The 219394-nt window shown below is 33.9% G+C and overlaps 9 protein-coding genes and 1 non-coding gene across 12 annotated transcripts; 2 read left to right on the forward strand and 8 right to left on the reverse strand.

Annotated features, from left to right (window-relative positions):
* The first annotated feature begins 269 nt into the window (after positions 1-269).
* LOC129802083 (uncharacterized) lies at positions 270-21604 on the forward strand. Of its 2 annotated transcripts, none has more exons than XM_055847650.1 (4): positions 270-808; positions 11235-11451; positions 15382-16661; positions 20146-21604. In XM_055847650.1, the coding sequence occupies exons 2-4, from the start codon at positions 11255-11257 to the stop codon at positions 20739-20741; spliced, it is 2073 nt and encodes a 690-aa protein (XP_055703625.1). In that variant the 5' UTR covers positions 270-808; positions 11235-11254; the 3' UTR covers positions 20742-21604. The 2 variants fall into 2 exon arrangements, with proteins under 2 accessions (XP_055703625.1, XP_055703624.1); XM_055847649.1 differs by lacking the exon at positions 270-808 and adding an exon at positions 10493-10906.
* A 6137-nt stretch (positions 21605-27741) lies between these two features.
* LOC129802082 (potassium voltage-gated channel subfamily KQT member 1-like) lies at positions 27742-77461 on the reverse strand. 2 transcript variants are annotated; one of them, XR_008751753.1, is made up of 11 exons: positions 77112-77461; positions 56663-57458; positions 47242-47464; positions 46858-47075; positions 41537-41712; positions 41187-41438; positions 37998-38225; positions 33060-33246; positions 28988-29150; positions 28194-28917; positions 27742-27994 (listed from the first exon to the last, which is right to left on the reverse strand). XR_008751753.1 is itself a non-coding variant. In XM_055847648.1 (10 exons), exons 2-10 carry the CDS (start codon positions 57189-57191, stop codon positions 28452-28454), a joined length of 2442 nt encoding a protein of 813 aa, XP_055703623.1. In that variant the 5' UTR covers positions 57192-57458; positions 77380-77397; the 3' UTR covers positions 27742-28451. The 2 variants fall into 2 exon arrangements, 1 of the variants encoding a protein (XP_055703623.1); XM_055847648.1 differs by having other exon boundaries at positions 27742-28917; positions 77380-77397.
* Positions 77462-81521: 4060 nt separating this feature from the next.
* LOC129802116 (uncharacterized) lies at positions 81522-112281 on the reverse strand. Its single transcript, XM_055847700.1, has 4 exons — positions 111633-112281; positions 94245-94733; positions 87810-87984; positions 81522-81790 (listed from the first exon to the last, which is right to left on the reverse strand). Exons 2-4 carry the CDS (start codon positions 94624-94626, stop codon positions 81703-81705), a joined length of 645 nt encoding a protein of 214 aa, XP_055703675.1. The 5' UTR covers positions 94627-94733; positions 111633-112281; the 3' UTR covers positions 81522-81702.
* Positions 112282-123705: 11424 nt separating this feature from the next.
* On the reverse strand, positions 123706-132999 carry LOC129805008 (uncharacterized). Its single transcript, XM_055852810.1, has 5 exons — positions 132823-132999; positions 132177-132742; positions 128836-129419; positions 127118-127347; positions 123706-124928 (listed from the first exon to the last, which is right to left on the reverse strand). Exons 1-5 carry the CDS (start codon positions 132920-132922, stop codon positions 123706-123708), a joined length of 2703 nt encoding a protein of 900 aa, XP_055708785.1. The 5' UTR covers positions 132923-132999.
* Positions 133000-138204: 5205 nt separating this feature from the next.
* Positions 138205-140487, forward strand: LOC129802095 (farnesyl pyrophosphate synthase-like). The gene is made up of 5 exons (XM_055847664.1): positions 138205-138999; positions 139059-139147; positions 139274-139344; positions 139408-139548; positions 139621-140487. The coding sequence occupies exons 1-5, from the start codon at positions 138803-138805 to the stop codon at positions 140404-140406; spliced, it is 1284 nt and encodes a 427-aa protein (XP_055703639.1). The 5' UTR covers positions 138205-138802; the 3' UTR covers positions 140407-140487.
* Positions 140488-141242: 755 nt separating this feature from the next.
* On the reverse strand, positions 141243-147068 carry LOC129805009 (excitatory amino acid transporter 1-like). The gene is made up of 3 exons (XM_055852811.1): positions 146567-147068; positions 141620-142206; positions 141243-141548 (listed from the first exon to the last, which is right to left on the reverse strand). The coding sequence occupies exons 1-3, from the start codon at positions 147066-147068 to the stop codon at positions 141243-141245; spliced, it is 1395 nt and encodes a 464-aa protein (XP_055708786.1).
* A 67-nt stretch (positions 147069-147135) lies between these two features.
* LOC129802120 (60S ribosomal protein L27a) lies at positions 147136-148013 on the reverse strand. The gene is made up of 3 exons (XM_055847705.1): positions 147863-148013; positions 147637-147703; positions 147136-147554 (listed from the first exon to the last, which is right to left on the reverse strand). Exons 1-3 carry the CDS (start codon positions 147863-147865, stop codon positions 147166-147168), a joined length of 459 nt encoding a protein of 152 aa, XP_055703680.1. The 5' UTR covers positions 147866-148013; the 3' UTR covers positions 147136-147165.
* A 2969-nt stretch (positions 148014-150982) lies between these two features.
* On the reverse strand, positions 150983-168501 carry LOC129802094 (proton-coupled zinc antiporter SLC30A1). Its single transcript, XM_055847663.1, has 4 exons — positions 168324-168501; positions 163291-163510; positions 156727-157405; positions 150983-151904 (listed from the first exon to the last, which is right to left on the reverse strand). The coding sequence occupies exons 2-4, from the start codon at positions 163477-163479 to the stop codon at positions 151315-151317; spliced, it is 1458 nt and encodes a 485-aa protein (XP_055703638.1). The 5' UTR covers positions 163480-163510; positions 168324-168501; the 3' UTR covers positions 150983-151314.
* Positions 168502-172031: 3530 nt separating this feature from the next.
* On the reverse strand, positions 172032-214877 carry LOC129802074 (ryanodine receptor). Its single transcript, XM_055847635.1, has 42 exons — positions 214855-214877; positions 213668-213831; positions 209098-209301; positions 208835-208849; positions 204751-204828; positions 204292-204680; positions 201765-201939; positions 201359-201708; positions 201172-201296; positions 200731-201104; positions 198639-200210; positions 195907-195987; positions 195337-195436; positions 192409-192515; positions 192247-192344; positions 191943-192167; positions 191428-191885; positions 190279-191371; positions 190080-190217; positions 189357-189557; positions 187374-189298; positions 187163-187311; positions 186164-187099; positions 185670-185956; positions 185401-185605; positions 184383-184851; positions 184079-184324; positions 183828-184017; positions 182779-183769; positions 182277-182386; positions 180873-180966; positions 180562-180813; positions 180304-180327; positions 180006-180185; positions 176707-176827; positions 176536-176646; positions 176343-176470; positions 175786-176279; positions 175562-175723; positions 175144-175500; positions 173377-174427; positions 172032-173303 (listed from the first exon to the last, which is right to left on the reverse strand). The coding sequence occupies exons 2-42, from the start codon at positions 213719-213721 to the stop codon at positions 172191-172193; spliced, it is 15432 nt and encodes a 5143-aa protein (XP_055703610.1). The 5' UTR covers positions 213722-213831; positions 214855-214877; the 3' UTR covers positions 172032-172190.
* A 4066-nt stretch (positions 214878-218943) lies between these two features.
* LOC129805071 (5S ribosomal RNA) lies at positions 218944-219062 on the reverse strand. The gene has a single exon (XR_008752043.1). It is a non-coding gene; the product is annotated as a 5S ribosomal RNA (ribosomal RNA).
* Positions 219063-219394: the final 332 nt, after the last annotated feature.

Genomic DNA, 219394 nt, shown 5'->3' on the forward strand with positions numbered 1-219394 from the left:
CCCAAGCACGATGGAGTGCTAAAGAACATCGGATGGGATAGAATGTGAGAGATTTAGCGTGGTGTTTAAGAATATTTAACTCAAATGACTCTGCTTGATTTGCGACAAAGCCCAGGCACACCAAGAAGTGGAAGATGAACACCCACGCCTCAGTTGCACACACTCCATACCAAACAGCCTGATGAGATAGACACTACAAGATTGTCTCTTCTGTGGCCTCATGGACAAGAGACACTGACGCTCACTTCAGTACCGCGTTGGAAGAATATCGCGAAACACTCCAAATGGATTTCAGTGCAAAATGGATTAGAGCCTATACAGTCAATTACATTTAAAAGTTAAATTGTTTCACAATCAAATCTCGTTTCATCTGTTAAAAAGTGACAAAGTTGTTAGTACTACCACAAAATAAGTCCATCAAAACATTATGTTTGTGTTCAGAAAGTGTAACAAGTGTTGATTGTTGGTCCCCTCCGCTGAGCTTTTACTCAAAGGAGGAACCAAGAAGTGTTGAAAGTTTTGGAAACATCTCAGAACGGAGGAAGTGAAAAAGTTCTCCATTTTCAGTGAATGAAAAATTAATCTTCTTTTTTAATAAAAAAAAATTATTTGCTCTTCTACGAGAAGAGAATTACACAGAAAAATGACCTCAGAGACACCCACGTGAATCTCTATATTCGCAGTTCTTCAGTGGATTCACATACAAATACGCACAATTGAAACGAATATCGGTTTTACTTTAATTACAATCATCGGCATTAAAAATGCTATGGAAGTGTGAAAAGATGGACTATTATTACCCTCCACGGTGAGACATTCAACTTGCTTTTTGTCTTATTATTTTGTTTTTTGTTCTCTAATAAGAGATACTTAATATCATGCTTTTGTGTAGGAAAAAGCTCTTAAAGAATTTTCAAACTAGTTCTTTGAACAATGAATGACTTTGAGGTATTTCCAATACTCCAGGAAGTGATATAATAATTTATTGCAGTTGAGAGCTTAATGCACATTTTTGCACAGAATCGTTAAAGACGGCAGGTGATAGAAATCACGGTTTGCAGAATTATTGAAACGTTATGATATTAATTCTTGGAGTTTAATTAAACTTCACGTACTCGAAACAATTACTTTAAAGTATGATAGAAAACAGAATTTGGAAGTACAAAAAATATTAAATTCAAGCTTAATTCCTTCAGGACTATAAGGTCTTTAATACACTTCGTCTTGAAACCTTGAAACACTCAAGCTTTGCTAATGCAGATGATTTTATTAGTCCCTTATTAGTATAATATATTCGTGAATGTAATGAGATTTTACCAGAAAACTTGTAATTCGGAGTAATTTTTCTCTTCTTTTTATGCCCAAAATTCAACTATACTTTTAGAAACTACTCCTGCGATTCGGCAAATACCACGGAAGGGAATCCCAAGCGGCATTTGATATCCAAATAATGCATGTCTCAAATATAACCAACATATTTGCAACGTAATCGAGCTATTTCTATGTGCATTGTATGCCAGAAAAATAACTTAACTAAAAAATATATAGAAAATATCAGTTTTTTCTGTTAATATAAATAATTATATTTTATTTGATAAATTCCTGTTAATTAATTAGTATTTTCTCTTAAAATTACGACTAAATGTTTTTAAAATGTGTAAATCTATGTCGAATATATCGAAAGTATATTTATCTTACATATACATGCTATTATGGTCACATAATGTCATGAAATTGTATGAACGTCATGTAATGATATTTTTTAGTTATATTTGTTCCGTAAATGAGACAACTTGTTTAAAACTTGTGTCCTTTTTATATGATACTGCCAGAAACTTTCTAATAGTAAAAAAAAGTCAATAGTTGCATCATTTACCACTTACCGGTTATACACGTATTTGAATCAAATAATAAATAAATCAAAAGATCCCACAAAATCGTTTTAAAAGTAATAGAATTGATTTTCGGATAAAAATTGGTTATTGGTTGTGAACCGGTTTATAACCGATTGAAATCGGCTTAAGCTTATCGAGAATTCCAAGACCTTCCCAAAGGAGCTCAAACATTATACCATTCGTTGGAGAAATACGCTCTAGTGAGATGAGAATAACCGAGGTCTTAAAAATCGGGCATCAAGACCTTATACTGATGGTGATGACTCGGCAATGTTTCTCGTATTAAATGTGTACGTACTTGTAGATTAGGATCAACTATCTACTCAGAGCATTACACCACCAGGAGGCATGATCGATCTCTGCTTAAAGATGCACATCCAGCACCTCCCACTCAGAGACCTATCCTAAGGGACAAGGCACTTTGTTTACCAAATCAGTCTTTGGCAATTTAAAATAACGGCAGGGATTATCATCGCGGGTCCGAATCGCTTTAGGCCCTCTTCTAGAGTCTTTTAATCTTTGACCTTAAAACCCATTACTAGTAATGATTCAACGATATTTTTGTATATGGACGAAATGTCCGCCTGGGCAATCTCTAAAACATAGGATCAAAGGAACACCTCTGCGTCAGGGAACCCCTATTGGCACTTTTGTCAAAATGTGGAAATTTATTTAATGTATCTCATAAAATTTAAGTAATATGAGGTTTTCTCATTAATCTACGTTTTCCGATAAAGATAAATGTACAAATTTTGTATTAAAAATGGTACAGAGTACAGAGTAAGGTGTTAATAGGTCCTGACACGAGTTATTAAAGTGTCAATAGGTGTTCCTTTCACCCTATTCAAAAATAAAAAAAATAATCGCATAACGTTTTTTGGGCAGTTCTGAAAAAACATTGTTTTGGAGGGGAAGGGAAGTGGTGGAAGGAAAATGAGAGGCATATTAATGGTCCCAGGCATATTAATGGGGCGGGGGGTTCCTAAAGGTCCCAAGTTTTCACCTCTAACCGTTTGGGTTCAAGGCGTAATAACACCTGGAAGTGCGGACACAGACAGTCGCAAACACCGTGACAAATAGCATGACATCAAAAAACTTGAAATTTCAGATTTCCAGAATTCTACCAAAATATGACAACTTGGGGGGTAAGGAATCGAGGGGTAAGGAGCTTTTATAAAACCTCTAGAACTTTCAACATCTGACTTCAAAATAATTAAAATAGGATTAGTATTGAAAAGCTTTCTTCAGGTCTTTGTGATTCGTAAAGTGCATTTTCTATGCAAATTTTGATACATTTTCCGTAATTATCCTCAAAGAAAAGTCTTCTTAGTTGCTCTAATAGACTTTTAGCTTACAAAACCCGGTGAAAGTTTAAACTCTTTAAGGACGAATGGTAAACCTGTGTCCCAAAAATAAAAGCTAATTTTTCGGACTATTTAGACGACAAAATAACTTTCTATAGCCAAAAAAAGTGTTTTGCTTTTTGGGACACCGGTGTCTCATTCGTTCTTAAAGGATTAAACTATTTTTTTTTAAACATAAATAAACATTTTTCTTTGTTCTTTATCGGAAATTTCACACAGAAAAACCTCCATGATTTTTCTAATTTTTCAAATATAATGGATCCGGCACACCTTTTAGATCAGGAAAATTTCATGTAATCAAAATTCACACATCTTTCTTTCTCAAACCTTTTGAATATGTCTGTCTCACTCTTTCGGACTCTTCTTCTTCATTTAAACATCAGATTAATTTAAATTTAGTTCAATCTAATTTTGAGCGCGAAAGAATGACATAGACATATTCAAAACACGTGAGAAAGAAAGTGATCGAATTTTGATTTTATCGATTTTATGAAATTTTCTTGATCTAAAAGGTGTGCCGGACCCATAAAGATAATTTCTCCCCTAATAAAAACTACTCGGATCCAATTTTAAAGATTCAAAATCGTAAAACCTTTAAGGACGAATGGAACACCAAAAACACCAAAAACAAAAACAATATTTTCGACTATATAAATTTATTTTGTCTTGTAAAAAGTCCGAAAAAATACCTTTTTTTTGACACCGGTGTCCTATTCGTCCTTAAAGGGTTAAAATCGGTACAGAAATTTATTAAAAAAAATAAATAAAATTTCCCCGACTTATCTGGAATTACAATTGTTAAATAAATTCATAGATATGTCTTATTATAGTTATTAGGTTAATGAAATGAAGTCATGTGATGCAATTTAACTTTTATTTAATTTAATATTTATGTGTAATTGAATAAGGCACGATTTGAGGCTGTTTTGCATTTATTGACGACACATCCTACTGATGTTCTTGAACTAGAAGAAAGTTGATCACTCGACTGGCGCTTGTGGATCAAGGGAGATCGAATGGGGCTGAACACTTCTATTGGTGTGCTTTTATAGAAGAATGAGAAAGACTAGAAAAGATCTGTGTAAAAAAAAATATGAATGTGTAAATGGTGTGTATTTATGTAAAAATGTAATACGATGGTCCGCTCTTTTTTTGGGGTTTTATTTTGGGAAGCACGGAAGACGCATCGCTTCTGGTGACGATGGTGATCCAATGCGTGAACCAATATCTTTCTTAGAATTTTCTTCGACAAATTTTACTTTTTCCCAAATACACATCTGTATTGGGTATTCCGGCAGATTAGTAGCTTTAAAATCAATAGAAAATTTGGGGTTTCAGAAAAAAGAGAACTTGTAAAAAAAAGACACTTAGGTAAATATTGAAGATCTGATGACTTATAAGGCAATAATCTGCAGTATAGCTTAATAAGTCTTTCTAGCTAAAAATAACCAAATCGTGTGTCGGAATTGCTTCAATTCATATTTTCGTGCGACCGATTCTTAAGACAGAATCAACATGGGAGGTAATCTCACATGCAAAGTCTCTACTATTTTCTCTTTCTCGCCAAGAACGGCTGAAGTTTATAAAAAAAACAAACTAAAAGAAAATCATTTTGATTGTTGCTCGTTTCCCAATTTTGTAATAAATATGGAATTTCCTACATTTAAATTCATCTCTCTCATCCTGCCTTCCCGAGCTCTCGGCACGCTTCTTTCCCTGAACTAAACTGCCTTTAAGCTAAATATAGTTGAAGATGTGGACTAGAACTTTGTATGCTGTGTGTACCAAAAAAGGTGCAGTTGAATGAATCTCAAATTTCGAAGATTGCCGATACGCATGTGAGTTCCAAATTCAGCCAATTTTGCATGCGCATTGTCCTAAGAATCAAATGATGATCACTTAGACATTGAGTAATATCTCAAAATGGGATTTATTTTTCTTCCAAATTCACCCACATTCGAAGAAAATCCCAAAGAAATAATATCTCTTTAACTATGTCAGTGTGTAGGAAAGTTTCGTGTGAAAAGCTAAAAGACGACGAATTGGTTATATAGGATGTTTCTAGTGATTTTTCCGTTTTCTTTTTAAACAACTCAAGCATGGAAAAATCACAGCTATTGTCTTGTTTGTAAATTGTAAATTAAAAACTTGATAACAACACGAACATCACATACACACCTATGACCGGAAAAATCGCCATTTTGAATTATGAGAGTCAAAGTTCAACAACTTTGGAAGACTCATTTTTCAACCAATTTTCTTAAATTTGCATTTTATGGAAAGGTCTTGAAATTTCTGACTAAACTAATATTTTCGATTTCGGAAAGGTGTTCTGATAATTTATAAATTTAAAGGGAAGTAAACTAATATATATCTAAAAGTCATGCGATAGGATAATTTATGGATAGCTCTTTTTCATAAGTTATAGCATTCTGCATAATTGGGAAGCTTTGCTATGTCTGTTTTTTATCAAGTTGGAAGGCTGTTATAAAATTTTCGATTATTTGAAGTTTACCTTAAAAAAACTTTGTTATTATAAAAACTCTCTTGAAATGAAATTTTATTTCTTTTGATTTTTTGGACTATTTAGAGGACAAAATAACTTTCTACAGCTAAAAACATGTTTTTGTTTTTGGGACACCGGTGTCCCATTCGTTCTTAAGAGGTTAAACTAATTTTTTTAAAACATAGATGAACATTTTGCTTTGTTCTTTATCGAAAATTTCACCCAGGAAAACAGAAATGAATTTTACTTATTTTTCAAATATAAAGATAATTTTTCCCCTAATAAAAACTAGTCAGATCCAATTTTAAAGATTCAAAATCGTAAAACCTTTAAGGACGAATGGGACACCAGTGCCCCAAAAACAAAAGAAATATTTTCGACTATATAAAATTTCCTCATATGATATGAGTTTACTTTAATGTTAATCTCAAACGTTTCAAATTCTAAATAGTGAATCCTTACAACTTTAAAAATCAGAAAAAGTTTGAAGGTTACGTATATACATGAACTTTTACTTCTAAAAATATTAAAAATAGTAAGCTAAAATTTTATTCAAGTTGTAGGGTAAATGTACCAAATTCCGGCCAGATTGCAATTCCGGTCATATTTTTTATACCTCAAATTTCCATGAATTTTTAGTTTTTGCATACTCTAGAAATCAGACAATGCAAAAAAAAAAAAAACAAAAACTATCGCTTCGACGAGCAAGATGATCTGAAAAAAGCATTGGAAGAATTCCGGAAGGGCAGGAAACTATGAGAATGATGGTGCTAATGTAATGAATGCTATGTATACATTTTTAATCATTTTAAAATGTATTAAGAATGATTTTAGAGAAAAAGGAGGCGATAAACTGTCTATAAGGTTCCGAGTAACACTCCTTAAAAAAAAAGTAACAAAAAATGAATTTGTATTAAAAATATAAACTTGAGACTTTGGCGCTTGCAAGAAACTACACTGAGAGAAATCCGAAAAAGTTAAAATGACATTCCGGAAATGTTAATTTTACCCTGCAGTATTGATCCGAAATCGGTGTAAATATTATACTTTTTAGGTGTATTAGGGGTTAAAGTAACCCTTATTCATTTTATTTTTTACCCTTAAAAAGGTATAAAATTAACATTAAAAAAATACCATTATTTGCTAGGGGATGGTGGGGTAGTTTCACGCATACATTACATTCGACAATAAAATTTTTAAGACGAAAAATGATTATTTAGCAATTGTCCTCTATAATTTCAGATAGTCAATATTCAAGAGAAATTATTGAAACATAGTTTAAGTATTGTTCAAGCTCGCTTAACAAATAAGTCCTGAAAAAAAGTTCGGCTGCTTGAAACTACCCCACCCTCCCCTAGATCTCATCAGACTCAAAATTCGTAAAAGAAAATTAAAGACCACTGTACCTTTCAAACATTTTTAATAATAAATATTTTGGCCATTTGAAGAGATGTAGATTAAATCTAAGTTTAGAAGCTTTTAGTCAAAAATTTAATATTGTTTCCAGGAGGGGAATTCTGTTACGTTCTGGCAATGCCATATGGCAAACTGGGTTCGAATCTTAGGAGAGCTTTTTCGAAAATACGATTCTGTAGCCGTGAAATTGCCACTTCAGCTCACGCGGCATTGTCAGAAGTCACATATTTGAGATTTCTGGCAATTCAAATGAAAATGAATTTTGTTAAACAAATCAATCAATACGTACTGTATTTTCATAAAATCATCAAGTAAGGGAATTTCATTAAAAATTCAATAAATTGCATTTTCGAACTCATATGATATGACAAAAAAGCTCGAATGGCATTGTCAGGTTTCGAATTCACGCGTGACAATGTCACGAAAATTACAGAATTTCCCTACAGATTGCGTTTTTAACACTAAACCTACCGACCGTTTTTGGTCCTTTTTCCTAGCGCGCTCGGTCAAATGACAGACTACGGTAAGGCAGGATACCCCCATAGCAAAATTCCGCAAAAATTCCAATGGAAAAGTTGCGTCCAAATGGCTAAATTCGCTGGAATTTGACGCTAAAATTCCACTAAGTTTTCCTATGGAATATAAAGCCGGAAATTCCATGGAAATCATAGTGCTCCATGGAATTTACTAGTACGACATGCTGGAATTCCAGCGTTAAATTCCGCGGTATTCCGCGGAAGATTTATATGGAAACTCACACGTGAAACGTCCGCGGGATAAGCTGGAAAAAACATATGGAAATTTCCACTATCTTTCCATAGTGTTTTATATGGATTTTTCCACTAGTTTTCTGAAATGTCAAACAAATAAAATGGTGTTGCGGCAACTTTTAGAATTTGTTTCCAAACCTTCCGCAAACATTTCTAGTGATTCATGTGGCAATTATAATATAATTAATTATGCGACACTGCGTTTCGTGTAGATAATAATGAAGTGATTACATTAAATAGGTCGCCAACCTAAAATAATACTGTTTTTATGTTAATTAATAAATATTTTCGAAAAAATTATTTTTTTTTACAAAATATTTTTTTATTGCTTAAAGTGTTAATTCGTTATTGCTGATTTAGTAAAACATATTATAATCCTCGTAGTCTTTGCTATTTCTTTAATATTCGGAAGTAAAATCACGAGGTGCATATGACAGCTTCATTTTTTCTCCATTTTATTTTGGTGGAAAAATCCACATAAATTCCACGAGCATTTCCATGGATGTATTCTATATGAAAAATCCAGCATAAATCCATTAAATTTTCCTTGGAACCTATTATGGAAAATTCCTATGGAATTTTTTAAGGCAAATAGTGGAAAATTCCGAGGATTTTTTCGCTTGTTATTCCTATTCCGCTTTCTTTTGCTATGGGGACTCAACAAATTTTTCTTGGAAAAGAGGGAAAAAATAAAATTTAAACACTCAAAAATAAATTACTCGCATAAGATATTCATAAAGTTTGATAGTGAGATTGTACCGTATAAATATGTGTTAATTTTAAAATGATTTTATAAACAGGTTAAGTTGACCGGTCTTGATAGGTTTAGTATTAAATTCTGTTAATGAATAGTTTGTGAATTTACAATATATATAGTAAGGTGGGGTAATTGGATCGTTTTCCGTAGAGTGCTACTTAAACGCTTGTTTTTGGACTGATGAAATTCTTCTCTACTTCTTCTAAATCCATAGAATTATTCACGGTTTCATTCAGAAACATAATATATAAAAAAAATTATCAAAAATATTAAGGAAAATTTATAAAAGAATGATAATACTGAAATAAGATAGATAGATAGATAGATAAGATAGATAAGATATTTATTTTCCATATGCCTATTTTCTGGTTGCGACTGCCGCCGACTTACCAAGACTGGCCTCACCAGGTAAACGGCAGAAACCCTGGATCACCGACCGTATATGCCAACTCATATAATCGAGTATAAATATAATATATACATAAGTAAATACAAAATAAGGGAAAAACATAATTTGGCCTGGTATGGAAGAAGGAAGCAGTCACAAAGGATATGCATAGGATCAATAAGTGGCAACGGGCTCCGAGAGAGAGCACGTGTTGTTGCCACTGGTTCAGTCAGGAAAATGGAGTCACAAAGGAAGAGACATAAACGTACTAAATAATATTCATGGTGGAAGAAAAAAAAAGAGAAAGAAAAAGGAAAAAAAGAGGAAAAAAAGTCAGCATGCACTAACTGGGTCGCCTTTTCGCTAATTAACTTTTAATTAAACTTTTGGATTTAAAATACTTTTTTCACTAGGAAAAAACAATAAATGTTTTCAATCAACCAGTTGTCATTAGCGAAAATATCACTGCTAGAAAATTTTTAGTGAAGAACCCAGCTGGCACAAGATTGAAATCAGTCGATTACACTCACTTATTTAATGGATAAAAATATTTTTTTTTGCTTTTTCTCAAACTTGAATAGTTACATTATGTTACTGTAGTGACTATATTACGGAAATAAAAATATTATTTTAAGTGAATTAGTCTTAAACGATCCAGATAAGCGCCCGGATTAGCACACTTGACTATAATATTAAATTCTTGAACCTATGAGAAATTACTACTCAGGCTATTGCCTAAAGAACGTTAAATTTTAGTAAATGTAACGTTAAAGTAAATTTCTTTTTATTGGAGTCTGACGGGAAACTTTATACTCTCAATTCTTCCGGTGTTCGTCAGAAAGATATTCTTCTTTCAAATTAAAAAAAAGAGCTTATTTTAATTTGAAAGAGGAATATCTTTCTGACGAACACCGGAAGAATTGAGAGCGTTAAAGCAAACGTAAACGTATTAAATGTAACGTTAAATTTTAGTAACCTAAAAGGGACACTAGTCCGGCAAACTTGTATCCTAAAGAAAGTACTGAACATGAACATACTTAACTTATTTAGTGAAGCTTTGAAACCTTTACCTAATCGTTTTGATTACACGTTGTCGTACTGTGCTAGGCTTCAATTAAATGTTAAAAAGTTATGTGTCGTTGTGTTTCCTCCGAATGTTTTCATGATTAACTGAGTTTAAATATTTAAAAGTTTTATAAAATTTATTGAAATTATTAAGTCCAAACCTTCAACTAGATCAACATAAGAATCCCTAATACTTCGTGTTTGGATCGCTTATTGTATTTTTTTTCTGTAGATCGACTTTCTCAATCTCTGCGTGCATCAAAGCGAGAGACTCAATATAAAATTAGATTTTCCTTTTGGTTCTTAATAGACATGTCTCGGACGCCTTCTACGGCTTAGGATCGTCACAGTTTTCACAGTTGGATTTAGATCGTCGAGATGTGATCATTTGCGAAAAAAAAGAATACCGTCAAATATCTCGCGGAGTGTTATTGTGATAAACTTGTCCTGCTTCCTGGAGGTTTCTATAGAGCACATGGATTAAGTCTCTTTGAACTTAAGTGAATCTGTTGTGATTTTAATGGGTGAAGATTTGGCAAAAAAAAAATGGCCCAAATAAGATGACGATTCTAAGAGGAATTTCAGTGAAAGTTACATGAAAATAAGATCAAATTTCATAAATTCACAAAATTATGAAACAATTATCTATCTATTTGGATGACATATGAGTGGTGGAGGACACGGAGGAAATACATATAAATATTAATAGAAATTGTGAATATGTTGCCGGAACTTTTATTTTCGGGTAAATTTTTTCCCTCATCTTGCTTGATGTAGAAATAGAAATAATTTCGGGAGAGCTGAAAAATTCTACTCGTTCTTCTGAATCTTTTTGGGCGTTTCCTATATGTTTTAGTTTTTTTTTTCATTTAAAAAAAAATGCGCTTATTCTCCACGAAAAAAGTTACGAGAAAAAGTGCCTAGAGAGTGTTTTGTGGTGGGCTAAGGCTGGCTCATATTTCACGCACATTGAGCTTCCGTGTTGTGTGGATCAGTTCGTGCGCTTTTCACCAAATATGGAAATAGCTGGGAAATTTCGGCTAATTCTGTGCTAACTTTTCTCTTCTCGACAGTGGGCAGCAGCATACAAGAAATGTCAAGGGAAGAGTACAGTTTTCTCAACGGTGGTACAATTGTGGATCGAGATACTGCATCGGCCAGCAACGATTCAACATTGAGCCAATTGAAATTGGTCAGGACGCCGGATCTTGAACCAAGTGTCACCATCAAATTGGAAGAATCCACAGATACATATCCCTGGCTCAGCACGGACATTGAATCAAATTTGCTGTAAGTGGCCTTTTTGCCAAATTGTGCGTTAAAGTGTTGGAACTATAGTTGGCAAATCAGCCAGACTGTTAAATTGCGCCATAAAATTGGGACAAATTTTTGAGATTTCAAGAAGTGCTCCAAATCAAAGCAGAAAATTTTCGTTTAAATTAATTCGCGGTACATTTTAGTTAGAAATTTTTAGGAGATGATAGTCCAATTTTCCAAACGTCACGTCGCACAAAAGTATTGCCCAAGAGTTTTTTTTTAACCAAGTAAGGGAAACTGGGGCAGCACTAAACACGGGTTCACCAAACACTAATTTTTATTTCTAAACTACTTGGGCTATCTCGACCATTTCTTTGAATAGAAATTCCTTGCATAAATCATCTTTACCTAATCCTAAGAGCCTAAATAGACTCAGGCTATTCTCTAGAATATGTAGACTGTAACATTAGACAGTAGAGAATGAGGTAAAGAAAATTTATGCAAAGGTCCTCTAATCGATGATCGTAAGCCCTCAGTGTATGACCATTTGGGAAAAATATTTACTGGAAAATTTTACAGACTAAATTTTCTAGAGGATCAGTCTGAGTATATTTCGGCCCTAACATTGGCTTCAGATCTAAGGCTCAGCCATATGGCTTAACTGAACTAATTTCTTATCAATCACGATTTTTGAAAAAAAAAAAAAAACTTACGATTGGATTATTAAAGATAAATTACCTATTAGGTTTTCAAAAAGCAATAAAATCACTCATAATTTAAGATTTTCAGACTTTTGGGAGCTGGGTTAAATTTCTAGTCTGAAGACCGCTTAAGGCTCCGAAAATAGAAGCCAAAACAAGTCTAATGCCCTAGACACACTTACGACTTAAGCCGAGAGACGACTTAGTGGAAAATGATGGAAATGAAGTTTAACCATCATGTCGAATATAATTACGCTAAGCCTTCTCTCGGCTAATCCTCAGATTTGTCTAGGCCCTAAGCTTCCACAGTTCTCTTAAGTCTTAAGTAATCTTAAGTCTAGGTCTATCCTGCCAACCCAAACTTAAATTTGTCTAATACCTCACCTATGATGAATCCAGAGAAGCTAAAGCATGTTGCTAGGGGTAAAGTGGTACATGTTGGACAATGGTGCAAGTTGGACAGAGATTTTTTTCTTGATAAATTTAGTAACTTAATTTTTATTTGTATATTTTTAATGCTTTAGTTTTATAATTTGGTTCCTTGTGCTTAAAAAAATCTAGTACTGTATTTATCAAGAAAAAAGCCATGTCCAACTTGTACCGACGAATTGTCCAAATTGTAATACTATGTCCAACTTGTATCACTTTACCCTATTCGCTAATGACCTTAGAATTGATAGTTTTTCGTTCTTGAATGTCGTTCCCCAGGATTAAAATGTTGGATTATATTAAGGGATTAATTCCTGAGGAACGTAAAGTGTATTGAAATTTCTGCTTTAACTTCTATTGCTCTATACGGGGTTGAAAACCAGTAGTTATGCTGGGCTGGATTTCACGATTACCTAGCATTAGGAACTGACTTGCTTATGATCGAGCTTAGTCGTCTCTGGATTTTAATTGTTGTAAGTATGTCCAGTTAGTATATAAATCTCTAGTCTGAAGACCGATTTAGGGCTCAAAATAGACACAGACTGATCCTCGAGATCCTAGTAATTAACCCATCAATATCCACTTGAAGGTATTGATTTTTTTCTATTCACTGGTAAAAATAAAAGGGTCAAATTGACCCTTTTCAAAAGGATGGATCGTATTTGACCCTTTGAAAGGTTCACTTTTGTATCTCTTGAAATTTAGTATGCACATTTATCACGAATAATCATGTTTTATTGTAAACTTATTACTGATATCATATTTCTCTCATCTGAGCGAACACCAAAGATCACTTTTTCATTGTTTTTTTATTCGTTTATTCCGGAATTAAATAGATGTCAAAACCGTGACCCTTTCGAAGGGTACCTGGTGACCCTTTCAAAGAGTCAAATATGATCCATCCTTTGGAAAAGGGTCAATTTGACCCTTTTATTTTTACCAGTGTTCTTTTTTTATTTTTTGCTTTAAGTAAGCTTTCAAAAAAATAATGATTTCTATAATACGTTTAATCAAATACTTAAGAATGTATGCAGTTTTCAGATTGAAGTTTTAGCCCAGTCTCTGAATGTTTCGGAACTTCAATTAATAAGCAATTTTAGCAATTTTTTAAAGAACTAGTAGATTATTCGCCCATATTAACCAGTTCTAAGTCAAAATTTACCCAAAAATCTTTTCTGTAGCCGAATTTTACAATATCAAATATGAGAATGAGATATTCAAATGTGAGAATCCTATATACTCAAACTCACACTACTCACATTGATTTGAGAACGTTTTGTCGAAAAATAGCATGCAACTTGCACAATGAGATGCTCAGAGCAAAAGTGGACCATTTTAATAGGGAAATGCACACAATAGAGACCACTCTTGCTCTGAGCGTCTCCAATGTGAATTGAGTTTCAACTCAATGTGAGTAAAATTGTGTGAGTTTGGGCAAAAAAGTTTGAGTTTGATAATTGAGTAAACTCAACATTTTTATCTTTCACATTTACTAAAAACAAACATGTTCAAAAACATCTAAAATTATACCATTTATTATTTTTTATGAATATTGCAATATGAATTAGAATATAATTGTGCGAGTTGCATACGATTTTTCGACAAAACGTTCTCAAATCAATGTAGGTAGTGTGAGTTTGAGAATAGGATTCTCACATTTGAAAATCTCATTCTCATATTTGATATTGTAAAATTCGGCTACTGGTAAAAATTTAGAGAAGTTAAGCCACATTGCATTCTTATGTCTGAAGCCCGTATAGGGCAAAGTTTTTACGCCTTTGAGGCTTCATCTTTGAGCCTGAACGTAATTGTCTCAGGAAATGTGTGATTTAAGACTAGTTCTTAAGATATTTTGCCATATAGAACGGACTCATTAAAGGAATGTGGGGAAAATATGAAAGGTTCGAAGCCAAAGTATTTGCTAAGCCTAAAAGACGTCCCTCTTACCTAAAATCGCTTTCTTTACGCAAAAACATTTAATTTTTTTTATTGCCTTTTTTGACCTAGTCACGATAGTTTTTTTTTTGTAGGTTTATCCTAATTCAGAATCAAGTCCAAATGGGATTCTTTTTGTTAAAACTTATCAATATGTATTTATTTTCGATTTATCTAAAACAAAAAGAATCAAATAATTGTAACATAAATAAATAAAAAGTACTGTGTTTATTAATGAAAATTTCTGTATTTCCATTTGAAGAAGGTTCTGAATTTGGCTATTTTACCTTATCCGGGAATTATATATTTTCAAGAGTTTCAATATTTTATTAACTTAAAAGGTTTTAAATATTTGTCCATACAGATCTTTTGTTAAAAAAACACTATCGAAAGTATTTCGGATATTTTCAAAAGATTTATGAGTTGATATTAATAATTAGAAAAATTGATCAGTGATCTAACATGTTAAAAAATTCAGTTTTCAACAGCAATACAACAAATAAATTTTAAAAATTAAATACTTCATTATAGTTCAAATCCAAAAATAAGTTTGTAAGAAATGTTTTACATAAATTCAAACTTGTATTGGGGCTAAATAAGGCCGTAGAGATTAATGTTCTTAATGCTCTTCTTCTTGAATTAAAACGAAAAATTGATAAATTGTTTACTTTTTTAATTGGGTTCTTATTTCTATATTTTCCGAAATACTTTTCAATTGTATAGAAGCATTATTTCACGAATTATCCATAAAGAGAACAATAATCTCCTAGCTAAATTAAGCCCGGTTTCTCTTAATCATATAAAGCAGACCATGTAAAAGAATTTTTTAATTGTTCCATGCAAATTTCACATGACTGTGAGAAATTTTCTATTAAGAATAATTCACTTTTAATTGCAGACGCCACTCTGATGATCCACTTCTCTCAAGAGCTACTGATGACCACCAGCAAAATGAACTGGCAACCATCAAAACGACTATTTCATCCTCCTTTCCGCCTGGACATCAACAGTCCAGCGAAAGTACAGCGCCGTGTGAAAGGCGCAAAAGTACACGATCACGTCGCAAAGGGCAGTTCAAGCTGCGCTTTCACCACCAGGCACTTCCTCAAGAATACCTGGAGCACTTTGAGGCTTCTAAGAGCAATCAGCGAAAAGATGAAGGGCATAAGTTGACAGTGTCATCTGTGATGGACACACCAGAATCACCACAAGATCGCACAAATGAGAGCATTCGAAATTGGTTGCAGAAGATCAGTGAGTTGCAGAATGAGGCAGTTCCGCCCACGCCTGAGGCTGAAATGGACGTGGATCGAAAGCCATCGACATCATCAGGCAGCAAAGCCATGAAGTACAGTGATTTGCCATATATGGGCGAAATAACACTCGAAAACAGCAAACCGAGGAGAGGAAGGAAGCCCAAGAAGGCTGACATCTGCCATTTGATCTACAAGAATTATGGGACAATATTCCCAGGGACGCCGAAAGATGTAATGGAGGCTGAGGGTGTCCAGGAGGAGGCTAAGAAATCTGACCTTCAGTCGAAGATTGTCAATTCACTGCTAGAGAAGCGCCTGACGCAGAAGGAGGCCAGACCTGCTTTCGAGGAACCTTTGAATTTGTGCGTCCGGGACATGGATTCTGTGATCTTATCCGATGAAGAGTCTGACAGTGTGGCGGAATCCAGTCGAACGAGTCCCCTTATTGGTGTTTCTGATTTGACTGGTGATGCGCTGCTGGAGCCAAATCTCAAGATGACACTGCCAAATTTCAAAGCTGCCCTAATGGACAAGGCACTGATGCCAGAAACACCATCAACCGGAGATTCTGCCTCAGGTGGATATGTCTACTGGCCGAATGCGAATGTCTTCATCCACCCCATGTCACTCTATTACCAGAAGATGATTGACAGTGCGGCGGAGAAGAAGGATAGTGATAGGGGGAAGGGTGGGCAGAATTCCTGTACAAATCAATCACCAGCAAAGGTCAGTGAAAAGAAACAATCCACCACCTCATCTACCCGTCCCAGTCCGGCTTCGTCGACTTCAGGGAGTTCTTCCAAGGTTCCAACTCCAGGACCACACAAAAGGAAGAGATCTGCCATCTTCATACCCCCTATCCCAGCGGAAAATGCCTCGAATCCTGCCACTGAAGTCAGCATATGCAAATTCAAATTCACAGGTAATATTTGCACATCAATTTATGCTGCATGCTTCAGAAATTCTTGCTACAATTCTAACGGATAGACGTTAGGAAACTTCTATATAATCTTAGCATAACTCAGGATAAGGTCTAACCATTTTGGTTTAATAGAATTTAATAAAGGGGTATTAGGGGAAAGGGAGAGAGTGGGCATCTTTGAAATTAGGCTTTTTAAATGGAATTGGGCTTTACCAAACTCGATGAAGCTAAATTTCTTCATGATAATGCTCAGTTCCCTTTGAAAATTGGAGAAAAATGCCCAATTTCAAAAGTGTCCCAGTTTAAAGGTGCCCAATTCATCAATCAGCGAAAGTTTTATTCTTCATAATTATAGAATTCGGAATTAATAATTGACTCAGCTTTCCAAGATCCAGTTCTAAGATATCCATATTCAAGGTACCATACCTTAGAAAACTTAAAAAAAAAACCTCTTCTAATATGGATCAGATATTGGATATCTGAATCTTGAATGTTGTACTTCCCTTAAAGCCTTGTTTACAACGTGAGGTTATAATGAACATAACCTAAAAAATAAAATTTACTTTATAGTTTTATACGGAATATTTTTCTTATTTTCAAATTTTGAAGTATGAATTAACCTTAAAATTAGTCCGAATAGAATATTTTGATTAAAATTAAGTCTTGTGTTAAGGATCTTACAGAGGTTATATTTTCTGAGGTTAGAATTATATAAATCTCGCGATGTAATCTAGGGTTTAATTTTTAAACGAAAGTTTTTTAAAATTATTTTTCTCTTTAATTAATGATATTGACCATTCTTTTAAGGTTAGAGTTAATAGGGTGTCCGAAAAATCACGCAAGATTTAAATTTAGCGGCATTTCTGAAATAAAAGGTCCACAACGAATAATAAAAATACTACGTGACAGTTTATAGATTAGGATTTTTAAAAAAAATCCATCACTAAATGCCAAACCAACGCGTTTTTGTTCTTAAAATTATTTAAAAAGATAATTAAATAATTTGGTTCGAAAATTGGTCAGAAAATTGATTTAACTTCGTCAACTATGAAGAGTCTAATTGAAAAATTCACAGAACTGAATCAATTGGGGAGGCTAAATACACTTGCTATCCAAGAACAAGCCCTTCAAATGATTCATAATATTGAAGCAGTGTATTATCTGAAAATAAAGCTGATCAAGCGTTACTGTTACTGGCGTTCGATATCACGACATGATGACCGAGTTCATGAAGCCTAAATTGGAGGATTTGGTCATTAATAAATTAATTAATTTTGAATTAATTAATATTGAGGACATGTGGCTGTAGCATGATAGTGTGACATGTCATATAGCCTATGAAATAATGCAATTCCTGCACAAGACATTTCCTGATTGTAATTTTCTCTATTGGTGATTAGAAATGGTCCCTTAGATCATGTAATTTTAGACCATTACATTTTTTATTCGGTTATTCAAAGTCACAAGCCTAAGTCAACAGGCCTACATCCACCTTTATGCATTAACCCTTTAAGGACGATTGGGTCACCTGTGACCCAAAAATGAAATTTTTCCTACGGCCTCCTAAAGCTGTATTTTGCTCTAAAAAGTTAGAAAAAAATATTTTTTCTGACCCTGGATGTTGGACCTTCTCGGCCTTAAAGGGTTAAAAGAGAAGTTTTAACACTGCATCATCGAAATTTAGGCACATTTGTCCAAAAATGTCAGGGAAACCTTCGACGAAAGGATTCATATACTAGCAGAGCTATGAAGGTTAATTACTGGATGCGATATTTAATACATAAACCCTATCTTATGTACTTTATTTGTCAATTTATAAAAAAAAAATTAATTGAGAAAAATATGTGTTTTTTATTTAATTTAAATCTTGCGTAATTTATGGGACACCCTAATAACATCCCTTAAATCGTAAGGTCAATCCGGTTATCATCTGATGGTAGGAGATTCAGCACAGTATAGAAGTTCTTTTCTTCCTAAATTTCTGAAATATTTTTAAAATCAGGGTTAGCCAAAGGGGAGATATTAGGGTCAAAAGTGGTGCACAGGTTAAAATGAAGTGCTTGGAAATCTTTGGAAGTGGGAGTGTTCAAAGTTCAAATATAAAGTTTCTTTTACACAATGTAAGGGTAACGAAAAAGCTTCACTGAAGCCTTATAGAGTGATTTGAATGCCAAGAAAGTAGAAGAATCCTCATCAAAAACGTCTGTCGATCCGTGTCTCACCCCCTTCCGATCCGTGGAACACACTGCATCCCTTCAATTAAATTTAAACCAATATAATTAGTCATTTCCGTAAATAAAAAAAAATGTAAATACACGGAAATGGTTAAATGGATCAATAATGTATCAATTGGCATATGAAAAACTACCAAATAGTATTTTGGTTCTCATATTTTCAGCTAAATTTGGAGCATGTGTCTTAACATTCCGATCCGTGGTACACTTCCCTTATGTTGCGATGAAGAACCTTTTTGGATCGATTATCGACAGGTGATGAGAAATTGATCTAATATAACAATAGCGAAAAAGATTTACTATTTAGATTTTGCAACAAGCTTGGATAATCATCAAAACCGTTCCTTTTAATTTTAAAGAATTTTGAAACCAGAGCGAGAATCAAATTTAATAAAAGTGAAGATACGTGTGGAGTGCTGAATTAGATGTTGCACTCGTACTTTTAGACTCTTGCAGAATTTTCAGCATAGTTTCATTAATAACGTTTTTTTAGAAACTCTATTTTCCAAAAGTAGCGACACTAGTCTCTTAGGAAATTTCAAAATATGTTGATAGTTCTTCATCTGGCGCTCGAAAATCAAAATATAAGAAGAATTTTAAAAATATATGTAAAAATTAATTTCTTGAGATTTTTTAAAAGTTTTCCTAATTAGATTGTTCATCAGATTAGATAAATTACTGATTTCTAAGTATTAGAAGTGCATGAAGTGCAAGAAGTGTTGGAAGTATTGCATTATTTTCGAGAGTGTTGCAAAGTTTTGGAAGTCCGCAAATATCTCCCCCTTAAGGTTAGCAAAAACTAGAATAGGATCAATCCGGTGATCATTGCTCCTTTCGTTGTCAGTCTAAGTCCCGAAAGCCAAAATCCCGAACGCCAAAAACCCGGAACGTCAAAATTTCGAAATTCTAAAATCCCGAAAACCTAAATTCTCGAACGGGTCAAAAACTCGAATTTGCGAGATCAGAATTTTGACCGGAACCCATTCCTTTTATTTTAAATTATCGTCTGTCGGTTCCTTATGCCCTAGACACACTTACGTCTTAAGCCGAGAGACGACTTAGTGTAAAATGATGGAAATGATGTCTAAACAATATTTCGAATATAATTACGCTAAGCTGTCTCTTGGGTAATCCTCAGGTCTGTCAAGGCTCTTATAATCTGATAACCTCCTTTACAGAATTGTACTTTTCGGATTTGCTAGTGCATTCTTTTATGTTAAATCGTCGCTTGTATGATATATCTATTGCAGGTGGTGCCAAACCCAGTCTTCAAGAGAAAAAGATGCTCTCCGTGGATTCTGGTGGTAACTTCCGATACTACAGCGGTACTGGGGACAAATCAATGCGAGGCTATGAGTTCTTCCCACGGGAAAGTCTCCAGCAGTCTGGATTGGTGACAGGATCTAGTGCTGGTGCTTTCCTCAATACACCTCCAAGTGAGAAAATAACTGTGGACTGCCTGGCTCCAGGTGATATTCACCAGAGACCACTTCAAAATGCTCCTGGGAAGTCATCGAGCAGTCCCACGCCGACGCAGAGGAGTGATCATCGGAAGAGGAAGTCACGCAGATCGCTACAGAGGGAGAAACTGGAAAAGACTTTCAAGGAACGAGGTTTCCTTATTCAGACTCAACAGACGGAATCCGCCGAGGGAGCGACGTACTGCAAGTTCCGTCAACTCAAAAAGTTCACGCGTTATCTATTTCGCAGCTGGAAGGACTACCTTCCAGGGGATCTGCAGCAGCAGCAACAACAGCAACAGAGTAGTGAAAATTTTGGAGTACTTCCGACAGAAGCCACTGCCATTGGGCCAGTCTCTGTCCCCTTCACAGAAGTTGGCAAATGACGCCTTTTGCCCTGGATATGATTTTTTGTTCAAAGTCGTTAAACATTGGAGTGTGATAACATTTGATCAGGAGAAGAAGTAATTCAATCAACGACCTGATTTTGTAGGGCAACACCCTTCACATCGCACGAGAATTATCAACATTCTGCCACTTCGCTGGCAAACGTGCGATTTGCTATAAGACATTACCTGGATGAGAAAAAGGTTGCATAGGGTGCAAAGTGAAAAAGTTTTTCCTTCTTCCGGTATATTGTAAATTAATTGCATTTCATTAAGTAAGTGTGAGTAATTTATCAAACACGCAATTTTGCGTGAATAGTCAAGTTCTGAATTTTCCCCTGGGGAGAGATTTCCCATGGAGCACTTCAGGACATATGGTTACTAATTATAATAATCTTGTAATCTAAATTAAAGAAGACTTCTACAAATTGTTATGTAACCCATGTTATATTACTCTGGCGTATAAACTATAAGGAAAATTGGGCACAAAGTTCCCATTTTTACAAATTCCTCTCGACTATCGCAAAGCCAGGCAGCATTTTAGAAATAAAAGAATCCTTATAAGAAGAGGAAATGCAAAAAAACGCCTAATTAATTATTTTTAATACAAAAAAAAATTATGAATTTGTAATTTGGCCATCTGCTACGTGTTTAAATATTTCGTACCAAAGATTGTATTGCCCTTAAGTTAACGTGACGTTCAGAAGGAATTCTTGTGAATGCAAAACTCTAGTCATAATTTTTATTTGAATTGTAACATTATGTAAATAAACTTACATGGTAATAATTGGATGTTCGAGACATTTATTAGAATATTTATATGTTAGAAGTTTAAATTATAAAATAAAGAACATTAAGTAATTTTTCATGCACTTTTTTCAAATTGTCTGGGATGACCGTCTGGGAATTGCCTGGGAGCGTCGTAACCAACCTCCAGGAGAAATCGATTCACTACGATCAATTACGATCCAGGTTCACAAAACAAGCGAGAAGAACTATTTCCTAAAAGCTAAATCCATTTTCTTGCAATACAACAAGCAGATAAAAAAACAAGGAAAACCATTTTAAATTAATTAATTCTTTATCCATATTTATTGAATCATAATGTGTTTTATACATAATGTTTTTCTTATCTCGTTCAATAAAATGAAATTGCGAATGTGTTCAATAATGCCTTAAAGTTCAAAATTATTACTTTTCTACAATTTATAAATAATTATGACTTCTTTCCTTTCGGAAAAATAAGAGCTCAATAAATTAATTAATTTCGCTAATCATGGCTTAAATTTCTTCATTATTGTTATACCTACTTCTAACATGAACTTTATTAGAACTACATTTCTAGGACTTATGAGTATGTAATTTTCCTAATTTCATAATGATTTCAACTTTAAAATTGAGTTTTTCTTTATTCACATCTAAACAAAAGTGAAGCAAAAATTATCCTAATGTCTGATGCAGAGAATTATAGGCCGTACAGAAAACTGATTTCTTGATTTTTACAATTTTTATTTCCATTAATATAATTATATGAAATTAAATATTACTTTTTTTCTATACACATAATTGTATGTTTAAACATAAATATGGTTTTTCTATTGGCAGTTTTCCATTAATGGCATGGTGAAAGAACATAAAATTGAAATGAGATAATAAATGGAACAGCAAAAGTGCGAATAAGTAGCAAATGTTGTGGAAATTTAGAAAAAAAGAGTGAAATATGAAATTATATATTTAAGTATATAGAAGACTTTTTAAAAAGTCATAAAGTAATTACAGCTTTAGATCACAGAAAATTTCAAATTTTTAAATGCTTATTTCCACTACGTATGATATTGATATTTACCTGACCTTATAACCTAATTAATATTACCACTATTGGGAATACTTTAATATTTTTCACTATTTTATTGAACATATTAGAGATATTAAAAGATATATTTAAAAACATGAGATTCGAATTTATAACAATTTAGATTTAGAGTATCACTTATCTTTATCTCTTTCATATCTTAGAAAACTACAAAGCACCTATTAATAAGAGGCATTGTTGCAAAATGAAAAGAATTATTAATGAGAAAAATTCGTCGTTCCCTGCATTCACAAGAAACCTTTCAGATTTGAAAGTTTCTTCGAAAATTCGAAAATCGGGTCCTGCCGAAAAGAAAATTACTAATCTGATGTTCACGTATTCGCCGCTGGGACGCTACTATAAAACACACAGCTTTCCAACATCCGGATGACAGCTGTCAAATACTCGAGAGATTAAAAAAATCCCCTTCACGGGTTTTTATCTATCATTTTACCCCAATTCGTCCGAATAAAAGGAAACCCGGATAAATTCTAATTTTCGATGTTTTCGATATTTTTGACAACTGACAGAATATTACAAAAAAAAATGTTTTAAAACGTTTTTTTTCGAAAATACTTAAGGTTCATTTAAAATGAAGCTTTCAAATTAGACAGGTTTATTGTGAATAATAATTTTTCATAATGAAAGTAATTAAAAAAAAACATATTTCATTATGACATTCATTTTCAGTAAAGTCATACTAATTTTAATTTATTACGCGGATTACACAATATTTTTAATGATGAGTATTTTTGATATGGAGTTTGGTTTATATTTCAGTTATTTTGACAGTCAAACAAACTGTCAGTGTGACGTTTAATCGTAAAATGTGAATTTTGAAAACTTTTTCTGCTCTTTTTGAATAATTCGTTACAATTATATTCTTTTTCTATTTTCCATTTTAGCTCAGACAATTGGTCATATTAGTTCACAAATTCGGTCCTTAAGAGCGCTAAAGCCCTGGTTTTTTTTTGTGTTAAGGGTACGCGATATCGAAAAGTTTTCATGAAATTGGTCAATGAATTTCCAAATGGAAAGTGTCGTTGTGAATAAAAGGTCTTTTACAAAAAGTGTATAGGTTAGGCACAAACTCATACCACAATGAATCACTAAAGGATTCTAGAAAGGAGTACAAATTATAGTAAAAATTGATAAGAGTATAGATTCCATCATCCATCATTGTGAATTTCGAAGGCCCTAGGGTTTCTCTTGTGTCACTTTATTCCATCTTAAATTGTCTATGACAAATGCAGTCTGCATTAGCAATCACAATTATTTTGAAATAAATTTAAGATTTTTTATTTAAATCTTAAATTATCTTTCATATTCTCATACTCAGATTCTTTAGCTTCAAAAACTCTGGTGATTGTTCTATTCACTTTCTTATATTTGTTTCTGTGAATTTTATTTACACGTGTATGTACATGATTAAGTTGCATATTATGTTTGTATTACGTAAGTCTACATTCTTAGGACATTTGAAAATATCAACAGACTCATAGATTCCACTCCAAGAAGCGATTGTTCGTTATTATAGTGATACTTACTTATTATGTCGTATCATTACCATTTATTCTAAATCTTTATTATGTAATTAACCTAGTCAGACATGGGCTTCTGGACCAATTCGAAAGTCCTTAGAAATATAAAAACTAATTCATTTAATAGGGTAAAATGGGGTAATTTGGAATCGTCTAATTTGACACTTAGACATCCCCTAACAGTTTTAGAAGACAAAAGGAAAAAAAAACAAAGAAGTAATCTCGAATGTAAAGTCTAGTACTTCTTCGTGGTCTGCTTTTTCTCTTTGACCATCTATGAAACATTGAGAACATCTCACAATTCTAAAATAGACATAATTCTGAATTAAACCATCTTGATTTTGAAAAAAAATCATCCAATTAAAATATAAAAATTAGGTAAAATGATGTGCTGTATCGAATTCTAGTTAAGAATCTCAGAATATTCGCGATATTCTTAATATTAGCAAAATATTTGTTGATATTCTCAAAACTCGAAAAATAGTTTCTAAATATTCAAGATTCAAAAAGAATTTAGAGAATTTATCGCAATTTATCGTCTTTGATTTTCCTAAAATTAATCTTAAGACATTTAAAAATGAATAAAAATGTAGACACGAATTTGACTGTAATTTTGTAATTTTGGGCATCTTGATTGTAATTTTGGACAGCTAATCTGCATCAATAGGATGCATACTGTTGTACATTTCAAGAATATAACTTACCAAGTCTTCTTCCTAGAAGAAGGAGCAGTAAGATATTCCAGGGAGCCCGGAAACTTTCCATATAATTCATTAAAGGGATTTGAGTTCGGTACGTACACTATTCATTAAATATTGGATAAAATTCCATAATTTTAATAAAATTATTTGTAGTGTCCAACTTTACCCTCAAAGTGTCCAAAATTAAAAGCAAGTCCGGCAGTTTGCAATATGCACAACTGCGTGATATCCTAAATATTTTCAATATTTAAAATATATTCGAAAAAATTGCAATATTTGATATTTGAAAATTTTCAAAAAAAAATTAAATATTCTGTTATTTGAAGTATTTGAAAATTTTGGTGAAATGTTCTCAATATTTATATTTTTTTAATATTCTGATCGCAAAATATTCTTATGTTCTTGATACCTACTTAAAATTCTTTCTTTATGTTATCAATCTTCTCTTTTTTCATTAATAAATCAAATTGAATTGCTTTAAAGATGTGGGATGTGTTCAATAAGTAAGATACATTTTTATTTTTCTCAAAAACTATTTAATTTTTTAAATATATTTTGTTCCTTTCAAAATAATCCCCTCTGATTTAATACACTTATACTTGAGTTTGTTTACAATTTTCGGTGTTCTTTTGATAAGCGGTTTTGATATGGCTTTGAATCCTTCACTGAGTGAGAGAAATCAGAAAAATTCAAAATAACATTCTGGAAATGTTAATTTTACCCTGCATTATTGATCCGAAATCGATGTAAATATTACCCTTTTTAAGTGTATTGGGGGTTAAAGTTACCCTATTTCATGTTATTTTTACCCTTAAACCAAAAAATTATTATATGAAGCAACTGATATGTCTTATTTATAACCTCAGGGACGTTTTTAATCCAGAAACTGATAATAGTCCATAAAAATTTCTTCACTGCTTCAACGTTTTCATCAGTTTTTGAGATCCAGCACTGAGAAAAAAGGGGGTGCGATTAACTTTTTTTCCTCGTAACTTTAACACTTTCTAGGTGTAAAAATATATCAATGTTTTTTAATTTTAATTTTACACCTTTTTAAGTGTAAAATTAACATGAAAAAGGGTAACTTTACCCCATAATACACCTAAAAAGGGTAATATTTACACCGATTTCGAATTAATAATGCAGGGTAAAATTAACATTTCCGAAATGTTATTTTAACATTTTCGGATTTCTCTCAGTGAGATCTTTCACAATATGTTCTATGCCGTTTGTGTAGAGCTTGTTCCATTATATCCTACCACTTAGGAGGGCTCAGTTTTTACCCAATTTGGGTAAATCTGGGTCTTTCTTGGAAAGGTATTGAAATTTGAAACCTGGCTGCATCGGTTTTAAAATCGATAATGAAGCGATTAAGTACCGATAATGAATCGATTAAGTACCGATAATTAAATATTTTTTTTAGAAATTATTTTTTTACTTGACCTTTCCAATGCCTGAGATCAGACGGTAAGAGATTTCAATGACTCCCCCCCCACATAATTTAATATTATTTTAGATATTGTCTACAAATTTTTTCGAGCATCTAGTTATAGGCAAAAGCGCCAATGCTTCTTACGATCACAGACTTAGTAATGACTAAATTTTTAATATGTTTAGGTGTCTCATTTATTCAGGAACACTAGAAAAATTTAATCGTTAAGACACTTGCGATCGTACGAAGCATGGACACTTTCCCCTAACTAGAAAGTTAGTCAAGAACAAAACCAATTATCTCGTACAACACATCATTTCTCATAAACTCGAGACACTTTCCACATTTGTCCATCTTTTAAACTTGGAAAAAAAGAATTTGAACTTTAAGAATAGTGGTTAGGTATTTATGATATGTCCTCTAAACCAATGTCTGACTGGTATTTATAGAAGTGAAGTCGTAATTCATTACTCTATTTTATGAGTATTATGCTATCTAAAATTATTCGTACACTGCGTTCGTTCGTTTGATTGTGTTTTCACACCAAACATCTGATACGAGAAATTTATACAGCAAATCTCTTTTCAAAGTACTGATGTTTATTTTAAGAAAATTAATATTTTGCCATAATAACTTAATTCTAGTCATAATAAATAATCGTTTTTTTTTAAGCTTGAAAATTAATCCAGAACTGAAACTAAGGAAGCAAAAATACTAAAGTCGATATTTAGTATCGATTTAACTGTGAGATCCTTTACAATCTCAGCTTCTAATTTAATTTGTAATGTCTTAATTATATGTAGAAAATTTAGAGAAGTAATAATTTCTCAAGCTGAACTAAAGAATAGTTTATAGGGGGAAGTGGGGCACCTTCGAAACTAGGGCACCTTTGAAATTGGAATTTTTTATCTATTTTTAAATAAAATTGAGCCTTATTGTGATATAATTTAGCTTCTCAATCTGTTTGTGCAGCTAAATTATATCACGATAAGGCTCAATTTTATTTAAAAATAGATGAAAAATCCCAATTTCAAAGGTGCCCCAGTTTCAAATGTGCCCCACTTTTCCCTAAAGATAAATAATGTCATTCTATACAAACTATTTGTTTATAGAAAAGCATCAGTCCAAACCAGTCAAAACTGAACGTTTTATTTAATTAGGTTCTTCTTAAATTATCTGCCTCAAGTAAATCATTCATTCAATAGAATAGAAAATTCTTGATAGTCAATAATTTTTTGTTTTCTTTTTCGGTTTTCTAAAACGTTAAAATATAAATTAAAAACCTAAAAGTACTTTGTGAAGGTTAAACTAATTTGTCTTTTTCAAAATTCGAAGATTCTGTTCATGTATTGTAATTCTGGCTATTAAATCTTTTTTAAACGTTTTTACTTTTAGAAATTCTCACTAGAAAGTCTCTTATGTAGGTTCATCCTTTGAAATGAACATGGACATTTTAAATTTAAGTTATCCCTTATTTCGGTGTAGATTTCAGTAACTTTGCTTTTTGATACAATTTTTAGTAGGGGCAGATGTGAACATTCTTGGTAAGTACCGCCCATAAATTATTTGAGTAACGCCCTTATTCCTTAAACAAGACCCAAATCCGGCTTCTGGGGAGTAAAGACGGTTTCAGATTAGAGGTTTAGCACAGTACCCAGATCGGGTACTGGGAGCCGGTATTCAATGCAAAATGAAAGTTTACTTGGAAAGTTCCATTAAGGCTAAAACTGAAAAAAATGTTTTGTCAAATTAACAAGAAAAGTTTGTAAAAAGGATGTTCTTCCATACAGAATATGGAAAAGTTTTGTCATATCAGCGGTCAACTGGATCTTGTTAAAAGTTTGTGAAAAGAGTGTTTTTCCATATAAAATGCAAGAAAAAGTTTTGTCAAATTGGTAAATAACATCCTTTTGAAAAAATTTCAACAAAATCCATTTGTTCGTTTAACAAGACATTTTTTCCAGTGTACGCAAATCATACATTTGGAAAAAATAATATTTTCGTAGAGGTAAACGTTAGTACAGTCAATTATTTTGTAACTTTTAATGCAATATCTGGTGATAATTGCAATGCCCATGTTATTTTACGCTTCCCAAAGCATTAATCTATCAGATTACAAAATATCGCGCTTGGTATAATTTAACTCAATTTTCGTTCCTGTTGAGATACGAATTAATAGTCAGCTTACATGTCATCCTCGATGTATTTCAATTGAGATGTCATAGATGCATTCAGGGAGCTATTTGATGGCTCAATGGGAGCCTGAGTGTGCAAATACTGAGTGAGGAGCATTGTGACACTCTGCAATTGATTATGAATTGCAGACATATTGTTGACCACTTCCGTCATCTGTTTCTCCATCCCACCAATTTTCTGCTCCACACTGTACAGCCTAGCACCCACTGTCATGGGTTTCATATTACCCATTCTATCTCCACTCACCAAGTAACTTCCTGGTTTTCCCAGAGTCTGATCCAGGCGCCTCTGAAGCTCCTTGATGCGCACCATCATGTTGAGATGACCCTGAGAATACTGCTCAATGACATCCCGGACATCGTATGGCTTTCGTGCTTGCTGGAACTTCCTCCTGGCCACAAAGTACTTAATCTTGCGAATGGCACGTATTGCATTCTTATGAGTTTCGGTCAATCTGCAAAGATTAACAGAGGATTTGAGACTTTGGTTGACGGAAAATGTGCATGATGTGCAAAATTCCTTACGAGGTCACTCGAGCTGGTTCTGCATCATCGTCTCCCTCTTGGTCCTGTTCCAATTGCTCAGACTGTTCCACTTCATCGCTAGCCCCTTCCGTGACTGAACTCGTTTGACTTGCAAAAATTCCTCTGGTTGTTTCCTTTTCTCTTCGATTTCGGTTTGGTGTTCCTAAAAATGGGTGGCAAAAAAAGCATGAAGCAATTTCACAAAGTCTAAATTTTATGTTACACATGGTGCAGCCCTTAAAGTGCTAGATTTTACATATGATAGTAAAACAGTTGAATATCCTAAATTTATTCAATAGTTAGGATGAAGTGGGGTTATTCAGAATTATTTCTAATTCGGAATTTTGAGATTTCTCCACTGACTGTTTCACATTGGGAAATGAAAAAGAATACCACGAGGAAGTACTAGCCTTAGGACTCAAATTGATTCAAGCTGATCCTCCAGAATATTTAGCCTGTAAAATTTGCCAGTAAAAGGACATTGGGCAAAAATGTATGGGAGTTGGTCTATGTGGCGACCACAGACGGGACTAAGCGCATTTTATAAGTAATGGTGTAGGATGAAAAACTGCCGAGACCCAGGACCAAGGGGTAAACAACTGACCAAAATTTCATGTCGTAGAATCAATATTCACAAAATATTTACAGTTTTATATGAGAAGAAGAAAATATTCGAATATTTCACTAAATATTCGCGATATTCGCGATATTCGCGATATTCACGATGTCTATGAAATATTCGCAATATTCACGAAAAAATTCCGATATTCGCAATATTCACGTTGGTAGATGTTATAGACTCGCGAAGTGTTTTCCCCTTGCCCAGGACGATATTCACTGGGAGTCCTTGTAAAAACACCTAAAAAAAATACTATTTTCACATAGAATTACTCAACATCAGCTAAAGGAATGTTCATGAATTTCGGTATAGAGTCAATGTATGCCTTAATCTATTTATCTATGGATACTACCCCCTCCCCCCACCCCTCCTTCCAGTAGCCCCCATACAAAATGTGGACTTTTTTTCATTTTAATTTTCCTCTGAGAGAAAGAAGAATGCTGAAACTTGGTCTGTGACCAAGGTTTATGAAAAGTTCTTTAACCATGTATATAGGCTCCTCCCCACTCCACGCCTTCTTCTAGCCCCAATACAAAATTATGACTTTTTCCACTATAACTCTTCTGTGAAAAGAAGTACAAATCAGAAACTTGGCATAGGATCAAGGATAATGGAAAGCTCTTTAACCATGTATAGATACGTTTCCCTTCCCTACTCCTTCCAGCAGTCTCAATACAAAATGTGGACTTTTTACACTATAACTCCTCTCTAAGGTAAGCTAGGAAACTCAAACTTGGCATGGAAACAAGGTTTATGGAAGGCTATTCAATCTTCATTTCAAAAGAAAATAAATAAATATATCATAGTTAGAAAAATAAGTCAAAATATGTCTTGATTCTATTGAAATCGATCAATACAATGAGGACATATCTCTTTCTATAAAACATTAAAAATATCAAACATACATATTATAAGATCATTAAAATCGGTTGAGAATAGTTTCGATAATTAACACATTTCTAAGGGCCCAAGTAAACTCAGGCTGACCCTCGAGAATATTTGGCCGGTAAAAATTGGCAGTGAGGGATTGAGTAAAAGAAATTTATAAAAAAAAAAGACCTATAAATTGGTGATCTTAGGATTCTAGAGGGTCAGCCTGAGTTTACTTGAGCCTGTACATTCAGGTGTTCTTCTTCGTGATTTTTTTTCATTTCTACATTTAAGGTAAAGTACCCTCACTCGACCAGGTCCTAGACTCGACCGGTGGTAAATTAAATAAATAAATTGAATAAATAAATCTACCGGTCGATGTATTTTACTTTGTTTTTTGGTCAAATGACAAACCGCGGTAGTGTAATATACTCAATAAATTTACCTCGGAAAAGAGCAAAAAATTAAAACTTAAACACCGAAAAATATTACATGCATATTTTGAGAAATTCATAAAGTTTGATAGTGACATAGTACCATTTAAATTTGTGTTAATTTTAAACCGGTCAATTAGACCGGGTCTTGGTAGGTTTAGTGTTGAAGAACTTAATTTAAAAATCTTATGATGACTTTCGAAAATAGAAATTCTTAACTTTACATTAAAAAAAAATGTTTAAGTGCAAAAATATTTAAAACTCTTTTGAAAAATTGTAAATCCTGAAATATTTTGTCGGAAATATATCCGATAAAACGAAAGGTAAACTTGTAAAATCTTAACAAATCTTGTTTAGGTGAAAAGTTCTTTCGTAATGTTAGATTGTGCGAAACAAAAGCTCGCATGCAACGGAAAGAACTTCGAAATTTTCAAAATATTCAGCAAATGTTTTTACAACATTATTTATTTTAGAGGCTAATGATGCGCTTTTTTAAGTAACTTCTGAATTCTACGATAGTTTTTGAAACTTTAAATTTGTAAATCGATGTCGAACATGAATAAGCTTTAATTCACTTTTAAAGTTGATCAGGAGGATTAAAACCTTTACACAAAAGAAAATTTTCAGGCAAAACTTGGAATTAATGATACGTAGATAGCTTCTAACTCGGAATTCGAAATCCTTAATTTTTTCACAAAATATTTAGTTTAAATCTTTAAAGCCTTTATCCGATCTAATGATTCCCTTAACCGGGCGGAAGTATCTCATCTCCACAGCTTACACTCGCGATTAGTTCTTATTTTTATTTTTAATAATTATTCTTAATGATATTTCCGAAAAACAATAAAAACATATTTTGAAAAATATTTATAATAACGAAATTTGGTGACTTATGACCAACGCACAATAACTTTTGTTTGTAAACATGTTTTCAAAATTTCCCATGAGAATGAACGAGATGACTAGATCTATGTTTCATTCACTCTCATTGAAATGTCAAAAACATGTTTACTAAACAAAAGTTATTGTGCGCTGGTCATTATAGTGAAATTTATTGAATATTATCTGAAAACTTTTTAAATTCTCTTTGTGAATGTAATAAAATTTCAAAATCGGAAAAGACTGTGTTCGCTCCTTGTAATTTTTAAGGAGCGAAATATACGGGCTAATAAGAATTGCTGAATTAGGTGATAAGTTAAGTTACGACAAATTCTAATTCAAGGAATGATTTTAGACGTTTTAGACGCGGCACCATTGATAGTTACATTTCTTCCTTCATTTATTTAATCCAGTGTTCAAGAAACTTAATCAATTCTTTATGTATCATTTCTCAAAACCACCAACATTTCCGGTTTTAAGTATAAAGGGCGTGGCCTATTTTTAAGTAGGGTTTTTTTTATAAATAACCTGAAGTTAAATTTGTACGTGTACCTTGTTTATAAAGTGCTACATTATCTACACATATGCATCAAAAAATACAAGTGTTAAAATTTATGGGTTAACCTTACTAAAGTATGTCAAATTTAAAATAAAATAAAATTGAGTAAAAATGCTGCAAAATGAGGGGAGTTCTGCATAAGATAAACAACGTGCAAAAGCTTTTGCAGTTGATGTTTTCTCGGAAAACATCGATGACCTAAAATACAGTGACCATTCCCCTCAAGTTCAGTCCCAAGAATATGAGTGTTCTCGCCCAAAGTGCAATTCACACATGGACGAGATATATGTACTCTGAATGTCGTGACAAAACATATAAATATTCCACCTCTTCTTGGACATAAACTGATTTCACGTGTAACAAAAAAAAAATCAGAATAAAAGCACCATCAACACACCCTCCTTGCTAAAGGAGCTGGTATCGTAAACGTTGTGTTACGTGCCGTACAGAACAGTAAATATACACGGATTTTCGTTTGCCACTTTATTTTCTTGTACCCATACCATTGGTTGCAATTATTTTCTGTGAAATGACATATACAAGACATAAAATAAATGACTGTACCCCCCGAAAAAAAATATAAGTATGTTTTTTTTGTGGAATTTGGAAGCTTAGAAAAGAACAAATAATAACGCTTTATAATTGCGTATTTTTTTTAGGGAGGAATATTAATGGTATATTCATCTGAAGATATTAAATTTATGAACTTACCAATGCGTGTGTCGTCATTGTAAAAAGCAGCGTCACCCTCAGTTGACTCGCTCCTTGGCGTTGGCTGCTCACCAGCTGTCTGGGTAGTCGGGGTACTACACGCTGCTGCTGTCTGCTCCATTCGATTGCGACTCTTGCGACGCTTTAGGACGCTCGCTCCGCGTTTTGCCACCTGTACCATTAGGGTCTGACCCGAATGTTTCAATAGAACAACATTGAACATCGAGCGTTACAAACAGAACGGGGTAGCGAGGCAAAATTAGTCAAATTAAATTCATGGAAATGCGATGATTTATGACAAATGATGAATTAGGAATATTTTCTCATGCCAAGACAAAGTTAGAAGCCAAAAACAATATTACCAGATTTATCATTTTAATTAATTGTACATGAATATGCATTATACTCTATACATACAAGACATTAATTAGGTAACTATACAGGGTAGAATTTCTACAATTTTATATGTACAAGGATGAGGTTCAATGTTCATATTATAGCCACACTGAGAGAAATCCAAAAAAGTTAAAATAACATTTCGGATATGTTAATTTTACCCTGCATTATTGATCCGAAATCGGTGAAAATATTATGCTTTTAGGTGTATTAGGTGTTAACGTTACCCGTTTTCTTGCTATTTTTACCCTTAAAAAGGTGTAAAATTAACATTAAAAATATGTTGATATATTTTTACACCTAAAAAGTGTTAAATTTATGAGGAAAAAAAGTTAATCGCACCCCCGTTTTTTTCTCAGTGCAGAAGTCAAATTGTTCACGATGGTTCATTTTCAATCACTTTCAGTACTTTTTGTAGCTTTTTATGGGGAATCAGTGGCGCAATAGGCAAGACCGTTGACTCTTGGGCGGATCGATTCCCTGGCTCGATTCACTGTTGTGAGTTCGAGTCCCGCCCGGTGCAAAGATCTGAATGTTTAGAAAAAGACATTTTCACTGTGATATAACGTAATAAAAATGCACCGCCTCGCCCAACAACTCCGGGAGCATGGAAGAAGCATTCGCCATACTACGGGAAGGCGCTCCTGGGCGGTCTACAATGGACTTCGCAGATTCTTCCAACACGGGATATAACGCATTGTAAAAATGATTACCTTGTAATACATATCTCGATACGATTAATAATAATAATAGCTTTTTATAATGGAGAATAGAGAAATTCTGTCATTCACAGACGAAATGCAATTTTTGAAGTATAATTTTATTAAATAAAAAGACGTCTTGTTAGGTACTTATCATGTAAAATATTTTACATTATAGCGATTTTGCATTCTATCGCTATCATGTAAGGACTTTTACTGCTCGAACTCCACAGAGAAAGGATTATTATATAATCCCTCGATTTTTCACCCCCAAAAATTTTCATCTTCCATCCCCCGAGAACCACTTTTCTCAACATATCTTCACATTTCAGACGATTTCTTACAAATCATGTCTCGCAGTTTGTCCGGGCGAATCAATCCTAATAACAGTTTTTCAAGGTCAGAGGTTAAAAAGGCTCTAGAGAACGCATTTCTCAACCAAATGGTATCAGATTTCAGCACGTTGGAAAGGTCTTGGAATTCCTGGCATGCTAGAGTCGATTTCAATCGGTTATGAACCGATAATGAACCGGTTTCTAATCGATAACTGCTTTTTATCCGATATTCAAAGGTATTTTTGGCGATCTTTTAAGACATTTTTTTATATGTTCAGTTTCGCCTAGAACTTAGGACCGATTAATCCGTGATCAATCACTGTTTATGTGGAACCGTTCTTCATTTCAGTCATCCAAAATATTATTCGATTATTTGCTACTGACACCAAGATCAGTAGGTCAATTCTGAATATCTTTTTGGTCCCCCATTGGAATTCACAAATATTTACGAACATATTTACAAAATATTTTTTGCTGTGTACGAAAATCCATTCTATTACTCTTTAAACTATTTTCGTGGATCTTTATGAATAGACTCAAACCGGTACTTTTGAAGTATAGCATCTAAGACATGTGTTCGAGCACTTGGCAAAGTCTAGTACACTTTGCCATCCCTTTCTCTTAATCTTTCTAAACCATTTTAGAAAGAAAATAGAGAGATCTTACTCTTGGAAGTTATCTTTAAATATACTTTCGTAACTCCGTAAATAATTACAAAAGTTGTATAAATCAATTTTACAGGAAATTAATTTAGGTTGAGAATAGCGTTACAGATAAAGATGATTAAGTACCAGCTGGATATCACAAAAGTTTTGCTAAGATAATAAACGTCCGAAATACATTTTGGGACGATTGAAAGATATGAAATTTCGTGACGACCTGTTTATTGATGAGGTCATTAAGAATCCTACCCAAAGAGGTCATTGGTTAAAAACAGTCACGAAATTTGGGGTTCAGTCATTTTCATTGTTCAGGGAATATGGGAAATATTGAAATATAAGAAAATAGAATATTTTAGAGTAGGGTACGGTAATTATTCGACTTTGTCTTAGGGTGGAGTCACTCTTTTCTACCACTTATGGATTAAAGTTAAATGATATTGCTATGAAAAATAAACTTAATATGATGCATTCTGGGAGTTTAATTGTTGCAAACTATACCTACCTATAACGGTAACCCTGTTCCAAAATGTATATCCCTTATGAACCTCAACCAATCAACCCTTAAATCGAAATAGAATAATAGTGGCACAACATTCCATGAAGGAACAAGGCTTTCCAGCAAGGGGATTTCTAGACAGGCATTATTATTTGTTCTTGTACGGGATGAGATTTTCAGTCCTATGCCCGTGGAATCAAGTACAGTGAAACTCACTGGATGCGTTTCGAACACTTTTAACGTCAGAAAAAATCCTGATGACCTAAGGATTTGAACCCGGGACATTTGCTTCATAAAATAATTGCTCTACCGCTCTACCACATGACCCATTCTTTCCGTACAGAAGTAGATCTTGAAAAATTCGAAAATCTATTTGAAGATCCAAAAAAGAGACTTTCTTAGTTCTTAATACTTTCGCAAGGTGGCGGAAGTTACATCCTGTTCGAATTTCGAAATGTTCAAGTGTCAAAATGTGATGGTCTTCACATTGTTGTGAGGAAAAAAACTGAACAACGATGTTTACTGTTCTCGCCCCAGATATTTAATCACTCCATAATCACTGAGTAACTCTTTTGCGAGCTTTTTAGTGTGATATGTGATAAATTTTCCCCAACTTGTTCGAAAATTTAGTATGAAAATTCGAAATAGAATTTGAATTCTTCGAACTTCAACTACTTTTTGTGCAAATAGAGTTCCATTTACCTTTCATCCAAGACACTATTGGAGAATCAAAATCTACTTGTGATCGGGCTCATTGAGTGCCGTGACTTCTTTTTTAGAAGTTCTCATCCTTGAAAAAAAAATCCGTTTTATTACATTATGTCCTACGTTTCTTTGCTATATTTTTGATGTTCTTATGTGTCTATTTTTAAAGAATCGAAATGCTTCATTCGCAGCTAGAGATTTCAGAAATTTCACAGCAGTCGCCACCTACTTTAGGCGGAAATTCATGAAATTTCTTGAAATTTACCAACTCTATTCGCAGCTGAAGTTTGAAAAACTCAAAGATCGATTTCGAAAGCAAAAGAAAAGAAATTTTTACTTCTCGTTTCATCCGCATGGTGGCCGAAGTTCTTCGTTTTCGAAATTCGAAGTATCTCTAGTATCTAACTTTATGTGTTTTTACTTTTTTGTTGGGATAATTTAAGCAAAAAATGTCTTTATAACTCTCTTCAACATTCATAATCACTAAGTAATACTTTTAGCAGCTACTTATAGTGTGATATTTAATAAATTTTCTCCACCTTGTGCGAAAATTTAGTTTAAAATTTCTTCGAGTTTAAATTCTTCGAAGATCAACGACTTTTTCTTCGCAATCCGTTTACCTTTTATCCAAGACACTATTGGACAATCAAACTCCAGTTGTGAATGGGAAGAAAAGTTCGATTCCACACTATGCTATCAATCAATACATTTTTTCTCCCTTTTTCCAATTTTTTTTGTAATTCTTCAGTCTTAAAATACGAAACAGAGCTATAATCAGCTTGCTTATTTGCTAAAGTTTCCCTTTAAAAATTTAATGAATTGAGATTGATTATTATGAGACTAATACGGTTTCGGTTATTTATTACTAAGAAGATGGCACCTTACTTGTTACTTTAAGGAGAACTTTTCTCAAACTTCGAATAGATTGCATTTAGAATAAACATTGTTATATAGCGATGTGTTACGTTCGTGTATTAACACGCTATACCCGAGTTCAATTAATGGAATACCAGTGTTTATCTGCAAATCAATGGTTTCTACTGATTGGCTTGGTGTATTACTTTAAAAATTCAACCCAATCGATTTCCGATTTGTGCGAATGCCCGTACTATGGAGGTCAGATGTAAGAAAGCATGAGGAAGAGGACTTGAAATACAAACAATTTGTAAACAAGCGGTCGTTCAATGTTGACTCTATCCATGTTTGAGTGGATTTAATTGTATTACTTAAACAAATTTTCAAAGGATTTGAACTTCCAGGCATTACTGTTAAATACTGGAATTAATTTAACAAATAATGTGTTCAAAAACTATTAATACTGAAGGTAAAACATATTAATTAAACCAATTCCATTATGCAAATGGAAGAAGGAATGTACAATCGCCATATTCCAACATTATTAACATGGAACGTAAAGGATATGAATTTCAAAATGGTTTCAATGGTGAAAATAAAAATAAAAGAACAAGAGCAAAAGCCTGAGAAAGTGTACATAGTGATGTTGTATGAAATTTTTCCCAAGAATGGAAGAAAAAAAAAAGAGAAAGAAAAGAAAGAAGCGAACGCAATTTAGTGTTACAAGAAGCTTAGTTAATTCAAATTAACAATTGTAGTTTTCTAAGTACAACACATGGTGCACTTACCTTTCCCAATTGTGTTGGAAGTACCGTGGATCCCGACTGTTGATGTGCCTCATCTTCTTTGTTCTGCACATGAATATCCCACGTAGCTTCACTATGGAATTTCTTGTCGGCAGCATAGCAACGCCATAAACATTGTATGAGCATTGCTGCAGCAGGTATTTGGCGATTGAAATGCTTCTGACGTTGCTTCTGTTGCACTTTTAGGGCAAAGCCAGAGCCAAGAATACCCTGCGAAATATTGCAACAATATACGTCAATAGGGTTTCACTTCATTACAGCTTTTCATTATTTACTCTTTTTCACTCTGCAGCTTTTTGAAATTTTATAACTAAGTAAGGTAGTTGGAGAAGGTCTTTGAAATTTTAAATTTCCTAGAACACTTTTAATTAGGATACAAAATTGCAAGAACTTTTATAAAATAATGAAAAATAGTTTCATCATAACTTTACAATGCCGTTGCTCTATGAGTGATACTCTTTGACTTGATTAAAAGAAGAAAAATGATTCTACTTTTCTGAATAAAAAGCCCACTAGAAAGAAATTTTAGGCCACGCCCCCAGCATTTTAGGAATTACGCTTGAATAAACGTAAGAGAAAAATTTCGGCAAAGGCACGGGAAATGTGTAGTCGAATACAATTTTCCAAAAGGCAAATCTTAACTGAATATCTCTTTTAGAGTCCTTTGAAAGAAGTTGAAAGCTTGAAAAACTAAAAATTTGATTAAAAAAATTAAAATTACTTTGAGACTTACTAACAGTTTTAGATGACAAAAGGAAAAATCTACGAAGAAGTACTCTCGAATATAAAGTCTTGCCTCCTTCGTGGTTCTCTATTTCTTTTTGTTTATTTGAATTAGTGAGAAAATCTCAAAATTCCAAAATAGACATGATTCAGAATTACCCCATCTTACCCTAATGTTAATATTTTTAAATCTTTAATCTTTAATAATATGTAATAAAAATTTATCATAACTAATTCGATTTTCAGCGATGTCTAAATTGTACCGCCCATTGAAAGGTATGTCACGCCCCTATTAGAGCTTACACTTTCATTTCACTCAAAGATTTCATTGAGAAAGAATCTCTGAAATTTCCAGTACTTTTAATTTTCAACAATTCTTTAGGACGATGAATAAAAATTGACAATAATACTGTTACAGAATTCCCCTTGATCAGAATAGTTTTCAAGTTCTTAAACCAGAGGTGTGCAAGACCCGTTTGAAATCGAACAAACGTCAAGTGAAACTTCTACGTCAATGGTCGAAAAGCTACCTGAACAAACTTATTTTGACGTTTATTTAATTTCAAACGGTTCTTGTACACCCCTACCTTAGAAGTGTCAATTAAAACAAACGGGTCTAAATTCGTGTCTTGGAAAATCTGCCGAATCGGCATACCGACATGAGATCGACACGTCGACACGAGATCGACAAATCCGCGCGAAATCAGCAAATTGGAATAATTTTTACAAAAGACCCGCACCCGAGTGAACCTTGAGTTGCACAGTTATATCTATCCCTTGATCTTAAGTTTTTTTTCTAATGTTTGTAGGTAATCGTAAAGTAGAAGGTTGTAGGAATTTAGGTTTTTTTTTACAAATCTCCAGTTAGAGTGAAAGACACATCTATTCACTGAGAGAAATCCGAAAAAGTTAAAATAACATTCCGGAAATGTTAATTTTACCCTGCAGTATTGATCCAAAATCGGTGTAAATATTACCCTTTTTAGGTGTATTGGGGGTTAAATTTACCCTTTTTCATGTTAATTTTACCCTTAAAAAGGTGTAAAATTAACATTAAAAAGTGTTGATATATTTTTACACCTAAAAAGTGTTAAAGTTATGAGGAAAAAAAGTTAATCGCACCCTCTTTTTTTCTCAGTGTTGGGACTTTAAGAACTCGTGTCAGGACTTATTGACACCCTACTCTGTACCATTTGGAATATGAAATTCGAACACTTATCCTAGATTTTATTGTATGCATTAAATAAATTTCAATATTTTGACAAAAGTGTCAATAGGGGTTTTCTGTCGAAGAGGTGTTCCTTTATTATTTATTATTTATTAGAGGTGATTTTTATTATTTTTTATATCCCCAATTTTTTTAAGCAAAACCCTTTTGGGAATAGAAACTAAAATAACTAATAATAGTAGAAATTTCTTTAAAAAATGCCTTTTTAAAGAAAATTTCCCCTATCCTTGTAGGAAGATACGTCAGAATTTTTTAAAAAAGGCAATTTTTGACGAAAATTGTTTCTAGTGTGTAGACACCATAAGAACGAAAAAAATCAGTCATTGGTATTGTCAGAAAAATAACTTAATTTATTGGCTACTTTTGTGCCTGTCGTACATAGAAACAAAAAATGCAATGTATCAGACTCTGTTGGACTTTGTAAGGGTATATGTAAAACGTTTTATTGATTTTGGTAATCTGTCTAATTTTTATTGTCGATTTTCGGTCTGTAAAATGCATTGCGTCCTTAAAGGGTTAACTAGTTAGGGTGGCGGCAATACTTGTGGCCACTGTCTTTACTTATGGCCTGCAAAAAACCTTACAAAACTCAAAAAAAAAAACTTTACAATGTCAAAAAATTATTTCGGAAAACCTCAAAATTAAAATTATTTGACGTGTTCTAATAGCAAATCACATTTTTCTGGTTTTCGGAATCATTTTTTGACAAACATTACGACATGGCCATAAGTAAAGACAGGCCACAAGTAATGCCGCCACCCTATACTTTATTGAACTGATTTTTAATTCATTTACTGAGAGGCAGAGCCCAAGTCAATTTTTGGATAGAATTTCTCCAGAAAACCCAAAATAACCTATATAAAAAAATAAGGGTTTCGGACTTTTGAAGGAGGTCCCCGAAAAACCTTAACTGCTACCTCTCACCGTATGGCTTCTAATCGAACACTTTAGTTACAAGCAGTATTTAGAGCGGTGTTCATGATTTTTCCGTTTTAATAATGCTACAACGTTTCGAGGACTGTTGACCCCTTCATCAATTTCCACACGATTATCCACTTAAGAACGAATTAACAGATCATTGGGGAATAGTCTACAAAAGAGATATGGATTAGGGATTCAACATAGCAAAGAAAGTAGCACGCCCTTGGATCACTGGCACATCATTCCACTCACTCTGCAAACCCACTAATATTGTTGTTCACTTTAATTTAGAAACTTACAGCAGGGAGTGCAAAAAATGAAATGGCAAAGACACTGAAGCACGACGCTACAATTTTGCCCAGCCAAGTTTGTGGTACGGCATCTCCATATCCTATGGTCGTAACCGTAATAACACCCCACCAGAGAGCATCTGCGTAGCTGGCAAAGTGTTTCTTGCCATCTGGACCAACCACATCCTTCTCTGCCAGATACACAAAGTACGAACTGAAGATGAGCCCCAAGAATCCAATGTAGAGCGTCGTAATCAATTCCTGTGAATGAGAAATCAAGGTGGACGAAAGAAGGGTAAAGAAGTCCATTGTCAGAGAAAATCAATATTGAATTTTAAAATTGTTGATTGTGGTATTACTTGGCGATGGATGTAGACAACAGAGCCGAGTAGTCGCCACGTGCCGCCCTGTCGATCGACATGCAGCATACGTAGTATCTGCAGAAAGCGAATCCCGCGAATGGCGCTTGTTGCAAAGACCTGACCATTTGACCCAACAGATAGTACTACCATGGACGCCACCACGACGATCAAGTCTGGCGTGAGCAGAGAGAGAAAAAAAAATAAAATTTATTCTATATCCCTGCATTTGCAAATAAATTATAATTAGTGAGTCTTTTATTGTGGGAACAATATAGTAATTCAATTTGCGTGTCCAATTGAATGGAACAAGGAGCTTTCCCTCCCGGTTCATTGCGAGGAAATTACCCATTAATCAGAATAGAACAAACTTTATTTGTCATGAAACAAAAATCAATAATTAATCCTCATTTAAAATTCAGCAGATGTAGAACAAATATATTATATATAGAGAAATCCCGCGCTTTTAGACAATTCAATTTGAAGACTCAGAGGAATAGCAGAAAGTTGATTCAAAAGTTTCAGTTATAGAGCCCCAGGGTAACAACAGAATGAATATAATAGGGAAAAACGCGCTACCTTCGGATGAATCAAGCTCCGAACAACTCACTTCTTTTCAATATTTTTTTTTAATGAATTTCACCCATTATAATAACCGGGGGAATGTAGGGGAGTTCGGGGTAGACTTAGCCACCAAATGAAATTTTTCATTACGAATAATTTGTACAAGAAATGTTTGTATGAGGCTGATAAATATTTCAATGAATTGGAAGGAATAAACAGTGGTTTCCTCAATATTTCTTCGAAGGAAAACTATAAGATACCACTATCTAACACTATACGTGGCTAATTCTGGCCCGGTTTCCCCTACTCTCCCTTCGAACATTCATGCCTTCGAATAATGTAAATTTTCTTTTATTTTTCTTAAGAGACTTATCAATTTATTGATAATTATGTGGAAGTTTCTTAGAAAAAATAAAAGAAAATTCACATTATTCGAAGGCATGAACGTTCTAAGGGAGGGTACTTTCTCCTATATTTTAATAGCTAGTCCAATGTCTCAAATAATCTAGAAAAAATCCATGTGGCAAATCCATTACGAACATAGAAAAAAAATTGAGTTGTCCGAAGTTTGAGTCATCCGAAAGTAGCGAGCTTTCCTCTATATAAAAAATCGGATTCATAACATTTTGAGCTAAGGGAAGTGTACCACGGATCGGAATGTCAAGAGACGTGCTCCATATTTAGCTGAAAATGTGAGTTCCAAAACACTATTTGGTATTTTTTTACATGCCAATTGATATACAGTGGGACCTCGATAGAGTCAACCCCCGATAGAGTCAATCTCCGATAGAGTCAACAACTTTTTTTTTACTCTACGGACTCCGATAGAGTCAACTTGGACCCAAATTGACTTCTATAGAGTCAACTTTTCCATTATTATTGAACTAATAATATTGTATGACTTTTTTGAAATTAAAATCAGCGTTTTCGTGTATCAATGTAAAATTTTTAACACAAGAAAAACAATATTATAATAAAATTTGTATATTCACCGTGTAATCAATTTTCGACAAAATAATTTTCTTTTCGTGATTTTAAGCGTTTTTGCCGATATAAAGTTCTCTTGCTTTTTCTCACTTGTCTTAAGATTTTTCGATTAAGCCCTATGATTTCGTATAACGTGCTTTCCTGTAATCACAAAAATAACGATTTTGGCGGTGAAAGGGAGGGGTTGGGAAGAACTGAGGATCATAATAATAATCCCCAGGTTGACTTATTAGGGGGTCATCTGAAGACTCCAAGTAGATATCTCTAACTATTTGGCGCCCATTTTTCAGAACAAGAAGAAAATGAGAAAAAATGGTGTTATTGCTCTTTGTGTGAAGTTTAGAGCTTCTAGTTGATGTTATAACGAAAAGAAGAACAATCAATCTCTTCTTTCATCGAATAAAAGTTTGAAATAAATTCTAATTAATAAAGTTAATTGCATAAGTATTTTCAACAATTAAATATCTACTGGTGCTCTTCTAAAAAAAGTGAAAAAAATAAATCTGTAAGACACAATTTTCTTATCTTAACATCGTGGGCGCAATTTTACACGGAAAACATTGTGCCGATCCGAGAAACAGATGGAATAAAACGTACTTGTTCGCAAAAAATAATTTATTTTCAATATACCTTGCCAAAACAATTAAAAAAGTGCATTGATAGTGAAATTAGAGTCACTGAATATTCATTTTTTTTAATTAACACAGATTTGTAAATCATTTTAATCAAAGTTAATTCCATATATTCAGTCAGACAACATTATCGTGTGAAATTTTAAGAAAGTGATGAATGGCGGAGTTTTTGCTAATAATCTGATACAGTGATTCAATAAATTAGCTAAATAATAGCAATTTTGTTTGAAACTCGACGATAAAATTGGTTCTGTAGATTAAAATGAACTAACGTGATGCATCTTGCTAAAAAAATTGTGAATAATTTTCAAAAGTACATTTTATTTTGGGGTTCCGATACGTGGGACAACCTTCCGATCCGAGGAATACTGACGATCGCTGATACATTTACCTTATGACATTTTAAAATGTTTAAATTAAAACAAATTTTTGATGTGACCTTTCATTCTTTAATCATTGTGAATAATTGATTCAGATCTACAAAATTGCTAATTTGCTAATTTAAAATAATTACTAAAGTAAATTATTACTATCATTTCAATAATTTGGGTGTAGGTAAGGGGAAGTAGGGTGACTTTGAATAGGGGTACATTTGAAATAGGGTATTAGCTGAAATTCCTTACAATCTCAGCTTTTGTGGTCTTTGGTAAAATCCGACCTCGTCAGACCGGGTCAAAATTTTGGATTTACACGTTTTGACATATAGATCACGAATGTCATGTGCGATAAAAATCGATTTTCGTGGACGGCTTTCCCGATCGTCGCGTCTGTCTGTCGCATAACCACTTCTGGAGGGCGAAACGTAGAGAGATATCGACGAGTGGTTTTCAGAAAAGGTTAAATATTGATGGGCAGATTGAAGTAGGTGATATCAGATCTACTCCCCCACCCCTTCCGCCATTTTGGAATACTCCCAAATTTTGTTTTCTCAATAACTCATCCCCTATGGCATCGATCGATCTCAAATTTTAGTAGGTACGTTATTCAAGTCCCTCTGATCCCCCTGACCCGAGCTATAAGGGGTCAATATTTTAATTTTCAAATAGCCTTATGTCCGGATCTAATTGTCAGAATTAAAAAAAAAATAGTGCTTTGGAAAGCTTTCGTGGAATACTGCAAGTTTTTTTTGACACTCTAGTTATATACGTTTAAATCGAAGATAAGATTAATCGAAAAGTCGATTTTCAAAATTCGATTTCGAATACTTCGAAAACTAGACTATGCTTTTTCTTTAAATTTTAGTATGTTGTAGCTGAGGTCGAGACCTTTCCAACGGTGGATAAAGGGATAGCCGACTGTGGTGGAATGGAGCTATGTTTTTCAGGACAATCTGTTCTTCCGGTGAGCGTCGGAATCACCGGAATCAAACACACAATTTCACCAAAGCTTTCGACATAAAGAAAAGACCAACCAAGAACCACTAAGGAAGACACGATAAAGGTCGAAAGCTCTGGTGAAATTGTGTGCTTGATTCACAGGATTTGATCAACAGATTCCGACGCTCACCGGAAAGACCAAGGACTTTGGGAAGGATGGATTGTCCTGAAAAACCTAGCTCATTTCCAACGATAGGTCGCATTCCTTGCTCGATGTTGCTGGACCCTAGCTATAACCAAAAGTGCCTGAATCTGACTGTATTTTCGATGTTTATGAAGCAATTTCGATGAAATTTTAGTGTATTGTATCTAAAATCGAGACTATTAAAATATAAAATGACCAGTGATAAGCCCAGTTGTGCTTATGGTATGTTGAATTTTTTGGGTAAAGAATCGCGTCGATCAAACTGTTTTCGGCACCTGAAACAGATAAAATTGGCTCGGCAAAGGGGGTTCAAAGCAGAGTGTTCCTCATTATTATAGGGCGTTTTCCATCAATTTTTGGGTACTCAATTATTTCTAATTGCTTCAATTAGTTGAGATTCTATTCGGGCGACGATAACAATATTTGCTATATAGATACATGCTTTCTCATTTGACAAAAATATGTAGCCATTCCATCTATCCCGACTTGGAACAGATTTCTTTAGTCATAATTCAATATTTATCTAAAGCATCCTTTATTATACTTTCAAAAGTAATACTTAGGCAAAACCAATAGGACACATTTCAGTGTGATTTGGGAAAAAAAACGAGTAGAAAAAATTAGTTTAAGCTGCATGACTCTACAATGTTTTTGATTTACTTTTCTCCATCGGTCATCCCGAATTATACGACAAGTATGATGTGATTTGACATTTTCCGGTATTGCTGTGAAGAGGGTATGACAAGTCAAGCTATCATCCTTAATTTAAACTTGCTCCTAAATCATTCTTAAGTAGTAACTTGCTGAATAATACGCAGGTATTGCAATGTTCTCAATGAGATTGAAAAAGTAGTAGGATGGGACTGAAATTGTGTAGGGCAGAACTATGTCATACTGCTTTTGTTTGATCCAAAAACCATTTTTTTAGGTCAATTCGTAATACCTTTGTGCCAAGATACAAGAAAATTTATTCATTTACTCCATTTATAAAAAAAATTGTTTATAAGGGAAGAGCACGCCCGATCGGAATGTTAAGAGGCATGCTCCATATTTACTTGAAAATATAAGCCCCAAAATACTATTTGGTATTTTTGTTTATGCTAAATGGTCTATTATTTATTCATTTAAATATATCTGTGCAATTGATTTTTTTTATTTTTACAATAAATTAATAAAAAAAATAGGTGTAATTGCAACCTTCCTATTGTACCTCGGATCGTCACGAATTTAATCAAGTGTCTCATGGGAAATTGGCTTTATAAATTAAATCTGAGTTAATGCACTGTATTCTTGTGAGAGTTAAATGGTAAAAAATAGCTAATAATTTTTTTTAAAAATCATATTATTTGGAGCAACAATAAGGTATTAACCTGCTGATCTGAGAAACACTGCCGATCACTGTTAGTCTTCCCTTATTGGCGGAAAGATGTTTAGAATAGACCTTCTGGACTTCTGAACCATAACTATAGACTTTTTCTTTTAAATTGCTTCCAATGTCAGTAGTTCAGCCACATGATAAAGCATTGTGTGCTCTATCGTGCCTTATTTGAAAATATGTGTTGCATCCGAACACAAATCAAAGGAATGTTTTACATCAAAAACATGTTTGTAATTTACCTATAATGCATATGGGTTTCCGTATGAAGCGTAATCGTCCCCACAGCCCCATGTATTTTGAACGGCATCCTGCAGACCAGAGACGAACAATGTATTCTAAGCCGAAGAATACCACAAGCCATATTTCCATCCAGAATAGTGTTTCGTTTGTGAAATCCGTGTACTCCTCAATTGTCGATAGAACACTAAAAATTAGGCATACGAGCACGAGCATAAACCTGTGAATAGAATAGTAATAGTTTATGAATTATTTAAGAGATCCCAACCAAAATCCAAAACGCTACACGGTATTTGCTGATGAGGACACCACACATTATATTTTGGTTAATCAATATTCTCATCGTCTATCCAGTAATTGGAGGGTAAAGTACTTGTGAAACTTACACAGTAAAATGGTAAATGAAGCATAACCACCCACCAGGGTGCTCGAGGAACACATAAACACGCTCCTGAAAAGTCCTCCCGTGCCGTCTTTGAAATGCATATTTCGCTTTATATGCTTGATCGATAGGAAGAGCTATGGGATAATATGGATCTTGAACACCTGAATCCGTTGCATCGATTTCTTCAATTACAGCATCATCCTCGTCATCTCCCACAATTTCCTCTGCAGCATTTATTTAATGACACATTAAATATCAATTACATCCAATGAAGTCGTAATTAAAACTTTTCATTTACGTCTGTTTCGTCTATTGCGATGTCTCTTGAATTTGCTATACTGAACAAAGACATTTTAATATACAGGATATCCACTCAAAGATTCAACAATGTACAAAGCACTTGAGCTATTCAGCTTGTAATTAATAGAAATTTATATTTTAGTCAATTGTTCACATTGTTCATAACTTAAGATAGGAAGAAGTAGGGAACCTTTGAAATGAGACGTTTTTCACCTATTTTTTTTTTAATGGAATTGAACCTTATCATAATATAATTTAGCTTCACAATTATTAATTTTTGAAGCTAAATTATATCACTCTAAAGTTCAGTTACATTTAAAAATAGCAGAAAAAGCCCTAATTCAAAGGTTCCCCACTTCCCTCTAGGTTTCATGATACCTTATATTCAGTGTAATCCAGAAGATATATAAATCTCATAAGAAAAACACAATTAAGGATTTTATTTTGAACGTAATTGGTTTTAAAATGCCAATGAGTAGTAATAAAATGATACTGATACCCTATATATTTTCGAATTTTACATCAAGTGCTGATGCTTAAATTTATTTTAAAGTGTAAGGAACGACTTATGGAGGTATTAACTAGCAAATAGGGAAACCGACGTTTAATTTAATTAAAAGAAGAAGAATTTTATTTAAATTTTAAGAATTTTATTCCAGGCTGAATCTTCTCCCACCCTACGACTACCGGACTTTCCTTTTAAACGAATGAAGGTCCATTTAAAACGGGGTATTTCGATTCGAAATCTGCTTTTCGAATGAGAACTACTACTTTTCGTAATACGTTCCCTTTCCCAACCATGCTTTAATTAGAAAATCAGCCTGGCTTTTCTACTCTAAAAATAAGTCTTGATGAACGAACAAATGGATTTTGTTGAAATTTTGTCAAAAGGATGTTATTTACCAATTTTAGAATTTTTTTTTCTCGCATTTTATATTAAAAAAACGCATTTTTGACAAACTTGTAACAAAATTCAGTTGACAAAGCTTTTTCATACTCTACATAGAAGAACATCCTTCTGACAAACTGGCTTATTAATTTGACAAAACATTTTTTTTCACAGTTGAGACACTCTTGGAAGATTATAACCGACAGCGTGGAAATTTTATCTCAGAAACGAACCACTATTGGAGGAGATTGCATCAGAATTTCCGGTGCATAGTACTCTTGAATACGTACCTAAATACTTGTTTTCAAACAGGTCTTTATAGACAAGGTCACATTGAATGTCAAATTCATTTGTCATGATCAAACACCAATACTTTTTTTCAAATTCACATTTTTTTATACAATTCCTCGACAAATGTGTCTTGGACGTCATATAATCCGAAATATTTATTACATCTAAAAATATTACTAATAGGGCAAAAATTACGAAAAAAAAATATTCTAGAAGGTTTTTGCTTTTGCTAAATTCGCTAAAAGTATGGTTTGTCTCGCCGTATAACACTTCTTTGTCCTATTCCTCTTGTTCAGTAAACCTTCCCGATTTGAAAGCTCTCTCCGGTTGACGGTTTTTCTGTACCGATTCGAAGGTACGTCAGAAAGAACATACCTAAAAATCCGTTAGAAGATCAAACATTTTAAACCGACGAGTTACACAAAAGTGAGCCAGTTCATGAACAGGACATTTATTTTAATGAAACTGCAATTCAAACGTTTTGCCATCCTGAAATTAAATTCCACAAAATTTTACATAAATTAACTTTTTGCAGCATTGAAGTGTCAGGAGTACCGAAATTCGAAATGGCAGAACACTCAGCGCTAATGCGGCGAGTACATAAACTTGCAATTTAGAATTCCGATAAATCTTCGAATAGGTTTGGCTTGGGTTTCGAGTGGCTTGATCTCTTCGAAAGGTTATTACTGAGCCATTTACAGTAGACTCTCGCTTATCCGTGAGAGCGGGACCTAAATGTCACACGGATTTAGAGATTGATATACATCAAATTGCTTGAAATCCAACGATTGTTTTTTGTTTATATTGAAAATCTCTGGAGTGAATCCTGACCTGACTAAATCGACATTCTCTCTAAACATGCGTACTATCCAAAAAAGTTACACTGAGAAAGAATTACAAAAGATAGAGCACATTTGCTTTAACAAAAAAAACCCAAAACGGGAATAATATGTCAACAAAATTTTTTAAATTTAACTGTCTCACGGACTTTTTTATGTCACTCGGAAAAAGAGTGCACGGACAAGCGAGAGTGTACTGTATTACCACCTAACATAAAGCTTAATGATTAGGTCCAATAATTTTAAAATGTCTTTGAAAATATAAAGCTTTTCTGTATGAATTATTTGACATAGATAATAGCTGAAAATTCATTGTCATTTGGATTGCGCAGAAATGACAATGTCACGGCTACAGAATCAATTTTTCGAAAAAGCTTTTCTGAGATTCGAACAAAATTTGTATTATGGAATTTCCAGAATATTACAGAATTCTCCTAGAGGATAAAAGGGAGTTCTAACCAAAGAAATGGCTCACCGATTAGCGATTTTTCTCAAATTTCAAATTAAAATTTTAAATCAGGGCCTATTTTGGAGAGTTTTCGAAATTCTGCTCTTTAAACGGGATAAAGAAGTTGGATAATCGTTGAAAAGCCTACGTCGACTTTTATCAGCGCTGTCTCTATAAATAAAATTGAATTTGGCTATAAAAGTTTTTATTCTTACTTACCCTCCGGATTTATTGATTCAGGTGCTTTCAGTGATGTTCGAAAAATTAAAAAAATATCGAATTTACGTAATAGAAAATTTGTGAACTGTTATAAAAATTATGAAATGCCACAAGAGTATGACACTGTCAAACGAGTTACTCAGTTAGTGAATAAATTTAATACTTGAATAGGAACTTCTTTTTTTCTTATTCTTTCATTTTATGTTTAGGCTGTCGGATTCACTCGAATCCATATAGCCAAAATTGGACAGAACCGTTCTGAACCTTTTTCCTTTGACTTTTCTCCACGTGACTCGACTTTTCGAAATTCGAACAGTAAATACTTAAGCCACCACGCGGACGAAACAAGAAGTGAAAATATTTTTCCTTCAGCTTTCGAAACTACTCTACGAATACCTCTTCTCTTGGAGGTACTCCGGCTGTGAGCACCCGAAAAGTGCTTAAACTTTGAAAGTTAGACTTTAATTAGCGCTTTCGCATTAAAAGAGCATTTGATTTCAGTTTATAAACTTTTGCCATTTGGTTAATTACAATTCCAGTCGCTAAATCTTAGTTTAAATTTGAATTTCTTTCAACAGCAAAGTTTGTCCTACCACAGTGTCCTCAACTTTGAAAGCTCTGTAGCCAGTGAAATGAATAGAGTTTCTGAATAGATGTGTCCTGGAGTTAGTTATAATTGTACATGTGTTGCCATATCATGACCCAATTCCTATACCATAATGCATGAAGAAAATTCACCTACGATATAAACATGCTCAGGGCATGCAGCACATTCCAAAACTTTTGTGAGCTCTCAATTTTGGATTACAATGCTTCAAATATCACGTCTTAAAATTTTCAGCATTATATAGAGAAAGCTATTGAAATTGAAAATGCTTTGTCCCGTACGATGCTACTATTTGTCGTCCTGTATTAAATTTTCACTATAAGCAACGCTATATACATCATCTGCTTTACAAAGAGGAGACAATATTTGAATTCTTTGAGCAAAGTAAAAATAAATAGTGACTGTTATGAAATTTTCAAGTTTAAGCACTTTAACATGATGAAATGTCTACAAACTGAAGTTTATCTTTTCAGATAGATATTCATAACATTCTCCCAAAGTTTTAACGAACTAAAACTTGTAGAGTTTTCCTATATTAGCTTTTCAATTTTCGATTTAGAAAAAAAAGAATAATATGCTATGTTATTCAGGCAATTGGAAATTTCTTCTTCAAATAGGACTTTAATAACTTAATTGAATGTTTTCAGTACATATTTTTTATGTATTTTTCTCAATTCAAACTATATTATCAAATATACCACAATTGTTTATTTTAATTTCAAAATGATAAAGCAATAAAAAATATTTAAAATTTTTCATATTGACATTTTGTATTTTAGGAATATTCAAATTTATAAATGTGATAGAGTTAAATCAATTTCACATATTGGTCCTTGATACAAATTTCCATTTAGAATTATTATATTTGCGTTGATATTAGTAACAACCTCCATTTCAAAATATTACTCCAAAATATTATGAATATTCGTGACGCACTTTTCTATACTATTTTTGTCTATTTTTTGGTTTTGTGTCTGTTTTGTTAAAAAATTGATTGATGTTGAAAAATTAAGTGGTAAAGGTAATCAGCAAAAAATTCTCAAAGACTTTTGAAACTGTTGAAGTGTTCTTTGCAAAATTAAATTATTAAATTCTCAATTCTCATTTCATTTACAAAATACCTGCCAGAAACTTCTCTCAACAAAATTTTCATTCATGATATTCATATTTAATTCTGCGCTGCTTATAAATAAATATAGGTACCACCTCATAAATTTTAGGATATTGCGTCAACTGAAACTCTAATCGATTAATTTAAAATGGTTTGATTTTACGCATGATGGAATTATTAGTGGAAGTAAGAATTCTGACTTTATGATGAGGGTTGAATAATTTATGCGGGTATAAGAATAATACCCCTGTAGAAAGTTTCTTTAAGGAAATATTTACATGTTGAATGCTTTGAAACATTTACAAACTAAAAGCAGATTTAAGTATTTTGATTTTGTTTAGAATTACAGAAAGTTAGAAAGTTGTTTTATTAAAAATATGATATATCATCTTTTATTTTTATTTACTTATCGTGTATTTTGCTTGACTCAAAAATCACTCGAGGCAAAATTACAAAAATGCTGCACATGACGGAGGTTCTATTTCACTAACTTTCTTTTATAGAGAATGCAGAAAAATTAAAATGCCAAAATTTGTAATATAATTACGTGGAATATCTGATTTTGAGCGGCAAAAATTATGCTCATGTCATTAAACTACGTATTTTAAACTTTAAACTCATTGTGCCCTTTATAGCCAAAATCTTTAAAGCTTTGAAAGCATTCAAAGCTTTGTGTGATCAGAGAACGTTATTATAGTTAGAACCAATTAATCAATAGAATCAATTATTTATTTAAAAGTAAATGGATAATGCTTTAAACAGAGCTGAGCTAAAAGAAAAGTCGAAGTGAATTTGGTGGTGCCTGTTGGCATTCTTCGAAATGCCGCGAAAATTCACATAGAGAAAATGAGAGGTTTTTTAATGTGAAAATTGTTTAATTCCTTAATTTGGGTTAATTGTGAGTAATTGTCGATATTACAACAAAAACACTGGGATGAGATTTTGAAGACTCATATTCTTTTGAGCTGTCCCAAAATTCAGGATAGGTCTGAGAAAAACCCTTTTGTACAACACTATTTTGGTTAATAAGGAATGCAAAAGTACATATTACACGAAGGGACACGACTTGCTAATAAGGATAAAATAGAGAAGAAAATATTTTGTCGCATTTCAGAGATTTTTTGCAACCGCAGCGCCGCCAGACGTTTGTCAAGTGAGTTATTTAAGAACTTAAATAACTGAGTTAAGATTTAAGAACTTTCCATTTGAAGTGATATTTGCATTTAATTTCTTTGTATTTCTGCAAGTTTCATGTAAAAGGGTGTGTAGTGAAGAGCTATCCGTCTTCCGACAAAGATATAAAAAAGAAAATTTCTTTCTATATGAGTTTTTATGTCTGTTTCTGTTATGTCTTTTTGGCGCAAAAATATTTATCATGGCACCGTGAATGAGCGGGATTAGTGTTACCAGTATGGCTATCTGTAATTTCCATTAAAATTATCAACACAAAATTTCCTATATTACACGAATTTTAACGAGCACAGGTCTGCTTTAAAACCTCAATGAAGTCCGTGGATCATTTTAATGAATAGTCAGCGATGATTGAGTACGTTAAATATTGCATTTTTTTTAAGCTACCAGAGTGTCCCATACCTTTTGTTACTTTTTACCCCAAGTGGTCATTTTTAATAAAATGATTTCTAAAGAAAAGAATCTTTGGAATTTCTTTTAATTTTCGAAAATAAGCAGGTAAAAATTGATACCTGATGCTGTAAGAAAAATATTTCAATATTTCGTATTTTCTAAATTCCCTCTTTCGAATTCTGAGAAACTTACTACTTTGAAGAAAGTTTATGGAGGATTTCTATTGAAAAAACTTTAAGCCGCTATCTTTTTTTTTATCTTGGAAGATATTGAATTTTGGCATTTTCGATTTGTGACTTTAAGCTCCAGTCTTCCATAGCCATTTTTCTCTAATTGCTGAATATACTACAATTCTCTAAAAATGTAGTTGTAGAAGTTACTGATTCTCTTAAAGTTCTTTCAAATTCCTAATTATGAAAATACACAGGACAATTCCTAAATATTTATCTTTCGTCCTAATAATCTTTATTTGCGAAAAAGAATGCGTGCGAGAAATTACCCCGAACTCTCCTATACGTTTCGCATAGTTTTCACGATTAAAATCTCGGACTCTTACAAATTCTACAGTGAGTTTCTAAGGATTTTTATGACAAATATGACAAATTGTTAGGATTTTGCAATATGTACTATCTTAATCGGTTTAGAAGTAGATTGGGCAATTTAGGTAGAAATTTTCTTTAAGACTCCTTTTCCTAAGTGTTCACAAACTATTTTTAAGCAAAAATGTTGGACAGGCTGACAGTTTATGCCGAGAGACGGCTTAACATAAATATAATCAAACTAATGATTAAACTACATTCCCATCACTTTCCCACTAACCAGTCTCTCGGCTTAAGCCATAAGCTCGTCCAGGGGATATAACTAAGCCTATGATTTATTTTTCGTATAGACTATTTAAGAAATATACAGCACGATCTTAATATGTTACTTTATTGTCCTGAAAAAAAAAAAAAAATATCTACTAAATTCATGCAGGCCTGAAGGAGCCCCTCCGTTCCCTTATCACAAATCGAGGTGAAGTAGGAAGTAGGTAAAAATTCCTAGGAGGAAGTTGATTAAAAAACTATAAAGAGTAAAGAATAATTAAATAAATAAAATTAGAGATCATTCAACGAAATGTTTTATCTGTCTTTTGTATTAATGGTAGGAGTTTTACTCATTTCTATTTCTATCTCATCATTTAACAATTTAATATCAATTTCGTTTTAAAAGGTTTTTCTGAGTATAAGGACTATTCTTCTAAAAAAAAATTTGATGAATTTATCGTTCTACAACTTTGACAAAGTGGCCAACATCTATTTTTCTCTATCTCAAAGAGAAATGTAATTTTTTAGCCATTTTCTATAAGTTGATTTTGATATAAGGGAAGAGTACCAGCGATCGGCAGTGTTCCTCGGATCGTCAGGTTAATACCACATTGTTGCTCCAAATTAAATGATTTTTTTTAAATTATTAACTATTTTTCACCATTTAACTCTCACAAGAATACAGTGCATTAACTCAGATTTAATTTATAAAACCAATTTTCCCTGAGACACTTGATTAAATTCCTGACGATCCGAGGTACAGAGTGCAAGTTTGCAAATACACATATTTTTTATTAATTTATTGTAAAAATTAATAATTCAAAAGCACAAATACAGTTAAAAGGATCACTAATGTATCAATTAGCATACATAAAAATACCAAATAATGTTTTGTGGATTATATTTTCAAATAAATATGGAGCATGTCTCTTAACATTCCGATCCGGGGTACTCTTCCCTTAGTCCAGAGAAAAATTTTAAATTTTCGTTTTGTTTTACTTTGTCTCAGCTACTGCTGTATAGGACTATGATCCTGCCAGTCCTCACATATTCGTCTGAGACGTTGGTCGTGTGACAGAGGGCGTGGCCTAATATAATTTTCCTTTCAATCTTATTCACTTTTAATAAAATAATTTTGATATTGCGTAGTATTTTTTTTTCAAATATTCAATTTCGTAATTTAAAATTGTTCTAGCGACTTCAAAACTAAGGCTTCAGACCTAGGGCTTCAGACATATGGTTTAGCTTGTGAAATTTCATATAAATCAAGATTTTTTGATACTTTTGACTTAAGACCCAGGTTTAAGGGATTATGTGTGTGAAAAAGACTAAAAATCAGCATATTTCCTCTACAAATTTTTTTTTAACATAATAAGAAATTTATTTAATTCAAGCTGTTAGCCTATACAAGTATTCATAGCACTTCAACTATATGTACTTTAGAAAATTTAAGAAAATCAGGTAATATAAAAAGTTTAATTTTTTGATTTTAGTTGAATTTACACTGAGTAATATTATTCACCGAAAAAGTAAGGTTTTTCTTTCAAAAAGATGATCCCAATGACTGAATTTATGGATTTCTTTAAATTAAAATTTAAGAAGATATCACTGTGTTTAAATCACGAAAAATAGTTTTTAAATTATGTACTTTTATATTTCTTTGAATTTAATTTTTTTTTCTGCTGAAAAAAAATTTTGAAACCCCTTAAGGACAAAGATCTAATACGCTAGACAAACTTACAGCTTAAATCGAGAGACGGCTTAATGAGAAATTTATGAGAATGTGGTCTAATTATTTTGATTAAATACGTTATGCATTCTCTTGGCTTAAGCCGCAGGTGTGTACAACACGTACTAGATTTTAAAAATTCTAAAAAATCGTTTTTTTTTATTTTGGATTTTGAGACCTTCTGGAACTGGACTATCTCCTTGGTTTAGAGACCGCTTTATTGTGTACACTTTGTGATAAGGAAATTGAAGAGCGGCCCACCAATTAATTCGGAGATGTGGTAGGCTCATAGTAAATGACAGTATCCAGATCATCCAGATATTGACAGAACCCAGATTATTTATTGTGGATAGTTTTATGAATTCAAACCGAAGTGATAATGATTAAATTATGAGTGGAGATTAATCTTATCTCTTTGCATACTTCTACTTTATACCTAACAAAATTAGTTTTATCAAGTTGGTATAAAGGATATTGAAGCATAATAATAGATGATATCATCGGGTATGAACTACTTTAAAAATATACTAGGTTATTCAAGAGACATCCCAAAGAAAGGGTAATAGATTTAATGTTTGTATATAAGGGAAAGTGATTACCATTCCCCGGAGATGCAGGATCGATGATGTTGGCTTTGATGTGAGATCGAGGTCGGTTCTTGTGCTTGAGGGGTGCAGACACGCGTCGAGAGCGTCCCTCAAAGCGTGGCGAGGTGTTCGGACGGAAGCGCTTCAAGAAGTGAAAGGTTGGCCCAGGATTACCAGCCTGAGCCGTTGTGTCGTCCACAAGTTCATCTTCCGAACCACGTAGGGCAGCATAGGCACATCTCGTGGTGGAGATGATGGGAGCCTGGGTAGCCGGCGAATGACGACGTTCGATGAGGAGTGGACTCTTCAGCACCGACAGCATGAGATCATCGCGCACCCCAGCACCCACTGATCTCGTGTCGGCTGAGTGCAGGGTGGCCAGATGTCGGATATTTCCGTGGGAGTAGTGCCTGGGTCTCTGTTGACGTGCCCTCTCCTCCTGCTTCAACCGAATATCGTGCGCCTGCCGAAAGAGATTCTCCTGCTCACTCCTATTCATGTCAGTCGTGATGGAGTTCTGCGAAAGCAAGAGTGATAGCATATGGAGGTCCGTAGGCGTGCTATCAGTACTGCCTGGGCATTCCACTAGTGCCGTATATGCTTGTTTTTGTGCCTCCCAATGTTGTAGTCACTATCCCCATTCCCTTGAGCATCCTCCTCAGCTGGTCAGATGGCAGTGTCTCCTCCTTGAACTCCTAACACCCTCAATTTCAATTTAATGCCACTATCGCACCTTTACACTTTTATGGATAAATCTTTTGTGCTTCTGAAGACACACAAAATCACATTTCACGCTTCGATGAGTCCACTTTCGTGCATAAAATTAAAGTTAGGTCAAAACTTTACCAATTTCGAGAATAAATTTAATTCAGGAAGGAAACAAGAAGGGATTTTAGTTCCTTCAAGAACATACCTATATTCACTTTCAGTCGACAGAGACTGATGGTCTGGTGAATTAATATCAAACAATCAGTTCTCCGAGAAAAGCAATTGTGAAAGTTCTTAACTCAAATATTCAAAAAGGTTTTTCAAGTAATTATTGTTTGAGATTGTGATTAGATACGAGCCATTGCTGAGAAAAAAATTGTAGTCAAATGAAAAACACTTTACTGAACACTCGAAGTTGTATGTTCAATACAATGTCCTTAAAATTGGTTTTGCAAAAATTATAATGTAATTCATTAAACACTAAATCCTAAAATTATTTTAGCCTAGGGTAGACTAAACACTTTTGGCCATTTTAAGCTTCTTTTACCTTTGTAAATTTTGAAGACCTGAATAAACTTTGCTTTTTAAAATTGTCTTTCCGTTTTATCTAAGAAACTAAAAAGGTTTATTTTTTATTCCTTTTACTATCCGCAACTTTTTTTAAAGTAAATTTTAATTAAATATAAGTAATATCTTTTTTCTTAAATCCAAATTTGTCGCAAATGGATTCGAAATACTCTGCTTAAAGCCCTTAAACCTCTGTAGAAGTCGAGCAATATAAGGTAAATCTTGCATTTTGGTTTTGATCCTAATCCTCAACCCTCGTTATGAACCTGCCATTCTCCTGAGCTTCATCGTTTTTTTTTCTTAATTTGAATTTCATACTTTTCTGGAGCATAAGTTTTGTGTGTTGAAGCGTAAAAGAAACTTTTGTACCTTCAACATTGTCCTAAAGTTACAATTTCACATTGAGTACATCAAATAACAGTGAGTGAGAGAAGAATGAACAGCAATGGAGATTGACTAATGAAATATTCATTTCCATTTTCCTAGTGTTACCTTTCCCTTCTCTTAGATTAACACAAATTTATTTCAAATGCAAACTCACAAGTTTATCAAAAACCATCTGGGGTAATCTTATGGACTTTCCCAAGACGAAAACATACAGAAATATGTTTATAAAGTCTTCCTTTAGCAAATTAATGTATATAATCCCCTTTAATTTAGCCCAAGGTTAAGAAGCGTAATGATTCAAAAAGCTAAATTTGTCTGTCTTGTTGGGCAAAAAAAAAAGGAAGAGACAACAAAGTGAATATTACATGCAAGGAAAAGCCCCTGTTCAACCACTTCTATATGAAAATTTAAGAAAATGGAAGACCTTTTTCTGTAGAATTTTAGATGAGTTTTGTCTCTTGAGGCAACATAACTAAAAACCTTCCTTAGTAAATCGGATTGATATCCCAAAATTATGTCATATCACTTTTTAAAATACCCTTGTGAAATTGTGACAAAAACAATCTAAGTTTGGCCTTTATAGCTAAAACTTCAAGGAGAGGAACATATTTAATTTTCCTGTAATGATCAATTATATACGCACTGCAAAATTCTAATCCTATAGCATTATAATATTAACAAATAATAAACTCTTTGCAAAATTTCTTTAGAATTTCAAAATAGGTGAGATTATTAAGAATCTTACATAATTAGCCTATACTGAATGGATTATAAAATTTTGAATAAACTGGATTAAAAATCGTCCAGAATTCAAAGACCTTTCAAGTAAATCCTTACTTGGCATAACCAGTTATGCTTTTGGAGTTATTACCTTTGGAAAACCATTTAAAGGAATAATCAAATTCCAGTGAAATCGATACAAATCGGTGGCAGCCTATGACAAAACTCTGAATGATAAATGATAAAAAATCTGGCGATGTAGAAATGCTAGACAAAGCCCTGAATGGGTCAAAATACCGAATAGGTCGATATCCCGAAGAGTAAAGATTCTGAAAAGTTTAAAATTCTGAATCTAGCAGAGTAAAAATTCCGAATGAAAAAAATTCCGAATAAATCGATATCTCGAAGAGTCAAAATTCAGAAAGGTTTAAAATTCTGAATCTAGCAAAATTAAAATTCAGAATGAGAAAAAATCCCGAATAAATAGATATCCCGCAGAGTCAAAATTCTAAAAGGGTTAAAATTCTGAATCCCGAAAAATCAAAATTCCGAATAAGTAAAAATCCCGATTATGTCGATCTCCCAAAGAGTCAAAATTCCGAAAGGGTTAAATTCTAAAAGTCGAATGGGTAAAATTACGAACAGGTGAAAATCCGAAAGAGCCAAATTCCGAAAGCGTTAAAATTCTGAATCTCGAAAAATCAAAATTCAGAATAAGTAAAAATCCCAAATAAATCGAAATCTCAAAGAGCCAAATTCCGAATCTCAAAAAATCAAAATTCCGAATGATTGATATCCAAAATCCTAAATAGGTCAAAATCCCGAAACAACAAAAATCCTAAATGAGTTAATACCCGGAATAGATCGAAAAGCCAAATCCCGAATGGGTCAAAACCGAATAGTTATGATCTCGTAGAGCCAAAACTGAGAATGGGTCCAAATCCCGAATGGGCCAAAATTCTGAACATCTAAAATTACAAGCGGATTTTGAAATTTTTAGATTCAGGATTATCAACTGGGACCCGATAGAATTATATTTAAAAATAAAAGAATCTCTCAGCGCATTCTATGAAAATATTACAGGATATTCAAAAACGGGTTTTCTATACTAAACGTTAGCCAAGGGGTTGAAAGAATAACGGTCGCCGACTTATTTATTAAAGAGTAGTACCTACAGGTATTACAAGCGGTATTATATAATTATTAATTAGGGATCTTCTACCGATTTCCCATGGGCTCTGTCGTGCAGTCGATGGCAACCGCAAAATGCAGATTGTCAAGTAATTAGACCATTATTCCACGATCTCTTTATTATTTTTTTTAAGATAAATGGTTAGTCTTCAATTTGTTATTAGTTTCAACTCCAGAGGAATTTTTTGTTGAAAAGTTTTTATCACATAATTTTTTTTTAGATATTAATTTGTATTACGATTTTGAATCAATTTTCCGATTGTAAAATATGAATCATGCTTTTAGCTATTGTTCTTAATATTCCGAACTAGTAGCAAAAGCTAGTTTCACATATAAAGTTGGTTAGAATTGCATACCAGTTTAGCCCTCGTATGTTTTAGTTAAGTTTATAAATTTTTAATGCCCATGTTCTTTACGATAACAAGTTATTCAATCTTGAACAAAAGAGCACGGAAATATTTTAATAGTTTTATGATTTTTACTATGGATTAGTAAGTAAAAATACTCTCCCTTCGAACTTAGAAATTCGAGACTAATACCTTTCTATTAAATATTATTTACCTTATTATCAATTATTGATAATTATGTGTAAATCTCTTAGGTTAAATAAAAGAAATTCAGATTATTTGAAGGCATATACTTCTTATTAATGTTTCCCTCTTAGAAGTTTAAAACTTCAAATTAGTTCCAGTAATAATATTCATAATCCCTATTCCAAACTATAAAGGAAATTGTCAAAAACAATCTTATACAATGCAACTTAGGTTACAGAAATTAGTTTAAAAATTGAGTCCCAAATATGGTTAACGATATATCTCAGAATTATGAGAATAAACATCCTTTGATGTGAAACAACTGATTATATTGTATTTTAAGCTTATCAATGCATGAAAATCAGAATTGCATATTCTCAATAGATACTTGAGTATGTTACCAAGCCTGAAGTCAGTAATTCAAGAACACTCATTTCGCCTTTACAGGATATTGTTCACTTGCTTCATATTGCAACTGATTTCTCATGAAAATTTACCTATCCTTATTAATGTTAATATTTCAGGCATCATAAGCTGATGCCAAGTAACTAATTATAATATGAAATTTCAGTTTAAACTTGCAAAATTTTAATTACAGAAAAGTTTTCGAATATACATGAAAACTTTGGGGTAGCACCATTGTGTTATTTTTTCACAACATAGTCTAGAAGTTGAAGAGCTTCAAATCAAAAGTGCTTGAACTTGTGTGAAAAATCGATTTTTAAGGTAATCGTTGCATATTACTAATTCAATAAAATTCTTTATCGGACTTTTGCTATTTGAATTCAAAGAGGGAGAAATGAGAGAATACATAGTCCATAGATATTGTATTTTATTTAGTCTCTCTAATATCCTCTATATCAACCTTCAAACTACTATACTGAATGTAAGAATCTTACTTATAGTAGGGGAAAGTGCTCTCCCTTCGAACTTCATCTACCTATTACTACTACTTTTTCATCTAACAATTATCCAGGTACAGTAGACTCTCGCAAATTCGGTTCTTTTAAGATCGGGCTACTTTTTAATTCGGGCAGCGGTTAGGGGAAATGCTTATAATTTTGTCCAGTTTCTTATTTTGGACACTTTGAGGATAACATTGGACACTAAAAATAAATTGATTAAAATGATGGATTTTTATTCCAATATTTGATGAATAATGAATTCTATCTAAATATTTGTTCTTTTTGGAAGATTTTAACACTAAATACGTTAAAATTTGAATATGATTTGAGTTGAAATTGCTTTGTTGAAAATTCAGTGTGAGCAATTACTTACGAGAAATATGACAGAACTTCGTGGCTTACTTCAGTCTTATTTAGTTTTGGTGAAGTACTAATAAAGTTTGTTCGCTGTTTTTGAGTGATATTATTGAAAATTCATTGAATATTGTGTTGATTCACGTTACTGATGATTTGTACATTTGACCTGAAGTGAGATTTGCCTTGTGAATTATATTTTTCGTGTGAAAAATGGGAAATTTTTTAAGACATTCACCAGTGAGGTGATGATTCTTATTTTGGACAGGTGTTTTTCTCACGAAATTTCGTGAAATTTTAGCTTTTGTGATGACTAGGTTGGACAAATGCCTGGAGAAACAAAGGAGCATCATCTCTACGAAAGAGATGCAGCGAGAAATGCCTTGAAAGGCTCCCGGAAAGGTCAGGGAATGAGCGAATCTGCACGTACTTGGAGTATCGAAGTCAACTCACTTTAATGAATGATATTCAAAGTTTCCGGGCTTCTTTTGACATTCCACGTTTCCCTTACATGACCAGGAAGAGGACTTGGTAAGACTGGTTCATGAAATGAAGAACAATGGGCATCCTCTGTTGAGGGGGATTATCTGTCCAAATTTACAGACAAGTTGTAAAAATTAATAACCAAGTTGTCCAAAATAAGAGTCAAATTCACCTCTACATATCAATTCATTTTTAAACGTATTAAAACTAATTTTAGTCAAAATGAGATGATAAATAGCTTGCCAAGTTTCTAAACAATCCTTATGAAAAGAGAGTAACAAGAAAAGTCAATTAGTATTGAAAATATGGCACTTCAAACTTAGGATATCGATGCTTATATGCAGACTGTCCAAAATTATGAGCACTTCCCCTACATTTGAAAAAAGTTTGTTGTCATTTTTCAAGTTTGATTATGATTATCAAACGAATCAAATATGCTCAAATTTGTCATGGTTTGTCTTAGTTTTGATGTGATTTTGCATTATTGAGGGATTTTCATGCAATTTACGATATGAGTGTGTAAATTCAATATCTATAAGCACATGCATAAAAATTCGTTGCATTTCAAAAACTTTGTCGCCCAGATTTCTGTCTAATTTGGCTGACATTTCGGTCCCATATGCCCGAATTTGAGAGAGTCCACTGTATTAGTGAAAAATCATTGATAGTTTCAGCCCGCCACGGAAGAGTGGTTACATCTGCACTAAATTATTATTATCTACAATCTACATTATTATCTTAAATAAAAAAAGTAGATAATTATTATCTAAGTGAAAAATATTTCTTAATTCACATTATTAAACCAGAAACGAGATAAAACTATGACATCTTGTCTAGAAGCTCAGAAAACCAAGTATTGGGCCAAAAATTGTAACATCAAAATTACAATTTTATAACAGGATCAGACTTATAAATATTTCTAGAAATATGGGGATGAGTTCCTACTTTCATTAAAAAAATACTTTGATCAATCCACATTTCAAGGGAAACGAGAAAAATCCACTGTCTAATTCTACCCCTGGATAATGGTACCTCGGTCTCCCCTATAGTCCCTGGCTCTGGAATAACCCATTTAGGAGCCTAGAACTCCTAGCTTCTCACTTCTCATTCCACGTTCAAACACAGACTGTTGTCTTAACCCTTTAAGGATGAATGGTATAGTGATATCCCAAAAATAAAAACCAATTTTTCGGACTATTTAGGGTTCAAATGTAACTTTCTATATTTAAAACAAGTGGTTTTGTTTTTTAGACACCGGTGTCCCACTCATCTTTAAAGGGTTTATTCCTTATATTCTCCTTCTTCTCACGATCTCGTGGAGGGCATGACTCATGTAATGACCGTTATTATAATTGCATAAGAGTAAATTTCTAGTACGTAAAGTCCTTGTTATGATGATTAGTAATCCTGGGATCTCCAGTGACGTTTTGTCAAATTCAAGGATTAATGAGAACCGAAAATGTATTTCTTAACTGATTGTGGCAGGTTTAGATTCATTTCAAAGGTCTTGGAATTCTGAATATATCTGAATCGATTCAGGTCTGTTACGGACTGGTAAATATTAACTCGTTAGACTCGTAAGCATGATTTTTTGCCTCATGAGTTTCACCTCTGAAGCTGAACAATTATGTTTTGCAACTTGTACTTAAGGATGTTACCTTATATCTAAAGGTTCAGGTTCAGGTTTCAGGCTTTGCGCACCTATACTCTGGGGTGACATGATAACTTATTTTCGATACCATCGACTGTCGATTCTTAAAAATTTAAAACATAGCTGCCCTTTCTGTAACTAAACTTATCAACATAGTCACATTCTGTTAAGAATGTCACAATGAATTACCCAACAATGCGTAAAAAGTCGATATTCACTTAATCCAACAGTTATTAGTTTATCGATACTATCGATTCGATAGTGTCGAAAAGTTATTATTCCACCTCTGACTTCGAACACTTCATATTTTTCTTTTATTCCTTTAATGAGTCTGACCTAATTGTTTCAGAAAATTTGTGACTTAAAGAGTCTATTGGAATTGCCATAATTAGGTCAGGTTCATTAAATGAATATGGGAAAAAATATTATGAGTTCGAAGCCAGAGTGTATGCAAAGTGTGAAAGCCTTCCCCTATCTTAAAAAGAACCTTAAAATTAAAACTAGTTAGAGCACGTTTTGAACTCTTTTTGATTTCTTCACCCCTTTCATTGTGCAATTCTTAGCATTTATGGTGCAATTATAGAAACTATAGAAATCTAAATAAGTGATTGATCTCAAATGCTTTTCTTCCAAAATGAGAATTTATATGGCATATTTTCTTTTTTGGCCTTCAGAAAGCACTGAAGAAGATCCAGAAAAGAAATTACATCACATTTCCAAGTGAATCCTACAGCACAGAAAGGTATTTGACTGGAAATAATTTTTCCGATAGACTTAGGGGGTTGAGGCCAAAAAGAAAGTTGATGTATAGAGACAGAAAATGATGAGAATTGTGTGAGAGCTACCATCATACAGAAGTTGCTGCTGATGCTTTCTGTGCGAGAAGTAATTTCAAAATTTCCCAACATTTAATGCGAATAAATCTTTATCTTACCCTCACCAATAAATGCTTGTAATTACAAAATTCCACATGAAATTTTTATCATTTCAACGTAGTAATTAATTTTTACTCCATAAAAGATTGATTTGAGTCACATTTACATAGTCTTTTAATTTATCTAAGGGATTGTATGGTTTTGAATGTGGGAAAAGGGATATAACCAACACGAAAAGTTTGTGAATGAAAGTAAAGGGATGGGAAATAGGTAAAATATTGACTTTCTGGTTGAAGAAATGATTCGAAAAAGTAAACTTTTGATGACATGGAGGACACTCCTTAGTGAGAAAACTCAATTAAGCTTAGATATTTTAACATTACATAAAACTATATAGGGGTTAATCAATAACTTTCAAAGTAATACGAGATGAAGGCTTTTAAGTTATTTGGCTTTTTAGGGTGGTTTGGACTTTATTGAGGCCACAAATAGACAGACAAAATGGCATATTCATTTGAATTGTACGGAAAATGGAAAATTTGCCCTATAGAACTGAATTTTGGGATGATTCCTTCAATAATTAATGAAAATATGGCATAAAAGTGATACATCATGAATCTTACCACTTCAGAGAAATTCAAATATATTCTTGTGCGGGAAAGTTCTTACGAAACTTGGGTGATATCATAAGAAATTGCTACACTTCATTGGAAGCAATAAACTTAGGAAAAGGCTGTGAGAGGAGAAATGGTAATAAATTTAGGTATTCACGATTCTCTTCCTCCTTTGGATTTTTTTTGTTATGTTTTATCGTATATCTATACAGAATGTATCACATTACATAGCTGGCATGAATAATTCCTTTAAAATTGGATTTTAAAATCATTATAAAAAAGAAACAACGAAGACCGAAATATGCGACATAATGTACATTGAACTTCTATTTACTCCCCTCAAGGAATATAAATAATTAAGAAATTATTAAAAGAATTAAACTCGATTTAAGGGTGCACAAAACTTTGATATATTTTAGAGAAATAGAGAATTCTTTTTAGAATTCCAATTACATTGAAAAAGTGATTTTCGCATTTCAATTTTGAACTACATTGTCGCTTTCCAAAATTAAATGTGAATAGATTTATTGCGTGTGGAAATTCAATAAAAAAATATGTAACATATATTTGGTGCTTTATGGAAATAAATGCAGATATATATTTTAAACTTATCCCTTCAATATTTCTCCGCTTTCATTGGCTGAATTTAGAAATTGTGAGCTTCCCAGACGCTCATACAATATTCGTAATTTTTCACACGTTTCCGAGAAAATTGGAAAACAATATGGATCATCCGTAAGGTAGAGTTACCACTTACTGCTCACATAGAATATAGAATCCCCATAGCAAACTTCCGCGGAAATTCCATTGGAAATTTTGCGCCAAATTCCGCTCATTCCATGGAATTTGACGCTAAATTTACGCAAAGTCTTCCATGGAATTTTTCCTAGGAGAGGCTATGGAAAATTTGAACAACATACAATGGAAATCCAACGTCAATTTCCATGGAAGTCCATGAAAGTTTTGTATAGAAAATCAAACGTGAAATGTCCGCTGGAATTTTCCATGGAGTATTCCGGAAGTTTTCCTATGGATTTTCCATGGATTTTATCGCAACACGCACCCTTTCTTGTAAGAAAATTCCTGCTTATTTCCTGGGGAAACTGCAAGGAATAATTCCACGGAAAATTCCACTACCTTTCCATACAGATTTCTAAGAAAATTCCACACGTTTGTCTCTTCGTTTTACCGCTAGAATATGTTTGTGGCGCTACAAAATAGATGAATTATTTATTTTATTGTGACGATTAGTTTGACTAGCTAGTAGTTCTTGGACATTTTTTTTGTAGTTTTTTTTTATGTAAAACAAAAAATCACCCACTCTTCCAAACAGCCTTTGGCTCGGAAGTGGTCTTTCCCTCTCTCAATTCTGCCTGGCCTAGTCCCAATGCAAATGTAACGATGATATTGTAACAAACAACATACAGCCTGCGAAGAGACATTTCCATCGTTTAGTCCTGGAGGCTGGAATCAATGCTAAGACTGCGATGGACGCATGGGAAGGGGGTAAAAAAAAAGACGAAAAGAGATAAAAATAAATTGAATTGAATTATTTTGCTCGCAATTTTTATGCAAAGATCTTAGTGATTTCTGTGTTACATTATAATATTACGAATTATTATGCTACGCTACGTTTTGTATAGATAATGCCCAACGCACAGTAACTTTTATTTAGTAAACATGTTTTTGACATTTCAATGAGAGTGAATGAGATCTAGATCTAGTCATCTCGCTCATTCTCATGGGAAATTTTGAAAACATGTTTACAAACAAAAGTTATTGTGCGTTGGTCACAATAGTGAAGTGATAACATTAAACAGACTGCGGACCTAAAATATAGGTGTTTTATTTCATGTAATGTATTTTCTTTTTGAGAAAATAATTTTTTAGCACAATAGCTTTTTCTTATCCAAAGTGTAAATTCGTTATCGCTGATTTAATAAAATATATCAAAGTTCTCGTGAAATTTACTATTTTTTTCAATATAGGGAAATGAAAATATGAGATGTATGCGACAGCTTTTTTTGTTCTCCATTTTCTTTGGTGGAAAAATCCATGTTCAATCCACGTAAATTTCCTGGGAAATATTCCACTCAAAAAAAAAACACTGTAAATCCATGGGAATTTCCTTGGAATTTACCAAGGAAAAATACTGGAAAATTCCGAGGAATTTTTCCTTGTGATTCCTTATTTCGCTCTCTTTTGCTATGGGGATAATATTATTAGGTTTTTAAAGGTAATTAATTAGGGTACACTGGCTGCTAAATTTTTATTGTCGTTGTCAAAAGCTTGTCAGTTTGTCAAATAAATCTGTCAGTTTTATGTAAAGTCTAAAAAATTTTATGGCCTAGAAACTCACTTAAAACCAGGCTGAAGTTTGGCTGTCTTATATAGAAAAAGGATAAATTACTCATTAGGTCAAGAAATTATATTAAAAAAAATTTTTGTCTTTAGGTTTTTACAGTTTCTTGAGTTTGTTTTTATTTGACAGCTGTCGAAACACATTTCATTGATTAGGGTTGCCATATAAGAATATCTGTAGATTTTCACACCCTTCAAAATTTCTTTAAAAAAATACGTCAAATTTTGGCTAATTTGTATGAACTTTACGAAAAAAAAATCTTAAGAATTCATGGTTGAGAACAATTGTTACGTGTTGAGAATAGTTATTATAAAGCTGTCTATACATCTGGAGCAATTTAAAACAGTGCTTTTTAAAGAAAATTTCCCCTATTATTAAAACCTTGTCAGTTTGTCAAATTGATTTGTCAATTTTATCTCAATTTCTGTCTGTCAAACTTTGTGGCTTAGAAACTCACTTAAAACCAGGCTGAAGTTTGGCTGTCTTATATAGGAAAAGGATAAGGTACTCAATAGGTCAAGAAATTATATTAAAATTAACCTTTTTTCTTCTTTATCTTACGATTTCTTGAGTTTATTTTTATTTGACAGCTGTCAAGGCACATTTCATTGATTAGGGTTGCCATATATGGAATATCTACAGATTTTCACATCCTTCAAAATTTCTTTTAAAAAAATTTATAAAATTTTGGCTAATTTATAAAGAATAATATAATAGTTATTATAGAGCTGTCTACAAACTAGGAGCAATTAAAATCAGTGCTTTTCAAAGAAATTTTCCCCTATCATTGTAAGTCAGAACGTCAATTTCTTTTAAGGGCAACTTTTTGACGAATTTTTGACGACACAGATTTTAATAATAAATGATATTATGAAATAATATGCAAAAATTTGTAATATTTTTGCTTTATTGCATTAGCCCATAAGAGGAAGCATAACCCTAACTAGTTCGTGAAATCGAGATATAATGTTACTTCACCCTCAAGTTTCACTGTACTTTTGAACCCTTCTCTTCATGTTAGCTATACTAAGGCAAATGTAAAAGAATACCACTCAATTAGTTTTGAAATAGGATAGAGGTTAATTAATAACCTGCATCAAATTTTTGTTGCAGTATTGAAGTATTTAGGACGTTTGGTACTTTTTTGATTTTTTTCAATACCAAATTCAATTCAGAACTAATATGTTTTTCAAACGATTAGATAAGGAAAATAATATTCAGGAGAAAAATTTAAGGATACAACTAATAATAATAAATTTAAGAAAGTAGCAAAAATTTTCCTAGACTGTAATTATTATCCTTATTCTTTAGGGAATCATATTTTGGGAATTTTTTAGAATCCTAAACTTTAGTGAAATAATAACGTAAAGTTGTATAGTCCTTTATGTATTTTAAAAACAATTAACTAATTTTATTTCGTATCTAAAATTATTGTTTTCCCAAAGTTTAACATTTTTCATCGGCCAAAAGTTTCTTGACACATATGTAAAACATACTCAAAATGGTCAAATACGTTCGACTAACTTCTTTTTACGCAGTTATATTATGAAGTTATGTCATTTGTGAGACCAATATATAATGCCCAACGCACAATAACTCTTGTTTAGTAAACATGTTATCGACATTTTAATGAGAGTGAGTGAGATCTAGATCTAGTCATCTCGCTTATTCTCATGGGAAATTTTAAAAACATGTTTGCAAACAAAAGTTATTGGGCGCTGGTCATAATGACTAAATTTTTCCTATGTTTCTGAATAAATGTGAATCCACTATATACTTCAAAACCCGGACACTTTCCTCTAGTTTTTAAAATATGGGTACGATGAGTCACAGAAAGTGTCACAGAGTCACAGAAAGTAGATTTCTCTACAGGGAGTTTCGGCTTAAGTGAAAAGGGATTGAAAGAATTTGATGTGAATTGCCTACTATTGGAAGCTCATTTGTAAAATAATTTTTGAAATCCCCTCCGTAAAAAAAATTAGTAATTAGTAAAATTAGTCCGTAGCTAATTTCAAAAACTTCTCCTGTGGGTATGCAATTTTTCTGTGTCACTGGACTGAATTCGCAATATTTTTTCGGTCCCAAGAGTTTCTTTGAAAGCGGAACTCCCTGTATTCTTTGAAGTACATACGTCGATTAGAAAAGTATCAGATCTTAGGTAATAGATCGTATAAGAAAATAAAATATGTATTTAGTCACAATTTGCCCCAGGCTCCCTTAAAATTAAAAATTTTTCCACTTAGCTAATAGATATCAACAGTTTAATCTTTTCTATGTAGGGGAGACTGGGGCAAAATTTGTTAAAACGAAAATTTCAATATTCATACCATTTTCTAAAATAAAAGAGACTGAGGCTTGAAATTTTTATTATTATAGCCTTCATGAACCTTCTTAAACTTATAAAGTTTCAAGGGATTCGAGGAAGGATTATGTAAAATAAAAAAATATTGAAATTTTGCGACCTATTTTTGGAATATTTGGCTTACAGAAAATATCAATACTGATTAGCTCAATTTAAGCACATTTCTCGTTAAGATAGAGAAAAATTATCTTCGACAAAGTTGTAGAGGAATAAATTTCCTATAAAAATATGTCTATTGGATATTTTTAACGTTTGCGAGAATAAAATGTCACAAATTATGTGAAGACTGTCAAAATTTGCCCCAGCAATTTTGAGATTCTCCACAAAATCGACTTTTAGAAAATTATTCGAAAATCACATTTTTTTCCTAGATAGAGGAAAATAGTCTTCTGCAATGTTGTAGAGCAGTAAATTTTCTATAAAAATATGCGCATTATAAAACGTTTAAATTTTCTCAGAACTCGTGAAAGAATTAAATATGCGTTTTGACCAGTTTTGCCCCAGTCTCCCCTACTGCTAAATATTGTAATGCTATCATTTTCCCTAAAGGCGTCTACACATTGGGAGCAATTTTCGTCAAAAATTGCGTTTTTGACAGAAATTTGACGTTTCCCCCTACAACGCTTCAGGGAATTTCCTTCAAAAGAGCAATTTTTGACAAAAATTGCTCCCAATGTGTAGAGGCCATAATGCATTCCACGGTAATTCCACTCTGACATTTACTTAAGCACGTTATTAAAATTTATTTAAAATCCCTAAATTGGGAAAAATAAACCCATATGCATTAGAATAACGTAAGCCTTTAAAAGCTTTCAATATGTTCCATGAATACCAGTTCAAGGTATATAGCGCAAGAACTTGCCCTTTTGAATTAAATATGTTTGTCATATCAATATAGAGCGACCGTCTGGAATATCGATGATATTGTATAAATCGATTAAAAAATTGTGTTTGGGACTGAGGGGAATATGAAACTAAAAACTATATTGCTACATAAATATTCCACCCCCAATTATGTTATGAATAACGGGTATTCGAAAGACAATAGTGAATGAAAATGTCCTTGAAATTATTTCACCAAGGAAACAACTATTGGTCAATAAAATATACGAGGATAAAAGATCAAGATCTCTGCACGAGGTCTAATTTTCCCTATTTCAACTTGGCGCGCCATAAATAAGTGTTTCAAATTTTTGAATAATTATTACACGTTAATTTCTTCCTCTAATTTTTTTTTCGAGACCTAAAAATCAATATGATATCGACAGTCCATTTTCGTGGTTTTACCCATTTGAAATAACACTATTTAATGGTTCTTTGTCTTATACTTGGTCCTATGCTTCTGTTATGTATATGACCAACAATCTATCTTGACGTGAAAAGGAAGCACAATATATACATATAAAACAAATGATCCATAAAGTTTTCATTTCGTGGCATTTTCAGCAATTACATTGCATGCAAAAGAATAGAGCAAAAAAAAAATGTTCTCATTTTCGAATATCATTTCTCATTTGGGGATTTTGCCTTTTACATATAACTTTTCTCATTTTTCTTCTTCGTTTTTTTAGATATTGTAAAAGAATTTTTGGTTATAGAAATTTTATTTTTATCCAAACTGTTTTCTTTTCATTTATTTCTCTGACCGTCGTTTTACACAAATTCAAATATCGATTTACACAACTCACAATACTCCACTAATATAGAGTTATGTTGTATAAGATGGAAACTTTTGAAGGGGTGTATAAGTTTTGTGAATGGCACGCATAACACAGATTTTCCAGGAGAATCGATAAAAGGATTATTTGCATAAACTGAAGTACTAAATAAGAGGATTATTTAAAAGAGATTATACTTTATGGTAGTAAAGCTCTATTACCTGATTTAGGTTAATTGCTACTGAAAACATTAAAAAATATATTGCTCTTAGGGGAAGGTTTTCAGGCTTCGCACATATTGTACCATCGGACATTTCATATTTTCCCATATTTCTTTAAATATATTACTATATTAAAATATATTGTTATGAGGTCAAATTCATTAAAGGAATACGGGGAAAATATAAAGCGTTCGAAGCCAAAGTCTGTTCGAAGCTTCAAGCGCCACCCCCTACTTTCTAACAGAATACTAAATTTAATAAATTGAAAATAGTGGATGGAGAATGTAAAAATACTTTGCACCCCAAATAAAGTTGGAAAGTTATCAACCCTTTTGTTGGTTTGTTAGGATTTTTTGTCTTGTTTCGCATACAATACATAAAAGGTTGTGTTTATAATACAAGAACAAGGTGAGGAAAATGGAAATCAAACAAAGCCATTTCTCCTATTCTGTTCTGTGAAAAATTCAAGTTTTATAGAGCTTTTCACCAGAACTCATCAACTCAATTTATTAAATTGTTTTTAATTTTCCAGGAACAATAACTGGCGTCATAATTTTAGTATTGCTCGAATTCCATAGAGAGAAATACAAATATGGAACAAAAATATTTGGTCAGCCAAATATTCTATTTTGGTCAATAAATAGGGTATAGGGGAAAGCGCCATACCTTCGGACGACTCAAGCATCGAACAATTCATTCATTTCAACATGTTTTTAATGAATTTGGCCAATTGCAATATTATATTTTAGAAGTTTTGGGAAGACCTAGGACAAGGTAGCTGAATCAAATTCAGGATCTTTCCTTGAAAGGCCTTAGAATTGAACCTGAACACCTTCGCGAAGTGACGGAGGTTCGACAGACGTGGGGTGACCCTTGATTTCATGGGCCCACGACCCCAATAGGATAATCAGAAGAAAATAATGATGATGATGATTTTAATAGCTAGTCCGAAGGTATCAAATTTCTTGAAAAGAGCCAAGGGGCCAATTTATCAGGAACATAGAAAAAGATTGAATTATTCGAAGCTTAAGTGTCCGAAGGTAGCTCGCTTTCCCCTAATTGATCAGAATTCAATTTAAATAATTTCTGAGGTACTAAAAGAATCACCACCCGAACTGAACATTAATGGGTACTGTTAGCTTGAAGAGTCTTTGTGACGACGGACTTTCTCGATCGAACGGAATAACGATGAAGCATTCCTAATAACGATTTTTCAAGATAAAGATTGAAAAGCCTCTGAAAAACGTATTTTTGTTAAAATTGTGTACAATGGCTCCAGAACCACTTACGATTAGGAAAAAATCCTGAAAGTAAATCTTCTAAGTCGACTCAACTCGAAATCGAATTTGTTGCGATAATCACTAAGCGATTGTCAGTAAGATGTACAATATTCTCCTCAAGTTTAAAATAAATTTGATTAATACATTTTTTAATTAAGGTATAATTGCGGAAGGAGGGCACTCTTACACTTCTTCTTCTCATGAGCATCACAACAAATTCAATTTGGATTGAAATGTAAAAGGATGCGATCGACATACTTAGTAATACTCTCAGGAGGGAAAGGAATATGAATTTTGATTAAGTTAATTATTCTTGGTCTAAAAGTGTGTCAGAAATAACAGTTTATCCTTCGTAAAGAATATCTTCATCAATGAAAATATTGTGATATATAATTTGAATTTTGATTTTACTTTACGGTTCAACTCACTATTGGATCAATTCAGGCGTCACAACCATTTAAAATCAGTTCAGTTTAAATTTATTCAGGATTTAAAGACCTTTCAAAAAATTCAGCTTTCACAAAATAACTTCCCAAATCCAAAACGCACCACCTAAATCTGTGACGAAGGCTTTCAAGCTTCGCATTTGCAAATACTTTATCTTCGAACATTTAATATTTTTCCTATGTTTTTCAAGAAATGTGTGACTTAAGACTAGCTACATATGTTGCTATAAATAGATAAGAAATATTGAAAAAAAAAATGGAAATTTATGAAATATTCGAAGCCAAAGTGTGTGCGAAACCTGAAAGGCTTCCCTTACTATTTTATATATTTAATTTTGGATTAAGAATGAAATTTCGATTCATAACCGTTTTTTTACTGGCTCGTAAAAAATTTATTATTTAACCGTTTAAGGACGATGGACGAAGGACGACGGGTCACCGGTGACCCATAGAGAAAATAATTTTTCCTGCCTGTTTAAAGTTTTTTTTTTCTAATGTTTGTAAGTAATCGTAAAATGGAAAGTTGTAGGAATCGAGGATACATCTAGATTATGTATATATAATTCCTAGCTATTTGCTATGTAGGAAATTACCGCATTAATGAATACATAATATTTTCATAAGAACGAAAATTATCGATCATTGATATTTTCAGAAAACCTCATTAAAGGTTACGGGCTATATAGGTTCCAATCTTCCATACATGTAAAGGAAAATACTGAATCAGCGTCTGCTGAATTTTCAAAGTTTGTAAAACGTTGAATTGATTTTGTTTATTGGTTTCATTTTTATTGCTGATTTTCGGTCAGTAAAAAGCATCTCAGCATTAAAGGATTAAACTTTTGGAAATAGGAATCTTGGTGATGAGTTTAATATTTCTGGAAAGTTTCTCTTTTCTTGTATTTTCTTTTGTCTATCGCCCAAACTCTTGAAGAAGATTTAAGAATAAAGATTGAAGATGATTTATAAAAAAACAGAATGTTTCCAAAATTTCATGAATCCTAATTTCTTTCAGGTAGAATTATGTATGAGTTTTCTATTACGCTGAAAATTCCATAAGATTTTCGTGATACAGTCGGGCAAAAATTGGTATATGCTCGATAAGGGAAAGTGGTCAGCCTTTTAATGTCATCAGTTTTTGAATATTCCGAATGTTTCGTTCTTTTCTATTCTATTATAATAATCAATTATTATTATTCTATCAATAAAATAAATTTTTTGTTTTAGAAAAAAAAGAAAAATATTGAAATATTTAAAGGCTAATTACATTCAAAAGCCGACCACCTTTCTCTACTCAGGAAAGCCATGCCCTACGCATAAACGACTTTCGAAAATATAAATTTTTTTCGGAAGACTTTTGGGTTTCGCTGACACTTTGACTTTGAACACTTAATATTCTTTCCATATTCCTCGATTGAATCTAATCTAGGAATCTATTTAAGGAGTGTGTTTCTCAACCTATTTTGTGAAGTCTGGATTTAAGTCAAAGGCCTATAAATTCTGATTAAATTTGAAAACAAAGCCTTGGTTAAATCAAGACTAGGCTTGGTGTTCTCTCCGATCTCTAAATTTTGAATTGTCTAATGCGAATTCTTAACTCTTTTATGACATTTCTGGGAAAAAGAAAGGCACCTCCACGCGTATTTAGAGCTCTAATCGGAACTAAATCGGTGCTGCTGGACAGTCCCCGGTGACTGACTGATCCTTCCACCACGAGGCTACACTACACAATTAATAATAATTGCATTTCTCAATTTTTATAAAAGGAAGATCTTATCACATGATAAGCCGTCTTATGCCAACAAACCAGTAGAAATATTTTAAAAATTTAAGTGAGTCAAAAAACATGTTCTCGCTCGAGAATATTGACTTGTGGAGATGTCTCCGAAGATCGAAAGTCGATATTTCTTACCGTTAACAGACCAGAATTATGAAAAGTTGGAAAAAAAATTGGATTGTGGAAACTGCTCTCTCATAGAGCTCGAACAGTTAAAATTGTTAATTAGCCTTAAACTTTATCAACAAAAAATCCGCAATTATTAAAACAAATATTAAAGGTTTCATAAATTCTTTTCAGTACACTAAAACTAGTAGGAGAAAGTGCTCTCCCTTCGAAAATTCATACCTTCGAATAATGTCAATTTTCTTTTATTTTTCCTAAGAAACTTACACATTTCCATTAAATATTAGTTAGCTTATACTCAATTATTGATAATCATGTGTAAGTATCTTAGGAAAAGTAAAAAAAAATCATGATATTCGTAGGCATGAACGTTCGAAGGAAGAGTCCTTTCCCCTATTTTAGCATAAATTTCTGAGACTGAGGCTTAAAGGTAAATAAGTATCGTTTTCTAAGTCTTCCAAATTTTCGGTAAAATTTGGGACCTTGGAACTAAGCTCACCAACCTCCCTAGAATTTTCTTTGATTCTTAATTCGATTCAATTTAATTTGAATAATTTTTATACATTAAGGAAAGAATGAATTATTGGATTTTTTAAATGAAGGAAAATGCGATCGATTTCATGATCTTTTTGCAACTAGCTTTCTCTTCTTGCAATGGCTTGTATAGGATCACAATCTGGCTTTTCGAATTTGGAATTAAAAAATATAAAAAAAAACCTTTAACATTATTATTACAACTTAGATGAGGTTAAACCACGTGACATAGTGTCTAGAATCTCACAAAATATAAGGTCACTAAAGAAATTAGGTGTGGAATATGCATTTAGATCAGATTTTGTGGCGTTACTTATGGTCTTTCCCATACCTATGGCTTTCTTGCAAAAATCCTCAATTTTCCTTACAATATGATTTCGAAAAACCAGAAAATTAAAAATATTTGATCTTCTCTCATTCTAAGTTTTATTGCTCTTAGAGATCATCTTGTGAAACAAATTGAAGATATCTTGCAAAGAGGTCATAGGTAATGCATCAATTCTACTTCATATCGCTGCAGATTTCTTTTTAAATTTAAAAATTTTAGTAATGGAAATAATTTTCTACTCTGAAATGCGTATTACGCTGCTCTCAGTAAAGTAAACAATATGAATTTTTAATACAAGTGTTTCTAAAGTAAAACATAAGAGTCATCAATTAGTAAAGTTTCCACGCTAATTAGAAATTTCCTTCCATCATTCTCATACATTTTCGGTATAAGTTATTGCGCAATCTTTTTTTTTCTTTCTTCAAATTATAACCCACAAATAATTTCTAACACATATAGAACTTTCACTTTCAACTTTCGATCGATATCACCAATTTATTTCGCAAACTTCTTATGCCTATTCACTTCATATTGAATCACACGGCAACTTCTTCATGCAATCCTCAAATTAAGAAGGAAGCATTCATTCTACAGTGCTTAACACAGAACCCTTTTCCCCTAAGAAAATTACTGAAATTAACATTTACGTGTCGAACAACTCAATTTCACCCGCAATTTCTTCAGCAGACACACAAATCAACAATACCGAGTGACTGCCAACAACCAACTGTTGAGAAATTGAAATTTCATAGAATATAAAGGGGAGAAAAGGTGGTTGATTCTCAAAATCTAGCCTCTGTACATGCGCAACCAAAAGGGGAAAATTCTACTTGGGGAGGTAATTTGGTTGTTGGTGACAAAGAAAATTAATTGCACTAGAAATGAAATGATTAAAATCAAATTGACATCAACACCATTTCATTTGAGCCATTTGAATTTAGCAATTAATTCGAAAAGTTATAGATGAATAGATGATTTTTAAAGTACAATATACTCTGACAAATAATTCATTGTACTTTCTACTAGCCTGTATTGTTAAAAGAAGTCTCTTGCAAAATAACAAAGAGAGCGCATTGATTGTAGAATGTACAATATTCTTCTCAACTTTGAGTTGAACCTAATTAAAATAATATAATGCTTCCGGCATATCTTTTGTTTCAAGAAAATTTCATAAAATCCAAATTTCCATCTCTTAATTTAATTTAAATTTTAAATTTGAATACGAACAGCGTGAGATACTTGTAAGATCGATCGAGCCATACTTTTGTAGAATTTTGGAAAGCTTAAGTTTAGGGATTTTTGACGTCACACTGTTTATTTTAACCCATTCCTTACCATGGTATTATACATCATACGCAAATTGAGTGATTTTAGATGATTTATTCCTGGGCAACAGATATTCGAATTTGCTGTCAAGAATGGATTTTTAGTTACTTTAGTCCTTCAATTACTTGAAAACATAGTCCGACAGAGATGGAAATACTTTTTGTTGTTCTTTTCTCGCTTCGCGGGAAGCCATGTAAAATTTTTGCTGAAAATGGCGGACGGAAAATTCGACATACCGTCGAATTTGTTGAAATTGGCCCTCGTCCTCTTTCCTGAATAGAATTCTGGTTGCCAATTTGTTTTCTTGGATAGTTACTCTATCTAAATCAATAAAGTTTGAAGTAAATTAGTGTACAGAATTTAAATTCAGTGACCGTTAAGATGCGTGTTTGAGGGCGGCTCCCCGCGCCTCCATATGAGATAAAAATTTTTCTCTTCAAAAAAATCATCTATTAATCAGTAAGGAAATAATTCCAAAATATGAACATTCTATCTCAAGTATTTCCAGTACATTGACTGAATGGGTTAATGTTCCAGGCGATTACTGAAAAATGATGTCATGCTGTTTGTACTTTTGACCGTCTGGCCGTTACCACGCATAGGAGCAAAACGGTTAGAGATAGAGACTTGAGACCTTCGAGGAACCCCCCATAAGTCGACTGACCCTTGAACTATTAAGAAGCGGCTTATTTTCCGCTTACCCATCCACTCCCCCTCCAAAATCATGTGTTTTGGGATTGCTCGAAAGTTGCTCGATTTCTCGATGTAGTACAGATTACCTAGATAGATATTTCATCCATATACTGTAGCACAAATGCTACAAACCCCAACACCGGAACATGTTGGACTACCCTTCCTCTTTAGCCGCCCGGAAAGGAGCCCCCATTGCACCATTCCAAGAACCGGGAATCACGCGTCCTCACATATTCAGTTATGGTTAAGGATTCAGTTATGGTTGAAGTCCGATCAAAGAGCCAATTAATATACAGTGACGGTTAAAATAATAGAATCAGCTCCGCAAAGACCACCCGTCAAATAATTTCGTCAGATATCTTTGAGATTTCTGCAGAAAATATCTACACCTCTGCCGAAAAACTGCCGAGAAATCTGTAGATAATCCTATGAATTCTATTTGGTCTTGGGGCAAAATTCGTCAGAAATTTTTACAGATTTTCTGACGAATCTTGGTGCATACTCTGACGAATTTCTGTAGATATTTTGCCGACTTTCTGTAGAATTTTTTCTACATTCCAGACTTTCCAGACAGCTGTGTCTGAAAAGATGGCATATTTTTCATTGAATTTTGTTTGCAAAATTTATAAATCAGTTCAAATCGATTATGAACTGATAACCAGTAAATGATGTAAAAGTACTAGATGAATATCAGCCAAGTTAGAAGTCGAGTATTTCAAAAATTGTTAAAATTATTATGTACAGTAAAATATTGTTGTTTCTAAAGTAAAAAAAATGTATGTAGGTCTAAAATTTGACAGCTAATATTTATTTATTTATTATTTTTTTCTACAACTAGTGTGCTTTTAGCTTTTAAAACAATTTACTATGCATTGAATATTTTCTGGTTAACGGTATTTTTAAACTATAAAACGTAGCAATAACTTACTCAATATAAAGTTTTTTGATACGTAGGTTTAATGGTTTTGTGTAGATTGACACCAGTGATCATCTTTTTAGGCGACGATATAAAAGACGATATACAGAGTACACCGAGAAAACTAAGTTGGTAAAATTTATCACCTCCATGCAACATTTCATTAGCCGGATGGTAAGAAAGTCACCCAGCAAACGGGATATTAAATCGGAACTAATATAAAAAAACCAATAAGATCTAACTAAAAATTAAACAGCTAAAAATAAAATAAAAAATTAATTTTCAGACTATATAGAGAACAAAATAACATTCTAAATGTAATTAAAGAAATGTCGTTTTTTGTTTGTTTTTAAGACATCTGTGTCCCACTTGTCCTTAAGGGGTTAAGACAGTAGAACATAAAGACACGATTTGTAGAAAATACCATCCAAATTTTTCTCGGTGTAAAGTGTTATATTTTTCAGCTCAAATCCCGAAAGTCGGAATCCAGTAAGCTAAAATCCCCAAAATCCCGAAAGCCAAAATCTCGAAAGGGCCAAAATCCCGAAAGCCAAATTCCGAAAGCCAAAAATCCGAATGCCAAAATCCTAAAAAGGCCAAAATCCCAAAAGCCAAAATCCCGAACGCCAAAATCCCAAAAGCCAAAATCCCGAAAGCCAAAAATCCGAATGCCAAATTCCAAAAAAGGCCAAAATCCCGAAAGTCAATCCGAAACTCCCGGCTTTCGGGATTTTGACTGGAGCCCTAAGAAACAACTTTACTTTAGTAAGATTAGACCGGTATCTTCCGAAATTTTAATTAGAAATTTATCTTAAATATCTTAAGCTGGCTTTGATCTGATCTTTCTCGCAAAATTGACAACAACAAAGACATGAAAGGTTCAAATGGTAGTAATGGAATGGTAGTAAGACTAAAGCAATATTAACTTAATAAAAAATATTATCGAAGTAAATATAATTTTATATGATATCCAGTTTAAGGCGGTCTCATATGGGCCTCAGACGTGAGACAGTTAAGATTTTAGGGGAAATTTTGACTTAGAAGAGTGTTGTCGGGCTTCTGCCCTGAAAGATTCCTCTGGGAGGCCAAGGCTTATCGCGGCCAATTGCCCGGCAGCGACCCAGCTCTGTGCCCCCATCCGAACACTTCCAGGCCATGTTACCGACTGACTGACAGTGTCGCCTGTCAGCCAATCCCCCACACGGCGGGCAACAGAACTATACCGCCAGTAAAAGGCCTTGCTTGGAGCGAGAGGCGGGAAATAGGAATTTCCCGCGAACAGGGAAGGGAATCCACCAGCCGGGCTCTATTTCGCTATCAGGTGGAAAATCTCGCCTACAAGAGTAGGATATTAAGAGTAAATAGTTCACTGTTCTGGTAAACTAATTAAATTTCTTGTTAATGAATATTTTGAAAACTTCAGAGACTGGGCTAAACCTCTGATCTGAAAACCGTTTTACCAGATCGATGGCTAATGGCCTGTACACATCAGAAGCAATTTTCGTCAAAAATTTTTTAAGAATAAACGTTTTTAACCAGAGCAATATTTTATTCTGGTCAGTAAATACCATAAAATTGCACAGAAATTTCTTTAAAATAAATGTTTACTTTAAAAAAAAATTTGAGATCTAATATCGTTACATCACGAGCAAACAATAACTTTGTTTGTAAACATGTTTTCAAAATTTCCTAATGTATAGAATTTCCATTCTATAAGATCTCTTAAAAATAAGAGAAAAAAGACGGTTGGATTTTGAACATGTATGGAGGGAGAGAGAAGGAGAAAAAAGTGGTGAAAAAGATCAGCTGGAAAGAAAGTAGGGGAATGAGCGGGAACCAATCTGGGCATTACGTAAGAAGACTTGAAAATCAAAGAGACGTGAGGAGAAGTGTATTAGATTTATTTGTGAAATTATTATAAAAATATTAACTTTAAAATACAGAAAAACGACAGTGACGTAGAGTTAAACTGTGTTCAGTCTAGTAGTGGAGAAATTGGTGGAAATAAATAATTGGTGAAGGTGATAATTGTGTTTCACTGCCTCAGTGGATTTGGTGAAGGGCATTTGGCGGTCATCGAGGAAACGTCTTCTGGAAAATCCAGCCGCCTACGTTCCGGATCACTGTTGAAGACATTTACTAAAGGAATATATATTTCCAGGTACGTGAATATCACAAACGGTAGAAGGAAGCCCAAGAAACACACAGTCCCTGACAGATTTATAACACCACAATATATTTATAGGTAAACTGGGCAGGAAGAAGAGGGTATTAGATATCACAGAATCCTATCACAGAGAAATTATTGTTTACCACAGGTAATTCTCCACACCTAAAAACTTCTCGATATAATTAAAATTTTGTGAAAAACATCAAAAAATTTGAGAAAAAGAATTTGGTCATCAAATAAAATATTGATTAATTAAACAAAATTAATTTGTCGCAAAAATTAACATTTATGATGTGCTCTGAAATTTTGCAAAATTCTGAAAATTATCAAACATTGCCTAAATCAAATTTTGTACCAAATTATTTTTTTTATAAGTAGCAGTAAAAACATCATAAATGAAGTACACATTACTAAAACAATTAAAATGATGGGTAAAATATAATTTGGGGTAAATAAATATATAATGCAACATATCTTTGGGGCAGTTGGTGTTTCATCAGCAAATTTTAATTTTGATAAAATGTAAAACGGACAAATTTGATGTATACACAGTAGCTCAAATCAATATGCCTCTCATTTTAATCACCACCATCAACAGAATAAATAAAACCTGGATGTTTTTTATGTTCGAAATGCACAAATTCCACCGAAGTACGGCTATCAACTAACTTCAATAAATAGTAATTGTGCATAAAATAGCATCGCATCTCATAATTAAACTTTATTGCTCGTGGAAATATATTACCTTTCAGTTGAAAAGGCAGATTGGAATTTCATCTCATTCATTTTAAATCCAAAATAATATTAAAAATAAAAAATACTACTAACAGAAATAAACATTCCTGAATAAATTTCTACAAGACTTTTAATTTATTAAACTTTTAACTAAGCAAAATATTTATTTTATTATATCAGGAAGCTGTTTTGTTGCATCTTGAATTATTCTGGATTGAAAACTTATCAATTTCGAAGAGAGTAACTAAATTTCCATTAAATTACAGGAGCGTAATGTAAATTTGCAAATCGCTGGGGAACTTCATATATTAAGTTTACATTGTAGATTGTACATACATTCGTGAATTAACTAGTGCCTGTGGCAAAAATATATACATATGCATTAGTGTTTGAAAGCATTGTTTATCACAATATGCGTCAGTAATTTTCAATTCCATGAGTGGCCTTTTATACAACTGTATTTGGTAGGAATAACGTTTAAAATTCAAAGGAAACAACAACAGCTATAAATGTTATTTGGGTAGGACAGTTTAAATTTAGTGTTTTTGTTTTTAAATATAAAAAAATGGTTACAAGAATAAAGAAATAGTATCCAAAAAAAAAACTATTTCACCCTATTTACATAAAAGCTTGAGTGCTCCTGGAAAATAATCACTAAGTTTGTGATACATATAGTACAGGTCCTTCTGCTAATCCATATGCCTTCCTGAGTTAATCAATTCAATTGTAATTTATGAATGTACTATTATTATTAACTTAGAGCAAACCACTTACACCCATAATTTTAATCCTAAGCAAGTCCCAAAGGGTTCTATTTGCAATATTTAGGACATACCTTCAATATTATTTATTTAAGAATAAAGAAAATGTTTGATATTTCCTCATGAAATTTTTTAAATTTCCTATTTAGCTACCCAAACTGTTTAAATTTGTGAATAAGTGAGCGTGTCCATCAATTCAACATATTGGCTATCAGACTCAAATTTAAAAATAATTAAAGAATTAATAAAATACTCATAATCATAATAGCTCAGATTTACAAATATTCGGAATTCATAATAACATAGGGAAAAGGGGAAAAAGTGAGGCATCTTTGAATTGAGGCAGCTTTAAAATAGTTTTTATTTCCTATTTTTAAATGAAACTGGACCTTATTATGATATGATTAACTCAGCAAACCAATTGCGAAGCTAAATTACATTATTGTAAGACAAGATTTAATTTAAAGATTGGAGAAATAAGTTGGATTTCAAAGGTGACCCACTTCCCCCTAGACGTCGCATTTAATGTCGTTCCCCATATGATGCCATTCCTAATAAATTTATGTATTTTCTCAATATTATTGCACTATATCATTGGATTCGGCTCTTGAGCGGTGTAACCCCCGATTCGATTGTCACAGTTGTGAATTTGAGTCCTGCCCGATTCAAATGATTAAAACATCTGATGAAGGAACTTTCTCATAAACTTTATGGTACTATCACACTAGGATTTTCACAATTTAATTTTAAATTCAATTAAGCCAATTGAGCATTATAAGATTTCTAGAACTTACTTGAAAATTGTCACAGCGAGGACACATTTTGCAAGAAATTTGCTCAATTTTAAATAGTACCGCGAGATTTTTGATTGTGAATGACTCCTGAAAATGTGTGATAGTACTTAAAATGTCTTATAAGTCACTTATATCTTATGCAAAAGAATCTCCAAAGCCAGAAGAAGGGATTGTAGGCAAGGGAGCTCATGAAGAGACTCTCATACAGTCTTGTGGAAAATCTGGCATAACAATTTCCGTCAAATGGCTTTGAAGAAACTCAGCAAATTACTCCCGATACTAAAGCTTCACTCGCGTACGAGTTTATCACTAATCTAATCACTATACTTATTTTATTTTTTTGTGCACAAATAATATTAATTACGAAAAAATAAATTTAATAAGAACAATTTGGTTCAAAAGGCAACTTGTTTAACTGCAATAAAATTGAAATTAATGAGCAATTTTAACATTTTAATTTGCTGAATTCAAATTTAATTGAGCAACCACATTTATGCTATTTTCGCATGTTTAAACGTGTTTTGGTTGGCCAAGTATTAGCTTATATCCACAAATAAGCCAAAATCTATCGATTCAAATGATTTTTAATGCAAAATAACGCATAGGAACAATTCATCTAAAAATTAAATTGGATTTACAAATTAAAAAAATCCTAGTGTGTTAGCACGGTTATAAACCGAATAAAAAAATTTTGTTCTGAACAATGCATAGCAATTCGAGGAGAGATGGAACACCTTTTTTATATTCAATATTGCGGATACGTTTTGAATGCGAGACAAAGACGAATCTCTCTGGTTTATCATTTGCAGACCCTAAATTTAAGATATTAATATTAGAAATGCCTAGATGAAAATAGTCACTTCGAAAAATAGGATTTAAAAAAAGTTGCATGTTGAGGCACTCAAAAAAAGTGCGGAACACTAGGCTAAACTAGGCTAAACTTTTCCATCCGACTATCACCGGATTATCGTTTTTTGTAAATTATCATGATTGGTTCCACACCATATAAATAACATTATATCTCTTTAAAATTTTTAGTTCAGTAAACTAGCATTGTGTGGCTTGTGGAAAGAATAATTTAGATCCCGCCCATAACTAGAATTGCGAAAGTATTTTGTTCAAAATATCAATCACTATTAAAAAAATAACGTAGGATTTATTGTGGAATACAAAAAAAAACAATAAAAAAAAGTTAACTGCATATTCTTTAAATTTTCAAAAGACGCTGGGCTATTTTTTGCTAAAAGATACCTCAAAAATATACTAAAATAAGCTACTGAAGAAATAATAAATATTAGAATTCAAACTGAATTTTAAAAGAAATATTTTTTTCAAATTCAATTTTTTCGATTTTATAGACCAAAGTTTATATAAAAAAAGAACTTTTTGAATGTAAGAAGTTTGATTATTGTTTAGGATTGTTTAAATCATGTTTTGTAACGTAAGGTATGTTTAATTTTATACATTGTAGACCTGAGGAAGAAGCCATAAAGCTCCGAAACGTCGTTTATGTAGTAATAAAGGAGGATAAGTCCAGGTCAAAATTCGTGTTTCCTCTGTCCAAAGTTCAACTCTTGATCGATTCTTAAGCGCCAATAAAATACTTTAGGGGAAAGGGCATTACTTTCGGATGATTTAAGCTTCGGACAACTCATTTCTTTTTATGTTCCTTATGGATTTCACCCGTAGCTTTTTATTAGAAATTTGATGTATTGGATCAGCTACTAAAATATAATATTAGAATGGGCCAAATTCATTAAAAACATATTGATATGAATGAATTGTTCGAAGCTTGAGTTGTCCGAAGGTAGCGCGTTTTCCTCTATGCTTTATCGTGTTCTCTGATCAACTAGAACTTGAAAGCTTTCAAAGCAGTCAAAGCTTAAGTCAATCAGCGATTTCTATAGGATAAAATTATTCTATCCGATTAAATATAAATTTATATAGAGTTTAAAAATAAATATTTTGTTTTATACGTCTTTTAAAAACCCTAAATTTAAATTCAAATGTTCAGCACATAATATTATACTTTGTTGTGTTATGTGATTAATTTTTGTTCAAATTTGTTGAATTTAAATAAATAATAATTCTAGGGCAAAATCCTATGTTGGAACCAGGCCTTCCGGCAAGTCCAATTTCTGGATATGTATTAATATTTTAATATACTAGGATGAGGTTGTCAGTTCCATTCTCTTAATTATAATTTGCTAATTATAGTTGCATTAAATATTCACGGTACAGTTAATTTCGCAAAATTCCAAAATTGATTTTAATATGCTTCCGGCATTGGAATTCAATTAACTTATTAAAATGGTACAGTCTTTGGAAAATTTAGTGAAAACTTTAGTTTTATTTGAAATTACCTAAATAAAAACTCATTTAATTTTGAGTAAGGGAAAGTGGGGCATTTTTGAATTGGGGCAGCTTTGAAATTACCTTTTTCTCTTATTTTTAAATTAAATTCAGCATTATCATGATGTAATTTAGCATCGCAATTGATTTGTTGAGCTAAATTGTATCATAATAGTCCATTTTCATTTAAAAATAGGAGGAAAAAGCCTAATTACAAAGCTGCTTCAGTTCAAAAATGCCCCCCTTCCCCCTAAAGTAGAATTTCATGAATTTGAAAAAAAGATTTTCTATTTATTTTATTTCTTTTGTACACTATATTATATTTAACATTATCATCCTAAACAAATTAAGAATTTGAAAACGTTTTATAACAATTTCTTTTTAATTTTTGCAATGTTTTTACATAGAAGAAACTTTTAAAAAATCGTACGGGATAAATGTCAAACTTACTTTTTTTTTGTTAAAATCATTCGAGGATAGTATACTACAATTAAGGTAAGGTGCCCTCAAGTCGACCGGTTCCTCAATTAGACCGGTAGAGTTATTTATTCAATTTATTTATATTTACACTAATATTTGGCGTATGATATAACATTAATAGGTCAATTATTCCGTAAATAAATACGAATCAGTGACAATTTTATAGAAATTCACCACCAAACATTAAAATATTGACCACCGGTCGACTCGATGGCACTTTACCTTATGCTAGATTCCTGAAATTAGAGGTACAATTGGTGAATAAGAGCTCTAAATCTATTCCCTCTGTCACAAGAAAGATCGTTTTATGTAAGGTTAGTTCGATATATAATCTACAATAAAAAAAACCAAATCGTTTTTCATTATTTTATATTAAAGATTTGTAACACTTTGTTAAATCAAACGAAATATCTTTTCTGAGAAAATGTTTTTTTCGGTTTTTCGTTTTGTTTTTTAAGTTATAAAGACAGTAATTAGCTGTACGAAAATTCAATAGAATCATATTTAAAATTCTGCACTAATATCTAACCTAACTAAAAATACTACACATAAACTAAATTCTATTTGAACCTGTTAAGATATGGAATAATACTAACTTTTTTAATAACATACAGTTGTATCATTATTAGCCTTAAAATACAATAAATTCCTCCTTTTCAAAGATTATGTATTGGAATTGAAAATCCTATAATATTCCTCTCCAAGTTATAACACTTTCTAAGTGACCATGTTTTGCACTTCAGCAATATATTTGTCTATTTTAGCTATGTTCTCCAGAGTTTGGGTGATATATTTGAGCACTGGTATTCCCAAATTTGTCCGTTCTTCCAAAATGCATCGATTGACTTACACAGAAATATGATATATTATGCATTTCCATCCCGACGGACGCTCCAGGAAATTGTACACCTGTCCTCTGAAAGTTGTCCTTCCGGCATGCCTCTTTTGAGCTTTTACATAACTCCTCGTTGTCTCACCCCAGCCATGTGGACCACGATCTATTGACAGCTGAATTGATCCAGTACCTGGAGGGTGTAATTATACAAATAAGTCATTAGCATTTCAATTAGCTCTATCAAATTGTAGAAGTAGAGAATACCTCCCAGCCGTGGAATTACACAAAAAAAGTAATTGATCGTTCTATTTGACAAGTTTTTCCTTTTACATTCAATAGAAAAAAGTCTTTAAAATTTTACAAGAGCTTACTCATTAATTATGCACAGGGCGGAGCATTCTCATACATTTTCCGTACAAAAGTATGGCATATTTTTTCTTAAGTGATTTTTGAGTTTTAATATAAAACCAAATACAATCATTTTAAATCTTTTACCAAATGAAAGAGTACGTAATGTTATGTTATTGACTCAAAATTTATAATGATTGCACGAGGATAACAGTTCCTAAAACCTATATGAAAAAGACGTTAAATTCGCAATTTTTTGAATTTTTCTGACAAATTTTCTATTTGTAACTCCAGTAACATTTTAAATTCAATAAAAATATATTCTCTGTATATGTGGCTACCATTTCGTGTTATATTTATTTTTGTGGGATCTATGGCTTAAAAATTATAAAGAATTTAAAAAATATATACCATTTCTGAATTAAAATGCTCCATCCGTTAATCCGTTAATCATCCTAGATTATGCAATATTTAAAGATAGAGATTATACATGAAAGACAAAAAATTCCATTCCAATCAATTTATTACAAAAAAAAGCATTTTCTTATGTCCAAAAGCATTACAGGAATTTTCCAGAACTTTTTAAAACAGAAAAATAATTGCTATTTGCGAAACAACATCTTTAAGCTAAATCCGATTTTATAAAAATAAATTGCTTAATTATGATAAACAAGAAAATGTCTTATTTTCAATTATTCAAATCATTTTAATAAAATTAATAAAAATAGGACACAAAAATAAATTGTAAAAATATCAGCATTCAGAGTGATGATGCTGAGAAATTTGAGTTAAGCCCCAATTAGACTGAAGCTGATCCTGGAGAATATTTAAGCAGTAAAATTTAGCGGTAAAGGATCAGGTAAAGGAAATTTATGTAGAGAACCTCTAATGCCTGACCGTAGGGGAAAGTTGGCATGTTTCGCACAGAGTAAACCTTCAAACAATGCAAATTTTCTCTTTGTTTGCAATAAGTTAGTTCGACATTTCTTAGCCATAAGATAGTTAATTATTAAGCTCATGAAACGAGATGAGAAATGGTAAGTCAGCTCTTTGCAAGCAAAGAGAAAATTCGCATCGTTTGAAGGTTTACTCTGTGCGAATCACGCCTACATTCCCCTAAACTCTGTTAGTGTGCGATAGCTCTGAGTGATCCTTTACAGCCTGAGTCTATTTAGAATTTTATACGGGCTTCAAACCTAAGTGTGATGTTAGCCATATGGTTCAACTACTATAATTTCTTATCAGTCAAAACTTATTAGAAAAATCTAACTTAGAAATAAATTACTAAAGGCAAATGTTCCTGAAGATTCTGGAAAACAAATAAAATTGGTTGCTATTTAGGATTTTGGGACCCATTGTGACTTAGGCTTGGATATTAAGGGCAAATGATCCTTTAAATTCAAAAAAAAATAATAATAAAATTGATTGGATTTTCAGATTTTAATGCTTTCGGAAACCAGCCTAAACCTTTGGTCTTAAGACCACTTTACAGTTACAAGTTGGGAACAATCTTAACGAATTGTGGAAATTAGGATTTAAAATATCAAGATTACAGAGTATTCAAAGTTTCGGACATTTTCAAAGTAAGAGAAAGCGTGCAACCTTCGGATAACTAAAGCTTCGAACAATACATTTTTTCAGTTTTTGATGAACTAATCCTTGAAATTGTTGCAGGCATCCAAAATTTCAATTTTAACCCCAAAACATAAGTAAAAAAAATTCCCAAATATTTTTAATTGGATTGAGGTCAAGAGGTAGGATGAAGTTAGGTGGCCACGCCAAAACTTTGACATTCTGAGCTCGGATCCAATTTAAAGCTTCTGCGCTTACATGTATCTATCCGGGCATCAAAATTTCCCGCATTTGGAGTATTTGGAGTATAATGGCTCCGGCACACCTTTTCGATCAAGAAAATTTCATGAAGTCGAAATTCGTATTCCTGTCTTTCTCACATGTTTTGCACATGACTATCTCATTCTTTCGCATACCAAATTCGATTGAGCTAAATTGAATTTGGAGTGATGTTTAAAAGAAGAAGAAGAGTACAAGAGAATGAGATAGACATATTCAAAGCATGTGAGAAAGAAAGGAATTCGAATTTCGACTTCATGAAATTTTCCTGATCTAAAAGGTGTGCCGGAGCCATAATGGAGTATTTTTTCTGATATTTTTTCCTGATAAAACTTAATTTCAAATTGCTTTAGTCCTTTAGGGCATTGTCTTCCTATTTCCCAAGTCTTCTTTTTATTTTGAACATCACACCAAGTTAAATTTAGTTCAGTCCAATTTTGATTCCGAAAGAGCGGGATAGACCTATGCCAATCTTTTGAGAAAGAAAAGGACGCGAATTTTGATTTCAGGAAAATTTACCGATATAAAAAAGTGTGCCGGAGGCATTGAAAAGTATTCTCATTGGAACAGCAAGGAATTAATTGCCAAGGTATTCGCTAAAGCTGACAATCGTTTTCAGTGTTGAGAGTATTCAGCGCTCGTGGCGCTGATATCTGTTCCCATTTTTAATGACACACCTCTTCAATTAGTAAAATTCAATTGATTGAAAATTAACCACTTATGGTGCTATTACAATGAAAAATGAATGTGTTTTTTAGTACATTACTGTTCTCAAGTGCTTCTGCATTATCGACATTTCTTTGTGTTGGTTCTTCTCTCGATTGTTTTCTTCAGTTATTGTCGTATTCTAAAATAACCAAACAGTATTGAGAAGAACAAATCCATAGAAAAATCGATTAAGTACACTAAGAAAAAACCCAAAACATTAAAACAACTCTATGGCGGAGTTGAATTAACTTTACGAATAACGATGTAATTGTTACTCTTTTTCGTTGTAAATTTTAGTAAATTAGAGTTGAAAAAACTCTTCATGAGAGTTGAATTAATTCGTCGGATATCGATGTAATTATTACTCTTTTTCGATGTAAAGTTTCATTTCGACTGAAGTATATGCTTAAGTGTTTTCGTTTTAAGAATATAGTTCAGTCATGAAAATTTTCGTGTGACAAAGTTCATATGGAACATCAAATAGAAATAATGCCTAACAGTGTTTCATGAAGACATGTGCGGGCATCTCGAGATCAAGAAAATATTAATAAAAAAAATTATAAAATAAAAAAAGAACATAAAATTGCAAAATCTATCCATTTTAGGATTTGAAAGAGTTATTTTAACTCCAAAAAAGATTTTTTTTATTCTTGGAACGAGTTATTTTAACACTTAAAATGAGTTATTGTCAGTTTTAAAAAGAATTACTCTTTTGTCATGTAAATTTTAGGAAAAAAGGGACAGATAATCCTAACCGGCTTATGTAGGTGAGATTCTTAACGTGAGCTAACTCGGAGTGCATGCAAATTCGATTTAGAGCTGAAGTTGGGAGACGCCATTCAGTTATCTTGAATAAAATTCGTGAAATTATACAAATTTTGTATTTAAACCAAAATATCAAGGATTTGGATGAACTGACAGAAAAGTGATATATGGGTGAAATGTAGACCAGAATGTTCTCTATAATTTTCTCATAGAACATGATCTCATCGATTACTCAGAAGCCAAGATAAGCGAGGTTTTTTGTTTCTTAACTCGTTTTTTCATCCAGAGTTCCCCAAGTAGTCATTTGTTGAACTTCAACTATATCAAAGAATTGTTGTATTTTGCGGGACTTTCCATTTAAACCCCTATTAGGTGAGATTCTTAACAATCTCACCTACTATAATCCTAACAAAATTTCATGTCGTCCGATCGACCTCAAACTTGGCCAAAATGTGTTTCGCCACTTCCTGATCACGAATATATGGATGGCTAAAAACCGTTCCCGTCCGTCCGTCCGTCCGTCCGTCCGTCCGTCCGTCCGTCCGTCCGTCCGTCCGTCCGTCCGTCCGTCCGTCCGGCCGCTCTTTGGAGCTTAATAGCTCCTAAACTAAAAGAGATATCGACTTGCGGTTTTCGGCAAAGGTTATATATCGTATGAAAATTGCAACTTGGTGCATTGACCCCCCACCCCCCACCCCTCCTTCCGACATTTTGAAGACCACCCTTTTTTTGTTTTCTTAATGGCTCCGCCCCTATGGCATCGATCGGGCTCAAATTTTAGAATGTTATAGCTGGGCCTTAGGGCTTTCCATCAATACCAAACTTAAGGTCCCCCGACCACCCTGACCCGAGCTATAAGGGTCCAAAAAAAATTTCTTAAAATGGCCATAACTCCGGTTCTATTTGATAGAATTTAAAAAGTGGGGGCTTTTTGGAAAGCTCTCGTGAAATGCCACTTCCCCTTCTAACATCGTAAGTTCGTAAAACTACCGCTAGGGGCGCTATTATTAAAAAGAAAATTTTTAAATCTTTAAAGTTAAATAACTCAAAAATTCCTTATGCAATCGGGCTGAAATTTTAGTATGTTGTAGCCATTGATTATACCTATCAAACAAAAAAAACCTTAAGTCGATCCATAACCCCTGACCCGAGCTATAAGGGGTCAAAGTTCGAATATTGACCGGCCTCTATCTCCGGTTCTAATTAACATAGCGACCTAAATTTTACCTTTTTGATTTCGTATCGATGAGCACTTTCAGATGGAAGTTCAAAAAGTCCCCATAGGTGGCGCTGCGATAGCGTCAAAATTCATCGAAATTCAAAATCATTTTTCTCAAAAATTCCTTTGTGCAAGTTAATGAAATTTTAGTATGTTGTAGTCCAGTCTAGGACGTTTCCAAAATGGTGCGTATGTGCGCTGTGGTTTCAATAGAACAGGAGATATGAGGGGTCAAAGTTCACGAAATTCAAAAAATCATATCTCCGGTTCTATGTGACCGATTTTGATGAATGAGGGCTTAAACGAAAGATCTCACCAAATACTACAACTTTCTAGAATATTTGAACTTCGTGGGACCAACACCAGGGGCGCCACAGTCGAAAAACCAATTTCAATATCACATAACCTCAATTATCTCGACTGTCGCTGAACCGATTTTGATGATTACTTCGACATAATTGTAGAAGACATTTGTCTCTACATTTCGTCCATACATCATTTTCCACTCAGACTACGCTATCACTCCGATTTTGCCGTTTAAGTGTGAAAAAAATTGATTTTTCCCATAATAACGCTTTGAAACCACTCAGATGCCAATTTGACTGCCTCTACTCCACCAAGACACTTAAAATATGGTTTTAAATGGAAAGTCCCACAAAAGACAACAATTCTTTGATATAGTTGAAGTTCAACAAATGAACACTTGGAGAACTCTGGATGAAAAAACGAGTTAAGAAACAAAAAACCTCGCTTATCTTGGCTTCTGAGTAATCGATGAGATCATGTTCTATGGGAAAATTATAGAGAACATTCTGGTCTACATTTCACCCATATATTACTTTTGTGCCAGTTCATCCAAATCCTTGATATTTTGGTTTAAATACAAAATTTGTATAATTTCACGAATTTGATTCAAGATAACTGAATGTCGACTCACAATTTCAGCTCTAAATCGAATTTGCATGCACTCCGAGTTAGCTCACGTTAAGAATCTCTCCTACATAAGCCGGTTAGGATTATCTGTCCCTTTTATATATTTTAAAGCCGTATTCAGAATTAATGTCAGTGGTGTAATTTCAATATCAATTGAATGTCATTAAATTAAAAAGGTACTAGCTGCCGGCGCCATTGAAAATGGGAACAGTTATCAGCGCCACGAGCGGTGAAAGCAATAATCTCAACTCTTGGAAACGGTTGACAGCTTTAGCGAATTCTTTGGCAATTAATGAAACTGAAAAAAGATATAATTGTATTTTTCTGTCAAATATAAATAGAAATTGACATTTTAGTTTCATTTTCAATATCAATTTCCATTTGACAGAAAGAAACTATGTGCGAATTCAATTTGAATAAGAGATAAAATTTCAATCGATTGAATTTCAATAAATTGAAAAGGTATACTAGCGCCATAAGCTTTTAAGTTGGAAATAAATAAATCAATTGAAATGGAAATTGGAATTGTAAAATTTGGTATCCACAGAATATTTCTCATCAGCGTAATGAAACAATAGTATTTTTGCAAAATAACCACGGGGCAGAGGATTAAATGTTATTTTTACCGGAATTGGCAAAATTTGTCAATGATGTCAGTTCGGTGAATGGAGATGTAGCTGAGGAGGATAGTCTCTTCTGTCGCATTGCCAAATTGGGACCAGATGACAGGGGAACATCCAAATCCGCTTTTGCCTGAGTTCCCCCATTTTTGCTGGGTCCATCTCTTTGCTGTACCGATGTTTCTTCAATTTTAACAGTTGGTGCGAGGTATTTGCTATTTGTGCCATTCCCTCCAGAGGCTACCAGCCTCTGGTAGTGATCCATATGCGTCAGCAGTGTTTCCGATTCATCCAAACACAAAACTTCCGATGGTGCCGCACTGGGACTTCGGGGAATGTAACTCATTCGTGGTGGTTTCTTCTCCACCCCAATTTTCCTCTTTGCCATTTTACCTTGAGGATAAAATGCCAAATATTGAGGGACGCTCTTTCAATGCAGCATTCCCTCTTACCACCATCCACCATCTAAATGCCATTGTTCTGCCACCATCTTCCCTGCAATCAGATCATATTTTTATTATTAGTCATAGTTCGTCGAAGAATGACAAAGCAAGATTTCTTTTCTTGCTCATAAAGCTCTGATGAAAAGCTTTCTCTCTCTAGCTTTTTTTTTTCTTTTTTTCCACCATGACCTCTGAAAGAGAGAATGGTGCAAAAAAAGGCGTCTAACATGTTATTACAACAGGGTGGAAACTGACAGAGTGATAAATCCTTTTCAACCGCCACAGAACATTATTTCATAAATTCTCGACATTCTTCTATACTTATGGTATTTCGCTATTCCGTCAGTACTTCCTCGTCTAGAAAGCACTTCCTCCCCATGTACGTATGGGATCAAGGAACTTCTTGGGCCAAATCTCACATCTCAGTCTTGACATTAAATAATCCTAGAGCTGAAAAAAAATGCCGTAGAGTCACTGCGAGGAAATGACTTTAACTTGCGATAGTGCTTTAAAGATCTTATGGATAGGGAGAAGAACTTTCCCCTAATGGATTTAAATGTTTCCCCAAATACGATTAAACCAAACTCCCCTCAATAAATAGACTAGACTTCCTTTAAGTATATAAAACGATGAAATATTCAAGGCTGAATCACATTTACCGTCGAATTTCTACTGTCACAATTAAAATCTTACCGTTTTTTTTTTTCATATTATAGTGCCATTCCAAAGAAAAATGAGCATATGTTTTTAGTACTTTACTGTTCTCAAGAGCTTCTGCATTATCGACTTTTCTTTCTGTTGATTCCTGTCTCGACTGCTTTCCCCAGTCCTCTTCGGGTTCTAAAACAACTAAACAGTCGTGACAGAAACCAAGCAAAGAAAAGTCGATTAGGTAGAAGCACTTGAGAACAGTAAAGTCCTAAAATATATAATGATTTTCGGCCAATGAAATAGTTCAAATTGGATTGAGATCAATAATTATCTTTTTCTGTCAAATATAAATTTAAAACGAAATTGAAAATAAAATTAAAATGTCAGGCTAAATATTCTAGAAGATTAGCATGCTTCTATATGGATATTTAGCGTCACAGGGCGCCAGTGGTCCTAAAGCAGGTGTGTCCTATTTTTGTTTTAGAACAAAAATAAACAAGAAAGGTCTTAAAAATATGATCAAGCGAATACTGCCATTTGAATGAAAAATGAAAGGGGAATTTTTTTCCTGAACATTTTTTTAGTACATTACTGTTCTCAAATGCTCCTTTTTTTATTTCCCCCCTTACCAAGGTCTTAGGCCTTTAGGCCTATTTTGATCAGTATCCTATAAAAGAAATTAAAACATCCATAGAAATTGATACCTAAATCATCAAACCATAAAATCACTATCTGACAAATACTGAGGAAAAATAATAAATAGCAAAGACTAGAACCAAATGCTTCTGTATCATAGACTTTTCTGTTGGTTTCTGTCGACTGTTTTGTTGTTTTAGAACACAGAGAGGACTGTGAAAACAGCCAATACAGGACAAAACATAAAAGAGAAGTCGAAAATGTAAAAGAACTTGAGAACAGTAAAGTGCTAAAACACCATGTTTATTTTTCATTTAGAATTATTCAGATGAAGGATATTTGTTTGAAGATATAAACAATTTATACAATTTTAGTGAATTTTTTAACAAATAATATTTTTTCCCGAAACTGTTTTTCCTCAATAATAGCTCAACTGTTCTCAAATGTTAATTCTGATTCCTTTTAACCATTTATAATTTACAATTGAGAACAGTTGCCAGCGCTACTGGCGGAAGAAAACAGAGTCTTCAAGCGGTGGAAAGTTTATCAGTGTCAATAAATTCATTCCAATTTATTAATGGAAATAATCAAAATTAGTGCAAGATCCAATTTATATTGCATATTGATGATGTTCCAAATTCAATTTACTCTTGTTATATAACATGGAATTTAGTCATATAAATCGTAAGTAGATTTTATTAGTATTTCCTAATATTATACACTTTTAATATCTCTGAATTTATATATTGTGCAAGCTTTGTAACTGTGAATATAGCTTAAGAATACAATTGTCTGAAAGAATTGATAATATGGGTGGAATCTATTATAATAATGTTCTATCATTTACAATAAATTATCATAATTAGAATACATATATCGTTGACTCCTAATAAGACTATTATAAGTCTATTTACAATAGTATAAAAAGATGATTTCATTGGATTCAGAAACCTTAAAGATTGAAAAGTTGGTGGGAACAGTCATAGTCGTTTTAGTACTTGAGAACAGTAATATGCTAAAAAAGCTCCTTTTTTCATTGAAGTAGCACCATCACTCCCGTCAAAATTATGAAATAAAAACTCAAAATCACTTAGCACAATTATTGATTTTTTTGCACACAATTTTACTGTAAATAATTTAAAAATAGCGTTAACCAGAAGATATTCAACGTCTAATGGTGCCTACATACTGGAAGCAATTTTTGTCAAAAATTGCCTTTTTTAAAAAATTCTGAAGTTTCCGTCTATAAGGATAGCGTAAATTTTCTTTAAAAAGGCATTTTTTAAAGAAATTGCTCCTAGTCTGCAGAAGCCATAGGGCTCTAGACACACTTTACGACTTAAGTCGAGACACGACTTAATCTAATTATAATGAAAATAACGATTTGACTCTAGATTAGACTCCCATCAGTTTCTTACAAATCCTATTAACTAAGCCATTTCTCGACTTAGAACGAGCAACGGATTATTCAGAAATTTATGGAAATATAATCTGATCTATATTTTGAGTGTAATTATGTTAAGCCGTCTCTTAGCTTAAGTCGTACGTGTGTCTAGGGCAAGTATGATAACATTACATTAGAAGGTGAAAGTATTCCTACTAATTACAGTGAAATAAATAAAAATCAAATTTATCTGTCGAACTTTAAACCTCTCTTTTAAAGTTTTGCATTTTAGACTTACAATAGTCTTCTTTGGAGTTGACGATATGTACGAAACTTATCACAATGATTGTCCTAACAAATACTTAAATGGAACACTGAAGAATTTTGAAATAGGTATTTTGTCGCTTATCTCCTTTAAGATTTTTATAACAATAATAATATTTCAAAAATATTTTAATATTTCAAAATATTTAAGATATTATCAACTAGAGTTTTTCGAGTTTTTCAGTAACTATTTAAAATTCTTTATTCAATATCAAATTCAATATTCAATGAAATAAATACTTCAGTTTTAGATAATTTATAATCCTAATTGTTTGTCAATTTAACATCAATTTAGTATACAATCATTTTAAATAGGAAGCAGTTAAAAGCCCATTTTGTCTTTCTTGTAGTTAATTGCGTGAACTCTGGCTATCAGAAATTATTTATAATAGGTGCCCAGTAGCTCATTAATTATTGTTTGATCGATTTATGGGATACACCCTACTAGTGACCTAAAATATTATGTACAACATGGTTTATATTTCTTCACAAAAATACAAGTCTATTAATAGTACATTTTACTTTAAATTGATAGCAGAAAAAAAATTAAAAAAAATATTCTGCCAGGTATGGAATTTATTCTTATCATACCCAAGCTTAGGTAATTTACATATGTATGAGAACAGTAATAACACGATAAATACGTGAAGGGGGTAAAGACTTTTGATAAAATCGGATTACTTAGGAAATAGGAAAGTCAAAAAATAGCATTGCGAAAAACGGATATATTTGGAATATGGAACAGGAAGAGGGAGATAATGGAAATACAGAAATCACAGAAGGGTTTGTGGAAAATCTAGTCATGAGAGATGAATTGTTAATATTTAGTAGATTATGTTGACAAAGCACCTGCTTTTTAAAGCTATTAAATTTTCTATTGGGAAATTTTGGACATTATAAATGGGAATAGGAATATTAAGCCGGTTACTTATTAATGAAAAAAATTTTCTAATTTCATGAAGACGATTTAATCATCAATGTTAGGGGAATTGCTTATAATTTCGGACACTTTGAGGGTAAAGATTAACACAACAAATAAATTGATTAGAATTATGGAATTTTCTTCTAATACTTAATGAATAAGGCAATGTAGGCATGGTTCGCACAGAGTGAACCTTCAAACGATGCGAATTTTCTCTTTGTTTGCAAAGAGCTGACTTACCATTTCTCATCTCGTTTCATGAACTTAATAATGATCTATCTTATGGCTAAGAAATAACGAACTAGCTCTTTGCAAACAAAGAGAACATTTGCATTGTTTGAAGGTTCAGTCTGTGCGAACCATGCCAACATTCCCCTACCTTCTGTTTAACCGTTTTTAAATTTTAAGGATCTTGAACAAGTTATCGTCAGAAAAAATCAATTTCGCATATTCTTTGCTATTTCTCTTTATTTCTCAACCCCTATTACTCATTTTCAAATTCAATTTCATGTTGTAGCAAAAGACAATGCATTTGTATGAAGGACGATTGTCGTAAAATGGAATTTTCTCGCTCTCCCTAATATTTCCTTCCCTTACTTCGATCTTACTAAAAGCATACATCATAGGGTTCTTAACTGTGGAGAAATATTGTGCAATAAAACACCCAAAGCCACTAAGCATTTGGGCAACATCTTTTATATAACTACTCCATATCGATTTCTTTCCAAAGAAGGTGGAAAATAACACCCCCTAATGAATGAGGGGCATTTTCAAGAATACCAAATTCGATAATTCTCCAAAAATGATTACTCACAGTAATGAACATGGCCAAATGATTCCTTATGTAATTTTTTTTTTGGAGGTCCATTAATCATGCGTATGAGTGCTTCAACATATAAACCGATGTACGCAAGTAGTTGATGACAGCAGGCAAACTCCACAGGGGATTCTTTCATTTCCTTTTGGCACAAAGGGACTGCAAAATCCTTTGTCATGTGGAAACACCTCAATTTCCCAATATATGAATTATAATTTCGATCTATTCGGGGGGAAGATTGTGTTGAAATGAATGGAAGCCGTATACGGACCATATACGTGTAAATGTCTGCTGAGAGGTCTTGGATATCGCACTTGTGAAAAAGTAACGGCTAAATCATATTTCAAAGTCTTTTCCAGGAGATCCAATAAAGCTACGTAGTTCAAAATTATCGCCTTTATCATGATTTACATTTTTAATTTACACAAGTAGGTAATTTTGGTGTAACAGCAATACAGTACATACAGGTAAAATTTGCGGGAATGTAGTCCTTTGTACTTTTGGGCATGAATAAAATTCAATTCAATTTATGTAACTTTTACACATTTTGCTAAAATACACGAAATTTTACACTTTTACACAAAATGTGTAACAAAATGTTTACATTAGTGTAATCAAGTGCTAATTTAGCTGAGATTTTTTACAATCTTAGTTTACAGTGTGATTACACAGATAAAATTAATAATTACACACTTTTAGATTACACATTTTTTTAAAGTACATATGTATTTGTGTATGTATGTGTGTATATGGGGATATATATCCATATAGGTACACATATTCATACATACATACATGTTTTGATAACTCCTATTCAATCTGAATTAATAGTGTGCAAATTTTGAAAGAAGTCCATATTACTACATCATAAAATACTAAAAAAACAAAAATTTCTACAGGGTAACTCGGAATGCGTGAAAATTCGATTGTGAGTTGAATTTTGGTGGTAAACAATCGCGTCGAGCCAATTTCATCCATTTTGACTGCCGAGAACAGTTTACTCGACGCGATTCTTTATGGCTCCGGCACACCTTTTAGATCAGGAAAATTTTATGAAGTCGAAATTCAAATCCCTTTCTTCCTCACATGCTTTATATATGTCTATCTCATTATCTCGCACTCTTCTTCTTCTTTTAAACATCACACCAAATTTAATTTAGCTCAATCGAATTTGGTATGCGAAAGAATGAGATAGTCATGTGCAAAACATATGAGAAAGAAAGGCTTTTGAATTTCGACTTCATGAAATTTTCCTGATCTAAAAGGTTTGCCGGAGCCATTACCCCCAAAATTCAACTCACAATCGAATTTTCACGCATTCCGAGTTGCAAGCACCCCGAGTTGCACGCATTTCGAGGTCACCTGTAAAGAATCTCAGCTACCATAAGCTTATCTGGGCTAATGACTGGTTATTTAATCCATTATCTTCGATATCTTATTGGACCAATTGTTTTTAACGTTTAACGTTAAGACTTTGTGAACTGGGTTTTCAGAAGATCCCCAATAGTTTGACGCTTAAATCAATATCTTGATCTTGTTATTCCTTGCTCAAAGTTATCCCGTTGTACTCTACATTATAAAAAGACTTGTATTCGCAAATAATCTTGAATTATTTTTTTGTAACGTTTTAAGGGTAAAGCCGGTAAAGATATTCCACAAGACATATTTCTTAACCAATTAGTATGAGCAGGAGAGTGACATTAGCTCTGAAAAATGCGACCGATTTTAGTGTATTTTCTTCCCTGTTTTTGTACACATTTCACGAGATATCTTCAAAACTATGTAGGTTGCCAATTTAGGGTTTTCGGTTGCCTCCTCGCTATTAAATTGTCTTTCATTTTGTATTAGTATTTATTGCTAATTCGTTCTACAATGACAGAAAACAGCTAATAAACACAAAAGTTTTTCGGCTCGCTAGAAACATATGGGAACATAGGAAATGGCATGCCCCTGAGTATGAGTCTACATTCAAAAACTATTAGGGGAGACCGGCGCAGAATTAGCCACATATCGACTTATCAGAATATAAGTCAAATAAATCGATTTTTTGCAAAATTCGTTTTTTTTCGCTCTTCAGATACTCAACACACTCTACTTTCCCTGTGAATATTATATCCGAAAGTTAATTATTCCCAAAGTTATAGGGTTTTAAATCTTTATAATCTTATACTCAGCATGTAAAATCGCAATTTGAAATCGCTGTCCTGTGAAGTTAGCTATTCGTGAGTTATTCGTTTTATATTCTGAACCGTCGATATAGCGTTGATTGCTTCTACCTCTATCGTATCTGCATTTGTTTTGTATCTGCATTTGGTGCAAGCTACAATACAGACGTACTCTCTTGCGTGAAAGGCTGACACAAAAAAATGCAGATATGACAGATGTCGACGCAACCGACGACGATAGTACAGTAGAGTCTCGCTATAGGCCATCGCTCTATAGTCCACAATTTATCGACCGTTGATTTCAAAACACTGATTTTATGTTAGGTTATGTTTTTTGTACGCAACAAGCATAATTATTTTAATATTTTTGGCAAACTTTATTAAGTAGTTGTGATAATTGTGATCCATAATGAAGAGAGCAAGGACAAGTACCACAATCGCAAAGAAAGTGGAAGCCGTCGAGCAATTTCAATACTAAAAGTCGTTGATAATTTTAAAAAATTACATGGACTATAGTGCGACCCAAGTGTCAAATCTGAAACCAAATATGGACTATAACGAGACTCTACTGTATTAGATAGTGGAGTGTTGCATTTTTCTTTAGAAAGAATATTAAGCAACCTACTATTTATTCATAGAAATTAACTCTCTTCTTATTCATTTAAATATTTATCAGTCTATTTGAAATATGTTTTTCACAAATTATAGGCAAACAAAAATATCATTTGCTGGCAAATTCTGCCCCGGTCCTCGCTATTATGAATAAATCAACAATTTATGATAAGTTTAAAAAATTATAAATTAAACTTTTAGGAAAATAAGAGGATCTCAAAAAATGTCTTTCGTTATTACATTTGTTCAAGTGCGATATGATACTAACATACATAAATTGAAGATATATAAAGTTTCATGTACAAGAAGGTCATCAGGCATCAAAGGGGGATGCTACAAAAAAGGCATATTCATATTTTCCCAGAATCGATCGATGTTTTTTTTTTGCCAATAATTGTTGTGTGTGAAATATTCCATGATATGCGATATATACATGAATAAGGTGATAAACTACCTATAAGTTAGAAATTCAATAAAATACATCTACTATCAGTGTCTGTATCAGTAAATTTTAGTTTTCTCTCTTGGCGGACGTCATTCGCTGCAATCTTTTGGTGTTCAAATTGGTACCATAACCATATTACATTACCTTTTTTTCTCCTTTCTCTATTTAGTGTACACAATTACACAGAATTCAATCGCAATGTTTGATGGGTATTTCCGATTGAATAATTTTATGATGCGGGTTTTTGGGATTTTTTTCCTCTCTCGCGACTGCACAAACAGCGGAAAATCGATAGGAGTTAAAGTTGCGTTTACGCCTCCCAAGTGGCTTTAAGCAAAGAATTAGCTATCAATAAACAACAATTCTTTACGATTATATCACTTCCATCTATCTAAATTGCAGGGGAGCTCCAATTGCTACCAAGGCAAAGTGCTAACCTACATTCTTGGAGAGGTCTGAGGAAGTGATGTTTTGTTCTTCAATGCGGTCAAAGTTCTTCTTCTCAAACTTATTCACTTTTGATTTATGAACTTTCTAACTAAAGTGTTATAAGGTGCATGCAAAATTCTATTTATAAAGTCTCCATTCAGGTTGATACTTTCAAACAAGAAGCTCATGAGTGGGTTCAAACGGATGTGTCATTCACACTGATAATTTTTCAATGTTGCAAAGACTTTTGAACTAAGGTATTATTATAGTCAAAAATCTTATTACTTTTCAAATACTGTAAGTTTTTGTATAGAGGACACCGGGTCTAATTCAGATAGAAAATTCATGAATTTTTTTTTCAGTATATTTTATGAAAAACATACTTCAAATGAACTGATAAATGTAACAGATGTAAAATTAAAGATTTTTTATGAGATAGATCAGAACTTTGTGTTGTCTGATTTAGGGTGCTATGTACAGAAACCAGCTTACTTATTTTACAAGTTACTTATTAAAATTACCAGTGGAATTCGATTCAAGTCAGAGTAAAAAAAACCGTAAGTGCGGATGACTTTGACCCCCTCCTGTACGTAAGCTTTTCTATAATTCTATTGTTTAAGGAATAAGGACAGTTCTCATCGATCAGACGTGGTAGTTCGATTTGGTAAAGTACATCCTTCAGTTCTAGAAGTAAAGAAAAGCCTAAGAACAGGAGGGTGTCAAAGCTACTCGTAGGAGACAGTCAGCCGCACTTACGGTACTTAGTTTTAAGCTTTCGACGTACTGTACGACTTACTTAAGGCTACAAAAGAAATTATTATTACATAAATTACATTGTAGAAAAAGAAGAAATCATAAGTATCTACGTACATTTTTCGAAAAATAAACTTAATAAAAGCTGGTTTCTGTGCATAGCACCATTAGCCCTATTTTTTCCTACTTGTAACGATAAGTGTAAATTATTCGAGTGAACACTTTTTACCATTTAAATAACTAGATTAAAGAAAAAAATATTAAGAATAAGAAAAAATGTTAAGAAAAGATTAACATTTTAGCACGGATTTCTAATTGGTCATTAAGAAAATTAATTCCGTCTTCAGAAACATATAACTTAATTTATTAAGAAAGTAAAAGAATAACACGTAAAAGAACATAAATTCTTTTACGTGTATTATTTATTTTAGAAGTCAATTGCTAAATATTCAATATGTTAACCATAAAATTATTGTAAGGAAAGTCTTTCTTGTGTTTATTGTACCATGTGTGATGATCAAATGATAAAAGAATGCTGTACAAAATTACGACGGAGTCTTTTCAGTCTGAAATTATATTTATAAATGGACTACTCACAACTTATTTGTTTGTGATCTTGTCGATAACCAAATCATTGAGTAAAGCACATTCAGAATCGCTGGTAATTTGTCGATAATAGAACTAACGAAAAATATGTTAATTAATTAATAGAATTTCTAGGTAGATTGTTTGGCTTGAGATTTGATTTAAATAACTCCATAAATTGAATCTCATATATTTTACTTTGATTTATTATTTACATAGATAATTACCAACCATAATAAAGTTATTATTCTATGTCACAACGTCCTAGAAGAATTAAGCCTTCAAATGAGATTTATTATAGGCACATGGTGCTATTCTAATAAAAAAGGAAAAGGGGAAATCTTTCTCCTGAGCATTTTTTAGCATATTTCTATTCTAAAGTGATTCTTCATCATCAAGCGTTCTTTCTTGTAGGTTCCTGTCTTGATTGTTTTTCAGAGAACTGTTTTCCAGAGTCCTCGCTGTGTTCTAAAACCACCCACTATACAGTCCAGACAAGAACTAATACATTAAAAGTGCAAAAACCATGATTATTTATTTATTGGAATAGCACTTTTTTTTTAAATTTCTCATATAATTTTACAATTATCAGGCTCAATTACTGAGGAATTAAATGCAGTGTCTAGATGACGAGAGGTCCTTAGTTCGTTCCTTGGCGAAAGCAGGAATTTGTCCTACGTGTTCATAAATACAATTGAGATTGAACAAAGCTCATGAAAATGTTTCCCTCAGTATTTTTGATAAAAAAAATCATCTTTTATAAAATTTTCGCTCCATTTTCTACATCTATTAGTCGCGAGATTAAATCCCAAGATGCAAAAACATTATATGTCTAGAAAACCAACCTTGCCATAAGGGGTGGCAAAACGTCCTAGGCATTGCGAAGAGCTCGAACTCGTGACTTATATGCTATATCTCAAAAATAATTACACCAATTCAAATCACTCAAAAAATTCCAAAAATAGTTTAAAAGGGTAATAGAATTAATTTTCGGACAGACATTACTTAATGGTTCATAACCAGTACATTCTCGATTCAGAACCAATTTGAACTCAAAACATTACTCACCACCCTTTGCGGAGTTCGAGCAGTAAAATTGATTGAAAATGAAACACAGTAATGTACTAGGTCCTCAACTAATTAGTGAATTTTTGCAAATATATGGCACTGGCGACATATGTAGTCCACACACATGAGTAAAGTTATGTTTTTTTTTTTTGGAGGATAGTCATCTGTCGACAATATCCATCCACAATACCGACAAATATCGCAATTCAAAAAATGTTTTACTAGCAACAAAGATGTTAAGTTTTGTCCCGAAGAAGCAGCATTTGCGGAGAGTGCTACTTTAGGACTTTAACGTGAGAAAAAAATCAATTAAAGCACGTCATTTAGCTAAAAAGACCTACAGCGAACATGCAAAACCGAAAAACACCTGGGAAAATCGGTTAAAATGGTCCAGAAATAGTGATTTCGAAGAAAAGGGCAAAAGGGCCAAAAACAATTGATAGAGCCGATCTGCAAGCATAACTGGATTGAGATGATCAGATTGGTTTTCAGGGTATTAAACATGAGTCAATAGAGGTATTATCAAGCATTTATATGCCTAAGAAAAAATCATAATATAGGAATAGGAGTTTCCAGTATCAAATTGATACAGACGATGAACAGTAGTCACAGCTTCTACCTGGTGAAGCATCAAAATTGGCGACGCAGCCAAATTTCTTAAGAAGAAAATTTTCGGAGTTTGGTGGGACCAAGGGGGGAATCATACAACACAATCTGCTGAAACTGTCAATGGATATTGTTACTAATAACAACTAATTAATTTTACCCATCAATAACTTTGAGAATAATAAATTTTCAGTTGTAATATCCACAGAGAACGTAAAGAATGTCAAGTAATACCGAAAAATGCGAAAAAAACGAGTTTTGTAAAAATTCAGGTTGTTCGAGTCTTATTCTGAACCACCGATATAATCTACAATGACTCAAAACATTAAAAAACATATTTTTTATCCCTCTTTGCAAAGAGTTCCCCAAATTTATATGGCAATTTGAACCAATTAAAACGCTTAATTATTTGATAATAAAATAATCGATAAAATAAATCAATAAAAGGAGAAAATCGTGTCTGTCATGAGACTGAAAAATTGGGTAAATTGTCAAAATGTTGTAATTTATTTACTGTATCTAATAAAATGTAAGTAATTTGGCGTGTTTTTATTAATTTACGTTTTCCGATAAGGATAAGTGTTCAAATTTCTCATTCCAAATGGTACAGAGTAGGGTATCAATAGGTCCTCACACGAGTTCTTAATGTGTCAATAGGTGTTCTTTCACCCTAAAAGCATATAGGGAAAACACTTTTTTTTAGTTCTTTAATGAGCTAATGAAATCCACAAACTGATAAATAAAATTATTATAAATCTATTTAAAGTTACATGGATTATTTCTAGGTGAACCAAAAAAAGAGACAGCAAAAATCACAAAAAAATTAACGAAGTAATTTTCAGTGATATTCCCTAACCCTACAATTTTCAATCACTTCTGATAATCATAGTGATAAGTTTTGAACATTTCATTCATTAATTTTAACGATTTACTAAAGGGAGTTGTATTTTCAGCTGATAATAATCTTTGTCAGTAAATTAAAGTTGGTTGAGCAAATTTAATCAGTAAATTGATAATCAGTTTCCTTATGTACTAGAGTTATGCAAAAGCCCTTCGTTTCATTGTAAACTGGGTATAATTGTAGAAATTCCTATACTAGTTTTTCAAATTTTCTTGTAGACTATTCTATTGACAGTCAGTGTAGGAGTTACTACATCCGTTTTCTGAAAGTTATCTCTGGCTTCGTCTGTTGGGACATTCAAAGCCATCAATACAACATTCATTCTCATCAATGGATTTTCTCTTGCTACATTTTCCACAGCATTGTGGAATGATTTTGAGATATTCTCAGTAATATTGTGACTCTTCCCCATGTATCTATTTGTGTCTCTAACAAATGACTCTTGTATCTAAAGACACCAAAAGAGATGGATAAACGGATAGAAGTCTCATTTATTATTTACTTTTTGGCTAAGTATTTCTTTTTTTCTTGTCTTTGGTCAAAGGAAAATGTATTTTTATTTGGCTGTACGTGACTTCAAATATGTGTTATATCTGTACCGGAAGTACCAACATTCTTCTTTGAGAGCTTCGGTGGGATTTCCATTTGTATTTTATACATTCGACCTTACCGGCTTCATGCCATTTTTTCCGTTTTACTTGCAAAAGTTAGCATAAATAAGAGCAATAAAAAAAACCAGAGTGAAAAATGTAATATTCCAACATATGATATAAAACTTGATATTATTTTATAAATACCCGTTTTGTTTCTCATTGTTCCCGGTTCACTCACTCTCACACCCTTGGACATTACTCAAGGGAATGTCTAAATAATTCAGAGGTATGTAATGCTTTTGAAGTTACGACCCGGCGCGTAAGCAATATTTTAACAAAGAGTTGGAGATGTATCAAAAAACAATGTGAAAAATTTTTAGGGTAGGCCAAATGCATAAGGAACGCACTTAGGGCTTTACCCTTACTACTACTACAGAAATCTTATAATAGGGGATAACCAGGCAGATTTATGAAACAATAACTAACTAAAATTAGTTTCTTTTAGAGTCAGTAAAGCTGCCCACAGCTTAGTAGAGTTATTATGATTTATGTTTTTTTAACCGCTATTGAATTTATTAATCTAGAATTTTTATTTCTATTTTAAAAAAAAAATCTTCAATCTAGGAGTTTTTTAAGAAACATAACGATTTGTAAAGTTATTAAAGTCAAGTTGATTAACCGTAGATTTTTACGGGTATTAGGGGTTTTAAACTAGTGACTTATACAGGCTTTAAACCTAAGGGACTAAACAGACTTGGGTTGAAGCTCGAGAATATTTAATCTGCAAAATTTGACAATAAAGATTTATCCCAAACTGTTATACACTAAGGACTTAAGACCATCGATTAAAGGTCCTTTGTATAGATTTACTTCATCCTACCTTGTTCAATTTTACAGGCTAAATATTCTCCAGGATCTAAATATATTTATTTGGGCCCTAATGCCCTAGACCGATTTATGCCCTACACCCTATGAAAAATTACTGTAATTCCTTGTATTTTAAATATTTCAAATTTTTGGGAACCGGACTAAACTTCTAGTCTGATTAGACCAGTCCCTGAAGGTTTTTATGTTTTAAAATAATAAGCACTTATACATGTTTTTTTTTTCAAAATCTAATAAATCAATCAGGGCCACTTATCAAAAAATGAAAATTTAAGGAAAAACAGCCTTACAGATAGTATCTTATGGTTTATTGAATATTCTCTTATCATGTCCTGCTGTTTCTCCCAAAACTTTCCATTATATCCAAATCACGTTTTTCAGACATTTTAAAAAATATATAAAACCTGCAATAACCGATAGAAAATACATTGAAATATTAATTATCAAGGATAGTAAAACACGATAATGACCTTTGGCTCCTTTCTCATTTATTTTCTCAAGCCATTTAAAAGGAGAAAGGTATCAAAGGTTAGTAGTCACTACCGGGTTTTTACTGTCCTTAATACTCATTCCATTAGCCAAAATTGATCTATTTATTATTTAAATTAACTTGTGAGTATAAAGCTTTGCCAAATGACTGTGACCGATAACTTAATTCATATTAAACCACATAAACTAATACTGTTTGCTAATAAATCTTGAAAATTTATCTTAATCTTCAAAATAAAAACATGCAAAGTAACAAATTTTCATAAGAAGAATAGGCCTCATTCAGAGCATTCGTACGTGAAGTAGTACTGATAATATCCAGTTACGAGCAAGTAGTCAATTTCCTCATGATTATCAAATTTAACTTAACTCACGGAAATCTAATGTTTACCCTAATAATTTTATTTTTTTTCCTGATGTCCGAAAAGGTTCCATAAGTTGGGAAAATGCTTATTAAATTTTAATTTGAGTAAGGAATCGTACTCAGGAGAAAAAGGTTTCGTTAAACGGACAAATGAATCTTATCAAAATGATGTCGTTTATGAATTTGACAAAACGTTTTCTCACATTTTGTTTTAAGAAATTTTCCTGATCTTAAGAGGTGTGCCGGAGCCATTACAACCGAATTTGATCAATTAAGCCTCAGTCACACCTTTTAGTTCGGTAAAATTTCATGAAGTCAAAATTCACGCCATTTTTTCTCAAAATATTTGCATAAGTCTGTCTTACTCTTTCGGACTCAAAGTTGGACTGAACTAAATTTAATTTGGTATGATGTGCAAAAGAAGAAGAAGAGTCCGAAAGAGTAGGATAGTCATATGTAAAACTTTTAAGAAAGAAAGGGATGTGAATTTCGCTTACATGAAATTTTTCTGATTTTGGGACAATTTGGCGTCATTTGAAATTAAAGATCTCAATCGAAAAAAAAATCACTTTTTAAATGTATTAAATTATTTTAGGAAAAAAATATTTCAAAGTGAAGGGGATGGTGAATTTTCGTGCAGTATTTAACTGATCACAAAATCCTTAGAAAAATTTAGGCAGCATGAAATTGCCCTACCTTCCCGTTACACAGACAGTAGTCAGTTAGCATCATATAAAAAATTATAAAGGTTTGCTTTCATTCTTGTGTACATTTTTGAGGTCATACAACCGGATATTTTGTCTGGAACGAAATGCCCCTGCATCATCCCTAATAGGGGTCCTCAAGGTCAGAGGTGAAAAAGAGTTTAAAACAAATGTATTCTTCAACGGAATTGGACTAGTTTGGGGTCGTTGGAAAGATCTTTGAATTGTAAGACACTGAGGCGAGTTTCAGATTGGAGGTTCAGCTCAAGAAGTTTTGAAATCGTAAATGACAATTTTGTTGGTTTTTCAAGATCTACTGAATTAGCTGAGATTCAAACTGAATTAGCTGAAGGGAAAGTACAACCCTTCGAACGTTCATGCCTTCGAATAATGTGATCTTTTTTTTCAATTTTTCCTAAGAGACTTAGGGTAAGTGTGCCAAATTTCGGCATAGTTGCATGCAAGCGCCAAAGTCTCAAGTTTGAAATGTAATATCTTTAATAGAAATTGATTTTTTTATTCCTTCTTCTTAAGGAATGTTGCTTGGAACCTTGTAGAGAGTTTATCGTCTTTATTTACTCTGAAAATCATTCTTAATACATTTTAAAATGAATAAAAATGTAGTCATAGCTTTGGTGCCCTATTTCGGCCACCTTCATTCTCATAGTTCCTTGCCCTTTAGGAATTCTTCTAATGTCTTTTTCACGTCATCTCGTTTGTCGAAGCTACATTTTTTGTTATTCTTTCGCATTGTATAATCTCTAGAGTATGTAAAAACTAAAAATTCATGGAAATTCGAGGAACAAAAAATGTGGCCGAAATTGCAAGCTGGCCGGAATTTGGCACACTTACCCTACACATTTCTATTAAATATTAGTTGGCTTAATTATTGACAATTATGTGTAAGTCTATTAGGACAAGTGAAAGAAATTTACAATATTCGAAGGCATGAACGTTCGAAGGAAATGTACTTTCCCCTACCGCAATTAGAGAACTTAAGGCACATGTTGGATTCTTAGATCTAAAGCCTATAAGGCAAGGCTTTCAGGCTTCACATGTACTCTGTATGACTTAATGTATGACTTAGTACTAGCAATTAAAATATATTGCGATAGGTCAGATTTATTAAAGGAATATGCAAAAATATGAAATGTTCGAAGCCAGAGTATGTGCGAAGCCTGAAAACCTTCCCCTGTTACGTTATTTAGTGAAAATGGAAGCTTAAAAAATACCGAACTGAAAATAATCTGTGCAGAAAGCTCCAATTCGTGAGCAGAATTAATTAGGAAGTCATAGCTCCTAAGAGAAGCATATCACTATCATTAATGTAAACATACATTTCGGAGTATACTGTTATTTTTCGAATGTAATTTCTTGTAATTTGAATATAACAATATTTTTGAAAATATCACTCTGTCGAGTTGATGAATGCTGAGAAATTCCTAGCTCTGCAGGCATTTTTCAATAAAAATAATTCAGTGATAATACCTCTATATTCCAGGTAAATGATCAAATTACTAATTAATGTTGATGCAAAATAATACTGTGTTCGCATAAGCAAACATAGAGCTAAATTTATCTTGGGAAATATGTAACTTTCATTACATATTCTATTTACCATTTGTCACTGGACATGAGAAACTTCAACTGTAGACATGGGATCTTTTTACTATCTTGCACAAACGTTCCAAACTCACATATGTCACATTTTCTATATTTGTACTGTGTACATTCAACTATTTACTCCCCAGAATAATATAATTGGACATTTTCAGACAAGATACTCTTCTCTGGCAAATAATTTTCGTGCAACGTTTTTCACTTAATGCTTTTTAATGTAATATTCACATATGAGTTAACGTGAGAATGACTTCTTACTAGATCATAAATAATTTGTATTAGAAACACCATATGGTTGCACTATGTAGCTTAGAATTTAATCCTTCCGATACTTTGTGACATTGTCTCCACGCACATAGTCTATGCAATTTGCCCTGGACATAAATAGTGTATAGCACTTCATGCAATTTTTGCTGGATTGAATGGTATCTTGGTGAGAAGATTGCTGACATGTGGTGAAGGACAGTACAATTGCAATCGTAATAGCATTTCTATAAAGTCTTCCAATATTTAATTTTACAACATATCGCACATGCTTGGTAGCATTTTAAAATTTTTACACCACTAAGCACTTTATCTGCTGAATTTCAAATCCTTAAAACACTAGGGAAAGCTTCAAACTTTCCACAAAATTCATTTTAGCACAAATCACATTAAACATTTCTCGAATTTTGATTTCAAACGCAGCCAAAAGTTCTGGTTAAATTCATTCATGAATAATTATATTCAGTGATTCTCTTTGTCTTGCACCACTCAAACTATCAACACTTTGTTGAACCATCCAAGTATATAATTACTGTGAATATATTGGTGAATTTTTCGTTGTTCTATATTCGCTGAATGCACATAAAATACACTATTTAATTGCAAATAGATAGAGATACAGTAAGTTTAATTGATTTTATAGGAAACCGCCACTAGCACCAAGGGGAGAGCTAATGGTTCACACAAAAAATACCAAGTTAGTGTTTGATATTTTGGACGAGGAGGAAAAAAATTGGCGTCGTTGCGATACCAAGTTTCGATATAAACTAAAGAGCGGTACGATTCCTCGTCAATTGCCATGCCATTAGGGAAGGCAGCAACACAATGCGGTCACGTTGGAGGGAGCAAAATAATCTTTATAGTATTTCAACTCCACCTCCACATGTGCCTTATTTGAACACATGCAAAGATCATATGTTTGTTTGCGGGTGGCACAAAATATTCAAATTTGTATATATACAGCGACTTCAAATTAAATAAGAACACTTCGAGGTAGACGAGGTAGACAACCCCCATAGCATAATCCCACGAGAGAAAATTTCGTAGCATAGATCGCCTTTTTAATCTGTTGATCCATCCGGCTGTTAGCAAAGATAGAGCCTAAACGGTTAGGGATAGCGATATTGGAACTTCTTGTAAACTTCTACGGAAGTCAGTAACCAAAGCCTTGTACTTTAAAAATAGAGTGGAGCAAGAAATTTTGGCCCATTAATCCATTCAGACAATGTACTAGAAATCCTAGAGATAGTATGTTTATGAAAATAGCTCCTAAGATATTAACATATGATTCAGGGAAGAGAAGCACGCAGTGCCGTCCAAAATTCCGAAAGCGAAAATCCCGAAGAGCAAAAATCCTGAAAGTGAAAATCCCAAAGAGACAAAAATCCGAATGGGTGAAAATCATGGAAACCAAAATACCGAAAGTAAAAATTTCGAAATCTAAAATCTCGAGTGGTTGGAATCCCGAAGGCCATAATACCATAAGCCAAAATCCCAAAATACAAAATCCCGAAAACCAAATCCCGAAATCCAAAGTACTGAAAACCACTTCCTGAATTAGTCAAAATCCCGAAAGCCAAAATCCCGAAAGCCAAAATACTAAAAAGCAAAACTCCTGAAAGTGAATATCCCAAAGAGACAAAAATCCGAATGGGTGAAAATCCTGAAAGCTAAAATATATAAAGTCAAAATCTCAAAATCTAAAATCCCAAAAAGCAAAAATCCAGTGGTTGGAATCCCGAAGGCCATAATACCGTAAGCCAAAATCCTAAAATACAAAATCCTGAAAACCAAATCCCGATTTCCGAAATACCGAATTAGTCGAAATCGTGAAAGCGAAAATCCCGAAAGTCAAAAATCCCGAAAATCAAAATCCCGAAAAACAAAATACCGAATCAGTCGAAATCCCAAAAGCCAAAATACCGAAAAACAAAAATCCTGAAAGTGAAAATCCCAAAGAGACAAAAATCCGAATGAGTGAAAATCCTGAGAACCAAAATATATAAAGTCAAAATCTCGAAATCTAAAATCCCAAAAGGCAAAAATCCAGTGGTTTAAATTCTGAAGCCCATAGTACTTTAAGCCAAAATCCCGAAATCCAAAATCCCGAAAACCAAATCCCGCAACCCAAAATCCCGAAAGCCAAATCCCGAATTAGTTGAAATCCCGGAAGTCGAAATCCCGAAAACTAAAATACCGAAACCCAAAATCCCGAGATCCATAATACCGAAAGCCAAAATACCGAATTAGTCGAAATTCCGAAAGTCAAAACCCTGAAAACCAAAATCCCTAAAAGCCTAAATCCCGAGTTGCCAACATCATGAAAGGGACAAAATTCTAAGAAGGATAATACTTAGAGAGAAATCGTCAATCAGAGCAAATGACACTCAAATCATCCAATTTTTTCTCAGTGGAGACAGGAAAAATTCCTGCCTCCACCCAGAATCGAACTGGAGACCTCTCGTTAACTAGACGAGTGCTCTACCAACTGAGCTATTAGAGGCCACATGCTCTGCTTGACTTGCTACACGACCTTTAGCCAATTGCATTATGCACTGCAATCGCTTACTCTCGGGATTGCGAGATTTGGAAACGATGTGGTGCGTACAATTGAGCCGGCAGCTCATGGTGTCCATGAATTTTGGTTTATTGTGAGAATTTTACGAACTTTAGTTCAATGTTAATTGTATTTATTTTTGCATAATGCAATTGGCTAAAGGTCGTGTAGCAAGTCAAGCAGAGCATGTGGCCTCTAATAGCTCAGTTGGTAGAGCACTCGTCTAGTTAACGAGAGGTCTCCAGTTCGATTCTGGGTGGAGGCAGGAATTTTTCCTGTCTCCACTGAGAAAAAATTGGATGATTTGAGTGTCATTTGCTCTGATTGACGATTTCTCTGTACATAAATACAATTAACATTGAACTAAAGTTCGTAAAATTCTCACAATAAACCAAAATTCATGGACACCATGAGCTGCCGGCTCAATTGTACGCACCACATCGTTTCCAAATCTCGCAATCCCGAGAGTAAGCGATTGCAGTGCATAATGCAATTGGCTAAAGGTCGTGTAGCAAGTCAAGCAGAGCATGTGGCCTCTAATAGCTCAGTTGGTAGAGCACTCGTCTAGTTAACGAGAGGTCTCCAGTTCGATTCTGGGTGGAGGCAGGAATTTTTCCTGTCTCCACTGAGAAAAAATTGGATGATTTGAGTGTCATTTGCTCTGATTGACGATTTCTCTGTACATAAATACAATTAACATTGAACTAAAGTTCGTAAAATTCTCACGATAATACTTAGAATAATGTAATTAAGCGGGAATACAGTCCTGGGAATAGCTATTACAGTTAAAAATTCTGGTTTTATGTTTTTAGAATTTTTGATTTTCGGGATTTTGGCTTTCCTGAATTTTGGCGTTTGGAATTTTAGCGTTCGGGATTTTAGCATTTGAAATTTTGGCGTTCGAGATTATAGTGTTAGAGATTTTGGCTTATTCAGGATTTTGCATTTCGGGATTTTAACAGGGATCTGTACCACGGATTTGAATGTTAAAAGACTTGCCTTGTGAGAAAGATGCAGTATGCACCACGGATAGTAAGAGATTTAATCTGTCTGTCCACAAATAGGGTGAAGTTAAATACCTTAGAATTGGAGAACCTTTGTAACTAAGTTCATTTCTAGTATTTCTAAAAGCAACTGAGGCTTATTATAATATAAAGTAGTTTCACTATTGGTTTGCCAGGCTAAATTATATTATGAACAGATCCAGTTTCATTTTAAAATAGGAGGAAAAAAGCCTTTTTTTCTGAAGTGGTAAACTTTTCTCTATTGGTTCTTTTAACTAAATACGAACTAACACAACGAATCCCTGTAATTCTTGTAATAGTTAAATAGCCAAAGGTAACGAATTATTTTTTGGCAACAATGTAAGGGAAAGCCAACCGATCCGAAGTATAACGATCGCTGATATCTTTCTCTTAAAATTATTTATTAAAGGCTCGCGGGGAAAATATATTTACAAACAAGAGTTATTGTGCGCTGGTTATTATATTACATTTGCAAAAAATTAAGCTTTTTACTGAAATTGGCTAATATTATTAAATTATAAAATTATATTAAGAAAATAAATCACTATATCTGTTCAAGATAAGTTATGACATCATGAATTAACTAAATGTTCTCTACCTCCAACTGTTCCTATTCAACCGGAACCAACTGTAACATGGAACACCATCAGAAAATCCAACAAGAGGGAACGCTACGAACTCGCAAGCAATGCGTGGATTTTCTTCCACTCCGAAGAGACCCATTTTGGGTAAAAGGGAAAGCAATTTTGTCACAACACAAAAGCCAAGAAAGTCTAACCACCGTAGAAACAGCAACCCCTCATAACATCAACTAAAAGAAAGTTTTTCCATTCGACACAACACCATGCTGAAAAGGAAGTGATGCATAAAGATAAAAGGTAAGAATAAGGGCACCCATATTTCTCAATATTTTTTCTTTCTTTTCGCATTGTCTTTGGCACTTCGGTAAGGCGCAATACTATGCTGAATTTGTTGTTGCGTATAGTTCTAATAAATCCCAGACACACTGTTAATTGCAGAAAGCAACATGAATTTATGGATTTCTACACACCTTTCCAGCAGCAACAAAATCAATGCAACAATTGTTCACTCGGCGTTAAAGGTAAATTAGGGAAGGGCTTATTACACTCTAATGCGTGCTCGAAACTCGTTTAGGAGCATAACTATGAGGATAATTTTCATGGATATGACAATATTATGCGTTGTCAGGTAAATTTAGTTTATTTAGATTAAGTTTGTACTACGTGGCCAAAATAGAATTCAGGTTTATAAATTTTATCAAAAAATAGAATATCGCACGTTTTTGTATGGCAATTGGAAAAAATTGTATTAAAAAATTATTTTGACTACATTACATCTTTACATTCGTCTGATCAAATAATTAATTACCATTTTTGTACTGAGTGAAAGCCTTTTACTATCTCATAGAATATAAGGATCTTTGAAACTAAATTTATCTTGATCAAATTGGTTAAGAATTAAATCTTTAAAAAGAGTTTCAAAGAAACAAAATGTATCGTATTTTAAATAAACGAATAATAATAATACGAATAAACCAGTTCATGAACTAAACTATAGGAGTCTAAATAAACTCAAGTTGATTTTGAAGTGATTCTGACTTGATAAAAAATTAACATAAATCCGATTTTGGGTAAATTATAAACAATACAGAATTGCTGTTGAAAAAATATGTAATTGGAACTAATAATTTTGCTAGAGGTCATTGTTAGCTTAGTATAAAAAATCATGTGCCAAGTAAGAGAATGTGGGGAAATTAAATTTAGTCTGCAAAAAAATTAATTAGCACTCAAGGTAGAATTTTAAGGGGTTAGGGTAGTGTAGTACATTTTAAAAAAAAGGTACATTTCAGAACCTATTGTGAGTGTTTCAGAATACATCATAAATATGTAGCTTAAAAACATAAATTCTTGTGTCTTTCTATTTTTAAGTTTTTGTAACTTATTTAGATTTCTGCTTCTAATTTTTTTTTAATTTATAAGCAAAAATTTCAGAAAAAATAGTTTATAGATATCCTTTTATGTGCTTAATAGCGAGAATTAAAAATGTTTATTTTATTTTATTGAAAAATATTTTTAAAGAAAATATGCTTTTTTTAAATCTTGGCTTATGCAACCCCTTAAGTAAGGCAAAGTGCCCTAAGTCGACCGGTGGATCAATTTTTAAATGTTTGATGGTTAACTTCTATGAAATTGTTACTGATTTGTATTATACATGGAATAAATGACTTATTAATGTTATATTATACGCTAAATATAGGGTGAAAGTAACACCTATTGACACTTTAAGAACTCGTGTCAAGACTTATTTACACCCTACTCTGTACCATTTGGAATACGAAATTCGTTTATCGAAAAACGTAGATTAATGAAAAAAATATATTACTTACATTTTACTAGAAACATTAAATAATTTTCAACATTTTGAAAAAAGTGTCAATAGGGGTTCCCTATCGAAGATGTGTCCATTCGACCCTACAGCAAATGTTAATAAATCGAATAAATAGCTCCGGAAAACCGATCGAATGAGGGCACTTTACCCTACATTTAAATTTTTATGCTAATTTTTAGTACAAAAGTTATCATTTTATCTGCAACTATCTTAAATGTTAATTAACTAATTTAGTCTTATACGGGCTTCAGACCTAAGACTTAGCCATCTGGCTTAACTTCTCTTATTCCTCATGATTGTTTAGGAAATTATTGTTTAGGATTGAATATTAAAGGCAAATGATTCATTAGATTTTGAAAAATCAATAAAATTGCTTGTTATTAAGATTTTTGAGACCTTCGGGAACTGGGCTGAACCTCCAGTCTGAAGCTGACATTAGTTGGACCCATTTTTCTAAAAAAAATCCGTTTTTTATTGTCCAAAATTCAATATTATCCGACCAAATTTGAATTTTTACTGAATATTTAATATTTTTTATATTCAAAATAATTATCAAATCTAAACTATAGCTGAAATTAGATTGAATACAGCTCATAAATGTTTATCAAATAAGTCTTAAGAAAAAATCTTATACTGCTTCACTCCCCTTCTATATTTGAGTTAGCTTTTTTAAAATATTTTTCTCTTAATCACTCTTTTCTTTAATTTTTAAAAGGTCAATAAAATATGCGAAGGTTCTCAAATCAAACTGAATTCAGAAGTTTGGCAGCTGATTTGCAATGAAAATGCTGTTGTATCAGTTTAATAATTTTTGAATAAATGTATGAAATTACAATCAAAATGTATGAAACTTTCCCAAATTACAAGACTTATCTTGAAGAAATTTTATTTTAAAAACTTGAAGTAAATTCCTGCCTAAAAAGCAAAATAGCTGCTTTATTGAACCAAGAATTAACAAATCTTTTAATGCACATTTAAAAAACTTATAATCAGAATTCTGTATTAAAACTCTTGTAGAAGATCTTAAGTCTCTTAAATGTTCACTACTTTACTTTTAGTAGAATTCAGTGATGGTATCAAGGGCGCTATAAGTAGCTTATAAGAATATTGATTGACACCTGAGACTTAACCCGAGAGACGACCTAACGTAATTATATACTTAATAAGTGAAATTGTTAAGAATCTTGCCTAATAATAATTAGACCTACATTCCCATCAATTTCACACTAATCCGTTTCTCGGCTTAAGCCGTAAGTCTATCTAAGGCATTTCTTAGAGAATTCTACAAGACTACATTAAGCAAAATCCTCACGGGTTTACGTAAGTCTCGCAGACCTAAAAAACCAATAAAAGAATTACTTCATGAAGATATTATATGAATGTGAATATATTACACAAATTTATCATCTTTTCCTAATATCTGTATTAAATTTAGAAAAAAAAACTATAGTTATGCCCTAGACACGCTTATGACTTAAGCCGAGAGACGACTTAGCGGAAAATGATGGAAATGTAGTTTAAGCATTATTTCTAATATAATTGCGCTAAGTCGTCTCTCGGCTAATCCTCATGTCTGTCAAGGCCCTAACTCTTGTTGGGCATTGTATCATCTGAGAAATTGAGTGGTCGCGTTAAAAGCTTTTTGACTAAAAGGAAAGATTATGAAAGATAAGAAGAGTAAAAAAAACACGGCAAAGATTTTTAAGATCTCCTCTATTTCCTCCTCTTACAACGTTTCGGAGATTGGATATCTCATTTCTCAGGTTTTAAGACCTCTACACATTGGGAGCAATTTTTGTCAAAAATTGCATTTTTGACAGAATTTTGACGTTTCTGCCTACAGCACTGCAGACAATTTCCTTCAAAAAAGCAATTTTTGACGAAAACTGTGCTCAATGTGTAGACACCTTTAAAGGTTTTGCTGTGTTTTTGACTCTTATTACTCATCGATAGACCGCAAATTAAATTATGAAGGGCTTCAAATATTCTAGAACAGATCAGTTTAACTCATTTTCTAATTAATTTCTTAAGAGCAATATACTGACTATTTAGACAGATAAAAAGATTTGTACACAGTCTATCATAACAAAATTCCCAAATTAATGTAGGGGAAAGTACTCTCCCTTCGAACTTTCGTGCCTTCGAATAATGTGGATTTTCTTTTATTTTTCCTAAGAGACTTACACATCTATTAATTAATTAGTTGGATTATTATCAATTACTCATAATTATGTGAAAGTCTTTTAGAAAAAATAAAAGAAATTCACATTATTCGAAGGAATGAACGTTCGAAGGTAGAGTATTGTCCCTTACAAATGTATAAAAAGAAGTGACGTAGAATGATGGCCAAAACAAGCTTCAAATATTTGTTTTACCATTTTTATAGCATTACTTTCGAATATATAACATTACAAAATCCAAATCAATAAAAATTACAATTTGAAATTCATGAAGAAAATTTTATTTGATGATGACCGAGTTTACCTCAGCAGTAAAAATTTGTTGCATTTTGCTGGTAAAATCGAAACTCAATCGCCATCTCTCATGCTAAATATAACCCTTCATGTATCCTATACCTATTGAATATTATGCTTGGTTTATTGCACCTGAAGCCTCATTTAATATGAATTGAATAAATAAGAGCAGCAATAAATTATGGGTTATTTTGTTGTGTGCAAATCTGACCCATGGATCCATTAAGTCTTATTAAAGTTGCTGAAGAGACAGAAGCCCGGCAATTCCGGCAGAGATATCAGTCTGATTTTTCAGCTCGAGAGTCATTCCACGGTCATTTATCACAAGTCATAATTATGCTCCCGTCCCTTTTAATTAACCAAGTGGGAAGTACATCACACACACCCACAGAAAAAAAAAGTGCTGAAATTCTGACATCATTAGATTACTCGGGGATACTTTTTTAAATCAACAGAATTGTCTAAAGCTAGTTAGTCTGTTGAATATTCTCCAGAATGTCCTTGATGAAAATTTAACCCAGTCACTGACATTCAAGTGAATTGGAAAAATTATTCTTAATTTTTCTTAAATAGATTATTTCGAAGGGATTTTGTTTTCTCGAATGATATAGAAGCTAAATGAAATTATTTGGAATGCCTCAAGGGTCTCAAGGTATACATTTCACATCTGTAAGATAAGCATTAAACCTTGTTATACAATTGTGTTAATGCTGGGTTTGTTTACAGTATCACCTCATCTAAGGAAAACACCTACGGTCAATAGTATGCAAATGCTTGTGGAAAACATTAAGGTAACAGGACAAGATTTGATTTTATAGTCTGAGTGCCTCTATGTGGTTTTCCTTTGACTATCTTCTCTCTCAATTGAATCGTGTATAAGTAAACAGTCTTATGGTGTATAAATTACGTCAAGTACTTTAAGGACTCGTTAATTTGCATTTTTTTTGTTAAATTCCCTCAGTCTTTTCAAGCATTCTTAATACCACGGATTTCTTCAACACTGAAGAAAATGCTAATTTTATTATAAATTACTTTTTTCTTGTTTTTGAATTGAATTGAATTGAATTAAATATATACTTTGTATTAAGATAAAACAATAAAGTATGAATTCAAATGTAAAATTGTTCGTAAATGTTTGTGAATTCCTACTGGGGGACTTCTGAAATGCTCATTATTCTACTAATATGCTCGTAAATGTTTGTACATTTTTCACAGATATTGTTCGTAACATGATCACTTAACAAGCATTTTTGTTCTTTTACAATCATTTGTTTGTAAATGTTCGTAAACACTCAAGAAATGTTTGTAGAATTTTGTCATTTATTTGTAAATTTTTGGTTGACCTGACGAACATTTTACGACCACTTGCGTACAAATGACAAAATTTTACGAACATTTTTTGGGTGTTTACGAACATTTACGAACATTTACGAATTGTTCGTAAAGTTTTGCCATTCAAGCAGAAATGTTCGAACAAACGTTTGTAAAAGAACAAATAAAGGTGTTTGTCGAGTAATCATGTTATAAACAATGTTTGTGATAAAGTACAAACCTTTACGAACTTTTTAGTTGTTTATATCATATGCAAGCATTTCGTAAGTCCTCAGTGGGAATTCACAAACATTTACAACCAATTTTAAGAAATACACTCGGCCCCTGCATTGTTTGTGCTCATTCAAAAGATTTTAGAATTTTCGACAAAACTGAACCGGTTCCAATCAGTTTTGAATCGGTAATGAACGGTTCATAACAGATAAGTTTTTTTTTATTCAAAATTCAATTACTATATTAGTCCTAAATTGCTTTGGTCAGTGCTCTGAGTGATGATCTGTTCAAATCGGTTGTCAATCGATAATGCACAGGTTATAAACCGATAAGTATTTTATGTCCGAAAATTAATTTTATTACTCTGAAAATTATTTTGTGGGTTCTTTCGAGTAATTTACAAATCGGTTCAAATCGGTTGAGATCCGGTAAACGGTAAATGATGCGAAAGTACTTTTGAGGAATAGCATCTGAGTCACGAGATTGACCACTTCGGAAAGTCTAGGATGCTTTACCACTCCTTTGAATTAATAATTCCCATTAAAAGAGTTATGATTCTCTGGTTCTTTCAGTTACTAACATAGCAAAACTTAATTCTGAGGCTGTTCTAACTTTATTTTTTTAAAAGAAACACTTTAGTTTAGCAGAAAAATATTTAAAAAAAAATACCCATATCATTTTTAGCTCTTTTAATTAAATCTAAATATTTTCTATCAATTGGCACACTCAAAATGACCATTAATCACTGCTCATAACCAGAGGGACGTCCTCTACTTAAACTTCTTGACAGGGCTTTTAAGTGATATCCCTAATAATTGTGAAAGAATACAACAATGGGGACGCTTGTACATATTGTAAAATTACTATATTTTTTGGCAATATTATAACTTTACATAAAAGACCTTTGCATACTATGCACCCCTTAATATATACATACTCACCTGTGTTTTTTTTTCTGGAAGACTACGCCATGGATTTTGGACTTCTGGAGAAATCAACTTAGAACTACCGCTGTTTTTTTATTAAACTTCATAAAACAAAGTATCGACTCTGACAAATCATTACTTCGATCCAGAATCCTGAGTTTGGTAAGCAAAAAACAGTATATTTTAGTTAAATTTATATGATATTCATGTACGCTGGAACCCTAATAAAAAATTAAAATAAAAAATAAATAAATTAAAAGTTAAAATAGTGTAATTTCAAAATTACTAAAAATGCATTTTTTTTAAATAACTTATATCTCTTGCGATACAAGTATAAAATAAATATCTCATTGTGATTAAAAATTCATGAATTTCGTCAATATCCAATACCAATGTACTCATTTATTATTGTCTATCACATACCTAAAATTAAGCTTAGAATTGAAAATCATGCTCTACTTCTTATTCATCCAAATTACCTTCCTTTTCTGTCTGCATTAGTCACAAGTAATATAAGTTTATCCTTTTGGTTTTCTTTTTATAAATTTGCAATGCATTGATTTATTGTGAATCATAAGAAAAGTGAACGAAATGTCCTTAAAAATTCATAAAACACCTGGATTATTTCTCTTGTTAAACTATCTGATTGCCCATAGTTGAATACATATTGTTAAATACATGACCTGCCGATGAATAACTGACCGGAAATTGTAGAATAAATTGGTTCATTGTATATGGAATAATTTCCTTTTGGTGGTTCGAGAAATAAAAAGGAAAACTATTTTAATATCTGTTCATCAATTTATTGCACCAATTACTCCTCAAAGAGAACTTCGGAAATGAAAGAAAATTGTAATTTAGCTAGTGTCCTCTATATCAGAAGCTGAGTCACTCTGAGATTGGGCAAATGATCCACAACACGGATAAAATCATTCCAGTGGCATGCATAGGAGAAACCAAGGGACAGCCTATCCCTGTCCCAATTGATCCAATTCACTTGATTACCAATATCATTGCAGATTATATATTCATTGTTGATTTCTTGCCACGTTGCGTAGGGATTGTTGACGCCGATAAAGACAATGGCTGAGGTGGTTCGGGGTTCGTAGACAACTTTGTAGTAGAACTTAGGGACAGGGATGCGTGGATTGTTGTTATCGGGAACGAGAAAGAGTGGCTGGAAATTGCCATTGATATCCCTCTTGTGTAGGATATCCCATGTTCCTGTAAATACCTCAACTTCAATGTTACGATCTGCAACAAAGTTCCTAACGCCATCCTCAATCCTTTCCCAGTTTCCACCGTTGAAGGTCTGCCACTGAGGAGCAGCGTTGATGAAATAGAATGAAGCTCTTTGGTGATTGCCAAAGATAAAGTCCGCCCTGGCTGCTAGATGGCCCCTAGCCATGAAGTAGTCATTGGTAGGATGGATTAGGTCATCAGCTAAGCCCTGATCCCCAAGGATCCCTGCAATAGTCTGCCTCTGTCTATTCCTAGTATACATAAGGTTCACATTGAGATCGGTGGGGAAGTGATCGTACTGGATAAAGGGTGGCCTAGGGAAGCCTCGTTGGAAGCCTTGATTTCCAGGTCGAAGCCAGAAATGGGTGTAGAACGTAACTGATGACTGAGTGTTGTGGCAGACGTCGTAGAGATGGAAGAACCTATCCCTAACTGGGAAACCAACTTCGGTAATTCGACTACCGCTCCCATGACATTGCCTTCCCGTATTTCTGGCCGTATGGATGGGATAATCCGCACAGGTTAGTGTTGATATCTGTCGATTAACACCGTTCACAGAGAAAGTGTCTGCACTCACGCACGTTGCAAAGACCGTTTGGACATTGGTGCCGAACATCGGAAAGTGCGATGAACAGAAGAGTTCAATTTGCTCTCCTGCATTCAGACGCATTATTCCATTCGGATGAACGGGCAAGAAAAATTGTGTAGTGTTCGGGACTAGAAATAGTGGCTGAGGATCTCCAACATTGAACCACAGAATTGAACATTGGGCATACGTCGATGGCCGTTCAACGTCAATCGGTGGTTCCTCGACTTCTTCCATTTCCACATCCAGATTTGGAAGTTCTTCTCCTAGTAATCCATTTCTTGAGCTCAAAATGAGCAACACACAGAAGTAAGCACTACTCTTCCACATTGTCCACTACACACTGCCTTGACTACAGACCATTTTTCACTGAACATGATGGCTTTTAAAGCTTCACTGTTCACAAATTCATTAACTCTTCATAGGCCTGTCGAATATTTTAGCCCATTTTATTGCTGGAACTTAAGGAGAGGAGGAACAAATATTGATAACTCCACGATTTTGCGATATACCACAGCATTCACATATTTTACGATAATGAATCTTACATTTTGATTCTTAAAGATTGATTTATTGGAAAACAATCTTAAGATCTCCAGTCAATTGATAAGAGATAATCAAAAACTCTCATATCCCTCAATATCGATAGCCAAGTAGGGACGCAATTTGTGGTACAAAGAATTAAATGAAGGAAAATTTTGGGAACGGATTTTGCCAGATACAAAGAGTTCTGGAACAGAGTTGAAAGAAAATGATTTTTATAAAACCAAGATCCCGTGTGGGTAGGGTACCCATCGGGAGCGTCCGAGGAATGGCTGTAATTGGTTCTTGAACTGGCTATAGTTTGTTCGGAAATAGCTACAGGTACGTATCGACATTTTTGCGTCTACGAGAAGTTCTTAGTGAATACTAAACGGTGGACCACCCACGTAAACCTGCCAACAAGAAACACAGAGCCTCGAATGACGGACGGATTGCACTGGAAACGACCAATGCGAGATAATGGACAAGCTGTTGCTTGAACCGCTGGTTCCGGGGTCGGAGGGCACCAGAGTAATGGGAGAATCTCTGGATTACCACGACGGTAAAGGCATTTCAGAATAGCTACATGGAATATCTTACCTCAGAAAAGCTATGCTAGAGATGCTAGTCATTGTCAGGAGACCTCGACTTCGGGGCAGACCTAGGACAAGGTGACAGAATCAAATTCAGAATTTTGCCTTGGAGAGTTTTGAGATCGAACCCGAACAACTTCCTGAACTGGCGGAGGATTGACAAGCGTGAGCTACTAAACTGAATGGCACGGACCTGTTACCCCAATAAGCGTAAGCGGTTGAACCCGTTCTTTTACGAATTGAACTACACCGAGAGAGCTATTCATATGTATTTATTTGAAATGTGTGATAATGATATAATCGCTAAATTTTTCACCCCTAAAATTTCAACCTTTCACCCCTTAGTGTAGCGGTACCATCCAAAAAAAAACTCTCCATTATTTCCTCTTCCCATTTAAGAGTAGATTAGGCTCATAGATCTCCCTATCCTACTCTACCCTTTCTGTATCGAGTGGCTGTGCTACTGTGGAAACTGGTTCCTACAGGTGGGTTGCCTCTGTGAGACCGGTCATAGTGGAACTGATCCTTGCGGAGATCCGTGGTATTCCACAGAAGTTCCGGTCCTTCCCAAAATTTGCTTCGCTTCCGCCACACTAGGAACCTTTTTTCCGTTCACACGCTATTTTTCTGTCTGTCCGTTCGCTCGTCTGTCCGTCTGTCTGTCTATCCGTCCGGCCGTTATCACACCTAGAGCCTAAACAGACAGAGATAGAGACTTGGGACCTACGATTGACCCCCTATAAGTCGACCCTGGGACCATTAATATACCCCTATTTTTCTCCTTATCCCTTCTAATCTCTTCTAACCGAATTAGATTTTTATTTTTCTATTGAAATACTTGGCAAAATAATTGAGCATTCTTTGCAAGTATGGTAGGATGGGTGGGATTCTAGGGAGCTAGGTAGGTTTTGTCATTCTGTTTTACCAAGGTTGGAGTTAAAGCGTGATTCAAAACTTGTGGAAAGCTCTCTAGAACAGAAATTGTGCTAGATAGTGGAATTGCTAGCAATCATACCAAAGTAAATGCGTATTTGTACATTATTAGTATTAGTGAAACCCAACTCTGTGATTATTGCAATCTGTTTATGGATGTAGATCATGTTATTTTTATTTGTCCTGAAGTGTTATCAGATCGGTCGCGGTTCAGCCAGTGTTGTAATGGACTGACTAGTGTTAGGGATGTTTTGGCTATTGCCTTTGAACGTCACAATAGCAAAATTATAAGAGTGTTATCAAATTTTAGAAAATGACATTATGTTGTAGGGTAGTTCCGGGATTCAGTACCGGGCGTATACCGAGTTTCCATCAGCGGGGCTTTCTTTATGTGAACCGCGGGGTACCTTGAGTTTCAAGTAGGTCGTCCGGTTCATAGGCTTGTGTTGAGAAGGTTTCTTTCGGACTAGCCGAGTTCTTTGCCTCCAATGTGTGAAGCACGGGCGTTAAATGATTGGGCGGAATATCTAGTGGCAGGACTGTTCCCGAAGCATATGGTCCGGCGGGGTCGGCCGGTGCAGGGCCTCGTATTCTATCTGAGCTTTTGTAAATTGATTGTTTATTCAGTCTGAGAACGCTGAAAGTATGCGAACCATGCACTCTGTTGGTTTTGTCTTTATGTATTCATGTTAGTGCCTGTAATTTGGCAGTGCCACGGTCTGACAACAGCTCATAGAGCTGAGAACTTTTGGGTGGAGGAGAGAAAAAAATCATCATAATTTCGAAATAAATATAAAAACATAAAATCTAATTTGAATTTCTTGTTTTTACCAAATTGTAATTTATTTTAAATAGGGTAAAGTGGTACAAGTTGGACAGTGGTACAAGTTGGATAATGGTACAATTTGGACAGGGCTTTTTGTCTTGATAAATTTAATACTTCATTTTTATTTGTATATTTTTAATGCTTTAGTTTTATAATTTGGTTCCTCGTGCTTAAAAACAAATTTTCTACTGTATTTATCAAGAAAAAACCCATGTCCAACTTGTACCGGCGAATTGTCCAACTTGTAACACTAATTCCAAATTATATCACTTTACCCTAATGTAGTTTGCCCTGCAAAATTTTAAAATTTTGGCGAAACTGAAATTTTCCAATTCAAGTTAGCTCAGTTAGGGGCATGATTAAATTCATTATGTTAAGGTTTTAGTTACATTCAATAAGTTAATTTAGAAAGTACTTTTCTAGATTTTACGATAGACTCTATCACAGCAAAACAAAACGTTTCTTATCTTTCCTACTGAAATTCAATGATTTTTTTGCATAGCTGTAATGAGAAATCCGAGGTAGACTATCTCGCATTCATACGACTTTAAAAAAAAATCAAAATTTGAAGAGGTCTTGACGTTGTCAGTAAGTCTCCGTTGCATAAAACCAGTTAATGAATCATTAGTCAAGTGATTTGTATATTAAATTGAATTCCAGTCATTCTACGGTATTTCTTATAATCTTACTCTTAAACCGTTTTTTATCGGTTATACTCAAAGAAAATTCACAAATTGTTAGAACACTTGCGATTTCTCAAAACAAGTGTATAATTTCTATCAGGCTCTTCACATCCAAATCGTCATTTAAGTGTTTAAACGTTTAAAGTTTAAATTGTTTTAAAGTGCACCATTATCGTTATCTTAAGGGAGATTAGTTGGGAGAGCAGGCTAATGACAACAATATTGACAACATGTAATTGTGTAACATTAATGCAAATACTTACTGCAGAGTACTTGAGAGTTAAATGTTGTCATGTGCCCTCAATATCTGTTATTACTACAAATATTAATTTAGTTCTGTTGGCTTGAAATTAAACTTTTAAAATATCTTCAAAAGAAAAGCCATGTTTTCTTGGAAACCAGCAAGGGCTAGGAACCTGACAACAATTTGAAGTATTAAAAGATTTGATTTAAACAAATGTGACAGAATGTGATTAATTTGTCTGTTGATTTTAATTTAATTAGTCTTATCTCCTCATCATCAATAATACATGTTTTGGAATCACACTATTAAATCATTTGTCTTATTTAACAATTAGTTTTAAGTATAGAGGCATTTGGGAGTCAATGACTTTAAATAAAGAGACCGTCAACTTCAAGATGAGGAAGATGTCCAACGATACTTGCAAATTCGGTATATTCGCAAGCGTAGCTGTAACCGACATTGACATTGAACCTATCCCAGTTAATCCAGTCAATTTTATCAGCAACATCCTCACATAGAATGTAATTCTGGTCTATCATCTCATCTACCGTAATGTGAATATTATTGACACCAACTATTACGATGCCACGCCTTGTGGATTTCTCATAGAGGACCCTGTAGTACAATTTCGGGACAGGTATTTGACCGTTGTTGTTCTCATCGAAGTGCAGGAATATCTCATGGTTTTCTCCATTCATGTCAGGAAGGGTCATGATCCCATAGGTTCCCGTGTAAATGTCTAATTGTGTATTTCGTGCTGATACCATCCTCCGGACACTGCTCTCGACCCTCTCCCAGTTCCCACCGTTGAACTTCTGCCATTGGGGAGCTACGTTCATGAGCCAAAATGTGGCACGTTGTTGGGCACCATAGATAAAGTCAACCTTGGCCGCCAAGTGCCCACGTGCTAGATAAATTTCTGTATCCACGGGTTGAATAAACTTTTCAGCCAATTCCTAAAAATATTGCGTATAAAATTTAGTTTAAATTAAGCTGTCTGAATAATTTCTTTAGTAAATTGTATTTATTTGAATAGACCTTTTTTCATTATCTTTAAGATACTTTTTATTTATTCTCTGTCTTATCTTGAGGAGGGCTATTTTTGGGTATATTACAAATGGAACCGTGCAAATTAGCAGTAAAGCCTCCAGCATACCTTTTAGATCGGAACAATTTCATGAAATCGAAATAACCTTCTTTTCTTTCTTAAATGTTTTGCATATGTCTATCTCATTCTTTCATACTCAAAATTCGATTGAACTAAATTGAATTTAGTGTGACGTTCGAAAGAAAAAGAGTCCGAAAGAATGGAATGGATATGTGTAAATTATTTGAAAAGGAAAAAAATGTTTCGATTTTATGAAATTTTCCTGATCTAAGATATGTGACAGAACCATAAAAAATTAAATTCGATTTGAAAAAAATTCTTCTCAATTTAGATTTTTAAATCTAGTGAAGTTTTTATGGAAGTTGTAACAAAGATTTTTAATTTGATGATAAATAATGCCTCCCGCACACCTTTCAGATCAATAAAATTTCATGAAAACGAAATTCGCGTTCCTTTCTTTCTCAAAAGATTTGCATAAGTCTGTCCCACTTTTTCGAACTGAAAATTGGTATTAACTAAATTTAATTTGGTGTGATGTTCAAAAGAAGAAGAGTGTGAAAGAGTAGGATATATACGCATATACGCAAAGATTTTAAGAAAGAAAAAGATGTGAATTTTGATCTCATGAAATTTTCCTAATCTAAAAGGTGTGCCGGAGCTATAAAGCCTCTAGCAGAACTTTATGAACAGGAAAATTTCATGAAATCAAAATTCACTTATGGCGCTGGTACATCTTTTCAATTGAGTGAATTTCAACCGATTGAAATTTTATCTCTTACTCTATGAAACTGAAATCAGATATGGGTGTCTCTTTCTGTCAAATGAAATTTAAAATTGAAATTGAAATTTCAATTTTCATTTGACAGAAAGAGACACATATATCTTATTTCGCTATGAAAGAGTAAGAGGTAAAATTTCAATCGATTGAAATTCACCCAATTGAAAAGGTGTACCAGTGCCATTATCCTTCTCAAACGTCGCGAATTATCTCTTTAAATTCAATTTAGTTCAATCCAAGTTTGAATGCCAGATATTGGGATCAGTGGCGGATATAGGAAGTAGCAAACAGGCAATGCTTACGGGGCTCCTATTCCAAAGGGACCCTCTGAACAGCTTTTTTATTTTTAATATTATGTATGTTTTTTAGCGCATAAAATTTTTTATTTTATCCATTTGACCCTTTTTAATATATTGCAAGTTTTAAAGTTCAAATTCGCGGAGGTAGCCGTTAGCGGTAACCGTTACGGGGAGAGCCATTACCGCTCTTACACGATGGCCTCAATTCTGAGACCAATTGACTATCAAATTGTAAACTGTACGTCCAGTTTTGTTAGACAAACAAAAACGTACGAAAAAAATGTTTGTAAAAGAACAAAAAATGCTCGTCAAATGATAATGTTACGAAGATGTTTGTGAAACAGTACAAACCTTTACAAACTTTTACCAATTTTTTTTGGATTAGAACAATTTAAGAGAATTTCGCCCCCAGTGGGATTTTACAAACAATTACGATCAGGTTTACGAAATATGTAAACCCATTTTTGTAAAGATTCAGGTCTTGAGGGTAAGATGGGGAGATTTGGAATCATGTCTAATTCGGAACTTTGAAATTTCCTAACTCTTTCAGATGGAGAAACGAAAACACAACGGGGAAGCACTCTCTAATGCAAAGTCTTATAGGGTAATGTGATATAAGTTGGACATAGTGTTGCAAGTTGGACAATTCGTCGGTACAAGTTGCACATGGCCCACATGGTTTTTTTGTTGATAAATACAGCACAAAATTTGTTTTTAAGCACAAGGAACCAAATTAAAAAAAGCATTAAAAATATACAAATAAAAATGAAGTACTAAATTTATCAGGAAAAAAGACCTGTCTAAATTGTAACATTACTGTCCAACTTGTATCAATTTACCGTACACTGAGAGAGAAATCCGAAAAAGTTAAAATAACATTCCGGAAATGTTAATTTTACCCTTCAGTATTGATCCAAAATCCGTGTAAATATTATGCTTTTTAGGTGTAGTATGGGTTAAAGTTACTCTTTTTCATGTTAATTTTACACTAAAATAAGTGTAAAATTAACATTAAAAAATGTTGACATATTTTTACACCTAAAAGTGTTGAAGTTACGAGAAAAACAAGTTAATCGCACCCTCTTTTTTCTCAGTGTACTTCTTCGTGATTTTCTTTTTCTCTTTGTCCATCTAAAACAGTGAGAAAATCTTAAAATCATTTTTTTGAACGATAGTGCGGTGTTTGTCGGGTGGGATAGGACTATCCCAGAATAAAAGAAGTTTCTTCCCATAGCTTTCGGTACACTACGCACTTTCTTCAGTGGTCGAAAGTGTCACAATACATTTTCGGTCACTGAAAAAGGTGCGTAGTGCACTGAAATCTCTGGGAAGAAGAAGCTTTTATTCTGGGCTAGCCCTGGTACTACCACCCGACGAACACCGGATTTATTGTTCAAAAATTTATTATAGGTTGGTTCTCCTTATTTTTCCAAAATTCCAGACATGGCTCCGAATTACCCTATCTTCTACTGGCCAAAAATTAGTATTTTACTGCTCATTAGTTTTCTGCCATCGGAAATCAACTTACGTCCGATCCTAGAATTTGGGCTACCATTGCTTTCTGATTGACGTTGGTGTACAATCGATCGACATTCTTCCCATTGAAGAATCCTGAACTTAGCCAAGATGGTCTTGGGAACGATCGTTGATAACCATCATTGCCCTGATGCATTGAATGAACCACATAGTGAGTTTTCTCTGAAAATTCATCATGGCAGATGCGAAAGAGTTCCAGAAAGCGTCCTCTCACTAAGAAACCAACTTCAATTTCAATGGCTTCCCCATTGGCACATGTTCTTCCACTTTTCCTGGCCGTATGGTAGGGATAGCTCGTACAGACGACATCAGTGAAGTGCATTTCATTTAATTTGGTTTGAACAGTAAAATAATGTCCCGTAACACACGTGGCAGTTACAAGATCACCGGTTAACGATGGATTTTCAAAGCCATTGGTGCAGAAGAGTGAAATCTCATCACCTGGGTTTAAACGTATCACACCAGAAGCATCTTGTGGTTCAACAAACTCCGTGGCTTCACTGTTGAGAATTAACGGTTGTGGTTCACCCAAATCTCCGGAAACTTTAATTTCGCAAGCTAAGAAGACAAATTGACTTTTGAATGTCTCATGCGGAAAACACGAAGCACCAGGTAATTGAAAATGATTGAAAACTCACGTTCCACAAGTGGGGATATCATGTGATGGACAGGAGGGGCAAGTCTGGCACTGGACAATTGCCAGTATGATAGCACAATCAGAAAATGCAACACCTTCATGACTTTTCTCACCACTTAATGCTCACTGCACGAAATACGACTGACTTGCAAAGGTAAGAAATGTGAGATGTCTTTATAAACATTTCACCATCTTACACTTGAAAAATACTTATATACCATTTCTTATACACACACGAAAGAAGCACGCTATCAATCATTCAACGGCACTTTAAGCTTTTCACTTATAATGATTGTACTTGAAAATCATTGATACTCTCTAAAAAACAATCTACAATCAACTCAGAAGGTGGACCTTCTATATAAAGCTCAAGAGATAACCATTCAATTGGGTGCTCTAAAAGATACTCAGGTTATTGCATTTATTTATCAATTAAAAAAACTGTTTATTAAGATAAGGAAGGAATGCTATTTCCGGCAGGATTTAGCTTGAATTTGTTTAACTAACCGAATTTCACTTTAATGGTAGAGGAAGGCTTTCTGCATCGCACATACTCTGGCTTCGAATTGCTTCGTATTTTTCTCATATTCCTTTAATGAACATGACTTAACTTTTTCGGGAAATGTGTGACTCAATACTCTGTATTAAAGTATATTGTCATAGGTCAGATTCATTAAAGGAATATGGACAAAATAAGAAGTGTCCAAAGCCAGAGTGTGTGCGAATCTTGAAAACTTTCCCCTATTATCCACATCGAATCAAGTATTGACTGAGTGAGAGAAATCCGAAAAATTTAAAATATTGAAAAATATAAAGTTAAAATATTAAGGAACTAATATTCCGGAAATGTTAATTTTACCCTGCAGTATTGATCTAAAATTGGTGTAAATATTACCTTTTTTAGGTGTATTAGGGGTTAAAGGCACCCTTTTTCATGTTAATTTTAGCCTTAATAAGGTGTAAAATTAACATTAAAAAATGTTGATATATTTTTACACCTAAAAAGTGTTAAAGTTCTGAGGAAAAAATGTTATTCGCACCCTCTTTGTTTTCTCAGTGTTTTATCTCAAAAAATATTTGTGTCTCTGCGCGATGTCTGATTGGCTTTTCAAGAGAGCTTTTAAGCTCTATACACTGAGAAAAAAAAAGAGGGTGCGATTAACTTTTTTTCCTCATAACTTTAACATTTTTAGGTGTAAAAATATATCAACATTTTTAATGTTAATTTTACACCTTTTTAAGGATAAAATTAACATGAAAAAGGGTAACTTTAACCCCCAATACACCTAAAAAGGGTAATATTTACACCGATTTCGGATCAATAATGCAGGGTAAAATTAACATTTCCGGAATGTTATTTTAACTTTTTCGGATTTCTCTCAATGTAGCAAAAAGCTCTGAAATTCTTTTTTTTTATATTTAGTATTTTAATTCTTTCGCTAACTAAATTTTTTGAGAAATAGTAAAGAAAATATCAAACCTAAATTTAATCCAAAATAAAAATTAAGTATATATTTGAAAACAAAAACTGCTATAATATAGATCATTCTTTCCTGTGTTGGTCTTCGCCATAAGTTCTACGACTTTCACAAGTTTATCAGTAAATAGTTGTAAAAAAATAGTTATTGTTTATTTTATCAAATAACGAATAAAATTCGTTATTTACTATGGTATTGACTATAAAAGTCGATTAGTTTCACCACGTTCTTTTAGTTTAATACAGAAATGTCGTGCTGAAAAATGTTGAGTAGATTGTGAGATTTTTAAAAAAATGAGAACTATTTAATACAATGAACACAATAAATTAAAATCTGTTTAAAACTGAAGTCAATGAATATGCTTGGAAATAAAATCTACTGTTACTCAGTATTAGTGTTGTTACTATTTTGTTTTACGTATTCCACAAAAGATACCAAAGCCCTTTAGGGCAGTACGCGAACAATCAATCTACTAATTGATTCCTCACATCAATAAACCACATCAAATATACAATAAATAAACTGAATGATATTGCTTTCCACTAACTCACCGATTCACAGCAAACGCTTTTTTTTAACAACTTGGAATATTTACTCAATAGCATATGCAAAAGCCGCAAATAGCAATTGTCACGAAATATGGGACCAACAAAAAGTTATTAATATTTTTTGACATGATTTCATATTGACTAACAAATGAGAAAAAAGTGCAATGCATTGAGTAAAATTCCATTGAAATGCAAATTATGGAAAAATTCAATGACATTAAATGGAAAAAGGCTGGTAGAAGAACTGTGCGAAATTTGGAAGAGCTTGCAATATCGGACACTACCAAGCTGGCAATATCGGACACTACAATATTGGACACTAGTTTTGTTTCTCAAAAATCCATTTGGAACAACAATCAACATTCCAACTGGATGTCATGGACCCTAATAGGGATAATAAGTTGAAAATGATAATGATGATATACTGTAACAAGTAACTAAATGTCGGAAAGACATTTGCAGTGTGATAAAACGTAATAAAATGTACAGCACCTGCCCAAAAAAACTTCGGGAGCATGAAGGAAGCGTCCACCATGGGGAAGGCGCTCCTGGGTGATCTTACGATAATCAAGTTCTTTCAAATCGAGCACAGTGTAATTATTACATTAAAATAACAACTAAACTAAAGTATCTCGATACGATTTATTATTATTCTGTAGTTCACTGGCGAATATAGAGGGTAGCAAAGCTGACGGTGCCCTACCCCAAGTGAGGCCCCTGGACAGTTTTTTTTTAACTGAGATTCTTTACAATCTCAGCTTCTGTGGTCCGAGGTAAGATGCGACCTCGTCAGATCGACCTCAAAATGTGCATGTACACATTTTGACTCTCATAGATCACGAATATCATACCCGCCAAAAAGCGATTTTCGTGACCGTCCGGCCGATTCTACGTAGTACAAACGCTTCTGGCGAAAGAACGGAAAGTGATATCGACAAGCGGTTTTCGGCAAAGGTGAAATATCGGGTTGACGACATCCGATGGTGATATCAGATCCATCCCCCCACCCCCTTTCCGCCACCAAAATTTTGTTTTCTTAATAGCTCAGCCCCTGTGGCATCGATCAATCTCAAATTTTAGTATGTCATTGCTGGACCTATCTTTTGATTTAAAAGAATTTAAGCTCCCCCCCGACCCCCCTGACCCGAGCTAGAAACGGTCAAAAATTTAATTTTCAAATGGCCATAACTCCGGTTCTAATTGTCATAATTTGAAAAAATTTTGGTGATTTAGAAAGCTCTCGTTAAATGCTATAACTATTTGAACATGGAATTTTCATCCGATATAATGGAAGGTGCGATTAATCGAAAAGTCGATTTTCGAAATTTCGATTTCGAATATCTCGGAACTTCCATATTCAGGTTTGATGTAATTTCAATATGTTGTAGCTGAGGTCAAGAGCTTTCCAACGGTGGGTCGTACTTTGCCCTAGATCTATCCTCACCTGAGCTACAAAGGAAAATATCCTGACCGGACCATATCTTCAGTGTTTATGAAAAGATTTCGATGAAATTTTATTACTTTGTATAAGTCTTTGATCGAGACTTTTCTGACGATAGGTCGCAACCGCCTCTATCCCACCCCACTGTACCCCGACCCTTACTATATCGAAATTGACCGGACTCTATCTCTAATGTTTATTAACCGATTTAAATGAACATTTTTTTCTTAGGTTGCCCTTCCCCACTCAGACTATTTAAAATAGAAAGTGACCAGTGATAAGCCCAGATAAGCTTATAGTAGCTGAGATTCTTTATAGTCAACTTCGGAGTGCTTGGTGTTCGATTGTGAGTTGAATTTTAGGGGTAAAGAATCGCGTCGAGCCAATTTTATCCATTTCGACCGACCAGGACAGTTTACTCGACGCGATTATTTACCCGCGATTATTTATTATTTATTTTATTTTTTTATTTTATTTGTAAGTACTCTCGTTTTTGCAAATAGTTTGAGATCATGAAAAACGATATATGTTTTATGGTGAAATTTTAATAGGAAGCTTCTTGAAATCTTCCTAAAGAGAGTTTCAAAAACGAAAAATTGAAGCTGCTTTTGATTGCAGTTCCCTAAAACAGAAAGAAAAGTTAATATTTGCTTTTAAAAAAAAAAAACGGTTTGAACACTGTTTATGAGCTATGTGAATCACTTCAAATCATCAAAATCGGATTAAAATAAGATTTATATCGATAAAGAGTCTGAAAGCCTTTTAGGTTTAAGAATATTGGTTTAAGAATATTAAAAATATTGTTTTGGGACATTATTCTCAAAGTCTTCAAAGGCAATTTCATCTAATAAAAAGCTACTCAAATCCATGAAAATCTTTTTGTACTCCTTTGTCTAAATCCGTTAAAATTGGTGCATTAATAGAAAAAAAACAGAGTTTCATCGAAAAAGAGTTCTTAAATGAATTTTGTTTTTTCCTAAAGGTGCTATTAAGATTTTTATTGATTTATAAGGTCAAATAATGAAATTGAAAAAAAGAAAACGAGATATATATCCCATATTCCCGAATTTGAAAAAGACCACTGTATTACTTTTAAAGGTTAGGATTTTGGGGTTTATAACCAAAATTTGGCACAGTTCCTCTAATTCAAAATTTCTTTTTAAAGTTTATACAGCTCTCCGTTTTGCAAATTTAATTTAATAGAATGTGTTTCAAGATTTTAAAAGCTATAAAAAGTAAACTTAAAAAAATTTGAAGTATTACAGATTACTAAATACTTTAAGAATTTAGAATGGCACGACTCTTCAGTTTTGATCTTATTATGATCGTAAAAATCGAAAGTTATGCTTCACTGAAACTAATAATATACTCTTGTTTTGGATCTCTCATTGAACAATCTTATAAATAAAAACAGTCAAAAGAAAATCATAACCGACGTGTGTCTACTTTTTTATACGATATAAATTACGTTAACGTTTTTCTATGTTCTTTTAAGATTGTAGCTTTTCTTCTTCGGTTCAGAAATTGTAGCAATATTACGCTTGACTGTTTTTCTCCAGTATATTAAACATATCAGACGCTTTTAGAGTTTAGTACGCGATGTTTTGGTGGAAACAACAAAAACTTTCGGTTAACCTTTGTCATTATCATTTTTGTATTTTTTCTCTTCAATTTATTTACATACTTAACTATTTCTAAAATTAGTTTTATTGAGATAGAATGGCTTTAAGATGAAAAGTTATTTTTAATCATCGTAGATGCGGGTGACTTTGCAGTTCGATGGAGACTTTTCAGCCCTCCTTGTAATTATTGAGTTCTTTTTTTTATTCTAGCACTTAAGTATGGCTTATAAAGATCATCCTTAAGTGCTAGAATTAAAAAAAGTTTTCGCTAAAATTGATCGTATTATTCATTTTTAATTACTTTTAAAGAAATACTTTCTTAAAAATTTCTGTAAAGCCAGTTCTTTTCTATTTTTTTTAATATTTGAATTCTATTTCTTAACTTTATTTGAAAAGATTATTTTTATTTTTTTTTCAAACTGTAATTAACTGATGTGCCTATTATTTATTTATTATTTAATATTCTTTATTATATCAAATTAGTAATGTCCCTTCGGCAATTTTATAGAACTTACGTCTTAAACTTGCTTTTGCTGAGAGTGACGAAATCACAAGATGAAACTATTTATTTAATAAAAATTGTTCTAACTCCTGACGTCTTGGTTGTGTACCACCTGTGAATTTTTCATCGTTAGAATTTCAGAACAAAATAGTTTTATAAAAACTTTAATAACCAAAATGAAATAGTAAAGTTATGGATTTAAATGTACTTTTTTTCAAGAAATAATTTTACGTCATTAAAAGAGTTATGAAGCAGATTTGTTTTTATTATTGTTCATACTTGAATGAATATAAATTAGAAGGCAATCTTGATATGGCATTAGTTTCTGTTGAGATCTAAGACGATCATATTCAGATTGAAAAATATTTCTTCAAAGTGAAATTAACGAGAATGGTTTTCCATAAAGTTTTAAAAGTGGTTCAGGGGCCCTATACGAGAAATATTTTCAAATATGCCTTAAGTGGTAATAAATTCGTTATTTCAAGGGCTATTTCCACAACAACAACGGTCAATAGCTTGGGATATCTGGAAACCAAAAATACTTACACTATGATGCCAAATAAGCAAGATATTCCCATTATTGATACGTAAGTTATTTAGTTAATGATTTTTTTTATAAATTGTTTTAAGATTTATATCTTTTCAGTAAACTACCCCATCACAAAGGTGTTGAAATTTCGGATGATATGTGGCTGTCGCAAGCTAAAAGAAATCAGTTTATGGAGTATTTTCCTGGTAAATAACTTAATGGATTAACTTAGGGTCATAGCCTTGTATTAAGTGTTTTAATGTCGGCCCTAAAAAGCTTTTAATAATTTTGAAGTTTAACTTTTCCTTAATTTTATTTTCATTACGATTTAGGCATAGTAAAGGAGCTGCAAGAAAAAGCAGCTACGATAGACAGCTTGGATAATGGGAAACATATGGCAAAGGTATAGGCCCTAATCAAACTTGTAAGTTTTTTTTCTATGATCCTAATGATTTTCTTGGATTAGGTTTTGGAATATGTAGTACCAGATGGTAAGAAATACGGTGGTGTAGTTACTGCTGAGACATACAAGATGCTTACACCAAAATCGCAACAAACTCCGGAGAATCTTAAGCTGGGTTATTACCTAGGCTGGTGCTTGGAACTGGTAATAACGTGCTTCTAAAATTACGCTTCAGTTTAAGTAGCTTGGAATATCTTTAACCTATTTCTGTTTCAGTTTGTCGATAGCATCAACATGGTTGATGACATTATGGACGGTGGGAAGACCAGACGGAATAAAACTTGCTGGTACCGCTTGGAAGACGTTCAAATGACGGCCATCAATGATTCATTTCTTATTGAAACTGGTGTCTACTACTTGCTGAGGAAAAACTTTGGTCACCTTGATTGCTTCATGCGTCTCCTTGAACTATTTAATGAAACAGCTTTTATAACCTACATGGGTCAGACTGTAGACCTGAAATCATCCCAGAACTTCCTTAGCATTACAATGAAGAACTACGAAGCCATAGTTATGAATATCAGCTCATACATCATTAGCTATTTCCCAGTCGTCTTGGGGATGACCTTAGCAGGATACACTGATCTTGAAATTGTCAAGCAAGCCCGACCAATCCTTACGGAGTTGGGATACTTCTACATCATAGAGAACGACTACATGGACTGTTTCGGGGATCCTAAGATAACGGGCAAAATCGGTCGAGATATTCAAGAGGGGAAATGTCGTTGGATGGCAGTAGCTTGCCTGGAGAAAGCATCTCCTGCCCAGAGAGAGATAATGAAGACTCACTACGGGCGTGATAACCCTGAGAGTGAGGCAATTATTAAGCAACTGTACTTGGACCTCAATCTACCGCAAGTATACGCTGATTACGCTGCAGAAGTCTACAATCGTTTGGTGACAAATGTGGAGAAGAACTCATATGGGGATCTCAAGAAGGTGTACCTTAAGTTAATCGAAACACTGACTTGTTCTACGGCATCAGGAGGCTTATATCCTTAAGATCTTAAGGAAGCAAAGCACAACAAACAAGATATACCACTTTATACTGATATTTTATTTAAATAAAGGAAATTAATGTTTCAGTTTATGGTTTTAATTTCTTATTATCGGTCATTTTAAAAACAGGCCTATTAAAAGTAAAGCTGAAATTAGAGCATTAAGGTCAAGGAGGTACTACGAGGAGGAAAATATTGTCAAGCAAATACGTCGTAATGGTCTACGGTAGGATGGTCATCTAATGACCAAGCCTTGAAAGTCTTTGAATCCAAATAGAGTTAGGACCCAAAATAGACTCACGCTGATCCTCGAGAATATTTAGCCTGTAACTTTTGACTGTAAAGAATTAGATAGAGAAAATGTATGCAAAAGACCTCTAATCGATGATTCGAAATCTTCAGTGTAATGACAGTTGCGGATAAATCTACTGCTAAACTTTACAGGCTAAATATTCTCAAAGATCAGCCTGAGTCTATTTAGGCCCTTAGGCTAACCCTCGAGTAGATTCTTTTATTAAAGATTTATCTAAAACTGTCATAGAGTTCAGGCTGGGATCATTGATTAGAAGTCCTTTCCATAAATTGCCTTTACTTAATGTTTTACTGCCAAATCTTATAGGCCTTAGGGTTTATATCTTAAGCAGTCGACATCCTTAGGACCTTAGCTTATTTGAAATGTAGAACTAGGGCACAGTCAGGCGTAATAGTCTAGAAACCTATTAATTCTTGCAGTCTAGGTCAAATAAGTCAGTAAGAATAAAACGTCTTGATATCCAAAACTTTAAAATTTAAATATATTTTCCTTGTTTTTAACATTATTTAGTAAATATTTTATAAATTTCAATCATCTACGGGTTGTCCTTCTGGATCATATTCATCGTCACTCAATTCCTCACGACACAAATGGTCAACTACTTGCGCTCCAAATGCATCACCTAAGACGTTAACAATCGTCCGAAGACGGTCCAAGATCCAATCGACAGCAATGACCAAAGAAATATCTTCAGGTGGAAGACCAATGGCATCCAAAACCATAACCATGGTTACTACACCGGCTTGAGGAATACCAGCTGCTCCAACGCTTGCAGCCGTTGTAGTCAAGCTTATCATCACGTAGTGACTAAAGTCCAGGGCTGTTCCTCTGACCTATTAAGAAATGATTCAGAGACACCTAAATATCTTAGTAGACAACCCAAATTAAACGTATTACGACGTACTTGGGATATAAAAACAGCAGCAACGGCTTCGTAGAGTGCTGTTCCGTTCATATTGATCGTCGCTCCGATGGGGATCACAAAATTAACAATTTTCGGATGAATCCCATTATTCTCTTGGCAACAGTTCATTGTCAATGGAAGAGTAGCTGAACTGGATGCTGTCCCAAATGCCATAGCTAAGGCTTCGCCCATATTACCTATGAACTTATAGGGATTCTTTCTCGTTAGTAAGAAGGACACCAAGGGCATTATCAAAGCCATATGGATGACCATGCCCAAGACAACTGTAATGAAGAACAATCCCATCTGTTGCAGCATAATCGAAATGTCAAGGCTCACAAATCTGGACAAAATCAGGAAGAAGACACCAATGGGCGAAAACCAAACTACCCATGATGTGATCTTCATAGATACGTAATTGATTTCCCTAATCAGAGTCTTCAACAGTTCAACTTTTCCCTTGAGCAGTGCAGTACTGATTCCTATAAAGAAAGATAGAGCCACGAGACCCGGAATGTTCATTCCCCTTACGTAGCTTCCGGATATCTTCCATTCGGTCATATCAGTGCAGTTTCCCACAGTGCAACCTGGTATTTACGTAAAAGAATTTCAGAAAAAATGCTTTAGCTTAGGATAATCTTGTAATAAGAATCTATTTAGGATAAGCTTAGTATAATCTTGTAGATGACGTTCACATTTTAGTTTTTTTTTTTAAAGCCAAGCTTGTTTCAATATTCCTCCTGCAAGATTCAGATTCCCTGATTGACGGCAGATACACCAATCAGATCTGGTAAATCTCAGGATTGGTACAAATCGAAATAATCTAAAGTCGAGAATTCCAAGGGGGGAGCCTGAATTAGTAAATCAAAAATTAACTATTCGCAATTTTTTTGGAAGACAAAAAGTTACCAAGCTTCTTGAATTTTTTGGTATATAAGTTTATACTTTTTATACATGTTTAAAGTGATTAAATCTTAAAAAAAGTGTTTTCGAAAAAAAAATTAAATATTACAAAATAGCAGACTAATGAGTAGCTCACTGGAGCGCCCCATTTCAACAGTACCTCATTGGCGGAAAGTCTTGAGCCTATAATTCTTTAATGAAAAATATAATAAAAAAAACAATTTTCATAACTGTATTTCGCCGTTAAACCAAGTAAAGTCGTATACCCAAAAAAAACTTTAAACCGGATTTTAATTTTTTTTTAAATGCTGTAAAAAATATAACTGAAAAATCAAAGACCATTTAAGATCAACTAGAAGAAAATTTCATTCTGAAGGAGAATAAGCTTTAATTTGTATTCGATCAATAACTTCTTTACTGCTCGAACCGAGACTCGAACTCAAGAATAGAGCAGTATATCATATCATTTACTTTTTTCTACTTGTTACTAGACTAGAGGTTCTAGTGCCAGTGATATCAACTTGCGGTCTTCGGTGAGTCCTAAGTGAGTCAAAGTTTTGGTTGTTCGTGCGAGCGTTTCCAAATCTGCTCAATGCTTGTTTGCTTCCGTTTCTGTATCTCCAGAGAATCCAAATACAGTGGTACCTCGATAGAGTCAACCCGCGATAGAATCAACAGCCATTTTTTCACCAGTTTCAACATTTCTTTTATTATTGAACTAATAATATTATATGATTTTATATGATTTTCTTTTCGAAATTATAATCAATGTTTTGGTGTATCAAAGAAATTTTGTTTTACACAAGAAAAACATTTATATAGGGTAAGTGTGCCAAATTTCGGCATAGTTCCATATAAGCACCGAAGACCTAAGTTTGAAATGCAATATTTTTAATTCATATTGATATTTTTTGTTACTTCCTTTTCGGGAAGGTTGTGTGGAACCTTGAAAACTAGTTTAACATCTTTGTTTTCTTTAAATCACTTCCTAAAATATTGAAAAATTAATAATAATATGGACATTACTCTGGGTAGTATTCCGGCCAATTTGAGTGAAATACCGGCCACCTTTTTTCTGTGACCACCTTTTGTGAAGCAACGGATAGAAAATTTCAATTTAAATGGTGTTTTACCTAATTTAAGTGCTTTAAAATTATTTTTTCGGACAGAAAACAAGTTAAGTCAAGACCTATCAATTTTTTTATTTGAAAAACATAATTTTGTACCACTTAAATGAGGTAAAACATCTTCTGTTCATCAAACTGCTAAAAGCTTCTTTTTAATAAGTATTTGCTCCAGTATTCTGAAGACCTTTTTAGTCACTTGGGATTCTGGTTTTGGACAAAATCAACAGGACACGATGAGACTTAGCAGTCAGCATTGTTTCACATCAAATTTCGGTAGAAAACTTGTTCTTTCCGACTGTAACACAGAAAATTGCACACTTTTGCCTCTAACAAAAGAAGATTCTTAGCCCCGGGAGTGGTTTAAAAGGCATATATGTCAGCTATATGGATAAATTCGGCTGAAAAATGATAGGATCTTCCTATTTTTTTTTTTTTTTTTTTTGGAAATTTTTTGGTTGTCACGTTCCATCCCCTTCAAGACCTCAATTAATCCCTTATTTTTGTTCGTTAAACATTTTTCTTGCAATATTTTAGCAAAATTCATTGAAAGCTTTATAAAAATGATTCTAATTAGGTTAATAAAGTTATTAATTAAATTACTAAAAGATATTTGCCGTCACTGATTGAAAAAAAAATACTCTGGAGCCAAATTTATTGAGTGGAGCTATAATTATTGCCATCCGAAAAACGCCATTTTGATAAAGATGCTATCGTAGTACTCACAGTTCTGGTAGTATGAAATTCAAATGGCAATTTTTCATATCGGTTTGAAAATACCTTCAAATGATTTTTTTTAATTTTTTTCCAAAAAAATTTTTTCCAGAGTTTTTCCAGTATGAAAAAGTGGAGCTATGATTATTGCCAGCAGTGTAGAAGCCAGTCCCACTTATTTTATGAGTTTAATAATAAGATATTTTTCAAAAATTATACACAAAAAAAAATGTGCTGACTAATTGGCCCCGATCTTCCCTACGCGAAATCCGTGAAGAGTTGAATAGGACAGTATTCATTAGTTTTTCTTTAAAATTTTCATTAATCTTTAATTTTCATTATCTTTTCTAAATCAGCAAAATAGATAACTGATCCTTCTGTATTGAATCGGATCGCATAAAGATCCTTTCCTGGCTGAGGGGAAGATGGAAAATGATATTCAGAGATTTAATTTTAACTCTTTCCGGACCGCAGCATATGCTGCAAGCCAATTTCACAATTTTTCAATCAAAAATATCTAAGCTCAGGAATTAATTGAGGTCCTACAAAAAATATCTTACATTTGGACATCCTTATAGTTTGTAATCATCCAAAAGAATTGAATTTTTCTCAGTTCTAAATAATTAAAAAACACTGTTTTTCACTGAATATTCATATGCTGCTTTGGGTACTCAGAGTCCCAAAAGAGACGAAAGAGTTGAAGTTGAACCACTTCTTTGTGATATTCCTTCGGTACTTTAACAACTAACAGAGCGATGCAACTTTATTTTCGTATCTTATAAGATAAGACGTCAAATTTTGAATTATAAGATTTTGGTATGCAAGATTAAGGTCTATGTGGTGAGTTTATTTGAACGGGACTACCATGCTAGCTATGAGTGTCATTTAGTTTTCGCGCTAATTTTGCTCTTTTGAAAGCAGAAGGCGGGAAGGAAAAACAGTAGAAAAGTGGAAAATATTAAGTGAAAAAGTTCATTCTGAGGAACCGGTGACCAAAAGAAAATGTTTAACATTCGTTTACTGGTGAGTAGTACTTCTTTGAGATCTATAAATCACAATGAAAAGTTAAGTTTAGGTTTTCCTAATGTTCATTTCTTTACAGAATGAGAGATCTTCAGAGATCAGTGGATAGTTAATATTAGTAGAAAGCATTCGTTGTCTTTGCAGAGTGCGACTTCCAAGTAAAGCTTGTACTCCCTTCATCAGGAATTCAGTAATAAAGACGAGTATGCTGAACAAAACAGGAGAATCTGAGGTCACCGGAAAGATTGGATAAGAACTTTGCATAACACATGTGAAAAGGATGCTCCTGCAAGCTGCAAAGATGATTCGTTTTGAAGAATAATCTGTCATGGATTGGACAAAAATTTCTTTGGAAGCCAGAAGATTGTATCAGGAATAGGATATAATTATGTAGTTTCGAAATGTATAGTCTTTTCCGTCCCCAACGATGTCTTTGGATTATTCTGTATTAGAAAATGCGATCAGAAGATGCAGAAATATACACACAACTTGCACCGATAGCAGAATTACCAAGCTGAGAAAGAAAAAGCCTGAGATTGCGTTGAGAAAAATAATTAAAATGTATTTTCAAAAAAAAATATGTTTCATTTTTCAAGAAAAATATTGTATTCTGATGAATTAAAGATTTCTCAACTTCAAATTAGTAAAATGAGTATTAGGAAAACCATTCCTCAAATTTTCCTCTCGAAAATCACACAAAAACAGACAATCTCGTACTTTGCGGCACCTCTGAAAGTGTCCAATAGTTATGAGACGTTTTGAGGTTGGAATTCATATTTTATAAAATTCACCACTCAGGGTTGCATCGCAAATCTCGTTCATAAAAAATCTCGTTCTAAACAGAGCCTGCCAATAAAATTACGAGATTTGACATCTCGTTCATAAAGTTGCATCGCAAATCTCTTAAGTTAATAGACTAATAGACGAGATCTGTAAAGTTGCATCGCGCTGTAAATTTAGAATTCTTTACACTACTCTAACCAGACCATTACTTGTCCCTTCTTGCTGGCTATTATAATTCCCTGATCAGAGTAATCAGATCATCTTGATCGAACCACTCTGGCCAGGAAAGTCCGGCATATTTCTACGCGATTTCTCAGGGTCTTAAATCTGGCCAATCTCGTTTAGGGAATGCTCCTAATCACCTAAAATGCGATATTTCCCGAAGGGATCTTTGTCTTACCTGGAGGATGATGCAGTTTCGTCTTGTACAGGAACATTGTGGCCTGGAGCCAATTTGGCGGGAAGAAATTTCGGAAGAGATCAAAAAAGGTATCCGAAATGGTTATCTTGGGTCCCACATGTTCAGGTATCGTGCTATTGTCATCGTCCGGGACAAAGTTTCCTGGTTGGATTGTTGCCACCAGAACCAATCCCACCTGAATGGCAACAACAGTTGAAGCCAGGTAGAATACGATGCTGCAACAGCCGATTTTCTTGGATTTACTGATGTCCAGGGAAGCCACGGCGAGGATGATAGAGGTTGTGATCAGGGGAATAATCAGTGAACGCAGCATCTGGAGGAAGAGCTCTCCCGGAAAGCCAATGTACATCAGTTCACGCTCTGTCCACTCAACTTTCCAAATGCGGATGAGAAAGCCCAGACCAATAGCTGAGCCGACACTGATAATGATGAGGCATGTCAAGATGTGCCTCTTGAGGATCTGCCCGGCGGAACAAGCCATGGAATTCAGGAGGAAACTCAAGAAACTTAGAAAACAACAAATTTCCGGAATTGAAAACAAAGACAACTAGATTCCATGGAAAAAAAGGTTTATTCATTTATGCACGAAGGATGCAGGCACCTCCTGCAGCCTTGATCTTCCGCTCAGCCTTGGCCGAGAAGAACTTAGCCTTGACGATGATCGGCTGCTTGGGCAGATGACCACGTCCCAGGAGTTTGTAGTACCCAAACTTCACCAGATCCACAACTGGCACCTTGGGCTTCTCCTTGTCGGCTTCCTTGGCGCAATCTTCGCGCACCTTGTCACTGACCAGGGACCACAGTCTGTCCAGGTTGATTGTGGGGCAGAAGGTGTGATTGCGTCGCAGGTGGAACACCCTCATGCCAACCTTGCCGAAGTAGCCAGGATGGTATTTGTCGAAGTTTATGCGGTGGTGATGGAGACCTCCGGCATTACCACGACCTCCCGGATGCTTCCTGTGCTTTCCTGAAAGAAACATAACCTCACTCTCCATCCTCAACACGCAATTCTCGGGAAAATTTCCACAAAATTGACTTTCTCTACTCACCAATGCGTCCATGTCCGTGGCTGACGTGACCTCGAAGCTTCCTGGTCTTCTTCCTCTTCTGATTCGACTGGAAAACACAGAAAATAATCCGGTTAATCAATATTCAATATTTTGCTTGTTTTCACTCTATTTCTGCACATTTATCATAAAAATTCCACTGTCTGAACGTACAGAGGCCACTGTACTTCAGAATACAGGTGGAATTTTAAAGAAAAACAGCACTTACCATGGTTATTTTTCACAAAATTCACTAAAACGCGTCCACGTTTCGCACAAACTGCGAGTGAAAAGACCGAAACAACCGGAAGTTAGCGTGACGTGACAGTGACAGACAGCCCAATAAAAAATACATCCTTGGAAGCTTCCGTGGATTTCTCTGCGGAAACTGTAGACATGTCCACATAAAATCTGGAGCTTGTTTTGTTAGCCATAATTTAACAAAATTAAATTTTTTTAATCTATGTTACATAGATTCCCGAAACGTCGTGTATAATAAAAATTGCAAGAGATAAGACAAGTCTTTTCAGTTCAGCACTTCTTATACTGGCCTAGTCCCATCTCTAGTCGCCACATAGACCAACTCTCATACATTTTTGCCCAATGTCCTTTGCTTTGATTTTCATGAAAAAAAATTTAATTAAATTATGGCTAACAATGACTATGTCCCCTTCATCAGGTTTAAAATAATGGGGAAGAAACACGTAAGGTTTGAATACGTACACTGTGCTCACACTGGGATCTATGGACAAAACAGGGTCGGTAGCTCATCTCCATGCAATGGATAGACACACATTTTCATTTCGATTTTCTCACTGGTACGGTGAAAGTTTCACAAAATCTCTGAATTTACTCTCTGATCCTTTTACTCCACAAAACATAGCTTTTGTGGGTTTTTATGCAGATATTTTTATTGTAATGTATATGTACTCTATTTAAAATGAAACTACATTGCCCGCTTTATTATTCGGATGATTGGGAGACAACATGACAGATGTCCGCTTCAATCCGGATGGATATTTTGAATTTATTCAACGTCTCGAAAATATAATACAAGTTTTTTTTGTAGAATTAGAATAAAAGCTTTAAAGAAGATTAATAAGACATAATTAGAGAATTCTATGTTATTATACTTCATTTATTAAACAAAAAGATCACAGGATAAATCATTTTCATTGCTGAACACACATGCATACATGACTTCAAAGTTATTTTAAATGTAACCGTCGATAACTCGTCTGGATTACGCCGATCCGGATTAGAGAGCGGGCACTGTATTTGTAAAGTTATTTCAGTTTACGTGCAATAATTATTGTTAATAACAATTCTTTGTGAGGTGGAAGTTACCTTGCGACTTAAGCCAATTTAGGTGATTCTAAGTGAATAATTCTTGTTGTTATATGTGAATTATGAAATAAATTTACAAGTAGTTTCATTTTCGAAGTAGTATTAGCGAATTTCAGTGGAAATATCTACATAAAAACCCACGAAAGTTATATTTTGTGAAGGCCAGTGTTCAGTATATGAACAGATATTAGAATTATTAATATAAAATACTACAAATGTAATAAATTAGTAACAAGAATGTTTATATTGCATGATCAATAAATAAAGAATAAGGCATAAGATCAAAATGTATATTGTAATATTAATTAACGGTTAGTTTTATATGAATGTAAATAGTATAAATACCAACAATATCTCACATTTCCAAACGATTTTTCCAATATTTCCAATTTCGCCTCAATAAACAAATTGTTGGTGTAAGCAAAATTTATGTATAAAAGGTGATCGATTTTTGGCAATAAATCAGTTCAACCGACCAAGAACTCCAAGACTTTATACTTGCGTTCTCAGCCAGTGAATGCTAAGGCTCGTTTGTAGCGTTTGAGGAACTGACTTAGCTATGAACGCTATGAACGAGCATAGCTTACGAACATAGCTTACGCTATGAACTAGCTTAGACCTCTTTGGACTCTAGTTGTCAGTGTGTCTAATGGCATAAGGGGGCCCAGCGCTAAGACTTTAAATAACATCCAACCTTAGGAATTATTCAGGACCTTAACGCTAACCTTAACGATACCGGACCTTAACGATAGTACTTAATTCAAGACTCGATTTTTCAACGAAGATTAATGTGAGACGTATGAAATTGTATTAAGCACTTCTTGTTTTCACTTCCGAATTTGGCAGAAACGATAGAAGCGACAAGGAACGTAATATGCTTTATTTAGCCAATATTAATGATTTAACACTGGAAAAGAAAAAAATTCACAGTGTAAAAAAGATATCTCTTAAAAAATACTCACAATAAAATGATAAAACGATAAAACACGAATTTTATGTTTGCATTTCTTTTATTAGCATAACAGCAATATTTTCTACACATACACACCTTCGCATAATTCGTTATTATTAAAAAGTATGCGAATTTCATAGAAATTACTGATCATTTTAAATTATTTATTACTTAGCATTGATTTTAAAAACAAATAGAATCTCTTGGAAAAATAATACCAAGGAAGACCTTTTTCAGCTTGAAACGTCTCGCGGTATTCACTCGCACTTTACTTTCCTGTCAACAGTTCATCGAGAAACCCGTAAAAGTACGACAAAATTAAATTGTAAAATCGGTGTAATGCCGATAAAATTTTCTCGATGAAGATCGATGAGTTGATGGGTTGTCTGGCAGCTGAGCAATTCCGTAATTCTGTATTTACGTAATTCCAATACTTGCCGCTACGAGTGCAAAACCGCCTTTTCTTTGGGAACTTCGTAAAAGTAAGGATGATAGACAGAATAATTTAGGCTATAATTCACACTCAATTCATGCTATAATTCACGAAGAAGATGAAAACTTCTTCTTCGCTTCAAGTTTTTAGGCTGGACCTTCTATTAACTCACACAGCCATTGCTAGGACTGGTTAGACGGAAATTATACGAATTAGAAAACGGGTACAGTGGGTACAGTATTCCAGTAGATTTGGGATTCGTCTGTAATTACTCCAGTGGAATCTTTACTGGACAGATTAGGCATGTCCTACTGTTCCTCACGCAGACGTTCTCTTTACTAGGCAGACAAGATGATCGGTTGATGGGCTACCTTCGTGAGTACAGCGCCATCTATAATGGAACATGGAAAATTCAAATCAAATTTTGTTTTAACGAGTGTTCTCTTAACAGAAATTCAAGGAAATTATAATTTTTTTTTTAATTATTTTTACGTTATTATTTAATATTTTTTTCGAACTTTGCATTTGCTTTAATGCAAAAAAAATTTCCCTGTTGGATTTTTTTCGTTTAGTTAATTTTCAAGACATTTAAACACAAAAAATCAATAAGAACAGCATCTGTTTCTTGAATTTTATTTGAAAAACTTATCTCAACAAAATTTATCATTCAACTCTCTATTTTAGGAACTTATTGTGCTTCTTCGGCTTCCTCCTTTCAAATATTTTCAAAATGTACAAATATTTTCTGTTAAAAAAATAAATTCTAGGAAAAGTGGAGCGATATGTTGACTCTTGTTAAAACTGTTTATTCTCAATTGAATAAATTTTTAAAAGTTATCTCAAAGACTTTTTTGCAATATGTGGCACACTGAGAATTATTATTAGTGGAAATGTATTTTTTCCATGCATAGAAAAACCCGTAGAATTCTTTTATTTTAGAGTCTGCGTTCTAAGAAATTGTCTTTGGATGATAGGCAAATAAATGTGGTTCACTTTTGTATTTCCGCAATTGGGTCGAATTGATTTGATTAATATTACTGAGGCTAATACTGGTGTTCTCCTTCTGCTCCTGCTCCATCTTCAGGTGGTGGCTGTTGGTCTTTGGGCAGTTTTCTGGTTGTTTGGGTGCCTTAGGATTATGATGGCAAATCTCTGGAACGAGCAGCTCATCGCTCTTGCAGCAGGATTTATCGATGCAGGAATTATCTCGGCAGCCCATCAGGCAGCTTGTTACTGAGACCGATCTCCTGTCCACGGATTCACTCCTGGACTTTTCCTTAAATTCCGGCTGAACGGTGACAATTGTAATGCCCTGATCACGGAAGAAGTTCAGTACATCTTCCATGATTCGGGCATAAGTCTTGGGATCCTGGAAGATTACATGAGCCGTACAGACGTACTTGCTTCGAGTCAATTGCCAAATATGCAGATCATGGACATTGTCGATCTCCGGAAATGTGGTCAGGAGGGTATTCTTGAAGTTCTCAATGTCAATTGATCCAGGAATTGTCTGGAGCAGTATCAATCCAGATTCTTTCACTGAAAAAGAAATTTTTGAAGCTTTCCTATTGCAGCAGCATTTAATAAATTTACAAAGTAAATAAATATCAATTTAATCAGTTCACAAAGCCCCTCAGACCGATGTTCAATTTCACCTTCAAGCCTCAAATAGAATTCAAATAATTCAGGGCGAAAGCATTAATTGGCCAGAGTCACATCTTACTGGATTATAAATGTAATTATTATTTGCATCACAACATTCCTTATTGGCGATGTTATTGCTAATAAAATTATGGCAAGTCTTGGCATTTCAATACCGCGGACTCGGGCATGATGAGAGATCAAATTGCAATTTCAATATTTTTTTTTATTTAAGAGTGTAAATTACTCGTGACTAGCTCGTTTAATTAAATTGATAATACCAAAAATATTCATGGGAACTTATCGCTGCAGTAAATCATAAAACTTTGTGATAGTTTGAGGCTTTTGAGGTTTTCCTACTCGCAAATGACCAACATTTTCCTTTTGGTCACTTTGAATTTTCTTATCGCTCATTATTTGATAAACATTGTATTGTGAATTAGTTTATGTATCGCATGAATGGCAGATAATGTTAAATATTTTGAAACTGCATTCCCTATCACTGAATTTAATCAAAAACCGATTAATAAATTTGTTAGTCATATGAAGTTTCTCATCGCAGATATTGCTTTCGAGCTAAATAACGCTCGAAGATCGATCTCAAACTATTAAAGAAGCCATTATCTTAACAGATAATGAGGTTATATAATAAAAGTGAGGTTATGTTTAAACTAACCTAGCAACAAATTCCCAGCGAACACAGTTAGCTGAAAAAAGCAGCGTTTTCAGCATATTTTTGCTGAGGGGATCAGCAAAAATATGTTGACTAGCCAGCAGTTCTCGAACACAAACTGTTAACCAAATATATGGTAATGGCACTGCTTTGCGAGTGTCGTTTTAAGATTACAGTAGACTCTCACTCAATCGTCTCTTTTCCAATTGGGCGTAAAATTTTGTTGACAATTTTCACGTTTAATTATGAAGCAAATTTGCTCAAATTCGCTGTAGTTCTTCCTATTTTATCGTGATTCTTTATAATTGAGCGCTTTGGTGGAATTTACAAAGGCTTTGATGCCCAAATCTATCGATAAACCGGATGACATTTTGCCCCAAATGCCGAATTGAGAGAGAGTCTACTGTAGCAGAATTCAGCTGAAAACATACGTTTTCAGCTGAATTGAAATCGGTTAGCATATCGTGCTCACTGGGTTGTGCATACACGGAGTTCCGCTTTGAAAGAAATTTTCTACACCGAAAAACAGCCCGCGAATTCACTCCTGTGACACAGAAAAACTGCATACCCACAGGAGGTATATTTTGTAATAAGTTACTGAAACGCTGTGATGTATGCAAAACACTTTTTGGCGCCAATTTTTCAGGATATTTTCAGCGCAAAATTTGCACATATTTAGGGGCAATTCAATTTTTTTTAATAAGTAAGCTCCCAATACAGTAGAGTCTCGCTATAGGCCATCGCTCTGTAGTCCACAACTTATCGACCGTTGATTTCAAATCACTGAGGTTATGTTTTTTAGTACGCGACATGCAATGTTATCATAATTATTTTAATATTTTTGGCAAACTTTATTGAGTAGTTGTGATAATTGTGATCCATAATGAAGAGAGCGAGGACAAGTACCACAATCGCAAAGAAAGTGGAAGCCGTCGAGCAATTTCAATACTAAAAGTCGTTGATAATTTTAAAAAATGATATGGACTATAGTGCGACCCAAGTGTCAAATCTGGAACCAAATATGGACTATAGCGAGACTCTACTGTAGTAGGCAATTCATATCAAATTCTTTCAATACGTTTTCACTCAAGCCGGAACTCTCTGTATCATCAACAACGTAGAAAAACGAATATAATATGTCAACTTCGCGGGATAAAAATATGAATTCTCTAAAGGCATCTACACACTGAAAGTAATTTTCATTAAAAATTGCATTTTTGACATAATATTGACGTTTCTATGTACAGCGTTGCAGAAATTTTTCTTAAACAAAAACCATTTTTTTTTTAATGAAAATTCATCTGAATATGCAGAGGCTTTGATTTTTGAAAAGGATTCACACCTAACCTAATTGCATTAAAATCCTCTACTGAAAACAATTTTCGTAAAAAAAAATACTGTTTTGAAGAAAATTTCCTATATTCATTAAGGTGACAAGATGGAAACGTCATAATTTTGCCAAAACTGCAATCTCGAGGAAAATTCTTGCGAAAATTGCTCCTAATGTGGTAATGTCTTAAGACATAACCTCAGACAATTTTTAAAGGTTAGAATTTTCCAAATTTCTGAGTTTCATTAAGGATTTAATGCAATTTTGAAGTGAAAACTATGTTAAACAACGTTCAATTTTCCTAAATCTACAATATTAACTTAAAAAAAAAATGTGGAGCCTGTGTTTTTATTATATCGCTTTCTTTTTGGGTTATGTGTAGCATATCTTCACGTCGGAATAAAAAGAAAACTAGGTTAGAATTTAATAAATAATCAAAAAATCTGTAATTAAAATATTTTTTGTTAGTTCTCTTTATAATGGTTTAATGACTAATTAATTTTCCATTAAAAAGCGAGTTTACAATCTGAGGTTATATTTCACATAACCTTAAAAAATATCTAAATTTCAAATTAAATAGATCATGCAAATATTCTTTTATTAACATGTTTTTAAATATTTAATCTTCAAGAGACATCAAATTCTAACCCTTCAGCTTTTATTCTATTGACAAAATCACGGAGTAACAATCAATATTAAAAAAAAAACATTTTAACGCGCCTGGTTCTTTTATTTGACAAATAGGTTATAGAATTCAAGGTTATGTGTAATTTAATAAAGAGATTTAGTTTCCGTTCTCTTAATTTGTTAGGTCAAAAAAGTTCTGAAACTTAGCAATATGTCACGATAGTAAAGAATAAAAATTAAAAAATTTGTTTGTAAATTTCTATATTATTCGAATCTTTCGAAAATTTTTCTTTTAAACGGATACCTTTTCGTACGATAAGAGGCTTAATATTTTGAGTAGGTCTCTTTCATAACCTCCAATTGATATGACGTTTCAGTATTTCAAAATCATTCGTTCATGAATGTTATAATTTCAAGATTTTAAAGAACATTTAAAAATCGTTTTAGTGAATTTTCATATAGAAAACTTTGTAATTGAAATTTATTGTTGAATTCTGTCTCACACTGTTTATTTTTCCATTAAATTATTTTGAAAAGTTTTAGGTTATATTGAACCTAACCACAAACTTTGTCGTAGTGATTATGAAAAATATATCGAAATTCCTCTTGTTTTATCTTCATTTTGGGAAGCATGGCTTTACCAAATGGAAAACTTGAAAAAAAAAACTTTTTAGCTGAGATTTTGAAGAGTAACATTGATCTATTTAAAATAAAATAGTAGCAAATTTCTAGCAAACGAATAGCAACAAATTTCTTAAGTTCTTTAAACTACTCAATACCCTCTAATAAACTGTTTTCAATCAATTAATCGCTAAAAGTTTAATTAGGGATGAATATATCGTACTATAGATTTTTTCTTTTGTTTGATAAACAGGTTATCGATCTGCCTTTCTAAGATAACATTACAATAACCCCAAAAAATAAAATTTTAGTTCAGTCACGTCAGAAAAGAAAACTATTTGACAATCTATGGAAATTTCTAATATTCCTAATTAAAAAACTTAGAAATGATTACCAGACCAGAGTAATGTGAAAGGTTCCTGGGATTTGTTTTAAATTAAGAAATAAAATCTATATTTTTTCTTTCTAGTAAATAATTTCGTATAACTATTTATATTAAACTTAAAAATATGCTATTGTGAGAGAACCTTCTTTTTCGAGGTTATTTCATACATAACCTCATATTTTACAATCCAAAAAACTCTTTCAAAACCTCAAATTCAAAGATATTTTTTCTTTTATTTCTTTCTAAATTAAAGCCTTCAACCTCTTATGCAAATATAAATGAAAAATATACGTTCAAATCTGAAAATCAAAGGATTATTTTTTTATTGTACGTTCATTTAATGAATTAAGATGGATATTACAAACACGATAATGCTAAGGGTTTAAGATCTTTAAGTTGCAAAACCACAATCCTAATATTGCCATAAGTTTTTTTGGAAAATATTTTGTATTTTAATCAGTAAAATAGTATCAATCAATAAATAACTACTTTTTTCATGAAAGTATGGATTTGTCCATGTCGATCCGATCGGTCCCAATCCTAAGCTTGAGATAAGGAAGTCAAAATCTACGATATTTTTTGTAGAACCTCGATTAATTCCTGAGCTAAGATATTTCTGATCGGAAATTCAATATATTGGCTTGATAATAATATTCTGTGGTTCCAAAAGATTTAATGGGAACGCGAACCTGGCGCACTTGCATCATAGAGCAAACGTTATACCGTTTAAATTATGGCAAAAAACAAACGAGCAGTAAAAAAATTCCAAATAGACAGTAAAAAATTAAAAATGAGCAGTAACATATCTAATTATGGTCAGTAAAAAAATAAATCTTTACAAAAATAGGCCTAATTTATATATTTAACATTTAAAATAGTTCCATATAGAGTGAAAAGCTTATTATTTTCCTTTTGCCAAAATTTGGACGATAATATCACTGTTTCAAATTTTTTTGTTACTGATCAATTTTAACTTTTTACTGCTCATTTATTCAATGCCTTAAATTATTGCATGGAGCGGCAGGAACCAATAACAGATACCACTTAAAAAAATACTTTCATTATGTTAAAAATAGTTACTTACTGTAAGGATAGCTTAAAACCAGAAGGACAATGCAGGAGAGAATTGAGATCACAGGATCGATGTACTTGGTAACTTCTTCATCATTGGCGAAAAAGATGATGATGGAGCAACCGATCACAAAGACGCAGCTGCAGATATCTCGGGAGATTTCCATGTAACTTTGTCGATTAGAGCTATCCTGTTGGATCACATTAACTTGGTATTTCTTGGTCCGGGACAGACGTCTTTCGCCCTTCTGGACAGACTTTTCTGACACAACGCGATCAAGTACAACATTCCCGCTCGAAGTGATGTGCAAGAAACTGCCCTGGTGGAACGTGTAGCCACCGATCAGAAGGTAACAGACGCCATTGAGGATGAGTCCCGTGGCTCCAACAATCAGAACTGGGATAGGATGATGCATTGTGTCGGCGTAGTCGATGTGAATGAGAGTCTGGAGAGCTTCAACCAACAGGGAGAAGCACAGAGATGCCAGGAAGATGCAGACGATCATCATGGTTAGCAGATCAATTCTCGTCCATCCGAAGGTATTCCTTAGCATTCCACTCTGCTCATCACTGGTCTGCAGTCTCTGTTCACTCACGCTTGAGTGCAGTTCAATTCCTCCCTCATGGTCCTTCGTGTCAGCTGATCCCTTTGGTTGAGATGCAGCATTTGAACCAGACGCCTTTTTGCTGTACTGAAAAAGAAGCCGACAACAGCAACTAATTAAACACGGCATTCCACAGGAATATCTTTAGCAATTCGGAATTGATCACGCTTGAATTAATTCACGTGAGGAACATGCTTGCGATTAGTAATGTCTTTTATTCATGCACATAAATTGCATCTATTAAATAACCACATTTTGTTAGTCAAGTAATTCTTATTATGAAATAGGAACAAAATAATATCAAAATATAAATAAATGTGTTCACAGACAACCAGCTTGAACTTTGTATTCAAATAATGCGATATGAATATCATTAACACAATTCTCTTACAGCTGATGCATGAGGGATCAATTGAAAAATACCTCTCTGTTCATATTATATGGGCCTTATTCCATTAAACGTTTCTATTTGATCTGATTTAGGCATAATTAATTAACTAAAGCCTAGAGTTGTAGGGGAAGGGCTTTCAGAGTTCGTACACGCTCAGACTTCGAACACTTTTTCCCATATTCCTTTAATGAATTTGACCTATTTTTCAAGAAATGAATGACTAAGAATGGGTATAAAAATATGCCATAGATAAATCAAATTAATTAAAGAATTATGGTAAAAATATGAAATGTTCGAAACCTAAAATTCTTCCCCTAATCTACCCTTAGAACGCCTTCAGACTAGCCTAGTTCCAGAAGGTCTCAAAATCTTGAAGAACAACCAATTAATTTGGTTTCTAAGAATCCAATAAATTATTTGGGTTTTATAAGACAATTCTAAGTCAAAATTTTATGATAAATATTGATTGATAAGAGATTAGTATTATTTTACGAAGAAATTCTTATTTCATTCTAAATATTTAAAATAAATAATTAATTATTTGAAGTACCAAAAAATCGATAATGCATACGCATCATTCCAGAGGAAAATAATTTCTGATCTTTTTAATATAAATAATATTAAAAACGGACAAAATTATGATAGTTAGCTGAGATTCTTTACAATCTCAGCTTTTGTGGTCACAGGTGAAATGCGACCTCGTCAGATCGGGCCCAAATTTTGGATGTACACGTTTTGACACTCATAGATCACGAATATCATATGCGCCTTCTGGAGAGGGAACGGAAAGAGATATCGACAAGCGGTTTTCGGCAAAGGTTAAAATGTCGATGGGTGCCTAGAAGTACATGATGTGAGATTTACCCTCCACACCTTCCTGCCGCTATTTTGTAACATCCATAAATTTTGTTTTCTTAATAATTCAGCCCATATGGCATCGATCGGGCTCAAATATTAGTATGTTATAGCTGGGCCTAAGAGCTTTCGATCAGTACCAAACTTAAGCCCCCGAACCCCCCTCACCCGAGCTATAAAGCGTTAAAAATTTGATTTTCAAATGGTCATATCTCCGATTCTAATTACAGTAGAGTCTCGCTATAGGCCATCGCTCTATAGTCCACAATTTATCGACCGTTGATTTCAAAACACTAATTTTAAGTTAGGTTATGTTTTTTAGTATGCGACATGCATAATTATTTTAATATTTTTGGCAAACTTTATTAAGTAGTTGTGATAATTGTGATCCACAATGAAGAGAGCAAGGACAAGTACCACAATCGCAAAGAAAGTGGAAGCCGTCGAGCAATTTCAATACTAAAAATCATTGATAATTTTAAAAAATTACATGGACTAGTGCGACCCAAGTGTCAAATTTGAAACCAAATATGGACTATAGCGAGACTCTACTGTATCGGAATTAGAAAAATTTTGGTTTTTTGAAAAGCTCTCGTGGAGTACTAAAACTCTTTTGACACGCTAACTTCACCCTATATAATCGAAGGTCCGACTAATCTAAAAATCGATTTTCGATTAATCGATCTCGAATACAGTGCTCGCTCTCTAATCCGGATTGGCGTAATCCGGAAGAGTTATCGACGGTTACATTTAAAATAATTTTGAGGTCATGGATGCATGTGTGTTCAGCAATGAAAATGAATTATCCAGTGAGGTTTTTTGTTTAATAAATGAAGTATAATAACATAGAATTCTCTAATTATGTATTATTAATCTTCTTAAAAAGTTTTATACAAATTCTACGAAAAAATGTTGTATTATATTTTCGACACGTTGAAAAAATTCAAAAAATTCATCAGGATAACGAAACGGACATCTGTCATATAGTCTCCCAATCAGCCGAATAACGAAGCGGGCACTGTATTTCGAAAACTAGACGATGCTTTTTCTTGAAATTTTAGTATGTTATAGCCGAGGTCGAGACCTTTCCAACGGTTTGTCGCACTCCTCCCTCGATGTTTTCTGATCCGAGCTATAACCAAAAAATGTTCTGACCGGACTGCTTTTTTGGTGTTTCTGAAGTGATTTCGATGAATTTTTAATATATATTTTATCTGAGATCGAGATCTTAATAACTATGTGTTCCATCCGTCTCTACCCCGACCCTTACTATATCCAAATGGACCGGACTCTATCTTTAATGTTTATTAACCGATTTCAATGAACTTTTCTTTCTTTTTTCGCTTTGCCCACTCAGGCTATTTAAAATAGAAAATGACCAGTGATGAGCCCAGTGATCCAAACCCAAACCGGTGACTCAAAAATTGTTTTTTTTTTCTACGGCCATCTAAAAAAGCCATGCTTTATTCTAAAATGTCAGAAAAAGTGTTTTTTCTGGCTTTCAATTTTTGACCTTCCTGGTCCTTAAAGGGTTAAAAATCGCCCAAAAACCTGAAGGAAAATTTTTCATGTGAAGTGTGTTTTGCTTATTTAAACAAACAAAAAGAACTAATAAAACATGTGTGTTTTTTCTATCATCACTAAAGATAGAATACTGTGACGTTTCCGATCTTTTTGTTACAATTTAATTTGTCTGAGAACTCCCGTCAATATATTTTATTATGTCAAACCCGAAAAAAAATATGTTCTCAAATATTTATTGAGGGTGACATTGAACCTAATTCCGGTACTGTTTGTCTAACAAAATAAATTCATTGCACTATCATTGAGGCTCTTTACATAATAAGTAGCGTTTGTTTATGCGCTATGTGATTCGAATAAATTCACAAATCATCATTGCAATTAGTCAAACGCATTTAAAATTTCAAAACCTAATAAGAAATCCTAACACCACAAAAAGGTATGTTTGAGCATGAAGATTGAGAGTGACAGGGCACAAAAAAAAGTAGATAAAACACTTAAAAACACGTAATTATGCGTTCATTCGCTTTTGGAATAGTAAGGTGAGCTTTTCTCTGTATATCTCTCATTTTCACTGACTTGGTTGTAAATTACACGTGAAGTGTGCAAATGAAAAGTCAACTTCGGTTTTACATTTTTAGAGACAATCGTATGATTTATTTGAATCATTTACAAATTGGGCCAACAATGAAAAGATAAGATGCTACCGGATTGCGATATTTATTCTGCAAAAGAACAAGTAGGGTAATTTTATAAATTTATTTTTCGAATTTACTATTTTTTGGCCAACGTTCAAGTATTCTGAGATCACCAAAGTATGAGGATAATCGGTAATAAATAAGATCAACTATCGCGTGCAACAAAGTTGAGTTCAAGATTAGATAATGATTCGTAACAATTGGCACTTTTCAGCCATGATACTTTCATAATCACAGCTATTGTAATGCATCGGTTTTATCGGTTTGCTTAATTCATTTAACCAAATCAATGATTGAGTTTGCATTCACAGAATAGATTTTTAGACTTTGTTAAGTTTTACTGTTCACAGGAAACCTTTCTGCTCTCAAGGAATTTTACTTTTCTATGGGAAATATTACTTTTCTCAGAAAACTTTCCTGATCACAAAAAGTTTTGTTTACAGGAATTTTTACTGTTCTCAAGAAATTTTACTGTTTACAGGAAACATTTCTGTTCTTAAGAAATTTTACTGTTCACAAGAACTTTTTCTGTTTGCAAAAAATGAGACTGCTCTCAGAAAATTATACTATTCGCGGGAAATTTTACTGTTGCCAGGAAATTTGACGGTTTTGAAGAAATTTTACTGTTCACGGGAAATTTTACTGTTCACAGGAAACTTTACAATTCTTAAGAAATTTTACTGTTCATAGGAAATTTTACTGTTCACGAGAATTTTTTCTACTTGTTGAAAATTTTACTGCTTGCAGCAAATTTTGCAGTCTACAGGAAGTTTTACTGTTTCAAGGAAATTTTACTGTTCACAGAAAATTTTACTGTTCCCAGGAAATTTTGTTGTATCCATAATATTTTCTTGTTTGAAGGAAATATTATTGTTTGCAGAAAATTTAACTGTTCTCTTAAAGTTTTACTGTTCTCAAGAAATTTTACTGTTTGCAGAAAATTTTACTATTCATAGGAAATTTTGTTTTTCATAGGAAATTTTATAGTTCTCAAGAAATTTTAAGGTTTGCGGGAAACTTTACTGTTCTCAAGAAATTTTATTGTTCGAAGGAAATTTTACAGTTCGCAGGAAGTGTTCTTGTGTCAAAATAAATTTTACTATGCTCAGGATATTTTACTTTTTTTCCCCCTTACCAAGGTCTTAGGCCTTTAGGCCTATTTTGACCAGTATCATGTGTTGAAAATCCTTTAAAAACCAAAAACGTCCTCAAAAATATATACCAAAATCATAAATCTATAAAATTAAAATATCTCCCAAATACTGAGGAAAAACAATAAATATTTATGACGGGAACCTTACACATTAATGGCCGTACTGAGAAAATTTTACTATTTGCAGGAAATTTTACTGTTATAAGGAAATTTAACAGTTTACAGAAAATTTTACTATTCACAGAAAATTGTACTAGCCCCAGGAAATTTTACTGTTTTCAGGAAATCTTGCTGTTTTCAAGAAATTTTACTGTTCACAGAAAGTGTTCTAGTTCAAAAATAAACATTTTCTTGGTACAATAAAATTTCCTAGGAACAGTAGAATTTTCTGTGAACAGTAAAATTTATTTTGGAGTAAGAACACTTCCTGTGAACAGAAAAATTTCATGAGTGCGGTAAAATTTTATGCAAAAAGTTCAATTTTCTGCAAACAGTGAAATTTCTTGCAAACACAGAAATTTCCTGGATACAATAAAATTTCCTGAGAATAGTAAAAATTTCTGTGAACTGTAAAATTTATTTAGGAGCAAGAACACTTGCTGTGAACAGTAAAATTTCCTGAAAGTAGTAAAATTTTATGCAAACTGACATACTTATAGCGAACAGTGAAATTTCTTAAGAATAGTAAAATTTCCTGAGAACAGTAAAATTTCCTGCGAACAATTAAATTTTCTACAAACAGTAAAATTTCTTGCAAACACAGAAATTTACTGGGTACAATAAAATTGATTGGGAACAGTAAAATTGATCCCTTGTTCCTAGTAAATTTTATTCTACCCAGAAAATTTCTGTGTTTGCAAGAAATTTTACTGTTTTGTAAAAAATTTTACTCTTCGCAGGAAATTTTACTGTTCTTGCAAAATATTACTTTTCTCTGGAAATTTTACTGTTCTAAGAAAATTTCACTGTTCTCAAGAAATTTTGCAGTTCTCAGGAAATTCTACTTTTCTCGGGAAATTTTACAGTTCATAGGAAATTTTACTGTTCTCAGGAAATTTTACTGTTCTAAAGAAATTTCACTGTTCTCAAGAAATTTCACTGTTTTCAGGAAATTTTTACTATTCTCAAGAAATATCACTGTTCCCAAAAAAAATACTGTAATAGGCGTAATAGGAGTTAAGCCACATGGCTAAATCTTACATCTGAAACCTTAAATCGCTGATTGATAATCGCAATTCGTAAATCGAGTCCTCGCAAAAGAATCACAGGCCCCATGAGTTAAAACGAACTTACCACAATTTTCGAAATCTAATCAGTAATAAAGGCTCTGCTAATCATTGCCTATAATACTCACCTTAATGGTAATTATGCATCCAGTGAGAGCGATAATGTTGCAGAGCATGTGATAAGAGTTGACTAAAAGTGTGAGAGCATGGGTTATGTGGCTGAAGAAGAGCTGAACGAGTAGATATATGATTGATAGGATGAGCACAACATACAGCTGAACCGGCTCTAGTCGCTGGAAGAAGTCTTTGAGGCCCATGTCTGTGTCAATTGATACCAAAAGAGGAAGTCTGAAATGAGATAGAGTTCACGATCAATTGACTTATTATCTGTGATACTCTTGCGTCTTTCAACAGCTTTCTTAATCCACAATTTACACACTTTTAAAAAAGTTCGTACATTTTTTCCTGGTTTTCATATCAAATAGAAAAAAAAGAGAAACAGAATTTATAATCACTTTACATCTATAAATCACTCTGATACTCTCTTCTCATTCAAATGGTGTATTTTATTGGATCTTATTTGAGTCAAAGTGAACAATATGAAGACTGTCGTCTATTTTTTTCGTGATTCTCCCACACACAACACAAAAACAGTGTAAAAATGTTTCAAATGGGAAGAAGAAGTCCAATAAGATCGTCTTAGAGCTCACACTTGTTTCTCTTTTTAGCCCAGGAACGATATTTATTGGTTTTCCTTTGGTGGAACCACAAAAGTATACCAACTGTTCGGGGCTTACGAAGATTTAAGTTTCTTGACCATTTAGGAATTTGGGAGATAAATCTCTCTCCAAGACAAAATTTATCAGGCATTTTGCACGCATAAGTTTGCAAAACGACTGAGAGCCGCAATGCGATATATCAAACTCCCAATTCTACAGCAATTCTTTAAATGATTATCTGAGGGTTATTTATATCTATAAACGTATAAGTAAATTATTGCAAAAATTATTTGGGATCAAGCCCTTTCGGAAGGTAATATCTCATGTCCAATTTTTTATTTAATAGCAGGGTCGAAGGAACACCTATTAGCACCCTATTTAGTACTATTTTGGATATGAAATATTATCACCTATTCTTATAGGAAATGATAAATTAATGCAAAAACGTACTATTATTTGGATTTTATTAAATAAATTCAATTAATTTTAATATTTTTACAAAATTATCGATAGGTGTTCCTGTCGAACGGGTGTTCCTTCGACCCTAATTGATATAGGTCACTTTTAAAAGAAGTTTCGAAATTTTAAAATTTTATCTTATTTTAGTTTAAATTTTAACCAATTTTTCGAAATATTGATAAACTGATCTCCCAGTAGGTTTAATATTTACTTTGCACCGCCTAGGACAATATTTTTGTCACACCTTTTCAGCAATTGTGAAGAATTAAACTCGGATTTTCAATTTTTAACAATTATTAAAATTATTTATGATTAATATTAACGTCGATAACAGGGAGTTTAATTTAAAAAGAAATTCTCGAGATCGAAAAAAGCCCACGAATTCACTCCAGTGACTCAGAAAAATTGAATACGCACAGGAGAGGTCTTTGGAATAAAGGCCTCTACACATTGTAAATAATTTCGTCAAAAAATGCTTTTTGAAGGAAATTATCTGCAGTGTTGTATGTAAAAACGTCAAAATTTTGTCAAAAATGCAATTTTTGACAAAAATTGCTCCCAATGTGTAGAGGCCTTAATCCGTTTTCACTTAAGTCGGAACTCCATGTAAATTTATAAAAGTTCAGGTAAAATTTTATAAAACGATTTCACTAGGAAAATACTTTAATTGTGTGTTATTAATAACATCGAAAGAGCGTAGTCTATTTTATGGGGGAGGGGGGGGGGGGGTTCTTTGAAGATCCCAAGTTGCTATCCCTAACCATTTGACCTGTAGCTCTAATTGCAGCAAGACGGATCAGACGGACAGACGGCCAAAATCGTATTTTTTTTTCAGAAATCGTACGAAACGTGGAAGCTGGAAATTTTGTGGGATAAAAAGATCGAGGGATTTATAGGGTAATGTGTGGTATTTCGGGACGCTTTTTAGTACTTTCAAGTTTGAAACAGCTTAATGACTTTTCAAATTACTTTTTTTTCTTTGTTGATAAAAATATAATATTTATGTACCTTATTCTATCCAGAATAATGACCAGCGCACAATAACTTTTGTTTGTAAACATGTTTTTAAAATTTCCCATGAGAGTGAGCGAGATGACTAGATCTAGATCTCACTCACTCTCATTTAAATGTCAAAAACATGTTTACTAAACAAAAGTTATTGTGCGTTGGGCATAATACCCAACGCACAATAACTTAAATTTTGTAAACATGTTTTTGACATTTCAATGAGAGTGAGTGAGATCTAGATCTAGTCATCTCGCCCACTCTCATAGAAAATTTAGAAAACATGTTTACAAACAAAAGTTATTGTGCGCTGGGCATAAGACTCTTACCGAAAAATGATTAAAAATGCATCATTTTTTATTCAAAATAGCAAAAATAAATTTCACTGAACCTGATTATTTGCCTTTAAATAGAAGGTCTAAATTTCACTCCTTCATAAAAATTTTGTTTAAATTTCCATTATAATGTGCCTTAAATCGAAAAAAACTCAGCACTGTTTGTGTTGACATCTGCAAAATTGACCACACTGAAGGTTTTGTAAAAATTGGAATGTGACATTGTGTATTGCACACTTTAAATTAAATAAAATTTCAGAAGTTTTGTGTTTGTCTGATACGTAATGAGCTTAAAATTTCATATAGAACTTAAAAAGTGATAAGAAAACAAATATTTATAGGATTTTTTATGTGTCCAAAAATCCCCATATTATGCTCCAAAAAAACACCTTGTCCAGAAATACCACACGTTACCCTATACTGCTCTTTCCGTGGAATTCGAGCAGTAGAACAGAAGGCAAAGCGTCCCAGCTTTGTGGAGTGCTCGAAATCACGAGAAAAGGCTCTGTGTATAATCTTTTCTCTTGGTTTTTGGCTGCATACCGGTTTACTACCGATTAAATTTATTGATAAATTAAAAAAAGAACAATTCTAAAATTTAAAAAAATGGTTAAGAAAATCCCATTTTCGCATATTTCAGCACGAGTAACAAGCATACGGACAATTTAAAAAGTAAATTCGAGAGAAGTATATCATTTACAGGTACTTTACCGATTCATTATTGATGGAGTTCACTGCAGCCGGGTTGGAAATGTCAAGGTCTTTCGAAAAAGTTCACATTTAAGCAAATCGTTTGAAAAATTGGCCCTTCAAAAGGTTTAACTTTGACATTAGGTGTCTAAAAGAACGAAATTTCACCTTGTCTACCTCCAAAAAATTATTAAAAAATATAAGAAATCGTCGAAACGCTTTTCGAAATAAAACAAAAAAAAATTTTTGTTATGGAAATGGAGGGTATGGAGTTAGGAATGCTAAGGTGCTAGAGGGACACGGCGGAGAGTCGCCAGGCAGCAGGCCCGGTCCCTTAAAGGGACGTCGCAGCCACTTAAATAAGTACCTCCGAAACATATTCGAAAATGAAAAAAATCTAGGAACCGTATTTCTAAAGGAACCAAAAAACATGGTTTTGGAGAGGAAGTTGTTTAACAAAGAAATATTTCCTGTTTAGTACTCATCTGTACTAACAGGAAGTATTTTGGTTTTTGACTTCTGATAAATTTCCTTGGAATAATCGTGACTACCGCAAAGTAAGTTCTTTTTTCGAAAAATGTTTTCGAAAATCAAGCCCTTAAGCTTGGATGATTTTTTAAAATTTTTAAACGAAAATTTGAGAAAACATAGTTTAAATGTTGTACCTTTATGCGCATAAGCCTAAGTAGAAGAAAAAATATATTGTTTTTATGACTTTATGGCCCACCTAACCCCTTAAGCTTATACCTATTTAAATCGAATCATATTTAAAAGGTCGATTTAAAGGTGTAAGGTTTAAAGTAAAAATTTATCTCAGTATTGAGGAGTTACAGTAGTCTCTCTCTTAATTGGGCATTTGGGGCAAAATGTCATCCGGTTTATCAATAGATTTGGTCGTCAAAGCCTTTGTAAATTCCACAAAAAGCGCTCAATTATAAAGAATCACGATAAAATAGGGAGAACTACAGCGAATTTGAGCAAATTTGCTTCATAATTAAACGTGAAAATTGTCAACAAAATTTTTCGCCCAATTGAAAAAGAGCCGATTGAGTGAGAGTCTACTGTACTTTATATTTTTATATTTCACGATGTTATTTCTTAAGGTTCCTTGTCGCTATCGGAAATGTTTTCAAATCATACATGTATAGAAATAGATTTTTTAATAATAACTGAGGATTTTACAGCGGTGACGACAAAGAAGACAAATTAAAATGTTTGTGAAATAAAATTTTTCTGCGACTGTTTGGACAAAGAACCAACCAAAAAAAAAATTCTTTATTTTAGTATGGAACGATTTTAAAATATTTGTAAAAAAAAAATATGGATATTTTACGGATCTATAAAATTAAGTTTATAGCACATTAAATACAATCCATTGTAATGATCATCACTCTAAAATGTACTTGAGAATTCATTTTATCAATTCGAGTACTCATTACCGATAAAAGATCATAAAATATTAAAAAAAATCATACGTAAATTTCTTCATTAATGGGATTTTATCATGAAAAAAAAATATATATTTTCATTTTAAAAAAAAATAACAAAACATACATTATAAGAAAGTGTCTAAGATGTAGAACACAGTTAAAACAGAAAAACTATATTTCTTTTAATATACGTCTGCTCAATCAAGCGCAAGTTAAGAGTTACAGGCAAGTTGATATCAAAAATAACTCTTCTATTATGCAATGTAAACCAAATCAACTGAATATACTTCAATTAATAAAACACATAAAACTTTTGTGATTGTGCACCGTTTAGTTTCACAAAAGGTATCCCTCACATCCATGCATAATTGAATGAATTGAGATAATTCATTCAATTAAAATGTACTGAAATCAGTTTGAATAACGATCACCGCAGTCACAAACTTAACCACTTCATTCTTATCCCATCTTCAATGAATTCATTCACAAGTTGGTATCCTTTGTCGTTCATCAGATCACAGACCTTTGATTTTGGCTGATTAATCCACAAGTCAGGCTAATAAAACTTCAATCGCAACTCGAAGAAATGGGAAAGCCGTCTTTTCCCACCAAGTGCTCGAGAAATACTAAATAAATATCGCGGATTTAGAGTGCTTAACGCATGTGCACACCGCAAAGTCTTCTAGTCAACTGAACCCAACGGTGAACGAGGGAAAAATTAATACACTTAACAATGAGAAGATGGATTTTCGTTATCAGCTAACGACCAGCGATATCAGGGTACGTTTTCGTTTCACAGGGTCAAAATCAATAAATTTTCATCCACTTGACTAATTATTCATTCAAAGAGGTATTTTCCTGTTCAATTTTAACTATTTTATTACCTATTGATAGGACATTTTCATCAAATAACTACATATTCTTTTATTAACTATGTAAAAGTAGCGAGAGTGAATTTTTGAACCAAGGCACAGTAAAGTTACAAACCATTGATGTGTTATACTGAAATTTCGTTAGAGCAAGGGGCTTCTAACTAACAATATTAAAAGCGTCCCAATTTTGCGGTATGCTCGAACTCATGAGATAGAGCCCTTCGTGAATTATTTTGTAGCATGGTCATTTAGTGCTTATTGGTCTACTAGCCATTACATTGATTTATAAATCGTAAAGGCATTTCAAAATCAAAAATTAGTAAATATATGATCATTCTAGAATTGCTGACATAAGTTACAAGAATACGCCGGTCAAGCAAAATGGTAAATACGAGAAAGATAAGTCAGTTTCGGATATTTAACTGATTTCAAGATTGTAATGACCGTTTCCTTTTTAATATAAAAATTAAGTAGAGTACGTATTGGTGCTGCAGACGGTAGGGTGTTCAATGCGAGCTTGGGATTGTCAAAACTTCAGTATGTAATGGCTTCCTCCTCGAAATAAACGTGATTAAACGTAGTGAGTCTAAATCATTTCAAAGATCATTTCAAAAAATTCAATTTCAACCAAATTCAACCAAATCGGTTAAAAAGTAGGCCCTCTAGACTGGTTAAACATTGACTTTAAAAAATTCAAGATGGCGGTTTCTTTAAGTCGTAGGTATGTTTGGACGTTAGGACGGAATGTTCGCCTGTACCACCTCCAAAACATATCCAAAAACTGTAGAAAATTGCAGTCTAGATTACAGATGTGTTTTCGGAGAGCAGAACTCCGTCCGGATGCGGCCACAATTTTTGTGGAGTATTCAACTCAAGATCAAAAACTATCTCTTCTCCAGAGCTTTCGACACGCTCCGTGTCTTCCTTAGTAGTCCAGTGTTGTCAGCGGATCTCGATGGCGCAATAGGCAAGACCGTTGGCTCTTGGGCGGATCGATCCCCGACTTGACTCACAGTGTTGTGAGTTCGAGTCCTGCCCGGTGCAAAGATCTGAATGTCTAGAAAAAGACATTTTCACTGTGATATAACGTAATGAAAATGCACCGCCTCTGCCCAAAACTCCGGAAACATGGAAGAAGCATCCACTTTACGAGAAAGGCATTCCTGGGCGATCTACGATCAGCAGATTCTTCCAACACGGGATATACGACAACATGATTAAATTGTAACAGATATATCCCGATACGATTAATAATAAGAGATCTGTGGGTTTCGTTGGGTAGGAGACGTTTTGCATAAGCGGGAAGGTTCCAGGATTTTCACAAAAGATCTTAACAAATGCAACAGACGCTCTTCGATCATTCGAGGACAAATGAAGTTTTGGGGAGAATTCGGGGACAGTTTCTGGGGTTGTCTCCGAATGACCGAAGAGTGTCTGGTGCATTTGTTGAGATCTTTTATGAAAATCCTGAAACCTTCCCGCCAATGCAAAACGTCCCCTACCCGACGAAACCCACACACAGAATTATTTTGACTCTAAATTTAAGAATATATAAGACCCCGAGAACATAAATTGGACGTGAATCCCCGGGTCGTTTAAATTCAGAAGCCCTATGCCAATGAAATAGGCTAGAATTCCTATCTCTTTGACGCTAAGAGATCGGGAGCTTAAGTTCAACATTAGCTGAAAAATGAAAAATGTATTGAGATTTGCAAATTACAATTAAAACTAAATTATCAAGGATTTAGAATTAGGGCATTGGCGTTCATTGGATGGGATTTGAAATTAAATTCCTGGGTCTTTCTGTTTAAGAATTTTCCATTTGCCTGTGTGCACAGATCTCTGACAACATTCGACCACTGAGGAAGACACGGAGCGTGTCGAAAGCTCTGGAGAAGAGGTACACAGTAAAAAATTGTGTGAGAAATAAAGTTGTGTATGGGAAAAGTTGTGTATTATCACAAGCATTTTGGTTGTAAATTGTAAAATTACTATCATATTTGTAGTACGATACTACCATAATGCTAGTAAAATTAATTTATGTAATGAAATTTGTGTATGGGAAAATTTGTGTGAGAACTGTCAAAATTTCATTGTTCACTATTGCAATTTTTCTAAGATTTTAGTCATTTTTCGCATTTCTAACTGTCTAATTGTCTTCTAGAATCATTCATTGGATTCTTAAAATATGCCTCAGTCGTAAAAAATTAGAAATAATTATGTAATAACAGAAAACAGAGGAAGCATCATGTAAATTAGAAAAATTGACGATGCAACTCTTGGCCATTTGCTTAAGAGAAGTAAGGAAGTTCGTGGCGTGGCCGGAAAACGCGAGACCATCAACGCAAAGGCTATGGGCTCAAGTCTCAGACCCTCTCTTCTGTTTTTTTCTTTTTTTGTTCTTTTTTTTTCTTTTTTTCTTTGTTTAATACAGAGACTTTTCACAGATAATATACATAAACCGAACAAAATTGCTCTACAATCAAAACTATAGACAGGAAGCCATTTTATAAAATTGACAATACACAACTTTGCCAATACACAACATTTCCAATACAAAAACTTCACAACCATAGCGCTCGTGCAAAAATTACCAACGATAGTGGTTGTAAATTTTTTTACTGTGTAGTTTATGATCTTTCGTTGAAAACTCCACAAATAGTATTGCCGCATCCGGAAGGAGTTGCCTTCTCCGAAAACACATCATATCGAAAAAATAAAAGAAATCGTAGGATCCGTTTTCGAAGTTGGCCAAAAAACACGGTTTTGCAGGGGCTGGAGGGACGGGGGAAAAAGAAAGGTCTGGAGATATCGTTTTTCTATAGGGGGTTACAGAAGACAGGAAGTTCATATCTCTTACCGTTTAAGCTCCAGGACGGCAATAAGTTGAAAGAAGCAAATTATAACTGCTCCCTCATTGAGTTCATGCGGTAATAATTATGAATATTAATTTTCAATTCAAATATTCAGAGATAAATCATATAATTTTTACGTCACATGAGACAGAAGTGAATTTGAATCAAATCCAATCTCTTATAATTGAAAATCTTTAAACGAAAATAAACTCCTTCTTCGTGAAAACTTATTTATTTAGAAACAAATAATGCTGAAACTCAAGTAACAAAATCTAGTCGCCGCAACGTAATCTTTTAGTAACTGTGACGTATTGGTCATATCTGAGCTGAGGCCCTTTTAAAGTCTTTGACTGAAGTTAGGGAATCATCTAAGCAAAGGGATTCAAATTTTGTGTCAGTCAACTGACGTGGCATTAGAGATGTACAAACGACGTCTTCACGACCAAGCATAGTTACCAAAAATAATCCAAGTCGATTGAGAGGAGACAAATAAAAATATTTAAGTCAGTAACAGAAATATAGAGTTTGTATTTATTGAATAACGAAGTCTACAGAAATATAATCTGGTCGTATCAACACTCCCATTAAAATCGTAACTAAATGAATGAACTGAAAACAGAACGTTTGAAGAAATGACATGAATTAACGAACTTGCTGTAGAAGTTAACCGCCACTTCCGCCACCCAATTCTTCCTCGTATTGCTTCCTAAAGCAATCACCAACGGGGAAGAAGTCCCAGCATCTCTGCTGATACATATTCCAGACGTACGTTTCCTGGCCAGTATACTCGGTGTCTGGTTTGTTGATGAGATGCATGAGGAAGAACATGTAGTTTGCCAGGTTGTGCTCCTGCTGGACGTGAGTATCGAAGCCATGCGGTACTTTATCAAAGTAGTCCTTCCCTATACCGCATATGAAGCAATTGGACTCCATATCTTCCTTCACAGACTCCAGTTGATCACGGAGTTCACCAAAGGCGTCAATAATGAGACCCTGAATGATGGCCAACAGGATGACAATGACGAAGAAGAAGAAGGTGATGTCGAAGATGATGCGGTATACTTCGTAGTCATCGCCATCTGGATCACCTATCTCATCACCTATTCCACCACCAGCTCTCACGCCCTTGTACAGATGGAACACGAAGCACGTTAGCATGTCATGGCACTTCTTGTCCACTTCTTCATCTTCCTCTTGAACATAGAACTTGCGGAAGAAATTGAAGGCGATCACCGTGTAGATGTACACGATGATCGTGAGTAGCATCACTGTGAGTACAAGTTGCTTGCCATTGTGCGTGACAGATTGCAAGATGGTTCGCAGGGTCTTGAAACCAACAGCTACGTCCAGCAAATGGGCGGCAAAGAAGAAATTGTTGAAATTTCCAAAGATAGAAAATGTAAAGTACCAAAGAGAGTACAGGAAGGCATTGTCTGTGATTGTCACGCCGGCTTTCCAAATCTGATAGCGCCAATCTATGTTAACGATGTAATGAACCAAACCACCACCTTCTGTTTCTTGAGTCGTAAATGCTGACTTTTCCATGCCCAGAAGATTGGATATTGATTCGAAGTCGTACGTTTCGCTATACTTCTGACGCACTTTCTTCTTTACAAACTTATCCCAGTAGTTGACGGGGAAAGATTTGGCCGATATCACAAGCTTATCCCAGTGAGACTTGATGTCATCATCTTCAGGCTGTTCGGCAATGAAGAGTCCATCAAATTCCAAGCGACGAGCAATTTCCTTCTCGCGCTTGAAGATCGCAAGGGGAACCTAGAACGGAAATGAAGAAAGAAGATGTAAGCTTAGTTTATCCATTCTAGTTCGAAGGCGATTAAGATCATACCTTAAGATGGTAGTAGGCGATAAGCATAGCCAGAGATACCGTACTGTGAAGAAGAGCAGCTATCCTTAGTACGTGTTCCATGTAGTAGAAATCTTCATCTACGTGAACTGATTCCAGGGGATCTTCTTCTTCGCCTTCTTCACCTTCTCCATTTGCACTACCTTCGAGAATTGCACCCAAACCCGATCCCGATCCACCTGATCCAAATCCTAAGTCCAGTTCTCCTTCGCCAGAACCTCCCTCATCCTCACCAAAGGTTGTCACTTTGTAGAAGAGCAGCATAAAGTTGATGCAGAAAGCCAAGACAAGAGCCACGTATTTGAGATTGTAGAAATTTCGTGCCAGGAAGCTGACAATTTTGTGGGTGTACTGAGAGAAGTCAATTTGCGTCACAGCTGCTGGTTCTTTTGGTTCTGCTGAGGATTTCTTCGTTTCAGCCTCAATGGTGGCCATTGCAGCTTCCTGAAGCTTCTGAGCTTCAGAACGTTCCTGTGCAGCTCTCTTAGCAGCTTCACCACCTAGGAGATCTACAAGGGTTATTGGTGGTTCCTGACCTTCCTCAGGTCCATGTTCTCCAGCTGCAGCGGCATCTTCAGGACTACTCTCTCCTGTCTCTTCCATTGACGAAGATGGACTTGCTGCGGGAGATTCATGTGGTGCCAACTTATACTGCCCATTCTCTTCTTTACTTATATCCAGTCCGAATGCCTGAACTGTACCAGGAGGTTCCTCTTGCGGAAGAGCCGGTAAGGCTCTCATCAGTCCCGATGCTTCAGGTTCAGGCGGTGCTTCAATTTCCTCAGTTCCAGATCCGCGCATCAAGGACATCAGGATGTTCAGGAAGTACTTGATGATCAGTGTCACTCCGAGGCCAGAATAGTAGAAAGCGTAGAAGATCATCTTGAAGAAGCCAATGAACAGTTCGGGTACGGATTTAGTTTGTGCTACCGCTATTTGGTGCTTGATGTTGGACACACTGAAGAGGTGCAATATGAACCAGAAGCCATCCTTTACCCCTTGCACTGTTCTCTTGATGGGATCCTTAGCTGCCCTGTTAAAACGTAACGGATGATTTAGAAAAGTTAGAAGAACGAGTAATGAGAACGCTTTGAAGAAGAGTTTTGATAAATATTAAGCTTGTTCATGCTATCAAGTTAGTTATTCTCAGAATAATCTACATCTGTAACTTCATCTTCAATCATACGATTCTGTGAAGATTTCAAGTAGAAGTTCTGGAGGCGTCTTTTCTTCAAGCATTTAAGGATATCACTCGTAAGGATAAAGTAAGAAATGGTAGCAATTACAGCTGAAATAAGAAGCTTCTTCTTCGAATAAAGGGATCAGTAAACCGAAATTACTCAGAAAAGCTTCTCAAGCCTTAATAAAAACTCTTATTTTGAGAATGTCTCAGGATGAATACGATAATACGATACGTATCTGTTGGGGATAGGCTTGAGGCAAATAAGCAATTTGTTCTACTACTCTACTTGGTTGTAAGGGCATAACAATATCTAGCACATTGTTTTCTACGGGTCAGACAGAGTGTTGTACCAACTTCCGAATCTTTCGATTCTCTGATCTGAAACAATTAAAGGAGACCCATTCCAAGAGTAGAAATCTCTAAAGAAAGACGAAAACCGGAAGAACTGGAAGTTGATGTAAACACTTGATCCAAAAGGATCAAAATGCAAATCACTTGCCCTTGCTATCTAGCTAATACCGGATCTGTGAAGACATCAATTCTAGTAATAAGACAAATTAACTTACTTTTCTTCTTCCTCTTCGCTTATGTAAGTGCTGAAGGAAGCCTCTCTTCTTACATTACCACCACCTTCATCAGTGGCCATTAGGGCAGAAGCATGGGTCATTTCAAAGATCGCATCTTCGCAGAAGTTGACGAAAGCTTCCAGCTTCTCCTTGTCACCGCCTTCAGTTACAATTGAATAGAAGAAGGCTCTCTTGGACTCCTTGATCTGCGGTTTCTCCCATTGCTCGATGTTGGACTCCTTTATCTCAAAGTAGACTCTCTCAATTCTCTTGGAACTGCCCATGATTTCAATTCTACCCAGGAAGGCTTCGAAGTAGTTCAAGACCGATCCTGCAGTCTCCAGGAAGCGAGCAAGCCTAGTAACGAATGGTTAACGTTCAGTTACAACAAACTGATATTATCAAGGGAAAGATTTACCTCGGTTCATTGGGCATATGCTCAGACAAATTGGTCAGTAATACTGCCAAATTAAAACCGATCTCTTTAGCTGGATCGTGGAAGCGATCCACAAAGTCAATATAATCGATCTTGCCATCGTGATTTCTCTCACAACAAGCCAACAGGAATTCGATTTCCTCCCTGAAAGACGAGACAATTGAGTATATTACTTGAAGATGGGATATCTAAGGGTAGGAACTTACGGAGTATAGCTTTTCTGTTGTTCCATCTTATCCTGGAAATCTTTAGGATTGATCCAGCCGTCTCCGTTGGGATCGATTTCCTGAAAGCTTGGTGTGGAAGTTAGGTCTTTGAGTTTCAGGAACATGTCGAAGTATTTGAGTATCAATTCAACGTTTGACGCTGATTCCACGAGGGTATCCACCATCTGTTTACCAATAGTTCCATTGACAACATTACCCTCAAGCATGGATAGCATCATAGTTATCATGTCTTTCTGCAGATTTAGCAACTCTTTTAGCAAATCCACTTGACTCGAATGCTTGGAAAGTTTGTCTTGCATGTGGGAGAAGAGGAAGAGAAAACCACCCACTGCATCCCACAATCGCGAATGTGCCAGAGCCTGTTGATTGAGTGTACAAGGACCTTGGATGACCTCAGTCAGAGTGTTAAATACTTGACTAGCTACTCCAATGGCTTTGAAAAAGTTCGCTTTACCCGCTGGGTCAATGATTTCCTGCCCAAACATTGGAAGTTCATTAAAGAATGATAGGGATAAAAGTTTTCTGCATTAACAAACCTTGCTCGAATAGTGCCAATAGAAGTCCATAATGGATTCTTGGAGTCTCAGTAAGTAATCCACAGTGCAAATAACAACGTTAACAGTTGTTGTATTTCCTGCTTGAGTCCTCAGATAATTTTGCCACTCTAAATAAGGGATGTAAAATCAATTAAACTGGAAAAATTCGCATTATTATCGCTATAATATCTACCTAAGTTATGGCCTTCGCATGTTAGTTGGATAAATCTAAAGAGAGCACAGGTAAATTCAGCATCGTGCATGTTTTTCTCTCCAGCTGCTCCTTCAGCTCCAACTCCCAAACCTTTTAATTAAAGAGTAATCAAGTTCCTCTATACTTTATCAATCTCAAAATATTCCTCACCTTCAGCCTTAGTGTTTCTCTCAAATGCATCCAAATCCAATACACTACAGGAATTCATAAGGCCAGCAATGGAAGTGAAGAAGCCAACATCTTTCTTCTCCTTGAGATGATTCAGCATTCCCTGAAATATTTCACGATTCAAATAAATTAGTGTCGTAATAAGACATTCAAGGTAATACAGATTGACCGCAATTGACCGTTAAAAACAAAAAGTTTAGCCAAGACACATACCGATGGAATTGTTTAATGAATTTTTTTAACGTGTTATGATCAATTTCTATGAAATTTTCATTAAATACATTCAATAATGGACCTTACGAAGTTAGAATACATATTTAGAATGAGTAGAGAATATCAATCGCGATAAGTTATTTAAATTTTTATGAAAGGTTTATGTCTTCGCTAACTAAAAATTTATTCTTACAAAGTTTTACCTAACAAATTTTTAAATTGTCTATTTCGTGCACTATTTTATAATTATTTTAATTATGAAATTATAAATGGCGAAGCAATCCCCAGATATCCATTGAAGATCCTATTTATTAAGTGCAAATTCACAATGGCTTTTCGCTAATTCTTTTGGTTTTTGTGTTAAAAATCTTTTCCGTTTTGGTTAACTTTTCGTGATTAATTAAAAAAAATAGCTTACAATCTAAAAGTGTTTAATTTAATTTATTTATTAAATAATTTGAGTGATATATGCACTGATGAAAGAAATCCGAAAAAGTTAAAATAACATTCCAGAAATGTTAATTTCACCCAGTATTCAGGGGCGTAACAACGGGGAGAGGCAGGGGTACATTGCCACCCCCCCTAACCTGCCTCTGCCACCCCCCTGAGAAGGCAATTCTCTGTTTCAAAATTTGCTAAAATTGCCCATTGTTCTTCTGCAAAATCAAAACTCGGTAAAATATTGTCGCATTTTTGTGACAAATTAAGAAAAACGTAGGGGAAGTGTGCCAAATTTTGGCCAGCTTCTAATTTCGCCCACTTTGAGTGTAATTTCGGCCATGGAAATAAATTAATTAAAATTATGTTGGAGCCTCGAGTGGGTCAGTGGATAGAGTAGTAGCTCCATGACTGCGAAGTCTTGGGTTCAAAGCTGAGCAGCAGCAGAAAAAGTCAACCGCCTAAACAGAGGCTGGTACGAAAACGAGTTTTGACATGAAAGTGGTACTTCAGTCGATACAAATATTCTCTGTCACTGATCCCAAACACACACCGAGAAAGGATGCTGTGATATAGTAACGGCGCTGATTGCCCACAGAGCTGCGATATAGAGCGGCTACCCGTATCGGGGGATAAGATAGAATAGGAGTGGGGAAGCATAAGGGGCCCAATTAATGGCTTGGATGCATCGGAGTATCCGAAATGGAGAACTGACCCCTGGCAAAATCTTATCTCTTATGTATGTTATCCTATGTATGTTATCCTCGAATAGTTAATGAATTCATTTTTCTTTAAAATATTTATTCATTTTAGGATGTATTAACCCATTCAGTCAATGTACCAGAAATACTTGAAATAGAATGTTCATATTTTGGGATTAGTTTCCTACAGATTAATAGATGAATTTTTTGAAAAGAAAAAAATTAACCATTATGAGGGCGCAGGGAGCCGCCCTCAAACACGCGTTTTAACGGTCACTGAATTTAAATTCTGTACATTAATTAATTACAAACTCTATTGATTTAGATAGAGTAACTATCTAAGAAAACACATTGGCAAACAAAATTCAAATCAGGAAAGGGGATGAAGGCCAATTTTAACAAATTCGACAGGATGTCGAATTTTCCATCCGCCATTTTGAGCAAAATTTTTTCATGACTACACGCGAAGCGAGAAAAGAACAACAAAATGTATTTCCATCTCTGTCGGGCTATTTTTTTTTTCAAGTAATTGAAGGACTAAAGTAACTAAAATCCATTCCCGACATAAATTCGAATATTAATTTCCCTGGAATAAATCATCTAACATCACTCAATTTGCGTATGATGTATAATACCATGGTAAGGAATGGGTGAACACAAAGACCGTTAAATTTTAGGTATAATTTGAATTTAAATTGCATTGTAAAAACTCAGTGTGGAAAGAGTCTTACAAAAAATGTGACAGATAGATTGTGTTTCTAGCAGTCTTACGATTTGTGGTGAAGTGCAAGAGGTTTTCCTTCGGTGTTTTTCATGAAAATTGATTAGTTTTCATTAAAGATTGTTTCGGTTTATGTTAATAGTGAATCAATCTTTAAATTTCGGATAAAATGTCCCAACTGGATCCTGAATTTCGCGTAAAAAAGTATATACTTTGTGAGCGTCTCTCCGGTGAGGTAGTGTTGCCTATTCCGGCAACATCTTTTGCTTTCCTAAATTTCTTATTCATTTTGTGTAATGCTGGGCCAGAATTATTGATGCGAAATCGGTGTAAATATTATGCTTTTCAGGTGTATTATGGGTTAAAGTTACCCCTTTTTACATTTGAAAAGGTGTGAAATTAACATTAAAAAATGTTGATATATTTTTACTTTTACATCTAAAAAGTGTTAAAGTTGCGAGTAAAAAAACTTAATCATACCCCTTTTTTTCTCAGTGTGGTAGTGGTTTTTGACTTGATTGTCATAATTTTACAATTAATAATTCTCTAATTAATAATTTTTCTTAAAGAGCGTCCAGAGCTAAGACACCATATTAAATTCGTTTTTTTTTTAAAATAATCTTCGCTTGTACTTTCTTTTTGCTGAGGTTTTGGTCCTTTGGTAGGGAAGGTTAGGACCTTTTTCAGGGCATCAAAATTTTTTTAAAACGCTGTTGATGCCCCAAAGAAGGTCCTAACCAAAAAAAAAATAAACCGACAAAGAGAAACCATAAGAAAAATTTCAATTTTTCATTTGATAAAATTCAGAGTTACTCGAAAATGCAATTGACGTAAGTGTTAATGGTGTGTGTCTTGGCTAAATCTCCAAAAAACTATTTTTAATTTTTTTTTTTAAATAATATCTTAAATTACAGACAAGATTTAATGTTGTAATTTTGCCTAAAAACGACTCAAATATTATAAAAACCGCAGAATCAAGTGAATATAGGGGAAAGCTTTCAGGCTTCGCACAAACTCTGGCTTCGAACACTTGACATTTTTCTCATATTCTTAAGTCCCAAATCTTTTCAAAAAACAGGTCAGATTCATTAAAGGAATATAGGAAAAATATGAAGTGTTCGAAGTCAAAGTGTGTGCGAAACCTGAAGGCATTCCCCTAGTCGTGTTCATTAGTTTGACGGGCAATACGTTTTAGTCTTAATTCTCACCATTTGAATGTCAATGTTTCCACCCCTGAGAATAGCAATTCCCAGTTCAAGAGTCTTCATGACCATATCAGATGGAACGCCCTTCGAGGCTGAAATGTGCAGAAGGACCATTTCGGCTACTCCTCGATTCGACAGACGTGCTTGGTGGAATAGTAACTTCTGCTTCTCCATCTCTTGTTCCTGCACCACACATGAATTCCCAATTAGCATTATACTCAATTGTGGATGAAATCATCATCCAAGGATGAGGATTTTGAACAACAAGACAAAAAGTAGCATTTAATAGCATGCGCCTTACCATAAGGGTTTCCATTGTGTTTTTCTATATTTTATAGAGAGTATTTTTTATTTTAATTTCGTTTCAGAACTAATTAGTATTAAGTGAAATTAAAGTGATTCAGATTTTTTTTTTTTGGAAATTGACTTTTTGTAAGTGATGAGGATGGAAATAAAGGAGGAGAAACTTTGAAAACTAAAAAGAAATTTCAAGTTAATGTGAATAAGAACAAAATTCAATTTGAGGGTTAACACAGAGCGAAAGCATTTTGCGACTTACATGAATACTTGCCCCACTTGATTCTCCCTCTTCTCCACCACCCTCCTCTTCACCACCTTCCTCTTCTTCCTCACCGCAGGACTTTGCAGCAATCTGAGCATAGGACATGTACAGTGCATCCTCCTGGAGGGCTCCGCTACGTTCAGTCATGGCACCACGGCAGAAGGTGGTTACGAGTTGGGTCAGAGGATCAGGTTTGCTCTCCTCCTCTTCGGCATCCTTCTTGGCCTTTTCAGCATCCTCGAATGATTGCTAAAAGACAAAATGTGCCAACATCATTCTGAGAAATTAACTTCGAAAAAAGGTCTTACCGTCAGATCCTCAATCATAATTTCCTGTCCAATATTCTCCTCCTGAAGCCACAATTCGTGGTACGTTCGTGCAAATATATTGCAAGCCCGATGTCTGAAAGGTTATTTTTTTTTTTAATATTAATCCATGCTAAATCGACTTCAACATTGAGAGAAAACATTTAATTGCAGAAAATTAAAAAAAATGCATTAGAGACCAAGGTGAAGGATGAAAAACATTTTAAAATCGTATTAAAGGCAATGTTACAAATTTTAAAATTTCAGGAGTTAACAGCAGAATTATGCAGAGTATTTGAATTTTAAAAAGTTATTTACAAAGATTTAAAAATTTTAAATAGGTTACATAAAACGTTTTTTACTACTGAAACTCCATCGGAGCAGTATAATCCTTCGTTTTATTGACCAGTTAAAATTTTCATCTTCTACCCCTTGAACTCCACTTTTCATGACATCTGAGAAATGATGTCACGCTATTTGTTAGTCTGTCTGTCTGATTCATCTGATCCGTCCTGTCGCCATCAAACCTCCAACCCGAATGGTTAAAGATAGCGACTTGGCGTCTTCGAAGGACACCCCCTTACCATGTTAATCCGAAAACCAATACCATGACCTTCCCTGTAATCCCACAAAAACCCGGTGTTTGGGAAGTTCTAAGAGGTTACCTCCAGATACGAAAATACCATTGAATCATTCCTAGTACCAAGTTGTGAAGGTCAAAGTTTAAAAGGTCTCTATACTGAGAGAAATCCGAAAAAGTTAAAATAACGTTCCGGAAATGTTTATTTTACCCTGCAATATTGATCCGAAATCGGTGTAAATATTACCCTTTTTAGGTGTATTAGGGTTTAAAGGTATCCTTTTCATGTTAATTTTACCCTTGAAAAGGTGTAAAATTAACATTAAAAAATGTTGATATATTTTTACACCTAAGAAGTGTTAAAGTTATGAGGAAAAAATGTTAATCGCACACATTTTACAGAGCTAATGTTATTCCCCTGTTCAGGACCGTGTAAAGCATGGGCACTTTCGCCTAATCCCTAAGAGTTGTATTCTATCCAGGGGGATGACATTAGCTCTGAAAAATGCGACCAGTTTTAGTGTAAATTTTTTCCTGTTTTCGGACACATTTCACGCGATATCTTCAAAACTACATAGGTTGCCAATTTGGGGTTTTCGGTTGCCTATTCTATATTAATATGGCTTTTATTCTGTTTTTGTATTATTTGTTAATTCATTCTATAATGATAGAAAGTAGCTAATAAACTCAAAAGTTTTTTCGGCGCGCTAGAAACATATGGGAAACAGGAAACGTCATGACCCTGATTCTATCAATGAGAAAAATAATCTGAAAATATTTATAGTTCCAATGAAGAATAAATTAATTAAGCAAGATTAGTTAGTTACCTGCTCATCTTGTACAAGGGTTTAGCTTTAAGACAAGCAAGTGCGGATTTTCTCCTGGCCAGGGATACAATTCGCTGCCACTTGTCAGATCGTTGCTTTGGGCGATTGGCCTAAATTGCAAAAGAGTTATTCTTTGTTACAAATTAGTAATGGACATTTCTTTGGCATGTTATTCATCACACGCAAACTTCACGCAGCATTATTTCAACATGTAGGGTCACGCAACATTAGTGAAGGAACAACTGAGCAAAGGAGCAGAAAAAAAATCAACAAGTGTATTCATAAAACCTTGGAAGAGAATGAAGAGAAATTTGTCGGAAACAAGCTATTACAGCTCTCTTCCTCTGGATTGACACGACACTTTGGTAAACATTTTTACTCTGTTGCTGAGGATGATCAATCTATTTTGGCCGAATAAAATACCATTTAAATACGCGAAGGTCAAGAAAATATCCATATGTTTTTTTAAAGAAATAAGTCGTTCTGCAAGGTTTATGCTTACCATGTGAAGTCCAAAGAGAACCTTAGCCATTGCAACAATTCTATCAACGGTATCTTCAATCTTGTTTTCTGGCTTCTTCTCATCTGTGACTTTGGCTTTTTCCACAATTTCATCAGCTTCGACTTCCTTTTTGCCTAGCTTGGAGTAGAGGTAGTGCTGCCAGGACATTTCGTCAGCAGGATCAAGCTTATCGGGAAGTGTTAGCTGAGTTCTTGCAAACTCAATCACAAAATCTTCAGACATCTTCTTCAAATACCGATCCTTGCAGTGCTGCACAAGTTCTTGTTCGCGACCAGCAAAGAGGTTCAATCCAACGGGCAGAAGGCGTTTCAGACAGGCCACCATCAAACTGGCCTGGACTTCCTTATCCTTATCACGTTTCTTGTCTCGGTTCTTCTTCTTCTTTTTGATTTTACCACCAGTATTCTGTTGACCCTCAGAGATGACCTGAGTTCTTCTGGTTGCTGTTGGCATAATAAGGGCCATGTTGTCAATCTCATTGGCGGATATGAAGTTCTGCTCTTCTTTCAGAAAGTACTGACTCTTGGACCAGATGTTGAAAATCTCTGCAACATGATTGTACAATTCTTCAGCTTCTGGAATATTGTTCTTGAGCCAGTGGTTCCTCTGCAAATCAACATATTTGATCAACAATGGGTAGAATGAGTAGATATCTCGGACGAGAAGTTGCCAGTCCTCCTGAATTTGCGCTTCAACTTGCGACGTATCATCAGTTGCGGATTTGATGAAACCCCTGAGACTCTCCTCTTTGTGGAACATATTGTCCGTGCGTTTCCTTACGCGTTCTGCCAGTGGCAGGAAAGGATCAATAAGAAGTTCCTCGGAACTGTTAATGATGATCTGTTGCGTGTATGCAGCAATTCTCGTCATCCACTGAGCGTTGTCGTTTCCGATGTTCTTCTTGATCATCTTCAAAACGTTCTTCAGCAACTGGTTCATGTGATCGGCTGTTACCATTGTCACGTGATTCCTATTCAAGGCAAACTCTTTAAATTTAGGAACCAATTTTAAGATCAAATAATCCTTACCCAGTTGTTGGTGTAATGTTGTCAGGTCCTTGAGCCCACCAGAAAGGCAAGTAAGAACACAGAAGAGGTAGTATAACGTCAATAATATGTTGCGCATCGTTGTAAGTTTTATCGGACTCGACAAACTGGTCAACTTCTTGAAGAATTGCCTCAAGCGTTGGCATGGAATTCTCCATCTTGGCCATTATATCTGCAAAAGATAATTATGACAACAATCAGTGTTTGATTCTGAAGATTGATCTATACTGTACCTTGAGCTTCCAGTGAATGGTCAGCAATACGATTGAGTAACGAGAACTGATTGTGTTTATTCAGATGAGGTTCTAAAAAGGCAACTGGAAAAGTAGAACTGAAGGCACCTAAGCAGGAACCAAGACTAGGTTTGTGACGTTCAATTTCCGTTTTGAGATACTTTCTATCATGAGTTAGGCTTGCGTCAATACCCAATGTATACAGAGATGATAAGATCTTGTAGGAAGCCACTTGAATTTCGTCCACTGCAAAAGAAACCATTGCTTAATCTGTTTCAAAGGTTTTCGGAATGTCATGACTTACAGAGCAAGTCCGATCCATATTCACAACCGGCCAAATGATCAAACATTGCAGTCAAAACTGGCAATATGACCGTATTGACGTAGGCTAATGAAGTTGAAGTTTTCAGATGAGTTCCTCTTAAATGGCTGTACTTGCCATCCTGCAAGTTGAATATAGTTTGTCCAAGATCATCAGCTGTGTTGTTGAAGAACGTCAACATGGATGTTCTAATGAATTCAGGACAGTTCTTCACTAGTGATTTTGCATCGATACCCTTGACCAAAACTTGAAGGCAACGAACTGTGATACGAACATCTGGACCGAACGCAGCTAAGCGATAACGGAGCAAACTTGCAAGTTTGCAGAATAAAGCAGCAACCATTTCTTTTTCCTTAAGCGATGCTGCTCCAATGTTGTTAGTTGCTGTTGCTACCGCAATGAAGTAGTTACGATGGGTTGAGAAGTACTTTTCCATTAACGGTAGCACGACCTTAAAGAAGTTTATGAGGTTAATATCAATTTTTAATATTTTACTGCACTGTAGATGCGTGAGACTTTGCCCTTCGGGGGTAACTCTATCTCCCTGCTGTTCGTAACCTTTTCTTTAATTCTATCACTTAAGGATGGTCGTTACCGATCGGACATGGCAGATCGGTTACATACCGTAAGTCGATATCTTAAACCGTTTTGTCTTTGTGTGACGATAAACCAAGTACCGTAGATGCTGTAAGGCTGACTTTACTTCCCTGCTGTTCGTAACCTTTTCTTTAATTCTATCACTTCAGGATGGTCGTGACCGAACGGATATGGAAAATCGGTGGAGACTTTAAGTCGATATCATAAACCGTTTTGTCTTTGAGTGACGAGAAACCAAGTACCGTAGATTCCGTAAGACTGACTAATTTCAGCACTGTGCTAATTTTAGCACTTAAGGATCGATAACGTCCATCTTGAAGTAATTGAAGGAAACCTTACGAACAGTAGCAGGCTAGCCGAAGGCCAAAGTCACTCGCAGCTACGGTAAGAATCTTAGCCTTACCTTGGAGAAGAACTTGATGTCTCTGGAACTGGTTTTGAACGAATTTCGACGACTAAATGTTGTCGAAGGCTTCAGTAATTTCATGTTGATGGTCGCCCTATCTAAGTATTGAATCAACTTCTCAAGCAGAGAGTAGGCGAACCTAAGTTCAATAGCTGGACCACCTCCAGCTTGTTCCCCATCAGCGGATATGCCTCTTGATGGCCTACAATGCAAAAAATATCAGTTACTTCTCTTCCGATGTAACTGATCTAACATTAGCATCCTACTTGTGAAGTTTGTAACCCTGGTATTGCATGTATTTGAGAAATTCTTGGGATCTTTCCCTATCCTTACGCTTCTCCTTATCTGTCAACAGATCATATGGTACGAGCTGTGGATGAATAGCTCCACCACAAGTATTCAACTCTTCTCGCTTCTTCTTAGCCCAAATATCGTGAGAATTCTCAGCTATTCTCTCAGCCATATTTTGCATCTCTCGACTGAGCGTCAAGTTGGTCATATCAATTGGTTGAGGATTGTAGTTGAATGGTGATGAAGAGTCAGTCTGAAATTCCTTTATAGTCTCAATTTCAAATGCATGTGGTTGGAGGAACCAGTAACGTTGGGAATGTCAACAGCACATGGGTTCGAGTTGTTCAAACAGTGATTAAGACATTTTGAGGATAGCATGGAAGGGAAGAAACAAGAAAACTCAGAGTGAGTTCGATATCACCGTTTAAGACTGAGTTTAAAGTGCAAACAAAGGGGTTTCCGTACTCACAAGATTTGGCTTTGACGTCCTCCTGGTAGATCCTCGATGTGACAGAGGAACATCACCTTCGGCATGTTCAACAGACCAACCAAGAGCAAGAAGTGCCTTAAGAGCCTCCCTGACTGGCTCCTTATACCGCTCCCTTTCGTAATCACTCAGCATATTGTATGGCTTTAGTCGAGGATGGAACTTTTGGCTGTCTGACCATTGCTCCCCGAATGACCAACCAGCCTCAAGTTTTCGACTCGCCCAAGCATCGTGGTAGTGTTCACTGAATTTCTGTACAATGGAATTCAGATCATTGTCCAATACCACGGCACTCGTATTTATTGGCTGAGGATTGTACTGTGGCTGATCGGGAGCAGCTGCTGATGAGGGTTTACCATAAAAGTCCTCATCTGCATTCTTCGACAAACTATAATCGGGAGGTAAGGCGCACCCGATGGCAATAAGGCATGGTAGGGCTTTGCCAAACAGCTCAGGATCGTAATCCATATTGCTGAGGGAGTCAAAGATATTCGAGAACAGAAGCATTGTGAGTCGTTTTTCCTCATCAGAAGAAGACCCATAAGCACCCTGCCCTCCACTTGACCCATAGTACTTGGCACAACGATCATAGTGTAATGTTAGCAGACGAAGTGCAACGGTTGTATATTCCGACAAACGGGATACGTCTACGGTTAACTTGCGCAAAAGCTTCAGCAGCATACTCGGTTGCATCTGAGCTGTAAGAGCTACAAGAAAATCAGAAACAGCCTCTCTCTGACCCTTGGTTAACATCCTGTTCTTCGACAAACGATACACTGTGTGAAGAGTTGCGTCCAGGAGACTGGCATAGTTTTCTGCTTCGTTGTAGAACTTTGAGTGTTGAATGAGCAAAGGCAAGATTGAATTACCAATGTAGCGATTCATAGACAGCGCCATGTCGCTTTCAGATCCATCGTTCTGAAATTAAAATTTTTCTTCAATACCTTGAAGTCAAACACAAAAAGCAATTCCTATTCCTACCCTATCGAGCATCGTTGCAGCTCGTAAATCTGGCAGGAAAGCTTCTTCGAGCAATTTGTAAAACAGTTCCTGCGTTTCAATGCCGTATACACGTTCCAAGAACATCACAATACTCTGCTTGTGACCCGGAATCAACCCGGATGGCATATCTGGAAATTAGATTTCATTAATTTAAACAGCAAAGTGACAAAGAGTCAGCAAGACGTCATACCAGATTTGGGTTTCTCTTCACCCGGAGCTGGATTTTGTAAAGTAAATTTGAGGCTAAGGACTCCTTGCAGATCTTCAAGCGGTACTAGAGATCGGAGAATAGCACGAGCTCTCAAAGACTCATTCTTTCCTTGAGCAATCACTGCGGTATCTGGAGCACATCGTCCCAGAAGGTCTACCAAGGTACAGTAGAAATTGAGGATAGCTGCTCCAGTGTCTATATAATCTTCGTCGTCGTCACTTTCTGGCAGAGGATGATTAAATGTAAGACCAGCCATTGTTCCTTCTGCCTCGTCTTGAAGCTTTCGTCGATCGGCTATTCTCTCAGACATTTTATTAGCATCAATAATTGCCCTTAGCAGGCCCTCACCTTCACCACGTAGGGCCGGACCTAGACATTCAGGTCTTCGAATCAGGAGTCTAATAACCAAGTTAGCGTTCTCCTCAACGCTTTCACCATTCACCCAGACACAGAAGCGTAGGAAGTCCAAATATCTCTCACCCTCAACAGGATCCCATCCCAAATCTGGATAACCCTTCTCCACGAGTTCCGAATTACTCTGTAGACCGCAACGTGAAAGATATACGGCAATCTTTTCAAGATAATGCTCTCTTAAAGCGAGAGCTAATTCTGTATTCTCCATCAAACTGGAATAAGCTACGTCCAAGGGGGTAGATCCTCGAAGACTTGGTCGGGATAGGAGAATATTGGAGTTCTCCAAGAGGAAGTCAAAGTGATCAAACATAGCTTTTTGATTTTGACGACTAGTTCGGCAGAAGTAACACAAGAAACGGCAGCAAGCTACAACCATCTCATGAGATGTATCCTTTTCTTTCACAGGAGCCTCACCACCTTCACTCTGAACTGGAGCATCGCTCTGTGCCTGAGCTCTTCTGCCCAGGGTATTCATCATAACGGCCATGACGTTCTCATGCACTCTTAGGATCCGGATTAAATCTGGATGCTGGAAGAATGTGTGATTGTTAACCAACTTCCACAGTCTCGTTCTCATAAGCTTTTCTTCTTCTTCGCTCATTTGCACCGGAAGCAGAGCTCGGATTTGACTCAATCCCACCCACATTCCAGCAACATCATTCTTGGTTTTGCTGTTGATCACATAAGTTTTCTCTAGGGCTTTTATTAGCTCTCCAACAGTATCGTATTGCCTCACGAGAAGACCAAACATCTCTCTTACGAGTTTGGGAGTTTCGATCTGAGACTCTTCAGCCCATGATACAATGGTCTTGATCAAGACCTTCCTGAATATTTCTTCAGGAGTCTTCTTAACTGGTTCAATTGCTTCCTTAGGTTCCTCTTCCAATTCCTTTACAGTATTGATGAAATTGAAGAGTTTAGATAGCGGACCGGTCTTTCCGGTATCTGCTGCCCCGGAATCATCTTCTTCTGAGTCCTGAAGAGCATTTAGGGAGACTTTAGTCATAAGTTGACCATGGAACTCGTTGAGGGCATCACGAAGTTCAACGCCACATGGACAATTTTCAATGTCATCATCTTCAAGAGCTTTGAAACTCAAAATAGCGTTCATTTGCTCTCTCGGTGGACATCTGAATTCTCTAGTCTTCTTGGCAGCCACTGCACTTGGAAGATCTGATTGTTTAATCTCAATGTAACGTCTCAGCTGATCAGCCTGGAGGTCTCCAACGAAGCCATTTGAGAAGGCAATGATACTCTCAACGCGATGACGCAACTGAACATCACATAGATGATGTAACAGATAGCACATCTGGAGCTTAGCTCCTTCGGCCATCTTCATTGTCAAGAGACCCTTTCGATGTTCATCCTTGCCTTCCTTGTCAAAGGAACCATCCCATGTTTCTGGATCGATCATTATAAGGAGTTTCTCTATGTCTTCATCCTTCATAATTCCCACAAGAAGAAGACGATCGCACAGTTTGATCAGTGGCCTGAAACAAACAACTGTTAGTCTTTCAATCTGGATTACTATTTATCAGAATGACTTACAAGAAGAGGTTTTCATTTGATCCACCTATTGGATCGCGGTTGTGCACTTGGTTGATTTCAACAGCTTCAGCAAGAGCTTCCATTACAAATTCCCGGACTATTTCCAGAGGGAAGCGTGGCGAATACAGGGCATCGATGGTCGGAATAGGCTCACTGGAAACACCATTGGCCACTACTATTGGTACATTCGGCATTGGGGAACTTGATAGGTCAAATGATTATAAAGGTGCAAAGGTTGATGGAAGAAGGGTCATGCACATCACACCACAACAACGACGATAGATAGGGTGCATACATAAAGAGAAGAGGGTAGAACGTGAGTTTTAAAGATAAAATACAGTGCTTCAATTAAATTCTGGATCGTACAACTCTGCAAAAACTCCGTTTCAAGATCATAACCGTTTTTGAAACACGATACGTTTTACATCAACCATCGTTGCAGGAGTTATACGTTCCAAGAAATCAAATGTAAAATTCAGAGTGCAACATTAGTTCATCAAAAAGAAAAAATAATAATTAGCTTTTTCAAAGTGGGAAGATAGTTGTAGGATACCAGAAAATTTTGTGCAAAATTAATCGTTTTTAATGTCAAGGAGAGGATCAAAGCGCAAACAATCTACGAAAATGAATTCAATGTTGCACGGTATGAAGATTTCAAAAATAGAATGCCGTATACATACGGCAAGTTCGGATCCCTGATACGAAAATAGAAAGGATACTTACGCAATCTCTGTCATTTTCATCTGAGGTCTTACAGATTCGGTCTGAAGTGATCTGAGCGAGTGGCACATTTCTGTTTCCTTGTACAATTCCGTCAATTCTGGTCCAAGAGGAATAATAAACTCGTTCTTGCATACCTCCCTAAAGGAAGAAGTACCAATATGAAGATGATGACAATGACAAGGAATTGAGGTTCTCTTACATTGTTGTGGCATGCGATTCCAAATGAAGTGCAATCAGAAGGTCATAAAATCCTTGACGGAGTGGACCACTCATGTACTCAGACTTAATAGCATAGAGTAGTTGCTTCTGATCAACATGAAGACATAGGGCATGAGCAGCTCTGTAATTAGATTGGTAGCAGAGAGCTGCATAGAGAGTCAAGGTATGGGAATGGAAGGAAAGGAGTTTATCCATTTCAATGAGTTCCAGAATATCTATACAGCGATCTTCTTCAGGAATATGAAGAGCAAGCATAGATACTGGATCTTCACACAACATCGACCAGCCTCTGATGTCGGAAAGCTTCAAAGCGTGAACTTGAAGAGCATTGTTGGGCACCCTAGCCCATTGATGAGGCTTGAGGCATTGCACCTTGAGCCTGGGCGGGAACTGTGGATTAACATGCTTGTCCCCTGTTGGTAGTACAGCTGCGGACAAGGGTAAGGTAGTTGGGGTACGACCCAGTTCAATCTGAAGTACTTCCTTGCTTGTGGCTTCGACAAAGATAGCTGGGAATAGTTTGGTATCTGGTTCCATTACCCATTTGTGCGATGTCTCCTTCCCCTCGCATGTGAACCTAATTGTTCCAGTTGCAGTATCAACGAAGCATCCTACAAACATGCCCTGAGACGCTCCCTTGCCCGAAGCATCCTGAGTCACTTCATTGAAAAGTTCATCAGCCCGAACCATGTAGCAACTCTGCCTATTAACCCGACCCATTATAGTTTCGTAGTCATCTTCCATAGCAACAGCAACTCGACGAACGGTTTGCTGATTAAACTCGTTGCTATGTCTGTGGTATTGGGTGGTAACCCAACCGATCCATACATGTGTAGGATCTTGACCAGGGAAGATTCGGACTCCGTAGAAGTACTCATTGATTAGTTTGAGACACTCGGCATCGTAAACTTCATTGCCAACCGATTCAATACTGTTGCTGCCGAGTGCGTTGACGGTCATGGTTTTGGGACGATCTGGAACTGCAGGCGGTTGAACACGTAAGTCCGCATTGGACACCCTTACAGTAGGTGTCCTAGTCATGGTTTGAGACTGAATGACATTGCGACCTTGAGCTAAAAGTAAAATAGTGGATCAACAAAGTTGCCGGACTAATCTACCTACAACTTACTACTAGTCGTTCTGCGATCACCTGGTTCTGGTGTTTTAGCCTTCAACTTGTCCTTGCTCTGATCGCGATTCTTCTTCGAAAAGAACTTGAATGGACTACGACCACGCTTCTTCTTGTCATCCTTCTCACCAATCTCACCGTAAGCATTCATGTCCAATTCACTGGTTGACCTCTGGATCTTGGAGTTGATCTCAATGGTTGGTGGATCATACGGAGCAATACTACCCCTCGATAGAGAACCTTTGCGTGGTGGCCTAGCAGGATTGGGTCGGAGCATCTGTTCATCAGCTTCTGCAGCGTCTTCATTGTAATTCCTATGCAGACCTTTGATGTCATTCATCGTAAACCCACTCCTCATGATGTGGTCAAAATGAGCTGGTGTTGTTTGCTCAACTTCGGCCAAAATGCGATTTTGGCGCATCTTAATTTCTTCCCAGCGATGCATTTTTTCAGTTTCACTGCAAAGAACCGATTCTTAAACTCCTGCAACTATTCAAAAATTCAAGAGAACTCACGTAATAAATGCACTTTGACAAATAACTGGCAGTGACAGCCTCAGGAATTCCCAATTGGCCTTTTCCATCGTTTCGAAAGTGTTATGGGAGATTTTCAAGCATGGTGGTGTATCAGCACCTCCTGGAATTCTCGTTACATCAATGCGACAATCGATAAAATCTTCAGTATTCTCAAAAATTGGTTGATCCTTGGTATACCAATGCGTTACAGGACGTCTCATATTTCTGCGCAATCGTTCGAAATATATTTTTTGATAAATGGATACAATAATTCGTATTACACATTGAATTAGCAGAAACTTACACACAGAATGGCTCGTAACCTTCCTGCAGACCACATGTGGTGAACCACTTTAAGGAATCAACATTCTGACCATAAATCAAACGAGCTTTCTGTCCCACCTGTGAATTACATTATGAGTTAATTGTCTTCTGGGAACCATTTCAGAAATTTGTGAAGACCTACCCCAAGAGTACAGGCTGGAACAAAGCCAACACCATCGGCAGTTACATCAGCAAATGTGGTCTCGCCACCCAATGCATCCATCAACAATTCACCATTCAGAGAGAAACCTTCAATAAATCATCAAGAGTTAATTTAGCAGAAATTCAAACCACTGCAGACTCATGCAAATTAATACACATAGTTCAGAAATCAATAAGCTTAAACGTTCTGTAAAGCAGGTAATTTTACGAAAATAAAAGTTAGTAAATGAAGTTTCAAGAATAATCAATGGGAACTATTGCCTCAATTCTGAAACAAAGATTAAGATCAAGATTAAGAGAAATTTTCATGAAAATAAAGCATTTTTGAAATAAATTTTTGGATAATTTTCTTTCTAGTTCAGGAGAGAATTCCTCATATAATCTTTATATTGAAGGTTTAAGTGCATGAAACCTAATTTTGAAATATCTTTAAGAATATTTAAAAAATAGCAAGTTCAATGAATTTAAAGAATATGAGGGATTTTTTCCCAGGGAGTATATAGGTTTGGCACTTACGGTTCACTTTGGGGAACGATAAGCACGACTCTGGAGACTGATTGTACAATCAGAGTGATTATCGTGATAATGGACATTGACCGTTGAGATCAGTGTAATCATGGAGATTTATCGTCAAGTTCAGTGAGATCAAAACGATTTTGGAGACCGATCGCCATGTTTAGTGCGATCATGGACGCTGATTGTCGCGTTTAGGTCGATCATGGATATTGATTGCAGTGTTCAGGGCGATCACGGACACATATAGTCGGGTTCAGTGTGATCATGAAAATTAATCACCTGGTTCAGTGCGATCAAGATGATCATAGAGACTGATCGCAGCGCTCTGGAGATAATGGCACTCTGATAGCCGCATTCGGTGCGATTAGAGCGATCATGGAGACCGATCGCCGTTTTCAGTGCCATCATGGACACTGATTGTCGTGTTTAGTTTGATCATAACCACTGATTACAGCGTTCATTTTGATCACGGACACATATCGTCGGTTTCAGTGCGATCAAGATGATCGTGGCGACTGATCACCGCGTTCAGGGAGATCATGGACACTTAACGCCGCATTCCGTGCGACCAGGAGGGGAATTCTGTAACGCTCTGGCAATGCCATATGACAAATTGTGTTCGAATCTTAGGAAAGCTTTTTCGAAAATGCGATTCTGTAGCCGTGACATTGCCATTTCAGCTCACGTGGCATTGTCAGAAGTCACATATTTGAGATTTTTGGCAATTCAAATGGCAATGAATTTTGTTAAACAAATCAATCAAGACGTACTGTATTTTTATAAAATCATCAAGTAAAGGAATATCATTAAATATTCAATGAAGTGTATTTTCGAACTCATATGATATGACAAAAAAAGCTCGATTGGAATTGTCAGGTTTCGAACTCACGCGTGACAACGCCACGAAAATTACAGAATTCCCCTACAGAACGATCATGGAGACCGATCGCCGTTTTCAGTGCCATCATGGACACTGATTGTCGCGTTTAGTTTAATCATGGCCACTGATTGCAGCGTTCAGTTTGATCACGGACACAGGTCATTGAATTCAGTGCGATCGAGATGATCATGGAGACTGATAGCCGCATTCGGTGCAATCACAATCTATGCTATATATAGGAAATCAGTATCTATTGCGATCATACAGACTGATCGCCGCATTTTGTGCAATTATGATCATGAGGACTGATCACCGTGATCTGCCGATCTCACTAACGACTCACTCGCTGACTATACTTCACCTCTTGCCTTCCTTGACTTTAACATTCCAAGTCAAAATATCGTCAAAACCTTTTTCAATTAATAAATTGAAACAGTTAAACATTTTTGGAAAACCTCAGGACAGAATTTAAATCAAATTTTAAAAACAACTGTTTCAATTATCCTTAAAATAATATTTTAATTAAAATCCACTGAAATTGTTTGGGATAGTAAAGTACCGCCAAAATGAATTTTAAATTCTAAAAAAGAAATGGTATCAATTCCATCATCAAAGAATTGGATCACACCAGATTATCAGATCATCATCAGAGGTACTTTGATGATCTTTATCTTGACGTACAAATTAAGATAGCCTGCAACGATCATGATCTTTTTTTTACATCGATCAAGAAAAAATATTTTTGAAATATTTCTTCTTAATTTAAAAAAAATTATTAAACAAAAAAAACGTTATTTTTTATTTTTACAATAGCAACAATATCTAAAGTAAGTGTTATCTTTAAATTCGTTTCAGAATTGAGGCTGAATGTTTCATTTTTTGTGTCTTAGTTCCAGAATTAAATGTTATCTGAAAATATTGGAGGCTTAAAGACTTAAAGTTTAACCCAATTGAAAAAATATTTCCTAATTTTTGAAATCAGCTAGACTAAACCGATCTAATATTGTCGATCCGGTTAAACCTAAAGTCTGAAGCCAGTAGTAAATGTTAAATATCATATTAGTTTTGTTCTGAATATTTAACTTAAAACTAAAAGATCGTGCAATTGCGTGCTAAAAGATTAAAAAAAAAACATACAATTAAAATATTTTAGTAAATATAAAATTAGTATGAAATGAAAGTTATAAATATTTTTTATTATGCACTTATTAATTTTGAAGTTTTCGGTTCAAGTTTTTTTTAAAAGCATTTTGTGAATTGCTGAGAAATATCTTTTCTGCTAAAGTTAGGCAAAAAATGTAAGTAAAAGAGTAAAACAAATCTATAATTTCTTAATTTATATCACATCATTCCCTACTCTTGGCTATACATAAAATTTTCTATAAAGAACAAAAGCATATTTTTGTAAATTTGCTAAAAAATAAATAAATTCGGCTTGAAAGTCGCATTTGTGTTTTTATTTTTGGTTTTAGTCTTCGTTTGTCTTTTTAGCAAGATATAGGGATTTCTTACTGATGGTGTGATCCACCAAATCAAGGAAGACACCAACGACATCACCAGGAACCCATTGTTTGCCAAAGGACTCAGTTGAGCCCCCGGATACTTTTTCTTCCTACAAAAATTCAATGTAATTTTCCGATTTACACAAAAATTCAGATAGTGATAGATTTCGAGGGGTGTAGCAGATAGATATGAAAGAAAAACAATAGGTTTATTTTGTTAAAAAAAAAAGATAACCCTGCAACGGTACGATTCTGTTAGACACTGACAAGAGGATTGAAAATTCTTAACTCCAGAAATTAGATTTTGACTTAGTTTCGATGGAATAATTCTTACTAATTGTTTGCTCCGGCACGTCAATAAAGCATCCAATTACATCTCCAACATCATATGGAGAACCAAATGTATCCACTGAACCGCCATGGATTTTCGTTAACTGATACAATAGCCATTTGAAATTAATTTAACAATTTTACCAGAAAGTCATAAATAATCTTGATATTGTGTTTCTTTCAAACAAAATCACAAACTACGTGATGATTCCACTGATTACATTAATTAATAGCATTAACAAAGACTTACATTGTATCCATCAAATGCCCAAGTGCTATCGTCATTCCCAAGCATTGTTCCTGGATTACAATCAGCTCTGGCCCAACCAACCTGTTGAATATAGGACATACAATAGTCATTTATTATGAGTTAAATGTTATGGAGCTTAAATCAATAAGATAATGAATAAACTTTAAATCTACAAATCAACGTACTCTACATATAACAAGAAAAAAACATTTTTTTAAGTAAATTGTGCCAAGAAAAAAAATAAATCCAATAAACCTTTTCTGGGTTACTAAAATCTTTCAAACGAACTCACACTTGATTTTATCGATTGGGAAATAAACTTCCTAGAGCTAAAATTAACCTTTTATTTTGAATACCCATCAGAAGGAATGTTTTAAGGCTTTTTTTTTGTATATGGACGATATGGACGAAATATGTACGACACATTTTCAAGATATTATGGAACCATTGCGGTTTTAGCTTTGATTCCAACCTTCGGAAATAAACGATGGAGAGGTCCTTTATAGGTTGTAGTCTCTAGAATATCTTTTCCGCGACTTTCTCAAAAAATGATTCAGCTTTTAATCTTCTGATTTGTTCTGGGTTAATTTTTTGGTTTTGATCAATTTTTAAGAGACCTATTTTACAAGAATGGATCAAACACGACTAACTCAGACTAACTTAAAATAACAAGAGAAAACGGATTAGCCTTATGGGGGTAGATTCATATTAATCATAAGGTCCTTAGGGCCTAAATAGACTAAAATTTAAAAATCGTAGAAAGGGTATGCATATCGGTTAAACTGTTCGATTTTAATAAATACGTTCAATATTTATGAACATGATCCCTTTTTCAAACATTTTTTACCTATTCCTATTATTTTTTATATCAATTAATTTAAATTAAGAAAACAGTAAAAAAAAGATTGTTAAGAATCTGATCTAATCTTGTGTTATAAGAGCGAAAATCTTTAATAAAATCAACAGATGAGTCTCTAGGTTACGGACAATATTACTTGGTCACTGCTCTAAGACTAATTCCGCTTGAATCGTGATATGGCCTTCATCCTGAATAATTAGAAAAGAAATATTACAAATTTATATATTAAAATAGACTAGAGCTCATTCAATTTTTTCGATTAAGACATCTGTTATTTAGAACTCTTGATAACTTTTAAGCAAATATTTCTATTTAATAAAAAAAAAAAACGTTCGGAAAACCCATTACGCTTAGAATCATTGAACTCTAGGTTCTTTTCTGACGCCTAATGCACAATGAACCTAAACAAAGCAAAATACCCCTAGGTCAAACATGAACACGGAATTATTTTGCAGTGTTACTTGAATTTCAAGAAATAAACCTGAGCTTAAAAGTATTTTAAAAATTCCTGAGAGTCAGTTTAAAATCGGTTTTACCTCTAAAACATAGTTTTAAAACCGTCTCGAGAATAGGGCGGATATGCGTTTGTCTGCCGTATCTGGTTAATCGTTCTTGGGTCTGTTGGAATCACTATTCAGGAGTATCAATTTTTTGAATTATAAATCTAAATATGATAAGCTAGAAAACATTAGGTCATTTTAAATTTAAAGGCTGGATCTACTATTGAACGTATAACATTCAAAAACTGAAAATTTTATAAAGACGACAGCACGCTTTCTTCGGACGATTCAAGCTTCGAACAACTTTTTTTAAAACATGTTTTTAATGAATTTTATCCATTTTATAATATTATAATTATTTTAGTATCTAGTCCAATACCTCAATCAAATTTCCTGAAAAAAAAACCCATAGATCTAATTCATTAAAAACATAGAAAAAATTGAGTTGTTCGAAGCTTGACCCCATCTGAAAGTAGGAGAAATTGTCCATGCTCGATACCATTTGAAACTTCGTAATGACTAAATTTTTCCTGTTTCTCAATAAACATGACTCCGCAATATATTTTAAAAACCGACCACTTTCCCATAGTTTTTAAAATATGGTTGCGATGAGTCACATATATATTGTGAAACATAGAAAATTTAGTCATTACGAAGCTTCCCATGGTATCAAGCATGGGCACTTTCCCCTAGTGCGCTTTTTCTCGTACTGAACTTGAATCATATGCATTTCTCTTGATTTTTATTTATATTAAAAGTTGTAGGATTAGTTAAGATACTTCTGTAGCGGAGGCCGCCAAAATCCCAAACGCCAAAATCCCGAATGTTCAAAATCCTGAAACGGATAAAATTATATGGAGGATAATGTGTAGAATAACTTCTCAAGATACAAAAAAAATCCCTTTGCCTCCAGCAAGCGCGGATGCAATCTTGGGAGATAGTTATGATACTTTTGCCCATTCGGGATTTTGGCTTTTGGGATTTTGACTGGGTCCCTTCTATAGATCATTCACTTAATTAAAAAAAAACTATGTTATACAATATTTAAATTGATCTTAAGCGACTGCCTTTAGTTACTCCAATAAATATCTTTAATTTTGGTCACATTTCTAAAGTAGTTTCAGTTAAAATTTAAAATTAAAATCAGCAAAAAGCTTGACAAAAACTGGGCTGAAATGAAAATGAACTACTTTTTCTGGTTTTCTGTAATTGCAAACTAGTCTTGATGATCTTTTAAATGTACTCCAAATAGTCAAAAAGTCTATGTAAATAAAGTAACTAAAGTAAGTCCACAGCTAAGTCTTAATTTCCAAATAGAACTTAAATTAGGTCTTGGATCAGGCAAGGTTTTCTTTTCTATAAAGGCAACTCACCCGCATGGGTCCAGCTGTAAGTACTTCAAATTCAAAGTACCACTTTCCTGATGTAACGGCGTAGTTCTTTTCAACTCGATACGTTCGAAATGCAGCAAATTTCTGTCGTTGTGCTTCGGCCAGAAGAGCCTCATTGCCCTCGCCCGTAGGCGGATCCAGATTGTACCCATAGACCAGAAGCGTCCTTACGGTTTCTGAAGCTGTGTCCCTGTTAGCCTTCTTGATAGCTTCATCTACCTTGACGTAGGGCACTAAATGTGGACTACGATGATTTTCCGAATCTTCATTGAGACCATAAGTCCATCCTTGCTGGATTCTTTCCTTTGCCCACAAATTGTGAGTATTCTCAGCAAGTTGATCCACGAGCTCTTCCAGCTTCGGCGTTAGAGTTACAGCACTGAGATCCAATGGGGCTGGTTTGTAACCATTGGCTTGCATAAAGGGTTCATTTGGTAAGCGAATTGGTCGAATTCGGGCTGGTGGCTTGTCCAGAGTAATGTAGTAGCCTAGAGCTATGATTGTCTTAAGGGTTTGTACTGCAAGTTGGCAGTCGTAGCGTTTTTCAGCAGCTGGAAGACGCTCAAACTGTGTGAGGCATGGGTGAATTTTGTGCAGGTCATCTCGGTATTCACCCCAACACCATCCAGCTTCGATTTTATTGAGAGCCCACATTTCATGAATGTTCTCAGCCAGTTTGTCTTTGATTGTGTCCACGAAGGATGGCAAACTGACATTGACTGTATCAACAGGCTGTGGAACAAATGGGGTATCGTCTTCCACGAGCCAAGGTCCCGCCAGGACATTCTTGTACAAATTACCGAAGTAGAAACAGGGATCGAGACTTAGAACTTGATGGGGCATAAGGCACTGAACAAGAGGCGAAAATCCAAGTGGTGGGGCATATTTCAGGCGCCCATGGTCACCACCCAGTAGAAAACGGCAACTCAACTTGGAGGAACAACTCAGAACAGGAAAGAACATACCGTCGAGATTAAAATCCCTAAAACTTCCACGTACTTTGGCCCCATTGAATGTAAATGTTATAATCGGCACAGTTAGATCCAAGGCGCATCCGATCACATCACCCTTTCGGATGTAGGGCTCCTGTACGTCTGCGGAAACAACGGAGATGTTGCGTCCTCCGGTCCAAAGGTGTGCACCGTCGAAGCCAAAGGAATACAGATCATCACCAACGCCATTTCCACCCCATTTTTCTCCACCGCCTGGATACGGGACGTACCCGGACGTATTGGCCCAGCCGATTCGCAAGTGCGGCATCATGTGGGTTGTCTGTTCGATGTGATCCATTGTGATTTCGAAGTACCACTTCTGATACATTGCTGATCCTTCAACACGTCCAACGAAGATATTTGGTCTGATGCTAGCAACGTGATCTACGAGCTGAGTCTGCAGCAAAAGGTTCTTTCCCGGTAGGAGGAAATCGCAAATGTTGTTCTGCGATGATCTGACAGCAACGCCGTTACCCACGCAGAGGGAACACAGAACATCCAGAACTTTGGGATCTCGGCCGTGCTTCTCCAGTAGAGAGATAATTACTTTGATGTGTTCATCCTGAAAAATAAGAATGGTAGAGAATGAATAAGTTCCAGTTATTAAGATAAGCTGGATCATCTGATCATGTCATCAGTTCCCTTGATCGGTTGACTGCTCCGATCAATTTCCTTGATCGAATGATCAAATCAATCATGATTGTCTGATTACGCCGATTGATAGAACGGATAGGACAATCTCTTCGAACTATGGACTTGATCGAAGGATAGCAGTCGCCACAAACCAAGGTTAACTCTTTCGCGTCTTTAGGGTAATGTCATGACTCGGGGAAAAAAGTTTTTTTGGGTATTTACATTAATTGAAATCTATCTGTTCGTGCACGACATCATAATAGAAGGATGTAAGATTCTTGGCTCATTTTCTCAAGACTCCAGTTAGATTTCAATTAATGTAAATAGCCAAAAAGAAACTTTTTTCCCCGGGTCATATATGACCCTAAAGACGCGAAAGAGTTAACGCACTTAGTTTCCCTTGATCTAATAAGATTCCAACTGTTCCAACGTTTTCTTCAAATACTCACCCTCATCATGTTCAAAGCTTCTGGAGAGTCAATCAACACACAGTGAAGTACATCAAGCATTCCAGACCCTTCGCTAGAGGCTTGCGAACCAAGTCTGGAGAACAACCAGTTCAGACGGTTGGTGTTAGCGAACTGAGCACAATTCGTGTGATTGCCCTTGATTATAGCTGCTAGTAATTGATAGAGATACCCAGAAATGAGTTCCCAGCTCTGACCACTTTCATCACTAGCTAGGAAACTAGCCAAGAATCCTTGTGATGTGATAACATTGATTTTGTCAATAGCCTCGAGGATCAAGTTAAGGACTCCTTCTTCTTGGAAGAGATCCTGACGATTCCTCAAAGCACGGAAGCGATTTTGCTTCTCTTCGTGTTCTATCAAGAGTTGAAAGAAAAGAATTTAAAAACCAGTTAAGATTTAACGTTCAAACTTCATCCTTACCCATATCATCGTCAGGTTGTGCGAAATAGTTAATTAAATCCTCAAGACACATCACCATCTCAGACAGGTTGACCGTTTGAAAGAAGATCGAATGTCTTCGATTTTCTTGCAATCGCTCCAAGCCACTAAAATTTATGAAAGTTAAAAAAAAACTGTCTGTTATCGTGCATTCACAATCGAAACTTACTGAATAAATTTTGTGAAGAGACTGCTACATTTCCTGATCACCCGAGCTGTCTTTGATTCTTCTTCCTGTGAACGCGAAAAGTCCAGTCCATCGTCCATCTTTCCTTCTTCGTGAAGAACAGCCTGTTTCTCTTCGACTTTTCCCACGCCTTTTTTCTTAGTTTCATAACTCTTGTAACTCAGCCAAAGTCCTGACTCTGAATGCTGAAGAATTACAGTTGAATCACCGTATTTTATGATTGGCGAACCAATAATTTCCAAATCTTTGTCTTCAAGAACAATCTTCTGATCATCCTTCTCTTGACGCAGACAAAAAGTTGAGCAGGAAATGTTCGCATCATCCCTTCCAAGCTGGGAATTAAAAACAATTTAGTATTTTCATTGAAGCTTTATCGGTGAAGGCTTACCAAGCATAGTTCGTTGTTTTCGTTTACAGCCAAATATCGTCCGGTTGTCAAATGACGAATCCTCATAGGATGATACCAATTTATAAAGCCACCAGACCATTTTGTTCGCGCTAATTCCAATCGCCAGAGAGATCTGGCTTGCGACATTACAGAACCACCTTCGTAGATCACTATGCTGCAATTAAAAAAAAAATAGGATTGAACTTTATGATCAAAAGGTAGTTCAAATCTAATAGAATTTACTTGATTTAAAACATTTTTTTATTTTATTTTATTTTTTGAATATTGGTCTACTTAATTTCACGTCAAAAGTTCTTGAATAAAATATTTTCGTTAAATCACGTTCTATGTTTGGCAAGAGGTTTCAAAGCTTTAACTAGCTTCAAGCTTTGGCCAATCAGAGTACCTATGTGATGAAATAAAAATATTTTCTTGGATTAAATATTTATTTATCTGTGAATAATGGTGTTATTCCAATAAAAAAGGAATGACCCAGCGTCCCAGGTTTTGTAAAGTGCTCGAACTCGTGACATACATGCTATCCCTTAAAAGTACTTGTACTTCCGCATCATTTACTGCTTACTGGTTTCAACCGATTTAAACCGATATGTAAATCACTTGAAAGATCCCACCCCACAAAATAATTTTAACATAATTTGAACATGCGTTCATCTTTGTAAATCATTCTGGTAACGCAAATAAACTTCTAAAGAACAAAGCGTCTTCGTCTTCTTGACTTTATTCTGCTCTCTCCGTTAAGTTCGAGCAGTAATTACATGTCTTTTTTTAGCACATTACTGTTCTCAAGAGCTTCTGCATTATCAACTTGTCTCGATTAAAGTTGCTGTTACGCCAGTTTTTTGGTTACTCAAAGAAAAGTACCATTCTCATTTTTTTTTAATTTGAATAGTGTCATTATGGTGAACGAAGTATGAGAAAGAGGAGATCTTCCTCTTGAAAATTTATTTTAGTACATGACTGTTCTCATGTGCTTCTGCATAATCGACTCTTGTTTGTGTTAGTTCCTGTTATTACTGTCTGGTGGTTTTGGAACACATTGTGGAGTGGAGTAAACAGTCGTGACAGGAACCAACACTAAAATTGAAGTCACGTACTAAAATAAAAAGTGTTCAGGAGAAAAAGTTCCCTTATCTAATTTCATCGGAATAACATCATTATTCAGAAAAATTTGAAAATTATTAATAATAATTTTACTAATGATTTATTTTTATTTCTTATTATTTAATAATAATATTAATAAAATATTTTAATCTTCGTAATGACTAAATATTTCTTATGTTTCTGAATATGTGACTCCGCAATATTTTTTGAAAAAATGAGAACTTTCCCCTATTGCACATTAAATATTAATAATATTTAGGAAAACCTTAGCAAAGGTACTTTGCCTTTGTACACTAGGTAAATGTTGGAGAAAGAGTACCAGCCTACACGTAGGGGGAGGTGGGGCTACTTTGAACTGTGTGGCTGCATTGATATTCAATTTTTTCGCATATTTCTAAAGGAAGCTAAGCTTTAACGTAATGTATTTTAGCTCTATAAAACAATTGTATAACTAAATAAAATACAGTGGGACCTCGATAGAGTCAACCTCCGATAGAGTCAATTTCCAATAGAGTCAACAGCTATTTTTTTTACTCTACGGACTTCGATAGAGTCAACTTTTCATTTATTATTGAACTAACAATATTATATGATTTTATTATGATCTTCTTGAAATTAAAACTAGTCTTTTTGGTGTACCAATGTAACGTTTTTAACGTCATATTAATTCTCGGGTTGACTTATTAGGGGGTCATCTGAAGATTTCAAGTCGATATCTCTAACCATTTAGCCCCCATATTACAGAACATGAAGAAAATGAGAAAAATGGTTTTATTGCTCATTTTTTGAAGTTTAGAACCATGGCATAACGAAAACAACTTTTAATCTCTTCTTTTATGCACTAGCAGTTTAAAATAAATTCTGATTAATAATGTTATCACAATTTTCAATAATTAAATATCTACCGGAGCTCTTCTAAAAAAAATGAAAAAAGAAATCTTTACGACACCATTTCCTTATTTTAACATCGTGAGTGAAGCTCAATAATACCAAATAATGGAGAGTAATTTATTTTTAAATTTTTTACTAATAATAAAAACATTTTGTAAAATGAATCCTTAATCTCCAACTTTTGCCATACGACTTTTTTGAGCCAAAGAGTGTAAAATTTATTAATTAATTAAATGAATATTCGGCTATCGTTTTGAATTCATCAGTGATCTAGAACAAACATAAAAAAAATAACTCTATCTATCAAAATTTCACATTTTAATTGATTTTTTTTCGAACTCCAATAGAGTCTACAGGCCTGGAAATAATTACTTGACTCTATCGAGGTCCCACTGTAATTGCAAAGCCCAGATTACTTTAGAAATTTGCGAAAAAAATCAAATACCAATGTAGCTCCACAGCTCAAAGTAGCCCCACCTCGCCCTAGTAAAGATTAGGAAATTGAGACACTCACTTTTGACCAGGTTCATTGGCCCAGGAGCTCGGTATTGTGAGGCATTCATCACCACCATGGAAGAACCGCAGAACATCTCCTCCAAAGACATAACCCACATACTTCATACGTGAGATTCCTGTACCATAAGGTTGCACAGACCAATGGGTCACGTGGAAACTGGCATTCACGATGGACTGGTCATTTTCTTTGGTGGTGTGCAGATATCTTTCTGTGGCCACGGACACCAGAATCAAATCATCACCGACACGCACCTTTTCACCCTCAGATCGTTGTTTGCTGGCCGGATGAACAGTCCACCAGCACGCCTCTCCTTGACTGTGTTCCTGGAGACCCACGTCGAAGGACAATTTGTCATTGGAGGACGATGTTGAGAGACAGGCTAAATACTGCAAGGCAGATTTATCGCATTCACCATCAGTTTTCAAGGGGAAAACATTTGTCGAGAAAATAAATTACCATGTCACTGTTCTGATGGCGAAGAAGAATGGCATTGCCATAGAGAAGTGTCCTGTGGCCAGATCCTGTTCCCTTGCCCTAGAATTCACAGTCAAAATATCGACTTTAGTTACTACTCAATTAACAATTTCATTCAAAGAATAATTTAATTAAATACTTCAACGCTCGACAAAAAAAAACATAAATTTCTACACCACGAAACCCCATCATCCTACATTAACTTTGTTGTTATAAAATTTTCAAAATATCCTTCTCAAATAGCAGTAGTATCAAAAAAAGTGTTCTTTTCCACAAGAGCGTATAAAAACCATTCAGCATTTTACTTTTCTTTTGTTGAATATTTTCTTGCAAATTAAAAGCGGAATAGGAAGATAATCATATGAGAAACTATGTTAAATTGACCACACCATATGGCTCCCAAGGCCAGAAAAAATGCTCATAAAATACATTTGTGCACATAAACATAATATTACCAAACTTTACTAAAACTTTTGTGAGGAAGTTACCGAGCAAAAAATATATGCGAGTTTTTATGGAAAATCTATAAGTTGTTGGAAATGAATACCACAGAAGAAAACATATTATTCTGCATGATGATTGAAAAGATTGAAAGAGAAATGGAATAATCTGGATTGGTCTAATACATGATCTCGACTGAGCTTGAAAGAAGCTTCAAAACTGCTGAATCAGATTCAGAAATGAGAAACACAAACAAAAAACTTCAAGGAGAAAAGGATTTCATACTAAATTACTACAATAAAACATTGATTTTATGGATAAAACATGAATGAGTCTACCAATTATGATTATTATGCAATAAAATGTAAATCTAAATACAGAGTTTAAGTTCAACTTATACCAGCGGTTTGACGAATATTAACCTATTTATTAACAGTACAGTTTTATTTGAGATTTCCAAGTTATCAAGTTCGAGTTATCAAATCTAAGTTTGAGATAGTAAAATGATCATTGATTTTTTAAACATTAAAATTAAAAGCCAAAAAATAAAATTGAAAGCCAAGACACGCACCAGAGAGCCATAAACATCCCGATAAAATTAATTCAGCTACAAGTAAGATCAATTTATATCTCCTTATGTTAATCCCTAATGAATTTTTAATCAAATTATGTCACTCAACCTCAAGTTCTGAAGAAGCCATAAAGCTGCTGACAGGATTTTATAGCGTGCGTCACGGCTTTTTTTTTTTGAATACTATAGCAAACAATTTAGATTAGATCAAACCGCATATTTTAGATTTTTTAAAAATATTATCTAAATTGATTGAAACAATTCTTTTAATTATGATATACTTGCAGCTACGCGCTCTACGGGTTTAGCCATAAAAATTTCTTTAATCATAAATTAAAAAGTTAATTTTGTGCTTTTCTGAGATTACATAACTAATCTCATATTGTAGGACTAAGATTAGTGTATCAGATGGCGTAGTAAAGTGCAAGGAGCACCAATTGGTACATTAAAGTCTTGAGCCGTGACCTATTGGCAGACTTCCTGTGCGATTTAGGATGCGAAATTTAGACACCTCTCTCTACAGAGAAAGGTAGATTAAGGAAAACAGGTAAGATTATTTATTTCTATTAGATACAATAAATAAATTTCAATATTTTTTAAATTTAACCTAAAATTGCCTAATTTTTTTCTCATTATTTTTTTTATAATTCAGAGATTATTAAAATTAAACAAAAATATTCATAAGAATGTCCAATTAAACAACCCTATTTTACTCTATTTGGATAATCCAAATCGTGATCGTTTTTTTCTTGTATTAACATTATTTTTTTAAAGATTTTTGCAACAGTACTTTCATTTTTTTTAAAACTTTTTTGCTATTTTATTTAACTTCCAACAGTCCAATGCAAAACATTAAATTGGTGTGTATATCTTTAAATTTTAAAAGAATATAAACTATCTGACTTATGTTCTGGACACCCCTACAAATTAAGCTGACTGAGAGATGTGTCAACGTAATTTTAAACAAAATATTGATAAGATTACATTTCCATCAGTTTCTGACTAAAATCTACCTCTCTACTTAAGCCATGAAACGGCTTATTTAGTGGAAAACTGATGGGAATTTAGTCAAATCATTATTTTGATTATACTTACTGTGGCATCTCTTGGCTTAAGTCTTAAGTGCATCTAGAGCATAAAGCATTAAATTATGTTCAGGATAATATTTTCAGAGAATAAGCAGTAAAAGATACTGATCTCTTAAAACTTTAGGAAAAGCAGGAAAACCTTGTTTTCTTAATAACTTAGGTTACGTCGATCGCGAAAACTAAAAAACACGTATTTTAAAAATAAAACTAGGGTCGAAGGTACACCTATTGGCACTTTAAAAAATCACATCTTGATCTATTGGTCATTTTGTACCATTTGGTATAAGAAAAATTAACACCAATCCCTATAAGAAAATGTAGAGTAATGAAATTCATCCTATTACTTGCATTTTATTATGAATACAGTAACCAAATTTCCATATTTTGACGCAATTGCCTATAAATGTTCCTAACAGATATTCCTTCAACCCTACAACATTTAAACGATATGTTCTGAAATTCTTATTTAAAAATTTTAAAAATTCAGCCAATGGAATCTGACTTTCGGAATCATTTTTCGAAAAAAAAAAAACTTTTCGGTAGTAACGATTCAGAGTAGGTTTATCAAAAGTCTAAAAGCCAAAAATCTCAGATGAGTCGAACTAGTTCTTGGGTGAATGATATTTTGTTACTTTGTATAACTCATTTTTCAAGACAAAACGTGATATTAAATACGACAAAAACGGTAATTTTTTGTATAAAACTCTCCCAAAAATACAATTTTCATTTTTCAAAAAAAAAATCTAATAGATTTGGGTCTTGACTTGAGAATGTGAGTAAGTTTTCAAAGCCCGATTTAAGGATCTAAGTCTTAAAAATATTTATATAATTTAGGGGTTTATCTCTTGTTTAAAATACAAAATGTTAATTTTTTTAATCTTTAAATAGAAATGATAGAAACTTTATAATAACTAACCCAACTTTAACCTTGAAAATGGTCTCTTATGGTGTCTACACACTGGAACCAATTTTCGTCAAAAATTGCCTTTTTCAAAAAATTTTGACGTTTCTGCCTACAAGGATAGGGAAATTTTCTTTAAAAGGGCATTTTTTAAAGAAATTATTCCTAGTCTACAGAGGCCTTTGACTTTGCTAAAGCGCTTAAATTTTTTAGGTGAGGATGTCATAAACAGAAGTATCTTCTGTCCTTTAATTCGGAATAGAATAGGGGAAGTAGGATACCTTTGAAATGGGGTACTTTTAAAATTAGACATTTTTCTCCTATTTTTAAATAGAACTAGACTCCACTGTGATATTTTTTATCTTCATAAACTAATTGTGAAGCGATTACTATAAGCCTTAATTTATTTTAAAAATAGTAAAAAAGCCCAATTTCAAAGATATCCCATTTCAAAGGTGCCCCACTGAATATTTGATTTAAGTATTTAAAAATGTTAGCTACCTCAGAATAGGTGAAATTAATCAAATAGTTTTTTTTTCCTCAAAAGATAAATAATAACTAGAATTATGAAATGGAATGAAAATTTAATACGCTCTTATGTAAAAGAAATGAATTGTACTAATTTTGAGATGAAGCGATTTTCAAAAAAAAAAGTATCATATTCACTCTTAGCCTCCAAAACAAATTAAAAAAAAAACAATTCATCTTGACGATCACAGTCGATAAACAAAATGTTAAGTTTGTTATTGTCGAGTGTACAAATGCTCAAATAAGTATGATGAAAGTTTTCGACAAAAAAAACAGTATTTGCATTTTTTATTAATTTGTAAATTATTTTTTTGGATTAGAGAGCTTTAAGAATGTTTCATTATCAACTTTTAGTGTTGTGATAAGTGATTAGATTTCGCTTTTCTTTTGTAAAAAATTGGATTGTTCAGGAAGTTTATCTGTGTATCAAAATATATATATATAAAAAAAAACATGATAGAAAAAAATACAACTCCCTGAAAATCCTCTCTTACTTCCTTCTTCTTCTCTCTCCCTCTCTCTCCCTACGATACTTACTAAGGAATCTTTCTCCTGTAAACCAAATTAGAAAATTCTGATAATTTTCTTTGCATATCTCGCCTAGGTTCTTTTGCTTTTTTTTATTTTTTTAATAGATTATTAGGCTCCATATGAAAAGATTATTATATTAGGAAAAAAGAGTAAAAAGTTCAAAGAAAATTTACAAATGGACTGAAAAGCTTTCTTTCAATTTATTGAAGAGAATAGTTTGCGACACTTCCGTGTTATAGCAGAGAGAAAATTAAACTCGGAGGACTCACGGTTTCAGATCCAGCAGCTGTAACAAGTTCCTGAAGAGCTCTGACTGAGAGAGCCTGCTCAATAACAAAGACGCATTGCGATAGGTCCGGAGGGACATTCTTGTCGGCTATATTTTCCAGGAAGCAATGTCGATTGCCAAAGCCTTCAGCAGCTAAACATACTCGTTCTCCAGTGGCTGTGCACGAAAGACAGACCATGTCTTCCTAAAAGACAAAAAAAAAACAATTTTATTGCTCGAGTAAAATTAATTGTTCCCTAATGGTTAAACAATTAAGTGCTTAAATGATTATAGAAAAATGTGGAATTATGTATAGTATATTGATAATACGATATTACAATTTTTCTTTTTTAATAATAAAATTTAAGTACTGATTTTAATTGTTTATTTTTGATAGGAGATCAATTTATTGTATTATTTTTAGTACCAATTTATGATAAGGTCACATTTTAGCGCAGATATGGTAATAGAAAGCTTTGTGTTTGATTACTTAATTTCGATTAAATTCTACGATTGTAGGTTTACCGGTTAGAGATATCGACTAGGGTAAAGTGGTACAAGTTGGACAATGGTACAATTTGGACAGGGCTTTTTGTCTCGGTAAATTTAGTACTTCATTTTTATTTGTATATTTTTAATGCTTAAGTTTTATAATTTGGTTCCTTGTGCTTAAAAACAAATTTTGTACTGTATTTATCAAGAAAAAAGCAATGTCCAACATGTACCGGCGAATTGTCCATTATAACTTTTTACACTAATTCAAAATTAGATCACTTTACCCTATGTCTTTGGCAATCACCCATTCAAAAGGCAAAATTTCCTAATGATATATTTTCTTTACTTTTATTATTACTTTAGATAATTTCTTTTCGACAATTTTTTACATCCTCTCCTACACATTGAAGTTTTCTAAATGATTTGGAATCGTCTCTTGTCCCGTATAATCTTTGCGTTATCAATATGAGATTCAGAGACTATTTTTTAACAAATTTAGTTTCCAGATGTTAAAATGAGGTGTTTAATTGACTGGTTTAAAATTAACACAAATTTAAACGGTACTATGTCACTATCACACTTTATGAATTTCTTAAAATATGCATGTAATATATTTTTCAATGTTTAAATTTTAATTTTTTGCTCTTTTCCGAAGCAAATTTATTGAGTATCTTACCCTACCGCGGTTTGTCATTTGACCAAAAAACAACCAAAAACGGTCGGTAGCTTTAGTGTTAAATACAATTAACGAACCATGTCTCAAATAACCATAAGGGCAGAATCACATTGACAGTAAAATGCTCATCGTATTTCGTTAATTTACGCATTTTTATTGCAATTCTTACGCAAATTCACGATTATCGTTTTACCTCATCTCATAAACGGCGGCACTAGGAGAAAATAATATTAGAAAATCGAAGAAATAAAACGAAAATTCGATGAACGGTGAGTAAAAAAAACTGTAAGATAAATTAATCGTACAGTTTTTTTTTGCTCTCCGTTTATCGCATTTTCATTTTATTTCTTCAATTTTCTTATAATATTTTTACCTAGTGCCCCAGAGTATGAGATAAGGTAATACGGTAATGGAAAATTTGCGTAAGAATTGGAATGAAAATGCGTAAATTAACGAAATACGGTGAGACTACGACGAGCATTTTATTGTCATTCAGATCTTCCGGTGTTCGTCAGGGGCAGCTTTTTCCTCAATCATTCCCATACCAAGGGTTGAAAGCTTTGGAGCAAAACTTTGAGTTTTGATTGAGGAAAAAGCTTCCCCTGACGAACACCGAAAATTTGAATCCAATATAATCCGTCAGATACCTTACCTATATTTTATTGTCAATGTGATTCTGCCCTAAATTTAAAGAATGAAACTAGCGTTATTATTTATTTATTTGATTCTGCTACATTGGCAAATAATTTGAAAAATAAAGAAATTCATGCAAAACGATTCTTATTCATTTTAAATAAAATAATAAAAAATTAAATTCATCAACAAATGATTTAATACGAAGTGAAAGTATATCTATAATTTTAAAAACATGGAAGGCATAATTCAGAAAATATTATAATGCTCAACGCACAATAACTTTTGTTTAGTAAACATGTTTTTGACATTTTAATGAGAGTGAGTGAGATCTAGATCTAGTCATCTCGCTCACTCTCACAAGAAATTTTGAAAACATATTTACTAACAAAAGTTATTGTGCGCTGGGCATAAAGAGCTTTTAAAGTTCTAAAAAAATCCAAATATTTATATTTTCCAACCATATTTCATGAATTCTCTGTGAAAATTAGTAATTACCAGTACACTGTCTTAGTTTTCTGGGCATAAGGATAAAATAACCTAATCCAGAGCATGATCCAAATGGGAATTCTTTGTAATTTTATATGGGAATAAAGAATTTTTCCTTAATAAATACAGTTCTATATTTTTAATTATAATATCTATATCATAAACTCATTAAATATGTCATTTTCTGCTCTAATAATAATAATAATAATATACAATATAATAATGGTGACGCAACGTTCCATATAGAGGAACTAGGCCTTCCCACAAGGGGAGTTCAGGACATCCATTATTATTTTTTTCTTATACAGGGATGGGGTTGTCAGTCCCATGCTCCGTGGAATCAAATGCAGGTTCAATGCGAACACCTTTAACGCCAGAAAAATTCTTGGTAACCTAAAGGGGATTCGAACCCGGGACACTTGCATCACAGAGCGAGTGCTCTACCACTGGACTCATTGAGAACCCTTCTTAAAAATTCTTAAAAATTCATTAGGAATTAAAATAAGGACACATAAATTGATCCTATTTGTAGCTGAATTAATTTTATCGGGATTTTATATGGCTCTTTGGTGGGTGTCTTGGCTTTTCATTTTATTTACCATTTTTTCGAAATGGAAAATTTTGAAATTCGTGCAATTATTGAGTCCTTTATAAAAAGAAAAACATTTAAAGCGATGGAAATTTCTAATAGGATGTTGCCTAATAGGATCCTAACAGAATGTTTATTATTACACCATTCAGATTAATTAGACCAAAAAAAATCGTGTGGAAATGCATGAATTTTATCACAAGAAAATCTTTTTTTCACCAAAGCAAAACATCTGTTCACTTACTAGAGAAATATATCTCCATATTGGCTCCGTTCTGTAATAAACTTTCGAAGAGACAAAGCCAAGCCAAACCTATTCGAAAACGTACCGGAAGTCTAAAGTGCAAGTTCATTTACTCGCTGCTTTAGTACTGATCGTTCTGCCATTTCGAATTTTGGTATTCTTGACACGTCAATCCTCAACAATGTCAACAACTGTGTGTAAACATTTGCTACAAAAAGTCAGTTTTTGGTTTTTTTTCGGAATTTCCGGATGGCAGAACGTTTGACTTGCAATTTTACTAAAATAAATAATCCTTTTCATGAACTTGCTCAGTTTTATGTGACTCGTCGGTTTAAATGTTCGAACTTCCATCGGATTTTTAGGTATAAGTTCTCTCTTCTGTACCTTCGAATTGGTACAGAAAAAATTTTCAATTGGAAAGAGCTCTCAAATCGGAAAGGTTATTACTGAACTTACTGAACGAGAGGATTGAAGAGTTTCTCGTACACTGGCGTAGGCAAATTGTTTGCAACATGGACATAAATTTCTCTAGTGTGTAGGGGCCATAAGATGTTTTAGCAATGTCGAAATTCAAAGTTTCGAAGTTAAAATTCACTTAAAATGAATCCCAATGTCTTCTATCTTTTCCAAAAATTTAAGAAAATTCTCTACGAGCAACAATTTTCGTCCAAAAATAATAAATTATTACTTGAAGAAGCATATTTTTCAGGTATTTTAGAAATACCTACGGTAGCGGCCAAAAGTTTCTTGTCAAAGTTCTTGTTGCTTTCTTGTATTAAAGCAAAATTTCCTTTGAAAATATGCGAAAAAAATGTATATCAATGTAGCCACACAGCTTGCAGTAGTTCCACCTCCTCTTATAGAAAACAAAAATAATTTTTGGAATTGTGTAGGGGAAAGCTCGCTAGTTTCGGACAACTCAATGTTTCTCTATGTTCTTGAGGGATTTAATTTATTAATTGTTTTGTATTATTTTTTTTTAATACGTCAAATTTATCAAAATCATATTAAAAAAATAAATTTTTCGATTAAGTCATTCGAAGGTAGCATGCTGTCCCCTATCGGGTTTTTCATGTCCGCTCTTAAAGCTTTTCAGTTGAGCTATACATTGATATTGATAAGTTTTTATTGAAATTAATCTCCCCATTTGGATGAGGTTCTGAATTGGGCTATTGCATCCTAATAAACGTTAAGAATAAATCTAATTTATTTATTAATAATACCGGTGATTGAATGATTTAATTAAAAGCATGATTTCTCAACAAGTAAATGGTAATGAATCCTTTCCGTTGAATAAGAGTGACAAATTGATGAATAATGTATGAACGGTGAAATGGTACAATTAACAGACTAATAATGTGACTCTTGGCTATGTGACAGTGCTCATAAAGGCGGTAGCATGCAAATTGTATTAGCACTAAAAATAAATTGTCAATTAATCCTACCGTGCGTAAGAATGAAACATCATCCTGCTCAGATCCACCTTCCGCTTCAGCCATGTTGCGGAAGTATCCACCTTCTCACTAACAAAGCACTTAATTTTTCTTTATTTTCCCTAAATGTCTCACAACTTATGTGGAAGCACACATGTTTTGTCACAAATCACCTTCTGGAGGAAAAGAAGCAACAGATCAGAAGGAGAAAACTCATGGAAAATTGCAAGGTGCCTCTGGGGCAAAAGGAAATTGCTATTGGAAATGAAAATGTTTCCTCTTTTGCCACATTTTCTTTCAAATTTTTTTTTGCAAAAAAGAAAATTCCTGTGAAAAAGGTGTAACGCAGACGGAAGATTTATTAATAGAATTCACGAAACTTAAAAGCCACTTTGCGTGTCTCTTTCGATCGCATTTTCTCTGTTGGTTTTTAAATCACGACAATTTTCCGAGCTTTGAAATAACCCCAACCGAATGATAAAACCTACGTTTTGTATCTATTTTTGCAGTGAAAAGTGTCACAAAAGTCAAATGTTGGGGAAAATGAATTGGGTTTTCGCGAAAGAAAAATCATCAGGAAGAGAAAGTCATCTATTTAATTAATAAAATGGAAAATAATTATTATCCTTGCATTGAAATTTGTGGAAAGAGTTAGCAAGGATTTATGCAAATAAATCCTTAGTCTTTTTCCTCCAATTCTCTCGCTCTCTCTCTCCTTCTCTTGATTTTCCAACGTTATTTATGAGTCCACTGCAGTGTGAGCATAATTTTTTCATGAGTTTTCTCATCCCAAAATACCCTTCTTCCCATTTAAAAAAAAATAAATAAATTTATTTAAAGAGAATAAATTTAAATTGTCTTTTGTAATTTTAGTCAAAATCAATGTGTCACAATTTAATTTGCTTGCGATGCTGTAATCCTGGCCCAGCAGATCGCAAAATTTCACTTTTGGCTCAAAGATATTTTAAGCATAGCACTTAGCACCGAACAAAAATAACACCGGGAGCCCCAGAAAAATTTTCTTTTTCAGCTCTTAGGAATTTTTGTATTTTTAGCAAGAAAAAAGGTATTTTTCCGGAAAATTCTTTCAATTATTGGTTTAAATTTTATTAATCTCTGTTTTAGTTGCAAAATTTCCAGTGAAATCGATAATAATTAGGGAGAAATAGGAGTCAAATGACCGGAAGACAAAAACGTACCGTCACCCCCTAAATCTCAAACTGAACTAAAATTAGGTGAACCGACTATCCCGAATCACCGTCGAACCGGTATTCGGGTGCGTACACTGTCGGAAAATTCATAATATTCACCTGACAATTGAGAATTTTCAGGGAAATTCTCCTCCGAAAATCAAAAACATCGTTAATTTTGAAAAAATACCACAAAACGCTCTTTCCTCCTGAAAGAAGTTTGAAAGAAAACCCCCTCCTCGTTACTTATACCAAATAAAAAAATTTTAAAATAAAATTAGAGCTCAATTCAAATAAATAATTTTCAAAAACCACCTAATCTTCATCTCAAAACCCAGTAATGGTTCCTAAAAATATTTTTGAATTTATTCACAGCAGTTTAGTGTGCAAAAATTTCCAATCCTAATCACCTTTTCCTTAACGTGTATGAAAATGTCACGGAAAAATAAATTTCCCACGGCATTTTGGGACATTTTTCCGGAATCGAGTGCAGACTTACGTGCAATGGAAAGAGACAACTATGTATATACACCGAACAGACGTACGTTTTTGCAAAATGTTTTCATCAATATCTCACGGAATTTTCACAAAAATTTCCAGAAAACACATTTAAAAGTTAATACCTTGCTGAAAATTTGGAAAAACTCTAAAAATTCCCAAAATCAAGCAAATTAAATCCGTGAAAAATGTAGTTAAAATTTCCCATGTGTTGGAAGGAGAGGTCCTGTTGGGGCTTGCGCAGAAAAACTGGGGAAAACTGGGGAAATTTGGAGTTCAAGGTGAATCATGTTTTTTGCCATGTTTTCTGTCATGTTTTCTAATGTTTATCAACAAAATTCCTTGGCACGAATTAATGTTTTGGTGCATCTTTCGGTCAATCACCGTGTTTATGTCTTTCACATCAAAGAAATTCCTCCTGCGAACGTTTAGTTAATTTTAACAGCCAATCTGAGGATGAGACGCTAAGATTTCCACGTGCTACTGACCATTACACAGCATGTGGTTTTCCCATGACGCACTGCATCCCAGGTGACGCATTCTTTAGGCATTTCCCGCCACATATGCGAGCCAAGAAAGTTATTTTACTATTTTTGAACTTTATAAGTTTTTGTTTTGTTCTCTTGGTTTTTTTTAACTTTTCTTTTCATTTAAAAGGATTTTGCTATTTCGGACAGATTTCAAATGGATCTTTAGTCTAAATGAATACTTAATTTTTCGCGCCATGAAGTACTTCAAGATTCTAGATTGAGATAATAAATGGAATAGACAAATTCTATTTCTGAATAAATAGAACAATTGCCGCAAATAGGAGAAGTGTGTCAAATTTCGGCAAGCTTTAAATTTCGACCACTTTGAGTGTAACTTCGGCCGGGCAACTAAATACATTAAAATTATGGATTTAATTTTTTAATAGTCGATGGTTTTTTTTCTTTTAAATTTTTATTCTTCTTAGAATATAGTAACACAAAAATCGCTAAATTTGGGGAGGGGTAACTGTACCAAATTTCGAGTGACTTGCAATTTCGGCCACTTCCTTTGTTTTTCATATTTCCATATTTTTTAATTGCTTTTCATAATCTAGAAATTATACAACACAATTAATATATTCTGCAGCCACAGGATAGTAGCTGGACTTTTCGGTAACTTGCGGCCTGGTTGCCTGTGAGCATAAGCAAGGCGGGAGGCGGCTACAGGATTCTTTGCAGTACTTTCTATAAGACAATGGAACTATTTGTCGGCTGCAGCAGAATGGTAAGTAATGTGGTAAAATGGTAAATAAAAAAATCAAAAATGGTAAGTAAAAAATGCAAATTTGGTAAGTAAAAAATCAAAATTGGTAAATCAAACATCAAAATTGGTAAGTAAAAAATAAAAATTGGTAAGTAAAATAATTAAAACTGGTAAATAAATAAATCAAAAATGGTAAGTAAAAAAATCGAAAATAGTGAGAAAAGCATTAAAACTGGTAAGTAGAAAAACTAAAATGGTATGTAAAAATATCTAAAATGGTAAGTAAGAAAATTTAAAATGGTAAGTAAATAAAAAAGTAAGTAAAAAAATTAAAAATGTTGAAATGTTTCACTGTTAGGACAATGGAAAATTTTCTGTTTAGGAATTTATCAGTAACTCCTGTTGGGGCAAAGGGAAATTTTCTGTGTTTTGAGGAATTATTAGTTTCACCCTGTGAGGCAAAGGCAAATTTCTGGGCAAAGGAAAATTTTTGGAAAGTTATAAAATATACTTGTCACTTGTACCATTTGTAGTATTTTTGATTTTTTTTACTTATTATTTTTGATTGTTTTATTTACCATTTTTGATTTTTATACTTACCATTTTTTATTTTTTTTCCTTATTATTTTTAATTTTTTTTACTTAGCTGTTTTGATTTTTTACTTACCAATTTGGTTTTTTACTTACCAAACTTACAATTTCATTTACCATTCCAACATTTTACTTACCAAATCTAATTTTTTACTTACCAAAATTGATTTTCTTACTTATCACTTTGATGTGTTACTTACCAAGTGAATTCTTTACTTACCGTTTTTACCAAAATACTTACCAAAAATGTTTTAGCCCTATTTACCAGTCCCCCCTTCACTATATCTCTCTACCTAGTTGGGCTGGGGGTCCACCTTGTCTTTGTCTTCTCGGGGATTGGAGCGATCATTTTTCCTTCCAGTGCAACGCATTGAAATTTAATCTGCGGTCTTTAATGGGCTATAAGCCAATAAGACCTTATAGGTAAGGTGAAAAAAAAGCAACGCATTGAAGTCACTGGCTGTCGTTTCAATGCAATTGAAAAGTCAGTAAATAAATAAATAAAAAAAGTAAATTTTAAAAAATGTTACTATAACTAATGAGATCAAGGTGGCCGAAATAGTACCCAAAGCCATGTCTTCATTTAAATTCATTTCAAAACATATATAAAATGTTTTGAAGACAAAGATGATAACCTATCTTCAAGTTTCTAAGGAACACTCTTTATAAAGAAGTAACAAAAAGATTCAATTTCTATTGAAAATATTACATTTCAAACTTGCCTGCAACAATGCCAAAATTTGGTACATTATTACCCTATAATTTGAATTAAAATGGTGTTACAGAAGCTCTAGTATCGATAGAGTCTTACAAAAAATGTCACAGATCGCTTGTGTTGCTCGTTTTCAGATTTCGAGTGAAATTTCCTGTCTGAATAATATTAGGGTAAGTGTGCCAAATTTCGGCATAGTTGCATGCAAGCGTCAAAGTCTGAAGTTTTAAATGTAATATTTTAAATTCAAATTGATTTTTTATTCTTTCTTCTGAAAAAGTGTTGCTTATAACATTGTAAAAAGTTTATCGTTTTTATTTACTCTAAAATCATTCGTAATACATTTTAAAATGAATAAAAATATAGACATAGCTTTGGTGCCCTATTTCGGCCACCGTCATTCTCATAGTTCCTTGCCCTTCGGGAATTCTTCCAATATCTTTTTCACTGCATCTCGTTTGCCGAATCTACATTTTTTGTTATTCTTTTGCATTGTATAATCTCTAGAGTACGTAAAATCTAAAAGTTCATGGAAATTTGAGGAACAAAAGAGGTGGCCGAAATTGCAAGCTGGCCGGAATTTGGCACACTTACCCTATTTCATATAAAAAATAGACATTTTGTGATGATCTTCTCCACTAAGGTAATGTTTACTATTTCTGCCACATCTTTTGCTTCCCCTAAATTCTTATTTATTTTAGTTGTTTTTCGATTTAGAGGTTGTAAAACGCCCAACGAAAGAAAAAAGAATATTTTTCTATGAAAAAGAAAATATTGAAAAGCACATGGAAGAGTTCTGGTCAACTTCAGGATCAATTACACCAAAGGTCTCAGGGCTTCTCTCAGGGTTCCGTGGATGATCAAATGCATTAGACTAAATGTTAAACTCGTTCCGTAAGATACTTTTAAATTTTCTATCCGTTGTTTCACACAAGGTGGTCAAAAACAAGGTGGCCGAAATTCTACTCAAAGTAACCGTCATATTAAGATTATAAACTACTTTTCAAAGTTCCAAATATTGCTATTGGGGATACGCAAAAAAAAGGATTTGGTACCAAAAAGGATGCCAACGGCACGCGGTGTTCCCAAGCGGTCCCCCATCCAAGTACTAACCACGCCCGATGCTGCTTGACTTCGGTGATCGGACGAGAACCGGTATGTTCAGCATGGTATGGCCGTTGACGACATCTTAGCCACTTCCTTACAACCATTAAGTAATTCTTTTGGCGTATGTCCAAGAAACTCATTCATTCATTCATAATAAACCATTCAAGAAATTCACGCTTAGATAAATAAAACATTTTAAATTAGACCAAAAACACATGTTTATCTCATACTCATTATCTTTTTTAGATTGTTCATTTATTTTTTTTTTAAAGATATTGATTCTCGTTAGATCACTTAAATTGAGCAGAATTAGGCGCGGTTAGTACTTGGATGGCCAAAAAAACATTTTCTTCTTTATATCTTTTTTGACTTATACAATTCTTTAAATAAGGCATTATAAAACTAAAA

The sequence above is a fragment of the Phlebotomus papatasi genome, chromosome 2, assembly GCF_024763615.1.
Source record: "Phlebotomus papatasi isolate M1 chromosome 2, Ppap_2.1, whole genome shotgun sequence".
Classification (NCBI taxonomy): Eukaryota; Metazoa; Arthropoda; class Insecta; order Diptera; family Psychodidae; genus Phlebotomus; species Phlebotomus papatasi.

Excerpts from the sequence above, each read along its gene's own strand:
- LOC129802083 (XM_055847649.1), top strand. The coding sequence starts at position 10,882 with ATGTTGCCGGAACTTTTATTTTCGG. Across the intron at positions 10,907-11,234 it reads GCCGGAACTTTTATTTTCGG|TGGGCAGCAGCATACAAGAA; the intron begins GTAAATTTTTTC and ends TCTTCTCGACAG. Across the intron at positions 16,662-20,145 it reads ATGCAAATTCAAATTCACAG|GTGGTGCCAAACCCAGTCTT; the intron begins GTAATATTTGCA and ends TATCTATTGCAG.
- LOC129802082 (XM_055847648.1), bottom strand. The coding sequence starts at position 57,191 with ATGCTATCACTCTTGCTTTCGCAGAACTCCATCACGACTGACATGAAT. Across the intron at positions 41,439-41,536 it reads TTGTCTACATCCATCGCCAA|GAATTGATTACGACGCTCTA; the intron begins GTAATACCACAA and ends TCTCATTCACAG. Across the intron at positions 29,151-33,059 it reads CAATGACGACACACGCATTG|GAACACCAAACCGAAATCGA; the intron begins GTAAGTTCATAA and ends ACCCATTTTTAG.
- LOC129802116 (XM_055847700.1), bottom strand. The coding sequence starts at position 94,626 with ATGGCAAAGAGGAAAATTGGGGTGGAGAAGAAACCACCACGAATGAGT. Across the intron at positions 87,985-94,244 it reads GACAAATTTTGCCAATTCCG|GTACTGGATCAATTCAGCTG; the intron begins GTAAAAATAACA and ends TACACCCTCCAG. Across the intron at positions 81,791-87,809 it reads ATAATATATCATATTTCTGT|TGATCCGGAACGTAGGCGGC; the intron begins GTAAGTCAATCG and ends TGTCTTCAACAG.
- LOC129805008 (XM_055852810.1), bottom strand. The coding sequence starts at position 132,922 with ATGAAGGTGTTGCATTTTCTGATTGTGCTATCATACTGGCAATTGTCC. Across the intron at positions 132,743-132,822 it reads GATATCCCCACTTGTGGAAC|CTTGCGAAATTAAAGTTTCC; the intron begins GTGAGTTTTCAA and ends TTGTCTTCTTAG. Across the intron at positions 129,420-132,176 it reads CCCAAATTCTAGGATCGGAC|GAATTGGCTGAAAAGTTTAT; the intron begins GTAAGTTGATTT and ends CAATATTTTTAG.
- LOC129802095 (XM_055847664.1), top strand. The coding sequence starts at position 138,803 with ATGGTTTTCCATAAAGTTTTAAAAGTGGTTCAGGGGCCCTATACGAGA. Across the intron at positions 139,345-139,407 it reads ATGGGAAACATATGGCAAAG|GTTTTGGAATATGTAGTACC; the intron begins GTATAGGCCCTA and ends TTCTTGGATTAG. Across the intron at positions 139,549-139,620 it reads TAGGCTGGTGCTTGGAACTG|TTTGTCGATAGCATCAACAT; the intron begins GTAATAACGTGC and ends TTTCTGTTTCAG.
- LOC129805009 (XM_055852811.1), bottom strand. The coding sequence starts at position 147,068 with ATGGCTTGTTCCGCCGGGCAGATCCTCAAGAGGCACATCTTGACATGC. Across the intron at positions 142,207-146,566 it reads GAAACTGCATCATCCTCCAG|GTTGCACTGTGGGAAACTGC; the intron begins GTAAGACAAAGA and ends CGTAAATACCAG. Across the intron at positions 141,549-141,619 it reads CTGCTGTTTTTATATCCCAA|GTCAGAGGAACAGCCCTGGA; the intron begins GTACGTCGTAAT and ends ATTTCTTAATAG.
- LOC129802120 (XM_055847705.1), bottom strand. Across the intron at positions 147,555-147,636 it reads CCACGGACATGGACGCATTG|GAAAGCACAGGAAGCATCCG; the intron begins GTGAGTAGAGAA and ends TGTTTCTTTCAG.
- LOC129802094 (XM_055847663.1), bottom strand. The coding sequence starts at position 163,479 with ATGGGCCTCAAAGACTTCTTCCAGCGACTAGAGCCGGTTCAGCTGTAT. Across the intron at positions 157,406-163,290 it reads GATGCATAATTACCATTAAG|TACAGCAAAAAGGCGTCTGG; the intron begins GTGAGTATTATA and ends CTTCTTTTTCAG. Across the intron at positions 151,905-156,726 it reads GGTTTTAAGCTATCCTTACA|TGAAAGAATCTGGATTGATA; the intron begins GTAAGTAACTAT and ends TTTCTTTTTCAG.
- LOC129802074 (XM_055847635.1), bottom strand. The coding sequence starts at position 213,721 with ATGGCTGAAGCGGAAGGTGGATCTGAGCAGGATGATGTTTCATTCTTA. Across the intron at positions 185,957-186,163 it reads GGACGTCAAAGCCAAATCTT|GAATTTCAGACTGACTCTTC; the intron begins GTGAGTACGGAA and ends GAGACTATAAAG. Across the intron at positions 183,770-183,827 it reads AACATTACACCAACAACTGG|GAATCACGTGACAATGGTAA; the intron begins GTAAGGATTATT and ends TGCCTTGAATAG.